Source organism: Xenopus tropicalis, chromosome 8 (assembly GCF_000004195.4).
Source record: "Xenopus tropicalis strain Nigerian chromosome 8, UCB_Xtro_10.0, whole genome shotgun sequence".
NCBI lineage: Eukaryota > Metazoa > Chordata > Amphibia > Anura > Pipidae > Xenopus > Xenopus tropicalis.
Window position 1 is genome coordinate 41,968,282 of NC_030684.2, and position 286,640 is coordinate 42,254,921.

At 40.2% G+C, this 286,640-nt stretch overlaps 2 protein-coding genes across 4 annotated transcripts; one reads left to right on the top strand and one right to left on the bottom strand.

The window, feature by feature from the left end:
* The first annotated feature begins 5,536 nt into the window (after positions 1-5,536).
* Positions 5,537-87,143, top strand: stard8 (StAR related lipid transfer domain containing 8). 3 transcript variants are annotated; one of them, XM_031892355.1, is made up of 15 exons: positions 5,537-5,638; positions 11,171-11,201; positions 71,108-71,179; positions 72,630-72,711; positions 75,652-75,712; positions 76,269-77,509; positions 79,338-79,511; positions 80,881-81,040; positions 81,362-81,560; positions 81,768-81,978; positions 82,112-82,226; positions 82,903-83,124; positions 83,214-83,431; positions 83,597-83,773; positions 84,521-87,143. In XM_031892355.1, the coding sequence occupies exons 1-15, from the start codon at positions 5,594-5,596 to the stop codon at positions 84,636-84,638; spliced, it is 3,126 nt and encodes a 1,041-aa protein (XP_031748215.1). In that variant the 5' UTR covers positions 5,537-5,593; the 3' UTR covers positions 84,639-87,143. The 3 variants fall into 3 exon arrangements, with proteins under 3 accessions (XP_031748215.1, XP_004916864.1, XP_002938963.2); XM_004916807.4 differs by lacking the exons at positions 5,537-5,638; positions 11,171-11,201 and adding an exon at positions 16,905-17,248; XM_002938917.5 differs by lacking the exons at positions 5,537-5,638; positions 11,171-11,201 and adding an exon at positions 59,207-59,391.
* Positions 87,144-88,960: 1,817 nt separating this feature from the next.
* On the bottom strand, positions 88,961-226,723 carry LOC100494508 (relaxin receptor 2). Its single transcript, XM_002938918.5, has 18 exons — positions 226,598-226,723; positions 161,043-161,189; positions 141,841-141,930; positions 140,372-140,477; positions 139,609-139,680; positions 137,701-137,772; positions 135,196-135,267; positions 134,253-134,324; positions 133,861-133,935; positions 130,542-130,607; positions 106,582-106,653; positions 105,289-105,360; positions 104,738-104,809; positions 102,668-102,739; positions 102,261-102,490; positions 94,950-95,360; positions 92,014-92,229; positions 88,961-90,779 (listed from the first exon to the last, which is right to left on the bottom strand). Exons 1-18 carry the CDS (start codon positions 226,641-226,643, stop codon positions 90,601-90,603), a joined length of 2,142 nt encoding a protein of 713 aa, XP_002938964.2. The 5' UTR covers positions 226,644-226,723; the 3' UTR covers positions 88,961-90,600.
* Between the last annotated feature and the right edge of the window lie 59,917 nt (positions 226,724-286,640).

Genomic DNA, 286,640 nt, shown 5'->3' on the forward strand with positions numbered 1-286,640 from the left:
GGCTTTTCCTGAGGGAAGCACCAATCCAAGATTCTACCTTTTTCAGCAGCATTCGGATCCGGCCAAATCCACGACAACAGACGCCTATCCCATCATCAAAGCTTGATATGATAGCTTTTTTAAAAGGTCACTGCAGCATAATCATCATCATTTATTTACAGTATATAGCGCCAGTAAGTTACGGAGTGCTTTACATTGATTTTTAAAAGACTCCAGTTGCCAGATTAAAGAGACACACAAAGGGCATTTATGTGAGCAAGGGGCTTCAGCCTGGCCAAAGTTCCAGAGAAGGGTGTGTATTTATGCAGCTAGTTTTCACTAGTAAAGCACCTCAGCAGGAAAGGGGGGATGTGTTTACATTTAAAGTATCAGTGCTCTTATTTTCCATTAATTCTTATAGACAGCTCTATATCCATGTCTACATTTCCCTCTGCCTCTCCTACACTGGGCTGTTTATGGCACAACCGTTGGCTCCTTCTACAAAACAAAGGATGGTTTTGTGACCCAAACACTTGTGGCTCTTTCACAACACGTGTTGGTCAGGGTGGGAGTGCTTGTGCTGCTGGCATGGAAGGAATGTTTGGCTTGTCTCCCACTGCATCCCAGCAGTAAGGGTTAATAAGTGCAAGCTGTCCACTGGCTAAGCATTTAACCTTGTTTTTTTTCAGCCCAGTAAACTGCTGATCAAATTATTGGGATTCGACTGCCTTGATCGATATGGTCTATTGATAAGGGTTCAGTAGAAAAAAAATGTGCCTGTCTGAAAAGGGTTAAATGTCAGACAGCAGCCTTGGGGTTAAAATGAGCCTTACACAGCTCTCCCTTATAAATGTGAACATTCATTTCTTCATGAGAAGGGTCCCTGTTCCCTCTGCAGATTTGTCATTTTTCTGTTGACCTTTTTGTAAATTTTTTACATAGCAGAGAGTGGAAAATCACTGTGTGTCCCACTCCATACTTAACCCTTTTTTGCCTGGCCGGACTTAAGGTGGCCATACACGGGCAGATTTAAGTTGCAGATTCGAGTCTATTAGACCAATTCGGCAGCTTATCTATATGTGTATGGGGCCTCCCTGGTAGATATCTGGGCAAAAATTGAGCAGGTGTCATTGTTCCTATGCCCGCCATTAGGGCCAAACAATCAAATTAACCTGATATCACTACCCTTTGGTGGGCATATTGGGAGAAGAGATTTTGCCAAATGAGCGGATCTTAACGTGTATGGACACCTTTAGATTGCTTGAGCATTTTAGCCATTGGTTTAATTTGTATCTTACCCTCTCACATTGAAAGTGCTGAATGGTCAGTGACCTTGGCAGCCACAAAGCAATTTTAATAGTGAACATGCTACAGAATCAAAAATATCTTGTAGAATTAACTCTAAAACAACTGGACTTTTCTGAATTTTTTTTTCATCCGAGTGGCTTCTTCAGTTCAGAAAAGTTTTTGAACTGAAGAAGCCACTTGGATGAGTGGTGAGCCAGACTTGTTCCAAGGCTAACATGCACTGTATTGTTTGTAAAAGATTAACTCGAGTCAGGCAGTGTCTCTCTGTTGTTGGCAGTTTACTTATAGGGGCATATTTATAAAACGAATGGGGCATATTTGGCTGCTCTGAACTGAACATTCAGTTAGTTGTGATTGGTCTTCATTTTGCAACTTTTGAGGTGGGGGTTTCAGGGCAATAAATGGATTCTGGCAAATTCCAGCCCAGGCCTGGGGGTTTGATTACACATTTTTGATTCTGTCTATGAAGATTCTCATTCATCCAGGTCATGATATACAGTATATAGTAGAATTAAGTCTAAAACAACTGGACTTTTTTTTTCTTGAAATGTTTCACCACTCATCTGAGTGGCTTCTTCAGTTCAAAAACTTTTTGCCAACAACAGAGAGACACTGCCTGACTCGAGTTAATCTTTTACAAACAATACAGTGCATGTTAGCCTTGGAACAAGTCTGGCTCATTTATATTCTCTGTCATATATACAAAAAATTATTACTTCAAATCATGTATAAGCTGCCCGCATTAGTTATATTGCCTCAGTAATGTGTAGCTTCTGTTTGTGCCATTCCTTCTGTACATAAGAAGGTTACACCAACATAAATACTAATTATACACTTAATTGTATCCTGGTTCCTTGTATTTTTTACCAGTAAGGGATAATATTGTTTCTGCACAGAATTTTCCTTCCTTTTCCTTCTTTGCCTATTTGTATTATTACCTGCCAGAATTCTTTAAACTGCCCCCATATGTAATAAAAGGCACTCAGTTTGCCCAGTAGCAGTAACCCATAGCAACTAATAAGATGTTTATGCAGTAAGGTGAATGTGGGTCATGAGTGGCCACATTGGCTACTTTTCTGTTGGTTTTATTTTTAATGTTTTATTATTTTTTGCCCTCCTTGGGGTGTATTTATTAACAATAGAGAGAAACATCACTGGTGATGTAATAAATTCACCCCTTAGTCACCCTGAATATCTAGTTGTTAGGGGTTGCTGACCCCAGCAACCAAAAGCTGATGCTCTATTTTGGCTGCATTTTTATTACCGTTACGTTTTGCTGCTTACCTTACTCTGTACATCTTCCATTATGACTTTCAAACTACCTTCCACCTGGTTGCTAGGGTAAAAGGTGTCCTAGCAACCAGAAATGCCAACCTAGAACAACAAGTGAAACTTTATAAACCACAAAAAATGAACAAATAATAAACTGTCTTAGAATTGTCTACACTTAATTAAAATGAAAATTGCTACCAAAGCTAAGGAAAAGAGCAACCAAACCACAGTAGTTTTAAAATGTACTTTTCTAAAAATAGGGGGTTTCAAATGTTGTCTATTAAGACTAAATATTAACCACTTAACCATCTTTTAATTTCCCCCTTGTGTTCAGTTTAAGAGAACTAACTGCATATGCAGAACTTCCATTCTGTGCTTATTTGCATGTGACCCCTGGTAGTCACTAGTATGGAGAAAATCTCAGCTATGGCAAGCAATATGTCACCTCCCTCTCATATGTAAAAATGCAAACATTTGTTTAAGGGAAAATAAATGGAGGACAAACCTACTTATAAATAGCATGCATTTTCCCTTTAAGAGGGGGTTTAGATGAGCAGTATGTTTGCTAAGGAGAGTGAGTTCAGCTGAAATGTTTTCTCCTCTGGTTTCCTGTATCTCCCCCATGGAAAGAATGCTATGATCTCCTGGCTGGGTTCCAGAATGGAGAGGACAGATGCAAGTTGGGGAGGGGCTTTCTTGTTCCCAGGCTGCACATCAGCTCCAAGCTCATTGAAATTAATAAACGCCCATTGGCCCAAATATCTATTTTCAAACTATTTTAGTTTCGGATCATACCATGATATTTTCGTACGGCCACGATGCGATACAAAATTTTCGGCTTTAAATATGATTTTTCCCCACTCGGCTTTTTAAAGTCCGAAATTCAGACTTCAATAAATCAGCCCCTTGGTGTTCACGTTTGTATTTATTTTAAAACTATTACGGAATTTTTTCGTCTCTCTTCTAAACTGTCTTTTTTTAAAAATCAAATTAATCTTAGATATATTTCATAGTCCTGCAGTGATGTAAATGATGAGTTTCACATAGGATCTCTAACTGCTGTGGTCTGGAAATTTCTTTTATGAAGATCTCAGCCACAAAGCATGGCGGAAATGTTGTTAAGCGAGGCAAATGAAGGATGACACTATGGGGTACATTTACTAACCCACGAACGGGCCGAATGCGTCCGATTGCGTTTTTTTCGTAATGATCGGTATTTTGCGATTTTTTCGGAAAATTGTCGCAACTTTTTCGTTACTAATATGATTTGTGCGATAAAACGCAAGTTTTTCGTAGCCATTCCGAAAGTTGCGCAAAATCTGGCGATTTTTCGTAGCGTTAAAACTTGCGCAAAAAGTTGCGCCTTTTTCGTAGCGTTGAAACTTAAAAGGTGCGACGTTTCGCGCAAGTTTTAACGCTACGAAAAAATCGCAACTTTTTGCGCAAGTTTTAACGCTACGAAAAATCGCCAGATTTTGCGCAACTTTCGGAATGGCTACGAAAAACTCGCGTTTTTTCACGCAAATCGTATTGGTAACAAAAAAGTCGCGACAATTTCCGAAAATTCGTAAAGACGCCGAAAAAATTGCAAAAAATACGAAAAAGTCGCAAAATGTTCGTTTTCAAATCGGAATTTTTCCAATTCGGTTCAGATTCGTGTCTTAGTAAATGTGCCCCTAGGTTGATTACATTTTGTGCACGCACAAAATCTACTAAAATTAACATATTCTTTACTTTACTAGACAGTGCTTCTTTAACACTTTGACTGCCAGTGGCCAGTTCTTTTGGTTGCTTAGCAAAGTGCTTTCTTTCCCTATTGATGTGAATGGAATGTTGGAATGTCAAGTCTATGTTGCTGTCACTCTGTAACTTTTTTTTTGCCAACAATGTATATAATGGTCTCAGTTTAGTAACAAAAGGGCGAAAACAGTAAAATCTGCATGTTTTTATGTCTTTAATGCAATTTATTCTCTCATTTGCTCTTTTACACCATAAATCTTTACACTGTGAATAGTGCACTCTATAAAGAATGGGAAGCCATGAAATATTTCTTACCTGCCTGTCATTTACAAGGTGCTTCTTTCATACATTCCGTGTGGTGGAATGTGTGGGAACACATGAATAAACACGTGTGTAATAACATGGCAGTATCTGTCATCTTAATGTTCATCTATAGCCCTGTATTTAGAGTAAAATGTTCATTTACAGCTAAAATTGTTGAAGATAAATTCACAAACTTGAATTTTTTCAAATTCCAAAATGTTTTTTTTTAATGTCTATATTAAGACAATTTCATCATTTTAACTTGAACTTTCTCAATTCACTGTTTTTAAGTAGGGATGCACCGAATCAGGGATTCGGTTCGGTATTAGGCCAGGATTCAGCCTTTTAAGGCAGGGTTTGGATTCAGCCGAATCCGCAGTCCTGGCTGAACGGAATCCAAATCCTAATTAGCATATGCTATGGAAGGGTTAATGTCGCTGCATAAACACGGAAGTGTAAAATTTTTTTTAACATTTAACCCTTCCAAATCCTAATTAGCATTCCGTTTTGTTTTCGGCCGAATCCCTTAACATGGATTCGGGGGTTCGGCCAAACCCAAAGAATTGGGTTTGGTGCATATAAAAGTGGCGCTGGCGTTCTGCATGCCCATAAGTGAGACAGAAACCAAGTGGCTGATATACTCAGCCAAGTGAATGGACCCGTTTTATCATTCACCCCCTTTACATTTCTGTTGGTGATTGAGGCTTTTCTATTGCCCATGCCGCTATAACGCAATGTGGTGAGCAAGCAACAAGGCATGGTCTGTGCCAGTTTGTCTCACGCAGAATGCTGTTCCAGCCAACTGGATAACGGTGCAGGATTTGAATTCCCCACTCCGCCTCTCTCTCTCCCTCCCTCCTTCCCTCACTGACAGCTCCTCTCACAGCTGTTCTGGCCTTGCTGTATCCCATGGAGCTGGCTGGGGGCTGCGGTGCGTCGCTGCTTTCTCTGCGCAGGAACCCCATCTGAGAGCCCCCCTCAGCCGTACACAATGCCACTGCTGGATATATTCAGGGCTTGTTTCAGGCGTGCAAAGGTAACGTGGGATGTGGAGAGGGTGACAGCTGCAAAGGGCAAGCCAGGGCTCCTCTGTCACTGCTAAATATAGTGCACCCATGTGAGAGAGGGATGGGGATGGCTACACACACACATATATTACATATATTAGGAACATATCACTGTGACTATCTGGGTAAACAAGTTATCTTTACATGTCACTAGTGACCTCTGCTAAATGACAATTGTCGGGACAAGAGCACAATGTGGATAGCTGTGCTAATGCCCCAATTGTGCCCTGCATTGTACATGTGCCTTTTATCAGCTTCCCGTGTGGTTTTCTCAGCTGTTTGCCAGTCACCGATTCCCATGTGGGAATGACATTATGTCCCAGATGATGCTGTAGCCTGAAAATCTGACGATTGATGAGCTGCACCGAATGTGTAAGAAGTACAGGTATGGGATCCCTTATTTGGAAACCCGTTATCCGGAAAGTTTCGAATTACAGAAACGTCATTTGCCATAGACTCCATTATAAGCGAATACTTCTCATTTTTAAGAATGATTCCCTTTTTCTCTGTAATTATAAAACAGTACCTTGTACTTGATCCCAACTAAGATATAGTTATTCCTTATAATAGGCAAAACAAGCCTGTTGGATTTACTCAATATTTATATGATTTTTAGCAGACTTAAGTTATGGAGATCCAAATTACAGAAAGATTCGAAAAACCCCAGGTCTGGATAACAGGTCCCATACCTGTATTAGGTCTGGCGTGGGTAAAGGCAAACGTTGGAACTGAATAAATATGTTTATCTGTCCAAAAATGTGAATAGGATGTGTGCACTCTCTTTATAGCTATGGCTCTGTATCCATTCTTTTACATGTTAATAGTATCGTACAAAGACATTGCTCATTATGTGCTCACTCACACATTCCATTGTTGCGTAATTGCATTTATGTCATCATAAAAAGCTGCAGAACGTGGTCTATTCAAAATCACTGGTTTGGGAGCGTCCTATGGAAACTTCCGCTGATTTGTATAATTGCAAATGAGCAGAAAACAAATGCTCTATAAAGGACAAAAGCTATTTCATCATACTTTGCTTTGCACTTTAACCCATATGTACCTGTTAAGGGAATGTTTTATGTGAAAATATGAAAGTGAATCAAAACACTGTACTTTTAGCAGTTTGGAGATAGTGGTATTGATCTTATTTGTTTCATTATTTTTTAAATATTATTATTATTGTGAACTATTTATTTGTTTGTTCTCCACTTTGGAATGTATAGCATCATATGGTTGCTAGGGTCCCATTTTCAATAGTAACCAAACATTGGTTTGAATTACAGACTGAAAGATGAACAGGAGACAGTATGAACATAAGAATAATGATAAAGTGACCAAAAATATGTAACCTTACGATGAATCTGGTTTCTAGCCTTAGAACACCAGATAGCATTTAAGTTGTCAGCGCAGAAAGGGTCCAAACAATTTAAACTGAAAAAGAATAAGGCCAACTGCAAAACTGTCTAGGAATAGAAACAAGTAGAATCTGGGTTTACAGGACACATGAGATACTTGACAGTGGCTAGGAGTTCTATTACTGGTATGGGATCCCTTATCCGGAAACCCCTTATCCAGAAAGTTCCGAATTAAGGAAAGGCCATCTCCCATAGACTCCATTATAAGCAAATAATTCTAATTTTTGAAAATGATTTCCTTTTTCTCTGTAATAATAAAACAGAACATTGTACTTGATCCAGCTAAGATATAATTAATCCTTATTGGGGGCAAAACAATCCTATTGGGTTTATTCAATATTTAAATGATTTTTAGCAGACAAGTTATGGAATTCCAAATTACAGAAAGATCCCTTATCCGGAAAACCCCAGGTCCCGAGCATTCTGGATAACAGGTCCCATACCTGTACTTCAACAACATTTGTAGAGCTAAAATAGGGGCAGGGTTATGAAAATGTTAGTTTACCACAGAATAACTCACCCACTTTGTTTTCATTTCTATGTTATTTTTAGAACTGTATTTATTAGTGGGTGAAAATTAGAGTTCACCATTTAATAAATATGCTTCTGAAAATCACATAGGAATGAAAAGATAGTGGGTGAGGTGAACTCTAATCTTACACTTTCAAAATCTGTCCCATAATGTAAAAAATATAATTCTCATTTCTCTTTATTATGCTCTGGAGAAACCTGTGCATGTTTTCCCTTTCTGTTACAGTCGTGGCCCTTTAAAGGAAAAAGAAAGGTAAAGTCACTTGGGGGTGCCAAAATGTTAGGCACCCCCAAGTGACTTTAACCGCCTACCTTTTACCCCGGGCTGGTGCCGCTGTCAGGAGAAAACAGCACCAGCCCGGGGTAGCTGCCGGCGCTTCCTCCTTCCGGCTTCGCTGCGCGCGCATGCGCAGTAGAGTGAAAAGCCGAACTTAAACATTTAAGTCGGCTTTTTCGCTCTACTGTGCATGCCCGGCCACCGGCAGTTTAGGAAGTGGAAGGCGGAAGGAGGAAGTGCTGCGCTCCAGGTACCCCGGGCTGGTGCTATTTTCTCCTAACAGGGGCACCAGCCCGGGGTACAAGGTAAGCGGTTAAAGTCACTTGGGGGTGCCTAACATTTTGGCACCCCCAAGTGACTTTGCCTTTCCTTCCCCTTTAAGAAGCATGCATTTTGGATACTCCCTTGTTACCTACTGTAAATCTAATCAGGAAACACATAGATGTCTCTCTCACTGGTAGCATTAATACTTCATTAAGTACGTGGTTACAACACCAACCTACAGGCACAGTGCTCAAAGGGAGCCTTTTGCTTCCCACCCGGTGAATGGCAGCAGGGGTGCCTTGTGCCTCAGTTACAGTAATTGAGCCAATGGGTGGGTTGATGCTCGCCACAAGGACACATCTGTGCAAGTACTTTACATTTAAGGAATTTAGGCTATGCGAATTTGCACACATTTTTTATGTTTTGTGCAGCTGCTGCTGAGCCCAGGTATACTTACTGAACAAAATATGGTCATATAAGTCAGTATATTTTCTATTGTATTTTAAAGATCTTCTTGATGGAGTTACAGACAGGTTAATTGGCTCCTAGTCTCTGTGTTCATGTGATACAATATCAAATTGTAAGGTCCACTGGGGCAGGCATTTGTGTAAATGATCTATATTCTCAGTAATGCCCTATGTCTGTATAAATAATGGATAATAAAAATAATAAGACTTTCTGTGTTGTGATGTTTTTAGCAGGTTGTAGGAAGGAAACACTTTTCCTCTTTAAATCTCACTTTCTTGCCAAAAGGCAGCTCCAAGCAGGAAGTGAGTGAGGCCTGAATAAAAAAATATTTAAAGGACTAGTAACGCTAATATGTGGATACATTTTATTTACATTTCAAGCTATATTTGTTTGTCCAGCAATATATATATATACAGGTATAGGACCCGTTATCCAGAATGCTCGGGACCAAGGGTATTCCGGATATGGGGTCTTTCCGTAATTTGGATCTCCATACCTTAAGCCTACTAAAAAATCAATAAAACATTAATTACGACTAACAGGATTGTTTTGCATCCAGTAAGGATTATTTATATCTTAGTTGGGATCAATTACAACATGCTGTTTTATTAATACAGAGAAAAAGGAAATCAGTTTTAAAATTCTGAATTATTTGATTAATATGGAGTCTATGGGAGAGGGGCTTTCCGTAATTCGGAGCTTTCTGGATAACGGGTTTCCGGATAAGGGATCCCATACCTGTATATATATATATATATAGATAGATATATATATATGATTTTACTGGTACCATACGTATATATTGAAATTTGGCTCTTTTAGTGCAGAGAGGGCAACTGCACTCTCTACATTAGCGGTGCCATCCCATAGAACCCATCTGGAACAGGAAAGGGGGGGGAGTTGTGGCATCACTGGACCCATTTCAGGGCGGCTCATATCATAGAATCCTCCCTGATCATAAGTCATGTGAGAGCGTGGATTTCTTATGCGTTTGTGGAATTTGTGGCAGAAGGAGACTCCCATTTAAAGAATGGAAAGAGGCATAAGAGGAAGGCAAATAATTCAGATATTATAAAAATGTAAATGAAGACCAACTGAAAATTGAATTATCTTGCATCGCTAAGTTGCAAGAAGTTTCCTTGTGAAGGAAACTTTGGGCAACTTAGTGAAGCATATGCCTTCCCACCAGGGAGTCACATTATTGCCAGTGGGAAGGCATTTTGGGAGATTAGTTGTCTGTGCAGAGATTTGGGAGATCATTGGGGGGATTTTGTTGGGCAGTGACTATTTCAGGCATTTTATTTGTTCTTCAGCTGTTGGATTATACTTCCAATGTGCATTAGCCCTATCAGTACATTATATTTAAAAACTAAATTAAACCCATTCATTTTTGGTGTTACTGTGGCTACTGAAAATAAAGAATAACTACAATATATTCTTGCTGCATGTATCTTTTATCTGGCGGTCAGAACCATTATACTACCTCAATAAACATCATAGCAAAAAATATAGATGTGTATTTTATGCCTAAATATTTCTCTGGGAGGTTCTATCTTTAGTCCTATCTTTAGTATCCCATAAATGCAAATATGTTGCTGCATGTTTTCTGTTCCCTATATGATAAATATGTAATTTTAAACTGTGTATTTCTCCACAAGGGAATTTATTCGTTGTCTCCAAGTAACCCTGCCGGATGTGACCTTTCTATATTTATCTAAGGTCTCTGGGGCCACATCTGGAGCAGATTTTGCCTGTGTGTGGTGGCATGTGAAAACACAGACCCTTAGGGTCTAAACAAGACTTGCGCAGGGCTTCATGGTGGTTCAGCCCCCACACACTGCCCACAGACCTAAAGCATTTCTATTCCATGGCATGGAGAGTCATGCTTTGAATTAAGATTGATTATTATTCATTTGTGGACTTATTTGTGTAATATAAATGCAGTCGGTTTTTGTTAGAAGCATATTACTACATTCAAGATTGCTGGTGCAGTAAAATCATTTTTAGGGCATTATAATACAAATAATAAAGGGGCAATAAACCTTCCTCTGACATATATGGACCACACCCCAAAATGAGGCATGCCTATAATGTCCCACTGATTGGAAATAAGATGAGAAGTCCAAGTGGATGTTCATCCGAACATTTTAGACCAACCAAAAGGACTTTGGTGGTTAAAAACGGCACCAAAGTATATGCTTAGGTGGGTATTAAAAGGAGGGAGGGTCAGACAGTGAACAATAAAAATACACTAAGTTTGCCCAGGTGCAGTGGCCCTTAGCAATCAATCATAGCCCTTAGCAACCAATAATCAACTGCATTTAATGGCCAAATAGCAAATATCTTATTCATTGACATAGGTTACTGCATATGGGGAAACTTGGTGCCCTATATTCATGGGGGCTCATATATTTACATAGGTGCTAAATTTCAGAAGTGCAGTTGTCAGTAGCAACCAGTCAGCAATCAACTTTGAACAAGTAGCAAGTTAATATAAATGGTTTCAGTGCATCTACTACATTTATTTTTTCTCTGTTCTCTTGTAGGGTGCTATTAAAGGGGACGTAAAAAATGCAGGTAAGAGATATTTAAATGCATTTATGGCACTTGCAAAAGAGCTGAAAAGCAAAGACTTAAGGTGGCAATACACGGGCCGATTCTAGCAGCAGCTAATCGGCCCATGTAGGGGCACCAACGACGGGCCTGCCCAACCCATATCTGGCCTGAAATCAGCCAGATATTGATCAGGCAGGTTAAAAAATTTAGTCGGATCAGACTGCATCGGTCCCTGCTCCGACTTCTCCTATACCCGTTGTTCTAATTCGGCCAAACAACCAAATTAACCTGGATTTGTCCGATATTGCCCACCCGTTGGTCTGAAGGTGTATGGCCACCTTAAGTAATATCATTGTGAAAAGCTGGTAAAATGTATGGAATAATTATGAGCATGTTGGCCTAAAGCCTGAAGGTTGGCAGGTTAAGGCAAAGCAATTGCCCCCTTTAGCAGATCAATGGGCTGGTGCCTAATACAACCAAATAGCTATAAAAAGGCTTCTAAAACTATTTCTAAAAATAAGGCCAGGAATTAGAGGATGCTGGTTATTTTACCATTCATATTAAGAGTTCTGTACTTGTGATAAGCCTTCCTGCACTGTGCCAACTCCACCACTGACGCAAAAACAGATTGGCTTTGTTATTTATATATACTGGCACCCCACTGGGCCTGGTTCGGGTCACAAGTACAGAACTCCTAATATGAACAGTAAAGTACCCAGCATCCTCCTAATTCCTGACTCCATTATTGGGAATAGTTTTATAACCCTTTTTACAGCTGTTTGGCCCCACTCCTAGAGGTGTGTTTTTGTCTAAGCATACAACTTTGAACACGGATTTGTGTATTTAATTATCCCTTTTTTAGAAAGTATTGCTCCCATATCCTTAGTCTGACTCTAGGGGGAGCATCTACTAATGGCTTTATTTAAAAAAAAATTCCAATTTTAGCGCTAAAAGTCACAGGAAAAAAAGTTGTGACTTTTTCGAGATTTACTATGCAACAAACTGGCTAAAACTCCGAATCCAACAATTCGCCAGCTAAAACTTGTCAAGATCATGTAGAAATTACTGGCACTTCCATGGAGGATTCTTCTTTGCTTCAAAAATTTTGGATTTTTGACACAGGTTTTATTGACAATTCAAAAAAGTAAAGGTTTTGGTGCAACAATTGAGAAAAGTTGCACTTTTTCCCACACGTACTTGTTTAGCTCAGACTTTTTAGCAAATGTAAGACATTTGTGGAAATGAGTTTATTCGGATTTTTAAAAAGAAAAAATGAGAAAAGATAGATTTTTAGTAAATCTGCCCCAGGATCTGCCCCAGGAGTCATTAACTTAATTTGTTTGTATCTAGATTTTTAATATTGCTGAGCCATTTCCTGTTAGGAAATGTATCCAGTTTTGCAAAGCTTTATTCACTTTATTTATTCCTGATAAGAGATCAAAATCCTTTGGTGTTATAAACAATCAGTAGATGAAATCTTGGACAAGGGTGGTCTGAATGTTTTTCTTATTAATGTAGCTAAAAGCTAAGATAAAAATCATGAGGGTTATGCAGCTTTGTAAGAAAAAAGAATATTCAACAAGTTAATAAATGTCCCTATGCCGGCATAAAATAGACGTTACCTATAAAATTAAGACCAGGCATGACCTGATGGTATGACTTCACACTTGGCTAGAAATGTGTTTCCAGAATTTGCTCTGTGACAAATAAGGCTTTACTTTTGATGCTTAATTGACTTGTAAAAACTTAGGTGCTGAGTGGTAGGGTGGGGAGATGCCATGGTAGTGGCAAGGTGATGACAGCGTGGGGTGGTTGATGGCAGGGGGTTTGCCTTGAATGCCTTATTGGCCTGGTACTAATTGTGCACAAACGTTAGGCTAATACACAATCTTTTTGATCACCGCTAACAGCAAAATGCCCCTGTCATTTGTGCAAAAACCTACATTTGCCGAAATATAATTATGTGAGCAGCTTGAAAAAGCAATATGTTAGGACTACTGAGCATCATCATTATTTTTATTATGAAGATACTCCATAGTGCTATAAAGGAAATGAGGGCATACTTTGAACATACAGATAACATATAAAAATACAACCAATGGATGCAAGATGAAAAGAGGGCCCTGCTCACTAAAGCTTTAGAAGGGTTATGGGGATGGACAAATTGGTTTAATTACAGTGTTGGATTGGCCAACAGGGATACCAGGAAAATTCCCGGTGGGACCAGGTGTCAGTGGGCCCTCTTGCTTCTAGCTGTTTGGCCCAATTCATTCAGTCATTACTTATTTTTCTATGGGAACAAAGCAACTAAATATATAGAAGAATAAATTATTATATGTAAATATAAAAAAACTAGGAAAATATAGAGACTGAGTAAGAAGTGGATGAAAAATAGTCTGGAGAGTGGGCCCATGGTCTAAGGCAGGGGTCTCAAACTCACGGCCCGCGGGCCATTTGCGGCCCTCGGTACAATATTTTGTGGCCCGCACCAACGCCGAATGAATGGATCGCGATTTTTATTGCGATTCAAGGAATAATGCTAGGCACGGCGGGCGGGAGCTGCTGATTGCGGAAATGACGTTATGCCATCATAACAGTTATTATGGGAAGACGTTCTGTGTGCACAATTAGCTCCTTACGTCTTCCCATAATAACTGTTATGATGGCATAACGTCATTTCCGCAATCAGCAGCTCCCGACTTTTTTTTGTGAAATCCCTTATACGGCCCAGCCTCATCCTGACTTTGCCTCCTGCGGCCCCCAGGTAAATTGAGTTTGAGCCCCCTGGTCTAAGGTTTTCTGGTGGGCCCCTGGCATCCCAGTCCGACACTGTTTAATTATTCAATGCAAATGGTGTTTTAAGCGCCGCTTGGTATGTTATAGCAAACATTTTAAAAAATTCTGTGCAGTTGGATTTTTTAAAATCGATCCACATTTACAGGGACGGACTATTAATAGAGGTGATTTGTAGGTTAAAAACAACTGGAGGGCTTCAGTCTGAAAACCCTTGAGTCATACAAACAAAGCTTCAACAAAGAGGAATACAGCTGGTTTATTGCTTTACAGCTGGTAATGGACAACAGAAGGGGTTGGATGGGGGTTCATGGGAATTGGGAAACTAGAACCCGAAGGAAGGGTGGTTGATTGAAATGACCTTTGTGATCTAGAGCAATAATGTGTCAGCACTTCAGCCTCAGGTCACCTCTCACTTCAACATTTCCTAGCCATGAGTCTGTCTGGACAGACCTTCTGACTCAGCAAACATAGGCTACTTTCACTATGATAGGGGCTACTTGATGCCTGTGTCCAGCAGGCTAAGATGAATGTGTCATTACTTATGCTACACTGTTTGTGGTTTGGCTAGATCAGAAATTACTATGGCCTTTTAATTTGCGTGGCTGTTGAAAACAATAGATTATCTGTTAAGAGCAAACATATGGTATTTGCCTCTGGTCAGCACTAATGCAATTCCAACTTCCTCGCTACTGTGCCCCCCCCCACGGTTTTATTTATTTGTTGTAAGAAGGGTGTACACAGTCCTTCTCAGTGCACTGACTGATAGCTTTCTGCTACCAGTCCCTACTTATATAGCCTTGTAAACCCTGTCTGCAAGCTATGCTTACCTTCATCCTCTCTCCCATGTCTTTGCCCTCCAGCCCTTACCCCTGTGCCTCTCTCCTTTGTGCATCCATTACTCACATACTCTGCTTCTCCATCCCTCACTTTGCCTTGCTTCTGTCTCATTCATTCATCTTTTCTTCTCTTCCTGGGTCTTACATCTTTTCTTATTCTCAACATCATTTATTTATATAGCACCATCCAGTTATGCAGGGTCTTACTATAGTTTAACAAACAAGGGTTACAGAATAAAAATGAGACCAGATTAGGTCATACACAGCAGGTGGCCATACAAAGGCAGATTTTAGCTGCCAATTTGGGTCTTTTATACCGATTGGCTGCGTATCTGCCCGTGTATTGGCACCCCCGACGGGTCTTCCCAACCGACATTTGGCCTAAAATTGGCCAGATCTCAATTGGGCAGGTTTGATCTTCCATCGGATCTAGGACTGCATCGGCTCATTGACGCGGTCTTGTGTCCAACGTCGCCTATACCTGACGTAATTCGTTCATTTGGCCATAGTGCAAACGGTCAAATTAGCCCGATTTTGGCCACCTTATGTGGGCATATCCAGAGAAGATTATTTGCTGACCTCGCCAAACTGCATATGGCCACCTTAAATCCATATACCAATATTTTATACAGTTCTGTTGATCACCACAGGTCAATCTGAATGACCCCTGGTGCCTCCCGTTTATGCCAGGGGAAGCAATTAACAGCAGGTTGGGGCTGTGCCATAATGTTTCATATCTGCTTCATTCATCTCTTCTGGCCATGCACATTATGGGACAGATTTATCAAAATGTGAGTTAAGAGCTTATACAGAAAAAATCACCAACTTTCTATTCATTCCTATGGGATTGTTAGAACCATATTTATTATGGGTGAAAGTAAAAAACTCATTTGATAAATACGCTCCTAAAAATCCCATAGGAATGAATAGAAAGTGGGTGAATTTTTATGTCAAGCTGTAAACTCACATTTTCATAAATCTGCCCCTAAGGTCCGCTTGTTTGGCACAGTGGACAGATCTCTACAGGATATGGCCACCTCAATATTGGATTGATCCGATAGTTCTGCCTCTGGGGCCAAACAATTAGATCAAATTTATATGATGCATGCCATTAGGTTGGGGACCTGCCCAGCTGACATCTAGCTAATCTGTCCATTGCCAGTATTGTTATTTGACCGAATTGCATACTCAGAATGGGGCTTGCTTCTATACACCAGAAATACTTGCTTCATGTGACCACAGAAATTTGTCTTTTCTAAGTAAAGGATGTGTGTGTGGTCGGGCAGCTCTTCTGTTTTTAAGGACATGCCCATGCACTACTTAATCTGTCTGCCCATCACTGTCACAGATTTGTCCTAACAGCTGTTGATTCTCCATGGAGACCCAAGTACTAAATATCATTCTTCCTAAGAGCTTTGTTGTGTAAAGTCTCCTCCCATGGCTTATTTTGGGCAATTTGTTAGCATGTGGCCAGGGTATGTGAGTAAGCAAGCTCTTTGGGGAGGGACAGTAATCAAATGCTAGGGAGAGAAGGTGACAGCTGTGACATACATTATGGAGGTACTTGTATGTGCTGGAACTGACTGTATGCTGGGGCACAGGAGATTTGCTAACTTTAAGGAGTAGTATGGACACCTATTAGTGGTAAAGTGGTGGTGAGGGTGGTGAGGTTGTTGGGTGGGTATAAGTCTGAAGTGCCAGTTACAAACAGAACAGACCAGATGAACTCACTAACTCAACCTTGGGTGTTGTTACTGTAGCTGCAACTTAACTGACCATGTAGAGGGGAGGGGGGATTTAGCTAGCAAGTAATACAGGGGTCCCAAAAATAACAGAAAGTATGAAATTAATTTGGTTAGATAGAATTAAACATGATAACATATCAGTGCAATGACACAAACAAGCAAAGTGGTTGAACAAATATAAAGCAGGCAAGTAGACACACACATATCCCTAATGGCAAATATAGAAACACAAAGAGACGCAGAGAGTCACATGTCATACAAGCACAGGCGAGATGCACACAGACACATGCTGCCCAGTAACAGAGTGAGCCCCAGAGCTGCTTGCGGAGCTACAGAATAGAGCAGTATAGATACAGGCACACACTCAGACACATCCAGCTGTCCCAGACACAGCCTGGGGGGGAGCTTGCTGTCACACTTTCCATGCTGCCTCCAGTCTCTGCGCTGCTACAGACAGCTCTTGCTAATGATTGTGCCTCCTCGCCTCTGCTTGTGCTGTGGGACTTCCCTGGATCTTGGGGAAATGCTGAGTGGATCTGAGCTGAGTGGATCTGAGAGGATACCAGAACAGCTCATATAATAAAGACGGGAATGCAGGAAGGAAGCAGGCTAAATCGTTCTTATTTTAAAGACAGGGCATCCAAAACCTGGCAACGTCTGAGGAGGAGATTGTCTGCTCCCCTGGAGCTGGGTGAGTTATGATTCTGCATTCTGCCCCTAACAGGGTCCAGTGCATGGGGGAAGCAGTATAATGTGATATTACCTATTCTATATGTTTTACATTCAGCCATTATATACAAAACCCCCTGTTATGTGCTATATTAAACATTCAGCTGTTATATTTATAGACACACCTATCATTCTTAGTTCTATGTCAAACATTCAGCTGTTATATACACAGGCAGTCTTATTTGGAGTGTCATTAGGTGCTGCATGAAAATTTCCTTTCCCCCCTCCTGACTAAAGCAGAACTAGAATTGTGGTCCTATTGGGTACTTGCACATAGACTGAACTTTGCTCTGTTCTGCTTTTTTTCACCTCAGAGTTACTGTTGCTATGGACTTTAGATAAGGTTCACATTTTCCTCACCACTAAAGGGTGAAACAGCAGGAAAATGAAGCCAAATCTTAGTCCTTGTGGCACCTCTGCATCTCACTGCTGTCGGTGTGCCATTGTATATAATTGTCTGGCATAAATATATCATCTTAAATGTATTCACTTTGGGAATGTAATAAATGGAAAGAAGCTCTTAATTTCATCTGTCTATCCACACTTGCAGATACTCGCATTTGTAATATGTACTTATAATAACTTTTCTAAATGAGGACACTGGTTGACAGATTCATTTGGTGCAAGTGGTAATGGCAGAATATGACAAATATTTGATGGACCGGGATGCACGGCATGATTCTAAAGTAAACAATGGCTCAATGCTTTACTATACTGGGGCTGATGGAAAGTACAGGTCCATCCAGCCATCTGCAGTTGCATTGTGGGACTTGCTGTGGTAATGCAATCTTCTCAGTAACTGCATTGATACCTATTTTAGAAAATGTCTGCCTTACCACTTGTCAGTTTACAAAAAAAATGTACATAAACATGTTACCTGTACTGGTTTTGTGAGAGTAATGTCTTACATGGACCTATGAGTTGCCTTCAAGTTCAAATGGACCAACTGCATTTAAATGAAACAATCAGGAATGCTTCTCAGGACTCATGCTCTTTTAGTACAAATGTAATAGTCGCATATGTTCTCAAATTACATATAATTCAGTTATCTGACCTGGTGGCAAAACATTCAGATGACCCAGTGGCCAGACTTTGTGGAGACAGCTTAAAGCGGAACTCTATCTAAACACAACTTAAGCTTTTTGAAAAGTAAACATGACTTCAAGCAACATTGCAATATACATCAAGTAAAAAATATGTAGCCTTTTCATGATTTTTAATACAATAGTATGGTTTGGAACAGTTACCTAAGCCTAGCCCTCTGTTCGGCTGGCTACTTTAAGATACTTTGCACACGTGATGACAGTAAGAAAAGGAACATTGCACTGCAATGCATTGTGGGTTTTGTGGTTTCTGCATGCTGTCTGTAATCTGTGGAAAAGTTGTTACAATTTTTAATGTCAGTGTTCTAGTCCCTCCTCCCCTACCAGTATTTCAAATAATGCAGAAGAACTGTTTTATCCATACTTTTTAAAGGAACAGAATACAGTTATAGGTATATTAGGGGTTTCTGTGTTCTGTGGGGCTCATTAACAAATTTTGGTTCAGAAGCTAGAGTTCCTCTTTAAGACTATTAATTGAAAAAAGCTGTTTAAGTGTGCTGGGCTGCCCAATAAAGAAGCCTTTCCTGTTACTCTTTTCTCCTTAAGAGCAGCAGCATCACTTCTTTACCCGTACCTGGAACCTAGAGCATGTGTTTCCTGTGTTTCTCTTTCTCTGCAATATGCTTTCTGTTTCTGTAGTTTTATCTTTTTATTTATATTTTGGCATGCCAGCTGAGCTTTTTGTTTCTAAAGACCTGGAACTATGTTCCTTTGAGTATTTTCCAATATGTTCATTATTACTAAGGAGCAAGGCTGGCTTTCCAGTAGTGTTAAGAGGTTATTTGTTGTGGGCCCTGGGATTGGAAGGGACAAAATAGGTTGTTGGGGGTTCTGGGAACTGTAGTTCGGCAACTGCTGAGGGCCCACAGGTTGGACACCCTGGGTTGTCGCAATCATTATAATACAGACAAGTTTTTAGAGAATCAAATCCCTGCTTTGCCACTTGCTCCAGAGCCATTCTGTTGTCCAGCTGAGCACATATGTACACTTTGAGATGTTAATGAACCTGGGAGAAGCTCATAACTTTATTCTGGCAGTGATGTGGTTAAGTGGGGCATGACACTACTTAACCCTTCCTTTGTTGGTGTAGAGGGCAGAGGAAGGGATATTCCAAGCTTGTCGTGGCAGTGTATAAATATTATGAGTGTGAGCTCATAGGCTGGGCTGGGTGCTTCTGACTCATTATTTCCCTCTGTTCCCCTGAGATGTGGGACTTGTGCAGGATGTGAGCAAATGGCTTCAGTCCCAGCCCGCTGCGTGTGATTAATATAGCACCACCAGAAGCATACACTAAAGGGAAGGGTGTCTGGGATTTGTAGTTCAGCTGAGTTGGGGCTGCAGTTTGAGAAGAGCGGGCAGAGCACAAAGTCTTTTGCACTCTATTGAGAAGACTCGACTCTGCTATCCCCAGCATCCCCAGTTATTCAATGAATGTTTGTAACAATTTTGTCACACTATAGTCTCACCCATGGCAAATTACCTACCCTAAACCCTGTGCAGGTCAGGTTGCATTGCTGAAGACTTTTTTTACCCTACACAGAACATTTATTTTCGTATACATAACATAGCATAAAGTTAGTCACCCTGTCAGCATTCACTTACTACCAGAGGATTCTGGAAGGTGCTGTTTGGCAGTTGTTTCCATGCTGCGGCTATTTCAGCTGAATCATTTGTGAGAAGTCAGCCAGTATATGGGCTCCGAGAGCTATTAATGCTACCTTCCCCTCCTCCTCATTACTTCCTCATTGTTAGGAAAGCAAAACTGTCTAGGATTGGTTGTGTCTGTGGGTTTAAATCTTGTGTATTATTATTAACATTTATTTATAAAGCACCAACATATTCCGCAGCGCTGTACAATAAGTGGGTTTCATACATTGGAAATACAGAGTAACATATAAAGCAATCAATAACCGATACAAGAGGTGAAGGGAACCCTGCCCAAAAGAGCTTACAATCTACTAAAGCTGGTCATACTCGTAACACATTTTCCTTTCCTAACAACCAATATCAGTGTAATCTGACAAAACCGTTAGTTTATTGTAAGGTTAGTAGGAACTGAACAATCATACATCAGCGATCTTTCATCCAGTATTGGTCAGAAAATCAGTCGGGCAGGTTTGAAACTTTTCATCCTTAGCAATGAAATTTGCCCATTGTCCAGTTGTTTGCAGGACTATGCAGGTAATTTTCCAACTTTTAACTAGACGATATTTCTTGTCATTTGGACAAATCGTACTTTTAAACAATTGTTTTAGGATAAACTTTTTCCTATAATACAGAAAAGATCTGTTAACAATGTGTATGATTAGCTTAAGATGCAGAGTTTTCACTTGCTGCTTTTTTGCTAGTTTAATAATTTTTTCCTTCAAAATGTATGCTGTTAGAAAAAGCAAACGTCGCCAAAGCAGATTTGTAAAAGTATGAACTGAGATCATATTCTAGCATTCCATGAAGATTCCAACAACGACATGCTCTAGCAGTTGTTTCCCCCATGTTGTTGCCCTTTAGTAAGCAGTTTGCTTTATACATGCTTTTCCTCAGATGGTCAGTCATTGGCTCAGTAGTTATACTGGCTGAGTAGATTGCTAATGCTTTAAATACCACTTAAGATGGTCTACATGATTTTTGGTATGTGAATGTTGGGTGGATGATTCTTTTTACTGTAGATATTGTTTGGTTTGAAAATTGAGCACATTTTAAAAATTTCATCTGCATCTGCAACATATTACTTCCTGCTGTTCTAATTGTTTCCTGCTGTTAGCCCAAAGGACCAGTAAAATACAAAGGTGGCCATACAGTATTTGGGCAGTGATACTGTATACTGAAAAGTATCATCCAGTGTATGCCACCCTTAGGGTAATGGCAGACTTTTGTCTCGCAACTTCAGGTACTGCACAATGTATATGTTTTACCACCGGCTATCTACATTTATCCCAATAGAGAGCTAACTTTGCACATTTTGCCATCCATGCTGGATGAGACTGGGGGCAACAAAAAGTCCTCTCTGCCATAGCCCTTAGGACTCTTTCACAGACAAAAGAAAAGAGCTATGGGGATTATAAACATTTGAATTCTATCAAGTTTATCTATACAACTTTTTTTTATGGTATTCCCCCATCTGTACCAATCTGAATTATGTATTTAACTAGGGATCAGTACCTTCTGGGTCCACCTGAGACCATTATGCCAACCAATTAATTGCTTGTCGGCACACTCTAGAGCTAGTTTATTAAATAATACCTTTGGCCCTTTAGCTAAATGTGACAGCTTTCTCCTATCAGCAGAGGCTAGGAGTTGCAAAATTATGACAATAAACATGAGAAGTTTCTCAGCTCCTTGTGACCCATCATGCACTAATGAGTAGGATGTTTCCAGGAACTTCACATTATATTTTCAGCTTTACTTTGCTTCCCTTTCAGTTTCTCATGTCTTGTTTGAGTGTTAAGATTAAAATACCCTTTGATAATCTCACCAGATCCCATGAGCCTTTTTCTGTTGTCAAATAATTTTTCTGTCATCAAGAACTGTCAAAGTTGTCTGTCAGGGTGTTATACAAAAGCAGCACGTACAGATCTGTGAAATGTATACATTCTTGCCTTAATTCTGAACTGGTCTGCAATATTTGGTGTGAGTTGCCATACACAAGTAGATGCAGATATATATGTTGAAAAGGCTTATCTGTGTCCAACCACAAACATCCCCACTGGACTTTCAGCTCCCTGCTTTGGTCTTTTAGGTATTGTGAAGCTTCTGAGGGGCCTGACAATACGTGATTGTAATATGAAGTAGAATAATGGACCAGTTCTGAAAAATGAACAAACTGGAGAGAAATTTTTTTTTGCCTTAGTATGTGAGAAGCTTAAGTCAGGATAAAAATAAATGTCATGTCTTCGTGACCCAAACTGACTTATGACTGTCCTAGAAAACTGGCATCTGTGTGGTTATTGGTATGAGTTGACTCTGTTATTAGATTTAGGAGGATACAGTGTGTGTTGGCAGTAAGAGGTGACCTTCATGGCTGTGTGTGTGGGCCCTAAGAAGATATTATCACAGACTCAGCGTGAGGGTACTTTCCTAACTTGGATCTGTTTCAGTAGTCGGCAGGATCTTTGAGGGTCACCAGCACAGGTCTGTGAATGGGCAGTACCTGACTGCTATCATGGGTAGATAATTGCTGTGGCAAGTTGTATAAAGATACCCTGACATTATCTGCAACATGTTCTCTGCTTTCTACTACACACCACAAAGTACAGGCAGGTTAATTGGCTTCTGATTACATTGATCCTAGTGTGTGAGACAGACCATAGACTGTTATCTCCACTCATGTAGGGAATGATGAGAATCATTCCGCTGTGTAAACATAAAAAATATAAACATGTATTAACGTTATTTAAACTGGAGGATTTCAGAGTTCTGCATTCAGGCCACCTCTATCCTTTCCCTATCTAAGGGTCCACTTCTCTCCACCTGCATTTTGTGTAAAAGACAGGCACAGAGTTGGCGTGAGTGCAGTTGCAGGGAGTGGAGTTCCACAATGACATTTCAGATGGGCTCATACCATTAGGGTTATGTGTTTGCCATTGTCTAGTCAGAGTCTTGGTTTGTTCATTCAGTCAATGTCTTATTCGACTATTACGTGTTTATAAAAAGCTGTTTGTCTGGCTTGCCCAACTTGAAGGATCATTTCATTATTATAGTTAAGTCGTGAGACATCTCCTTACTCGTCTGTAGCTGCCAGATACAAAGGCTTCAAGCCCATAAACCTTTCACTTAACAGCTGGAACCTCTGTACTTTGTATAGCAGAGAGGTTTGAGCATGACTGAGCATAGTAGCCAAGTTTAAGTAGTCACTGGATTATGCCTGTCATACTTTCATCACACAGCAGTCGCTGGCACATGCTCTTCCAAACAGTGATTCCATCACATGAACCTTGGCCTGTAATCCACCGATGTCTGTATTGTCAGTACTTAGCAAGATGTACTTTTGTGTATTTTGGCAAGGTTTGTAAACTTGGAAAAAACTGAGCACTCAACTGAGGACTCCACAAGGGCCACAAAATTAAAAGTAAAAAAATCTTTATTTATGGCTTCATAAAAATCATCAGCATCTCCATTTGCTTTATGTGTTTTGTGCCCTAGGGGCACTCACTCATAGGTCAATTTAATGTAATATTATTGTCTATGATTAAGTTCCCCTAGGACACCAAATGAATAGGGAAAATGGAGATGCTGATGATTTTAGTGTAGCCATAGATTTTAATTTTGTAGTTCTGTTGACAGATTACCACTCCCTGTGCTGAGGGACAGGGGCTGGTGCACCTGGAGCACCTTTTTTGATATGTGTTCCTACATTTGGTTTCCTAGCGACCCTTTTTCTTTAAATTGAGTGTTTTTGTACATATGGTTTTTTTTTTTTAATCTGTAGAATTCCATGTTTTCTACATGTTCTACAAGTTGCTATGGCTGCATAACTAGTGATCTATTAATAAACCTAAGAGTTTTTTATTGGTTCTTACTTGCTGCTTTGCAATAGCTGTCAATACAGGGTATTTCTGCTGCTTCCCAGTGCAGTAGTGAAGCTTGTGCACCACTTTACGAACCTGTCACATTCCTAGATCATTCCTGCACCTTTCCTGGTAATTTGTCAAGTGCAGAATTCTCCTGGAACAGCTAAGTGCTCATATGACAGTAACACTGATGTGTATCCCATGACACCTTCAGCCATCAACACTACACATTGCAGCACACATACCTCCTTGCAAATCTCTTGTCAGCATTCAGAGCACTGGCACATCCCTGAATTCATGCCAGATTCTCAAATATGTAGACAATTTTCTGCCCTTCCACACATACCATGCACAAACCAATATATACAGTGGAGGAAATAATTATTTGACCCCTCACTGATTTTGTAAGTTTGTCCAATGACAAAGAAATGAAAAGTCTCAGAACAGTATCATTTCAATGGTAGGTTTATTTTAACAGTGGCAGATAGCACATCAAAAGGAAAATCGAAAAAATAACTTTAAATAAAAGATAGCAACTGATTTGCATTTCATTGAGTGAAATAAGTTTTTGAACCCCTACCAACCATTAAGAGTTCTGGCTCCCACAGAGTGGTTAGACACTTCTACTCTATTAGTCAACCTCATTAAGGACACCTGTCTTAACTAGTCACCTGTATAAAAGACACCTGTCCACAGAATCAATCAATCAAGCAGACTCCAAACTCTCCAACATGGGAAAGACCAAAGAGCTGTCCAAGGATGTCAGAGACAAAATTATAGACCTGCACAAGGCTGGAATGGGCTACAAGAAGCTGGGAGAGAAGGTGACAACTGTTGGTGCGATTGTTCGAAAATGGAAGGAGCACAAAATGACCATCAATCGACCTCGCTCTGGGGCTCCACGCAAGATCTCACCTCGTGGGGTGTCAATGATTCTGAGAAAGGTGAAAAAGCATCCTAGAACTACACGGGAGGAGTTAGTTAATGACCTCAAATTAGCAGGGACCACAGTCACCAAGAAAACCATTGGAAACACATTACACTGCAATGGATTAAAATCCTGCAGCGCTCGCAAGGTCCCCCTGCTCAAGAAGGCACATGTGCAGGCCCGTCTGAAGTTTGCCAATGAACACCTGAATGATTCTGTGAGTGACTGGGAGAAGGTGCTGTGGTCTGATGAGACCAAAATAGAGCTCTTTGGCATTAACTCAACTCGCTGTGTTTGGAGGAAGAAAAATGCTGCCTATGACCCCCAAAACACCGTCCCCACCGTCAAGCATGGGGGTGGAAACATTTTGCTTTGGGGGTGTTTTTCTGCTAAGGGCACAGGACAACTTATTCGCATTAACGGGAAAATGGACAGAGCCATGTATCGTGAAATCCTGAACGACAACCTCCTTCCCTCTGCCAGGAAACTGAAAATGGGTCGTGGATGGGTGTTCCAGCACGACAATGACCCAAAACATACAGCAAAGGCAACAAAGGAGTGGCTCAAGAAGAAGCACATTAAGGTCATGGAGTGGCCTAGTCAGTCTCCGGACCTTAATCCAATAGAAAACCTATGGAGGGAGCTCAAGCTCAGAGTTGCACAGAGACAGCCTCGAAACCTTAGGGATTTAGAGATGATCTGCAAAGAGGAGTGGACCAACATTCCTCCTAAAATGTGCGCAAACTTGGTCATCAATTACAAGAAACGTTTGACCTCTGTGCTTGCAAACAAGGGTTTTTCCACTAAGTATTAAGTCTTTTTTTGTTAGAGGGTTCAAAAACTTATTTCACTCAATGAAATGCAAATCAGTTGCTATCTTTTATTTAAAGTTATTTTTTCGATTTTCCTTTTGATGTGCTATCTGCCACTGTTAAAATAAACCTACCATTGAAATGATACTGTTCTGAGACTTTTCATTTCTTTGTCATTGGACAAACTTACAAAATCATTGAGGGGTCAAATAATTATTTCATCCACTGTGTATATATATATATATATATATATATATATATATATATATATATAGTATTGTATCAGCTAGATACAATATACATTTCTTTACTATACAAAGAGGGAGTTACAAAGAGAGAGTTAAATGAATTAGTAATTTAAAGGGAATCTAATGGAAAAGTTCACTTTGGATGATCTCTGTCTTACCTGGATATTATGCTCTAGGTACATCTCTCAGCATCCTGGGCAAAAAGCGGAGAGAGTTGAAGTAACCCTGAAGCTAGTAATATTATTGGAGCTACTGGGCTACTAGTAAGGACTGTGCACACAGGGAGATTAATCTCCCCAAAATGCCATCCCACGGGCTAAAATGTAAATCGCCGATGGGATGGCATACACGGCGCGGCGATTTGCCAAAATCGGCGAAGTTGCCTTGAGAGGTGTATGCCATCCCACCGGCGATTTACATTTTAGCCGGTGGGATGGCATTTCGGGGAAATTAGTCGCCCCCAACAAGGGAGATTTGTGACTAATTTCCCCGTGTGCCACAGCCCTATGGGTTTGTTTTTCATTGTGAGGCATTAGTGTTCATCAAAATCTTTTTCCTGAATCTACATTTTAGCCATGTCACTGGCTACACATTAACTGGAACAATATATATATCAAAAGTAAGGGCCTATGTGTGTATATGCAATGTAAGATCAAATTGTCTGCACTCACCAAACTTTTGATCTTAAATGAATACTGTCACGGGAAGACATGTTTTTTTTTAACTGCATCAATGAGCTTCTCCAGCAGAATACTGCATTCAAATCTGTTTTTCAAAAACACAGATTTTTCAATATTTAATTTTGAAGTTTCACATGGGGCTAGCCATATTCATCATTTCCCAGAGTGCCACAGTCATGTGACCTGTGCTCTGATAAACTTCAGTCACACTTTACTGCTGAGCTGCAAGTTGGAGTGATATCTCCCCCCCCCTCCCAGCAGCCGATCAGCAGAACAATGGGAAGGGAGCAAGATAGCAGCTCCCAGTAGGTATCAGAATAGCACTCAATAGTAAGAAATCCAAGTCCAGCTTGGGACTCCTCCAGTTACATGGGAGTAGGAGAAACCATAGTTTACCTGAAAGCAGTTCTAATGTCTAGCACTGGCTCCTTCTGAAAGCTCAGACTCAGGCAAATACATTTGTTGGTTCAAGAATAACATTTATAAAAAGTAGAGTGAATTATTTGCTATGTTATTGGCTTTTTCAAATTACATATTTATTCTCATGCCCTGTCCACATATCTATACTCTTTTAAAATATTTTGCTGGTTTTACAGGCTTAAGATGGCCATACTGGGCAGTAATTCAGTTCCTCCAGTCTGCTTATCTGCCTATGTATGGGGCACTCTGATGGGCCTACCCGACTATTATCTGACTGAAAGTCGGCCAGATATCGATCGGACAGAATTAACCATCTCATCAGAATGATTACTGCATCGGCTTGTTAATGTGGTCCTCGTTTCCATGGCCTTTATTACTATCATCGGTTGGCCCTTGGGCCAAACTATCAGACCAGTCCAAGTCATTGACACTAAAGTTAAGAGCACAGGTGACACAACCAGTGATATAGGTAGTATATACAGCCACAGAGTCCGTTTTGCTGACGGAAGGGCTCGCTCTGTTCATCCATGTAGACATCAGAGCTCAGAGATCAGTGTGGTGCCTGAGGACAGATGTGGAGGCCACTGTTGTAGGAAGAGATGAAAAGGCCTTCTGGTCCAGCAGTTTAGTGGAATGTTATACATTCGTGCCATTATATACATTTTCTTTTAGTATACATTTTGAGTTAGTATAAGTTGTCTCTTGAGCTATTTAAGTGATATATTTTAGAAGCAGCCTTGTGTGCCAGGCTATTTTAGGTATTTTCTGACACGCCACATGGGTGACCTCTTTATACTATCACAAATGAATGTGCTTCTAATACCCATTCGAGATTGTCTCCTCCCACACAAGTCTATGGGGCTGATTTACTTACCCACGAACGGGTCGAATGGAGTCCGATTGCGTTTTTTTCGTAATGATCGGTACTTTGCGATTTTTTCGTATGTTTTGCGATTTTTTCGGATTCTTTACGAATTTTTCGTTACCAATACGATTTTTGCGTAAAAACGCGAGTTTTCCTATCCATTACGAAAGTTGCGTAAAAAGTTGCGCATTTTGCGTAGCGTTAAAACTTACGCGAAAAATGCGCAACTTTTCGCGTAAGTTTTAATGCTACGAAAAATGCGCAACTTTTTACGCAACTTTCGTAATGGATACGAAAAACTCGCGTTTTTACGCAAAAATCGTATTGGTAACGAAAAATTCGTACAGAATCCGAAAAAATTGCAAAACATACGAAAAAATCGCAAAGTAATCGCAAAATGTTCGTTTTCAAGTCGGAACTTTTCCAATTCGGGTCGGATTCGTGGGTTAGTAAATCAGCCCCTATGTGTTCATAAGTTCACTGATGTGTTGTATCTTGCAAACAATGTCACACATGCGGCCCTTGCACCCAAAACGGATCATTACGCCCACATTAAGAGGTGTGTCACCCTCTTGTCAAAATCAGGATCTGAGCCCCTCGCACACACAGATGCCCTTGTTATACATCTGGGAAGGGGTGTGCCTGACGACCCTTCAGAAATGTGTTTTGAACTATTTATAGCACTGTTTTTTGGCTGCCTCAATGCTTCCATTCACACAAACTGTATATAACGAATGCATTCAGGCTTGCAACACCCTCATTAACTTAGTGACAGATTCCGCAGAAAGTACTAAATGCGCCTATTGACAGATTTTGGAAATAACTTGGAAAAGATCTGCATCCAGTTTGACTTAAACCTATTCTATAATGGCTAAACATACACAGATATTCACATATATATAATGTATGTCCTTTGTAGACAAGGAATGAGTGGCTACTAAGAGCTGCAGGTTTGGATACAACGCTGCAAGTCTAATTCTACTTACAGTTCCTTTGTGCAGGCACTAGGAGGTGCTAGGAGCTCTGGGCAGCATTGAATTGGACGCATTTGTCATACGTGCCTCCCATTGCTTCAGAAATGTAGTAGAAATATTCCATCTCCCCACCCAGCTCTTCATATTTTGCCCATGAGAACATATCAGGGGAGCATTATGTGGGCACATAGTGCTGGCATCTGTTTGGATTTAGAGTTTGGGTGTGGGGCAGCTGGGCAAGGGGCACAGAACAGGTGTAAGTAATACAGGGTTTATTATTACAATAAGAGCAGTGTATTCATTTCTGTACTCATGAAAAGCTTAAGTATCTGACGCTGCTTACAAGGCTGTTATGCAGGAATGTTCAGCAGCTGCATTTCATCCCCTATAAAAAATATACTGTCCCTCCTTACAGATTGACTTTCTCAGTCAGAGGGTACACACACATTACAGTACTGTGTGCTATGGACATATGCTGTGGCTGGGCTGGCACAGAGGGTCAATTTAAGAAGGTGCAAATAGGGAACCTTTTATTGTCTTGCTAATTGTAGCCAGTATTAAATCAGATTGTTGAGCCAGATGTGAATAACTGGTAGAACTATTAAACAGCAAAACCAATGTTGGTTGGTGGATTATAATCGCACAGATAAAGACCTGCATATTGTTTGAGTTAGGAGCTGGCCATACATTGAGCGACCCTTTAAGGTATCTGACCAATCAGCTTAGGGGGCGGATGCATAGATATGGTACAACTGGCCATGTTATATTGTTCTGTTCTCTTTACAGAGAGTACAATCCAAGTTTATAATCTAAGATTTCTGTCACATTCATTATGGTTAGTTTTTATCAGAAGCCAATTGCCTTCATGTATGTTTTTGGCATTTGGCATGAAACCCAAGTATACATGAAGAGAGCATACACATTTCTTGCAGGTAGTGGGATCTCAGCACTGCAATTCAGGATTGTTACCTACTGAGCCATTGTGTTGCTTAAAGTTTACCTGCTCATTACTTTGCCTGTGTTTCATATTCTTTATAGGGTGTTAGGGTCTCTTCCCAGTCACCCAGTTGTTCGCTGACCCCCCTAAGCTCTGATCTGTACTTATATTAGTTTCTGTGCAGCTCTAGGGAATAATTTAATACTCATGCTTCATGTCAGTTTTTGTTGCTAGAGAAAGAGCTACTTTGTAGCTATACTGTGCTAAATATTCACAGTTTGCTTTTTCACGCATTGATAGGAATTAAGATATAGGGACCTACATAAGCTGTGTTTTAGCATGCCAGGCAAAGTTTTTTCTTTCCCTTTTACAATTGTCCTGCTTATTCCAGATGTATGATCTGGAATCAATTCCTCTCTTATAGTACTTAGTGGTCCCTGATGGGTTTTTCCTGGAGGAACCGCTATCACTAATATTACAGCATGGTCAGCACAGCACTTTTCCTTTAATGAGCAATAATGTACCTATATTTAATACAAAGTCATCAGTAGGGGTTATGTTTATTTTAGATCCTTAATAATTCCTTTGATCTATATATAAGCAACTCAAGCAGCACATTCAAACTCAAATGAATAGAGGGAATGCTTTTCCCAGGCTATAAGCATTCCAGCTCTCAAGGTGGTGGGCTAGGATAGGAGGTCCTGACACTTTGGTATCCTGCTAAGCAAAGCCATCTCCAGGCCAGCACAGATAAATAGGACTATGTTCACTTTCACAGATGTCCTATCCCCTGTAGCCATGCATCCCATCATCTCTGCAGGAGATTAGTTTATTTACTTAGTGGGAAAGGGATTGTGGGGGACGGATGGGCTACGTGTCCCACCCTGCAACCAGAGGGCAGGTGAGCTTATTCAGGGTCTGTTTCATATTTACTGGTTGTTATAATTGATCAGTCTTTAGAACAGCCTCCCCTTGGTTCTATGGGGTCTTGTGCAAGACATTTGTGGCCACCTATGGAATATTGGACAATAATAAATGTTAGTTTTCTGGGCCTTAAAAGTGATAGTGTTTCTCTGAAGCCCAGTGGGTACTGCTTTAAACACTTTCAAAATTCAGATTGGTAGCATCACTTTAATATGTACTAATTATGTTTATACAGTTTGGCTTAAGCATTTTTTAATTTGGCCAGAAGTATGGTCAGTATTGTTTCATTCAGACTGTATCTCAATGTTATTATTCTATATTATAAGCTTTTTTTTCCATATAATTTTGACATATGAGTTAGACGTAGGCTGATGCTACATGGGCTAATTCTCAGCCTGCGGCACTGCATCCGTAACCATTGCGTCAGCCTGGGTGCAGGCACATGTGGTGGATATTGGTGTTGAAACACGTATATGCATTTTGCTGAGGGCCGTGATAAACCTTGTGTGGCATCAGCCTAAAGGTCCCCATACACTATAAGATCCGCTCGTTTGGCGATGTTGCCAAGCGAGCGGATCTTTACCCGATATCCCCACCTACGGGTGGGCGATATCGGGTAGCAAGTTGCTTTAAAAAAAATAATCCGATCGTTTCGCCCTGGGGCTAAACGATCGGATTACATTTGCGGCCATGGGCAGTCGGTTCGGGGACCGCATCAACGAGCCGATGCGGTCCCTGATCCGACTGGATTTTCTAACCTGGCCGATCGATTTCAGGCCAGATATCGGTCGGCCAGGCCGCTCATTTCTGCCCATACACGGGCCGATTAGCTGCCAAATCGGTCCAAGGGATCAATATCGGCAGCTTCTATTGGCCCGTGTATGGGGGCCTTTACACAGTAATTCTCTGTTTATTCTGAGATGTATTTGGGCTGAGAGAGGAAACAGGAGTATCCAAAGATCCAGAGGAAACCTATACCACTAGGGGGAGAATATACAAGCTCCATGCAGATGTTGTATATAAACAATAATCATCTGAAAACCATAAGAAACTTTTGGTGGTTAAGAGGCAGAAAAAAAGAATAAACCCCAAAATGTTTAGCCAGTAAATCCTAAGTAGTGATTGTAATGATTGCAATTTTCCTGAACCGAACAATACAAATATTTTGTCCCTGAAGAAGAGTACAGTCAGTACTCGAAACGTTGGATTTTTTCAAATAAATTTTTTCACTAATTGCTAAGTCCTTGTGCGTGCGGCTCTCTGTCCTTATATTTCCTCATTTTGCCAGCACCCAAGGCATTTGAGCCTGTGTAGGGTGTGCTCCACTCTTCCTTGTATATATATATATATATCAGGACATGGGAATGTGTGTGTATATTTTTAACATTATATTTACCCATTTCTTCAGACCATTGTAAAATTATGCCAGAACCTTTCTTCATTACTATATTTATTTTTCACTATTTACTTTCTTTTTCCCACCCCACCCTAAATGTACTGGTCGCTCCAGTAGATTTATCTTATGTTAGGTGTCAGTGAAACTGCGCAAGTTTCATGGAATGACAACCTACAGTTACTATAGAAACCAAACATTCCCGATGGAATGTCGGAATTTTTCACATTATGGGTGTTTCCCAAACTTAGCTCAATAAAGTATACTGTTTAACTGTGGGTGGGTATTTACAAGAGCATAGTTCATTTACCCGGTAGATCCTGTATACATGCTTCATTCAAGGAGGACCTGCCTAGGTCAAATAATATGTTGCAACTAATAAAGATGTATTTGTTTAAACAGTTTGACAAGTAAATTGTACCTACCTACCTGTTGGAGGTCACTATACTTTACTTTTTTTTGAGTGTGCTTATTGAGTTTGTCATATTATAAAGATGTTATACAAAGAAGGCTATAAAGGCCTTGAATGGCCCTAATGAGGACAGTAGGTTTTCTGTTTTACATTCCTGGGCTAAAAGACTCCCCAGTATATTCCAAGCACAATTCTTTTATGCTTCTCTTTTTTGATTGGTTCAGGAAAATTGCAATCATTACAATAACTTATTGGGATTTTCTGGCTAAATATTTTGGGGTTTATTTATTTATTTTTTTGCCTCTTAACCACCAAAAACTCCTAACGGTTTTCAGATGATTATTGAATGTGTTTGTTTACATTACTGTCCCCTGAATGTTCCTTGTGGGTATAAAAGCTGACTGCTGTCTGTGAAAGATTGGAGAGTCCATATGGAATTACAGCTCCGCTGCTCCTTTTATGTGAAGGCATAATATTTGTGTAGTCTTTGTGGGCTGCTGAGCTCCCAGGCGGCATTGGATTAGAATTTCAACATTCTCATTTGTTTTGTTAGGATGCAGTCGAAAATGGTACTCCACATTATGGCTTTGGTGCCTTTGAGTGTAGCTGTGGTGAAATACTACAGTTCCCAGCATGCCATTCCAATAACCAGCTTCTTTGTAATTTGAGCATCATTTAAATAAAGAGAATACTTTGGTACTACAGCTCCCAACATCGTTTAGCACACAAGGTTACGTTTTACTTGAAAATAAATCATCGTCAACTACTTTTTATTGCCCACAATAAGATATAAAATTCAAAAATTAGTCCACAACCAAAATAGTCACTTTAGTACTCATTTGTAAGGCTAAATGTTGACAATTTGCTAAGCATGGCCTCAGTAGATTCAGTCAAAACGCAAAAGTGCCATATTTTTATCTTCAAATGTTATCTTCTTCAAATGTGAAAGTATATTTCCTTGCTTCCTGCCTTGTCGCTGAATCTGATTACAGCCCTGGAGTACAACCACTATGAATACCATTTAATAACAGGTGAACAGTTTGCTCTAGGTCTAGTGCACCATAGCAACCAAAAATCAGGTAGAGGTGTAGGTGTGCTGCTTAAAAGCATACATCTGATTGGTTGCTCAGAGTTAGAAGAACTGCAGCAAAGAGTAATTAAATGTCATCCTATAGAAGCTCTGATAAAGTTCAGGACTAAATATCATGGAGGCAAGGCAACTAATTAAACACATTTTAGCTGTCCAGATCAGTAACCCATAGCAAACAGTCAGAATTTTGTCTCACCCATCTGTGTGCAGTTCACCAGTCAGGGCTAACTGCTGATTGATGAGTTATGGCTCAGTAAGAAATAGTCAATGACAGACAGGGCACTTCGTCGCCAGCAGGGGATTTCCTGTGTGCAGCAAAGTACCCCATATGTTATTGCCCAAATACCAAATTGTCAACTAATTAGCAATTCATTTAGATACATCCTACATGGCTGCACATAAATCAGTTGAGTCTGCAGCATGCATCTACATTAATTGCTAATTAGCCATGCAGGATGTGGGTTCAATATGAGTCTGGTATTAAAGGGGTTAGGTGGCAACCCTACCTGTCTCACATGTTCTTCCTGTTTCACTAAAGCAGCACTGCCGCAGGTATTCCATGCTGTGGGGCAAGTATCTGCTATATCACATGATCAGGGCCCAGATTATTATAAAACAATAATGTCATACAAGCATGCTGGGGACCTTAATGATCTCCTAGAGGACCAAAGAGCAGATGTGGACATTCAGCAGCTCTCCACATGTTGTTGAACTACAACCTGCAAATGCCACCTGGCTGAAGGCTGTTAAGGATATAAATTGTAGTTCAACAACATCCAGAGGGCTGAAGGCTGTCCATTCCAGCCTGCCTGTGCCATAGCTATTACATTTCTGGCTTGCTCTTTGATCTATGCTGTGCTGAGCATTGTCTGACAACACGTGGCAAGGTCAGTGCCTTGCTAAGCACAAATGTAAAACTTAACTTAAAAGTCTACATTCAGTTTCAAAGGCAACTTGCAGTTGTTCATTTATTTTATTTCTTCATTTAAAGGCTGAAAACTAGCAAAATTAAAAAAAAAGGCTTTAAAGGTTAAGTTGCATTTAAATATTTTGGAAATATTTTGTGCCTCTCTGTAAAAATACTAAGAAAAAGATTTAGCAATAGGATTTAATGACCCTTTGTGTGGCATAGGAAGCTTATAAGGAGGGTATCTTTTGGGCTAATGTATATATATTGTGTTAATAAATCTATATATATATGCCTTTTATTGTTTGCTCATATAGTTCCCTTGAAGGCACGAGGGAGTTAATGATCCCTCACATGTGTGCTGTCACACACACACCAACTGCCTGCACTAAACTAACACCTTCCCTTTTTATAACCCAACCTGTCCTTGATTGGCTAGAGCTCTTAGAGAGGCGTGGCCTCAAATCCATCAAGGACTTTTCACTGATCACCTCCAGTTTGTGCCTTCAGTGACAACAGCTCAGCAGGGTCATCGGCTGAGCTGGCATAAGGCTGGCACTGCTGCACTCCTTGCCACGTGCCTCTTATCTGCCCAAGCCTTTACATACTATCAGCTTTGAGCCCCTGAAAAAACAAGCTGTTTATCCCTCACTCATCACCTGTATCGTTTTCAAACAAGGAGGGATAGATTGTCCTTGTCCAGCACTATAGAAAAAAAAAAGTGTGCAGCTCGGTGACAAAAGAAGAATAGACACAGCCTCAAGGTAAATGTCATTTTTAAATAGCCAGGATTAGCCAGTGTGCTTATTAAGGTGTTGTATGGCGTTACTGAGCTTTATTGCACCTATTCTGATCGCCTGCCAATGATGAGAGCATGTACTGAAGTAATGGGATTGTTTGTCTAGAGCAATGCTTTTCACTTTTTTATCAAATTGTTTATTCTAATTGGGTCCAGATGATCAAGGCTTCATGGCAAATCAAATGCATATGCACAAGAGTTTATCTCTACCTCTGTTAAAGGAATATATATATATAGAAAATATATAATGCATACGTTAAGGGCAAATGGCATTTTGCAGCTTTCTGTTTTGCTTAGCCCCCACCTTGTTTTATAACAATGAGCAGGGCCCTCTTTCCCTTGTGTGTCAGTCTATATTTTCTTGGAATCTGTATGTTTTAATGTATAACCCTTTCTCCTTTTGTATAGCATGAGGAATGTATATGATACCACTTTAATAATAATAGATTCCTTATGTGTAATAGATAAATCTCTTACATGCATTATACATGTACTGTAAAGAAGTAATGGTGCCTTGTAATGTCTTCACTAATGGTGACCCTGGGTGGAGTGCATTTTCTGTTCATATATACTTGAATAATATAAACTATCTGATGGTTAAGTATTCATTCTGGGGATATATTCTACTTTCTCAGTTACAGCTAGAGGAGACTTTATCAGCCTTTTCACCTAGAAATAATGTGTGGTATGTTACTGATGCAGTAGTAGAAATTGTGGAACTTTAAGATCATTAACTCACCATTCTGAAGTCCACTGGGATTTTCTATATTTTGATCAGAGGTCAAGGGAGATTTTCACCTTGCCACATATTTTTCATTGCAGATCAGATGCTAAAAGCTAGCTAATCATTACATTTCTATCCTCAAGGCACCCTTGGTCTGCAAAGCAGCTTCCAGTAGGAGAGACTCTGTTAAATCCTAAACTATGTTTTGTATGTGAACTTGGACATGAACACAACTCGCATACACAAATGCATTCAGACTACCCCTAAACACTCTTGGCAGTCGCATCAAATTCTAAGTAAGAGAATGTGATTGTTAAGTTGTGTCCATGTGTTCTTGCCAACAATCAAATCCAATTTTTGTATGTGAGCAGTTGTTTGACTGCAATTCTATACAAAATGAAGCTCTATAGGAGGCTTTAAAAACTGTTACCTGTGTGATGCAAGTCAGGATCCCAGAAAGCATTGTTTATACCATTTTATTACACTGTGAGGGCCATTTATCAAAGTACGATTGAGGCCAAATACAAAAAATTTGTATTTTTTCCAAGTTTTAGAACAGTGCATATTTTATTTTATTTTTGTTAATTTGCACAACTTTTTCATACTTTGCGACAATTTGTGCCACAAAAATGTATTTGTCTAAAGGAGTACGACAGTTTCGGATTCATTCAAGCTTCAGTATCATGATTTTCCTTGGGCCAGGTTGGAGCTGCAGGGTGACATTGAGTCCTATGGGAGACTTTCCTTGGGCCAGGTTGGAGCTGCAGAGTGCCATTGAGCCCTATGGGAGGCTTTCCTTGGGCCAGGTTGGAGCTGCAGAGTGCCATTGAGCCCTATGGGAGACTTTCCTTGGGCCAGGTTGGAGCTGCAGAGTGCCATTGAGCCCTATGGGAGGCTTTCCTTGGGCCAGGTTGGAGCTGCAGAGTGCCATTGAGCCCTATGGGAGACTTTCCTTGGGCCAGGTTGGAGCTGCAGAGTGCCATTGAGCCCTATGGGAGGCTTTCCTTGGGCCGGGTTGGAGCTGCAGAGTGCCATTGAGTCCTATGGGAGACTTTCCTTGGGCCAGGTTGGAGCTGCAGAGTGCCATTGAGTCCTATGGGAGACTTTCCTTGGGCCAGGTTGGAGCTGCAGAGTGCCATTGAGCCCTATGGGAGACTTTCCTTGGGCCAGGTTGGAGCTGCAGAGTGCCATTGAGTCCTATGGGAGACTTTCCTTGGGCCAGGTTGGAGCTGCAGAGTGCCATTGAGCCCTATGGGAGACTTTCCTTGGGCCGGGTTGGAGCTGTAGAGTGCCATTGAGTCCTATGGGAGACTTTCCTTGGGCCAGGTTGGAGCTGTAGAGTGCCATTGAGCCCTATGGGAGGCTTCCAAAATCATGCACTGAAGGTTCAAAGTCAGAAAGGTTTTCCCGCTGTTAACGATCGTTCAGATACGAAAATTTCAGAACTTTTGGATCATAAGTACGAAATTTTCATATTCACACAAACAGAATTTTCGTGACATTTGCGATCATCAGAAATGATTGGATTTTGTGATTCGGATTCGTACCTCGTGAATCTGGACCAATGTGTAGGCTGAACTGTGGGTTCAAGCCAAGTGGGAATGCAGAGCTAAAGCACAACTCTGCCCATATCCTGGATATAGCATCATATTTTAATGCTTTCTTGCAAAGGCATCGTTTTGTAATGAAATCATTTTAACATTCTAGTGCCCTTTGCAATGCTTATGGGAGGTCTGCTTCATTGATGAGGGCAACAAAAAAAGCTCATTGTTTAAGTTTGCCCATGTAATTGGGGCAATTTGGGCTAATTCAGTTGTAAGGGCCCCAGGCCAACATTCAGATCATGAAGCAAGTACTCAGTATAGGTCTGAAACATTGCCACTTTGGTGAACTAATAAAACACATCAGATGTGCCTACAGTACTTTTGGTTTTTGAATTATTGATTTTTGACAGTTTGGGGCCCCTATACTAGGAGACACCCGCCCGACCCTTACGGGTATTTTTATACTGGTGGAAGCACTCCATCTTATGTCTTATGAAGCAAGAACTCAATGGCTCAATAAGATCATCACAAATTTTTCATGTGTATATGTGTAAAAGAGCTCCTAGCAAATATTGTTAATAGGGTAGATCACCTTTAAGTTAACTTTTAGTATGTTATAAAATGGTAAGTTCTATACAAATTTTCATTATTTATTTTCTATAGTTTTATTTGCCGCCTTCTTCTGACTCTTTCCAGCTTTCAAATGGGGGTCACTGACCATCACAGCCAAAAAAATATTGCTTTACCAGGCTACAATTTCATTGTTATTGTTTACGTTAACTTCATTTTCTTTTCAGGTCCTCTCCTACTCATATACCAGTCTTTCATTCAAACCACTCCCTGGTTGCCAAGGTAATATGGTCCCTAGCAACCAGATAACTTCTGAAACTCCAAACTGGAGAGCTGCTGAACAAAAAGTGAAATAATTAGGAAAACCACAAATAAAAAAATGATGACCAATAGCAAATTCTCTACATCATACTAAAAGTTAAATGAAAGGTTCCCTTTCCCTTTTTTTCTTTCACCAATATTGATCTGCCTTATTACTGACAAAACCAAGCCCATTCTTAGAAAATTTTGAAGGGCCACATGTTGGGCAGTTCTTATAAGGGCTGTCCAATATCAGGTTTTTTTTAAACTACATAAAATTAATTGGATTGGCATGCTGGGAGTTCTAGCCCTTGCTATCCCTGTTTCATGCTTTTTGCACAGTCTTTTTTTTATTATTTTTATTATTATTATTATTGTATTATTAATTATAGTTTGGCATGAAGTTTTTGTTAAACATAAGAGTTTCCTGTTCTTTTTTGGAACTTGTGTGGTTGTTTGCCTGTGAGATAGAATAAAAGACACTTAAATAGACAAGCGACATTAGTAAGGCACACACACACACTAAGCATTGTCTCCAGTCATCTGACTCCTCTGCGAAAACAAGAAGCAGACGGTTTAACAAGTGAGAAAGTGGTAACCCTCATTGTATCAGTCTGTATCAGCAGACGTACATCAATAAGAGAGGTCAGTGTGTTAACAGGGTCACTAGGCCTTAGGACTGATCACAGGCCTTTACCCTCTTTCCCGCCCCTCCTTGCTTTTCCCAGAAGGAGCACAGATTTGGGAATGTCACTGACCCCTTCATACACTTGGTGACTTGTGCTGCAGGGTCAGGGGCGAGAGTCAAGTCCTGCTATTATGTAACCAAACAATCACTTTATGACACTTTTAGCTCTGTTGCTAGAAGCACTTCAGGCTGTTTTTTTTTTTTAAGTTATATATGTTATTTATTTAGGGAGATCATGTGTCCAAAGGGATGTAAATTCAGAGTTAAAACATTACTTACTCTAGATTTTTTTTTGGAACTATAAGTGTTATTCAAAGCAGTATTAGTGTCTGATTTTTGAAACAATGTATTGGCCAATGGCAGACTAGTCATATTTCTTACACCAGCAGAAAAACAGCCTGTTAGTGAATACATAGGGTGGAAATGTATACTGTAGTGCAGTGATCCCCAACGGTGGCTCATGAGCAACATGTTGCTCACCAACCCCTCTGACGTTGCTCCCAGTGGCCTCAAAGCAGGTTTTCATTTTTGAATTTGTGACTTCAAGACAAGGTTTGGAGGCATAAATTATGTGCACTGTCAAAGCAGAGCCTCCTGTATCTTGTCAGTCATCATTGGGCTATAAAATAACTAATCACAGCCCTTATTGGTCATCCCCTAGGAAATTTTTTCTTGCTTGTGTTGCTCCCCAAAATTTTTGTTACATTTAAATGTTGCTAATGGGTAAAAAAAAGGTTGGGGATCCCTGCTGTTGCATTTTCTTGCTGGTATGCACTTGTGTGTTCCCTAAAAGGCCAGACCCATACCTGTCTGTGAACACACACAGTACGTGTAGAAGGCAGAAGATTGACTTTTCTCCATGGGGAAATGTCAGGTTTGTCATTGATCAAGGGATATAAAATGCCCTTAACCAGGGTCGGACTGAGGAGTGCGGGGCCCACCGGGGCTCCCACCCCAGGGACCCTGCAGGGTCCCCAGTTTGAAGGCAAAACTGAGACATGCTCAGAGTCTTGAAGGAATGGACAACCCTTCTCATTGGCCTGTTTGCTTAAGGTGAATTAGTGACCTCTTTACTGAGCATTGTATTTCCAGTTTATCTCTAGAAACACCACGTCTAACTGATAGCGATTCGCTTCTAAAACACAATGAGGTAAATAGATCATGTGACTGTGTGCCTTGTGTGGCTGTATCTCAGAAGGCAGGTCAGAGTGGAGCTTATTTAAAACACAGGTTATCATCAACATCTCTGTAATGCCACTCAGTGCTTTTAACTGAGCAGGTTACATCTGTGAGCGCAGTGCCATGTATAACGTCTTAACTCGGAATGCGTTTGTTCAATAGGCTGTCCATGAGTACTCTCTGTTGCTATTGTAGGTAAGCAGCAAGTAGTCCTACTGAGTCAGCTTGGAAAGGAAATAGGCAAAGATTCTGCAAAGAAGCATCAGTATTCAAGGACTGCAATAAACCTGCCCGGGTGTTTAACACCCTGACTCAGAAATGTTTATTTGTGTTGGTGACCCTGTGAAATAGCAATGTTAAACCTAAGTGATTAGTAGAGAATGACTGAAGAGACGTATAGATTGAAGTCTGTGCATTTGTTATGAGGGCTACGGTATCTGGTAATAATCAGGAATCCTATAAAAGTCTTTGGAAGAATCCTATAAAGATACCTCTTCTGGGTTTGGCCTATTTTTCCCAGACTCCCTTTGGGAATCATCAAGTCTCGGGGAATTTGTGGTATGTGAAAGAAAAGATGTCTGGATTCAGCTGGCTCGGCAGACCTGGGGCCTTTGTTTTCTCTGCTGGCCCTGAGTTAACCTTTAAAGGAAGGTTAATTTTAACAGGGAAAATAAGACAGAGTGAGAGTTGAATAGGGAGTGAGAGATGGGGAGTGGGAGGCAGAGAAATAGATGAGGGACTTTCTTTCGAGATCAACCTAGATGAAATGGAAAATAGATAGAACATAGGAGATATTGAACTGAGGAAATGCAGATGAGAAACAGAGAAGTTGCTCTGAGTGGTTGCTGAGAATATGTAAGTGGGTTTGTGATGGTAGATACAGTGACACCATTCAAAAATGGGTAATTTGGGGTATTTTGTTTGAGTGATTAAAAAATGTAGTGGCCAATATGCCTAAAATCACGTTGTGTGCCCTATGGTAGTGGTTGCTGGACATTCTTTTATTGGTTGATCAAGCTCCTCCCTTGAGATGATATCCTTGGTCAAGGTCCTCCATTAGCTCATAACAAGGTTACAGATTTAGTAAAATGTAGGTATATCAACCATTTAGCCATAGTTCCAAGAACATCTATGCCAGCATAAAACTATCTACCCCAAATCTCACCCTAACTGACCTTCCAGCTTGGCCTTTTAGGTGTATCTTGAAGAGCATATAAGGATTCTTTTTAAATCTCCCCTAAACTAAATATCAGTCTTGACCCCCCCCCCCCCATAACTGCCTTGCACCATATCCCACTGCCCCACGGGGTAGTAAAAAATAGTCCAAGATTCTCACTAAGGAATTGTTACCCACAGTGACTAATAACTTGCTTTTTGCCTTCAGTTTCAGAGGCATAAAATAGTCTTAATGATAGGTTGGTTTAAAAGAATATTTCATGCCTGACTCTTTAATTATAAAACCCTGTCATAAGGACTCATTTACTAATACAAAGCAGGCTGGCAAATAGAAGTTGACTGTGATTAATAAAACAAACAAACATGTTTTTTACCTACAATGTGGTGTTCTTCCCAGAATAAATAAAACAGTACTTTGTATTGGGATAGCAACTAGTGATTATAATCACTAACCTCAGACCCTGGGTCAGTGCCCCTGCAATCCTTTCTGCTGCCCTGGGCTGCTTGCATGTGCAGTAGAGCAACAATTTACCTTTTCATATCTTATTTTACTTTATTGTGCATATGCACATCCTAGAGCAACTTCAAGGGATCCCTGGACCCCCAGACTGGCAAATGCCAGAGGGACTGCTGTAAAATGCCATAGGCAATCACTATTTATTGGGCTAGTGGGGGCTGTTTGGGCCTCTGAGTACTTCCAATGCCAGGGCCTATTATGAATCTCAGTCCAGACCTGGGGCCATTTTTTCAGCTCTGCATGGTACGTGGTATATAATTTGGTGCAGGAAAGTATAACTGGTTTGGAGGAAATGTTTGCAATCACAAGTGGTTAATGAGTAACACATTAATGGCAGTTATACATACCAGGATCTGCTGTTTAAAAAGAAATGACATAGATTTTCTTATCATACGTGATAGGTGTCTTCTGTTTTTTTGGGACTGTGTTTGCACTGCTGTGGGCTGTATAGATTGGAATATAATAGAATCCTAAGTCTGTATGTTTTATGGGCCCCTGGTTCATTTCCAGGAAGCACTTTGGATAACCAGTAATTTGTTAAATATTAACTCCTAAAATGCCAGAGGAATGTGTGTTCAATTGCTGACACGTTTACTGGAACTTACTGTATAAAGGCAGGTTTTACACTAGAAACTAGATTTAAAGTGTCACCAACACCTCTAAATAAATGTCCAGAGTGTTTCCAAAGAGTCAGGGGCAGAATTTTCCCTGTGGTCTTTGCTTAGTTCTGACAGATATAAAACATTAGCCGTTTCTCGTGCCTGTCATATCTAAATATAGCTGGCAGGTAGTTCACAAGTGGAAGTCCCGCTGTGTGTCACTCCGGAGAATACAAATGAATGGCTGCTGCCATGCAGAATTGTCAGATCTTAGGTGAACAAACGGTGACTGTAAAAATAAACGGTATAGAGTTTGTTTCTGTAAGTCTAGGATCAATCCAGTGAAAGCCTACTCACTTGCTGTTTTATTAGGCTTAAACCCAAAAAGAGAGGTTTTCACCTTCCACCTTAACAGCATGGTGGGGGGTCCTAGAAGGGCAACAACTAACCGCAAAGGGGAATCCTAAAGCCTCTTACATTATACATATCAAGAGTAACTTTGGCAAAAAAATATAGGCCAGCATTATACCTTTGAGCTTTTTAGCCATTGTGTGCAGTAGGAAAAGCTCTATGACATACAGAAACATATAGCGGCTGCCATATTTTTTTATGGCTGGTAAAGAACTTCCTGACCCCTACCCTGTATATTTTAGGTAGATTTTTGTTGACTGAACTTTAAGCTGAGAAACACAGGAACACAGATAAGGAAGGATATCGTATTGTGAAAGGGCCACTTCCACATAGAGGCTTTTTATTACTCCTGGAAAGGTAAGGACTCTAAAGGGCTTTTGCCCCTTACCAGTAAAGGGAGCTGACTCACGTCTGAGAGCTATCGGGCAACATCTTGTATCAGGTGAGTATAGGTTAGACACAAACACAGCGCTAGACAGAGAGTTCTAACAACTCGTCTGCATGCAGTTCTTGACATTTCTGATATGACTGATATTAGCCGCAAACAACTGTGTTTAATCGACATGGTACTTTGAATTGGGCTGGCCTGATGAGAGCTGTATGAGGCAAAAAAAGAGCAAGTTGCATGGTGGGTAAAATGAAGGCCCGGACTGGCAATCTGTGTATTCTGGCAAATGCTAGAGGGGCTGCTGTAAGATGCAATGGACAGTCGCTATATATTGAGTCAAAACTAGCAGTATAAAAAGGAATGAACAAAGACTGCTTTCAATTGTAATTGCATTTACAGATGACAATGCAAGTAATTCATACTGGAAATTCAAGTAGAATGACATTATCTTTAATTTAGACATTAGAGTATGATATGTAAAACTGGAAGCAACCCCACGATTATCAAATGTCCTACTTATAGGCTACTTCTGTTCTACCTGGAACTTGTCAAATCTTTGTATTGAGGATTTTGGTGTACGCTTTTATACATTTCATTGGCAGGAGATATAGATGCAAATAACATACAGTGGGTGACTGGCCAATTACAGCAATTGGACAGGTAAAAGGGGGTTTAAATCAGGACAACTTAAAATTGTGAGTGGGTTGACTGATAGGCACAATTCTGCATATATTTGTGCACCTAGTGCCCGTGCCTACTGATGATGAAAGTGATTTGAAATATCTGATTATATCTTTTGTCAATAAATTGTTGAAAGAAATAATGTGTCAGGCAAACCAGCTTACCTATGCTTGCTCACAAGCAAGTATCTAGACTTCTGCAATGTCAGGTCTGCATGGCTTTTTTTCAGTATACCTGGTTCTCATTTTCTTTTTTTCTGTTTTTCAAAAATTTTGTTTTTAAAGTTTTTTCCCCTCATTATATAACCTCTGTAAGCTTAATACTAAGCTGTTAGTATTAAATACATTAGTTGATACAGTAGCTGCTGATGCTAGTCAGATAATGTATCAGTTGTAACAGTTGTTTTTTTACAGACTTACCAACTTGTGTTTCAAATTGTAACCATTAACAAAGGCAACATTACGGTTTACTGATCATTGACTGGGAAATAATGGAAAAACCATTTTTAACAAAAAATAAATAAAAACAATATATGTTTTGTAAAATAAACAGTCTCATTAATGTTTTAAGAGGGACACAACTTGTGGCAGACATACTAGGGGTCATTTACTACATGTAGGGTGCAAGGTGCAAAAAAATGGACTCAGTCCACCATGTCTTTTGCCATGGGCGTCCGCAGAAAATTTTCCAAGGGGGGGCAAGTAAGCTAGCATCATCCTGCAACAGATAAATATATATATATATTTTTTTTTTTTGCAGGATGATACTAGGGGAGGCTAAATATGGCCCATACACAGACTGACCTACAGCTAATGTGACACTTAGTGGATTCACTGCTGACGTAAAAAGTTAACCTCCCAACTACCTCTTGCCGTTCCCACTGACTCCCAGGGATACTGTACAAAAGTGCGGGTGGGGGTGCTTTTTTTTTTTACCCTAAAATGTTTAGTATTAGTAGTAAAAGTATTCATACGCGCACTTCTGTTAGGGGATCTGCAAACATTTGTGTTTGGGATCAGTTAGCTTAAAGGGGTAGTTCGCATTCGAATTCACTTTTATTTTTAATGGTTTTTCAGTTATTTAGCTTTTTGTTCAGCAGCTCTCCATTTGGTATTTCAGCAGCTATCTGGTTGCTAGGGTCTTATTTACCCTAGCAACCAGGTAGTGATTTAAACAAGAGATGGGAATATGAATAGTTAAGGGGCCTACTTGGAAAAATAAGTAATACAAAATTATAATAATAATAAAATTGTAGCCTCGCAGAGCAATATTTTTTGGCCCCCATTTGAAATCTGTATAGAGGCAGAAGAGAAAGGCAAATTATTCAAAAAAATTAATTAGGAAGACCAATTGCAAAGTTGCTAGGAATAGGCCATTTTATAACATACTAAAGGAAGTGAACCACCCCTTTAGATGTGTTTATGTTAGTTTTATAGCAAGAAAGGCAGTGGGTACTGACTCCCCATTATATACAGTGAGATGCAGTCCGTATTTACAAACCCAGCACATTATATGCCATGAGAAGCAGTGGGTATTAATGGCAGATATTCAGGCCCTGGCACTATAACACTGGCACTGATACACAACATTGGCCCCACTGTAACTTACTATAAATGAACAAAACAATGACAAAAAAAAAAAAAAAAATAGTAAGTGCAAAAAACAACAACACATATATAAACTCACAATGAGCTTTTTCAGAGGGAAAGAGTTAACTTACCCTCCATCTGTTAGGGTAGGGGATAGATTATAAATTAAACAATTTAATGTCAGCTAGTGATTCTTTAGAACTGTATAGTACCTGTGGGATGAAAACTGCAGCAAAAGTTGAGAGTTGGTTCTCAGGTAAAGTTACAGCTGCAGATTCATCTTTTCAGTCTTTATTTCTGTTTCCAGTTTGCAAAATCTCCCGATCCCTGTGTGCATCTGTGCTCTGATTGGTCAATTTTACTGTCTGTCAAGGAAGCTGTGCTCTGATTGGTGAATCCACAAGAAGAAAGATCCAATCGGAGCACAGCAAAAACGGGCTTGAGGGGAAAGTGCAGAAACGGAGTAAGGTTTTTGTTTTTTTTGCTACTTTTCCAGGGGGGGGCAAGTGCCCCCTCTTGCCCCCTTCTGTGGACGCCCATGTCTTTTGCCCTTAGTTTCCTGCCCTGCTCAAAGAAAAAATTGCTGCAGGTCTCTGCTCTCTCACCTTTGTTCCCCCCATGAATACATTGGAGCCTGTGTTCAGCAGCAGTGTATTCATGAGGCTTAGGTAGGGCAAGGCACATAGGTGTCCCCTGCGACTGAGATCACCAGTGCTGCACTTTGTGCCAGTTTTTTTTTTATCTGGAATAAGGTACAGACAGTGACACCTCAGATAAGTGCATTTTAAATGAACACTTTTGCACCTCTTTGTCCAGGGTGTCTGTAAATGACCCACACTGTACAAAAGTAACATGTCGGTCGTTACTAAATCTTTGATGGCATGAAAGTGAGCCAGGAAGTTCTGAATAATGGATGTAGGGGCAGGATGCACAATTTAATTCTTTCACTGACAGAGAGTGGTTCCTACAAAAAGGGAGTGTATACTCCTGTTGCACGCAACTCTTTCATATCACCATGTGTTTTGTCTTACGTGGCAAAATAATTCTTCTTCATAGGTCGTATTTGCATCTCACGTGGCAGCCTATTCTAGGAAAATCGCTTCCATAAACCTTTCCCTCTCAGACTCCTATGGGGGTGAATAGTTTTTCCTTCACTGGTTAACAAAGGGTTTCAGGCTGCAGGAGCCTTTTCATTGCATTACATTTTGAGAGATGACTTTTGGATGTTTTTGAAGTTACTTGAACAGGCACTCACTCCGCCACCCCAAGGAATCTAGTTGACTGACTTTTATTGTTTAACTCCCCTCACTGTCTGTCATCTTTGTGCCATATTCTGCAGGAAGTCAAGGAACTGTGAGAGAATCTCAGACTGGGAAAAGGGCAATTTTTGTGAGGACTTGTATGAGGTCCTTTAACTGTTCCCAGACTGATTATTAACTTCTTAACAGAGGAATCTTCTTGTGTAGTGCACTTGCTCATTATTTAATAAACCTACCGCTGAGAAGGTGTAGGCATAAATTGTAATGAATTGGCATAACTTCTCATCCCAGTGCTAAAGAGTCCCAGACCTAGGCAAAATGTACTGTTTATATTATCTGATTCACTTCAAAATATTGTTCTCTGTTATCAGCCATGTGAGGTACAGAGAGGATCACTGGCCTTTGACCTGTGCATCATAGCAAGGTGTAACAGGAAATGTTGTGGACCTTCTCAATCTGTTCCAGTAGTCATCAATATCTGGGACAGCAAAAAGTGGGTGTTGGGGGTGCAATCCCTTGGGGCCCACCAGACCCGAAATAAGTCATACCACGGGCAGCAAGGCAGAAGGAGATTTTTTTGGCACAGCTGGTCAGATCGCTGGTAAGTGATTCTGTGGGGTTCAGGGGGCCGGGTGCACATTCTGGCCTGCTCCTGGCTAGTTACACCACTGCCAGCAAATATCATTATATCCCAAACATCCCCAAACTGACTATCAAGCCAGACTTCCATGTGAAAGCTAGGCTGACAGCAAGGGGGTTGTACCTGGAAGCATTGCATCTGCCCGGGTGCAGGCACATGCAGTCGATACCCTCCAACAAATGTGAGACTTGGCATTCGTTGACGGACATCGGCTGAGTGTACCTGCAACTGGGCGGATTCAATGCTTCTGGGTACAGCACAACCAGAAGATTTTTTAAGCGTAGGGGTGGATTGTCAGCCTGTGCTTATCCGCAGGATGACAATCTGTCTTTTGTGCCTTTTGCCTTTAACATGGAAAAAAAACTCCAGTTAGAACAGATATTTGAGCAGTACCCATATTTGCCTTTATCATCCTTTCTTTCTATATACTTATATTAACTGATGTCATTGAGCCCACAGCCTGGGCAGTGTGATGAAACTGCAGAGCTGATCTTTATTCTGAGTCCAGCTCCGGACACAGACAGGCCGGTGACCTTATTCTTGTTATGTTAAGCTTGTGGTCTGTGCAAAGGTTAGAAGTAGATACTGCAACACAGACAGACTTCTGGACTAGAGAGTGGGTTAGAGGTTGGACAAGGGGCATTTTGCAATCTGTTGGGTGGGGGTGGATTCTGGAGATATTTTTCATTTTGGATTAATGAGAAATATACTATTTAAGACTCATAAGATGATGAATCCAACCATCATGGGAAATCTATCTGTATTGGATTGTTGGTTGATTGTAAATAGCTAGGGGTAGATGAGAATCCTGTACAAAGGCCAAGTCATATGGCCTTTGTGATGCAAGTACTATATTGAATAAAGCAATAAACTCACCTAAAGCATTGGCTGACAGCTGTCATTGCTGTTTCCCAGTACTAGTTCAGGTCTAACGAGGGTGCTAACTGCAAGGTCATCCCGGCCCACCAGGGTACCAGGAGAAATCCCAGCCCCACTGCCCCAGGTTCATCAGTATGTTGTTTACAACTGGGATGGTGGGCCCTTGAGATTGGGTTCTCTGGCAGGCCCTAGTTATTCCAGGCCCCCATTAACTTTTTGCAAGGAGTTTGTATGTTCTTCCTATGCTTGTGTGGGTTTCCTTCCACACTTTATAACATTCAGGCTGGTTAACTGGCTCCTGAAAAAAGTGATCAACGTGTGTATGTGAGGATGTGATAGGGGCATTAGACTGTAAGCTCCACTGTGGCAGCAACCAATGTAAAGCACTGCAGAAATTGTCAGGGCTATATTAAGATTAGTAATAATAGTACTCTAGCTTGCTATGCTAGTTAGTAAGAGGGGCCTCATTTGTCTTTGGTGTATAATTGTATATACTGTAGAACTATTGAGCCTTACTGTAAATTACCAGAGCATTAGAACTCCCAGGAGTTCCCAGAACCTATACAGAGAGGTCACAGAATTCCACGATGACGTCTGAAATATCATTTATTTTGTAGGGGGAGCATATCAATTCTATCATGCTTCTCGGAATACATCACTCTTTCACTATATGGTCTAGTTGCGATTACATTAGCCCTTATAGGAAATGGCTAATATCACATCTGCAGCACAGAACTCCTAAAATGATCTCTCTTCAATGTCAGAGCCAGTTCTAACAATAACATTGTACAGTAGAACTAATGAGAATAATATGAATACACGCATTATAAATAGACATGTTGCCCTTTATCTGCCCATCGCAAATGTTCTACAGCTATCAAAATATTTTTTCTTCTTTTATTAAAAGATGAATTAGCGATTTGTGACGTGCGCCGGTGACAGAGTTTAGGAGAATACAGTTGCAGAGGCACAAGCTGAGGTCTTGCAACAGAGGAATTACCCGTAAGGCATATTCACAGGCTTCCCGTGAATTCAGCACAACTTGCTCAGAGGAAATGGTTGCTTGTTTTTGTATTGCAGCATCATTGTTCCATTTAATTGGAGATTATCTATCTAGCGATAGCAGGATATCTAAATTCATTAAAGCCAGCTTTCTTTAATATTTCGTGTATTACGAATCATGATTGAACTTTGTAATTAGAAGTTGTATTGATGTCCCCTTTTGGCCAGCTGCAGCTAACAATAGAATAGAATATAGAACTGACTCTGTAGAACCAGTCAATGACCGCTGAATCGACTTTTCCTAAATTTAAGTAAAACCGATAATTTGCCTTGCATTGAAGTCTGTCTGTGTTTGCAAATAGAGTTGGAGAGTAGACTGTGACAAGACTAATAAAAAAGGCACAAGAAATAGGGACCAGAATTGAATAGAGGGCAAGGAGATTATATGGATCTGATGAAGAGGAAGCAACACAAAGAATTGAGGTTCATATGAGTAGTAGGGGTATATATATTGTAAACTTGGTTGCTGAGTAAGGACAAATTATTTCTTTAAGCTCTGGATGCTCTTTATGGATCATGATAATGCTTACCACTGTGTGTAGCCATTAATACATTCTAACTCATTCAGTCACCCATACTCTCCCTAATAATGTTTGTGTTCACATCCATCCCAACAGGGCCAGTACCAACTGCAAACCTGCAATTCTCCATCTTTTCTTCCCACTGACCCCTGCTGTTGAAAGTAGTCTACTGCTAGTTATGCCTCTTATATCAATAACCTGCCTAACTGCTAGTTGATCCAGAGGAAGGCAAAAAAAAAACCTTCTGAACCCTCTCCAATTTGCCTTAGAGGGGTAAAAAATTAATTCCTAACTCTAAGATGGCAAGTGGACCAGTCCCTGGATCAACTTGTTTGATTCAGTGTTCAGTTAGGCACATTACTAATTTGAGCATGTCCATTAGCCGTCATTATTTAAATGCCTGACCCACCTATCTGTGATGTTACCAGAGGGGGGGCATGGCAGGCACGGGTATATAAATAAGCAGGTGACTGCTGAAGGAATTGGGGAGAGCTAACTTTCATCCCATGACCTGCTAAAAATGTGCTTTGCTGGCCCAATACTACAGATTTAGGGTTGACCTAAAGTGCAGAACCTATAGGTATCCTGTGCAGAACACATTTTTGAGACCTGACCCAGACCTGCAGCCCACAACCTGCGACCCGAAAACGAAACCCGCATTTTTACTGGTTTTGACGTGCTACCCAACCTGCAACTGCCTTATCCACAACCAAGCGGTAGAAAGAAACATTTAAAAAATATTTAAAGGCATAAAATATAGATAATATAGGTTATATAATACAAGATAAGAAACATGGATAAAACTGCCAACCCGAACCATAGACCCACAACCCACCTGCATCTATGCCTGTATCTGAAAATCCTACCCGCAACCTACTGGGGGCACTCACTTTTCTTGTGGGTAACCTGCGAGTACCAGACCCACTGCAGGGCTCTACCACACCTTACTATCTTGGTTCATTATTAGGTCAATAATTCAACAATATCTAGAATGCCACCAGTCAAATATTCCTGCATAGGAACTTAGCAACCAGTCTTTGGTTTGGCCACTTTAATGCAGTGGCCCATTTCTTGAGCAAAGATTATATATATTTATATGCAATATAAATATTACATTTGTTACTTCTCTCCCTTAACACATTAAAACCTCTCCATTCTTTTAGCCCTGGCTTCGGGCAGTTTGCTTTAGCCTCAGATAACGTCATGTAGAATAATATGTAATGCAGTTAGGCATTTTTTACAGTAATGAGCATTGCATAACCCCAAATAATAATGAGATTGCATATCCAGTCTAATGAGGATTATCAGGGATAAATTGCTTTTGAGTGTTACTATTAATTCTTCTTGATGTTTGTGTGGCAGCTCCTGGAAGCTTTGCCAGGCTTTCTGTGATATGTGCCACTAATCTGCAACTCTCCACCCCATACACACACTCTCGCCTCCGCTGATCTTACAGAAGCACAAGGTTGAACCTGTTAATTTCATTAAGTGCCAGGGAAAGCCACTGCGTGATGAAATAATCATTTAATTCATGCTTATTAGGTTTTGTTTCATCTGGGTGTGACTTTTCTTGTTGACAATGCTGTCTTTGTTATTATATAAATCCCTTTAGTAATTAAAATGACATAGCCCTGCTTAACAGCCTGAAGATATTTCTGGGTTAACATTTACTGTAACAGTTGTTTCAGAGAACCAAACAAAAGGTTTACAAAGAAAGCTATGGGCCCCCCCATTTTCCTTCCTGACCTGCATTGCTGTATCAGAATAACAAGTCTGCTAACTACCAAGCAATACCAGGCCTGCTGACCCTCATGTGGACTTACAGCCCCCTTCCCATGCAGCCTTCTCCTCACTGAACATATAGCCAATTGCACAGCCATGCAGAACTACAGCCTATGTCTTCACTGTTTTGCTGTACTCTTCATGCCCCAGTTTCTTTGCAGTTTACAGCCAGGATTATTCAATGACCAGCAGTATATTGTGCAAGGCAACGTTGGTCCTAGCCATACAGCACACTCAACTTTAGTATTCCTTTTTAGCCCCTTGTGTTAAGTTCCCCATACACGGGCCGATGATAGCTGCTGATATCGGTCCTTTGGACCGATTCGGCAGCTAACTGGCCTGTGTATGGGCACTTCCGACGGGCCTGCCCAACCGATATCTGGCCTGAAATTGGCCAGATCTCGATCGGGCAGGTTAGAAAATCTAGTCGGATCAACAAGCCGATGCGGTCCCCAGACCGACTTTACCTATGCCCAAACGATCAAATTACCCTGGATTCTCCCGATATCGCCCACCTGGCGACATCGCCAAATGAGCGGATCTTATGGTGTATGGTGTTATGGTGTATACCTTAATGCTGAACATCCTTGACTTTGCTCCCCTGCACAAATCAACCCTTATGTTTTATACTGCGCAGCCCCCAGTGCCAGTAGGGAACACTGTGTATTGCTCATGCTACTATCTTACAGTTCACTGTAAAATAAGAGACACAAAACACACGTATGTTACATTGCACAGCCCAACAAGTGCCCCTACAGTACATGGCACATCCCCCCGCCCAACTTGCCCTTGAGTCACATGTCCAAGTTTGCCAGTATTTATGCAGCATACTTATACTGCAATCTCTGTGGGACAGGGACATCCTCTCTCCTTTGACTCTTAATACGTGTCATATAGCCTTAAATACTGTCTGTTTATTTTTTATTTTATTGCTGTATTTGCACTATAACTATTCTGTGACAATGCAAAGAGTGGCTTATACAGTATTGCTGTGCAGGGCCGGATTTGTGGCGCGGCCACAAAAGCCTGGGCCTAGGGTGGCAGAAATTTAGGTGTGGCATGCCACCCAGCCGCCTCTGGAATTTTGCTCGCAGGCGACCTCGGGTGCCCTGTTCTGAAATCCGGCCCTGTTGTTGTGTGAATAAAGATATTCATACGTACAGCAAAGCCCTCCTATTTATTTAATGTGTCAGTGTGTAACTACCTGCCTGCATGGTCCTTTCTTCACTACATGCCAGTATGCACATTTAACATGCACAGGACAGGCCTTAATTGGCTTGCAGAGCAGGCTGTTTAATTTTAGAACCACAACACAGTTGTAGAGTTTGCTGTCAGATTAGAAAGTGATACTTACACCAACAAAAATACTTCAAAATATGAATGTACATGAAAAGTTCCCTATAGATCACATTGATTGTTTTTCACTTAAAGCCTGTTTTTGTAAGTAATTGTTGCTTGAAGTTCCTAAACCTGACAGTTTTGCCAACCTGACTGTCCCTTCTCAGCTATAGCTTCTTATGCCAACTGACTCCTGCTGCAGCCCCCTCATAGAGGAACATGGGGGATCAGATAGGAAATGTAAAGGCATCAAGCAAAACGTTTAAGGCACCTTTATAAAGTGCATGCAAAGACAATTTTACATTAGATTTAAGAAAAAGGTTCAATTTCTGTTACCTTTTACCAGGTATATTATGGGGTTTTGTGATATCATTCTAATATTTTTTATAAATGAGGTGATAGATCAGAAAATAAAAAGACTTAACTTTCCTCCTGACAATTAGGAAGGCAATAGGAACACATGGCTTTGTTTGTCCAATTGACATGTCAGCTGCTGTGTATCATAATGCGTTCCCCAGGGCTTGCGGGTAGTGTACTGTACCCCCCCGCCAGTATGCACAGCTCAATACTAAGTACCTTTCAACTTTAGTGGAACCTTTAGTGGAACATAGAATTGTGCCACTTGTTCACATACATATACAACATATATCCATTGGTGAGTAAGTACACTTAACATTTATTGCTGTTCTAAAAGAAGTATTAAAGGGATAATCTAAAGAAGTATTAAAGGGATAATGACACTATAAATCTTAAATAAATAAGGGACTTAATGACCCCAGAGCTAATAAACACATTAAAGATTAAACATAATAAAATAGCAATCTTTATTCGCCAATACAGCCAGCAAGTGTTAAAAAGCCCTAACCCATAAAACAATTAACAAACGCCATTCATGAAAGGGCCCCTCCCTCCCCCCTAAACACACCTATAAGCAGGATTGTTAGAAACACCAGTATATAGTAACACTGGATCAAAGATGCGATCCAACTCTAAAGGTCCCCATACACGGGCTGATTCTAGCTGCCGATATTGGTCCCTTAGACCGATTCGGCAGCTAATCGGCCTGTGTATGGGCACTACCAACGGGCCTGCCCGACCGATATCTGGTCTGAAATCGGGAAGATCTTGATCGGGCAGGTTAAAAAATCTAGTCTGATCGGGGACCGCATCGGGGACCGCATCAGCTTGTTGATGCGGTCCCCAAACCGACTTTTCCTATACCCATCATTATAATTCGATTGGATTAACCTGGATTATCGCCCACTCCTGATATTGTAGGTGGGGATATCGGAAGAAGTTCCCGGATCGGCCCGTGTATAGGGACCTTAACTCACAACCTTGGCCACAGATTGTATTAGAGTTATAAAGATATAAGGACACAGTATGCCGGGAATAGTATACTGGAGTACCAGATGTCAGGTCGCCGAATAGTATTCTACAAGGGAGCTTGAAAAGGGCGGACTTCCTAAAGTGCTCCTTGGTGTGTCAGGCTAGGAATAAGGGTTGTTGAAACCCTAAAAATAGAGCAAACTGAATCCCCAGGATATTATGTCTTTTACTTGATCTTGAGGGGATCAAAACGAAGATCAGATTTTATGGCTCAGGAATCCCTAAATTAATTTTTACATTGTAGAGGTTCATTTTCCCCTTTAAATTAATTTGTAGGAATGACTTCTAGAGAATTCTGCAAAGTTAAAGCAAACAATAATGGTAAAGAATAAAAAAAATCAAAAAGGGAGATAGAACTTCAGAGCCAAGAATTCCAGGAATGGAAAGGAAACATTACAAAACAGGATGTATAGTGGTGGCTTCCAGCTATATTGTCATTTTAAAATAATGAAATACTCAAGCAAAGGAAAAAAAAAACTTTCGAAATTGCCAAGGACGCTTAAACGATTAAGCCATTCTGATACACCATTGATGGTGTCCCATCTCACTGAAATAGTTGTTTTTTGGGGGGGTACAATTAACTTCATGTCACTGTAGTGATGATGATGTACCCCTGCCTTTTCATAAAAAGAGAAGATACTACGGACAGGGGTAGATTTATCAAAATGTGAGTTTAGAGCTAAATACATGAAAACTCGCCAACGTTCTATTTATTACTATGGGATTTTAATAAGAGTATTTATCAATGATGAACTCTTTCACCCATTGATAAATACACTTCTAAAAATCCCATAGGAATAAATAGAACATGAAAGAGTTTTTATGTATTAAGCTCTAAACTCATGTTTTGATAAATCTGCCCCTTTAGGGCCATGACAGACGGGAAGATTAGTTGCCCGCGACAAATCTCCCTTGTCACCGGCGCCTAATCTCCCCGAAATGCCATCCCACTGGCGAAAATGTAAATTGCCGGTGGGATGACATACGTTTCCTCTCAAGGCAACTTGCCCGAAATCACGGTTCTGCGTATGCCATCCCACCGGCATTTCGGGAGATTAGTCGCCCGCGACAAGGGAGATTTGTCGCGGGCGACTAATCTCCCTGTCTGCCACAGCCCTTAGGTGGTCATACACATTCAGATTTTAGTCTTCTTCCGACAGATGTTCAGATATCAGTCGTATATTTAAATGCAACAATCTAAAACTAACATTCAGACTGAAATTGTTGGCAGACACCAATCATACGAAAGTGACTTCCATTGTAGGTCCCCCAAGGATACCGTCTAATGCACAATACATGCACAGATTTTTTCGTTAACCTAACCTGGCTGATTGATTAAACAACCGATCACTAAGGTACGAAAATTAGGTTTATCAAGGATTATTAGTATGTGTATGGCCAGCCAGCTTTAGGGTCAGTGGCCCTGGCAACCAAAAATGAAGGTGGCCACATATTGACTGACTTGGAAGGTATCAGGATGAACTTAAAGATATTGGGGCCAAACAGAGTGAAAACAGAGCTTGCCCCAGTTAAGTGGTAAATTTAACACAGTAAATTAATATTTTAGCTCTCTATTATCTTGTATGGCATTTTTAAGGTGACATTTACGACAGGGTGAAAATATATATTGAACTCTGTTCTTTTAAAAAGCCTAGAAGAGAGCTGGAGCGTGCATTCTCTTTCTGATGAAGGTATTTATCTGGCTTACCTGTTAATCAAGAACACACCAGCAGCTGCTGAGTGCCTGAGGATTCTGGGATTTGTAGTTCACAACATGTAGAGGGCTTGGAGCTATTCATGCCTAACAGAATGTTGGAGTGGTTTGTGATTGGTTTCATGGTAAAAGCTTATAGCGCCTACAATTGATATTTTGTTTCCACCTTAAAGGGGAAGTTCACCATAAAATTACTTTTTGATACAATGTACACAGTAATATTGTGAGACAACTTCCAGCTGGTCTTAATTGTTTATTTTTGGTGGGTTTTGAAGAATGTATTTGTTTTTCAGCAGCTCTTTCAACTGAAAAGTTCCTAAGAATAGAATATTTTGAATACTTAATGCAGAACCATCTGTAAGCCATTTAGCAACTCTCATCATCTTTATGTATCTTGTCTTAATTTCTTAGCAGTTTATGGCTAAGCCTAGCACAAAGCCTGCCAAGTGCACCTATTGGCAGAACTTTAATTACATTTAGGAATGGCTGTGTTTTGGTATGCTACAGGTAAACCTGCTCCTCTATTAATATTCCTGCATTTTCTTGTGGGGAATGATCCCATTCAGTAATCAGTAAGAGGCAGTGGAAAGTAGCTTGTATGTAGTCGGACTTGTTGAAACTCATGGCTTTGTAAATGTAACTAAATATCCATGTGCAAGTAGTTACAGTTTTATGACAGTGCAAAACTCTTAATAAGTATGCTGTCCATAGACATTCCGCCTGCCAAGTCTAACCGTCCCCGGGGAGGACTTATAAAAAGATGATACCCTGCAGTATATGTTTTTTCCATAGGCGTCCTATATCAAAGGAGAGTGGTGGGCATCTCCTCATTCCTGTGTGACGTCCAGCTTTGCGCATAACAGAGATATTTGCCTTGAGAGGCCTCTGGAGCTAGAAAAATGACAGCTCTGTTGTACGTGGTCCCTCCATTACTGTCAGGCAGCTGTGGTGTCGCTCCTACTGGAGTTAACCTCTAGAAGTCATTATTGCCATAGCCCTGTGTATGTTGAAGAACTTTTGTTATTGATATTGTATTTTGCTTGCGCGTTTACTTTGTACTTGTGAATATGAAACAATACAAACTGCAGCTAAAACTGCCTGCAGCCACAGTCACCAATGCATGGCAAGGATAATATATCTTGAGGGCAGCACGGGTTACTATCATCTGGGGAATGCTGACCAATTTGTATATAGCAGTTAGCGGTTCCTATAAACAGCAGCAGTCCTAGCTCACTCTGTGCATATCATTTATCAGCCGGGCTGTTTATGCTACACGTATGTTTTTTTGGGGCCTTAAAACCTCAGTTTATCTGTTATTAAAATTAAAAAGTTCTTTGGGTTTATTGAATGAGGGATCTCTAATGTGAGCCTCCTGTGCTGTATCTACAGTAAAGCACTCTCATGTAACCTGTACAGTGATGAACCTCTCACTTCATTTTCATTTGACTTCTTAATGGGACAGTGACCAGTCGCAACCCTGTGTGTCTATGGCTAAAACTAGACAGTTGCTCTTCTGTTTATCCCTAAAATACACAATGACTTGCACAGTCTGTTTTGCTTTTGGATTTGTTTGATGGCTATGTTAGGCTGAAAAGTAGTTTGAGGCAAGTCTGAGCTGAAATCTAGTAGCCTAATAAAAAAAAAATGAGATTAAAATCTTTGAGTTGTCTCTCAGTTGCAGCAGCAACATACATAGGTTATGAGTAGTTACCCTATCCCGCCCTTAGGATACCAGCACCCAACCCACATTTCCTGTGATGCAGACTCACAGATGACATTAGAGAGGATAAACTGTTCCACCACTGTCATCACCAAGGGAAGAAGGATCCGCCACCTGCCCAAATCTACCTTTGGGGCAGGCTGTGTGTGTAGTCACTACTCATACATACAACAGTTTTATTGTTACCTATCAGGGCAATTTGCATTTTACATGTTATGTTTCTGTGTGGCTTGCATCATAGAAAAACAATAAAAACTGTTATCTAGTTATCCAATTAGCTCATGGCATAGCAAACATGTGAAGGTGGAGATATATTGGCAATAGCTGCTTAGACAGCTGTTTAAAAACAAGTCTATGAACACACATTTTTAACACAGTTGTTAACACCAATATAATTGCATCAATAAGTTGGTTGGACAGATTTGTCTGACAATTTATCACCAAAGCATACACATTTTCACTAAAGCTTTCGTGAATTTGACATCCATTTAGCAACATTTTTATGCCAAAAAATCTTTCTTACTCCAGTTTTTGTTCCCTGCCCTTCATATGTACCCTTTCCAATGAATTAGACTCATCTGACTAATTAAAATCTGGCTGTAAGAGAAAATAGTGACGTCTTTCATTGGAATGTATTGACCTATGGCAGAGAAAGGGTTACGGCTTCTAAATGTCAGTGACAAACTCCATACTGTCTACCTATGAAAGAGGGGGGAAAAAAAGCATAGCACTGATACACATTGAAATATTCCAGGAATTTCTTTACAAACGCACTTTGTGGCTGCCATATTTAACAAGCCCCCAGAAAATCGGCCTATACTTTCGCGGAATTGGAAACAGCTGCAGCAAAGGGTGGCTCGAGAGTGAAATTTGTGAGGTTAAAGTAAAAAAAAACAAAAAAAAGAAAAGGGGGGAAATAAAACCAGACAATTTTACTGAGTTCTTTGAACTTGGGGAGGGGGGTATGCGTTTGGATTTTTAATTTTTACAAATATATAACTGGTTTCCCAGACTACTTTTAATTAGTATGTGTTAAAGAGGGAGGCTGCGGGTAACAAGGCATTTTTCCTTTTTTCCCCACTTTCTACTCTCAGCTCTTTGGCTCTGACACAGCAAGACATATTCTAAGGCTCTTTGATGAGCTGCAGGCTGACTTGGCAGGCAGTGGGTTAAATGCAGCCTCCAGAAATACTCTCCCTTTTCCTCCCACCCCATGGGCTGTCCCACTCCTGCCAGGGTTGTGGATGGAACATTTAGTTAGTGAGGTCAGCAGGGCCAGATGCTGCTATTAGCAGAACCCTATGTGTAGGAGAATTGCCGCTGCCTTTCCCTGAATGTGCTGCCTCTGTCTAACCCAGGATACCACTGGCTTCCCGAACTGGGGACAAACCCATGCCCACCAATGAACAGGATCAGGACTAAGAGGATCAAGTATGGTAAGAACCCCCATTCGGGCAGAGGGGTGATGGATCTCTTACTGCAGAATGTTGCCTGTCAGGAGCAGATGTTCTACTTTCAAGCAAAGTTTATTCCTAGAGAGTACAAGGGAGTGTGCCTTGTCATGCAACATGGAAACTTTTAGCTCATTTACTAAAGTAAAGGCACATGATTGGACACATCCCAACCCACTATGCTACCGACTCCATATCTGAAATAGATATTAATTAAGATTTTAATATTTTATGCTGCTGAAAATTTTCATTTTGAACATCTAATAGTTTTTCTAGCAACTGCTTCATGTGCATGTGTTGGGCGAATTTTGGGTTTTGGGTTGGCAGTGTATATATGACTGTAAGCTCTTGGGGCAGTCCTTTCCTGAGTATGACTTATTACTGATGCTTGTCTTGTCTGGTCTTATTAACCTGATAGCATTTCAAGGAGGATCCTGGGATTTGTAGTTCTGTTGTAAAAAGGACACACTTGTACTTAAATTCCCTGTTACTTCTGCTTTAGTCTGTGTATGCTTTCATTATACCCCTATCTATCTATCTATCTATCTATCTATCTATCTATCTATCTATCTATCATCTATCTATCTATCTATATATCTATGTAGATATCTAGCTATATATATTTATATAATGTAAAATATACACACACCCATATGGTGATATGTTTGGTGATAAAACCGAGCTGCATTTTTGGACTTGAAAATTAGATAAAGTAAAATTTCTGCTGTCACATGAATGTTTTATGTAAAGTTACATGAGTTTTCCCACCCAGGTCAGTTTACTTTCCTTGTAGAAAGGAAACTGAATTGGTGGGGCTTTATGGTATTTCTTTTTTTCTAGTTAAATCCTGGTTCCTCCAGTTGTGCTCAGTTATTCTTTAGCTATTTTAGGAACACATCCTCCTTGAAATTTTGGAAATGGTGAGCATTGTGCGGAGCAGCCTCCCCTATGAAACGGACCGTAGAGCAGGAAGGCTTGGTACAAAGTCACATTGTAAAACTGTAACATTAAGAGCAAAAAGGGAGTTAAGATCCCGACTGAGCTTTAACCCCTTGCTGCATCAGAGGCTGTAGCAAGGGAGCTGACAAAGGGAGCCCTTTATAGACATTCGTGTAGATAGCTGTTAACCATGTGCTTAATGGGTTGGAATATTGGCAGCAGGGCATTTATTTTAGCAGCCAGCAGCTCTCATTGTTTCCAGAATAAGCCGGCATTCATAGAGTTATGCTATAGCAGGAAATACTTGTGTAGGAACGCCATGGCTGCCAGCATTTACCATTTTCCCTGTAGGGAGCTTCCCATCGCCCCCCTCTCTCTCCCTCTCACACTCCCAAACTGTAGGAGCGTGGGGAGCTCAGGAAGGTGATTTTACAGAACCATGGATAGAGTTAAGCAAGAGAATGGCAGGCTGATATAATCCTATATAATCACCTGGTAGGGCATAACTAGCCAAGATTGATAGTTACTATTTGCATGTTGGGGAGCATGCTAGCTTCTTAGCACAGTGTGTGGAATCCCACTTTTTATTTTCCCTCTGTGCTGTCACTGTCTGCCTGGTTTGTAATTGAGTGCAGGGGTCTGGAGATTGTCTGGCTGCTCCAGGGTCACTGGGGAAAGAATAGTGGGAGAAATGTGCAGGACAGGTTTGAGGCAGATGTGCTAGTGTGCTTGGTTTGGGGGGAGTAGCAGGATGTTGCTTGTGTCCAGGGGGGATTGCTATCATGTAGCCTCTCAGCTGTTACTAAACTGCAACCTCTACTCTTCTGGTTATTTAGGAAGAACAGAGGCCACTGTTAGGGCATGGACACTCAGGTTTCTGTTCCTACAGCCATGGTGTGGTATATGTTAGCTTGAGCTGAATACAAGGCAAGCTCAGAGATGATACTGCTGACTGCATATAGTGGCAGCATAGCCTCAGTGCCTGTGTCAGGGAGGAAAGAGCCCATGCTGAGTTGCTGGCTGCCTGCAGCAGGCTCAGACTACTGTGTTGAGACTACATGTCCTTATGTTACAGCCATAAAAAAAAGCATGCACCCTTATACTTAAAGCTGCTGACTTAGCCCTTTCAGGACTTCTGATGGCTTATCTGACTGATATATGGTTAGAAAATCCCGTTGTACATAGATTTTATCAAAACAGATCTTCATATGATCCAGCTGTTGGCCCAAGGGCCAAACCATTAGATCAGCCTGATAAGCCCCAGTGCGTGCACAGAACAGCTTTATACACCACAGCCACATAAACATAAGCCTGTATGTCCAAATCACATTTGTTTTTGCATATTTGAGGTTCCCCACTTTTGGATGCACTTTATATATTAAAGAGATACTGACACCAGAAATGAAACCTTTTTTTTTTATTTCTAACATAACATTGTCTTTGCATGTTATTTATAATTTTGCCTTAAAAGTATTTGCCCAATGCTTTTACATTACTTATGCAATCTCCAATGTTCCTCTATGAGGGGGCTGCCATATTTGTGCAGTAGGAGTCCATTAGCATTAGAAGCTATAACTGACAGACTGAGAAGAAACAGTCAGGTTGGCAAAACAGTCAGGTTTAGGAAATTCAAGTAACAATTAATTACAAAAACAGCCCTATCAGCGAAAACTGATCAATGTGACCTAAAGGGAACTGTTGATGTACATTCATATTTTGAATAGTAGTTTTTTAGTGTCAGTATCACTTTAAGCTTTCCTTGTTCCTTTGGGCACCCATTATCTTTTCAATATATTTTGAACTACTTGTAACATACCCAGCATCCATTGGAACCAAGAAAGCTTTCAAATGAGTTGCTCTGGATTGGGATAGGCTCCAAAATAGCATAGATGCAGTAACAACAGAAACCAGCAAGCACCTTTCATCTTTCTATTGTGCCAAGAATAATGAAATCAAAGGCCTGCTTGCTATAGGCTGCTGCACTGGGTCAGGATTGCACTTACCTTTCATACTTGGTGATTATGTCAGTGAAAAGTACACAGGCATGGAAGGGGTACAGGAGAATGGGGAAATGATAACCTCATAGATGTAGACTGTGGGACTGATTTAAATAAGCATAGCTTTGTTATGAAAGGTAGGTCAAAAAGCTCTGGAAGGGGGTAAGTGGGATTAAAAACACCCTGTTATACCAGAGACAAATTGTGTATGTATATGTATATATATATATATATGTATGTATATAATATTATGTAATTCTAGCAGAGAGCTGTAATTCTAAACTCTCAATGCTTAATTAAAACATTGTGCTGTTAAGCATTGCTAATTAGCCTGTGTGGGCCTGTCTCATGTAAAAGCTTTGGCATTTCCCTAACTACCCCATGCGGCATCCCATAATGCTTTAGGCCAACCCTGGATTGCAGCGTCTTACCAGGCTATGGAGGTGCCACATATCTTTCTATAATGCAGTCCCAGACACTAAGACCTCTGTTAGCTGCTTCTTTGCAGGGTAACCTATTTCAACATTCCTAAACTGAAAGATTTCTCTCAATATTTTCTCGGCACAGAGGGACATAAGTGGCCTCCGTGTCCCACCCAAATTCTCCCTCTCAGGAATGCCCCCAGTGACATACTCTGGAGCAGAGGCGGCAGTGTGTTTGGAAAGAGTAGAAAGGACCCTATATGTATTCAGTGTGTGGGATCATATCCCACCCAAGGCTGCGTCTGTGCCCCCTGGGAGGTGAACAGGGAGTGTCTGTGGCAGCCTGGGAATAAAGAGGTGATTGTCAGGCAATCACACCCCAACATCACTGGCTTATTCTGGGAATTAACTCCCACAATCCCGGAGGGCTTTGGAAACCTTCTGAAGCTTAAAGGGTAAACTATTTCTTACAGTAACTTCAGAATCTTGGTACAAGGTCTGTGTGCGAGTGCCTGGCTACTTTAATAAGGAGGAGTACAGGTGAGTTTAGTGATGGCTGAAAGTATTCTGACTTCGATATAGAGATGTTTTATCTGCAAAGTAGATTAGTATAGGTACAAAAAAAATCTGGTTATATTATTATATTATATATATTTTTTACACCCTACCCCATGCTTAGTGCTCATAGACATAGGTCCATAATAAACACTCAGGTGAATAGGCACTGTCATTGTTTGGGGTGTACTGGGATTGGTATTTGGGCATCCCCTTGGATGTACCCTAACTTGTTCAGTATTTAGGGGAGCACCAGTGGGTGCCCTGAATATACCACCTTCAGTTTTGTTCCCCTAGTGCTTTAGCAGCAGATTTTAAGGATGATCCCTGGTGGGTGCAAGAGTTGAGCAGAAGCCATTGAATTATGACGTCTGTAAGGTGAGATGAGGTTACAGTCTGGTGGCTGTCATGTCTGTACGACACCCTTTTTCATGTAACTTATTTAATCTATTGGTGAAGGTGCTAGAGAATCACAATGGCTTGTACAGAAGCAGTATGTTGCTATGTAAGAGGACAAATAGATCTATATTTCTTTATTGTTTGTGATAATATATGGCTCAGTATGTCTTGTACAGAAGCAGTAGGTTGCTATGAAAGAGGGCTAATGTGATCTTCTATTTTTCTTTATTGTTAGTGATAAATATGCTTATTTACAACACATGGGGCAAGGTGCAAAGTGCAAAAAATAGGCAAATCAATGTAACATTATTTACACATTGGTCTGTACTGCATGCACAATGGGCAGTGTGTGCTCTGGAATGTCCCTGGTGTACACGTCACACAGAACACGCAAGATTGGGTGCAGTATTGGATATGGAATGCCTGCTCATGGCATATGGTAGTTGTAGGGTTCCTTTGTACCTATGTGAGAGGCTCCTCTGTGCACCTTGGCAAAATCTAGCACAAGGTTTATAGCACAGACTTAAGCAGCCTCCTATTGCACCCCCCCAGGTGTTGATTCCTAACTGTTATCACATAAGAGAGGTGTCCTTCACAGGCCCCACAGCTGCTGCCTTCCCACGCTGCCTGCCTTGCTTTGCTGCTTTTGTCATTAGCTCATATCCTGCAAAATGTTGCTTCCTCCCTGGGCCGAACTTCTCAACGCCCCTACTAGAAACTGACACAAACCCACTTGCTTTATCCATCCAAACAAAAAAAGTGTGTAGAGTTCCCTATTTAACCCCTTTGCAGTCTGCATTATTGGCGTAACCTTACATTTTATGCAATTATTGCATTACATTGATATATTGATGTAAATCAGATAATAACAAACTGGAGATAAGAATATTAACTGCCCCACTTTTAAGATCCAGCTATATGAGCCTGTGTGCAGTGGTTATAATAAAGTTTCATTTCTACATTTTAGATTTTACTACCCACAACTCAGGTCTGGCTTTTTTCCTGCCAATGACATTCGTGCTACTCTGTTGGCAAACAAAGTGACAGCCTGCCAATGACATTGCACATAGGAATGTACTAAATCCACTATTTTGGAATTCTGACGAATCCTGAAAGATTTGGTTGAATTCTGAACGGAATCCTAATTTGCATATGCAAATCAAGCTACCGAAGGGTTAAAAAGAACCGCACGCTCAACGACAAATTTTCAACTTCCGTGTTTATGTGATGAAAAGTCACATGATTTTGAGGATTCTGATTCGGTTTGCCCAGGACCATGGAAACAAATCCTGGATTTGTTGCATGCCTAGTTGCACATATGTTTCCGTCTTCAAAGTTGCATGAACTTGCATGAAGTTGGCTGCAGGAGGAAACTTCATATAACTTCAGAAAAATTAAGCAAGCAAAGATTTATCACGAGCAACTGATCTTTCATTGGGGCATTAGCCTAATACATATATGTCAAACACAAGGCCCGGGGGCCAAATCCGGCCCACCTGGCTGTTTTATGTGGCCCTTGGTGAGTGTGACCATCCAGCCTGATCAGTTTCCATTTTCCTCACATAGTAACTAAGACTAAGGGGTATATTTATCATGCTGTGTAAAAAGTGGAGTGATGCATTACCAGTAATGTTGCCCAAGGCATCCAATCAGTAATCAGATTTCAACAGTAGCAAAGCATCTATTGGCTGCTATGAGCAACATCACCGGTAATGTCTTACTCCACTTTTTTACACATTGTGATAAAAATACCCCTTAGTATCTTACTAAGTATATTAATAAAAAAATTTGGCCCACAACTTAGCCTGTGTTTTAGATTTCGGCCCCCTCATGTGATTGAGTTTGACACCCCTGGCCTAATACATAAAACTCACCCATTTTCTGTTAATTCCTATGGGATTTTAAGAACAAATTTATGGAATGGTAACTTCTAACTTTCACCCATTGATAAATAAACTTCTAAACATTCCTTAGGAATGAGTTTTTTTGTATTAGGCTCTAAACAAAGGAACCCTCCAACTAACATTTTAATAAATCTGCCCCTAGGTGTTGTAGAGTAATACACTTTTGGCAAGCTTGCTTAACCCAGAATAATGCTGGCAGGTAAAGGACTAAATTGCAGAGCTGATACAGGTATGGGGTCTTTACCAAGAAAGACAGAATCCAGTCCAATGAAATCATTATTTTAAAAATTATTGTATTTTTGTCTGTAACGATAAAACAACATCTTGAACTTGATCCCAACTTAGATATGCGTTATCCTTATTGGAGGTAGAACAATCCTATTGGATTGGATGTTTGTGATTTTAATGAACTTATTATGTTATGACCATCCAAATTATGGAAAGACCACTTCCTTTTCTGGAAAGCCCAGGTCCCGAGTATTCTAGATAAAAGTTCCTTTACTAAATCAGGTGGTATTAACAGTGGAAATATGGGCCAAGCTGACCTATTTCTTAGTGAATTGTAAAATTCCGCCTTGAAACTTGAAAAATATTGAACCTGGCCCTAAAGATGAGTGGGCTATGTTAATAGGGTGGTGGCTGGTTACTGGACATGTTAGGGGAATGAGAGACAATCCTTTAGCGTTTGGTTACTGCAAGAAAGGTAATTAAAGTGAAAAGCGGTCAGCCAAGCCAACGATAGCTGCTTCTAGCCCTTCCCCTGTGAAAGCAGCCAGGTGCTGGCCGAACAAGATACACTTATCTCCAGACATTTATTCCAGGTATAAATCATTGCTGCAGGTTGAGCCTGAGCCTTTTCGGTAAGCCATCAGTGACTGCTTAAGGTTTTTAAAACATTCTGCCCCATCTGTCCCAAACAAATTCTCCTGCTTCTCAGTAGGACTAATTCACTAGGTTCTCATTGAATCGTTTTGCGGAAAAAGTGGGATTTTGATCTGTCAGTAACAGTTCACTGTTACCATCCCTTCCATCGCTGTTGGATCTAATGAAGAACATGATCCAACAAGGATGAAAGCTGAACTTCCAATGACATCTATGGCCATGCAAAATTAAGGGAGCCTGTTATGACTTGGCTAGCCTGCAAATGGTGTTTCCTAGGGAATGGTGTTTTGGCCTTATGGTAGTTGGATTGTAACCTGAAAGGATATTCATTGTGTACCCAAGAGAGTGCAGTCAGTGGTGATATTACTGTGTTAAGCACCATTGTGCAAAGCCTGGGAGACAGCAACACCAGGGTCTTAAAAGCCAAAACAAAAAGGTTATAGTTTGGAAGCCTAGGAAGTTATCCAGGAAGTAGGTGTGTATGGGTGGCAACATTTCATTTTAGGGCTATTGTTTCTTGATTAAGGAAATAGTTAAATGCAGGCATTTTATGAATAAAGCACTAACAGTTATAAGTTAGCCCCAGGATGGCAATATCATGCCCATTCAAAGGGAGACATAGGGCACAGTGTAATGCAACGGGAGACAGATGTACAGTATTTGGATGCTGTCATTACAGACAATCCCAGTTAATCCCATTCAGACCAGAGTGTATTAAACTTTCTTCTGCTTCTTGTCTTTGGCTTTTAAACTTTCTGCCAAAAAGTGAAGTTTCTGAAATCCCCTTAATGTTTCATCTCTCATGTAATTCTTTTTTTTTTTTTCCTGTTTCCATAACAGAGATATTACATAATCTGTTCTTCAGTCTTATTATGGCATGTCATTATTTTTTTCATTGTAAACTCCGGGGGAGTTTATGAGTCTGGATTTGCAGGTGTATTACACAGAGAAGCAAGGCAAATTAGGGTACTTTCAACATACTACATATCTAGCATAGTTTTCCCACAGCTTTGACCCAACCGGCTTAGAATCAGATTTCTTTGTAATGGAACAGGCAGTGTTTATAGTGAAAATAATTCCCACAGCGCGGAGTCTGACATCATATTACCCCCAGCTGCAAGTGGCTTCCCAGCTGGAACCTCCTTGTGTTGGAGAAAATACAAATACAATTCACACATTTGTCTTAGGAACCCATCAGTTACTGGCACGTCTAGCAATATATGTGTCTGATTGAGTCTAGACTGACTTCAAAGAGCAAAAAGGCAAGTTTTGTCATAGCTCCATAGCTCCGTGCTAGTCGTGTAGTGTGACTGATGGTCAGGTTTGCCCATTGGCCCATACATTATATTTTTTGGTTGACTGTGACTGCGGGTCATTAGCTGGAATACTCAGCCCTGTCAGATTTAAAGTGACTAATTATCAGGCTAAAAGTGGTTTAAGTGTTCTTTAGGTCAGAGACATGTATACCCCAGACTTTGTGCATGTGTTCTTCAGGTGTGCCGTGCAGAATAAAAGGCAACTTTATTTGGCTTTTATTTGCCATGTCTAGCCATTAATTACCATGTGTTATTAGCAGGGCTTGTAAAGGCTATTCATATAGAAATCTGGGGGAAACATAAAAAGTGCAAAATGTAAAGGAGAAACTAGATAAAGGGTTGCTGCCATGCTCTACAGTTTTTGTCAGTTTTGTCAATGTTTAAAGGATAACTTAAGCATAAGAAAAGAATATGGCTAGAAATGCAGTATGTATATACTGAACTTTAACAGCAGAGAGGTTCAGCAGCCCTATAATAATATATATATATATATATATATAATTTAAAATTGTTTTTAGCAGTTCCCAATCTTAGATCATGTGTCAATGACACTGCACATGCTCTGTATGCTCTGGGCTGTCGTTGAGAAGTTAAGCTTTGGAGATCATTTGAAATGTGAAAATGAGGTTTGTCAGTCTCAGGAGCTGATGCTAAAGGGCTAATTGAGTGCAGTGTGACTCAATTAATCTCTAAACAGGGGTGTTATTAGGTCCAATGCATTGTGAGCCAGTCCCTAACCTGGGTAACCAAAACAGCCCAGGCCATTTGCTGTGAATCATCAGAAAACATGATTGGGCACTACTGTGGGAGGGGGGGGAAGCAAAATATAATGTATAGCGTTTCCAGGATTGATTGTGGCTGATCCTTTGCATCATAGTTGTGAGTGGCTGCAATTAGTTCTGTGTAATTAGCTCAGTGCATGTATCATTAGCACTGAAGCCAGTGTTGTTACATTGTGCTGTTTTGCCCCCGGGGTATTGCAATGCTGAGTTTATGCAGGAGCAGCAGCACAATACAAGATATCAGAAAGCAGATCAGAGTGGCCAAGCAGAGGAAATGCTGTAAATGTCTCTAAGCAGCAGCTGGAAAATATTTAAGAGTGGAAACTATTTGACAATACACGGGGACGGACCAAAGGAGAAATGTGCAAGAGCAGAGTAAGCACAATGGGTGCTAGGATTAGAAACAAATCCAGACCGTGGAGTTGATCTGTCTGTAGCCCCACTTAACTATATCTACCTAAATGCTGTTTGGACATCACAAATGTTTTAATAATTTATATGGCCATCCCACGGTATACCATGTTTTTCCTCATAAGTCCAGTGTAATTGCAGTTGCCTTTGTTGAATCGTGCTTGGGCTTTGATGCAAATCTGGTGCAGCTTCAGAGTAGGGGTTGCTCCATTTGTAGAGGGTGCATTCAAAAACGGTGTTTGCATTGAAATCACTGCTCGCAAGTCTGGATCTCCTATTGACACAAACCTTTGTGGAAACACTGGTGCTACCTCCTGGTCCATAGGGGCTGGAAGCTTCAACAAAGAGGCAGTATGGACACACTGGTAACCGTGTGTAGGTACAGGAGCGCATTTGGACAGCAACCACTATTCCTTACCTTGATAAATTGTGTTAGTACAGGTATGACATCCCTTATCTAAAAACCAGAAAGCTCCCATAAAGTTGATTATAAGCAAATATATATACGTTTTTTTCTAATTACTCTGTGTAATAACAAAACAGTAGCTTGTACTTGATGGTAACTGAGCTCCATAAATCCATAATGGTGGCAAAGCAATGCTATTGCCTTTATTTAATGTTTTTTTAGTGGACTAAACATATGGTGATGCAAATTAGGAAAACCCCAGTTCCCAAGCATTCCGGATAAATGATCCTGTACTTCTGTTGTTGCTTTTCTTGCTGAATAAAATGTTGGTACCATTTTGTGCAAGATAATTGTGGTAACAAATGGAATAAAACCCTATGAATAGTGTTTATTTCCCTTTTTGTCTTGTCAATTATAACCAGGAGCTTTCTGTTTTTCTAAAGCCTTAATCTTAAATGACTCCAGAAGCAGTGCTGTTTCTACTTCCATCCACATACAAGTAGCATAAAAGAACATTTTTCAAGTTACGTTAAGCTTTAGCACTTTCAGGCGCTACTTGTATGTGGATGTGTGCCATTTAAGAATGCAGAGAATATGACAGTGCCAAGGTCCAAACTGGGACACAGTACTAATTTTATTCCTTGCAATTACAAGGAATTGCACACCACTCACACTCCTCACATGTCTGTCTGGGAATCCTTATGCATCATGGCCCTACTTTTTAAATGGTCATTGTAAGAGATGGATTGAATCTGTGATTTTTGGCTTTTGGAAGTATTTTTCCTTCAGTTGACTAAAAGAGGGGTCTGCCAATTCTGGTAATATGCTTTATTCAAATGTTATTTGATGTTTACAAGTCAATACTTTATCTGCTGCACAAACAAGGACAGTGGCACTGTTGTGTTGGGGTATATGGGGAAAAATGCCATTGGTACTGCAAGTGACAAGCTGCCAAAAGGACTTTTCATTTGTAATAAGCTGTTATAGGACCACCTTCTGGAAATGGCAGGCCCATTGGTTTGTATATCTGAAAGGGGTCTACACCATATAAGAAAGGTGGCCATACACGGGCAGATCTCGATTGGGCAGGTTTGATTTCTCATAGGAGCCGATGTGGTCCACAAACCAACAGGCGTGTATACCCGCCATTCTAATTTGATTGTTTGGCCCCAGGGACCGAATTAACCCCATATAGCCTACCCATAGGTGGGGATATCGGGAGAAGATCTGCTCGCTTGATAAACTCGACAAGCGAGCTGATCTTGCCGTGTATGGCCACCTTAACATCGTTTCCTATCCGAAACTCATCAGGATCATTTACCCAACCCGCTTAGGCTGGCAACTTCTCCGTTTCCTGTCCATGTTGAAGTAATGGGTTCTGGGAGCTGTGCTTTCCAGAGAATCTGTGTACACCCCACCATGGAAAATAGAGGGACTGCAGATCTAAGGTGGTGGCAGGAGAAATGGCCCATGCAAGATCCATGTAAAACTACATAAATATATACAAAATAATTAATTTTTGTATAAATCCAACTGAATAAGCTCATGCCAAAAAGTGGGGTATATTTTCTCTTTAACAGTATTTCTCGTGCTCCATTTTGCTAGTAATGGTTATGATAAAGTGCACACTGGCAATGCATTAGGCAAGGGAACAAGTAATGAATCATGTCCTTTTTATTTTATCACAGACCTCGAGGCTAAGAAAGCGTGTGATTGGCTGCGGGCCGCTGGGTTTCCTCAGTATGCCCAGCTTTATGAAGGTAAGCATGGTGTCTTTATATAAAATACATGTTTTTGTTTTAGATCTTTTGCCCTTGTTCTGAATAAGTGTTATCTTTAAGCTTAGGTGGCACTGAGTGTCAGACCCTGCACAGGGCAAGATGTCTGGAAGTCATTTCTGACTATTGCTTTGTGTTTGATGCTCTAGCCCTACCAAGAGGTGTTGATATGCACTTGGGTATTCCTCACTGATAGTCTTCTCATTCGGTGCCTCCCACAGGCAAAGAGTAATTGACATGCCCTTGTAAAGTTTTCAATAAAAAACATAAAAACCCTCCTTTAATGCAGTGCTGTTGTCCAGAGAATTAGCCTGATTTTTATCCATATTTTTCCATGGTCTAAAGGGCTGTATGTAGTTTTTCTGCAACTGGGACATAGGGAAGCAGGTACGCCCTGTGTACTTCAGTCTTTATATCCTTCAGCCTTTCGCCTCCAACTCCAGGAATTGAGTCTTCAACACTCACACGGGGCCGAGAGGATGAGACTGTGCTGCAGAACAATAGCTGGAAGCATGGCATAATAGGGAAGTGTCAAGCCAAGCTTTGTCTGGCCAAGTCATTTCCACATCTCCCCCTCCCAAAAAAAGAAAGCAAATAAACAAGAAGACGACAGTAACTGCTAACAGCCCCAGCTCATAGGTTTTGCCATTCAAAAAAGCTTTCCTCCTCACTAAAGTGGAGCTTACTTCTTGTCTTGACCAGTTAGATGTTCCTCTGATACCTTGTAATGTTAGGAGCCACAATGCAGTGTTTTTTCGGCCACAGTATCCTTGTGAACTACAACTCCCTCCATCCTCAGAATAATACCGAATTCATATACGACCGTAAGTGCCATGCACAAAGTGCAGTATTGGATTATTCACATAAAATGAAATAAGAGCTTATTGCTATTGCTCTATTAGTGTGTAGTTATTCTAGAATTCTGACTGCCACGAGAGTGGGTGTTGTGGTGCCTCTGGGCAAGCAGCCAATCACGAGGACTGGATGAACCACACCCCTGTATGTAACACAGAGCGTGCATCCAGCTTAATTTCCCTCTGCAGGATATCACTATAGTTATAGTAGTAGGGCTATTAGGCATTTTATTTAATGCAATCATAAGGATTTCTAAAGTGCCTATTGAAGAAAGAAGGCTGACAACATAGATGTCAGATGGGCTGAGAAATTCTACTTCCTCATTGAAGTATAAGGTACTAGAAGAACTTTCCGTAACCAGAAACAACTGCCCTCTCCTTCCATAGAAGGGGTTTATTCCTCCATTCCTCAAAAACAGGGAGGTCAGTATGGGCTCCAGGCCCCAAAATGTTTATGGCTTCCACTGAGAAGGAAACATATTCTTGTGAGGATGAATAATGGACAGAGCCTAGACACCAAGCCCCCATCTATAAAGTAGAGTGTTAGAGCCAGTTGTCAGTATTGCTTTTTCTTACAGATTCCCAGTTCCCAGTTGATATCTCCTGTGTGAAGAGAGACCACAGCTTCTTAGACGAGGATTCCCTCAAATCCCTGTGCAGGTAATACCTATAAAATCTCTTCTTTTTGCTAACGTACTGTACAGCTTCCATTAGCTGGAATGGGGCATTGCCACAACAGTAAAGTAACACACATACAGTACTTAATTTGGCATTTAGCTGCACATCTGTAGGTTTGATTTTATTTTTAAATGTATTTTATACCTAGACTTAGATTTATACCTAGACATTACAATATCTTTTTATTGCTAGGCTACCCACCCTAGCAACAAGAAACCCAACTGAACATGGAGCTGACATTTTGCTAGTATTACATTTTATATTCTATATACCCCTTTTCATTTTCCAGTCTTTAAGCCATTGCCTGGCTGATATGGGCTGATATAATTTGCAAAGAAGGTTAGCATTCCCCTGTTTAGGTCAGTACTGTTGATGTTTTTCTGTGTAGTATTTATATATGATACCATATGATTATAGAATGGATTATAATAAGGCAGTAATGTTGTTTGGAGATGTAAGTGTAGCCCATGAGTACGATGATGGTCATAAAAATCTGTTCTGGGGACCCATCTGACCCATGTGCGCCTCCTGCTGGACAGCCCTGCTCCTTATTGTGCAAAGAGTTTGATTTCCAAGTGAAAAGGGCAGTAACCATTTTTGTGCTCTATAGTCACTGCTTGGCTTCACTATAATCTATGCCATGCTGGGAGTTTACTAGCAAGAAACGATCAAACACATGCCAGTACTAAAAGGGTTAAAAATGGCACCACTCTGCTTACTGTTTTGGGGCAAACTGCTAGAATGGAAACCGTAAATAATGTAATCTAATGAGCGTTGTACAGCCCCCATTTGGGCCCCAGGCCTTAGAAAAGCCATATCTGTCAGCGCCATCCCTCTGTAAGAAGCCAGCTGGGCTGTCCTATCTGTAAAATCTCCACAATCCCTTTCTAATGAGAGGAAGGCTTATTTTCACAATATGTTCTGCAAAATCCTAAATGAATTTCAGTAAATAGAGGGCGTTGGGGGGGGGGGGGGCAAAGTTAAAATGTCGGCACAAGAGACAATACTGTAAGTGTAATAGAGTGCTTGAGCGCAGCTGGGGGCTATCTGAAGACAACACGGCCCCCACCAATAATTGCACATGGCTCCTTTTCTGAGCTGGGAAACTGTGGGAGGATTTCACAATGTATTATGTCACCAGTCGAAAGAAAGGGCACTTTGTGCAACAAATCCATTTTGGATAAAAATCGAATTGCTCCTTTAACCCTTCTGGTTTGTTGGTGGGCGTATTGCTCTGATTAATGGAGAGTGTATAAAGGCTGGCTTGTCATGGGGTTATTGGCTGCAGGGTATTAGTGGCCTCTGTGTGAGTTCAGCAGGAACAGCACGCTCTGTTCTGTGCAGGGAATGCACTCACCTGAGGTCACGTTGCCGCACCGCTTGCTAGGATTTGGGATTTTAAAAGCAAAATGATGCTCTTATTGGAAAGCACACACCTTAACTTCCCCAGTTCTGTACCCCACCCTCCTCTCCTGTCCGGTTCCTTCATGTGTACACAAATGCCTTTTATTCACTGAATGCTGCTCTGTTCAATATCTCATCTCCCCCACTTTATCTCTCTTTCCCTTCCTACTCACTTTCTATCTTCAGTCTCTGTTGGCGTTTCATGTTCCTGCCATTACTTCTGGCAACCAATAAAATACACATGCTCAGACTACACTGGCTTCCAAGCAGCCATGCCTCCAAACTGACGATGAAACAGCTGTGAAGTATTTGGATTCTATATATATTAAGGGGTTCTAGGAGGCCAACGTCTTTTTATCCAATTTTTTGCTGGCATACAAATGGTTTGTCCTGTAGCTTTGTTTCTTATCACCCACATCACTATTTGCTGTTATTGCTCTTCAGATTATTAATTGCTTGTATGTATAACCTGCTTCCTACTATGTAATTTCTATCAAGCATTCTCCCATTTCTTCCATCCCTCATATGTTTGACCTGTCCTAAGGGGCTTGGGCACATTGAGAGTTTTGCCTGCTTCTCTCAGCCTGCATACCAAACGCTCAGCGTGCCCATACTTTATTGAGACATGGCCTCACAGCATATTGGGCAATGTTGGCTGGTAGCTCCCGCGCAACAGGGATGTGTGATAATAGCCCTAGTTACATTACAAAGATTGAATGCTATATTCCCACTTATACGAGGATGAGCCAACTGTGGCCCCCCCAGATTCCATTGTGTGTGGGATTCTGGGATTTGAAGTTAAGCAACATCTGGAAGTCAGGGCATTAAAAAGCACTGGTTTTGAACTGCCCCATCCTCTTCTCCACTGCACGCTTGCGCCATAGAAAATAATGTCCACTTCCTTTTCTCCTACCTACAGCTGTCTCTCCTTTGCGCTGCTATGGCCGGGCTGGAACCACTCGATTGCTGATAAGCATTAAATAAGCAGAGCGTGACGTCCTGTGCAGCAGCGGGATATGTTGACATTTAATACAAATCCGCTTGGATCCTAGCATTAGGATTTCCTGTTGTCTGAGCCGAACATTCGTTTAACCTTTCCAGCAGTAAAAACGAAGTGCTACAATGGCTTCTATTTTTTTTGGGCTGCGCCGTGGTATTGCATGAGTTAACAGTTTTAATGATATTTATTAATCCGCAAGTCAGCTAAATGTCAGTACAGGTTGTCCTGCAGGAACTGGCCTATTCCTGCTCTGGAATACACAATTACTGGTTTGCCTCTGTCATATAGAAAGGCACAGTGTTGCTGGCCTCCGGCAGGAGAAGGGTGCAGGCAGTTCTAGGTTTGGCATGCACACTAGATTGGGCAGATATGGGGAGGCAATGAGCCAGAGCTATTCACATGCTTTGGAGCCAGGAAACTTTACAGCCTGACCTTCACTTCCCCTCATATGTAAGAAAACCCCCTTTTTCACCCCGAAAAAATGTTCACTCTTAACTGTTTGCTTTCCTTGTCCGCAGGCGGCTAATGACACTTAATTCATGTGCTCCTATGAAGCTGGAAGTTCATTATCGAAAGCAAGTGAGTCTGACCTAATAGATGGTCCTCTATTGTTATTCAAGGGTCAGAGTGGCAAGCACTGCGCCTGGGCAACCCCAATGGGTATTGCACACTTTATCAGAAGCTGCACCCTGCCCATAGGGACGAAGGGGGCAACACAGCTGCACGACAGGGAGGAAATTCCTGCATGTGGTTTTTAGCTTCTTTTGTATACACAGTTAGTATTCAGACAATGAAATACTCATTTATGTGTTTCTCTAAGCATGATTTACATCTGAGGATTAGCTAAAATAACACATGCTCCTGTAGGAAAATCATTTTATTATGTTTCCAGATTAGTGGCCATACATACTGGAACCTATTAAGAAAAAACAAGCACATTCCTTCTTACCTTTTCTTGTTCGTAGTTATTGCTCCATCCTCTATTACACACATTGCTAATCAATACCTGACACTGTTAATTTCCCATTATACATGATCAGACAGACACAGAAGGTTCTTAGCACACAGTTCTGCAATATTTCCACCATGTATGGAAGGTTTTTAATACTTTCTGTTGTCCCCCACTATAATTTAGAATGAAGACTCTGATGAGGATGACCAGTGTGCAATCAGTGACCGCTGGGCCTTCCAGAGGGACCAGGGACGCTGGTCTCGCCTGGACTCTGTTGAACTGCTGTCTCCGACATATGCTGGACCACCAACCATAAAGAGCACCTCTAGCCGTGACAGTATCCTGACAGACCTCAGCACAGAATTAGAGGCCACCTCATTGCAGAGTGCAGGAAGCAGTCGGGGTGGCTTGGACATTGTGGTAATTCCCCCACAGGGTATGTCATCTGTGTCCAGCTCTCCTGCACCTTCCAAACCATGTAGGAGCCTTAGTGATCAGTCTTTGGCTCCTCAGCGCCGAGGACTTAAGGAGAAAACCAAAAAGAGGAAGACCAGGGGGTTCCTGAAGCGCATGGAATCCCTGCGCAGAAGAGAAAAAGACAAAGGCAAAAAGGAGGTGCCGTCAGATAGTGCTCTTGATGACTCTGGAAGGGAAACCCTGAGCTATGCCAACCACTGTGCAGATGATGGAGATTTCCCAGTTTTTGAGAAGGACTTTCTCCATCCCGGTTATAGGACTAAATGTGCATCTAGTGGCAGCATTAGAAAGCCTCACCTGGATGGGCAGTGCAGGGGGGTTTACTTGGAAGACTTTGAGATGGTCAGAAAAGATGGCATACGGCAAAGAAACTCTCAAAAATCTGACCGTCTTGTGTGCATCCCTACAGACCATAAGCCTGGCACATTTCCTAGGGCTTTGTCCATTGAGAGCCTGTGTCCAGCCAGTCGAGTACCACTGGAGAGCTGGAAAATGGGCAGTAAATCATTGGGACAATCAGTTTGTAGCAGTATGGACTCCCATGGCCTAGAGGGAAGGCCAAGGAGGGGTTCCTACAGTTCCATAGGTAGTCGTTCAAGTATTTATGACAATGTTCCTTGCTCGCTTTCTGGTAGTGGGGATCACTTAGAATTGGGAGGAAGTAGTGATCTGTTTGGCCACTTGGATGATGTTCTTAATCATGTTCGGGGTCTCCAGCGGATGGTGGAGCTGTGGTCACGGACTGTATGTCCAGAGCTCGATGAGGGCACTGACTCTGGGGGTGAGCAGGCTGGGCATCTGGCCTATGAGGAGAGATCCATATCAGATGTGGGGACATCAGCCAGTGACTTTGACAGTACTGGAAACTCTCTTAACGAGACTGAGGAGAACGAGATGAGGGAGAGGAGAGACTCTGGAGTTGGAGCATCATTAACCAGGCCTTGCAGGTTGGTCCAGAAATCTCTGTAAGTTACCTTAGTGGATTTGGGTATTGCAATCATGATTCCTTGTGTCTGGGCAGATTCACTACAGCAGGACAGCAAACATTCTGCCTTCTTCAAACATTCTACAAACATACCTCCTTCAAACATTCTACAAACATGCCTTCTACAAACATTCTACCTTCTGCCTTCTGCCTTCTTCAAACATTCTACAAACATCTGCATCAGGCTGTGTTACATCTCGTAGATCAAGGCTGTCCCACCTAATTATCTTATGTACCTTATGTTCCCAGAATGCTACTGTTTAGAGGCAGATGTGCCCTGTGCTTAAATCCTCATTATCTTCTGTTATTTGATCATGTAGATCTACCCAGCACAGACACTGCATATTCCAACCCCGATCAAAAACTGCAGCCCTCCAACTATTGTTAAACTTGAAATCCCAGTTGTTGTAGTTTAACAGCATCTCAAAGGAAAGGGTGTAGGACACATAACTGATATTGATATCATACATGCGTATGCCTGGCATTTATTGTTATTGGTCAGTATTTCAGCCTGTTTTTGGAACCTTAATATAATTATTTTACTCTGATTCAGGGCCATTGACTAGGCTGGTTAATAGGTAACCTGTTGTGACCCTGCAGATGTTATAGAACTATGTCGAACACCTACAGCCTTTGTATACTGGTGGGAGGGTGTGATTCCAACAAAAAGTTTGGTCATTTTTTTATCATTTGGAATTATTTGTCTGTCATACTATTCATTTTCCATTCTGAATTCATAACTGCTGCCAGATTTCTGACTAATCCTAGCAACCAGACAGCAGTTAAATGCCAAGCCTGATGGCTTTAAAAGGAAAAAATGTAAATAATTAAAAATCCAAAAAATGGGCAGGCTTAAAAGTCCTCTTGGAAGAAGACCCCATCCTTACCTGCAGGGTCTCCCTATGCCAGTTGGGCCCTGTGTGTTCGTGGCCATATAAAGTATAGATAGCCTCACCAAACAAGGGGATCCTATAGTGCATGCTTAGCTTTATTTCTATTTTAAAGGGAAAGTAAAATTGAGAGATTACAGAATACAAGTTAGCTGAAGAGACTGCATGACTGCTGTATACATGGATGTCACAGATGCAGCCATCCAGCCCTTTTATTAACTATAACTCCTATGCAACTAGTAGCTGGATTATTAGGAACTGAAGTTATATGACAGCTGGAGGGCCTCAAGTTTGGATGTTCCTGATGTAGCACATAACCTTCCTAGCTGGAGTGGGAGCCAGCTGTGCTGCATTCCAGTTCTCCTCCTCCACCTGCTGTATAGCTAGTGCACAAATCTCTCTTTGGGAAAAGATATGGGATTTGGGATCTGGAATTTAGTTTTTTGGACTCAGCTGAACCCGGCACTTTTTTGCAAAATTCAGGCTTGGCAGAACCAAACCCAGACACAGCACTTAAATTGGCAGCCTGTCTGCTTTTGCGACCTTTAACTCCCATCATCCTCAGCAAGCTGATATAGATATTTACCTTTCTCTGTATGCTAAGACAAATATTACTAAAATTCTTGGTTTGTTTCTAAAACAAAATCAAAGATCTTGATCTTGGTTTAAGGAGCCAATGAGATTGAGCAGTTCTTATCTTTTACAACAGCCTAAGCCAATAGCGTGCCATTCAGTGACTACTCAATGAATCCTGGGATAGAACACACTCACTAGGCTCACTTACCCTAGCATTGTATTAAGAGTTTAGAGAGAGAGTTTAGCTCTGTGACCCACTAAGGATTAGTGTGGCATGTAGTGATTTAATCTTCAGGCCTGAGTGTGTGTGTCTCTCCTTGGCAGGAAACTACGCTGGCATAGCTTTCAGAACTCGCACCGGCCAAGCCTCAGCTCTGCATCGCTGGAGATTAACAGGCAGTCAGCTGCACAGCTCAACCTCCTGCAGAAGCTCTCTCTGCTCAGACTCACCGCCATCATGGAGAAGCATTCGGTGCCCAGCAAGCAGGGTTGGGCATGGTGAGTAGCACAGCAGCTTTCTTTATCTCCATCAGGCCTTAAAGGACAAATGTATATTGTATTCCACCTAATTTCCCTTAGTGCAGCACACCGACCTGCCTACTTTGCGCATTTATCTAATCTACAGAGACCTGCTGAATAGTGTCTCTAAAGCCTAGGCCAATGATCCCCAACCAGTGACTCAGGAGCAACATGTTGCTCACCAACCCCTTGGATGTTGCTCCCAGTGACCTCCAAAGTAGGTCCTCGTTTTTGAATTAATTCCCAGAATTCCTTTTGTTGGCTTGGAGGCAATTGTTGATTGTATGAAACCCAGTGTAAAGCCAAACAGAGCCTTCTATAGGCTGCCAGTCCACATAGGGGCTACCAAATAGGCAAATATAGATCTTGTTTGCACCCCCGGAACCTTTTTCATGCTTGTGTTGCTCCCCAACACTTTTTTTCCATTTGAATGTGGCTCAAGGTTATAAAAGGTTGGGGATCCCTGGCCTAGACGATACCACAGCTTCCTTTGCTGCATGCCTGCATCTTGATATATGATTGGGAGCTGGAATTTTGCTCCTACTGCTCCTGGCTCCATAGACTTAAATGGAATTATAATTAGATGAAGATCCCTGTATATCATTAAGAAACTTGGCAGCTCCGACTCATAAAGTAATAATATTTAGAGAAGGGATATTTTGTGTACATAATACGATATATACTGTATTGTCTGTTTAAATGGCATCTATATACTATTCTATAGAGCAAATAATGTAGAACAGGTAAAAAAGGAAGGTGCTCTTTTGGTAAAGGGGCCAGCAGCACTTCTGTGTACTGAGCAGAGTAGCAGCAAATAGTGAGTAGGAAATGCTGTGGTTTCATTTTAAAGCGAAACTAACACATATCTGTAACTGTAAGGATCATGTCAGTATTACTTGGCATGCAGGATCACATTGCCCCTAACTCACCCCCAGCACAGTGATACTTAATGCTACCCCACACTATATAATGAGGCTAAAATTGTCTGAATATAGAATATATAGCTTGGGGCAGCTTAATCATTCTGTAGGCTGCCTTTGAAAGCAATTTAGTGGGCTCATATCTATAGTGGCTTAATTTATATAGCTACTGTTAAGAAAATACTGCCCAGTTATTGATCATTGCATGTCCCTCATTTTTGAAGCACTCTAGCATTGAGATCTACAGATGGTAAAGCAACAACTTGTACTTGCTCGCCATCTACTGACCAAATTATGTAATTATTTCCTTTTATTGCTTACATGTGAGTAATCTGGAGTTAAAGAATGTGGCACATTTAATGCTTTGGTTGCTGGTTTCTGGTTGTGCCAACCATCTAGTAATTCTTGTTTATTCTCTCTTCCACCAGGACAGTGCCCAAATTCATGAAGAGAAGTAAAGTCCCTGACTACCGAGGTAGAGCTGTGTTTAGTGTCCCCCCAATAATCAATGTGCAGAGGACAGGCCAGCCACTACCACAGAGCATCCAGCAGGCAATGCGCTATATTCGCAGCCAGTGCCTGGACCAGGTAATTGCACTGAGCAGGGGTTTCCCCCTAGCATGTTTGAGGACCTATGTCCTTTATTTATGGTTCCCCAACTTTGATCTGGATGATGAATGTGAGTTCTGCCGTGCAATCCTGTGAATCAGACATCACAACAGGAGACAAACCCAAAGCACAAATGTGCAGGGGGCGTGGAGGCATTGCTTGTCCTTTATGTCAGAATAGAATCATGCAAAGAAGTGCCAACATAGTAGGGGTTAATAATCAGAGGGTGGCAAAGGGCCAAAAACAGTTGCAGAGAGTTGAAATTGTTGTACCCTGATAGATACATCCTTTCTCTACTAGGTGGGAATCTTCAGGAAATCCGGGGTGAAATCCCGCATCCAGGCCCTGCGACAAATGAATGAGTCTTCTCCAGACCATGTCAGTTATGTGGGCCAATCTGCCTATGACGTGGCTGACCTGCTGAAGCAGTACTTCCGAGATCTGCCCGAGCCCATCTTCACTAGCAAACTGACCGACACATTCCTGCAAATCTATCAGTGTGAGTGTTGGAGCCTTATTGATACCTGCAACCTTGTCCTGTCCTCTATTCCTATCTCTTACCTCCCCCCTGTTCATACCATTATCCCTGTGTCATTATTTCATTCCTCCACCATTTAAAACCTAACAAGGATTGGTTTGATCAACAGTTAAATATATGTGCCTTGAAAAGGATTTTTAATGGTTTCATTGCTTGTTCCTGCCTCAGATGTGCCCAAGGAACAGAGGCTGCGGGCAGTCCAGGCTGCTATCCTGCTCATGCCAGATGAAAACCGGGAAGTTCTGCAGACGTTACTGTATTTCCTGAGTGATATCTCCTCCGCTCAGATAAACCAAATGACACCTGGGAACCTGGCTGTTTGCTTGGCACCCTCTCTATTCCATCTCAATATCTCCAAGAAAGAGACCTCATCCCCCAGGTATTATTTTCTTCTTATACTAACAGCCTTTATGGAAGGCTCCATGCAATGCCTTGATAATGTTGTATATTGCTGCTGCACTTTTGTTCTTTTTCAGCCTGTCTTATACTTACTTATGCAATGTCTTTTGCAGGGTCATGCACAGAAGAGGAACATCTGGGAAGCCTGGGCATAAGGACCTTAGTGAGAACCTGGCAGCCACTCAAGGGTTGTTGCATATGATAACTGAATGCAAGAAACTTTTCCAGGTCAGTGATTCCCTGGGTTCCGCCCCACAACGACAGACCAATTGCCCGGCCCTATTAAAATGTTCATTGCAGCTGGAAGCACATGTATAAATGTTAAATGGATAAAAGTGCTGTTCGAAGCACCTTTGCTGTTTACATTCATTATTTTTTTTTTAAACATTTTAAGGGAAGTATGTACTATTAATATGAATGAATTGTGTTACAACATCGCCACCTGCTGGTCAGTTTCCAACTGTGATTGAGTCAAGAAAAGAAAGAAATAGGGCTGTTGTAATGTTTGCTTGTTTAGGAAAGATGCGAGAAGAGTTATCTGATGTTTTTCCTAAATAGAGCAACATCAGAACATGTCTTTGTTTCCTCTGATAATTTCCAACACTGGATCACTGTCTGAAACTGACCAGTAGATGGTGTTAGTGTAACAAAATTCATTCATATTAACAGTACAAATTTTCCTTAATATCTTGGAATCTTAAAAAAAAATAATGTAAATTGCTAAAGTGCTTAGAAAAGTAGTTTTATCCATTTAACATTCTCTTATTTTAATGTTTACTTATCCTTTAATGAGTTATAATTGTAGTTGCCCAATATGTGCATTTATACAGTATTAGGGTAGTGGTAGCAACATGCTCATTACTTTGGTACCTTCACTCACAATATGCCATGTACTGTTCCATAGATTCCTCATGACATGATGCTGCAGTCGCGCAATTCGTACGTAGCTGCGGATGCTCATCCTTTGTCCTTGGAAGAACTTGCTGGGGTCTCAGAGGGGGAACCCCAAGAGTTATCATCTGTCCTGGATAACAGTATTCAGAGTCTCCTTCAGGAGTCTGTAGAGCGCTTCAAAGGGTGGGTGACCATGTCCAGCCCAGAGAATACAGAATTGTCTTGTAAGAAGGTAAGATATAAAACTACTACTATCCCCAGTTTTTTATTTTTTGTAACTTGCATTTAATTTACTGAATGCCCTTGCCCTTTTATCGGTAGCTTGGGGACGGAAACCCTCTGCGTGTGTGGAAGGTGTCAACCGAAGTGGAAGCTCCTCCCAGTTCTCTGCTGCACCGCGTGCTACGAGAGAGACACCTTTGGGATGATGATCTCCTTCAGGGGAAGGTGTTGGAGACCCTGGGGCAAAACACTGAGATCTTTCATTACGTTACTGACACTATGGCCCCTCATCCACGGAGGCAGTTTCTCGTACTCAGGTATGGCTGAATTCACCAGACGCTGTAGTCACGTTATCCAATATAGGAGCAGGATGTCAGGCCTTTTTACTCTGGGTCATTTCTTAGGCTATAGGCTAATATGAAACAAAACTGATGCTGAATGCTCATGGCTTTATAACTAATAAAGTGTTGCTCATTCTACAGGAAGTGGCGGACTGACCTACCTAGAGGAGGCTGCCTGCTTGTGTCCACATCTATTGACCACAGCACCAGGCAGCTGGATGAAGGAGTACAAGCTGTCATATTGAGCTCCCAGTATCTTATGGAGCCATGTGGAATGGGGAGATCTAAGCTAACGTACATCTGCCGGACTGACCTACGGTAATAGCCTTTTACACTATTATAAAAGAGACAATATCAAGGGGCAGAGGATATATCAAGGGGCAGGAGCTATTGTAGATTAGTAGACCTTAAAAAAGAAAAATGGATGAAATTGTTCAGGGTGCTTTTGTAAGCACTTTTGCAATTTATACTGTTTATTTTTTTCCCGTTTCAAAGTTTTTATTAATTGCTAATATAATGAACGCCACCTGCTGGTCAGTACTGTACAGTCATAGGGATATACCGTCAGAAGGAAACCAGAGAAGTGTTCTGCTGTTCATCTGCTCAGAAAAGAAATCGGATGCCCTTTCCCGTTGCCTTCCTAAGCAGAGCAACATCAGAACATGTTTTCCTTCTGAAAGTGTTTCACTTAGACTAAAAGTTACGTGAACTCACCAATATAATCATTATATTGGCAGTTAATAAAAACTTAAATAGCTCTGAAACTGAAAAAAAATCTAATATAGATTGCCAAAGTGCAAGTTTTTTTTTAGGGTTTACTTATCTTTTAGACAGAAGGTGCCCAGCTCTAAGCCATTTAGCTGTACATTATCTTGCATTTGTCATACATAAATAAAGGGCACAACACTTTTCCCAGGTGCAGTAACCCATAACAGCCAATGAGATGTTTGTTTTAAAAAGGTACTGGTGTAGGCGACTATACCTGTAACTAACTTTGCACTTTATTTCACATTTTCTAGTACTGTATTTTACTGAAAAATGTAAAATTTCTCCTGTTTTGATTAGGGGCCGATCCCCCGATTGGTACAACAAAGTCTTTGGACACCTGTGTGCCATGGAAATTGCACGGATTCGGAACTCTTTCCCTCCACTTAATCCATGTGGGCCGGAGACACAACTGTGAAGAATGGGCAGGTGTTTCATCCAGTAAAAAGATGTTCAGCTGTGCCCAACATCAGTGCCTAACACTAGTAACCTTACCTGTGTATGTTACAAACAGAGCTAATTGAATCCCCGTGCCATGTCCAGAATGGAACCATTGCTCTTGGTGTGTCGTATCTAGAGTGGATGTAGTTCCAAATCAGTTGTACAGATCATTTTATGAGAACGTCTGCCTGAGGAGAACATGGTCAACATGGCAGTGATAGATTCCATGGAATGGGGAAGAATATGGTCTGCACAGGCCAGAGAAATAGAGGATAATGCATCTGTCTGAAGTGCTTGGTTGGCAGAGGCAGGGGAACAAGACAGCGTTGCATAAAGCATCCATCAGAGGAAACCTGGTCTGCTCAGATGTGAGGAATAGAAGACTCTACGGTGAACCCAACTGCCTGTCAGCCTGTTCACGAACAGGGCAGTAACATGTATGATGTATAAACACAAGGAGGAGGAGATGTTTCAAGCTGCCATGTCATTGGACTAAACCCTAATAATAATGGAATATACAGAGACAGAGAGAGTTTTTATCGGAAAGCGCTTGTGGACTTGTATCGTTCTGCTGGCGGCTTTTATCTATAATGACCGCAGTCGCACAAACCAAGAACACTTGCACTGCTTTTTCAGGAAGGCATTAACTAGGATCAGTATTATTTTGAAATAAGTGATTATATTTTTATCTGTGTCTTTATGTGTTTTAACTCAGCGATACCTGTAAGCAGGCTTTATATGTCTGTCCAGTCAGTGTTTGGCCTTTAGTCAGGGCACAATGTCATAGGTGGTGGTGGGGTGTCTGGGTGGGGGTGCAGTTGAATAGTAAGGCTTTGACCAGGTCAGATGCAGAGCATTGGTCTGTGTGTGTCTGTGCCTTATACATGTCTAAATATTTATGGTACCTGCTTAAGAGTAGAACAGAGTAGTTATAGCATGGATCATGGCTCAGCAGTTGCTGTTTAGGGAGTCGCACTATGGCATAGACTATGCCTTGGCTATACCTCTCCAGATAAATCTTTGCACACTGGGTTTGCTGGAGAGAAATCCATTTTAAATGAACGGGTTGCCACATTGGCACTACATAATAGGTGGAATTGCTAGTGAAATGACAAATAGAATTGTATAATGCCCAATGGGGAACTCTAGATTCCTTAAAGCTAAGTACAGGGATTGGGTAGATATTTGAAGGAACATGTTGACACATCTGCATCTAAATGGCACAACTGATGTTTAGTATAATAGATCCCTGTGCACCGGAGACACTGCCAGTACATTGCTACGCACAGTTTTATTACAGTGACCCTACATGGGCCATTAGAACAATTCATGACAGGGTGGTAATGCCACTGCAGATATTTCCATTGACAGCTGCCTCTTCCACAAAAGCCAGGGCAGAGCTTTAACAGGTCATTGACATTTCTGGGCAGGTGTCTCCTGCAGGGGAGCGGGCGAGGGTTAAGAGATTACCCTTACAAAAATGTTACTTTCCTTAGCACCGATTCTGTTGTGTTAGCAGTCAGGACTTTATAGCTATGCAATGGGCAAACTCTGCAAGTAGGATATTGCTTAGTATGTTTGTGTGAGGATATTGCATGTGTTAGATGCTTCGGTGGTGATGGGGACCATAATTCTCCAGTACTGTAAACTGCTTTTTTTAAAACCTGCTTTAAAGGGCCAGTAACACCAGTGTTAGTGCTCAGTGCTGCTGCTGAGCTGTTCTGAGCACTTGCACCTTATTAATCAGAATGATGTTCTATGGGAGAGTTTTGAAAAATAGGGGAAATCCTTCAGTAGATGGCACAGTATCTTTTTAAATGTCTTTATTTAGTAGGGCTTTCTGGCTCAAGTTGTCAATATGCATTATTTAAAGCTCCATTAAAAACAATAGGATTTGAGAGTAGATGGGTTGAAAGGGTGATTGGAAATACTGTGCAGTAAATGTGCTCCATGGGGTAACTATCGGGGAGCTGCCCTTGTGACTGAGGGGGGATCTGGTAGGGACTGGCAGAATGGTATTTTGCAGGTTGCGCTTGTAGAGAGAGTATTTGGTTTGGCAGCAAGGGGGCCTTGGGTTTGTGGGGGGCCCACGGCAATAAGTAAGGTTACACACCCCCACCCTGGGATGCAAATGGATACGTCCAACATATATGAATATTACTTTCTGCGCAGGTGTTACTGGCCCTCATTCAGTCTAGGAGCAATCATAGCAATAGTCGATGATCCACTCACTTTTGTGACCGAGTTGAGCCTCAGATTTGGGGATAAATTTGCCTTTCTCATAAGCCAAATGTCTAAAGGTGATTTTGTTCTATAAATAATGTACAGTTAAATGATAATATATTGTTTTTATACTGTTCTGCCACCAGATGACTGTGCCGGCTACAGCACAGTCTTAGCAATGTTTTTATTTAAGGGAAGTTTTGTAATATAATCTGCTTTTATTGACAGGAGATATAATATAATCCCCCAAAATATCGATCTTTCTGGTGTCCGTGTTTGTTTCGTGCCTGTGCTCCTGTAGTTCTATACTAGTCTCTGATTTATAGCTGCCAGAGTCTCTGGGGAAGCACCGGTCATTTGTACAGAATGGAATAAAAACGTGGGGCTTACTGAGGCTGAATGGCCTTATGTGTGTGATACATTACCAGCCCTGCCATGCCACCCCATAATAACATTGCATGCAAAATGTTACCCTCTGCCTCTCTGATAAAGAATTCTTCATTTATATGGCACAGTGTATGGCCTGGGATAAGTTTGGCCCCCATTAGTTAACCTTCTGCTGACTAGATTCTGTTCTCCTAATTCAGCCCCTTATGGCTCGACAACAGGACAGACATGGTTTGCTTGTTAGTATCCTGGGCTTGACAAGTAGTGCCCTGCAGGTATCATAGGTACGACTCTAAATTATTATTTTTTTTTTTTCGTTTGCACTTGTGCTCTCATGTAAGATATGATCTCATATAATTACTCTCGGCAGTTCCGGAAAGAGTACAGTTTCCAACATCCATGCATAAGTTAAGGCAGTGATCCCCAACCAGTGGCTCAGGAGCAACATGTCACTCACCAACCCCTTGGATGTTGCTCCCAGTGCCCCCAAACCAGGTAGTTATTTTTGAATTCCTGACTTGGAGGCAAGTTTTTGTTGCATAAAAACCAGGTGTACTGCCAAACAGAACCTCCTGTAGGCTACCAATCCACATAGGGGCTACCAAATAGCCAACCACAGCCCTTATTTGGCACCCAAGGAATTTATTTTATGCAATTTTTTTTACATTTGATAGTGGCTCAGGGGTAATAAAGGTTGGCGTTGGGGACTCCCAAGTAGCTGTTAAAGAACTAGTGCGAGTTCTTACTCACACAGTAAGGTTCCCACTATGGGCTTTATCAATAGACGCAGCAGACTTGCCACTGCCGGATTATGGGGCAAACTGCATTCAGAATTATCCTTTACACACTCTTCATAAATTACTTCTATACACTTGCAGTTTGTACTGTGGGCACCATCAAATAGGAAGGCTGATGAAAATCCACATGACCATCAAGGTTTTTCCTTTTGTGTATATTCCATTCATCTAGATCAGTGATCCCCAACCAGTGGCTCAACATGTTGCTGACCAACCCCTTGGATGTTGCTCCCAGTGGCCTCAAAGGAGGTGCTTATTTTTGAATTCCGGGCTTTGAGGCAAGTTTTTTTCTACAGAAAACTAATAGAGCCTCCTGTAGGCTGCCAGTCCACATAGGAGCTACCAAATAGCCAATCACAGCCCTTATTTGGCACCCTAATTACGCTTTTTCATGCTTGTTAAACAGCAGAAATGTTGCAATTTGAGCCATAAATTGCTGGTGTCTCAGCAGGACCAGCTTAGATTGAGACTTAGCAAATGGCACAATTTGATAACACTAATTGCTGGTGTCTCAAAGCTAATGCCCAGAAAAAACATCTGCTAAGTCATCAAACTGTAACATGCTACTTTGAATATAAGGGGGAGCGTGCTCAGTTGGTTTGTTCAGACTGAAAATGTCACCTTCTTAGCAGATTCATGGACAAAAGTGAGAGGAGCCGCAACCCACCTACACTCCCACAGCTATCATTGGGGGTGTGAGCCCAAACAAATGGTATTGGCCCATCCCCTTGTATAGCCTCATCACACAATGTCTGTCCGTATGCCATGCATGGTATTTAAACTTTTAGCCCCCCCACCACCAAGCAGGGGGAGGAGTTTCATTCATTCCAAGGTTATTGCAGTCGCATAGTGTATTGATAGCTTTGTCACTTGCAAAGACACAAAATATCACTTTTTCATCTGCTAAAAAAAACTACAATATATTTATTATACTGTAAATATACTACACTTACTGTATTAGGGGAAGCAAACCCCTCAGTCAATGTTGGGGAAGAGGGCCCGGTGATGTTCTAAAAAGTGCAAGTTTCTTTTCTCAAAGCTTGAACCAATAGGTTTCTAAGCATATGGGTGGAGGGCAGATATTATATTTTAAAGGGGGCCCTGGGGAATGCAGGTTACTCCCCTGATTTTTATTACCGCCACGGATTCTATAACAACTTTATCTGCAGTAAAATTCAGATGAGTTTGAAAGATCATAATCATCTTAATAAAATTAAATCAGTGCCGGCTACTGACTGGCCTCACAATTGGGAGAGTCTGATGATCTGCTTTGAAAAGAGAAGAATCATCTCAAGTGTCCTTGATCTTTTCTAAGCAGAGCAATATTAGAAGACTTTACTTTTCTTCTTCTGAAAGTTTCTCCCGACTGTCAGGTCTGTTGGCAGAACTGACCAGCAGGTGGTGCTGTTGTTTCACTGTCATTGCTTTACCCCTTTACAAACCGCTTATATCTTCAAAAGGAGAGAAAAAAAAATACAAAGGTAATTGCAAAAGTGGATCAGCTTCACATTCATTTGTTTTGAGGGTTTACATTTTAAGGCAGGACAGGAAGTGCATCTAAAAAGGGCTTTGCAATTAACAACAAAAAAAGTTACAGTTGTGGAAAGTACCAAAGAAATATATTATATAAACATCAGTAATGTCCATCCTGCTGCCCTTCCCTAAGTCCCCCCCCAGAACCCTATAACAGTCTTCCTGCACCAGTATTAACCAATCAGTATAGCTGAGAAGCTTTAAATGTCAATTGACTGACCAGAGCACAGATTGTGCTTACTGGGTTTTTGGCTTCTGCTGCATATCATTGCCATATTGTGCGTACTGTGTGTGTACTGTTAATGGTTACAGATACAGGTGCTTTTGTTTTCACAGCAGATTCTTGGCAGTTTCTTTTCCATGGCAGTGTATCCAGAGAGGCCATTTCCAACACCCTCGTGCTCCGAGCGGGCAGCACACTAAATGCCTTGTGAGAGGTATTGTCTAATTATTGCCTTATCACAAAGAATTTATAAATATATATACACAAACAGGTCCATCGTACAAATTGCTCCAATATTCTCCTGCCATGGTGTCCAGCAATGCTGTATATTCAGTACATTGGTCTGGGCTGCTTGGCAGTTCTTTAATTGTGCTGGTATGTAACACCACCCAGCTTCCTTCCCTTGTCGGACACCATATACACTGCAGACATTGCTGCCTGTTGCTTCCTGAGAGGACTGTCTCCTTGCTATCCCCGTGGAACACCTTGGTGGCCATTGTTTAAAATTACTTTTTCAAATGGGCCATTTACTGTCAGCACCTTGTGTTTCAGGGTTCACGTTAAGGTTTGTGTGTTAGAATTGTGGCACCCCACTATCAGCAGCATCCATGGTGGGGGTGGAACATTGCTTTTATGGTGCTGTCTCATCGTCCTGCAACTCCTGGTTGGATAACCACGCCTTTATGAAAAGCCCGGTCGCTGTGTGAGTGGAATGGTACCATTTCAGTACTCCTGCCAGAGGGTGTGCGAGTTCCTATGCGAGAACTTAGGGTGTGTCAGACTGTGTTCATTTGTATTGATACCAGTGTAAAGCTCTTGCTGGACTCTTGCCTTTTGCTCTGTAGACACTGTTTTAGCTTCTCCTGGAAAGAGGAGGTGGTGAGTGTGTACAATATGGGGTTCAGAGCACTGTTAATAGGCAGGATGAAGATCACAATCCATGAAGTGATGGTGCCTGCAGAGAAGAAATGAAGAAGAATATTATAATTGGGGTTACTGCTTCCACATTCCCAAGCAGAAGACTGTTGGCTGGTTATCCATGGTCCTAGTAGTTGCCTCCTTACTGGAAACCAGACTACTCTCAGCCACCAAGATATTGTTTATAATGTCACATGTTCCACTCTTATTCCCATGAGCCAAACCTTATGGCCACTAGAAATATTAGTAAATTGCTTCTTAGAGCAGGTGTTTTACTAGTCAGAAGGCATTCTCCTTTATAATAGCAACTCTTGGACATGGGCAGTGCTACTGCCTGGGTCGGTCTGGTCTGTTCCACAATATGGAATGAGACTGAGACGCATGAAAATGCATGAGCTCACTGATTTAATTCCATTCTGACTGGTTGCACCCAAGAGCTTTCATATCTGCATCAGATGTGTTTATTGAGTATTCAAAATACAATATAAAGTGGACCTGTCACCCAGGCATAAAGACCTTTATAATAAAAGTCATTTGCAAAATAAACATGAAATCCAATTTCTTATTTTATTAAAACCTTTTAAAAATGTATTTAAAAATCTAAACTGTCAATTATATATTGTCTGCCTCACCTTTATACCTCTGGCATTGGGGGGCAGTCAATTACTTTCACTTTCCATTCAGCACTTCCTAGAGGTCACTGCACTTCTCTCATTCCCCTCCTCAAAGTCTAAAACTGTGCATGGGCAATAGGTCCCCTATTCTGGCATGTACACAAGTTTTTGGGGTGCCTTAATAACAGTGTCCACAAAATGGCACCTGCCTGCTGGCTATTATTCTAAACAAGATTTTAATAATTTATAGTAATTTATTTTGCCCAACTAACATGATAGCAAAGATTTTGGAATTATTTTTTAGGGTGACAGGTCCCCTAATGGAGACATTGCCCATTGAACTGGTAACAAACACCACTGTGTAAGATCCCTAGTAGATGTATGAAAGTGGCAGAAATGAAGCTTGGCTGAAGCAGAGTAAATAAAACATCTATAAATCTTTACCTCTTATACATAAGATCCTAAACTGTGGAGCTAGACCCATATGGTGGGTCCAAAGCAGTTGATTGGGGGGCTCAGTCTGAAGGCAAGTTATTGTACGATGCCTTGGATTCTCTCGTAACTATAGCCGGATGACTGATCATTGCTTTCATTGCTCCAGTTAGGAGTTAATGTATATAATATTAGAAAGCCCATCCCCACACATCCCCCTTGTACCTGGAATCTCTGCTTCCGTGAGAGAAACTGCTTTTAGTAAGAAGATAGGGATCCAGCAGAGAGCATCGGTGAAAACTATGAAGAAGAACCTCTTGGCAATGGTGACCTCTCGTGACAGGACGCTGCGTTCTGCTGTTTTGGCTCCAGTCTTATGAATGGAGTAGAACATGCTGCTGTAGGAGAAGACGATGGTGACGAAAGCCAGTAAGTTCAGTCCTGGGTAAGAGAAAAGAGACATGTTATCTTGAGAGAATTCAGTGGCTTGCATCCATACATGTTCCTTCTAACCTTGCCAATGTGTCAACCTCAGTGTCCCACCAGGATACCAGGAAAACTCCCAGTGGGCCCAGGTGTCTGGGCGGTTCTGCTTACCCAACCATTTGCCTAGTATGCCTTTACCATGGTCATTCCTTAATTCTATATGAGAAGAAACAGAAGAAATGGAGGAAAGGATAGATAATAGTGTGTAAAATAAGTAATTAAGAGACAGGGAGAGTGGGCCCAAGGTCTAAGGTTCTCTGGTGGGCCATTGGCACCCCAGTCCAACACTAGTCAGCCTTGTCTCCTCTAATGAACTGGACACGAGGGAACCCTGGAATTACCTGTAGCCTGGACCTATTGATAAGTCCAGGGTTTCCTTACCAGGTTGTATCTATAGCCATGACTGACTTGGGACAAAAGTGCCAAATTTTAACAGGTGTCCTGATTGTAATGTACTGTCGTAAGCAATACAAAGCTTGACCCATTTATTGTTACTCTTAACAATCAGGAGAGTGCAACTAACTGGTGAGATGTTTGATAGCAAAAATCTTATTCGTTGCCTGGAGCAAAGCTTGTGCCTGTTATTATTTCTTCCCATACACTGAAAATGATAAAGGATATTAAATTTAGTTTTTTTAACCTGCAGAAATTAAATTGATTTGTATCAAATCAGTGGCTCTTACTATTTGTGTATTATTTAAAGTAGAGTGTAATTACTGTGCACCTACCTTGCTAATAGTATAACAAGGTTTGGTGGGACCCATCAGTGAATACCCCATAAATTCAGTATTCAGAGCTCACTTACATAAGGGGGCTTGTGTGATTATACATCTTGCCACCAGATGGCGCTCTCGTCAAGCAGTACGGTATTGGCTTATATTTGTTGGTGCTGATGTTCTCTAGATATCACTGTGCTCATGCAAATAGCCAAATAGGAACCGCTCATACAGCTTGCCATAGGAAAAGGTCTAACACACAATTTTTATTTGGCCACAGAGAGTGTAACTGAATGAAAGCGTTTCAGGCAGTCCAGCCACCCTTCATCAGAGACTCTCTGTGAACGATTGGGCACTGACACTCATTCTGACTGGGAGCCAATTAAATCATTTGTGTGTAGGACAATAAGGAAATAGCCACATTTCTCCTTTATTTTGAATTCCTTTATAACAGCTGAGCCAAGAAGCTTCGGCACCCAAGACAAGGCTCTGCCTTTCGGCACCCAGACCCCAGTGGTCCTACCACACAATTATTCCTGTCCAGAACAGTTATCAGCACACAGGGACAGGGAGAAAAGAGACGGGGGGCGAGGGCAGACAAGGAGCTGGTCTAATAAATAGCTGCTCTAAACATTTTCCCTCTTTTCCTTTTTCAAAACTTTTTGTGCCTTAGGCAGTTGTTTTGGTCCCTGTTCTGCTCTGACTATTACAATTTCTCTTATTGCCCTTGCTGTAGAACATTTTCATTTTTATCATGCCTTCCATTTTTATCCCCATTCTACCCCCTCTCTCTCTTGCTCTAGCTTTTGGCTGTTTTCTGTCCTGCCCTTAAATGTCTCTTTTGCTTTGTCTTCTGCTCCTTGGGGGAAGGAGAGTGTCCATGGCCCAAACCAGAGCAGCTCTAGCTTTGTCCTGTAGTACCCAGTCTGCCAGGGGAAGCTGGGAGTTCCACAGCATCTAAGGAACCACTGGGCGCCAACCCCTGCTCTGTTTCTAAGCTCATATGACTGGCAAGCAGCACAGTCTGAAGGCCTGAATGCATATAAATGGCAGCACTCATTTTTATTCCCATAGCATGTCAGGGGTGATATAGATATGTATTGATTGCAGATTATATTACTGATGCACTGGGATCCTGTCTTTATTGCCATTGTGCTTCATTTATTAATGGGCAAATATAGTATAGTATATAGTATAGTATAGTATATAGTATATAGTATATAGTATAGTATATAGTATAGTATAGTATAGCAAATATATTAAATAACCCGCTATTACTCTTCATTAGCCAAAGGCTCCGGCACAAGCGTGTGTAGTCATACTGTTTGTCTTAATTATCTTCATCCCTTATTGTTAACAGAACAACATTGCTATAATCAATTGCTAATTTCCATCCCCTTATTTGTAACATATTCTTAGCTCAAATCCTCCAAATGAGTATTTGCCAATCTGTAATTCTACTCTGCCCCAAATGGAGTCTTCTCTGCCAATTTCCTCTCCGACTGCACTGAGATGGCAGTTGCTAGTTGGTAGTGCCAGGGGTCAACAGACTTATTTATTTCAATAATAATCCACGGTGTTACTACTGTTCTAGCTGCCAAGTGGGTTGGATGTGTAAATATATATAAATATAACAAGAATGTTTGCAGCCACCTGGATAATGTCAGTAGTACTGTTCTGTTCTGTTGTGGGAGGCCCTGGGGGGAATGCTGCCCTGCTTTAAATAAATGTTAGTGCTTTTGTTAAAGTACAGACTTAGGGTTCATTTACTACTTGCATGGATTTGCAACCTTGCACAGACAGCACTGTAATACTAAACTGAGCTAGCTAAATCAGATGGGGCCATGATTGTCAGACCTTGTGTTTCCAACCAACACACAATCAAGCGTATGATCACCTATGTACACGTATTCTGTTTACCTTGAATATGAGTCAATAAATATAGTTTCTGCTTCTTACCAAGGAATATGCTCACGGAATATCCCCGGGCTCCGTATTTCTCGGTGCTGTCTGACTGCAGTGGAAAGCAAACCCCATTCCGGCCGTAGAAGTTTCCAAAGGTATCATAACTAAAAAAGGGGATGACCGTGATGAAGAAACCAAGCCCCCAAATGGCAGTCAAAGTGCATAAGGTCTGCCCACGTCCTGCCCGAAAGTGGCTGAATGGAAAGACGATGCATAGGTACTTTTCCAGAGTCATGTAAGTGAGCATCATGACTGATACCTCTGAGGATAGCATTGCCAAGGAGCCCACCAGCTTACACTCCCAGCTCTCCATCCAGGCCTGGGCATGTTTGTTATACTCTCCCTGGAACTTTATATCAAAGGCTCCCAGGCAGAAAAGGTAAAATCCCATAAGGCAGTCTGCACCTGCACAAAAAGAGAAACCATTACATATAAGCAAAAGCCACCAAAATGCTGATATTATGATAGTGTGTAAGCCAACATGACTGGTGATTTTGTCCATAGCAAACAATCAGCAATTAGATCTAAACAGCCACCTACAAGCTATAAACCAAAAGCAAAGATGTGATTGGTTGGTATGGGCAACATCACCGGTAATGTTTGCTTACATCAGTGATCCCCAACTAGTGACTCGGGGGCAACATGTCGCTCACCAACCCCCTTGGATGTTGCTCTCAGTGCCCCCAAACCAGGGAGTTATTTTTTAATTCCTGACTTGGTGGCAAGTTTTGGTTGAATAAAAACAAGATTTCCTACCAAATAAAGCCTCCTGTAAGCTGGTAGTGTGCATAGAGGCTGCCTAATATCCAATCTTAGCCATTATTTGGCTCCTCCATGAACTTTTATGGTGCTTGTGTTGCTCTCCAAGTCTTTTTACATTTGACTGTGTCTCAACGGTTAAGAAAGGTTGGGGACCCCTGACTTACATGCTATTATAAATATGCCCCTTAATGTACAAATCATAGGCTCCCAGAATGAACTGTTATGAGCTATGAATACTGCACTTTCTGTATTTATGAAGGGCAGGTAGTTGGCACATGGATGGACTCTTGCTCATCAAAAGTGCCCTATATTTACCACTAGGGTTGCCACCTTTTTTATACCCTTATACAGGCCTTTGGGTCAGTGGAACAGGAAGGGGCATAATGTGGGGAAACTGGTGAAGTGGTGGGGAAATGGGCAGAGTATAAAGGGGGGGGGGGGGGTCTGGCCTTATAAGGGGTAATCTGGGGAAGGAATGGATTTGTAGGGCATTACAAATTTACTGCCAATTACATTGCCAGTAAAGGGCAGTGAGGGCTCCAGCTCTTATGCCCATAGGTATTGAAAATAAAGCATGTTGGCTTTCAGGCATTCTTGCCGCAATGGGGTGAGCATAGAGGTGGGCAATCCCTGCCTGGCAGCAGCAACATCTTACTCAAAGTATCCCCTTACTCAGTTTCAGCTTATTTTCCCGCTGTTTTGGAACCCTAAGCTGCATGAAAACTCTAAGGTTGTACTGCACCAGCTGAGAGGCACAAACAGCCGATCAATTCATTACTACTCAGCAATGCAGAATGAGGCTTTAATAAGTGTCCAGAATTAATCATGTGGCAACTCTGTCCCTTTAAAATGGAACACCAATATAATCCAGGTGGTGCTGGGATAATGAGTTATTAATTCTGATATGCATTGCATGGCTGCATAGAAACCAGGGCAGTCAGCATAGCACAACAGGTATAAAGCATAGCATAATATAGATATTTTCCTTCAAACTGACTGATTGCAAAGAAAGCAATGGATCAGACTTTGACCCGATACCATGGGGTACCCTGGTACAGCCAGCCCATAAGGTACAGCTTTCCTAGTAGCTTTTATCTTTCTCTTTTATACCTTTGCTGATTTTATACCTGTTTGTTCCTTTTATTAATTACCGGCCTTTACCACATATTTGCTTTTATCTACATAGTAGAATTTATTATTCTAATAAAAACTAGGAAGATTCACATATCGCTTTATTACCCTCTTTTTACAATTGATTCCCTTTGGGTACATCTGGAAAAAGACAATTACTAACACAGTTGCATTAGGCTAAGTGCAGAGGCATTACAAAGTGTCTGTATGGCTTTTGGCTATTTTTGCCCGTCCTAAATCGTTCAAGAAGACAAGAGAAACATGTGGGTGTCCATGATTAAGCTGGAGGTGTGGGATACACATACAGAGCTTGTGCTAACAAAGAATTATCCTTAGGATGACATGTGGGTGCTGAGCACTGGGCACTAACCCAAAGCTTAAGGGCCAGATCACACTGGAATGTGGAACAGCGCAATGCAAAGTAATGGTTGGAATTAGCAGACTAACAATTTTGGATGATAGGAAAGACACCCACTGCCAGGTTTTAGAAACAATGTGCTTTTTAGGGGCATCAAGGAGGGACAAATCCTGCTCCCCAAGAGGCCTCAGTGGGGGATTTAGGGTAGAAGGCACAGGTGCTGGGAATTTATCCAAAGTCAAAACTAGTCCCCCAAGGGTTAAAAGTAGCATGCCTGCTGTTATACCATTACCAACCAGCAGATGGCCCTGTATACATTTACTGTTCTCAGGGTTTTACCAAAACAGGTGCTAAACAGTCACAGTGCAATTGCCTGTACCAACCAACCAAATCTTTGCTTTACTTATCTAACTCGTATTAGACTGATCATAACTAATCAGAAATTGTTGCTGCAGAGTTAAGTGTGTAGGGATCTGCTAAATTTTGTGTGTTATCTATTAACATTCTCATTGGTATATCTAGGAGTATAAGTGTTTGAATGCCTGCGCAGGCCCGGACTGGCAATCTGTGGATTCTGGCAAATGCCATAGTGCTGCTTTAAGATGCCATACAGTGTTGTGCCAACTTTGCCGTGTCCTTAGAAGGGTAGCCAACCTTAAAATTAACTTTTAGTGTGATGTGGACAGCAGCAATATTCCAAGAAAATGTCTATATTTTATTTGCAGTGGTTATGGAAATGGGCTGCAATGTGACAGAAAATAACAAGCAGCAGCAGTGAGATTTTGGCTAAGTACTTTACTAGGGAAGGGAGGCTTGACTTGTCCTTTATTCATATTCCTCTTTATTTTGCACAGATACCAATAACTCTCAGATTTAGAATCCACGTTGGTTCTGTCCCAGCCAGTGTAGCAATGTGTCTGTCTAGCAATGCACTGACATGCACTTGGCACATTCCCTATCTTGTGAATATAAAAGGCTGAACATGGCATGTGTGAGTGTGAATAGCTGGCAGGCAGTTTATAGAAACAAATGCCTCTCTTTAACCTCACTATGAATGGGCACAATGTGGGTTTTTGTATAGCACCTTTTGTAATGCACTTGTTCATCTTGCAAAAAGCCTAATTATAAATGTGTGGAGGTGTGAAAGCAACCGGGGCTCTTTATCCCAACTGGTCTCATTCAATGTTAATGGATTTTTAGACAAGAAAACAGAAGGGTGCGCTCCCATAGCATAAAATCAATGTAGAGTTGCACTTTGAAAGGTTGAAGCACAAGTCGCATATCAAGTATACAGCAGAGCCCAATGCCTTTTGTCAGTCTTCTGACTTCATCAGGGGAATAACAAGTGGTAGTAAGCAAGGGTTATTTAAACCCTATTCCCAAATGGTACCGAAAGCGATGCCAAACACCAAGAGTATTGAGTGCACATGTCAATGTTAATGGATTTTTAACCCCTTTCCTAGGTATTTCTATAATCTTTGTGTCACCAGCAACCATTCCGGAAGGGTTTGGACACTGTAGAACCTTGACTTAATTGACATATTATTAATATTACTTTACTCATGATGACACTTAAGAAAATATTTTTGGGGACTCTCTTTCCTAAATGCCTGAGGGTATAGCAGACCTAGTGCTTTCCGGGGGCTCAGGAATACTGTATAGAGAGTCTTGACTTATGGGCAACTTTAATATCTCTGAGAATTAGGTTTGGGGGCCAGTATGTGATATGAAAGGCTTCAAATCAATACAGTAACGGTCGGTGCTTTTATAACCTTTCATATATGACGTTTTCTATCAGAAGCACAATATTCAGTTATTTCCATATAAGGCAAATTATTGGAAAACTTTGTTTGTTACAAATTCACAGTCTCAAATCTTCCAGCTATGATCTTAAAACAAGTAAACCCATTACTGCCTTTACCATTCCTCTTATCCCACCCTGCCTTAGGCCTATCTATATTGGGGGCACAAATTGGGGCTATAGATCAAATGAAGAGAAGGGTCTTCTATAATAATCAACATTCCCCATCCACAACTCACATAATGAGTGAGGGAGCCCCTAGAGACATGAGGAAAGTGGGAAAGTTAATGCAGGCAGTTAGACACGAAGCAAATCGAACCGGTTACAGCAAAGGGAAGTGAGAGATGACAGTGAGGAAACAGCTGAGAGAGTGAAACCAAAACAGCTGTAACAAGGAAGGCAGCGATGAAATGGGGTTAAATCTCTGCGTACTGAAAGACAACACATATAGTCTCCGAGAATGACAGGAAACTGAAACAACTTAAAAATAGCATGTAAATGATATACGATGCCAGCAGAAAAATGTATGTAAAAAATTAGATTTGTAAATATTGCAAACATTTCGTAAGCAAAACTATGACAAATGAATAACTATGATCTAGAATATAAATGCAATGAATAAGTAAGTTGAGATAGATTTATACTTGTTAGGACAAACCTCCAGTAGAAAATTAAGGTATGAGATGAAATCATTGCAGAAGCATGGGAGGAGGTACAGCGACTTATGGCACAAAATAATATTCTAATCAAAAGGTATAAACCAAGAACAACTGCAATAACCACAAGGATAGGCTTAAGCAAATGCTCCAATAAACTTGCTCAACCAATTTCCAAATGCCACTCTTCCATCTGAAAGGGTTAAAGCCATTTTTATCTATATCTCTGTTTTGTTGTTGCAATTCTAAAACTTTAGCCACATGAGACTCAACCAAACTTTCTAAATCATCAATATAGGTGCAACACTCCTCTCCTACAAGGACGCACACACCTTGTTCAGCTAGGAGATAATCTAAAGCCATACGATTTTGAAGGGCTACTGTACACATTTGGGCAGCATTTGAGTTAAAGGCGATAATATCAACATCACTATTATTAATCAATAGTCCATTATAGTAGCATATATACTGAGCCACTTCATCATTACAAATCCCCACCCAGTCCATGTGGGGGACAAAGACCACACTCCATCACCAGTAGAGAATAATTGTCTCTTACTTATTTTAAGATTAAGAACAACGGAGGGAGGTGGGTGTATTTAAGTTGTATTCTGATTCTGACTGCAGGACTTTTCCTATTGCACACCTTTCTTCTGCTCCTATGGGTAGCCACGCATAAGCTCATTTACCACAGATAAAGTAAATACCCATAGGAAGGATCATTGGAAAATAAGTACCCTGCATCATAACCTAGTGAGCTAAGAATTTTATATTATAATAAACTGGCCCATCCATATAATCTAGATCCAATTCAATACTATCATTTGCCTGTGAATAGCATGGTTCTATTGTTAATGGGTTAGTTATTTTTAATGGGTAAAGTATTCATGTTTCTCCCACAGAGAGGTCTGCTAAAAGCCTTGCCTTGTGGTATCCTGCCATAGCCTAATACAGTTTTTAAGTATACAGATATGGAGAATGTGACGTTCACTGTTGGGTACATATATCAAGGGAGTGTAACCAACAGAATGTGTAAATACATCGCTCCATATTGTATATACTCCTAATCACTGGTTCAACTGACATTGTAAGTCTATACCCCATATTCTTCCCTTTGATCCAACAATATGTTTATATCGCCCCTCTGGGTCCCACAAGTATACTTCCTACTTCTTGAAGTTTTATATGATTCAAATTTCCTTGTTGTTCACACATAACATGTTTTTATTATAGCTGGATTTAATTTCATTTTCTTAATCTCATAATCAATTATATTGTGCTCTACAGGTATCAGATCTTCTCCTTCCCTTAGGGATCATTGTGTCCTTCCAACACATTGTTTATCACGTTTGCAGGTGGCAAGATACACGTACACACATAGTATTACAGTTAATGTAATTCCTGATGCTGTAAGGCTTACCTGTGCAGCGAGCAGAACTGTCAGATTTAACATTGGGAACTCTCTGATCTCAGTAGTTGCAATGAATAGAGGATATTATGGTTGAGAGATCAATGATCTCATTAACAGATATAATCAGTTAAGGGAGTAAAAGGCTTCTGAATTTCTGACTTAACCCCTAAACTTGAATATTGTTCCATTTTACAAATTTATTTCAGTTTGTGGTAAAGATATGATCCAAAGAATAATATTATGATCAGGAGATACAGATAAACAAATTGCTGGATGAAAGGGAAAAGTGTTTAATATAGACTTGGAGACAAGAATGCCAGTTGGCTTAGCCAGTTCCCTATATATATATGATTGTATTATAAGGGGACAGGTTATCACAAGTATCAGGCTTTCAGGAAACCATTATGGAAATTTCTGTAGAAGAAGAATGGATTCTTTAATGAAGATTCAGCCAGCAGTGAGATGCTGCAGGATAATAATATATTACAGTGCTTACTTATTTACCTGGGCTTCACACTGTCTTACTAAGAGGATATCCTAAACAGACAATGCTAGTGAGGCCACAGAGCTTTGAGAACTACTTCTTCTGTATGAGAACCTATATATCAACCTAAGCACACATGCAGTAGGCCCCCTCAACAGAATCTTTTTAAGGAACCCCAAACCATAAAGAACGTGAGCTAATTCTCAATGATACTCAAGTTGCCATCGGTCAGCACCCTCCGTATTCCTGAGCCGTGTTTTTATGCTAATAGATTAGTAGGCACATCAGCCACAAGCAAAATGTCTCTAGCCCACTCAGCAGAACAAGTCTCTTCTGGATGAAAAGAAATATCAGGCTAAATCTGTTGCCATTCACAGACAAGAAAACCAAAGCCCATCCCTCTCTTGAAGCATTGTGCTTGGATTTAAAGCTATGCGCTGATCCTCAATGAACATTTGCCTTCATGTCTTACTAAAGAAATACCAAGGGTGACACCATGTGAGTCCCCAGGAGATGATAACTCTACCAGCACAGTGATGCATCCATCAAGCATGTTCCTTTTTATATTATAAAGTGGGCTCTTATGTTTTATTATAGGAAATCAGGAAGAGCGAGTGTACTTAAAGACAAAATATCAGGCGTCAATGTGGGTGAATGTGACCATTCACCTCAGGGACTATTTGTACAGGTAAGGATACTTACAGCACAGGGACTTGATGGACATTGTATGCTGGCAGTTCTCTGTGACAATGAAAGACCGCATGCAAATGACAAAGAGGTTCCCAAAACAGGTGACACAGGCCATCACCCACACAAAGACACGGAGCAAGATGTTGGCCAGGAGGTTCTCAAAGGAAGAGATGCCGTCACTGTTGGGCTTACAGCTGCGCACATGAGGAGCATAACTGCAGTACTGGAACTTCTTAAAATAGCTTTGGGAAAGGAAAACACAATGGGAAAGTTTGTTAACAGAAAAAATCAGCCTTGGAAAAGCAGACGCTCTTGAACAACACAAATGGAAAAACACAGAAGCTGGGAAAGTACGTTGATGACTGAAAGGATTTGTGAGCAAGCCTTAAGCTCATCCTGGTGTCTCTCCTCATACTTACATGTGAGATAGATTGACAAGGCTGGAGAACATACGATTATGAATGTTGGGAATCTCTATATCCTCCATGTTTCTGTCGACAAAAACGAATAATGGAATGAATTCCACACAGAGTGTGTAATAGTGTTTCAAATCAAGCATTTATGCCTAACCAGCCTTGACCTGCATAGATTAAGGTCTCCGCTACACCAGAGTGACTCTCAAATACACTGGCTTCTGCTAAAATTGAAAGCTGTTAACAAAATATGCAATGTATCACAGGTCTCTGGTGACACAGAAGTTAACAACATCTGTACTGATCCATTAAATCAAAGTTTCAACTACAGACCAATCGACAGACGTCTTTAATGTAAATGAACCCTCTTTCTCTGCAAAGACTTGCACATACCACCATGACCATAGCGCTCATTCACCAGAGCGTTGTTACTTGCTATCATGCATATAATCAGTTTTAATCATTTGTCTTCTACTGTCAAGCTCATGGTATGCATTCCTAATCTTTGTAGGGGTCAGAGTCAAAGAAATTTGTGTTAATTAATTACACGTTAAATATATATAGCATTAAAGTGATACTGACACTTTTAATCGAATGGCTGCATTACATTTCCGAAATATCAATATGGTATCAATCTTTTCAAAAATGTTCACCACATATCTGACACAGAGCATGATTTCATATATGTAGAGTATGCGTGGGGGTGGACTGGTGAAAGGCTGTCAGATTAAAGGACAGGAGGATTTGTCTGCCAGTCAGAGCTGACACATGCAGTATGTGTTTACAGGAAGGTGTCACTTTAAATCTGTGGTACAGACATTTTGCTGACACACTACACAACAGAAAGCATATTCTGCAAGAAAAACTGCACTGCCGATGCATTAAAGGTCATTACAAAAAATGTAATCAGTGAATAGCCTCTTTAGGCTGTAGCATCCACTTAATCACTTAGTATTCCTCCCCCAACCTTAGAAACTGACATTGGCTCTTGGCTAAAAGAGCATGCTCAGTTCTTCTCAACTCAAGTTACCAAACATGCCCTCCAGTCTGGTAGCCAATTAAAAGATGGCACTATTGGTTTCCAAAGAAACTCTTCTCTACTCTGTACTCTGCTGGAGAAACATATATTTCTCCTAACCTCCTGTCCTGAGCTCAGCTTAACAGTGCTCAATACAAGCAATGCTTTTATCAAAGTAAGTTCTGCCTGTGTAAGCCTGCATTCTTCATTGCATCAACTTTACAGTGTATGTGCTGTTTGTAGATGTAAATGTCACTGATGCATGACAGGGGAAAAAGGCCACCAGGTGAAAGCTGATATTTGTTTTAGGAAAATATGATGCTGGTGGTAAGAGGGTATATATGCAAATACAAATAGTGTTGTTTGGGTGGGGGGTCCTATATACAAGGCAGGAAAATGTAGGATTTACAAAATAAGTAAAATTAGAGTTGGACATTTGCTCTTTACTGGAGGACTTGGGAAAGGTCAGTGGGAAAATAAGCTGTTACTTTAAGTATATAGTCGGCAGTGTTGGACTGTCCCTTCTAGCAACTACTTCTATTACAATTAGAAGAAGACAGGGCCAGATGTTACAGAGAATATATTTAGGCTTAAGGTGGATAAAAAGGACTGATGGGAATTGCCCCAGACCAGGGCCCTTTAGCCGATTCTCTGGTACAGTCAGACCCTGATCTGGGTACAAATTTACCTTTTCCGCATGATGGATTTGACAGAGTGGGACATTAGAATATGCACAATTATGAGCAGTAAAATCAGCTTGCATACAGCAGATTGTACCGCTTGTGGGATGAGGCAACTAGACCACAGCAATAAGCAAGTTGGCTACAGAATGAAAGAAACACATTTGATGCTTTGCATCCCTGCGTTCCTCTTTACCTTTCTAGACTGAAAGTTGTCTGGGACATGGTTCTATTGTATCTCAGTACTACACATACATATACATAATGGTATACAACGTTTAATTGTTAGAGAAGAAGCATATAATCAGTTACATTTCTTGTTTAGAGTCATCAAGGCAGTTAAGGGAAAGGGAGGTTCTAGTGAGAGAAGGTACTTACAAGGACTGTAGGTTAGAGAGTAGGTCAAACTGATTTGGCTGGATGTGTTGCAAAGGGTTAAAGGAGATGTTCCTAAAAAGTAAATAAAGACAATTAATTCTAGGCTTCTAACCCCAATCAGTTTATCTAAAAAATAATACATAAAATGGTCGCCAAACTGTAAGGGGCCCCGAAGAAGTGGTAGGTTGGGCCCAGGCTGAAAGCCATTTAAGGGTGAATGATTATTTATAGATATGGAGGGGTCTGTTATCAGATATTATTATTTTATTAACATTTATTTATAAAGTGCCAATATATTCCGCAGCGCAGATAAGTAGGGGTCACTACTTGCTCTGTGTCCACGTAAACATTTCAGACTCATTCCTGATTCATGAGCAGTGGAATCTAACACAGAACAAGTGGATTCCAAAAGTAACTTCCAAACACTGACTAATATCTATAGAAAGAGCTGAAAGGAGATGCCTCTGTGACGTTTATATGGTTTGTTGTACGGGAATAAGATTCTGTGCACTTTCTATCTACAAACATTCAGACAAACGTGTAACACTCACAATTGCTGGAGGTCCCGCAGGTTAGTGAACAAGGAGGGTGACAGCTCCACAATCTGGTTCATTGACAGGTCTCTGCTCGTAGAAGATGGAGACAGAATTAGCCTGTTTATAATTCCTATCTGTTTGTATGGAGTAATAACAGCCATGATGTGTGCAAAAACCTTTTAGTATAAAAACCACTTAGGTGCGTGGCCGAAGGCACAAGTTATCTATGGCAGTATCTCAGTGTATCTGTCTGTATGCTCTTCGGAAAGGAATTGCTAAGGTTGTTCCTTGTTTGGCTGTAGTGATGTAGCGAACATCGCCAAAAATGTTCGCGAACCCAAAACTCGCGAATATTCGCGAACTTTGCGAACCCCATAGACTTCAATGGGAAGGCGAACTTTAAAACCTAGAAAAGCCATTTCTGGCCAGAAAACTGATTTTAAAGTTGTTTAAAGGGTGCCACGACCTGGACAGTGGCATGCAGGAGGGGGATCAAGGGCAAAAACGTCTCTGAAAAATACTTGTAAAAAAAACGCCAAAAAAAAAACGCCAAAAAAAACCCGCCAAAAAATAACGCAAAAAAAAAAAAAACCGCAAGCTATTCCTATGTATATGCATAGGCGATAAAATGAAGCGAAAAAACGCAGCGGAAAAACCAAGGCGAAAAAACGCGGCGCCAAAAAAAAACGCGGCGAACCCAAAGTGGCGAACATCGGCAAAAGTCCGCGAATTTGCGCGAACGCGAACACCCGATGTTCGCGTGAATTAGTTTGCCGGCGAACAGTTCGCTACATCTCTATTTGGCTGTATATTACCTTTGCTTGTAGTTGTATTGTGTGAAGCCATGTATTTTTTTACAGATGCTGCGGAAAGAGCAAACTTTAGTTTTTATCCCAGTGTGCTCACCATGTCCCACTGTAATACTGAAGTCTTTTTTTCATAATAAATGGTGAGGCATGTTGTCAGTATAAAGTTTGCTCCATCTGTGCATACAATATTTCTGCTCTTAATAGGCCACAATGCTTGCATTTCTATTAAAAATAACCAGTTGTAATAGACCTGCCATGAGACTATTAGGGATAGACCTAAGGCTCATTGGCTAACTTGGCTTGTACTGGCCCAGGCTCCATGTATATGCTAAGAACATGCCATACATGCCATGATTAATTTTCCCTTTTTGGTGAAAAAGTTTTTCAAATTAAAGGACAGACAGAAATCATACTTTTTAGTTGGCACCTCCAAGCCATTCCTGGTCATCTGTTGTGGTGCTTTGTGGGATAGAAAGTTGAGAATAATAACAATACTCACAGGTCCACCAACTTGTTCATCTGGGATAGGGCGCCCTTTCTGATTTTCCGTATATTATTTCTGCGTAGACTCCTGTAAAAAAATAGAGATTTTTTATCATTTGCTTCCCACCCTGCCACAATAGAAGTAAATGGCCCTCTTACATTTTCTAAGTCCTGCTCCCCCATACATATCTGTTCTTGAATAACATGCTCCCTAAATCCTCCCTGCGTCCCACTCAATAACTGACACTTTTTTCCTTCAACACGTGCCTCCAAACCTCATTTTATCTCTGGAATGTTCTTATTTATAATTATCCTCTAGACAAATGACACCAACATATACTGCAGTGTTTTAAGATTATGCATCAATTACATCAGCCCCTGCCACAGTGAAGATTACTACTGGTACAAAATCTTTACCTCACTGCATAATTTATTCAGCAGATAAGTGCATAAGCTTTTGGATTTGTTCCCTTTCTCAGGTGCCAACAACAATATGGTCTGTGTGCCCTGTTGGTTATTGATGACTTTGGATAAAAAACACCAGGTGACACAGCAGCAGTCCCTAATCTAGAACAGAGATTCCCAGGATGTGTCTTGGTTTACCCTTCAAATATGTAAAATCTATGGTGCCAACATAAAAGTAACACTGGGCAAATGCCATAGATTGTTGTGAGTTTCTCAATTTATGCCCTTCACGTACTAGTACATGGCAGTATAAAAGAGAAGCCAGCCCAAAAACATTTCTCAGATTGCTTAGGAGGGAACCTTACTCTGCAGCTTTACTCAGTAAGTTGTGATGATTTAAGCTGGCCATACACATGGCGATCTAACGATGTTTCGTGTGACCATCGGTCGTCAGATCCGCCACACACAGTCAGGGCTGAAACAGCAGATAAGGAGGTAGAAACAATAGGATTTCTACCTCCTTCTGCCGATTCAGCCCTGACAGCAGATTATGGCGCCCGATCAAAATTTTCTAACCTGGCCGATCGGCGAGTCGTCCGATATCAGCAGCTTCCTGCTTGCCGACATGCCATACACGCACCGAATATCGTACGAAATGAGGTTTCGTACGATAGTATCGGTGTGTGTATGGCCAGCTTATTTACCCTAAACAGCCTGGTGACCCATTTTTGGTCACAATTGGTGCTCTTGATCTAGATCAAATAACCAAAACATAGAATGGGCCCTCGGCATGTTACGCTGTTAATAAAACTGCTGAACTGGGCCTACTTAATAGAGTAGAACCAGTCTAAAACTGAGCCTGCGTAATAGTAAAGAAGAACCATTTCAGAACCTAATGTGGCCATTGTTGATTTTCCTTATTCTTTATAATACACACACACACAGCCTGTAGAATTATCTCGCAGTGGCTACAGAGAGCAGATGTGTTATACAAGCCTTAATCATGTTCTTCTAATAATGACTAATAAATCATTATGTTGTCAGTACCAGATGCAACTCGATCTCTGAGCATACTATATGGGGCACTTTCAATTTGAAAAACAAAATCTCTCAAATCATACTTGTGTACAGAAATATAGTTAGGGGGCCATTTCTTTAAATTGGTCAAGACACTTTTCTAAAGCCTCTATTCAGGAGCATACTAATATGGGGAGCAGAACCTATAGAGGTTCTGAATGATTAGCAATTTTTGTGATATTTTTCATTTCAAGGCCCTGGTACACAGAATTAGCTATTTTGTAGGACACTATTTAGCTAAAAACTTTAAGGCAAGTATATACTAGCTTTGCATACTGTGTTTGACCCATTCTTCCAGGTTCTTTAGATTATTTTGGATGCTACTTGTGTTACAGATTCTCATTTTCGCTGAAATCCAGGACAATAGTTAGCCATTGTATAACATTCATCCGAGTGTCCTTGAGTCACTCAATTTTGAACTTGTTGGGATCATTGTCCAATGCTGAAAGATGAACTGTAGCCCAAGATTCAGTTTTTAGCACACAGTAGTTTTTCCCTGTATTTGACACTATCCATTTATTCTTCTTTGGCCCAGTTATGGCATTAACTATTATTCACGCAGCATCAGACACATGGTTACTTCCCATAGGTCTAGACCCTACTGTGGATCCATCATAAACCAGCTCCTTGACCAACTCTTTTCACATGATGAAGCCTCTGTTTGTGTCGTTCCATTGCAAAGGGATGCTCTTGTACTTGTGTCTGTCTATACATGGGGATCAGCTTCTCTCTAATTAGGATATGGCTTAAGCTTAGGCTACTGTATCATAATAATCTGGGACCCTTCTCAAATATCTAGCTAGTTGCTGATCACTCAAGATCGGATCAGCAACACAACATAGCATTCCTGATTCCTCACATGGCACAGTAACCTTAACTACTATGACTTCCAGATTTGCTGTAACAGGGTTTCTGGAAATGTAGTTCTATATCCTGTGTCAAATTAATTATACCTTCATATGGATACATTCTCCATTAGTGTTCCTTTGGGCTTATGAATCATTAGGAATGCATTTCAGCTTTCTTATGTTGATGTATATTTAATTGCAACCTATTTAGGGTATTTATCCTGCTGATTACAAATTGCCTATTTATTAGGCCCGGGAGCTATCCATGTCAGGGATTTGCTATGCAAGTTGAGAAAGTTCTATTGATATCTTTCTTTTATGTCCTTTTTTTAATTTGGGGCACCAAGTTTTGCTGCGGGGGAAGAGGTGACATTCTGATTCTTTGATTATTCTCTTTTGTTCATATTTTGCCCATGACACAGGGGTATTGTTAAAAAATGTACTTTTTATTTTTATATTATTTTATATTATTTCTATTATATATTATTTTATATTATTTTTATTTTTATTTTTCAAGCCCTTATGGGGTAGGGGTCCAATATCTGACTGAGTGCTAGAAGTTATAAATGATGTTTACAATACCATAGACTTTACACCACTTGTGCACCAAAATAAAAGCACTTCAAATACAGGTATGGGATCCCGTTATCCAGAAAGTTCTGAATTACGGAAAGGCAATCTCCCATAGCCTCCATTATAAGCAAATAATTCAAAATTTTAAAAGTGATTTCCTTTATCTCTGTAATTATAAAACAGTACCTTGTACTTCCCAACTAAGATATAATTAATCCTTATTGGAGCCAAAACAATATTATTGGTTTTATTCAATATTTGAATGATTATTAGCAGACTTAATTTCTGGAGATCCAAATTACAGAAAGATCTACAGAAACAGCCCTAGAAGTATATTAGTGCTTCCTGCCCCTTTAAGCTGACAAATTTTATAAATCCAATAAGTTTATCCCTAAGAAGCAGCCTGTTGTCCAGCGTGTATTGAAAACCAGGGGGGAGTGACCTTTGTGTGCATTGCTGATGCATTTTGTCACAATTGGCTTTTTCCGAGATTAACTAATTGTCACTAATTTTGGTCAATTTTAGAGGATACCTAAAAATATTTCTATTATTTGTATTGTGCACTAATGTCTGTCAGGTGATTACAGTCAAATCTATGTGAGGGTATATGGATGTGTGGGTAGTGATGCATGGGTTATAAAAAATAATGACCTGCTCCCAACCCCCCTAGGAAACAGATACCCACTGAGTCTGAGCCTTTGAAGTAAACCCATACATGTCTCCGATGTCACGAGTGTGACCTGTAACTGATATCACCTACAGAAAGGGCTCATCTGAATATAATAAGCAGTTCTAGCAAAACCAAAGCTGGATGGTCTCGTCCGAATATAATAAGCATGGGATCAATGTAACAGGCCTGGCAATACCAAAGCTGAACCAACCACTCACCCAAACCCACACCGACACCCCCTAATTAGTAGCCCAAATCTACACGGGTTCTGTGGGTACTGGATTGGAACCAGGTTTTCCATCTATTTAATATGTTTTGTGTTATGGTGCCCAAAGTGCCCTGTGTGCCAATACCCTCCGGCCATTTATAGCTTACTACTAGTGATGAGCCAATTTTTTCACCAGGCATGGATTTGCAGCGAATTTCTGCATTTCACCATTGGCAATCTGTTTCGTGAAACTTCTGTGAAATTTCACAGCGGAAAAATTCGTTGTGCAGAATTTTTTTTGTCGTGACCAAAGAAAACGGCGTGGTTGAGTCAAAAAAAGGCGGTCATGTAAAAAAAATGCACGCTCACGACAAAAAAATGCGGGTGACAAAAAAAATAGATGCGGGCAACAAAAAAAAATTTGCGTGGCAAATGCGTTTCGCTAATTTTTCGCCATTTCGCAAATTTTATGGTGAAGCGAAACGGGCAATTTTCATTCAAGCAGAGAAGCACCTGATTGTGTCATTCAACTTTTCATTTACTTCCGAGGAAATTATTTAACTAAAATAGAGCCTATGGCACAAGGTCTTCCTGTAATACAGAGCTTTCTACATAACCGGTTTCCAGATAATGGATCCCATTCCCATATCTGTAACTGACAGGCCACAATGACACTTCTCTGCTTTATCTGCCTTAGGCCTTTAGGCTAATGTCCCAGGGAGAGATTAGTCACTGCGATTTTTAAAAAGCGAGTTCCAGCAACAAGTCGTTTTGTCTCTACATAGAAAAGAATATAAATCCCCAGTACCCAAACCATTGTTACTACTTTAAATCGCTTATCGCTCCAAATCGCTATGAGACCCTTTTTCGAGCGATTTTACAAAGAAAGAATTGTCATTCAAAACTATTGGAATTGCTGAAAGTAAAACCTACTGAGCAGGAAGTCCCTGTGATTTCCCCATTGCACTGAATGTAATTTCTAATTGTGGGCGGGGAATATGACACCTGGATCTGTGGGAAATAGAATCGCTCCGTCGTTGAAATCTCTAGTAATCGCTTGTAAAGCTGGCCATACACATGGCAATCTGACGATGTTTCGTGCGACCATCGAAACAATAGGATTTCTACCTCCTTCTGCCGATTCAGCCCTGACGGCAGATTTTGGTCAGGCGCCTTCTATCAGGCGCCGATCAAAATTTTCTAACCTGGCCGATCGGCGAGTCGTCCGATATCAGCAGCTTCCTGCGATATCGGTCGACTCGCCGACATGCCATACACGCACCGAATATCGTACGAAACGAGGTTTCGTACGATAGTATCGGTGCGTGTATGGCCAGCTTTAGGAAAAGACAAACGACTTGTCGTTGGAACTCGCTTTTTAAAAATTGCAGCGACTAAATCTCCCTGTGGGCCATGAGCCTTACATTATAGTACATAGTTATCAGGGACAGTTAACAATGGAATAGTCCTCCCCAGTTTCTAGACGCTAAACAGATTTGTGTTTTATACAGCCATGATCTTCCAATCTTTATCTCCTTTTCTGAATGTACAGTATATCCTGTGATGGGGAAATGAAGCACATACTTCAGTCAGTAAATTCCATAATTTTACTGCACTTTTTACTGTTCTCATTCACAAAGAAAATGATCCTTTCATCATATCTTAAAGGGTTGACCTCTTGGCCATGTGTGAATGAAAATGTCCCAAAGGAAATCATTCTTTTGCCTTTGTATACATAACAAATGTTGTAGCTTTCACCCCTCCATAAGTGCTGGAAAGTAGCTTGTATCTCTCTCGTAACACCCTCGGGGTCGGACTGGGCCAGAAAAAAACTGTGGTGGGCCTGTCGGCCCTGACCTGATCCCGAGGGGCCCTCCCCTGAAGGGGGGGATGTGAAGGTCCTCGTGGGGGCTCCTTGGGGGTGCAGGAGCCCCTGAGGCAGCCCTGTACCCCCCAGTCTGAACTTGCCTTCTATACAGATACCACTAATATACTGTCCTCTCTGTCTGTCATTGTGTGACTTCCCTCATAGTGAAATAAACATCAAGGATCATGTTTAGCAGCCAGGTGGCATCCATGATTGTTTTGTCAATCAATAACTGAGCAGTATTAGTGGGATTTAAAGCATTAAGACCTGCACTGAGTTTTCTTTTCATGTATTTATATGGAATGCAGCTGCTGTGACTGGATATTATAATTGGTCAGGTTCCTTTCTTGGAAATGACATGAGCAGCACAAATTAATAACCTATAGCAGTACATCCTACCTTTAGATTGGTTGCTATGGGTTACTAGGACAAACACCAATTCAATCACAAGGTTCCAGCTTGATTGTGTGTATGTGTGTGTATATATATACTGTATATATATGTGTATGTATATATAATGTTTTGCTTATATTTGGGATGTTTTTCACATTAGCGGTACACAATGTGATATTCCAACCTTTGGACAAGAACCAGAACTTTAACAATGAAGATAACATTTTTGAGAGTCGCCCCCCCTACAAATGCATGACTGGTATCTGGTCAAGGATCGGCAATATCTATCTGGTAGGTTTAAAAATCCCCTCATGAGAAGACTTAATTGGCTGGTTGATAAGGTTCTCTCCCAACAGGTCTGCATTGGTCACTATAATGATCAGACAAACAATTGGATCAGCCTAGTTTGTTCAGCAAAGATCCCTTCCTTTTCATCCTCACTGTATAAATGGATCTTGAGTGTATGGCTAGTTTAAAGGAGAACTAAAGCCTAACTAAAGAATTAGGGTAGAAATGCTGTACTTGTACATATTCTGGGGTTCTGAACCAGCCCAATGCAACCACAGCCCTTTAGCAGGGAAGATCTGTGCCCCCAAAGATGCCCCAGTAGCTCCCCATCTTCTTTTCTGCTGATTCCCTGCACATTCTCTGTGCTGCTGTCACTTACTGAGCTTAGGGACCCGCTCACAATATACTGTATATACACAATATAAATGTCATGATATAAGGCTGATTAGTAATTTACTCAGATTCACATTACATGGCAGCTTTGAAACCAGTTATCTAAAGAGCCATGGTTGCTTTGGGCTGGTACAGAAGCCCCAAATCATAATATGCAGCATTTCTGGCCTACTATTTTTCTCAAGATGTGTTAACTTACAGAATTCTAACTCAGCTTCTGCTCTTAATTCTGTTCTAGTTTTAATCTGATTAAATGTAAGCCTCGTGGATCTCTGTCACACTTATTAGCATATCTGCCAATTTGTGGATTCCCAGAGTTGCCCTACTTAACTTTCATCATAAATACATAATCTTTCAGAATAATCCTGCCCAAAGCACAAGAGAACCTCCAGAGAAAAATCTAAAGTGTATTCAAGGGAAACTATGCACTGCGCTTATAGCTTATGTCCAATATAGCACACTGTTCCATTTACCAGCCTCGTAGTATGAGAAACCAACGGCCGATTCCCACATCTTCTAATGTAAACTGTAGCTACAGATTTATTTTATTTTGGTGAGCTGTTTGGCTCAATGGTGGTTGATTTACAGCAGAGATAAAGATCAGTGCAAGGGCTCTCCATGGGAAGTTAGAGGTCCGAACATATGGAGCGCACATTGTAAATAGTTTATTTACAAAATACAAATATTTTCCATTTTTGCCAACCATGCCTGATTTGCTGGGATTCTGTTTTCATTCTTATTTTCAAAATGTATGAACATAATGATCACTGCGAGCAACAACACTGTTAAACACTGTTTCATACAATCTACCTTAGCAACTTAGGGGCTTCTCACTACCTCTGTTGTCTGGGTATAGAGTTCTACCTTCCATTCAAGTACATCAGGAGTGTGTGTGGGGAGGGGGGTTGCACTACTGATCAGTGCACATAGTACAGTCTCCAGAGTGTTTTTGGTGGGTTTTTTTTGTTTCTTTTTTTTCACCTGACCTTTCCAGATACAGTACCTCTATCCCTAAGGAGTATGATACGACTAGATGAGGAAAAGGAAAGTGATGGAAGGCTGGAAGGGGTCTGGCAGAACAGTGCCCAAGATGTGATTAATAATATCCCAGCTTCAGACATATTAAGTCAGTATTATTATACTGAAGAGCAGTCAAACTGGGGGACAACTTTGTAAGGGCCTATAGCTTTCCCAATGCCTTATCTTCCCGTGTATTTGGCCTGTCCAACTGATATCGGTCTTGGTTTATCTTAGTTTAAAAATCCTGTTGGGATGAGAACCCAGCAGCTTATTGATGATGTCTTTACTCCAACAACCTGCATACCTCCTTTATGAGGGTCAAACGACTGGATCAGGCCAATATCGCCACCTCAGGATATCAGAGAAAGATCCGCTTGTTTGGTCATCTTGCCAAAGGAGCAGATCGTTACATGTATGACCAGCTTAACAGCACTTAGCTCTAAACAGGGCACACTCCACAACAGGCACTGACTCAGATAGCACTAAACATAAAAACATCTGCTTTAACATCAAAGGCAGGAAGCATCTTGGACAGGGGTCCCCAATTTTTTTTAGCCATGAACAACATTTAAATATAAAAAAAGTTGGGAAACAACACCAGCATGAAAAAGTCCTGGGATGTGCCAATTAAGGGCTGTGATTGGTTATTTGGTAACCCAATGTAGACTGGCAGACTACAGGAGGCTCTGTTTGGCAGTACTCATGGTCTTTATTCCCCCACAACTTGCCTCTGAGATTCCTATTTAAGCCTTCTAGCTATCGTAATCCCTAACTAACTAGTAGGGATGCACCAAATCAAGGAATCGGTTTGGGATTCGGACAAGATTCTGCCTTTTTCAACAGGATTCGGCACATGCGGTTCTCTTTTCTTATTCTAATTTGCATATGTCAATTAGTTTTCGATTTGGTATTCATCCGATTCTTTCACAAAGGATTTTGGGTTCGGCCGAATCCAAGAATAGTGGATTCGGTGCATCCCTACTAACTTCCAGTAGATAGATTGGATAAGATGATCAGGTCTATAAAGAGTTTCATTCATCCAAGTTATGATATATAGGATCTCACAGCAATAAATCTAAAGCAAACAGACTTCTTGAGTTTGGATGATCGTGTTGCCAGAGGTGCACAGTGTATCAGACCTTTCTCTGTATTCCCCAAGTATCCAAGAAAGACACAGAGGCATTACATCTCTACAGGGGAAACTTAATGGAGAACTAAAATATCCAAAAATGTGGATAGAAATGCTGTATTTCATTTACTGAACCAGCCCAGGGGTTTAGCAGCCCTATAACCATAATGATCCTGTCTTTCAAAGTTATTCACACACAAGCTCCACATTTTCTTATCTTGTTAGGCAGGGCTGCTGTTGAGAAGCTAAGCTTAGGGTTCATCAGAATCACCAACACATGAGCAGAAAGTGAGGTTACATCTGTTAATAAGATGGGGAGCTTCTGGGGGCATCTTTGGAGACAACAATATCTTGCCTGCTAAAGGGCTGTGGTTGCCTTGGGCTGCTGAATTTTAAAACAATGTATAACAGGTAGTGGGTAATTATATTAATTATGAGACATTTTCACAATAAAGAATCTGACTCATAGAGTTCTAAAAAATGGCATGCAATGTGCAAGGGGTCCATTGTATTAAGGTGGCCATACACGGGCCGATTGTAGCTGCCAATATTGGTCCCGATTTGGCAGCTTATCGGCCTGTGTAGGGGCAGCAACGACGGGCCTGCCTGACCAATATCTGGCTTGAAATCGGCCAGATATTGATCGGGCAGACTGCGCCCATTACTGTCATCATGTCCCCAGGGCCAAATGACTGAATTTGCCTAAATTCTCCCGATATTGCCCACCCATAGGTGAGGATATCGGGAGAAGATCCGCTCGCTTGGCGACCAGATCTTTACATGTATTCCCACCTTTAGTCTGTCCCCCCAAACAAATCTTTACACTGCAATCAAATCTGTAGGACTTTGCATACATAGGTTGGTATTTGCTTACATAGAGCTATGGCATATTCTTCCACAAACAATGGACTGGGCTTGTAAAATGTTTTTTTTTTTAGTAGAAACAATGGCCACTCTAATAATAGTCATTGTTCTTTATTTACTGGCCATAACAAGGCCACTAATTTTACACAATTCCATTCCACAGTTCCTTTCAACATTAATTTTACACAATGCCAACAATGGAGTAAGGAAGACCCATATCTACCAAGTCCCTATGCAGAGTTGCTAACCCCTATCCTAACCCCTATTCCTGGGTATCTCCTCTACTTATGTCACACCCCTAGCCCCACCCCCATTCACCCCTGATTTGTTTCAATTTATAACAGTAAACTTTAAAGGTAAAATACTGTAAGGCAGTCTGCATACTCTATTCTCACATAGTTTTTAGTAAGTGTATCCATCCGACCAGTGTTTGTGTGACAGCAGTAAGCTTTCTGCATTCATTAGAATGTACTTGTAAGCATGCCTCTGGATAGAGAATATATGTCTCTGTTGTTATACAGAGTTTAAAACTTAAATCAAAGTGTTAGAATGAATTGCTCCAGGGCAGCAGGGGCTCATGCATCTGGCTTTCTAACATACTGTATATTTACTGAGTGCTTTAAATACTCTAACTTCAAGGCAATGCATGTGTCAGACATAGTTTCTTTCTTCCTTCTCTATAGGCAAATTGTCTGGGCTGTGTCTTGCCCTTCCTATGCCCATACTCAGTAGGTGCTTGCTAGTTTTGCCCATACCCTACCGAGACAATTCCATGCCACATCACTCAATGGCATAAGAACAAGGATAATAGAACCAATGGCCGCTGGGCCCCCATTCACTAGATTCACTGCCTGACACCCAATGTTAGCTGCTGGTAGGCGCCAGTAATATTCTGTGCTGGAGGGATCAGGGATGCTAGGTTTCTCCACTGACTCCACTGCCAGCACAAGGTTACCAGATCACAAGGGAAACATGAAACTTTACATATAAACATTATCTTGTGTCATTATACTGGTTCCCCAATGCCATAAAGTAAACAAAACAACAGGGATTGTTTTGGGAACTTCAGTCGAGCTGACTTTAGCATCCAAACAAGTCCAAACAGAACATAAATGATTTTCTTTATAGAAAGGATGCAGAATATTCAACTTCACGGAAAATAATGGATTTTGATTTGTGAACTTTATAACTGCTTTGTCTTAGCCCTTTTCCATTACCAACATCCTTCCTAAAATCTTCTCTGTATACTCAAGGTTCTGTCTTACTTATATTATTGCCTCCTCTTTTCATTCTCAGGGTCCAGTTACCCTTTCTGGGCTTTCATGGCCATACATCTTTGGAACAAATCCATACTTCCCTTACCATACAGAATGGGATATGAACTTTTACTTTGTCTGCCCTTTAAAGGTAGGGTCCAGTGACTGTTGTTATTCCATTATATCCTCATCTTCTACCCATCTGCCTGCCACCGTGGGGCATTAGAACTGGGCCAGACCCTGTCTAATACTAGTATTCTTTTCCTTTATTTAATTTGTTTTGTATGTGCTTGGTATTTGGAAACTATGTATTAATGCTGGAAAGAGCCAGTAGAACTGGTGATGTACTGTACAGTTAGCATTAACACACTCCTTTTCAAGTGTGGAGGGCAATTGCCTTATTTTACATGACTGTATGCTACTGTTAAAAAAACAACTGTATATACAGTTTGTGCTCTTCTCTTTTCATAACTTAACTGTAAAAAAAGATTAAACAGCATATTTAATGACTATGATAACCCATTAGTAACCACCTTCTCTGAAACTGTACACAAGAGGATTGTAACTGCCAGGCAAAGATAAAGGATTTATCCTTTATCTAGTTAAAAAAAATGTCAGGGCAATAAGGCTAAATACAGGAAAGTTTGGTTAAAATTGAATCAGGGTATCTTTGTCAATTGTGTTTCCTATTAAAGTTCTTTAGAATTCTTTATGGATTATCTGGTAACCCCACCTCGTGGGGGCTGGTTGATCTGCTTCACAAAAGGAAAAACTTTCTCACTGACTCCTAAAAGGTGATCAGAACTCTCAGGTTATTGATATGCTCCGTGGAGCATTGCAAGCTCGGATTTGGGATGTTCAGCTTTAGCAAAGACAGTTCTCAGTATATTGTGCTTCTAGCAGACCTCCACTTAAAATCTAGTCCTAGCATTAATTTATTGCCCATAGGATTTTCTGACCTGAATAAAGTCCATTATTTCTCTTTATTGATAACAACAAATTGTGGAAAACACAGAAGGTTTTGTTTGCAGACACGTGCGTTGAGGTGGCCATACACAGGCAGATTTAAGCTGCCGATTTGAGTCCTTCTCCACTGTAAACTTTCCTTTTCTTTGCCATTTTACTAATTGGGAAAAGCTTAAAAGGTAACCCTGATATGCACTTAGCAACAGAGACGGTGGGAAATCTTTGAGTGACGTCAGCCATGGGATTTCAAGGAATAAGCCCCCCCCCCAAAAAATGAATATTAATGCTCTTCATTATAACGCAATTAAAGACTAAGAATTATTTCCACCCATATAGCTCATTTATCCTGTGTGTTTTAAATTAAAGCTTTGCTAATACTCCATGGCTGGCCTCCAGTATATCTTCTGCTGTGGTTACACTATTGTTGCCCTATTCGCATCCAAGGACGTTTGATGAATGATCACCCAGATCAAACTGGGGGGAACTTGCTTTCCATCAGGAATGTAATTTTTGAGACCTAATTATAACCCTGTCAGGGAATATTGTGCAGAAGAGCACAGAGGATAAACACTGCTCAGTGTTTAAATGCAGCCAATGGGGCACAGGGGCCCTGCTGACAGTTTTACGGGGATGGAAAGCAGTTGTGAGGGGATCATGCTCTGGCTGTGGGAATAGGGAGCTACTATATCTTTTTAAAGTTACTTTTTGTGTACTTGTAGTACTTGTGTAGATAAATCACATATTTGAGGGCAAAATAAATCTCTGCTTCTGTCAAATACATTTAATAGCAATCACACTGAATGAAATAGTATACAGGTATATCTATCTATATAGTTATATATATATATTAACATTTTTACTATGAACAGCATGTTATTTGTAATATTTATAATAACAGAGTGTAATTCTAAGCAACTTTCCAACGGTATATTAAATTATCCCTGCACTGTTGGTTCTGATTCTTGAAACAGAAGCCACAGATGATTAACACGCAAGGCTTAATAGGAGTTTTGATTGGAGGGTTGGCTTCTACTAAACTGTCAACATTTATGATAAATTGACCAACAGTTTCAGGTGGCCCACCAGAGCACAGGACCACTCTCCAAACTATTTTTTCTTCTCTCTTCATTCAGTTTCTTTATTCTTTAAATCAATTCTCCTTTCTTATTATCATCTATCCTTCCATGGCCAAGGTATAGGCAAACAGGGCAAATGGGCACACCAGAGGTTTCCCTGGTATCTTGCTGGGCCAGTCTGACACTGATTGAATATACTGTGTACCTAATGTCATAGGGACCCTAGATTGGAAGCTCTGCTAGGGAAACAATGATGCAACTAATGTAGATATATCCGTGCTACATAAATAAAAGGTAATAGAATTCAGAATGCAGAAAGCAATGCCGGGCCAAACTTTTCCTCTAATGGCGCTGTGATATTCAGCACTGGCCCAAACAGTACCCAGATCACCACACCACTCATCCCTACCAGAGCTACTTAATAAGCAGGGATTCGGGCCAGGGGAGAAGTTACAGACAGGACAGAAGAGCTGGGGCTCAGGTTGGGGCAGAAAAAGTACGTGCCTGGCCCCCACCCACTCAGCTTTTGTGCCCTAGGCACGTGCCTCTTCTGCCTACACTTAGTTCGGGCCCTGGCAAAAAGGAATAAACAAACACTGACTTCAGTTGCAACTGCATGAACAAATAACATTGATTAACTTCTGAACAACCTAATTTTATACAAAATGTGTTAATTTCAGAAAAAGCTCTTACATCTAAAGTTATTATTTGCTATTATAAGGTCATTATGTACATTATTTAGGGGGTAGATTTATTTAAGTGTGAAATTAGAGCTCACTACAGGAAATCTCACTCACTTTCTATTTATTCTAAAAGTCGTGCATTTTTCGTAGCCATTACGATGCGCTCGTATCTTGTTGCGACTTTTTCGTATTGAACGCTCGTAAGCGGCGGGCGAAACTTTCAGACTTAGCATGATTTTGTAAGCCTCCCATAGGACTCAATGGCACCCTGCAGCTCCAACCCGGCCCAAGGAAAGTCTCCCATAGGACTCAATGGCACCCTGCAGCTCCAACCTGGCCCAAGAAAAGTCTCCCATAGGGCTCAATGGCACTCTGCAGCTCCAACCTGGCCCAAGGAAAGTCTCTCATAGGGCTCAATGGCACTCTGCAGCTCCAACCTGGCCCAAGGAAAGTCTCCCATAGGGCTCAATGGCACTCTGCAGCTCCAACCCGGCCCAAGGAAAGTCTCCCATAGGGCTCAATGGCACTCTGCAGCTCCAACCCGGCCCAAGGAAAGTCTCCCATAGGGCTCAATGGCACTCTGCAGCTCCAACCCGGCCCAAGGAAAGTCTCCCATAGGACTCAATGGCACTCTGCAGCTCCAACCCGGCCCCTAAGGGGCCCATTTACTAACCCACGAATCCGAATCCGAATTGGAAAAATTCCGATTGGAAAACGAACATTTTGCGAGTTTTTCGTATTTTTTGCGATTTTTCCGGCGCCTTTGCGACTTTGCGGAAATTGTCGCGACTTTTTCGTTACCAATACGGTTTGCACGAAAAAACGCGAGTTTTTCGTAGCCATTACGATGCGCTCGTATCTTGTTGCGACTTTTTCGTATTGAACGCTCGTAAGCGGCGGGCGAAACTTTCATGCATGATTTTGTAAGCCTCCCATAGGACTCAATGGCACCCTGCAGCTCCAACCCGGCCCAAGGAAAGTCTCCCATAGGACTCAATGGCACCCTGCAGCTCCAACCTGGCCCAAGAAAAGTCTCCCATAGGACTCAATGGCACTCTGCAGCTCCAACCCGGCCCAAGAAAAGTCTCCCATAGGGCTCAATGGCACTCTGCAGCTCCAACCTGGCCCAAGAAAAGTCTCCCATAGGGCTCAATGGCACTCTGCAGCTCCAACCTGGCCCAAGGAAAGTCTCCCATAGGGCTCAATGGCACTCTGCAGCTCCAACCTGGCCCAAGGAAAGTCTCCCATAGGGCTCAATGGCACTCTGCAGCTCCAACCCGGCCCAAGGAAAGTCTCCCATAGGGCTCAATGGCACTCTGCAGCTCCAACCCGGCCCAAGGAAAGTCTCCCATAGGGCTCAATGGCACTCTGCAGCTCCAACCCAGCCCAAGGAAAGTCTCCCATAGGACTCAATGGCACTCTGCAGCTCCAACCCGGCCCAAGGAAAGTCTCCCATAGGGCTCAATGGCACTCTGCAGCTCCAACCTGGCCCAAGGAAAATCTCCCATAGGACTCAATGGCACTCTGCAGCTCCAACCTGGCCCAAGGAAAGTCTCCCATAGGACTCAATGGCACTCTGCAGCTCCAACCTGGCCCAAGAAAAGTCACCATACTGAAGCTTGAATGAATCCGAATCTTTCGTACTCGGCGACTTTTTGTGCAAGTAGTAATGCTACGAAAAAATCGCCAAATTTTGTGCAACATTCGGAATGGCAACGAAAAAATTGCGACAATTTTCCGAAAAATTGCCAAATACCGATCATTACGAAAAAAACGCAATCGGACGCATTCGGCCCGTTCGTGGGTAAGTAAATGTGCCCCTTAGTGTGTCAATTGGGCCTATTTACTAAACAATTTTGAGATAATTTCATATTTTTCCTAACTTATAGAACATTTCGGAATGTATGCAAAAAGTTTGTTAAAATTCCACGACTTTTTTGTGGTTTTCGTTAAATTTCCACGAAAAAGACTACCAACATTTTGGAATTCTTTAATGCTTTGGTAACACTTTCCTCTTTTCACCAGATTTGATCTGTCGCGTTCCATTGAGTCCTATGGAAGGCTTCCAAAGCCAGACACGGAAAGCTTCAAAGCAAGAAAGGTTTTTGTGGTGTTTAAGAACTTTACGGCACAAAAATTTTGTGACTTTCGGAATGCAATTGCGATATTTTCTTACGAGCGATAAAAACATTTTCATGACATTTTAGAACATCAGAAATTATTATGGTTACTCCGAATTTATACCATATCGTTTTTTAAGCCCCCAAAATTTTAGTAAATGTGCCCCAATGTGTCAGTGGAAGATAAAAATTCTGATGGATTTGGCAAATATATGCTACAGGCTGACTGCAATGCTTGGCAGTGCAGGTACCTAAACGATTAATAAATAAAATATAAAGACCTTGGGATTTGTCCCAAACCTACTATCTCAGTAAGAAATGTATTGGGTGTGCATCACAAAGGGGATATTTCCGGTTACATGAGCCCCAGGTATTCGAGCAGTGTCAAGCTGAAAAATGCTCTTAGGAAAAGTCTTTTTTTGCAGTTATGTGGAGAATAATAAAGGTTTCCCAAAAAGAGACCAACTGCCATATATAGTATACAGGTATAAGCTCACCCATGGGAAACCATCTATTGGTAGCCTCCCTAAACCTACAGATTGCCAAAGATCTGGGTGGGACTATATTTAGAGGAAGTCGTTTATTATTATTGTTCAAAAAAATGTTGAACCCGAGGGATGCATGTCTTTTTGTCCTATTTTACATATGTAACAGTGTATTTATTCATCATTCACATCATTCCCTGCCCCACTAAGGAATTCAGTAGAGCTCCTCAAATATATTCATACACAGCCCACACAGTAGGGCCATCAGGTGCCAGTTAATGGAGAGACATGGGGAGAATATACAACTTCCTTGTCAATAGTGACCTGCTTAAAACTGAGCCCAAAAGAACCTTTTTATCTATCTTTTAGCTTGTAACCTTTATTAAACTATTAAACAGTGCCCATTACCTCTTGTACTGGTTATTAGTTGCATTCCTGTATGTAATATGTATACATGCATCTATTTTACAGCGCTACAAAATATCTTGGTGCTTTCTAATTACTACTACTACTATTTCTGTTAAAACTGGTGATGGATCTGTAAAAATATGTGCCACCATTTTATGGATTGGGATGAATTATGGTTCTACATGGCGGAATTACAGCCATAGAATGAGAAACCAAAGTGACCAGATGATTTATTGTCCAAGACCATAGTATTCCTGGAACTTGTGCTACTAAATGGATGAGAACGGTTGCATAAAGTCACATAAGCAGCTCTCAGCATGACTGGACCTTTGTCATGGGAAGTATCTGGAAAGTGAAATGTAGAGTGCTCCCTTTACTTATCTGCCAAAAGACTTGAGAATTTCCAGCTCCGAACTAATAAAACAGTGTTTGGTGATGATTTCCGTTTTACTAAAGCGGAAATATCTATAAATGTTTATTGTCTTAAAAGGGGTTATAACCCTTAAAATAAAATTGCTAATAATGAAAAAAAATCTAATTCTAAGCAACTTTAAAGAATTCTGGTAGGAGACCTATAATCAAGAATGGTAGGGACCTGGGGTTTTCCAGATAAGGGGTTTATGAAGACTTTCATTCATCCAGGTCATGGTATATCTAGTATAAATAAATCTAAAGCAACTGAACTTGTTCAGTAATCATTAAAGACAATTCACAACTCATCTGAGCATCTTGTTTAGTTCAACTGGCTGGTATGGGACGTCCTTGGCATTTAAACACTCCCAAAAATCCAATCACATGGTGCATTGTAGCTATTCAGAGAGGGGACTGACATTGCACCATGTGATTGGATTATTGGAAGAGTTTATATAACGAGGACTTCCCGCACTTTCTTTTAAAAGTAAAGAATTTATTTTTGGTTTCACCTTTCCATTGCCAGCAATTAATAGGAGTTTTTGTACAGGTTTCAGATACGCATACTAATGCATTATATGTTCATATTGGCATGTGTATTTCGGCCTGTGAGACATTAATGCATTTTGCATCTCCTTTGCTAATCTATATGTATAGTACTCTCAAAGTCTGGTGAATTTTGTAAGATTTTGATCAGGTTTGGTTTGACCCAAGGTGGCACACATGTGGCAGGGACATAGCTAGAAACCTATAGGCTCTGATTAAAGGTCCCCCTCCTTACTGCATTCAAAAACTAATGTCCCCAATATCCCCCAGATTTTTTTATTCCATTTCCTCTGCCCACCCATAGAATATACCTGCCTACTGAATATTGAATTAGCTACTGTAACCTCCTTCTTGCTCTGTGGTGAAAGATCTAATACTCTGAGGCCATGGAGCCCCCCAAAACCCTGGCCCTGGGTGCAATCACAACCAGTATAGTTGGAACTAAAGGGAACTATAAAAAAAATGAAAATTTAGCATGAGCTTTAGCAAATCTGTACCATTACTGAAATAAGTAAGTTACTATTATTCTAACAAATTAACTCTGGCACCCATCTTGCATGTAGAGAGACAGGATTTCTGTGAGAGTTGGTTAATATGAAAAAGCAAGCTCTAATATATCTTCTAGGGAAAGGAAGCTATCAGAGAAGCTCCATAAATTAAGCTTTGTTGTTAAATCCAGCCCCCACCCAGACAGATATCGATCGGCCAGGTTAAAAGATTCAGTCGGATCGGGGGCCACATCGGCTCATTGATGTGGTCCCCGAACCGACTGCCCCATTGCCGCCTACATAATCCAGTCGTTTGGCCCCAGGGCCAAACGATTGGATTTTTTTTTTTTTAACTTCAAGCTCCCCGATATCGCCCACCCGTAGGTGGGGATATTGGGGGAAGATCCACTCGCTTGGCGATCTCGCCAAGTGAGCGGATCTTACCGTGTATGGGGACCTTTAGTAAGTGGTACTCCAGGTAAACAGCCATTATTTTATATTTATGAAAATGGCTAATATCATGAAAACTACAAAAAAAGAATGAAAAAGGTGTTCAGGAGCGCACTGTGAACACTAAATAATGAGTGGCACATTAATATCCACTTATAATGTATAAAGGTGGCATCGGTGCTCAACACTGTTATATAGGTGGTTTTATGTCCCCTTTGATAATTTTTTTAACCTGATATAAGAATGGCCACAATCATATTCCATATTGATAGGTTTTTCCAACAGCAGACTATCTGAGCTTGCTGGATATCCATATAAAAAATGATATTGAGCCCTGGTTCCATGTATCATGTGACTAATATATCAATGGTGTCCTTTTGCAGTCTATTTGTGGAACCAGTATAACGATGTTTACATGTTTCCTATACATGGTTTCCTGTTTCCTACAGACAGTTTAGTGTTGGCATAGGTTATGGAAGGAAAATATGTGCAAACTAGCAAACAGTTTGTGGTAAATTTATAGGTTCACCAATACTTGTGTACAGTGCCAGTCAAGGCACATTAAACCACTCATTATTCATGTATAAATGTGCACGAATGCGTTCATTAATGAGATCAGTGGTATGCCAGGCTTTCCTGTTTATTAAAGGAACAGTAACACCAAAAAATGAAAGAGCTTTAAAGTAATAAAAATATAATGCACTGTTGCCCTGCACTGGTAAAACTGGGGTGTTTGCTACAGTAACACTACTATAATTTCTATAATGAGCTGCTGTGTAGCCACGGGGGCAGCCATTCAAGCTGGAAAAAAGGAGAAAAGGCACAGGTTACATAGCAGATAACAGATAAGCTCTGTAGAATACAATAGTGTTTTATCTGTTATCTGCTATGTGCCTGTGCCTTTTCTCCTTTGAATGGCTGCCTCCATGGCTATATAGCAGCTTATTTATATAAATTATAGTAGCCTTCCTGAAGTAAACACACAACTTTTACCAGTGCAGGGCAGCAGCACATTGTATTTTAGTTACTTTTATACACTTTCATTTTTTGGTGTTACTGTTCCTTTAATATGTTTACATATATTTTGTAATTGAGTTGTAAATATTGCAAAGGAATCTTTTCTGTTATAGCCAAGTACATTAAAGCCATTTTGCCAAACTCTGGTCTCAGATGAGAGTAGCAAATGTACATATTAGGTTATATATCTGTGGGTTAATAGGCTCGGGCAGGAATGACGCCTTTGTTATGGCTTTTACAAAACACTAGAAAACCAAAAAAGGTTTAGCAGGGAACTCTATAGCTATGTTTCACCTTCAGATACAGTGTCAGCTCTGACTCTCATTTACTTCGTAAAACCATTGTGTTGCTTGGCAAATGCTGAAATGTCTTTTTGCAATCAGTGGTGGTAGATTAGCCGCACTTTTAAATGTGTGGCAGTCGCAGTCCCTCCAATGCGTGTTATTATATGGGAATTCTAGGGCAATTGACATCCAGAATCTTAACCTGATCACTTTCAAACAGCCTCCCAAACAATATTATAATATAGGCCATTAGCAAGAAACATCAGGTAACAATAAATCTCAGTGACTTCCTCACCATATGTATTTGTAATTAGAGATTAGAAAATGGTCTAAAAAGGCTTTAGCAGTGTAATTTTCTTTGCAGTTTTATTAAACATACATCTGGGGGTGGCGGGCTGAGAGGATGCATTGACAAAGAGCTCCTGGCCCAACTGTAACTACATGAGCATTAAATTAAGTTTTTACTAGAAAATGGGCAAGCTTCCTAAGACTAAATGTGCCCATACACACACTGATATTGTTACACAAATCAAAACTGTGTTTTCTACAATAATCAGCGTGTATATGGTGGGAGACGAGGTGACTAATATTGGTTAAATCCTTGGATATTGGTCACCTCATCATTTGGGCAGGACTCTGGACTGATACAGCACTATTTCACGCTATTTGATTCACACTGAAGACATCAAGAAAAATGCAGTACCAAGTTGCAAAAAAGCAAGTTAGTAAGAGAATTAGTAGAGAGAAAGGATAAAAGAGTGCTCTTATGATCTTCCTACTAATTCTATCACTGATTTGCTTTATTTTCTACTCAACCCCCCTTTTCCCTTCCACCATCTACCATTTTACTTTTCTTGTTCTTACTTTTTCCACTGCTGTCTATTCAATCTCTATACCTTTTTTGGGATAGAAAGCATATTTATAAGATATAACTTTGCTGTAATTGGCACTGATTATCAATTGCCAACCCAATAAGTGAGGTGTAACACTAAAACGTGTTGAAACACAAGGAGGGATACTGGGCAAAATTCTTGGCCATAAAATTGAGTGTAATTTATTAAGAGCAATCCTATTCACCTTAATACTCTATTTATTTATGCACAATCCCAATAACTTAGGTGTAGATCTATATGCATATAAACTACAAAATTGGCTTTAGGGGTGTCCCCCTCTTATTAAAAACAATGAATAGCTGGCATTACTAAATTAGCATATCAAAAACAATGTGGTCATAATCATTTCAAGCCTTAATATGCTGCTTAATGCTTATTAGCTTATATGAGTCATTGAAACCACCACATATGACTCCCAACATTGGTTTTCAGCATGATACTAGAGCTAGGTCTATGGCTACTACTGCTTACTAACTCAAAAACCCTTCCCCCTGAATTGACCTGGATGTACAGCATAGTTGCCCCCTCAACACTTGAAACAGAATGATCGTCAAAATTTAGACTGTAAAAGACCCACAATTATGGGCATGAAGATGGCAAATTACAAGGCGATGTTAAATAGTTTTGAAGCTAGTCCCAAGAGAGAGAATGAGAGGCATGTGGGTTCAAATGCAACCTTTTTAAAGCAGGCATTTTACATCAAGGAGTGAATGCTTCAGAAGCAATGGAATACCTGAATATGTAAGACTTGCGATAAAGCCAGCAGCAATGGTAGTAAGGCATTAGGTTAAGGAATAATGTACTCGGATTATGGTGGATAAGAAACTGTGTCACTGGAACAAAAGCATCAAATAAATTGTTCATTAATATAAAAGTCAGGGAGACTGGGAAACAGTTGGGTGGAACGTCAAGAGGGAATTTCAGATAGAGGCTGTAGCCCAAGCAATGGCTTGGATGAGGAGTAGACCACTAGAAGAGTGCAGTAAGCATACTGAGATTAGAGATGTCGGGGTCATTAGTTTGAAGCTTATCCTAAAAGAGAGTGAGAAAGTGGCAGAGTGGCAGAGGGGCATGGCAGAGTGGCATGGCAGAGTGGCAGAGGGGCATGGCAGAGGAGCAGAGTGGCATGGCAGAGGGGCATGGTAGAGTGGCAGAGGGGCATGGCAGAGTGGCAGAGGGGCATGGCAGAGGAGCAGAGGGGCGTGGCAGAGTGGCAGAGGGGCATGGCAGAGGGGCAGAGTAGCAGAGGGGCATGGCAGAGTAGCAGAGTGGCATGGCAGAGTGGCAGAGGGGCATGGCAGAGTGGCAGAGTGGCATGGCAGAGTGGCAGAGGGGCATGGCAGAGTAGCAGAGGGGCATGGCAGAGTAGCAGAGTGGCATGGCAGAGTGGCAGAGGGGCATGGCAGAGGGGCAGAGGGGCATGGCAGAGGAGCAGAGTGGCATGGCAGAATGGCAGAGGGGCATGGCAGAGTGGCATGGCAGAGTGGCAGAGGAGCAGAGGGGCATGGCAGAGGAGCAGAGGGGCATGGCAGAGTGGCAGAGGGGCATGGCAGAGGAGCAGAGGGGCATGGCAGAGTGGCAGAGGGGCATGGCATAGTAGCAGAGGGGCATGGCAGAGGAGCAGAGTGGCATGGCAGAATGGCAGAGGGGCATGGCAGAGGGGCATGGCAAAGTGGCAGAGGGGCATGGCAGAGTGGCATGGCAGAGGAGTAGAGTGGCATGGCAGAGGAGCAGAGTGGCATGGCAGAGTGGCAGAGGGGCATGGCAGAGTGGCAGAGGGACATGGCAGAGTGGCAGAGGGGCGTGGCAGAGTGGCATGACAGAGGAGCAGAGTGGCATGACAGAGGAGCAGAGTGGCATGACAGAGGGGCAGAGTGACAGAGGAGCAGAGTGGCAGAGGAGCAGCAGTTGCTCTGCTGGTTTCATCCGTGCCAGCTGCTCTAGTGTATTAGTATTTATCACTGACAGTCTAAGTACAGTAGCCTCCTTCCTTTCTGCTGCCTTGCTAGATTTATAGACATTAAACATAGAAACAAAGGGCATGTTTCAATACACTATTAACCTGTCATCAGTTATAAAGGACTGCGTGGGTGGCTTTTCAGTAGCACTGGGGATAAAGAGAAGGAAAACCTTTCTTCCTTGCCTGGGTTTGTAGGGGTTGTTAACTTTAACCTTTAATATGTTATAGAATGTTCTGTTCCTTGCAACTTTGCGATTTGTCTTTTATTGTTTACTCTTTATAGTTTTCAAATTATTTGGCTTCCACTTCTACATCTTTCTAGCTTTCAAAATGGGGCCACTAACCTGGACGGCCAAAAAAATATTGCTGTGTAAGCTTCCAGTTTTATTATTGTTACTTTTTATTCTTTATCTTTCTATTCGGCCTCTCTCCTATTCAAATTCCAGTCTCTCACTTTCACATTTTGCATTTCTGCTCTTTTAAGATGCCAGAATGTAGTGGGAGGGTAGGACAAATGCCTGTCACCCTGAATGCTCTCCAAGAGAGGACCATAGGGACTAAAACTGTCAGGACAGTGCACACTAGAAGCCCGATCAAAGGCACTGAAGCTTAAGAAATTGATAAACGCCCATTAATTATGCATCTAAATAGACAAGCAACACCTAATGTGTTTCAAGTGATGAAGGTACATGCTTAGAGGTTATAAGAAGCAAATATGTTTGTTTTATTTTCCCTTTAAATTGATATTGTCACAGAGATTCAAATAAAAATGTAAGTTTATGTAAGTTTAGAGAGAAATACCAGTATATAAAAACTAACCCAGGTCCTATTGATCCCTGTGGGATTTTTGGAAGCGTATTTATCAAATGGTGAACTCTAACTTTCACCCATTGATAAATATGCTTGTAAACCCATAGGGATGAATAGAACGTGGCTGAGTTTATAAATCTGCCCCTAAGTGTCAGTGACAAGCTGCATCAAGGAATGGCCAGCCCTATATTCCATCTGTAACATTTTGGCTTTTTGTCCGCTTCCCTTCAAATAAGAAACTAATTTCAACATAATTGTTCCTTTTTGATGCGTGCTTCATAAGGATATCCATCATTATACAAGTTATACAATGAGTGAACCCAGATGATGATGATAGGAGGGAGGCTTATATTATATTGTCCCATCCCCAGGAGGCTGCCATACTCACAGCACCGTGATGCATTCCTGAAACACCGAGCTGTGGATTGTCTGCATCTGATTTCCCTCCAGATCCCTAAAGAAAAAGACATCCTTGTAAGATTTTCAGATAGCAGAAAGAGGTTTTCCTGGAAGGCTAACATGGTTATAGCACATCAGCATAACATCGGTTTCCTTTCTGGCTCCAGCCTCAGCATATTTATGGCACAAACCCTCTACGGAAACAGCTACATTTACAGCCAAAATAACTGACCTGTGAACATGCTGGTAATGATGATGATGGCACATAGAGAGGTTTTTGGGTTTTGCCTCTTCATTTTTTTAAACTGACCCAAACATTGATGCAACACACACAATCACCCTCCGCTGAGTCCAATGGGAAGCCCTTTACAGCACATTTCATGTTTGAAAACACTCTGTCATGTTTTTACCTTACTGAATCAATTTGCAGTTCTAGCTTTGCAATTGGTCCATGCTTGCTTATCCCAGTGTGGGGCAGTTAATAAAAATACAGAAGCAAAGTAGTCTATAGTGTTAAAGGTTATAAACTATTTAGTGTTACACATAACTGAAAGTCATAAATGAAAGTCTCTATAGCACAGAGAGTTCCCTAGAAGATATAAAGATATAACAGGTCCAGACCTATCAACCCCACAAAGTTAAAACAAGGGACATGATTGATTGACCACAGTTGGGTGTAGTCAGGGCAGGATTACATTGCCATGGGTGTGGCTACAATTCACTTGGATTCAGTGCCCAGGAAGTTGGTGTCCCTGTAGATCTAAAGGGGTCCACACATTATAAGATTTGCTTGTTTGGCGAGATTGCCAAATGAGTAGTTCTTTCCCAAATATGCCCACCTAAGGTGGGCGATATTGGGCTAATTCAATCGTTTGCCATAGCACCAACTATTGAATCAAAACAGAGATAGGAGCAGTCGGAGTGAGGACCACATCAAAGAGCCAATGCCGTCCCTGATCCGAATAAATAAATCAACGCCTGCCCAATTGACGCCTGGCTGATTTTCACCAGATATCTGTTGGGTAGTGCCATCAGGGGTCCACATACAGGGGCAGATAAGCTGCTAAATTGGCCTAAAGGACTTGAATCGGCAGGTTAAATTTGCCTGTGTATGGCCACCTTAAGTCAGAATATCTATTCATATCATATATCTATTTCTCTGTAGAGGTATGGAATCCATTATCTGGAAACCCATTATCTAGAAAGCTCCAAATTACATACAGTACAGTACTTAATCCCAGCTACGATACAAAACAATCCTATTGGGCTGTTGACAGAAAAAGGACAAAATTGACAGTATTTTTTACTTTTTTAACTTCTATTACACTATTACTGCTCTTGGCTTCCTAATGTAATGCTACCATAAACCAGGACATTATTTTTTTCAGAAAATAATCATAGCTAAGGGAAACTTTTTTCTCTTTCTCCCAGGTTAAAGACCACAGGGCTCATGTATGTGCACTTGTGCAGTTGTGGTTCCCAAGATTTCCACACTATCGAATGCGCATAAAAACTGCTTTTATTAAGGTACTTGCACTTTCGTATAGTTGTACTGGGCACCGCTCAGTCCTACCTGCTACTTAAACAGCTCTAGATCTAATTGCTTTTGTAATTAAGTCCCTACCATAAAAAACTAGGGTTTTTATGAAGAGCTAAGAGAGTCCCTTGTCCCCTTTAATAGACATTACAAAGTTCAAAGGGGGCAGCCAGTTTAAAAGTGGGCACAGTAGAATGTACCTGAACAAAGACTACATTCTGCCTCTTATTCTACTCTACCTTACCTACTCTATTATGATGGCAAATGTGCAATAATGAGGTTATTATAGGAAAGTAAGGCCCGGAGACGGGCGCAGCGTAGGGGGAGGGCCTGCATGACAGGGCAGGCTGCGCAAGCGGGGATTGGCAGAGCAAGGCAAGGGTCAGAGGGGGGTACAAAAGGAGGGGGCAAGGGGAGGGAAGGCCATTCAGCGCGGGAAGCGGGCGCAAGACGGTCAGGCGGCACCCACAAGAGGCCCACCCACCCTCCCTATATATAAAAAATAAGGAGTAGCAAGGATATAGCGTAGGACTGAGAAAGTAGGGGCATCTTAAGGTAAGCACTAAGCAAGCATCAATTAGCAGTCACAGCGTTGGCGGGTCCTTTGCCAGTCTGCCGGGCATGGTGTTGGACAATACTGGACCGTTGGGGGCAACCCCTAAGGTGGGTACCCACGGCGAGGTTGGATATGGTCAGTTAATTACCCAGGGGCGTGGTCCCTTGTGGATGGTTGGTGTGGATATTAACGCTATGCGTACCCACTGAGCTAGGTAAAAGCGGCTAGTGGGTATTGCTGGCATCTGGAAGGGCAGACTGGCAGAGGGCCTTATAAAAGTTATAAAATGTTATAATGTTACTATACTAATAACGGTACTAACATACAAGGTATGATGTTAAAATGTTTACTCATGGCTGTTTTTTGTTAAGTAATAAAGCTGTGGCCATATCATCCAATCAAGGTGTTGTCACGCGTTTTATTTATTTAAGTAAAGGGGTGGTTGAGAGGGAGCGAGAGATAGGCCATGCACCTGGTCAAGCATTACTAAGTCCCTGTATCCTGCCCATGATAATACCATAGTGAGCTGATGAATCAATGCAGCACATTAGGACTCTCACTGAATCTCTATGGTGATGCTTCTGCTCAGTGTAGCTATGAAGCCTCCGTCTTATCTCTAAAAATTAAGCAAATAGACTGGAGTATTTCTTTAGCACGGAATAAGGGATATGAATAGCGTGTTCAGACATTCCAAGCAGGAATCCAGAATTAAACAGTTTTTTTTTAAAGTGATACTGGCATCTGAATAAAATGTATACAACGCATAAAATTGTGTAGTTTAGGGCAGTTTTCAAAAAAATTAAATGGTGCCTAGAGGAATTCACCGGAGCCATGTGACTGTTTATTTCTATGTCCTCTCTGACAAACAGCATGACAGGGTTAACACTAGATATGGCCTTGGAATCCAGAGCCTATGTCCCACAGGGTAAAGCAGGATCAAATACACTTCATCGGAATGGGTCATTCACTTTGGCTACAGTGCTGCTTGGAATGATTGTGACTGGTCTAACAAAGAGTAAAGAGATAAGGAGGCTTGGCTGAAGCAAACCAGTCACACTGAACTTGTAAACCAGATGTGATTTAAGCCTCTTTTGCTACAGAAAATAACAGAATACTATAAAGGGTGATGGCCCACAGGGACTACGGCTTCCGCAAGAGGAAACTTTATGTGACTTTGGAAATAAAGCAATGTGTATGTGCCACTAAGATACTCACAGCCAGTTGAGATGGGGCATTTCCTCACAAATGGAATTCCTTGGGATTTCTCTGATGGAATTGTTTAGCATGTCCCTGGCAGAAAAAGAGCACATTTAGATCAAATGATATATAGACATTTGCTAGACCAATGCACAAGTAAAAATAAAAAAAAGATTTTTATTGGAATTTCTAAAAATAAAATGCTGCACTAGAATTGTTTGGGTTGAAGAGTAAACTTACATCTTGGTTACTGAGAAGCATTCATGGAGGAAATTATTTTATCAGATCCCCCTATTCAATTTAATGAACTCCTCCTTAGCTGAAAGCTTGAGACACGAGTGGCAACAAAGCTCATTATCACTCAACAGGCAAACATTAACCATTCCATTTATAGTCACCAAAACACTTACAGGAAGTACAGGGATTCCAGGCCAGAGAAGGTCCCAGGAACAATCTTGGACACTTGGTTATTATCTAAAATACTGAAGAATACAAAATTTATTGTGAGGGGATGTGCTCTACATTGCATTGTATAAAGGGGAGATCCAAGGGTGGTTATATGCTAGGGCAGAGTAAACATTTGCCTTGTGCCCCATCATCACAAGGCCCTTTTGGGTAAGAAGAACATAAAAGTACAAAAGGACACATTAAATGTAACGACTGCTAGATATCTTCAGCATATATATATAACCTACTAACATGGACAGTGGATTGTGCTAGTAGACAAGGGCCAGAAGACATAGATAATGATAAATGTAGCAGTGCCAAAGAGAGCAACATCAGGAAGAAGAAATATGAGAAGCTGGAGAAGTACCAAGGCCTGAAAGATGAACTAGAAAGAACGTGGAAAGTGAAGCCAAAGTGGTCCTGGTGGTGGTAAGAGCACATGGAGCTGTGATAATGGCTCCAACAGATCTCAGAGCAACATCACAGAATTCTGTTGAGAGGAGTGCAGTGCTAGGAACAGCCAAGAACTGTGCAGAACCCTCAAACTCCAAGGCCTTTGGTAGAAAACCTGAGGTTGAGGAAGACACATGCCAACTATGGGGGGTAAGAGGTCCTCTTTTTATATAAATAGCCACCTGTGGGTCACCCCTTATTTACAGGTGCTCAGATGCCTATATAGAAAATATTACCATGTCCAAGTATTTTTTACATTGTATTATTATCTTCCATATTCAGCAGTGAAGTGCAGCACCTAGGCATCTGGAGGTCGATGAGAGTTGCAGTATAACAAATGCTGACATTATACAGCTTGATGATTCCTGCTTTCTATATTTCACCCAGCCATTTTAGCCTTACTTCATTATTCAGACCCTTGTTTTCTGTTGCTCTGACCCTGGAGTTACTTACAGCCATTCCAGGGATCTAAGGTCCTTGAATACTCCAGCCTTCAGGGACCTAATCCGATTCTGACTGAGGAACCTGAAATGAGAGGCACGGCAAGTGGTGCACACATCAGTCTCTCTGGGGGTAAATGAGCAAGGTAATAAAACACTGTGACATTTCTTAAATGTTTCTGTCAATCTGTTGCTGCCATGTTATCCAGAATGCTAGGGACATGGAGTTTTCTGGTTAATGGGGCTTCCCATAAAATGGAGCACAATAAACATTTAAACATAACAAAAAAGGATTGTTTTGCCTCCAATATGAATTTATTCAGATAAGTTGCCATCAAGTACAAGGTACTGTTTTAATCAGGGTAAAAGGAAACATTATTTAAACAGGAAACTATGGGAAATGGCATTACCATATTTCAGACCTGTTGGATAACAGATTTCTAGATATTAGATCCTATACATCAACAAATAAATAAAGGTGATCAGACCCACAGGGGGTGCAAACCCTTATCAGGGGAGAGGTGCAGTAGCGCTCAAACCATAAACAAGGGTATAATTATACCTCCTTAAAGATGGCTTCTGCACCTCAATGAATTAATAGGATGAACACAATACTGTATTGTTAGTTCATAAAAAATAAAGGGAATTATGAAGCCCCCTAAAATCTGCCTAACGTGTTATCCATGTCATAGGCATGAAATCAACATACAACTAAGTTAGAGGCTGAGATTAGTTAGACACCTTCTAAACCCTGCTATCTGGCTATTTTATGCACTATATTACTATATATACTCAATGTTTATTGTCAAACACAGCATTTTTTTTACAAGCAGGTGTCATTTAATGGTGGTGGGGTAGGATGCAGAGTGCTAAAATAGGTGCAAGCATTTGTGTTTTGCCATCAGCACCATTTGTAGCACACAAAGACCTATGTTCCCCCTAATGAATACAACACTGCCCACATTCATCATGGCTGTATACATAAGAGAAGGGCAGAGGAAGCCACCAGGCATAATTGTCTCCATTGCCTCCTATCCATTCCCCTAACTTGCACGTCATATAGATGCACAGTAAGGATTGGGCTGCCTTGCGTCTGCCAACCATTATGGTCTGAGCCTCGTGTCTCATTATAATCTGGTTCGAAGTGCAGACAAAAGCACATGCTTATTAAATAAGGTGCAAAATTGTGGCCCATAGTGCTTTAGCACTTGCATCCAGGGTCATGGTAACTGACCCCTAAAGTACAGGTATGGGATCTGTTATAATTAAAATTTATTTCCTTTTTCTCTGTAATAATAAAACAGTACCTTGTTCTTTTTCCCAACTAAGATATAATTAATTCCTATTGAAGGCAAAACAATTATATTGGGTTTGTTTATTTAATGATAAAAATATTTTTTATCAGAGTTATAGTATAGAGATATTAATTACGGGAAGATCCCTTAACCAGAAAAAAAACCCCAGGTCCTAAGCATTCTGGATCCAAGTCATTATGACTTGCCATTAAACATAGAAATAAAACTTTAGGTAAAATGAATTATATGTAAAAATCTCAGAACATTACCACCCCTATAATCCATCCTTACTCATTTATTAGTGAAATAGCTAATATTGCTCTTGTTACAGTAAGGCAGAATGACTAGTTACATTCATTTTAACCAAATATGTTACACTACTGATTCAAGTGTTTTCTGATACATTCGTTTGGATCTTGCAGTACATCCAACACATAATAAAGTGGCATATTAATGTACAGGTATGTGATCCATTATTCAAAAAGCTCCAAATTTCAGAGCTACTTAGTATCTGAAGATAGGAAGTCTTTAAAAATGTCTGAGTAGCCTAGAAAATAACCCTAAGGGCTAAGCAATCATTCAATGTAGTAACATAGATTAGTCAGACTTTGTATTGTGTATAACTTGTGCTCTTTGATGCTCTCCTTTCCAACGCTCCCTACTAGATATCCTTCCGTTTAGAACCCCCCCTTTTTCTCTTCCCACCACCCCCTGACAAAATAACCCAATCCAACAACCATCAGCCACCCCGACAACGGACAGCTTTATAATATTTGCTCTTTTGATTTTCTTACCTTTTGTCTATGCATATTTATACAAAAGGCGGTAGGAGTTACAAAATCTTTCAAATCTATCTCAATATACCTACTATGCCTGTTATTCTTTAAAGAAATTCATTTACTGTCTTATTCAATGTAATGTTGGACTGTTTATAAAACCTAATAAAAATTTAAAAATTAAAAAAAAAAAAATGTCTGAGTAATTAAACATTGTGCCACCCTTATAACAGACACTAAGACATACAGACTCGTTTCCCTTCTTTCCCACATAAACAATATGTAATTACTGGAGTGTAATTGCTCTTATTAGTACATGGCTAACACCATATCTGAAGTGCACACTGGCACCTATCAGCCCATCACTGCCAGATTGTGGCTTTCCCATTGTGCTTTGTGCTTACTAATGAAAAAGGGATTTTTTGGGGGGGATTTCCCTTTACTCACAGCATCTTGAGCTTGAAAAGCCCTGAGAAAGCCAGGCGAGAGATGTCATGGAGTTCGTTGTTCTGAAGAAGCCTGCAAGGCAAATGGGAAGAGATGAAAGTGACGCTGAGGAAACCCAAACCTTGGAAACAAAATTATTTTCCCACTGATGACTAGTTTTAAAACTATTTTAAATGGATTCTGTAGTCAGAATGATGTGGGGACCATATACTTTTCAGCTATAATCTATAATGCTTTTTGGCAGTAGGAGCACAGTTCTGTAGAAGAGCCTGGGACTGCTATAAGAAATGAATATAGGGGATGTTCAAGCTTATTAAGGGGTTAACAAATGGGACCCTGAAATCATACTTGCTGTTGAGCTGTCGTCTGTCTGTAACTTTCAGCCTAACCCTGCATTTTATGTATGTCAGCAACTCTGTATTAGTCAAGGGGTAAATCTGTACCATGCAAGCCTTGGGCTCATACAGCATCCATCAACCAGTGCTTGGTGGCCAAACCAACCCAACCAAAAACAAACCATCTCACAACCCAAATCACCAATTTGAGGGTTTCTCAAGGTCTCTCAGCTGAATGAATGAATGAATAATTCAAATTCAAGGTATAAGAAATCTTGCATTGGATAGATGCCACTCTTATCCCTCCCTGTTCAGAAGAATAGGAAGTGACACCTGACCTTAGGGTTGCCACCTCAGCCCTGGTGAAGACACATGGAGCTACTAGTAGCAGCTATTTGTTGTGGCTACTAAAATAGACAATGCTGATCATTTACTGATAACTGTTTCTACATGTGTTTTAGAAGAGGCAATTCTCAGTATTGTCTATGGCAGGGTATTTTCTATCATTTAGTAATGCTGGTCACATATTGAATCTACATCCTGCATGGCTAGTAAGCAATTCATTCTGATGCATGGCTGCACAAAAATCAGCTTAGTCTGCTTCCTAATTAATTTCTAATTAGCCACACAGAATGTGAATACAATATGTGGCCAGTATTGAAGGGGTGAGGTGGCAACCCTACTTGGCCTGTGATTTGAAGTGCACTATAAAACAAAACTAAACTCCTCCAACTTATACGACAAATGGACTGAAAATAGGAATTTCATATGTTTGGGATTTGACAGAAGAAAATATTCACATTGTATCTACATATTTACAGCGACATTAAATGCGGGACCAAAATCATCATTAAACAGCCAGTGCCACTATGATCCTATAATTAGCTCTAACTATCTGTTCAATATAACAAATAACCTATAAACATCACTATGTTATCTCCAGTAGTCTTTGTTCTGCTTATAAACACAGATCACAAGCAGCTGTCATTACGCATCAGATCCTATGCCCAATCAGTAAACTTTGGGTACTATGACCTGTTGCTAAATGCTATGTCCCTATGCTGCTATCATAAAAGCAAGACACTATATCCAATTATAAAATGCCAGATCCCATGGCGCCTATCACACAGAGCCAACTGCCTATATCCAATTATAAAATGCCGGGTCCCTGTGTGCTATCATTAGCTACCAGATCCTATGTAATGCAGTCAGCTGCCACTCTTATTTTATTTTTTTATTAAACTTCAGGTCGAATGTCCTTATCATTGAATGTCAGAAACTATTCCCTGCCTGCCTTTACACAGGCCATATCACTAAATACACTTGCTTATTTAAACCATCATTAACCATCTGTTCATATAGTGTTTACCACCCATAAAGTGGCATTAGAATGTATATTACAGCTGTGTATTTTGGCATCAGTTTAATTGGGATACACACAGTTATTACAGATGGCTTTCTTACACTACAATGTATAAAGACAAACACTGCTGATTCCAGCGCTTCCCTATAGGCTTTCAGTCTGTAGCAAATGAATATTTACACACACGCGTTCCCCCCACCCCTCACTCACAGCTTTTCCAGGTCCTGGTAACGGCTGAAGATACCATCATGCAGGGTTTTGATTTTGTTGTCCTTTAGATTCCTAAACAGAAAGAAGAACATATAAACTCTCTTTGTGTTAACAGTGACATGACTTAAAGTTACTTGTCCCCACTAGCCATTTTATCTAGGGAAAGTCAGGCTCATCACTACTGTGGCTTTGCATCTATAGTTGCCCCTCTGGCATGTATCTCTTAAGGCAAAATCCTTTACAGACAACAGTATAGCATTTGTTTAACAGTAACCGTATATACAAATAGCCAAATATACCAATGCCAATATGTTTTCAAATCCTTTAGCCCAAGACACTCTTTGCTATTGAAAATGTTATCCATAATTGGCAGATAGGGCTACCATCTGGCTGGTATTTCAGTGGCCAGGGGCAGTAATACAAATGCATTTGCTGGTAAATTTGTAATCCTTAGTTGTAGTGCCTCTGATCTGCCCCAACCATGCCACACTACTCCCCCTCCATCCCACCCATTGCCACTTTAAACTTTTTCTTTACCGTATGATCATCATTTTATCTGGCCCTTGCACATACTGTACCGGCCCACTACATGTAATATGTTGGACTGCACTGATCTAGAAGATCAAATGACCATTCTTCACATTTCTTACCATAAATGGCCATTACAGACATTAGTTTTGGTAGCCACTTTTTCAGTCTCTAATCTAAGCAAATTGTGATTAAACCTATATCTGGTACAGTGTGTATAAAGCTGGATACTTACAGAGCTGTCACATTGGAAGACACAGGAGGGACAGAATGCAAGCCCTGGCTAGAGCAATTCACCATGCGCCTCCAGCACTCACATGGCTCGGGATATATATCCAGCACTGAAAGAGTGTGAGGGGGGAATATGTAAGGGAGAGATATTCTATTAAAGCTTGTTGGGAAGCAGATATAGATCATGACATTAGCCTGAAATAAAGGTCAGGTCACTACCACAAGACACTAACCCAGCTGGCACCAGTGGCAATAATACCTACAGAATATTAGTGACCCTGGTGCATTCTTACTGGGGTGCTATATTTGTAACTGTTGTGCTTATATAATGGGGCACACAGGTGTAGGATCTGATATCCAGAATGCTTGGGACCTGGGAAGGTCTTTGCATAATTTGGATCTCCATACCTTAAGTCTGCTAAAAGTCATTTAAACATGAAATAAACCCAATAGGATTGTTGCCACCAATATGGATTCAGGCATTTTAGTTAAGGTCAAGTACAAGGTACTGTTTTATTATTACAGAGAAAAAGGAAATCATTTTTAAAATGAGAATTATTTGCTTAAAATGGACTCTGCGGGAGATGGCCTTCCTGAGCTTTTTGGATAACTGGTTCCCAGATAAGGAATCCCATACCTGTACTATGAAAATTACTGATATATCGATATTTCCCCACTGATTAACAATATAACATAATAATTAAGCTATGATTTCAAATAGGAGGTAATATTTCATCTCTCAGTTCATCAATGCAGTGCCACCTTCTCCGAGGCAATTATTACCAGGTAGACGTGAATATGTGAGATATTTTCGCCTAAATGTTACTGACGGATTTATCAAGCTAGCTACTAGCTAATGCACATTTTTGTCACCTATTTTAAATGTCAGGATAAACTTATTCCTAATGCCAGGCCAAGGAGAATTGAAACGTGTTGATGTGGGGGATTCTGTGAATTCAATAAAACGCTTTAGTTTTGTGTACTGTGAGTGCTTCCGCATTGCATAGTTATCTGACTTATTATTGGAGAAGCACCCGGGAGCTGATCCGAGTGAGTGAGTGCCGGCTTCCATTGCTGTTAGTATAAAATACACGTCTTTGTTATAAAATTGATCAGTTTTTAGTTTTAGTGTCTTACTTGCTTACAAAATACTAATAAGACTTTTTCAGCTATGAGGAGAGCATAAAAAGCATGCATATAGAATTATTTTTCAGGCATACGGAATTATTTAACTATTGCCCAACTGGCACAATCACTTTTTTTGGTGATTTCAATACAAGTCTATAGGAAACTTCGGGAGAATGTCTCTGAACTACCCAAAAATGAAGCACAACACTTCTCTGTGTGCTGTTACCCTTAGATGAAAGTATGACACAAGCAAACCTATACAATACCGTGAGTACATAGATGAGCATTATCTAGTGTTAGTATGAGACAGAAGTATCCCAATAATGCCACGCACTTCTGACTTACTACATTCATGTGTCTCTTCATCCTGCATTTTTCTGTTGCCTCTGGCACTCTGTATTGTGTCAAACAGCTTGGGCCATCCACTGTTATCCACTGCAAGAGAATACATTTATTAGCACAGTTAGACTGGTCCAAATTTTACCAGCTACAGCCATGGCAGGGGCTACCTATAGGGCAGCTTGGGTAGTCCATGTTTTTAGGGAACTGGTAGTCTGACAGGTATAAATCATGCACTACCTTAAAGGGACATGCCACTTTCCAAAGCAAGACTTGTTAAAGAGCCCCACACAACACAGAGCCCTCTAATATACCTATCATTGTAATCTGTTCCTTCAAACAATATGAATAATTACCATTTTTATGAATCCAGCTACAAGATAGTTCTTTTCTTTGTGCATCATTTGAAATCCCGGTAGGGGAGGAGGGACTAAAACACTGATAATAAAACTTCTCCACAGCTTACAGACAGCATGTAGGAGCTACATAACCCACAATGCATTGCACTGTGATGTTCCTTTCTTTATTGCAGTGGGTTGTGGGATTTGGACGATGCATGCCAAAGGCTCAAACATTTTGTTTGAGTTTCAAAGTAGTCAGCCAGATCAGCAGGAAAAAAAGGGGCCAGGCTTAGGTAACTGTTCCAAACCATATTATTGATGTATACTGCAAAGTTGCTTGAAATGATGCCTACTTTAACTTGAAGTTGTGTTTGGGTGGAGTTCCCCTGTAAATATGAAAATGTGTTTATTTAAAAAAAAAACAAAAAAAACCATGGTACCACAGCCATGACATACACAGGCACTGTGAAGACAAGTTGAGGTGCTACATATTCTTACAGAAAGACATACAATTCCCCATAAATAAGAAGCTGTGTGTGTGTGGGGGGGGGGGGGGGGGGGCATTAGTCTAAACAAATAAAGATAATGAATGGAAGTTTATGCCACTTATTACTACCACCAACTCTAGTCCCCATTTTCTGGAACTAATCGTTTTGTTAATTGTAACCAAAAACAGCGAATCAGGAGTTATCGTTTCATGATATGATGCAGTTAGAATTGTGAAAGCCAAAGACGGGCTACTTTGGCTTTCTCTACCAAAGCAGAATTTGATTTGGCTAATGGCACATGTGCGGAGAAACAACTGTCACCTCCTTTGCTGCCTGTCATTAGCACTCATGTTTTTAGAATGAAATTGACCTGTTGGTGACAGGCAGTTGCCATTATTGTCAATGGCAGTCAGCAAAGGCAATTTCAGGTGCTTTTTGCTGATGACGCAAATGCTATGTGTGCCATTAGCCTTAGCAATAAAATTACATACAGCCCTAGACTTATCCCCATTAAAACAGTAACAAAACCTGATACTTATCATTTCATCTGTTTTCAGTATAGTAAAATAATAACCTTTACATGTACATAAGTCAGTTATCCTCTTTCAAAGCCCCGGTGCCAGGGAATATATCTATTATCCCCTCTGGGACTGGCAATTAATGCAAAATCCATAAAGGAATGTGAATAATATTGCTATGGAGTTTTTTTTAAACAAGTTTTATATTCTTTCAGTTTGTTGGGTATTATTGCATTTTTATTATTATCTTTATTATATCCTTATTTTTTATATGGGATGAACATATTGAGGATCTGTACAGAGATTATACATCATTCACTTCAGTCCCTTTTACAACTGGAAGATGTTTCTCTGTTTCAGGGTTCTAGAGGTTTTTGTGGTTTTTTGATGCTGCGAAAAGTCACGTTGTTTCTGCGTCTTTTTCCGGTCAACCTTTTGATAAATGTCTGACATTTGTGGAAATTAGTTTAATTGTGGTTTTGAAAATCTCTAAACTCCAATGTTGATAAGTGGGCTTCCCCATATAATAAAGACTTAATAATAATTTGCAATTAGTTTTCATTTTGGAATAATGGCCAATGAATAGAACCTGAATACAAATATAAGAAACAAAAATAAGAATAATATTAAGACTGAAGCCTCACTGTCAATCTGAGTATTTATTTTTTGTGGGATCGGTGACCCTGACAACCAAATAGAATTTTCATGGCAAAATTGATAAAAAGGATAATAATAGAAATAATAGGAGAAGAAGGCAAACTGAAACCTGCTTTAGAATCTGTCCCTCTATAATATTTAAATGTCATATTAAGCCTTTCATCAGTTGTACTTTTCTACAGAAATGAAAGCACTTATAGATTTTATCTGCAAACTGTAGGCAGATGGTGGTATCATGTTTTATCAGGTTGGTTAAAATATTCCCATCTACATGTGCAGACAAATACTAGAGAGACTGGTATTCAGCTGGGAGCTTTTTACATACACAGAGATCCTTCCATACACTTGCCCAGCTTACAAGTCAAGTACATTCACTGTTGCTCACTAGAGAAGAACCTCTACCTTCAGCAACAAAAGATTGGTAGGGATGAGCGAAGTTTTTTGCCAGGAATGGATTTGCAGCGAATTTCTGCATTTCACCATAGGCGAGTTGTTTTGCGTAACTTTTGCGAAAATTCGCAGTGGAAAATTCCATTGCACGTAAAGAAAAAGTTGCGGCCGTGTCAAAATGGGCGTGGGCACAGCAGAAAACGCGCGTGACAAAAAAAGATGAGGGCGACAAAAAAGTTGTGCGACAAATGCGTTTTGCACAGCTTCACTCATCATTAAAGTTTGGATTTAGCAACACCTGACAAAGCTTCCAGGCTACTTATTATTCAGATAGTCACAGCTGCCAGTTTAGCTTGCTACTGGAAAAAGCCCCCCCCCCCACAATAAAGGTGCCAAGTAAGCTTCAAGTTACTTCTTATTGCACCCACCAAAGCCACTTGCTTGTAATTGGCCTTGTATGCAACTCATGTTTTAGGCAATTATTGTTCAAATTAATAGCAACTTTGAGAATTCTATCCCCTGCCCAAAGTACTATTAATCACCTAGGCCAGTTCTGCCCAACTATATGTAGTGGTCTGATTATTTCTCATACAGCATATTGGAGGGTCAGTTTAAATATAAATGATGATGTTATATAAGGAAGTCTGTGAAGCTGATTGGGGCCTTTTTTCACTTTGCACACTGCATGGGGCATTGTGAATATGACTATAATCCGGGAGTTTATTCCATTTCTACTTCAGGAGTTGCCATAAAAATCAAAGCTTTTTATCTTTACAGTGGATTGCTCTGAGGGTGGTTTGGCACAATTAGATTTTTCTGTGTCTCCTACTCGGATACACCTTTAAGAAGCTCTAATGATCAAAGACCCTATGCTCTCATTAGATCTTTAATGTTGCACTACTCTATAAGGAAACAGAGCTGGCACAGTTCAATCCTATTTCAGTCCTCTGTAGTTTATTCGCTCATCCAAACTACAACTTGTATGCATGAATACCGAAGAAACAGATGTACCTGCAGAGATCTGAGTACTTAAGTCCAATGGTACAGAATTACAATTTATTTGCAACTCCCTCCAGATATTTTAAGTATTTGTTCTCCACCAGTAGGATCTGTCTATGATAGAACTTTGAAGCAAAGCCCCAACAGATACAGAAAGGTTATTGGGTTTCCTAAGGGAATGTGCAGTTAAGGGAATTCAGCCCATTTGTCAGGAGTGAAGTTTTAGCTCTCACTAAATAATCAAATGATTTAGACAGTGCTAAGTTACCCAGAAAAGTTAACAAGAGTATTAAAATGTTGCCAAACTAAAGTTGACCAAATTGTTTTCATTAATTCTTGTAGGATATTCAAAATAATCATAATAAGGGCATGTGGATACTCTTAGGACAAAGACCACAACAACATGCAAAAGCAGTCATCGCCTGCCAATAGATATCTGGTTGATATTTGGCTATATATCGATCCAGGGGGCCATACTGTATATATGGGACAATATGGAGCTGAATCAGTCTGGAGGGGCCCTTAAAACCATTGAATGGGGGTGATGCTTTAATCACTGTTAGGACATGAGGTGTTCTGCCTGATGTTGTGTAGCATATGGGGTTTTCTATAATCCATTTTACAATGTTTTACAATATATAAATCTGCTTTAATATAAGAATCAAAGCTTCGGATTCTGGGGCAGCTATTGTCCAATGTTCAATGGTTGATGTCTTTGTTCTACGTATATTGATGGGTATACAGCAAACACAGGTATTGTTACCCCAGCAAATATCTATGCAATAAACAGACACAAAATAGACAATAAACTTGTAAAATGTACAACTTATTTGAATAACAATTACGGCATAATACAAAGTTGATTCATTGTCCTGCTAGAGGAATTTTGTTCATGACAAAAGTTTACATTTTATTGCACAAGTCAGAACTTGGTGTTGAGGGTTTACTAAGAAAGGGAGCCTCCGACTTGTGTCAGAAGCTCATCGGCAGACTCATGAACGAATGCCAGGAATTTGGATCATTGCTTGGTTATTGGGAACCTGAAGGTCATGCACCAAAGTTTGTGGGGCTCCCCGATTTGTGCTGAATTAATTTTGACCTGTCTATACTTGTAACTACAAAGATAAACCTATTTTATTATTGTTACTTGTGTGTGCAAGTTACACACAGTACATCAGAAGGTTTTATCATTGGTCCTGCATATTTGTATTTATATATGTTATTAATGTTAATACAAATGATTAATATTGGTTAGGTTTGACTCCCTTTATTATATGTTGGAAGCATCCCATGTATCATTACTGCAATCAAAATGCCTATACCCACAGTTCAAAAATTGCTTCCCATCAACTAGAAGGGGCAGCTTTTCCAGGTAAAGAATAGAAAGAGAATGTAACTAGTGATGAGCGAATCTGTTCCGTTTCGCTTCGCCAAAAAATTTGCAAATCTTTCAAAAGATCGGCAAAATGGCGGAAAATTTTCGAAACGGCAAAAATGTCGTGCGACAAAAAAAATTGTCGCCCGCGACTATTCTTTTGCCGCCCGCGGCTATTATTTTGTTGCGCGGTTATTGTTTCATCACCCACAGCTATTATTTTGTCGCACGGCTCTTGTTTCGTCACCTGTGGCTATTATTTTGTCGTACGGCTATTGTTTCGTCACCCGCTGCTATTATTTTGTTGCGCGGCTATTGTTTCGTCGCCAGCAGCTATTATTTTGTCGCACGGCTATTATTTAGTTGCACGGCTATTCTTTTGTCGCCCGCGGCTATTATTTATTCGCGCGGCTATTCTTTTGACGCCCGCGACTATTCTATTTTGACGCCCGCGACAAATTTTGGACGTGCGGCTAATTTTTGCGCGGCAAATTTTTTCATTCGTTACGCGAAACAATCCGCCAATGGCAAAACGCAGAAATGCGCCGCGAATCCATGCCTGGCGAAACATTTCGCCCATCACTAAATGTCACTAGTAATAGACATTGATTTCGATAGTCCTTAAGAGAAACCACCAGTTTGTTAACATTAAAATATCATGATTGCCAAAAACAATGCGTTTGAAAGTGAAATGAAGCAAACACTGCATTTAGGGCATTTTTATCTTCTGGAGGCACAGACCAACTGTGATGCCAAGCTGGCCAGCATCTCTATCAGAACAAAACAACAAAACATCTCTTGGATCAATGCCTCCCAAAGATCAAAATAAAGCAAATCTAAATGCAAGAAAGACAAAATGGGAGAAAAACAAAAGCAAAATCCCTGGCAAATATAAGCGCTTTCATCTTACACCGATCCCTGAGAATATTGTTCAGCAGAAGGTGGTATTGAAAACTTCATTGTGTGCTATTATGTATGTAAATTAATATCATTATCATCTACTTTGTATGTTGTTTACAATAGAAGAAATGTGTCAGTCATCCCCTTGGGCAAAAGAGATGCCATCAGCAAATTGCATGCCAAACAATTAAGTGCAATATGGTATAATTAATGATACACGTTTGGCAATCACACAGTGAGTACAGTGACAGGCAGTGATTAGTTGAAACGTTATCGGAATGCTTGTTAAGAGAAGATTGTCCGTATATATAAATTCAATGCATATTAGTATCAGTCATGAATGCAATAGAGATGAATGCAATAGAGACTAATTTGGCTAGACAGCAGCTAGTAGTGATACTGGCATTTGGTATAAAGCACATTAACAAATAGAGAAGCAAGCCAGTATGTCCACAGTGCTGACGGGGCCATGCCTAAAATACTCTGTGATGTGGCCTATAATCTAGACCAGTGGTTCTCAACCTTCCTAATGCCGTGACCCTTTAATACAGTCCCTCATGTTGTGGTGACCCCCAACCATAAAATTATTCCTAAGACCATCGGAAATATGTGTTTTCCGATGGTCTTAGGCGACCCCTGTGAAAGGGTCGTTCGACCCCCAAAGGGGTCCCGACCCACAGGTTGAGAACCACTGATCTAGACTTAAACTCTTGAAGCACAACTCCCAGCATATCCTGACAAATGAAGGAGTTTTGGGTCTAGAAAAGCTGGAAACTGCAGGCTAAATGTGCTTGCTCAAGCTGCAAGGGGCAATCACTGGGTGCAAAATAATGCGATCTTGGCAATGATGTGACGGGCGCAACTAAGGTTTTTTTTTACCCTCAGCATGTATCTGTTGCCCTGTGGGGTGCTAAAAAGTTGGAGGCCCAGGGTTGCCATTCCCCTTGCCGTACCCTGCAGACCCCTATCCTATAGTAGATTATTGTATAGAAGGGTATTGTAAACAGAACCAATAGGGTGATTTTGGGATGCAAACTGCAAGCTGCAAAAACACAGGCAAACCATTATTATTTTCCACAATGCAGCACTTTCCCCTAGAATTCCAGCGGGCACCCTCAAAATAGTATGAGCTGTGACTTGTGCATGATTTACCAAAATCAAAGCTAATTGGCATTACTGGCATTACTGGCATTGTGTTTCTTGGCTACATGTTTGTTACAACTTCCAGTGCACCAATGTATGTGGCTCCAGAAATTGCATTTATATGAGCCTCGTTAGGTGCAAGTCAGTTGCATGTGTAGGTGCAATAGGGTATAATTAATGTTACCCATATGTCCCTGGAAGTAAGCCTTTGGACTGTACTTTGTACCATGCTCACAACTCATGAAAGCAGGCTCAACTGTAAGACTGGCAATAGGTAAAATTTGCACAGTATGTATATAAGCAAGTTCCTTCAGGAATAGTGCAATTTACTCAAGTCAGTCCAAACAAGCCATGTATTGCCCTTCGTATGGTAATCATACGTATGGATATGTTCATTTGGCCCATGGCCCAATTGGTTGGATTCCTGTACCTAACCTAACTGTGCTCTCCCAGAAGTCCTGTCACCTTCAGATAGAAACATTGTCTGTATTCCACCCTTCCTCAAACGCAAGACAATAAATCAGCTCCCAAATTATTCTACTAAGTTGCAAAGTACCTCCATAAGTTTCCTCTTCCTTTTCTCGCATGACTACTTCCCATTCCTGTCTCTAAGATCTTTTTGTATTCTGCACACAACCTGACCTAAGGAATTTTGGTCACTAAATCACCAGACATTTCCATCAGGACTACAAAAACTCACTTCTTGATCCAAGCAAATTGACCATGTTTAGTAACTTGTTCAGCACCCTCCAATTAGTATACACCTACTGTTAGTATTAAGATATACAGTAGATGACCTCTCCATCTTGTATGTAGCCCCTGCTTTATGTTTCACTCCCTTTCCTTTTAGGTTGTAAGCTCTTGTGAGCACGGCCCTCCCCAAGACTTGTCTCTCATCCCTCTGCAGTTTGAATACGGTTTATGAGATGCTACCACAAGGGAATATATTATTTTCATGTGTTTGTTACACTTCCTTAGTAAAGTGCTGTAGGAGAGGACATTGCTATATAAATAGTAATAATAAGGACACTTAGGTTCTTTATTCCCCCCATGGTACTTGTGAAAGAAGCAAGACAACAAGAAATGCCTTGTGGCAGTTAATTTAAGAGAGAATATTTATATTAAAATCCATTTCAATGCATACACACAAATAGGTCTATTAGGAATAACAAGTAATATTAATTGGGGCAAGGTTTGAAAGCATCTCTCTGATCTCTCAGGTGTGCTACAAGCAGAGAATATCTTTATTTAAGAGGGCCCCTTTATTAATTTCTTCCACTTATTCTTATTCTTGTATGTAGAGACAGAAGTTAACATTGAACTGGGGGCATCTGTGGAATAAAAAAGCAACGTTGGGACAGACTTCCAGTTTCTTGAGAAAGAAGATTTTATTCACTTATTAAACCTTTGAGTATTGCTTGATATTGTTCAAGAAGGTTGGAAATGTAGAAACCATGCTGCTGGTGCTTTCACAGTACAGGTTAATATGACTGATTACTTTCCTGCCTTATTAATGTCTTTATTATAAATCAAGGATTTTTCCCTTTTTTGTACATAATATTCATTAATTTCAAATATGATTTAGAGCAGTACTTGCCAAGTTTCCATGCCGTTGGGCAAGTATTCACTTCTTTACGTATTTGGGGGTCAGATGTAATAAAACAATGATGTAAAACAAAGAGGTTATTCTCGGGGCTCCCTCCAGCCCATGGGCCTTCAGCTGGATATCCCTGAGTTAGAGCGTTGCTCAGATCTGTTATTCTATTATTTCAGTCTTCTTCAGTAAAGACATTGAGGGTTTTATCCTTCTGATACAAAGGATGAATCCCTACGTGTCAGATGGATGAAACCCAAGTTGCCACAAAGTTTGAAGGAACAGAGAATTAAAAAACAATAGAACAATTGTAGGGTACATGAACCCAATGAAGCCATCAATCAGTACTGGAATTCCATGGGGGATCACTACTCTAGCTTAGATTTTGATAGATTAATAGCTTTGGGAAACAAATTACATTTACGTTGTATCAACAATGGAGGAATTTGCACCTGGGCAGTAACCCATAGTAACCAATCAGTGATTATTAGAGACATGCCCTATATCGCTCCCATCAAATGCTGGAATTTTGATGCCTAAGCAATTTCTAATTCAGTAGGTGGTTGACAAAACATATCGACATGTCCTTTGTTTAATCCATTGTCAACAGCTAGACCCAACTAGCCCACGTGCAGGCCAGGTTTTTGTCTCCAGGAGCAATTGCAGACCCCTTCACCCTGACGCTTAATGCGTTTTGTACTTTTACAGTGGCGGGGGGGGGGGGGGGGGGCTGCATCACTAGAGCAGAGGGACTGAAATTTGGGCTCTTAAAGCTACCAGAAGTGGCTTCTGCCCTGGTAAAGTCTGGGGACCTTCTGCCTGAAACAAGTTTCCCAACTTGCCTGATGGCAGGAGAACCCCTGATGGCATCAAAAATGCAACATGCTGCCCTACTGGGGCTTGAGTAGCCACCCTGGTGTTTAGCATGCATGTAAATGTTCTAACAGAGATTACAACATAAATTACATTTTTTTTAAAGATTTGTTGCTTTTGTGTAGCCTACATTAAGCACTGGCAGATATGGGTAAGTTATGTAGTAACAAGATATCTTTTGGTCCAGTAACTTATAGCAACCAGTTAGTAGTTTTACTGATCCTCGTCAGATTAGTCTTTATGCCCCCAATCAAACCGGACAGGAAAAGACCTGTTTAGCAGGATTGAGTCCTTTTTTTTAACAGTCCATTTGGTACTTTTTGCTGGTGACTTTAAAACTGTATTTAGGCCCATGGACAGGGGAGCTGCCTCAGGTCAACTTGGCTCTGATACTGCCTTCCTCAGTAGCATAGTTAGAGAGGCTGGCCCTGGGGATGTGCACATTCACCACTACCCAGAATGCACAGGGTTCACCTTATATGGTTTATGAAGAGGTAGGATATACATGTATTTTGTTAAATAAGACTCTACATCATTGCATCCCAAGGTGATAGCTGTGGATTTCTTGCTGTATGTTGTTGGCTTCTTTGAATGACTCCCCTCCCCTGAGACACCTCAGAGGGGTAAGGGCTTAGCTAGTTCTGTTGCCTGCTTATAAAGTTGGAATGCAGGTTCCTACTAGGCTTAACTTTCACCACTGTTAAAGGAGAATGCAAGTCAAAATTTAAAAAGCATACTGCCCAATAGTCCTCCTATTGTTTAGTAAAAACTCCACACTTTTGGCTCACCTAATCAAATATTTACTCAGTCACACTTACTTCACATTTTCTAGAACAGGCAGCCATCTCTAAAAAGGTATTCTCCCTTCCTTTCCCTCCTTGCTTCATACTGCACATGTGTTTCATTCCCTCCCCCCCTCCCCTCTGCCAGATCCGCTTCTGATTGGCTGGTGGGCATGTGTAGCTCAGAACAGGAGACAGGATCAAGTTACACACATGCTCAGAGAATAGGAAGGCTGCCGCTGGCACCTACAGGAAGGGGAGAGAGATTTCAGTGATGTCACTGTAGTCTTCACACTGCTGTAGGCTGCCAGCACCATATCTCAGAGAAGCAAGCAGGGATCTGGGAATTTAGATATGCAGTAAGTACTTAAAAAGAATGCCTTTAGACTTACTTTTAATTTATATTAACCTTTCATTGTCCTTTAAGAACTGGCAGGTACCATACTGGGTGAGTTTTGGATGATTTACTCTTTTGAAAAGCAGAGGATGGATGCAACAAGATGGATGTATTTATGGCACAGGTTTTGTTTTGAGCCTCCTCAAAACCCTTCACTTACCTAGCCATTTCTGATTGGCCTGTCTGGTATGGGGGTTGATGTCTTTCACTCCAGCCCATCTCCAGCAGATTTTTATGATTATTTTCATGCTGTTTTAGGTGAGTAACCCTGAATCCCTGTCTTTTTGTCCTTAGGGTTAGGGTGGGTTATTTTATTATGTGGTTAGTGTGGAGTTCTGAATATGTATGTAGAAGTATGTATATGTATACGGAGTAATCCTGCCATTACATTTATCTTTATGAGCGATGAACTTTGGACAATAATCATTTTATTTATAATAGAAAGTTTAGGTTTTTATTGTATTACATCTTTGTTTCTTTAGTAACATGTTTTTCAGTAGAAATCTTCGCCGAAAAATTCACAAAATGCGGCTACAGAACAACTTTTTTTTCCACAATTTTTCTGACATGCACAACTCTTTTTCTCACTCACACCTTGCCTTGCGAATGTGCACATCACTATTAACTGATCTAATGTGAGCTCATTTTGGAAAGCTGGCCACAAATTAAACTTTTCCTTGAATCCCTACACACATTTTGTGTAATTCCTTATACTGTTACACCCTTTAATTCAAGTTACAAAATACTGATTAATGTTCTGCTTCCCATGGGATTGCAGCTTCATGCAGCAGAATAGTGACTGGCAGTTCTGCTTCCCAAGAGCTTCTATAACAGCTGTTTGTTTCCCTGCCTGTGCTTCTGTGACTGATATGTGATTTCCCAAGGCGAAAACATCAATAATATTCATACTGTTCCGCTCACCTTATTCAGCCTCTTCCCAAAATCACAGCAGTTTTCCCTAAATTAAACTTCTGTTTCTAATTTATCCCAGTTAATAAAGTCTATGGATTCCCAAGGGCCATTTAATTGGTCTTTTTAGTATTGATTGTATCACTATGTGTCACTATACAGTAAATTCTTTTCATGCTCATAAGGCTAACACACAAACTTTCCCAGTATCCACCTGACACTGTAAGGGTTTCACTTGTGTCCCGGGGCAACCCGCGCCAGGTCATCCCACATACACAGGCTCTTTCACCAATGAAGGGCAAATTTGCCCCTTGGCAGTAACTAATGGCAACTGGTCACTTTTATTGTTCTACCAGAACAAGCAAGTGTTTAGTTCCAAAAAGATTCTTTGGTTTAAAGAGTAAAAACAAGTGGATGTAAAAGGGACACTGAAGCTGTGCTTAATGGTAAAAGCCTTGGATATCTGTTATCTCACCGATAAAATTTTGATTCGATGCCTTTAAACGTTAATGCTGAATCATCAGATGGGGAAAAGAATTGCTATGTTTTTACCTGCATGTCATGGGAAAGATTGAAAAAGTAGCGTGTATGGCCATCTTTATTCTAAAAGTCAACCATTGTACATAGCTGTTCTCCGTTACTACATATTTATAGTTTTCATAAAATGATATACCTATTTGGAATCTGGCACAATTATATTTCCTCTGCCTTAATAATGTTTCTTATCACAGTGCCTCTGCTAATTAATCCTGTTAAGGATTAAAAAAACCTACAGTGCTGTAAACAATGGATTTCAGATCCGATCCATAACAACCATGACAGAATGATCTCTCCTGTCCCAAAAACATATCAGAACTGTAACTTTATGTGCATAAAAGGATACAAATCACCTCAAACGTCCCCTTTTAAATATAGCTGTATTTCATTTTCCATTCTCTTCTAATAAATATGGGGTAGTCTGCTGTTGCTACTTATGTTCTGTTTAATAACATTATACTTGAAAAGTGTGCTGGAGTTGTTTGCATGGTTAGCATTCTCAATTAAAGATGGCTATACTCTACCATATCCACTCCCTCAGCTAGGTCAACCATCACGGGTGGCCAAATGATGCTTATCCAACCATTTGCCATGGGGCCAACAACTGAATCAAATTGGCCAAGATCTGACCCATTTGTAGAAGATACCAATATTTGTTTGCGTTGCCATTGGCTGCAGTAAGTGCTTAAATTAAATTGTATGCAGTTATCTTTACCCTCTGTTCTATTTTCTGTTTTTTTTCTTTTAATAATTGAACTTGGTTACTCTTGGATCTCTACAATCCTGACCACAAATCCGGGCCTGATAGTAGGCATGGATTTGTTACCGAGTGACTAATAAGTCCCAAGTCCACTTATGGATTATGTAGCTTATGTAGGTGCTACTGGTATATGTAGTGTTTGTTATTGGTTCAGCTCTGCTGCTAATGAGGATAATGGAGGCGACTGGCAGAACCAGATCTCATGCAACTTTACAATCGCTGCAGGCCTTACTAAAAGAGAATTTTACATTGAATTCTATCAAGCTTTAATTGGGTATGAATAAGAGCACATCGGGCTAAAAGATCTTTATTATTGCTATCAGCCTTTGTAAGTGAGGCTTTAACATAATGGTTCAAGCAATTACAGATAAATCTGTCCTCGCGGCAAGGATTTACATGTTAATCGTTTATTTCATAGTCTTTAAATAAAGGTTATATTTTATGTATATCCCCATGGGAAAAAATGTGTTCAAGGCAATGGGGAACTGTATGAAATTGTTTTTTGTTTTTTCATTAGGTTTTTAAGGCTTTTTAAGGTTAATATTGTATTCTGCAAAATAGTCTCAGGTGCTGCTCTCAGCATAGAGTTAATTGGTATGTTTAGTACTGATGGGCTCAACAGGTTCAGGAATTTTAATTGAAAACAGGCATTTCAATACACATCAATATTTGTGAACTTTAGTTTAAGGGGGCACTCCACCCAAACACAACTTTTTGAAAAGAAAACATAATTCCTGGCCCCCTGTTCTCCTGCTGATCTGGCTGACTATTTTGAGACTCAAAAAAACATCCTGCTTCCTTCCAATCCCACAATTCCCTGTACACTTCCTGTTAATAAGGAAAGAAACATCACAGAGCAATGCATTTTGGGTTATGTAGTTCCCGTGTGCTGTCTGTAAGCTGTGCAGCTGTGTTACAATTTGTAACATCAGTGTTTTAGTCCCTCCTCCCCTGCCAGCATTTCAAATGATGCAAAGAACTGTTTTTCAGGTGGTTTTCAGCATATAAAAATGGTATCTATTAATACTTTTTGAAGAAACAGATTACAGTGATAGGTATATTAGAGGTTGTGTGGGGCTCTTTTAGTATATATATATATATATTATAAAACTAACCCCATATGAACATGCAGCTACATAAAGATTAGACATTACCCAGGCAAATCTAACATGAACACAGCAGCCTTCATCGAGAGGTATATTCTGATGGATGATAATGTAAACCCACAGCTGGCCTTGATATAATGAATGTAGAGCCCCATACAGACCATTAGGAAAGCCACTGAGCCATGTAGCTCAGTAATCCATGAACACCAGAAATGTTGCACTATAGTGAAAGGTCACTAACCTATGAATAGCAGTCAATGTTAAATATGATGAAAAATATTGATAACATGGTTGATCAATAAGGAATAAACTGAGAGATGAAAATGGAGCATGTCAGTACTTAAACAATTTTACATTCATATTAATGCAACATATGACTATCCCGAAAGAAATAACATTTAATAACTGGCACAGAGATAGGTCCTCATTGTGTATGGAACTAATAAATAGACCCCAAAGAGTAGCAGACCCTATGCAGTCAATGTCTATGAATTGTTGCACATCTCTCCAGAAATTTCCTTGAATGACATTCCTTGTTTTGCACTATAAGCCATGAAAAAGCTTTGATGGAGGTGCTGGTAGGAATGCCAGTGGGTATGGGGCCAGGTATAATGCTGCCTCCTATGTTGAATCCTAATTATTTATGGGAATTGTTTGATAGTTTCCTTCATCTGTCTATTCTTCATGCTCACAATGTGCACTAATATTACTATCATTACCTACTGCCCACAATTCAGTTGCTGTTACTGTTCCCTCTAGATCTGAATATGGCAATCAAATACACAAGGCTACGTAGTAGGATTAGTACTCTGAATCAGTTCCAGGTAACCAGAACCAGTAAATGACACCACCTTTATCAATGAACACTGTGGACTTTAAAGTTGGCACAATAAAGAATAAATAGGCAGAAAATTGAATGAAATGCTGTTGCACTACAAATGTTGCACTGCAAGGCCTGTAAATCTACACCATGTGCATAAAAGTGGAGTTTAGCTTTTATACAAACCTTTATCAATATTTGGTAATTGTTAAATGTAAGAAAATTCCATTAAATACAAGTGTGGGCACTGTTTTCTGGAAACCCATTATTCAGAAAGCTCCGAATTACAGGAAGACCTTCTCCCATCAGTGCCTTGTACTTGATCCCAACTAAGATATAACCATATTCCAGGTACATACCTTCAATGACTCCTGAACCTTAGTCATCTCTCCATTCTGTACCCACTAAGCTTCCCAAAGAGCTCTCCACCACCCACCTATACAGTCTCTCTACACACTAACTCTACAACCCTTCCAGACAAGACCACTTTTACCCCCACCCCTGTACTCCATTCACCCCCCCTCCCAGTTTTGAATACCCCACCCATTTTTATCCCTACCCCCTCCCCCCCATCAGGCTTCTCTCTTTCTTACTTGCTTTTTTACTATAATGGTTTATCTAATTTGGTTGGAGGTCCACTGCCATATGGCAACTGTTTCGCTCTAGGCTCCGCAATATAACAGTCGTATATAACACACTGCTATAGACTACGTTAAATGAAACATATCCTAGAGCCTCAACATATCTATCTGACCTACTTCTGCATGCCGTAAATGTTATCTGATATGATTTGCTCTTGATATAACATGTTTCTATTTACGCCATATACCCAGATTATCTTTTTGTAACTGCATAAAAACTCATTAAAAAGATAACTAAAAAAAAATATAACCATATTGTTGGGGTTGTTTAATGCTTAAATGATTAAACCAAATTATGAAAGATCCCTTATCCAGAATACCTCAGGTCCCGAGCATTTTGCATAAAGGGTTCCTGACCTGTAACATAAAACAGTATTTTCTGCCTATCCTATAATAGATTTTTATGCACTTGTTATTACAGAATGTATGGCCTATAAATACTATTGTAGGTATTGGATCCTGTTTTTGGGATCAAGATATCTGGGGCTCTGGGAAGTCTACAACCAGCTCCTAAATCCACAAAACACCTATTACAATGTTGATTCTGACAAATTTGGATTCCAGCTTCTCTCCCCACTTACTTCCTTTCCTCCTACAAACTGAAGGTTAAGATGAAGCAGAGAAGGTAGGAGATTTATCTCATTACCTCCTGTTAAATCTGTATTAACGTAGTGTAATAAATTCCAGTAAAACCCCTTATTCAGAAAGCCTTGGGTGCTTGGCCATGTTATTTTCCCCATAATGCGGTGTTTGTACAAGGGGGAGTTGTGGCCAACAAAATTGTGGTGATGTGTCAAAGTTAGCACAATAGCAAATAGGACGCAGTTGACCCAAATATATCGTCTGATTGGTGTAATTTCTAGTATTTGCCCAGTGAGTGTTAAAACCTGAGGATGCATCAGTCTGGAACACATTACACCCTGTCACTAGTTAAAGTGTTAAAGAACCCTTTTTTTGTTCATGAAATAATAACTGGAGTTATTTAGATTTTTCAGTGTAACACAATGCCTGCCCTAAATACATACATTTATTTTGCAGTAGAATAATTTGCCTGGCCCTAAGTCTAGTTTTAAGTCTTAAAATTACTTGCAGCAGTAATAATATTTCTGTAATGATGATAAGCTGCACCTGGTCCAATAATGTTACTAAATGTTTTATGAATTTATGAATCTGAAGGGTTCCCTGAAGGGTGATTTATTATATATATATCTAACAGATTTGCCTAGGGGAAAATATTGGGGGGTGACAGCATCACTGGGGAAGCCGCCTGGGAATTATTTAGTTTGTCCAGATGTTCAGCGGTGATGTTAAGCAGTGGCTCATTTATTTGAAGGGTAGAAATGGTAATAAAGTTCAGGTGCCTAACTAACGTGGGAGCAGAGTTATAACCGTACCGTGGCCCCGGGACATGAGTGGGACTCTGGGGCTTAGACAAATGAATATTTGAGTACAGAAGACATGCAAGGGGCACTAATGCACAATCCCACGTGCAAAGGTTGAATTAAGAGGTTTTAAATATTATAACAGTATTGAGAAATTATTGGCTATGTTTTACCAGATGTGTTAGTCTGGGTATAAGTTGGTATTGGAGTCAATAACTTAAGGTTAAGATTGAGGTCTACCTAGATTAGTATCAGGAATCGAGGTGGTAAGTTTTGGTAATTAATGTAATGAGTTTAAGTCCAAAAAAATCTTCAGATATTTTAAAAAAATACTGACAATGACAAGCTGCACATGGATCACAGTTGGTGGAATATCAAGTCAAAAGGTCTTACAAAATAGGGGCTGGCTAATGTAATAAAAAGTGCAGGGTTTGCCTTTAGGTCTAATAACCCACTCAACCAGAGAGGGGAGCTGGATGGATCAGTCAGTAGTTTGGCCATACACAGGCACATTTAGACCAATTTGACAGCTTCTCTGCCCATGTATGGGACCTCTGCTGGGCCTACCTGACTAATATCTGGCCAAAAATCAGCCAAAAGTCAATTGGGCAGGTTTGATTTTCCCATTAGATCGAGCAATAAAGAATATTTTTTATTACTGAGGCAGCTTGAATGTAAATAGAATAGTACAATGGAACTGATGGTGCAATTTATGTTTACATATATTAGACTATGCTTATAATGGTTCTGTAACATTCTGCACAGTTGGAGTTATATGAGAAGGGAGACATTTTGGTTTGCAAAGGCCACCAATACAGAACTTCTAATTAAATTTGAATAGAGAAGGCAAGGCTTAGCCTCACTAACTCTTGATTATAGACTGCTAAGGTTCTGTCTGCTATACAGTGCCCAAATGGACAGGGCAAATATTAAAGGAAGAAATCTTTTGAGGAATAGTAACCATAGTATCTCTGAGACTATCTTTCAACCATACAATGACACAAATAATATAAAAACACAATGCCACCAGAGCAAAAATGGATCCTATGGCTGCACAGCATGACATTTTTTAGACGAAACTACAGATAAGATATGGCCAAATAGTAAATAAATACATATACCTAGATCAATATACACTTTGGGGCATAAATATTAAAGAAGAAAGCAAAGGCAATACAGTAAAATCAACAATAAATAGGCAATAGAAAGAAGAGGTCAATTCATTTAAATCTGGTAAAAAAAAAACCAAAAAAGGTGCCTAAAGGTGCCTAAAGATCTGCCTTTTCCCTGGAACACAGGTTTGATAAATAATATACATTTTTTTAGTTAAACTAAAAAGAGCCTTAGTATCCAAAACCTCTCACCCATTCCATGCTTAGGCCATACCATTCCATTATATACTAGGTACATTATTGGCACTGGCCATTATTGAACTGCCCAGATCCTTAAGGTGGCCACACACGTGGCGATTTGCGATCTTTTGTGCGACCATCGGTCACACGTAAGATTGGTAAAACTGCCACTATCCTTCAGGGCTGAAACGGCAGATGAGGTAGAAACAATAGGATTTCTACCTCCTTCTGCCGATTCAGCCCTGACTGCAGATTTTGCTCAGGCGCCTTCTATGGCGCCCAATCAAAATCTTTTAACCTGGCCGATTGGCGAGTCGACCGATATCAGCAGCCAAGTGCGATATCGGTTGACTCGCCGACTTGCCATACACGCACCGGATATCGTACGAATCGAGGTTTCTTACGATATTATCGGTGCGTGTATGGCCAGCTTTAGAAGTGAGGTTCTCACTATCATTGCTATAGGGATGGGAAAAGGTTCATCAAAGTTTCACCTTTATTTAGGACAGATATGAAATCATAGTCTGAATATTACAGACCCATGGGTTTAAATGCAAATAATGGGAAATACTACTTTTTCAAAACATTAATACCAAATTGTACAAAGAAAAAATGTTAAGATACTTGCAGGCTAAAGTCTTATGACAACTAAGTATTTCCATGGCTATCTATACGATTATAAATTGAATAAAGATGAAGATAATGTGGATTTAGTTTCACTAAGGCTTTTTGTATGAAAAAGGCAGGTCTGTAAAATAATAGCAGATTATATAAGTAGAAAGAATAGAGTAGAAAGAATAGTTCTAGGACACATTTCAGTAAGCTATCCATAATAAAGGCTATAGAATGTACACGAAGATCAATATTTCAGGGTTTCATTTTGGAGCCAATTGCATTTAATTTATCTATCAATAGCGCTGAGGAAGGTCCTTAAAGCAACATCTCTTAATGTGCTAATACTAAAATATGCAGTGAAATAAAATTCAATAAGGATTCTCATAGTCTTTAATTAGATCTGTAAATGATGGGATCCTGGGCAAATACATGGCAGATGAGATTGAACCTACAGCAGTACAAGCATATAAAGTGATGTAATTTAGATATAAAAAGTAAATATTTTATTTCAGTGTGTGATAGGGAATAATTAGGCAGATATGTGCTTCATATAATACATTATTAAGTGTTATCTTGGGGTTCCATTTAGGGCAGGGTTTGTGGCAATATAAATATGTTACTTAACTTACCACAGTTTTCTTCATCAGCACCATTGGCACAGTCCTTATGCCCATTACAGTGGAGAAGCTGAGGCAAACAGACAGACAGATTGCCGCAGGGGAATTGCCCCAGGGGACATATACCGCTGTCCAGATTAGAAGGGATCATCAAGGATTCTGCAAAATATAGATAAAAAGCAAGTGTGATTGGAGATCTTAAGATAATGTCACAGAATAAAAAAAGAGAAATATATATATCATTTTTAAAATTGTATTTTATTTTTGTAGAAAAGCAAAGTACATTTGAAAATGATGGGAGCACTTTGCCTCACTGCCTGGCTTCCAGTATATTTTAATCAGCATTGGTCCCTTTAAGCATCAATGTATTCTACATCCATGACAGCAATCAATCAGACCAGGCTAAATACAGTTGTTAAAATGACTTGGGCTGGATTAAATAAGGGGTAAAGTGCAGCACTCTTAAATCACCTTAATTTCACATCTTGGCTAATACCATAGGGGTCATTCTTAATCCCATGGGGGTGCCCAAGTTCACAATCACTAATGATCATTCTGCTCACTTCGATCTACCCTGCGGCCAGATGAAAAATCCACTGTGGGAGGGATGGCCTCTCCCCAGCCTTCACTAATACAATGCTAACTAACACAGTCAATGCTGTAGTAGTGAAATAAGCCACAGAGGCTATTTGTTCACACCCAAGTGTAGTGTGCAAAAAAAAAAAAGCCAGACTGCAGACTTTTTGTTGACTTTGCATGCTGTGCTTGGTTTGCAAATGAGCCCCATGTCCATTAACTCTGATGGATTGACCTTGGCATTGTAGGTGCTGACTACTGTCTTCTTCTAAATGGGCTTGATACAACATAAGGCAACAATGAATGTCTGAAAGCAGGCTGATTTAGTGTCATAGTAAATATTAAGGCTATATTTTATCAACTGACAGCAGGTCTGGGCTGGAATTTAAAATAGGCCCTGGAATTTCAAGTACACAGAGGCCCAAACAGCCCCCACCAGCCCAATAAATAGTGACTGTCTGTGGCATCTTAAAGCAGCCCCTCTGGCATTTTCCAGAATCCACAGGTTGCCAGTCCAGGCCTGGATGTTGGTAAATGGTTGGTACATTCATTTCCTATACACAAGCAATAAAAAGTTATTATTCTTTATTTACATAGCACCAACATATTCCATTGTCCTTTACAAAGGCCCCTATCAAACAATAGGGTCAATTTTATCAGGAGCCAGTGAGCCTGCCTGTATATAGAAGGAGTGTGGGAGGAAACCCGAGTACCTGCAATATAGAAATATATCTGAACTGAAGCTAAACAAGCAAAACAACGTTATGGACATTCCTTCTTCCTAAAGTGATACTCTTGCCCTTTAATAAAATGTTTATATGTTTTTTTATATGCACAATATAATGTTCAAAGGCTAGAATTTCAGTCCTACTACAAGACAGTACACAGCTGCATGAGTAGCAAAAAGTGTACATCCCCACCTATAAACATTTGCAGTTACCAAAAAGCTTTAAAGCTGTCAACAGTAACCCATTTAATAGCTCTGTTAAGGTTTCTAATAAACGCCAGCACTCTCTTGTATACTGTCTGTCTCTATTGACGTATCTCCTTTCAATTTCAAGAGACAAGCTAAGACTTACTGCACTTTAAATACATCTCTATCCATCCTCCCTAAAGACAATGATTTATCTGCTCCCTCCGCTATAAAACCCAACTACAAATTCCAAGAGAGTTGCTCTGTAACATTCTTATCAACGTCACCATGCCTGGCATCTCCTTATCAGCAATGGAGCCTGATTGAAAATCTGCTTTGAAGACTTGTTTCAAGCTGCATTGAAGTCATCATTTTCATCAGTCGGATTCAAGTAAACTGTGTCAAACTGATGTGCCTATGGTTTCTGGAAACGTATTCAGAAAGTCATATGGAATTTTAGCATATAAAATCCTAATAATACGCATAAAAATCGCCTGCTTAACAAATGCCTCCATCTTGATACTCAATGCTCAGAATTGCATGCTGGTGAAACAAAGGAAATAGAAGGTTGATAAAGTCATTGCCCTGTACAGCCAAGTCATTTACCATATTTAAAGTCTGACCACAGGTGGCAGTTTCCTTACAGTACAGAAAATAGTTTTATACTGGGGAGTCATTGGGGTTTAAAGACAAGAATTATAGCAATTTACAGTAGCTTTTGGTTTTACTGATATTTAACTGAGAATTAATTTATTAATCCCTACGAAATGCAGGTAACCACTGCTTATATTAGTTCTCTGCTCTGAAGAAGGATTTATAGAATAAGGGGTGTATTTATTAACATTGGAGTACAATGTTCACCCACAAACATCACCAATGGTGTTGCCCATAGCAACCAATCAGCAATTAGATTTGCTCAGTCACCTACAAGTTACAAAACAAAAGCAAAGACCTGATTGGCTGCTCTAGGCAACATCACTGATGATTTTTGTCTCCAATGTTAATAAATACACCCCTTATTGTATTTATTGTATTTCATGTTAGAATCATATTTGATTAGGCGGATATTTCTATATATCGGTCAGGTTGATACTAGTGTCAAATTGGCACACATCATATTGATAACAGCTTTTGGCTTATAGCATTTAGGTTAAATATCGATGGCTTCATTTCTCACTATGCACATGTGTGGGTGGTGGCGCTGTGTCTCGATTGGATGGAAGTAGCTGTGACTGGTGACAATGTGTTCTCACGCGTGGTGGATAGCGCTGCATGTATGCTAGGGCTCCCTTGGATCTGGTTATGGCAGAAGTAGTTGCAAATCATTTCGGTGCCACTATATTGGGGGATATTTCATGTCTCTTCATGTGTATGGTTATTACTGCTCCTGAAGAAGTGAGTAGGTATATCAATGCAATACTAAAATGCAATTAAATAAACAAACACAGTTACATTCAAGAGTATGAAACAAGAGGAAAGGGTCCCTAGCACATATAGCATAAAATCTAATAGGAAAAGTAACTTACAGATACAAATAGTAGGATAATAGGTGCTGCAAAACATGGGGAACATTACAATTGTCTTCATGGCTACCATCTCCATGGCAACTATCTCAGTTGTCTCCACTAGGGAATCAGAAGAATGTATAATTTCTTTCCTACATAAACAATGGAGTAATCACCGTATTGATATGAAGAAAAAAGTACTCTCCATATAATTCTTGTGGGGGAAAATGATCTTTAAAGAAATGGTTTTAATTACTTAATTCCATCCATTCTGTCGCTGTTCATGAAATGGTGAAATTTCAATGAAACTTCACCGACTGCATTAAAGTCAATGGGTGTTTTTTTGTGTGTGTGTTTTTTTTATCATGCCAAATGCAATTATAATCAATTGGTGGAACAAAAGGCATGGCCAGATACTAGTACAGATTCATGAACATTTTTGCCGCTCACTAAATTTCATACCAAGCAATACAATTCCCTTATCCCTATCCAGGAACTCCGTATTTCTGCCCTTGCTAAAAAGCAATCCAACCCCTTCTTGGAGCTGTCTAATGGATCTGCCAGTGTGAGGGCTCTTTTCTTCTGGTCTCAAAGGATGGGCTGATTTCCATTTGAAAACATCTACTGGTGAATAAGGAATCACTGCATTTATTTCATGATTCCCATCTGTGTTTATACAAAGTTATTTTCTTTGCCTCTTTTCGGGTGTAAAAAATACCAGCTTGGCCAAACTTTCCTCATATTCCAGCTTAGTCACTCTTCTTCAGGCTTTCTCTGTTTCAATAAAGTCAATTTTGAGTACTGATTACTACATATGCAAGATGGGGACTAACCAGTGCTTTGAAAAGGGGAAAAACTACCCTCCCCGTGCACTTACACCCCTTTTAATACAGCGCAGGCTAGTTGTGCTTCCTGATGCTGACCTTGCTTGCTACAGCTATGCTTATTATTCAGATATACCCCTAGGTCCTTCCCCATCAAGGATTTGTCTTCAGTATATAAGTAAATGGCTGACTCCCACTGGGCCCTGCAGCACTGCTCTTCTCTTTCCCACGTGGCCTTCTAAGCAGAAAGCATTACATCCTTTTACCTTTATGGCCAAAACTTTCTGTTTATTTCTTAGTGCTGAGCTGAAGTTGAGTTTAGCCACAAGGTCAGGCTAATTTTGACGAACTGTAGAAATGCAGAAGAACTAATAATGTTGTTACTTTTGTGGTTTCCTAGACATCAGAACCTCAATAAATACTTCTGTGTTATCCAGAGTATCTTTTCACAGGATACATACACACAAATACAGGTATGGCATCTATTATGCAGAAACCCGTTATCCAGAAAACTCCAATATACAGGAAGGCCATCTCCCTTAGAGTTTATTTTTTTAATAATTACTTGATAATAACCAAGCTTCATAAATCCATGTTGATGGTAAAAAAAATCCTACTTTTTTTTGTTTGTGTTTTGTGGTGATGCAAACAATAGGAAAAAACCCTTATCCTGTAAGCTCTTGGTCAGCAGTCCCCAAACTTTTTTTTGCTCGTGAGCCACAGTCAAATGTAAAAAGACTTGGAGAGCAACACAAACATCATAAAAGTTCATGGAGGAGCCAAATAAGGGCTAAGATTGGCTATTAGGAGCCTCTATGCACACTATCAGCTTACAGGGGGCTTTATTTGGGAGTAAATCTGAGCCACTGGTTGGGGATCACTGCTCTTGGTCCAAGGCATTCCAAACAGTAAATCTCATACTTAGGGGCTGATTTACTAAGACACGATTTCGAATCCGAATTGGAAAAATTCCGATTGGAAACGAACATTTTGCGACTTTTTCGTATTTTTTGCGATTTTTTCGGCTTTTTACGATTTTTGCGTAAAAACGCGAGTTTTTCGGCGTCTTTACGATTTTTGCGTAAAAACGCAAGTTTTTCGTAGCCATTACGAAAGTTGCGCAAACTCGCGTTTTTTTCGTAGCGTTAACACTTGCGCGCAAAGTCGCGCCTTTTTCGTAGCGTTAAAACTTAAAAGGTGCGACGTTTCGCGCAAGTTTTAACGCTACGAAAAAATCGCGACTTTGCGCAACTTTCGTAATGGCTCCGAAAAACTCGCGTTTTTACGCAAAAATCGTAAAGACCCCGAAAAACTTGCGTTTTTACGCAAAAATCGTAAAGACGCCGAAAAACTCGCGTTTTTACGCAAAAATCGTAAAGACGCCGAAAAAATCGCAAAATTACCAATCATTACGAAAAAAACGCAATCGGACGCATTCGGCCCGTTCGTGGGTTAGTAAATGTGCCCCTTAGATTAGATTTCAAGCTGTTCACAGAATGCAGCACTTACTCACAATAGTGTGAATTAAAAAAAAATAAAAAAGGGCGCACAAAAGACTTATGTGCATAGGCTACAGGAGATTACATAGAACATTATTTAGAACTAACTCCACCCCGTAATCCCTGGTGGCAATCTTCTGTTATACAGGCACGTATTTAATTATTAACTGAGCGGGATCAGCACCCGACTAGGCTGCCTCTACCAATGGGTTTGCTTTCTATCTTGTTACTCCTGCAAAATATGCTTGTGTGTGTATGTGGGGGAGTTAATTCATGTGTCAGTTCAACTGTGTAATTATTACATCTTTCCTGTTCAAGAACAATGTTAATATTTAACGTTTCAGCACATTTGTTCTGTGATGAAAGAGATGAATCCCCATGGAAAAATGTGAGTGACAGAGAATGATATTGTTTGTAGCACTACATCAGTTGCCTCCTGATACTGAAGGGAAATCCGCTGTCTGCATTTTCTTTCTGATAACAGCACTAATTTACTATGAAAGGGTGCAGCAATCAGACACAAAAATCAGCTTAAATACTATATCCAAGGCCTAGTGACTGCCTGTATTTTTGATGTGTGACATAATTGCCAGCAGCATCTGCTTAAAGGAGAAGGAAAGTTTAAATCACTGGGGGGGGGGGGGGGTGCCAAATGTTAGGGACCCCCAGTTATAGTAATAGCTTGCCCTGGGCCGGTGAAAATGCACTGAACTGGGTATTTCTGCAGAAGTTCTTTGGCACAATCTTTCCTCCTCTTTTCTATTCTTTTCTCTGGGGCGCAGGCGTGCGCATACGCACTAGAGTAAAATAGCCAGCTTTTCATTTTTAAGTTTACATTTTGGCACCCCCCAGTGATTTAAACTTTCCTTCCCCTTTAAAGTGATACTGACATTAAAATTACTCCTCAAAATATGAATGTACATTAAACGTTACCTATAGGTCATGTTGATAGTTTTTCATTGGTAGACCTGCTTTTGTAGGTAATTGTTACTTGAAGTTCCTAAACCTGACTGTCCCTTCTCAGCCTGTCAGTTATAGTTTCTAATGCTAGCGGACTCCTGCTGCACCAGTATGGCAGCTCCCTTATGGGGGAACTTGGAAGATCCAATAGGCAATGTAAAAGCACCAGGCACCTACTTATATGACAAAATTATAAATTGCATGCAAAGACAATGTTAAGATAGATGAAAAAAAGGGTTTTATTTCTAGTGTTAGTATCTCTTTAAGACAGTAGCCTGCAAGGAGTATAAGACTGTTGCAAGGGGTACTATACACTGGTGCAGGCAGTAAGTCCAAGTTTCTCTTTGGGTATTGTGGCAATAGGCTTAACTACTTGTTCCACACAAGTCATTATTGATTGTGCCTGCCCACACCAATGACACAAACATGGATGCCTGTTCACAAACCACAGCAAGTTGCTCAGTTTTTTGCATGCCAACAACTACTCTGGAGTGCTGGGTCAAATGTTTCATTGTGAGTAAATAAGTTAGGGATTTGTGCTAATGAACCCTAATATTTGTTGCTGCTCTCTTTAAATCCATCTTTTCTCTGTGACAAATGTACTTTTGCACTAAGTGGCTTGGCCAGGGCTGTCCAACTGGAGGCCCTTGCGCTAGATGTGGCCCTCCAGAGGGATTTTATGGCTCCAGTGTGCTCAAAGGCATCATAGATGGTTTATGACATCATAATTTTAATTGAATGCAGCCCTTGACCATACTTTATCAAAAATAATTGGTCCACTACATGCAATAATTTGGACAGCACTGAAATTGACTCCAGTGGTATTGATTTGCAGGTCAGAAAAAAAACACTACTGGCACAGAACCATAACTTGCAAAACCTTAACCCGCACTCAACCCTGATCCACAAAACCTTAACCCACACTCAACCCTAACCCACGAAATGTCGCAATTCTAAGACCCCAACCCATACCCACATCTTCCTTTTCTGTATTCTCCTTCCCCAGTCTCATCTGCACCCAACCCAAACCTGCACATTACTATTAAGTGGCATTATAGAATTTTCAGATAGCATATTATTAAAAATATTTATGATATTTATAATATGATCCCTAGAAAGAAGGGGAGGAGCAGTTCTATCTGAAGGGAATATGGAGAGTTGAAAACCTTTATGGTATCACCACTGAAGAAGTATTGCTTTATGGGTGTGCTTTACATAAAACCCATAATAATAGGTAGAATTGGGTGAATTCCTGAAAAAAGTTAATTTGAAACTCTTGTATATTCCTTAGAGCAGAAAGAATGCAGGTCCAGAGCCTGCAGCTGGAGGCATCAGAGTAGAATGTGACTTATTTATTGGTTTATTCTGTGTATAGGTGCAGTAGCGAGCAGCTAAGTGTCTAATGAGGAGTGGTAATACCTACATGGAACTACAGAGATACGTCACTTTCTGTATTGTCTTGTTAAAGCAGAATTTATGCAAAGAATCTATAAACTGGTAATATATTGACTATGAATCAAATTGCCCAAACATTCAAATATAGCTGCAAAATGTTTAGATTCTGCTACATGCTGTAAAGAGAGGCAGCTTTTGCTAAACTTCAAAGTAAAAAAATTGAAAGGCAGATATAAATAAGACAATAGTCCCACAATAGCCTATTCAAGATGTATAATGCAGTAGGCCAAGCTGCAAGGAAGCAATCCTGTTTAAATTGAAATGAAAGGCAAGAGGTGGCATGGCCACTGTGCTTATTTCCATTCAATTACCTGGAGCCTTCTTGCAAAATGACTTGTAACACTAGAATCACCCAAGAGGGATTTGGATTCAGACTATAAATCTATAAATGTTCTTGTATGGCTCTTCTTGTAGACATCTAACACTGTATCACTGGTTAGGGATTTGGCTCATCTAATAAGGGGTAAGTGCAAATGGAGCACAAAAACAAGGGCCATAACATTAAGGCTGGTAAATGATGTGCAGAGGGCATGCAGGGCGACAGTAATGATGTCCTTACCATGATGCCCCTGCCAGTATGGAGTGGAACAAGTTGGCATAATGATTGCACTTTGCACCATGCCTTTCTTTGTAAATGAGCCCTTTTATTTATAACCTATTTGTTTTATCAGGGTTTTTTAACCTCTTTTCATCAAGGGCCGACATGCATGTCACATGTAAAACCCAGACTTACCCTGACCACGAATGTCTAGTCATTTATTACAAGATCCGATTTGAAAAGCAGGAACAAATTAAATTGCAGAAGGAAAACAAAAATAATACGAAAACCACTTTTTTTGTCGTTTTTACTTGTTTCCACAAATCTTCATAGGTTTTCAAATGAAAAAAAAAAAGACTACGAAGCAAAGAAAGATGAGCCAATTGAAAAAGGACAGCTGCCATTGACTTTTACATGACCTCAACAGCTTTTAGATGGCATGTTTTTACTTTCGGATTTGTCGCAGTTTTGGCACATGATAAATGGTGAAAAAATAGAAATCGTGGGAAAAAAATCCACGGCCCTTTGTAAATGGGCCCCTTAGGGTGACCCTCATGCCTTCACTGAACATGTCATAAGAGCTAACGGCGCCATATTGTTTTGACAAGTAAAAGAATTTAGTAAATAATGAAATATAAATATTATTATAGTTGATGTTTATATATTATACTGGAGGGATAACACAAACGGTACAACAAACATAAAAAAACTAATTGTAGACAATGGGACATGTTTAAACAAGCCACAAGGTTAGCAACTGGCAGTTAGAGCTTACAATCTATTAATATTTCCATTCTTCTGGAAAGAGGGTGGGTGATAGATTCTATAGGGCTGATTCACTAAGGTGTATTAAAACAAGCGCTATTTATAGCATGTGTTAAAAAATTTTATCGCGTCTAATTTTTCGTTTTACGTACGCTACTTATCGCGCACGCCATATTAGCCATAGACACCATTACGTTCATAAAACTACTTTTTTTTCAAATGACCATTTCCCTGCAAACTGGCGGCTACATCACTCTAGGGCCAACACAGACTTAAATCCCACTGCAAAGTCCATATTGTGTTGCCAAAAGCTCATGAACTGTACTTTTCTATAATTACCGCCTGCCCCAAGTAGGTGTTAATTTTCGCAGACTAATGCGATATTTAGTGCGTCTAAGTGTTTGTGAATCATGCGTTACTATTATTTCTGCGCGAGAATTAATGCAATGTGGTAATGCGCTATTTAACGCATGCAATATGCAACTTAACACATGCGACAACACTTTAGCGAATCACGCGTTTTTTTCCGCGCCAATTTCAATGCAAAAAAGCATGCAAAAACGCTTATTGACCTTTAGTGAATCAACCCTTATGTATCTAGACCTTTCTCACATTCCCCCAAGCTTTCGTTCAGTCAGATTCATAGCACGAGCATCTATTATCTTGTTTCCTATTCTTTATGTGAGTTGTGTTTCCTGTAGGACATTGTTAAGCCCATAATGAGTTTGACATGTTAAAGGACAGTGCGTGAATGAGCACGAAGCGCATGATTTGAATAAGCGATATTGATTTGTAACTTTTCTTCCCATTTGAGCATTCAATGCAAACACTGTAGGGCTACAGCATCAGTATGCATTATATACAGGCGTATGTAGAACATGAGTTTGGAAAAGGATGCTCTGAGATGAATGAATCCCCAATGATACAGGCGCCTGTATATCTTAAGTGTTTACATAAATAAACAGTTTAGTAATCTAAATGTTCTCCCTTATTTTGTTCTTCCAAGCTGCAGGGTATCAAAGTGGTTTTTTTTCTTCCTTTTCTTCTCTGTAACTGTGTAAATCAGAATGCAATTGCTGTGTCTATGTTAAGAACCCCAAAGTAATTGAGGCTGAAAGAAACAAGATTGGCTCAGTGTGAAAATCCCCACTTACATTATAAACAACTGATTTCAATAATTCAAAAGAAAAAAAAAAGACACTCTCAGGAAAAGCATCTAGCACCTCGACGAGGCAGCCCCCTCTCAGAAGGAATAGTTACATGACGTAAAATAAAACCCTTCTAAATCACTAAGCAATACCAGGGACTTGACTGATTTGAAAGCCTTTTGCCCATATCAAAGCAATCACCTTCCTGATCAGTTACTGATGGGGCATGTACAGAAAATGGATCAAGAGAAATCAGGGCAAGTACAGATGATGGATCAGGGGAAATGGGGCATGTACAGATGATGGATCAGGAGAAATGGGAAAAGTACAGATAACGGATCAGGAGAAATCAGGGCATGTACAGATGATGGATCAGGAGAAATGGGGCAAGTACAGATAAAGGATCAGGAGAAATGGGAAAAGTACAGATAAAGGATCAGGAGAAATGGGAAAAGTACAGATAAAGGATCAGGAGAAATGGGAAAAGTACAGATAAAGGATCAGGAGAAATGGGAAAAGTACAGATAAAGGATCAGGAGAAATGGGAAAAGTACAGATAAAGGATCACGAGAAATGGGGCAAGTACAGATGATGGATCAGGAGAAATGGGGCAAGTACAGATAAAGGATCAGGAGAAATGGGAAAAGTACAGATAAAGGATCAGGAGAAATGGGAAAAGTACAGATAACGGATCAGGAGAAATCAGGGCATGTACAGATGATGGATCAGGAGAAATGGGGCAAGTACAGATAAAGGATCAGGAGAAATGGGAAAAGTACAGATAAAGGATCAGGAGAAATGGGAAAAGTACAGATAAAGGATCAGGAGAAATGGGAAAAGTACAGATAAAGGATCAGGAGAAATGGGAAAAGTACAGATAAAGGATCAGGAGAAATGGGAAAAGTACAGATAAAGGATCAGGAGAAATGGGGCAAGTACAGATGATGAATCAGGAGTAATAGGGCAAGTACAGATGATGGATATGGGGAAATGGGGCAAGTACAGATGATGAATCAGGAGTAATAGGGCAAGTACAGATGATGGATATGGGGAAATGGGGCAAGTACAGATGATGGATATGGGGAAATGGGGCAAGTACAGATGATGGATATGGGGAAATGGGGCAAGTACAGATGATGGATATGGGGAAATGGGGCAAGTACAGATGATGGATCAGGGGAAATGGGTCATGTACAGATGACAGATCAGGAGAAATGTGGCAAGTGCAGTTGATGGATTAGGAGAAATGGGGCATGTACAGTTGATGGATATGGGGAAATGGGGCATGTACATATGATGGATCAGGAGAAACGGGGAAAGTACAGATAACAGATCAGGAGAAAAATCATGACGGCTTTGGGACTGTATCAAACTATGATGATGGTCTCTGCAATTATAACTGTTTACTGGCGTCCCATGTGATGCAATGAATGACTTGATGTTTGGATCAACTCAGTTAGGCCCACCGCATGGGTTGCTTATTTAATTATTATGACTACACCTCAGGGTAAATATAACTGCTCCAATATGTTCCAAGCCCAGCAATCTGTCAGTGAAGCAAGTATCTAAAGATTTTTTGTTATCGCAAAGCCTGCAGAAACACATTTATTTATGTATGAATAGAAACAGTCACCTTCACCTTTCATGGACATTAATAAAGCAATGTTTAAAGTGCAAAATATGGCTACAAACTGTCATGTGTTTGGCACAATGTGGCAGCCCTGTGCTTAGCACCCATAGGTGCAGGTTTTCGGGGTCCAGTTTGGAGACCTGCACTTCTCCCACAATTACAGGGCAGCCTGCCTTCTGTATCACTGTATTCATGAGGCAATGGGCTTGGTGTGGCACGAAGGTGTCCCTGACACAAATGTCTTGACTGATTTGACAGCCCTTTTGACCATGTATGTAACCAAAACAATCAAGTACAAGTATAAATAACAGACCAGGAGAAAATTCCTATTGGCTTAGGGACTTTACTTAACCATGATAATACTTTTCGGATTATGTGCCTCTCCTCTGACTTAGACCGATGGCCCACGGGGAGATTAGTTGCCTGCAGTTAAATCTCACTTATCGTGGGCGACTAATCTCCCAGAAATGCCTTTCCACCTGCAATAAGGTGAAACACCGGTGGAACGGCATACGCATCACTTAGTTTTCCAAGTTATCTCCTGCAGAAACCTTGGTTCCTTGGTTATTCACTTTAATGCAGGTAGAAAGGCATTTTGGAGAGAATAGTTGCTCTGAGGCCAATAGTGATGAGTGAATCTATCCTGTTTTGCTTTGCCAAAAAATTAATGAAACTGCTAAAAATGCGTTGAAATCCACGGGCAACAATTTTTTCTTATGTGCAACAATGAGCATTTTTTCTCACTCCTATAGCACGACTTCAACAATTTTTTTTACTCGTGACACATTTTTTCTCACTCCAAATACATTAAAGTCAATGCCCATTTTTTCTGTCATTTTTTTGCTGCGGCGAATTTTTGATGCACTTTCGGGTGCAGAAGCCACTGCCCAGGAACAATAGATCCTAAGTGCTCTTATACTTGTGCCTGGGCCAATGGTAAATAAGGCCTGTGGTATTTTATTTCTTTCTAGGGCAAAGACTATTTATGGCAAGCACTGTGACAGCTCCATCATGATACATTTAAAGGACCAGCTACAACCAACAAGGAAATTATGAACATATATGTACTGTTCATTTATTCTGGCCTATTATAACATATTGTCAAATCTTTACATTTATTATGAACAGCTTACAGGTATTATCTAAACACAATAGACATCAAGTTTGTTCAGGCAATAGGTGAATGTCAACGAATTCTTAGTGTTATTGATCTATAGAGGATATGTCCTGTCCCTCTTACTTACAAAGGGGTTTTGTTCTTCAGGATTTTTTTTACTAAACATAAATTCACATTCACTTGCCTACATCTGTGATTAATGATTGTGTTATTACCCTTTTCAGGGTCACCGTCAAAGGACATGATTGCTATTGCTTTGCATTCTTAACAGAATCCATGGTGCACTTATGCTGAATCAATAGATTCAATACATCAATCCTCAAAAATTGGAGCCACTCACCTTGAACCACATGAAACTCTAAACAAGGCTAGAAATGCTTACTGCACCAGCCTACAGGTTCATCATTATTATCATCTATAACAGTAATGATCCAGGCCTTCAAATTTGTTACAGGAGCTCCCTATCTTGGATTTTGTTAGGAGTGTCAGTGACACGCACATGCTCAGTGTGCTCTGCATGGCTGTTGAGAAGCTAAGCTTAGGGGTTGGCACAAATCATCAAGCAAAAAATGTGGTTGGTTTGTCCTATAAGCTGTCACTACAGGGCTAATTATTAAATTCTAATGCTAATTGCAGTGGTTTCCAGAACTGCCATTTAAAGTAAATCTGAATTCATTACTAATTTCACACCTAATAGAAATGTATGTGCAGTTGCTTGTATGGAGAAGTGTAGAAGTCTGGAGAACAGAGTTGCTACCATCTTCCAGGCCTGGGCCACCCGACAGGACCACCAGGTGTGCATGAAAGACCCCCTCACCCTCTCAAGCAATCTGATAGGTCTAGATTGCTGCTCATAACATTGATATTCCGGTCTGGCAGAAAAGCACAACCTTTTATAAAGAAGGGGTTGTGCCAGATCAGAATATCAGTCAGACACTATTGCACACTATCAAGTTCAAAACAGTATTTGCGTGATGCTGCTGCTCCTATGAGGTTAGACATTTCATTTCCATACATATACAGTGGCTTGCAAAAGTATTCGGCCCCCTTGAACTTTTCCACATTTTGTCACATTACAGCCACAAACATGAATCAATTTTATTGGAATTATACGTGAAAGACCAATACAAAGTGGTGTACATGTGAGAAGTGGAACGAAAATCATACATGATTCCAAACATTTTTTACAAATAAATAACTGCAAAGTGGGGTGTGCGTAATTATTCAGCCCCCTGAGTCAATACTTTGTAGAACCACCTTTTGCTGCCAGGCTTTTAGGGTATGTCTCTACCAGCTTTGCACATCTACAGACTGAAATCCTTGCCCATTCTTCTTTGCAAAACAGCTCCAGCTCAGTCAGATTAGATGGACAGCGTTTGTGAACAGCAGTTTTCAGATCTTGCCACAGATTCTCTATTGGATTTAGATCTGGACTGTGACTGGGCCATTCAACACATGGATATGTTTTGTTTTAAACCATTCCATTGTTGCCCTGGCTTTATGTTTAGGGTCGTTGTCCTGGTGGAAGGTGAACCTCCGCCCCAGTCTCAAGTCTTTTGCAGACTCCAAGAGGTTTTCTTCCAAGATTGCCCTGTATTTGGCTCCATCCATCTTCCCATCAACTCTGACCAGCTTCCCTGTCCCTGCTGAAGAGAAGCACCCCCAGAGCATGATGCTGCCACCACCATATCTGACAGTGGGGATGGTGTGTTCAGAGTGATGTGCAGTGTTAGTTTTCCGCCATTTTGGCCAAAAAGTTCAATTTTGGTCTCATCTGACCAGAGCACCTTCTTCCACATGTTTGCTGTGTCCCCCACATGGCTTGTGGCAAACTGCAAATGGGACTTCTTATGGTTTTCTGTTAACAATGGCTTTCTTCTTGCCACTCTTCCATAAAGGCCAACTTTGTGCAGTGCACGACTAATAGTTGTCCCACCTGAGCTGTAGATCTCTGCAGCTCGTCCAGAGCCACCATGGGCCTCTTGGCTGCATTTCTGATCAGCGCTCTCCTTGTTCGGCCTGTGAGTTGAGGTGGACGGCCTTGTCTTGGTAGGGTTACAGTTGTGCAACACTCCTTCCATTTCTGAATGATCGCTTGAACAGTGCTCCGTGGGATGTTCAAGGCTTTGGAAATCTTTTTGTAGCCTAAGCCTGCTTTAAATTTCTCAATAACTTTATCCCTGACCTGTCTGGTGTGTTCTTTGGACTTTAAGGTGTTGTTGCTCCCAATATTCTCTTAGACAACCTCTGAGGCCGTCACAGAGCAGCTGTATTTGTACTGACATTAGATTACACACAGGTGCACTCTATTTAGTCATTAGCACTCATCAGGCAATGTCTATGGGCAACTGACTGCACTCAGACCAAAGGGGGCTGAATAATTACGCACACCCCACTTTGCAGTTATTTATTTGTAAAAAATGTTTGGAATCATGTATGATTTTCCTTCCACTTCTCACGTGTACACCACTTTGTATTGGTATTTCACGTGGAATTCCAATAAAATTGATTCATGTTTGTGGCTGTAATGTGACAAAATGTGGAAAAGTTCAAGGGGGCCGAATACTTTTGCAAGCCACTGTATCTAAAAGCATTTCTTCCAGATGCATAAAACAAGTCATTTATTGTATCACTAAAATGCCAAACATTATGTCACTTAAGTCATAGGCGGCAGTGGTGTAACTACTCTTCACCAAGTCCCCATGCAAAAAAATTTAGCAAACCCACCTCCCATCCCTCTCCCGATCGCATATAAATCCTCTCTAGTACCTAAGAGCCAGTAGGGAGCAAGGATTTATTTGCAACAATGGAAGTATCAGACTCCCCCCTGTGACCACAGGGTCTGCTTCCTCTATTGTTACACCACTAATAGGAGGGAATAACACTACAGCATCAGTATCCCAGCACCCTTTTTCAAGTTGTTAACCCATTCCATTACATATAGAAAAAGTTACATGTAGCTTTCCTTATGGCCAAGGATGTGGCGTGCATTCTTCTGTGAGAACATCGACAACATGTCTTGTGAGTACAATGGGTCTGTCCATATTTACTCACAAATAACAATAACTGGACAACATCCAAGAGAAGAAGTGGCAACCCTAGGTGCAAGCTTTACCATATACTTGTTATTAACGATATAGAATTACAATGCTTCAAGATCAAAATCCAAAAGAACCTCTGCATTTGTTTGTTTCACATTTGGGAGTAGGCTCATGTTGGCACAAACTTACAATTAAACAAAACAGAAAAAAAGAATATCCAATACTAAAATGTCATAGGAACAGATAGATATCAACATCCCTGTTGTACCCATTGAAACCAACTAATGGATACATTGTACTTCACATATCTTTAATGTAAGGTCCCTTTTACCTTCACAACTTGGCACATGAATTTGTTGTGTTATGTGAAATTGGAGGTTCTCTGCTGAATTTCCCATCTCTGAGCAATGTTTAGATACTGTAGGTAGAAATTTGGCAAAAATATCCGGAACTTTCTGGGTGGTTATCCCAAGAAAGGCCATGTTACGTGGTCATATCACTATGGGGCTGATTTACTAATCCACAAATCTGAATCCGAATGAGAAAAATTCGGATTGGAAAACGAACATTTTGCGACTTTTTCGTATTTTTTGCGATTTTTTCGTCGCCGTTACGACTTTTCCGTAAATTGTCGCAACTTTTTCGTAACCGTTACAACTTGCACGAATTGTCGCGACTTTTTCATAGCCATTACAAATTTCGTGAATTGTCGCGACTTTTTCATTGCCATTATGACTTTCGTGAATTGTCGCGACTTTTTCATTGCCATTACGACTTTCGCGAATTGTCACAACTTTCGTATTGAGAGCTCGAAAAAGTCGCGACAATTCGCGAAAAGTCGCAAAGTACCGATCATTACGAAAAAAACGCATTCGGACGCTTTTCGGACGTTCGTGGATTAGTAAATGTGCCCCTATATATACCCCAAATATATCCCAAGTGTTATGTACTGTTATATTAAAAACACATCTGCGCTATATATATATATACTGTATATATATGTAAAAAATGCTGATGCACACCAGGAAAATTTAATTAAAAAAAGATACTTATTTTATTTAGATCGACGTTTCAGTCCTCACCCGGGACCTTTATCAAGATACTATATAAATATAGTACACAGGGAGGAGCACACCCTATACAAGTCCAACTGCTCTTGGTGCAGGTCAAAAACAAAAATATAATAGAAAGAGTGCGGCACTCACAGGGACTTGATACAAAAGAAAAAGTGTTTTTATTGAAAAAAATAAAACAATAAAAATACTTTTTCTTTTGTATCAAGTCCCTGTGTGTGTGGCACTCTTTCTATTATATATACTGTATATATATATATTTATTTATATGTATCAGCCCATAATAAAAGGCCTATAATATTCAATACTTGTCTTACCCTTTTATGTGCTGGTGATTACAGATAAAACGCTCAGTTCCTGCCTTCCTCTACTATGTGCTAAGAATCTACACAAACAAACCTTTAATGCTTTAGAGATATCATTTCATAGTAAGTCAGTTAAAAATAGAGATAATTCTCCACCAATCAATTGACCTGGATCACCTTTCAATACAGAAAGAGCTTCATCTCTTTCAAATCCCTTTCCATAATGATTCTATCAAAGGCAAACAAAAAAACACCCCAGCAGGCTTGCTATCAATTCACCCTCATGACAAACACAAGGCAAACGCGGATACGTCAACTGATCCATTTCCTTCTTGACTGGATTTACTGATTTACTATTTATTTACTGCCGTGCTGAGAACCTCAATGGGCAGTAAGTGTCCTAGTTATCCCTGTGAGCAGATTTCATAAGCATAGAAAAATATATTTAGCACTTTTGTGTCTCATGTTTCACCCATGTTTCCATGGACATAGCCTAACTAAATGAGAAAAAATAAAGGATATTAAAAGAGTTTTCTGCCTGACTCGTAGGCAGCTTCTGGAACTCTTTGTTGACTTCAAATAGCCTTTTACTTTTGAGTCGGGGGAGCATTATTCTTTTTAATATGCACATTTGAATGTGTCATGTGACATAAGTGACAACTCCCATTGACATTTATATGACCTGACATGTTTTTGTGGTTTTGACGGATAATAAATGGATAAAAAAATTGTGGGTTTTTTTTCCACAAATGGAGTTCTAGCAGGAAAAGAAAATGAATCATGAAAAAAATAAAATACGAAAGTTAGGAAATGCCCCAGCCAAGTCATACTAACATTTAGGGGCATATTTATCAAAATGTGAGTTTAATACATAAAATCTTACCCACATTCTATTCATTCATTGGGGATTTTTAGAAGTGTATTTATCAAATGGTGAGTTCTAACTTTCACCCATTGATGAATAAACTTCTAAAAATCCCCAATGAATGAATAGAACGTGGGTAAGTTTTTATGTATTAAGCTCTAAACTCACATTTTGATAAATCTGCCCCTTAATGTAAAGGTGAACAATCCCTTTTTAAGTGATAAAGTAAAAGATATAATTTGCTGTATATTCACAAGGTTCATGTATTAAAACTTGAATTAAAGAGAAAGTAACTGTTATGGACTGTAATATGGAGAAGCCCATAGACTGCCAGAATTTAACATTATAGATGTAGCAGGAGAACCCCCACCAGGATACCAGGAAAACTCCCGGTGGGCCCAGGTGTCAGTGGGCCCTCCTGCTCCTGACCATTAGGCCTGCTTCATGCTCATTCCCTATTTCTGAATGGGAACAAAGAGGAGAAATTGATGGAAGAATAGATGCTAGCATGTAAATAAAAGGGACTAGGAGAATAAAGAGGTTGGGTGAGGAAAGGAGGAAAAATCGTTTGGAGAGTGGGCCTAGGGTCTAAGGTTTTCTGGTGGGCCCCTGGGGTCCCAGTCCAACACTGAACCCTGGTCTTCATGGAAGCCCTTTTGGGACCCAGAACTTTCTGCTGCGGAGTTTACAAAGATCCTACACTCGGCCAATGTTAAACCAAATACCAGACTGTGCCTGCACAGAAGAGATCGGAGACCGGTGCACTTGGAGGTAGAAGCACACACTGCTCTCCTGCTGCACCTTATGGTAACCTTTCCCTTGGAAGAGAAAGAACTAGTATATAAATCCCCCTTATATAACAAGTATATTTCCTTGATGTGTATGGCATGTCAAAACTTCACACTGACTCTGTTACACTTTTCTGTTGCAAATCCCCTCTAATTCTCTTCGAAAAAATAAAATCCAAAAGTTATATTTTAAATCTAAAGCTTTAAAACAGTGCGGTTACTGGTATTATTTAATTCTCGTAGGCATTTACTTTATGTAGAACATGATAAGGAACATATCATTTATGAAAACCCTTTCATCTTTATGGCTAGTAACACTGCCAGAACGTGCCGCAGTCAAGTGGCTACATTTTGCAGGGGGAAAATAGCTTCCTTACTTATTACTAACCAGGCCGAACCAATTACATGAAGATCAAGGCATGAAATTACTGGCATTAACCTGCTCTGTGGCTTTTACAATCAAGTCTCATTACTTGGGAGCAGAAACACATTAACTGATTTTTTTTTTTTTAAAGTTATAGTTTATAGCAGTAGAGTGAATTGATGGGACAAGCTGAAAAAGTGATCAAATTCACAGAAACACCTTAAAACAACCCCCTACCCAGAAAATATATATTGCTGTTATTCTTTTTGCAGTACAGATTTGAAGTATACATATCCCTAATCATTATAGTACACTAAGTAGAAATCAGATAAAGCATGATTTCATTGGTCTGTCTATGACCAGCCTAAATATGACTTTCACAAAACAAAGAAAAATCACCAGCAAAAAACATGCAAGCTCACGTGTCACATATTTTGGCCAAAGTGTGGTACTAACACCTCATTTGTTCTAAATATTATTTCTAAAGGCAAACTGTGCGCTGCCAATTTTTCTGTTTGTGTCTAAATTAGGGATGCACCAAATCCAGGATTCGGTTCGGTATTCTGCCTTTTTTGTATGGGTTCGGATTCGGCCGAACACACGGTCCTGGCCGTACCGAATCCGTATCATAATTAACATATGTTAAGGGGTTAAATTTCCACATGAATACAGAAGTTAAACTTTTTTTACCCGTTCCGGATCCTATTTAGCTGATTAGGATTCGGCTCGGTATTCAGCCGAATCCTTGGGATGGATTTGGGGGTTCGACTGAACCCGAAAAACTGGGTTCCGTGCATCCCTAGTCAGTAGATCTCTTCCATGCAGTCTAAATGAATCTGGGTGTTTAATTAACATCATGGATTAGGTGTATCTATATTATACTACTACTATTATATATACAGTTATTTATGATGTAATTATTTATGTCTTTCATTTTGAATAACAGAAGACTGTGTATAATAGTCATTTACTAATATAATAGCAATAAAGTCTAGTCATAGTATAGTATGCGTTGTCCATATTTATTTTACATAATATAACTTTTTCTATGTGTCTGTATCAATATTATTATTAACATGTATTTATAAATTGCCAACATATTTGCCCGCGCTGTAATAGTTACACATTAATTATACTGGAGAAGAAAAGTTCCCCCCATCTCACCATGAACACACACAGTCCAAGGGGAGATTCAGTTCCCCAGATTCCATTTCTATTCCCCCTGTACAGCAATATCCTGTGCTTGGCCTGTGTGTTGGTAGCTTAACTGTCACATTCAGAATGGATAAACAGATGGACAGATCTAGATAGGGATACAAACAGATGTTCCAGGTCAACAATAGCTTAAATTGTTAGTAGAGGTATGGAACCTATACAGGTGTGGGACCCGTTATGCAGAATGCTCAGGATCTGGAGTTTTCCGTATAAGGGTTTTTTTCCGTAATTCAGATCTGCTACCTTAAGTCTGCTAATAAAATTATTTAAACAGTAATTAAACCCAATAGGATTGTTTTGGCTCCAATAAGGATTAATTATATCTTAGTTGGGATCAAGTAAAATGTACTGTTTAATTATTACAGAGAAAAAGGAAACCATTTTTAAAAATGTGAATAATTTGATTAAAATGGAGTCTATGGGAGATGGCCTTTCCGTAATTCGGAACTTTCTGGATAATGGGTTTCTGGATAAGGGGCCCTATACCTGTATATCCAGAAAGCTTTTGACCGGAAAAGGAATCTTTCTGTAATTCTGATCACTATTTACACATGAAATAAACCCAATAGAATTATTTTGCCTCCAATAAGGATTAATTATATCTTAGTTGGGATCAAGTACAGGTACTGTTTTATTAATACTGAGAAAAAGGAAATCACTTTTAAAATGTTGAATTATTTGATTAAAATGGAGTCTATGGGAGATGGCCGCCCTGTACTTTGAATCTTTCTGGACAACAGGTTTTTTGCATAACAGATTTTTTTTTTTTTTGCTTTAGTGCAAAATAAATAAATAAATACATCTAACATCCCTAAAGCAAAATAAACCATGGCTTATAGCTTGAAGGGCTACTGCGCACTCTCAGGGAGACCCTGTTATTTCCTCCCATACTGTTATGGCGAGTGTCTGCTCATGGCACAAGTGAACTATGAAATGCAACATCCGCTAAACGCCAGTGCCTGCCACACCTTCCCTTAATGGAACACCCATCTCTATGGATAGCATTCTTCCAACCTCTAGTCATGTAAACTTTCCCTTTTCTCCATTCCACTCTCCCCTTTACGTACTTCCTTCCTTATTCCCATTGTTTAATCAGCTCTCCAAAGTGGACAACTTCAGTCTGCACTTCTTGATGCCTTCCTTCCCTGAGTGTAATAAATCCACATTTCCATCACCACTATAGATATAAGAATATGATTCTCTCACCCAAGTTTTCTTATGTAAAGCTCATTTATTGTTTTACACACCACCTCTGCTTTTTTCTTTATAAAAGAGTTAAAGGGGAACTCAACCTAAACACAACTTATTCATAGTTTTAAATGTTAAAATATGTTTTGGAACAGTTCCCTAAGCCTGGCCCCCTGTTCTCCTGCTGATCTGGCTGGCTACTTTGGGACTCAAATAAAATGTAACGGTAGTTGACTGTCCTCAGCCTGCATTCAACCTGCATTCTCAAAATCCCACAATCCTCTTCACGCATTATGTCAATAAGGAAAGGAACATCACAGTACAATGCATTGTGGTTTATGTAGTTCCTGCATGCTGCCTGTAAGCTGTGTAAGTTGTAAGTTGTTACAATTTGTAACATCAGTGTTTTAGTCCCTCCTCCCCTACCAGGATTTTTAAATGATGCAGAAAGAGAAGAACTGTTTTGTAGCTGGATTACAGCATATAAAAATTGTATCTACAGTATTCATACTGTTTGAAGGAACAGATTACAGTGATAGGTATATTAGGGGTTTTTGTGTTGTGCAGGGCGCTTTAACAAATTTTGGTTTTGAAGCCGGAGTTCCCCTTTTATAAGGATTTGCTTTATTTCATATTGTTATAGTAGCATTACATTGTTATTTGCAGCTTGAGAGATGTTTTCCTTAAGGTATTAAAAAGACCATTATTAAAATGATATGCTATAACTGCAATGAACATGATTAATTTGCACTGCATTGCTAATTATATATTGTCCCAGAGGAGGGTGGCTTGGTTACTGCTCTGCCATTCTCTCTTAATACTCATAATGAAAAAACCTGATGCAACAGAGATGAAGAGTTGTACTGTCAATGATGATTGCAAAACTGTAACATGTTCTGCTTCTAGATTGTCCATTAAACCATTGTGTCCTCCTCATATATATTCATACTGTAAATGCTTTGATGAAAAAAAAAAGTAGAATGAGAATTAGAAAAAGTAGAATTAGTCCTTACCTACAGGATCTAACAGACCTATAGAATGCTATAATTTTTGCTGATTGTATGCTATAAGATCAACTCCTTCAGTTTGATCAGAAAACTGTATTTCTGGCCAATTTATGTACAGTAGTGATGAGCGAATTTTTTCGCCAGGCATGGATTCGCAGCGAATTTCCACATTTCACCATTGGCAAATGTACATGAAAATTGGCAGCTGAAAAATTTGTTGCGTGTCAAAAAAAATCACGGTCACGTCAAATTGGCCATGGTCCCGTCAAAAATGGGCATGGTCACGTAAAAAAAAGACGCTGGTGACAAAAAAGACGAGGACGACAAAAAAAATCACAAATTTTAATGAAAAAAGAGACCCTACGGAGCCCATTACTATAGAGTCTGTAAGGTTTATAAGACAGGGAAATTGACTACGTAGTCATAAGGTGGCCACACGTAGCAATAATGTAGCAATCGCTCCCACCCTCCATTGATGTTCAGGGCTGAATTGGCAGATATGGAGGTAGAAACAATAGAATTTATACCTCCACCTGCCGATTCAACCCTAAACATAGATTTTGCTCGGGCGTCAAAATCGTTTAACCTACCCAATCAGCGAGACGACCAATATCTGCACCCTTTGCAATATCGGTCGTCTCATCGAGCCGCCATACACGCACTGAATATCGTACTAAACAAGGTTTCATATGATAATATCGGTGCGTGTATGGGCAGCTATTACTATTGAGTCTTTATAGAAACATGCTATACCTGAAGGTGACTGAAGAACGAGAGTGGATGGGATCGTTAGTTACAAGGAAGATTTGCAGAGATGCCAATAGATTTTTCATAAGACATAAATGACAAGAAAAAGTGAATCTAATGACCTCCAAAGATCATTGTCATCCATCCTATATATTTATGTGTATATTTTAAATCTTCCAGTACACAGAAATGTAATCTCTTCAGACAAGGGCATTTTTTTCCTTTTGGTCCCAGCCAATACATATTACTCCCCCATTTATCAATCTTCTGGGTACATGGCCACTGACATTAGCCCTCTACTTGACAAGAAAATGAACTGTCTCCTCTCTTGCCTCATATCTTTTATTTAGAATTCACTACTTAACCTTCTTTAGGGCTTAGGGCTGCAGATCAGCCAAACCATTTCCCTCACTTACTGTCTGCAGAACACTTCAGAAAAAAGCAGGGAAAAAAATTACATGAGAGGTTTGTCAATGTTTTCTTAATACCGGGATGTGGAAATTCATTACATGATCTTGGGTTTAAATAAATGCTCCTCTATTTCTGTACAATTTGCTATAATAAGTGAGACAAGTGCAACATATAATGGAATAAGTCATCAGAGATTTACAGGGAAAAAGAAACACATAAAATGTATTAAAGTAAATGCCCTTTATATATATACAGGTATGGGATCTGTTATCCAGAAACCTGTTATTACAGAAAGGCCATCTCCCATAAACTCAATTTTAATCAAATAATTCCAATTTTTTTAATTGGTTCCTTTTTCTCTGTTATAATAAAACAGTACCTGTACTTGATCCCAACTAAGATATAATTACCCCTTATTGGGGGCAGAACAGCCCTATTGGGTTTATTTAATGGTTAAATGATTCCCTTTTCTCTGTAATAATAAAACAGTACCTGTACTTGATCCCAACTAAGATATAATTACCCCTTATTGGGGGCAGAACAGCCCTATTGGGTTTATTTAATGGTTAAATGATTCCCTTTTCTCTGTAATAATAAAACAGTAGCCTGTACTTGATCCCAACTAAGATCCAAATAATTTATATTGGAGGCAAAACAGTCCTTTTGGGTTTCATTTATGTTTAAATCATTTTTTAGTAATAAGACCCCTTATCCGGAAAGGACATCTAAAAATTGAAAAATGGCAGTCACTCCAGGACTTGAAGAAACAGTATCAGTATCAAGTTTATTACATTAACACTACATGCTACATGGCCTTATGCGTTTCGTACCGTTTGGTACTTAATCATAGGCTGAATGCAAAGACATAGACAACAAGTATTTAAAGACAAATTAGCCAATAGCTGTACAAGGATAATTAAACAAACATGATATGAAAGCCCCAGGCCCCAAGCATATATATATATATTAATAATGGGTGAGTGCAGAGGACCATATGTATATATATAATACTACAAAATAAAAAATACAAGTAGTTTCTAGAAGTTTTCTATTTTACTGTACGTTTAATATACAGTATGTGATATAGGAGATGGTCTCATTTTGCCTAAAATCCCCAATTTTTTTAGGGAGTCTAGACAGAATTATAAAGTCTACTCAAATCCAACATATAAACAGGTTTTCTCTCAAGTGAGAGCTTGATATTTTATCAGCATAATTAAAGAAATATTCAAAAACACAATGTAAATTATGTATATATATATATATTAGGACAATTAAATCTCTTATGCAGTATTTCTGAATTTTATTCCCAGTAATTAGTGGCTTTAAGTTGAGAATTAGTTTAGAAAATGCTATGTTAAAGGGCTGGGAATGTCCTTGATAACCTAGTTCCACTATAACCCCTTATGAAGACTTACTATAGGGTGAGGATTTCTTATTGTTCCTGTCTGCATTTTCTGTAATGTTCCACACCGACACCAAGTGCCTCATTGTGAGAACTTAAGAGACCCGGTTGCAAGACGTAGTTGTTGTTATTGTGTTCGGTAGTTGTCATTCAAAGCCCCGGGGTGTATTGTCAGTGGTGCTCTTGATCCAGCATATTGAGAAGAAATACAAAGGCCACAATGATACCGCCACTCGTCTAATAAGGGCCATGTGCCTTTTTTTATAGGTGAAATGCTGATTTATATATGTTTTAAATGTAATGTCCGCAGTACACTTATCCACAGGAAAGTTGCATGCCTTTGTTCCGCATTACCTTAAGAATCTGGGTGATATAGAAAATGTGCTTTGCCTGCCTTAATGGAAATAAAATGTGTGTGTGGAGTCTTTTCACATTCTAACAAAGTTCTTATTCATTTTTATAAACTAGCTGATGCTCACTGTCAGTGAGACTGTTTACATAGCTAATAATTTACTCTACCATTTAAAATTGTATTCTTGAACCAACAGATGTATTTTTTTAGCTGTAATATTGGTGTGTAGGCGCCATCTCAGTGCATTGTGCCTGAGTCTGAGCTTTCAGAAGGAGCCAGCGCTACACATTAGAACTGCTTTCAGGTAACCTATTGCTTCTCCTATTCCCATATAACTGGAGGAGTCCCAAGCCAGACTTGGATTTCTTACTATTGAGTGCTACTCTGATATCTACTGGGAGCTGCTATCTTGTTCCCTTCCCATTGTTGATCGGCTGCTGGGATGGGGGGTGATATCACTGCAATTTGCTCATCAGTGTGACTGAAGTTTATCAGAGCACATGGCTGTGGTCACATGGCTGTGGCACCCTGGGAAATTAAGAATATGGATTCTGCAGGAGAAGCTCTATTAACTGATGCGTTTGGAAAAAAAACATGTTTTCCTATGACTGTATTCATTTAATGCACTCATAGGTAAAATCGAGTATAATGAAGTAGTTTATTAGGTAACCGCCATATATTTGCTTAATCAGTATAGATTTATATCAGAAAATAAAAATTATATAGCTGAGGAACACGTTTATTGACCCTGTGGATATGGAAATCTAGTACTTAGGGAGTCATGTAATACAAGGTGCTGAGTTTGGTATTAGTAGTAACTATGGACTAGTAAACTCTTTTGGCCAGTACATTTTTGCAATGAAATTCATGGCTTCACCAGCGGCAATTTTTTTGCTTATTTGAATTTTTTTTGCTTACTGCAGTTTGTCCATGCAGATTGTTTTGCTGAAAAAACCACTGTTCTCAAAGTCCTGCCTGCTGCTTATTTGTACTCTGGAGAGGCAGCTGCATTCACTACAGTGCATGATTGATGGAAAATATGATGGGGGGGGGGTGGGTTTGTCAACCTGCTTTGGAGAAGTGAGATGTACGATATACTGTATATGCTATTCCAGAGCTAATGATGCCTTTACCATAATGTAACTTCACCTACCCATTGACTCCTATGCATTTCAGCAAAATGTTGCAGTTATAAAATAGAACTTTACAAATATACATTCATTGCAAATTTTCAATGGTTTTTCAAAACTATAACTGCTTTTAAAAGCACAATCTGTTGGTTTCTTTTTATTCTAAACCCTGTTGGTTTTGACTTTTGAAAAAACTAGGACTAGGGATGCCCCAGGGGCCCTCGCCCCGCCGCGTCCCCCACACCCCTTAACCCCCCGCAGGTGCCCCCGTTGAGCCTCCTTTACCCCCCACTGAGCCTCCCTAAATCCCCGCAGGGTCCCCCACCCAACGTCCTTCCCTGAGCGCATGTAATTTTAACGCGTCGGGGGGAACGATTGGCCGGGGGAGCGCCGGCAACGGTCAGGTCTGGGCCAGGCCCCACTGGGTTTTTTCCTAGTGTCCTGGTGGCCCAGTCCGACCCTGAGGCTGGCTTCTAAAATGTTTCATGAGACAGAACCAACAGCACAAAAAAGAACAGGAAATATATTATAGGTATGGGATCCTTTTCCAGAAACCCATTATTAAGAAGGTTCCGACCGAAGGGAAGGCCATCTCTCATAGACTCCATTTTAATCAAATAATTCATATTCATAAAAATGATTTCCTTTTTCTCTGTAATAATAAAACAGTACCTTGTACTTGATCCCAGCAAATATATAATTAAACATTATTGGAGGCAAAACAATCCAGTTGAGTTTTTTTAATGTTTAAATTATTGTTAAGTAAACTTATGGTACATAAATCCAAATTATCTGAAAACCCCCAGGGCTTTACATTGAGAAATTGCTTTAAAACCACTGAACTTTTTTAATGAATTTATATTGAGTTGGTTTGAATGACATTTTCTTTCATTAGATAAAATTTAATTGATTGATTTACTGTACATCCCCTTAATTTGTTGCAAGTCTTTGGTCAGGGGGTTATCAAGGCCATTCTGTCCTGAAAACATTTCTTGCAGCCCGCAGTTTGCTTCCCTACCCCCCATGACTACATGGTGAATGCTATACACTATCAGCAGGATTTCTCCTATTTACCTGTGTGCCTTGCTTCACTAAACAATTTCATAAAAGCCAGAAACATGGGACATGTGGTGAATGAGACGGCAGGATATCAAACCCTTGCAGCACATTTTGTCCTTTTAATATAGACCAATCTTATCTGTTGCTTTGGTTCATTGCTAATGTGTGTGTGTTTTGTGTACCTCCAAAAAAAAGAGCTTTTATTCCAGTGGGATGGTTGTGTGCTGTAGACAGAGAGGTCTGACAAATGTGTATGCTCCGTGTCTGTGTTGTGATGGGAATGCTGAAAGTTTCTGTCTGCTGTAAGCTATATCAATGTATTGTGCATACTCTATAAATTAATGGCATGACGTTATGGAAGCTACGCTCCAGGTGCTGTACATATATAGAGCTCTGCCACCTGAATGTTGGACACACACACACCAATACCATAAGAATAGTATAAAAGCTGTCTATGCTTTCCCAACCCTTTTACTTTTTCTTACTTTCTGGGTATAAAGTTACTTATTCTCTGTCCGATATGCCAGACTACAGGGTCCCCAAGTGAAGAAGTACAAGGTTTGAAATGAAAATTAGTTTATGATAATAAATTCCAAAAGGCACCCTGTGTTGCAGGCTCAGCGAGAGGTCAGGACAAATCAGAAAATAATATATATATATACTGCAGGCGGCTCTGTCCGTAGGCACAGACAGCAGGGAAATTTACAGGTATCATTAGATGGTTATAAATCTGCTACAGACACAAAGGTGGGCAAAACAATGCAGCGTATGGCAATGACACATACAGGAGGGAACACTGTGATTTTTTTAACCATTGTTAAGAATAACAGTTTATTTTATGATAATGAGTTTGCAATAATGAAGGAATGCAATTATTAACTGTTGAAGTAGCAATCATTGCTACTTTACTCCACTGTTGGAATTGCCTATGAATAAAGTCATAGTAACTTAGCAACATAGTAAGTTAGGTTGAAAAAAGATACATGTCCATCAAGTTCAACCTTACTGCTTATATATAACCTGCCTAACTGCTAGTTGATCCAGAGGAAGACAAAAAACCCCATCTGAAGACTCTCTAATTTGCCGCAGAGGGGAAAAAATTCCTTCCTGACTCCAAGATGGCAATCGGACTGATTCAGGGAAGGAATTCCACAACCTCACAGCTCCCACAGTAAAAAATCATTTGGCAAAGAAATAGTTGATGTAGAAATGTAGAAATGGTATAGCAGTTTCCTAAAATTTTGTTTTTTTCAAGTGGATGTGGTGGTTAAATATTCAGGGGCTTTTAGCAGCTCAAAGGCAATATGCGCGTCCCAAGGCGTTTTGGGATACTTTGACTTTATGGGGGCCCAGGAGCCTAGGCAGTCCCATCATTATCATAAGCCTATAATGCTATTGCAGCGCCGGGGTCCTAGGTCAGTATGGTGTTTGTATGTTCTCTCTGTGCGTGTGGGTTTCCAGCAGGTACTCTAGTTTTCTCCCACACTCCAAAAAAAAGCAGGTAATTAAAACTGACCATAATGTGTGTGAATGTAATATGGATCTTAGACTGTAAGCTTCACTGGGGCAATAGGGGGGATACAGTTCACAGTTTGGGAAGATAAATGTATAACTGGTGGCTTTGGATACTGGTTTCTGTCAGCAGAATTGAGGTTTATTCACATAGAGACGGAACAACATTCCGATTATGGTTACTCATTCTAAATGGGAGCACTAGTGCCAGACAGAAGTAATTGTACTGTTATGGTGCACATTTTACATGTCATTGCCAATCCAAACTCCCATCTGTAGCAGTGTAAACAGAACTGTGTTAGAGAAATCATCATAGAGCAGAATAAGAATTGTGGTGTTAATGTAAAGCTGTGCAATTTTACGGTATATGTAAAATATTTTTGCACACATAAAGGATAAATAAACCTTTAAAATAAGTGAATGTAAAATTGGTGAGAGTGATATTCTATTATGATATCATATAATGATATCATTATCATTTTATTATTCATTATTTTTTCTAGATTCCAAGATAGTAAGCAAAATATGTACTGTTAATGAATGAGTTGTGTTACAACTGAGCTGCCTGCTGGTCAGTTTCCAACCGTAAATGAATTTAAGTAAGAAAGTAAGAATGAAGTAAGAAATGGAGCTCATGTGGTGATTCTCTGTTTAGGAAAGATGTGAGAGAGGTTATCTGAGATTTCTGAAGCTTTTACTGACCAGAAGAACAGAGCAGGACTCCTTTTAATTTCTCTCACAAGTTCCTCGACTGGATCACGGTTGGGAACTGAACAGTAGGTGGCGATGTTTTAACAAAATGAATTCCAATTAATAGTGCATATTTCCCTAATATTTGTACTTGTACATTTATTTTCAAGGTTTACTTGGTTTACTTTATCCTTTAAACAAGATAACCTCAAAAAGAAAATACTGTCTCTGTATAAATCTTTGATAAGCCCTCACCTTTATAGGCAGTGGAGATTTACGTAAGTATTCATGGCAAAAAGATGAAAAAGATGCTGACCTGGCATGCCATTTATTGTCAGGGACTTGGATTCTAGATATGAAGAAAGGCTGTCAACTGGATTTGTACATTCGCTAAATGAGAAGTTTACAAGAAAATCCGATAACCATTACACTCAATAGCTATCAATCAACTCATTCATCAGAAGGGAGAATCCTAGTTATGAAGAAAGGCTGTCAGACCAGGCTTGTAATCGCTAGAGAAGAGAAGCTTACGAGGGAATATGGAAACTACTACATAATACACACACACTCAAGGTCAATACATGAAACTCACCAGGGACCTTTTCACTCACACTAAAATACAAAGATACAAAAACCCATAGGTCATCCCTGTTATACACAAGCTGCATGTTGATCCAGGGCTAATTATGATGCCAATAAGAGCATAGGGTGAAATAGGTGAAATGGGTATGTGCTACAATGGATTTCTTCTTCCTTTGATCCGCAGCAAGACAAATATTATATTGATGTTTTCTTTTCCATTATAATTATGTAAATGGAAGAGTTGACAGTTTACTGCCCTCAGGCATATATACTGTATGGATATATACAGAGAGGTAGTAGCCAATTGGGTTTTCAGTTCAGGACAATCACCTCTTATGCTATCCAACCAGAGTGTTATCAACCACAATTGTCAGTGAAGGACCTCACAGTGGCAAAGACTTACTCAGTGACTGTGGGGATTTCTGGGGGGGGGGGAAGGGGGATTAGTATGGGCCTACTATGCCTTTTGTTGCAGATGTATAGGCATAGGGGGAACACAGGTCCCATGTGTTGTAGAGAGGGAACCACGAATAATTTCCACTGAGGGTCCAGGGCTGACACAGTACATACATGGCACAATTGTCTGAAAGTGCTGCTCTGAGACCAGCTTTAGGGACATGACTGAATAAACAGGACTCTTGGCATCTTTAAAGGTTCCACCAATGACTGGAACTTCTTTCATTCTGCCTACATGTCTCCTTTATTAGTAAGAATGCATGCCTTTCTGGCCTTAAAGGAATACTGTCATGGGAAAACATGTTTTTTTTTTCCAAACCCATCAGTTAATAGATCTTCCCCAGCAGAATCCTGCATTGTAAAACTTAAACAGATTTTTTTTAAAATTTAATTTAGAAATTTCACATGGGGCTAGCCATATTCTTCACTTCACAGGGTGCCAGAGCCATGTGACCTGTGCTCTGAGAAACTTCAGTCACACTTTACTGATATCCCCCCCCCCTCCCAGCAGCCAATCAGCAGAACAATAGGAAGGCAGCAAGATAGCAGCTCCCAGTAGGTATCAGAATAGCACTCAATAGTAAGAAATCCAAGTCCAGCTTGGGACTCCTCCAGTTACATGGGAGTAGGAGAAACAATAGGTTACCTGAAAGCAGTTCTAATGTGTAGCGCTGGCTCCTTCTGAAAGCTCAGACTCAGGCACAATGCACTTTTTAATTTAGAAATAAAAAGTACACCATAGAAATCAGGACAGTATCCCTTTAAGCACTGAAACTCTGTAAGCACATTTATAAACACCTTCCTTCTCTGCTGACCTTCAATTCTTTTCATTTATGTGATGTCTCTGTGGAATATTTCGACACTTTTTGAGTGAGTTCTACTAATAATGTTTTTTCTTGAACTGAGTCGATATGCCTGATGATTCCACAGAGAGAAATGTAACCTTTTATTACTTAGCACAACATCAATAGCTGACTCAGAAATGTTTCTAATTTGTTATATTGACTATGGGCTTTTCACATCCCCTAAATTAAGTTATTATAATATTTAGACCAGGAAAGATCTCTGACTGAAAGTGGATTGTTTAGCCTTGCAAATACAGGTATAGGACCCATTATACAGAATGCTCAGGACCAAGGGCATTCCGGATACAAGGCCTTTCCGTAATTTGGCACTCCATACCTTAAGTCTACTAAAAAAAATCAATAAAACATTAATTAAACCCAGTAGGATTGTTTTTCATCCAATAAGGATTATTTATATCTTAGTTGGGATCAATTACAAGGTACTGTTTTATTACTACAGAGAAAAAGGAAATCAGTTTTAAAATTCCAAATTATTTGATTAAAATGGAGTCTATGGGAGACAGGCTTCCCGTAATTCGGAGTTTTCTGGATAACGGGTTTCCAGTTAAGGGATCCCATACCTGTACAAGTTGCAGTGAGCTTGGATAGAGGATTTTGGAACAAATGGAACAACACTACATGCTTCATGTGCTCCCAGGTGACTCCAGGCAGAACTTTCAGAGTTTATGGATCAGTGTTGCAATTGATTTTAATACTTATCTTTTAGCTTTGCACCACTTTGGTCTCATTTGGATGACCAGTTCTAAAATGAACTGACAATAAAACACACTGTGTGGGTCATATCTGTACATGTAGGGGCTGATTTACTAAGACACGAATTCCGACCGAATTGGAAAAATTCCGATTGGAAAACGAACATTTTGCGACTTTTTCGTATTTTTTGCGATTTTTTCGGCGCCTTTACGACTTTTCTGAAATTATCGCGACTTTTTCGTTACCAATACGATTTGCGCGAAAAAACGCGAGTTTTTCGTAGCCATTCCGAAAGTTGCGATTTTTTCGTAGCGTTAAAACTTGCGCGAAAAGTTGCGCTTTTTTCGTAGCGTTAAAACTTAAAAGGCGCAACATTTTGCGCAAGTTTTAACACTATGAAAAAATCGCAACTTTTTGCGCAAGTTTTAACGCTACGAAAAAATCGCAACTTTCGGAATGGCTACGAAAAACTCGCATTTTCCGCAAAAATCGTATTGGTAACGAAAAAGTCGCGATAATTTTCCGAAAAAATCGCAAAATACCGATCATTACGAAAAAAACGCAATCGGACGCATTCGGCCCGTTCGTGAGTAAGTAAATGGGCCCCGTAGAGTTGGCCTTAGGGTTCAGGTGATGCAATGTCGAACACTGTTGTATAATATTATTAAGAATATCGGCCAATTTTATTATTAGGTTACTGGGGCAACATGCACACTGAATGGAAAATCACACCCTTTGCAACTCCTCATAGTTGTAGCTTTAATGCTGCATCAGAGGCACCGAGCAGAGAACTCTGCTCTCAAGAGAGCCTTGCACTTCAAAAATGTACGTTATTGAATATGTCACATACAGCAGGTGTTTTAGTGTAATTACAAATGCACTTTCTTTACATGCTATATATCTCCCACAAAAATAAAATATTAAAAACAAAGTAGTTGCTCGCAAAGAGCAGGGTTATGGGAATACAGGGTTATGGGAATACAGGGTTATGGGAGATAGCTCTTAGTACAAGTGAGGGAATACAGGGGTAGGGGAGATAGCTCTCAGTACAAGTGAGGGAATACAGGGGTATGGGAGATAGCTCTCAGTACAAGTGAGGGAATACAGGGTTATGGGAGATAGCTCTCAGTACAAGTGAGGGAATACAGGGGTAGGGGAGATAGCTCTCAGTACAAGTGAGGGAATACAGGGGTATGGGAGATAGCTCTCAGTACAAGTGAGGGAATACAGGGGTAGGGGAGATAGCTCTCAGTACAAGTGAGGGAATACAGGGTTATGGGAGATAGCTCTCAGTACAAGTGAGGGAATACAGGGGTATGGGAGATAGCTCTCAGTACAAGTGAGGGAATACAGGGTTATGGGAGATAGCTCTCAGTACAAGTGAGGGAATACAGGGGTATGGGAGATAGCTCTCAGTACAAGTGAGGGAATACAGGGGTATGGGAGATAGCTCTCAGTACAAGTGAGGGAATACAGGGGTAGGGGAGATAGCTCTCAGTACAAGTGAGGGAATACAGGGGTATGGGAGATAGCTCTCAGTACAAGTGAGGGAATACAGGGTATGGGAGATAGCTCTCAGTACAAGTGAGGGAATACAGGGTTATGGGAGATAGCTCTCAGTACAAGTGAGGGAATACAGGGGTATGGGAGTTAGCTCTCAGTACAAGTGAGGGAATACAGGGGTAGGGGAGATAGCTCTCAGTACAAGTGAGGGAATACAGGGGTAGGGGAGATAGCTCTCAGTACAAGTGAGGGAATACAGGGGTAGGGGAGATAGCTCTCAGTACAAGTGAGGGAATACAGGGGTATGGGAGATAGCTCTCAGTACAAGTGAGGGAATACAGGGGTAGGGGAGATAGCTCTCAGTACAAGTGAGGGAATACAGGGTTATGGGAGATAGCTCTCAGTACAAGTGAGGGAATACAGGGGTATGGGAGATAGCTCTCAGTACAAGTGAGGGAATACAGGGTTATGGGAGATAGCTCTCAGTACAAGTGAGGGAATACAGGGGTATGGGAGATAGCTCTCAGTACAAGTGAGGGAATACAGGGGTATGGGAGATAGCTCTCAGTACAAGTGAGGGAATACAGGGGTAGGGGAGATAGCTCTCAGTACAAGTGAGGGAATACAGGGGTATGGGAGATAGCTCTCAGTACAAGTGAGGGAATACAGGGTATGGGAGATAGCTCTCAGTACAAGTGAGGGAATACAGGGTTATGGGAGATAGCTCTCAGTACAAGTGAGGGAATACAGGGGTATGGGAGTTAGCTCTCAGTACAAGTGAGGGAATACAGGGGTAGGGGAGATAGCTCTCAGTACAAGTGAGGGAATACAGGGTTATGGGAGTTAGCTCTCAGTACAAGTGAGGGAATACAGGGGTATGGGAGATAGCTCTCAGTACAAGTGAGGGAATACAGGGTTATGGGAGATAGCTCTCAGTACAAGTGAGGGAATACAGGGGTATGGGAGATAGCTCTCAGTACAAGTGAGGGAATACAGGGTTATGGGAGATAGCTCTCAGTACAAGTGAGGGAATACAGGGGTAGGGGAGCTAGCTCTCAGTACAAGTGAGGGAATACAGGGTTATGGGGGATAGCTCTCAGTACAAGTGAGGGAATACAGGGGTAGGGGAGATAGCTCTCAGTACAAGTGAGGGAATACAGGGGTAGGGGAGATAGCTCTCAGTACAAGTGAGGGAATACAGGGGTATGGGAGATAGCTCTCAGTACAAGTGAGGGAATACAGGGGTATGGGAGATAGCTCTTAGTACAAGTGAGGGAATACAGGGGTAGGGGAGATAGCTCTCAGTACAAGTGAGGGAATACAGGGTTATGGGGGATAGCTCTCAGTACAAGTGAGGGAATACAGGGGTAGGGGAGATAGCTCTCAGTACAAGTGAGGGAATACAGGGGTAGGGGAGATAGCTCTTAGTACAAGTGAGGGAATACAGGGGTAGGGGAGATAGCTCTCAGTACAAGTGAGGGAATACAGGGTTATGGGGGATAGCTCTCAGTACAAGTGAGGGAATACAGGGTTATGGGAGATAGCTCTCAGTACAAGTGAGGGAATACAGGGGTATGGGAGATAGCTCTCAGTACAAGTGAGGGAATACAGGGGTAGGGGAGATAGCTCTCAGTACAAGTGAGGGAATACAGGGGTATGGGAGATAGCTCTCAGTACAAGTGAGGGAATACAGGGTTATGGGGGATAGCTCTCAGTACAAGTGAGGGAATACAGGGTTATGGGAGATAGCTCTCAGTACAAGTGAGGGAATACAGGGGTATGGGAGATAGCTCTCAGTACAAGTGAGGGAATACAGGGGTAGGGGAGATAGCTCTCAGTACAAGTGAGGGAATACAGGGTTATGGGAGATAGCTCTCAGTACAAGTGAGGGAATACAGGGGTAGGGGAGATAGCTCTCAGTACAAGTGAGGGAATACAGGGGTATGGGAGATAGCTCTCAGTACAAGTGAGGGAATACAGGGGTAGGGGAGATAGCTCTCAGTACAAGTGAGGGAATACAGGGGTATGGGAGATAGCTCTCAGTACAAGTGAGGGAATACAGGGGTATGGGAGATAGCTCTCAGTACAAGTGAGGGAATACAGGGTTATGGGAGATAGCTCTCAGTACAAGTGAGGGAATACAGGGGTAGGGGAGATAGCTCTCAGTACAAGTTCATCCAGGGACTGGTCAGATTGGCATCTTGGAGTCAGGAAGGAATTTTTTATGGTTGAACGTGATGGGCATGTGTCTTTTTTCAACCTAATTTACTATGTTACTATGTAACAAAGGGTCAGTATGTGGACAGTCATGGGTTGAATTTGACCAGGCCCTTCATAAACAAACATATATGTGTGACAAAGCAAGTACAACACATGTTTTTTTTTAACCTACTGTATGTAGACACATCAATACTTGATCTTTATTAAAACAGCATATTGACTTTGTAATTGTATATTTGACAAATTAACAGTTGTGCCAATTCCTTCTGTGGAAAACGTAAGTACATCCTTAGCTGATAACCTGATATTGACCCTTTTGGCAACACAACCTCAAATAGGTTTTTCTTATCTTAACAGTCCGTATGACATTGACTGGAATTTTTTTCCCACGCTTCCATGCAGAATTTTTTCAGCTGTGAGGGTTTACTGCATGTTTCAAATAGCTACACAGCAATTTGATGTGTTTTAGATCCAGGCTTTGACTTTGACCCTTTGCCATCCTAGAGCCCTCCTTTTCCTTTTTTCAACCATTTCTTGGTGGTTTTTCTAATTGGCTACGGTCATTCTCATTGTATAAGGTCCACTTTTGAGTTGGGCTTCAGTCTTACAAATGGTCTCACATTATCCTCAAGCACCCTGTGGTACAATGAAGAATTCATAGTTAATTCTATGTTGGTGAGCTGCCCAGACCCTGATGCAGAAAAGTAACACCAAACCATAACATTTCCTCCACCATGCTTTGCAGTTGCTAACAAGTTTTGTCTTTGCCTTGTTTGGCCAAAGCAACAGTTACAGAAGCACCGGTTTCTGCCTTGGTGTTCATGGGCACACTTTAGTTTTGCCATGATTTTTTTTGATAGTGAAGGTCTTCTCTTGGCACACCTCCTGAAGAACTTATTTGTGTACCTCTGTCTCTTCCAGTAGACATACACACTTTGACATCAGCAGTGGTAAGAACAACCTTTAGATACCATAATGAGTTGGAGACTCCTTTCAGTATCTTGCTTTCTGCATTTGGGCTAAACTTTTTGGGAGAGCTTGGTATGGGCCAGTTGGCAATTGTTTAAAATATTTCTAGATGATGTTCTAGACAGTGGAATGGTTTATGACCAGTTATTTGGCAATCTTTATAAATCCCTTGTCAGATTTACAAGTATAAATGACTTTCTTTCTAAGGGTTATACCATACACTTCAAGAGCAAACCAAACTCTTACCGATGGGCGTTTTTTCATGTGCTTTCCTGCAGAGGTGTTCTGCACTCTATTGCAGGAATAATTGCATCTCATTCTTCCTTATCGAGCTGTACTAGAACAGGTGCATGTTAGTGCACTTAAATGTGCCTGTGTTAGTACAGCCCCATAAGAAAATCAGTGGAACACAGCACAATGCACAGGAAAAAAGGCTCGTCAATACAAGATCTAATTGTCTGAAGTTTAAATAGAACAGGTTCCTTTATGATGTTTATACATGTGAAACCTGCATTTATTTTTACTTAAGTTACACAATGGACTACAAAATGTAAATGTTGCATAACTGTGTTGCGTGTATATTATATCAGCTTTACCTATCAGTATTGTTTAAATGAAGATCACATATTTATATGAGTAAAGTTAAAAATTGACTTGGGGTTTACTCACTTTTTCACATGACTGTGTGTATATATAATATATCGTTAAATATGTAATAAAATGTAATAATGGCAAGTTCACAGGTATAAATTAAAGTAATTGGTCATGGACGTAAAATAAAATTCAGTCATTGATACTATCTGATAACTGTAATTTTGGAATGGCAATATCAGGGGAGTAGGCATTGAAACAACAGGGAGGAGCAAAATTCACAGCTGTATAGCTGTATAATGGGACATGTAAATATCGGTTTTCCTAGCAAAGCTAATCATGCAGATCAGTAAACATATGAGGCTTTTGGGCAGGTCAAGGGAATGATGATAATATACCTGAATGGCATAGAGAGTAGCTAGAGAAAAAGGACACAGTATTATCTGACAGTTCAGTAGAGCATCTAGTAAGGTACTCCAACAGTGGCAGTAATAACTTACTGATAACCTATAACTTTCTGATTTATATGTAGTGTTTTTTCCAAACACATCAGTTAATAGAGCTTCTCCAGCAGAGTCCTGCGTTGAAATCTGTTTTTCAAAAATGCAAACAGATTTTTTTATATTTAATTTTGAAGTTTCATATGCTAGCCATATTCTTCATTTTCCAGGGTGCCACAACCATGTGACCCGTGCTCTGATAAACTTCAGTCAAACTTTACTGCTGAGCTGCAAGTTGGAGTGATATCACTCCCCTCCCGGGAGCCAATCAGCAGAACAATGGGAACGGAGCAAGATAGCAGTAGATATCAGAATAGCACTCAATAGTAAGAAATCCAAGTCCGGCTTGGGACTCCTCCAGTTACATGGGAGTAGGAGAAACATTAGGTTACCTGAAAGCAGTTCTAATGTGTAGCGCTGGCTCCTTCTGAAAGCTCAGACTCAGGCACAATGCACTGAGATGACACCTACACACCAATATTACAGCTAAAAAAATACATTTGTTGGTTCAAGAATAACATTTTAAATGGTAGAGTGAATTATTTGCTATGTAAACAGTGTAATTTAGAAATAAAATGTATATCATAAAAATCATGACATTATCCCTTTAACTCTTGGCCTGAATTAAGTATATATGACTGCCAAAGTCCAAGATTATTTATGACTTTTCTGCTTATTATGCTAATGGTCTTTAACTTTGTTATAAGTACTGATAACACCACAATTTGTTCTAACTCTGTTAGACGAAACATAGCATAGTCACACATGATCCCTTCTTCCTGCAGTCCAAAGGTGGCCTCATCCATAGATCACGAAAAACACATCCACACAGACCAAAGTTCAACCAACAAAAACATAATTGCATTTGGTCAGTAGATCACTGTATAAGTGGCCAAATTACTCTTCATCTTACCCACTATGATCACTACATTTCCACATTATGCTTTTGACGCTAGTCATCCCCTGTTTGCAGATATAGAGGACTCTCCTTTGACACACACTTCACCTGGAATAAATGTTTAAGAAAAGGTTTAAATAATGACTCATTCGGTGGTGTCCACTGGGTCTTAAAAATATCCCTCCCCCAGCAGTTAAAGGACTAAAAGAGTGCTTGATAAATCCAGCTGAAAGCACATTTTCTTCAGTTTCTTGTAAATAATCCCCTATTGAAGGTGATCACTGTTTGAACTTCCCACAGATAAATCTGACACTTTTTCCGATTGGTTTAATCAGTTCCTCCTGGGTTTATAAAGCAAATCCTCCTAGTCCATTAGCCCTATAGACACAGCACGAAGCCAGCGGAGATTTATGCTTCTCTGAACAAACATTATTAGGAACCACCATACATCATCTGCATTGCCTTTAACCTCTGTGAGAGTGCTAGAATTCTCTTCTCTCTGTAATAAACTATAGTATCCAGCAGTGAAGAGGTTTCAGTTTGTAGAAAGAAATTGCTAAAAGATCCAACCATGGTAAGATCATAGCTGCCAAGGTCTCAAAATTTTAACATAGGAGAAATATATTCAATTGCCATTATTATTGTCCTAAGGCAATTACACTACAGCAGTGTTTTTCAACCTTTTTTGGGCAAAGGCACACTTGTTTCATGAAAAAAATCACGAGGCACACCACCATTAGAAAATGTTAAAAAATTTAACTCTGTGCCTATATTGACTATATATAAAGTAATTCTCTTGAATAGGAATCAAATAAACATACAGAAATTACTTTATTATGAAATATTAAGTAAACAAAATAGTGAAAAATTTTCTCCACAAACCTGCCCCCCCACTGATTTTTTTTTTTTTTATACACACAAAAATTTTATATTGTATATATATTATTATTAATTGTTTTCTTACATGTCAGGCTGTCTTGGGGTGCGGCATCCAGGGGTGTCCCGGGATTGTCCTCCGGTGGGGAGTAGGGCGGCTGTGCATGGGCCTGGCCCCTGGTGGATCTGGTCTGTCGGGGCAGGGCCTGGGCAGTTGCTCCCCCCGGTCGGGTTGTGCCAGGGCAGGATAGTGCTGCCTCTCTTCTCTGGTTGCTCCGCCCTCCTGGATCCGATGCCGGATGACGTCACAGGCAGTAACGATTTCCGGGCATCAGGGAGCCAGGAAGTGGAAGGTGTCCCAGAGGGGACCGCACCTACGGCACACCAGGCAACATCTCGCGGCACACTAGTGTGCCGCGGAACAGCGGTTGAAAAACGCTGCACTACAGAACACATTGGCACTGGGAAATAAACTGTGTATTGGGGACCATGTCTGTAAAAATAATATAATTACTTTATATTCTACTCAACAGGACCTTGCTAACAAAAAATGTGGTGTATGATTGGATACCACCCAAATCAGCTTATATAACTTTTTTAATTAGGACAACAAAACTTGACATGCTAATAGACGTATTCCTCTAATGGAGAATAATGGCGATCACAATGCCTTAGCTGAAAGAGATGCAGCCACTTATCAAAATGAATTAACTTGTAAACTGTTTTATGTTATTTTTTTTTAAACAATAATAACATTTTGTTGAAGCCTTTCTACCCAAGATTGTGTATTTGACTGTTAAATAATTGTAGGTGAGCGAGAATGGCGTGAAAATGGAATGAACCAGAATGTGAAACTACTGTTGTCATCTGTCATACAGTAGGTAAATTAAGAATGCGGGGTGATGAGTTTAAAATCACCATCGTTTATGGGCACCCCCAACGGGCCTCCCTGACCGGCATCCCCCTAGGGTCAAACAATCGAATTAGCCTGATATTGCCCACCCTTAGGATCTGCTTGCTTGGTAACCTCGCCAAATGAGCGGATCTTACAGTGTATGGCTACCTTTAGGGCAGTGACACACAGGGAGATTAGTCGCCGCACACCAAATCGTCATTATCGTGGGCGACTAAACTCCCCACAATGCCATCCCACCGGCTAGAATGTAAGTTGTACTTGTCAAGGCTACTAAACACCAGAAAATTACTTGCCATAGACAATACTTAGAATTACTTCTGCTAAAACACATGTAGAGACAATTATCAGTTAAATGATCAGCATTGTCTATTTTACTAGCCACAACAAGTAGCTGGTACTAGTAGCTCTGTGTGTCTTCACCCTTACTTGGACCTATTTACCAACTATGGGCAAATTTGCACCTGACAGTAACCCATAGCAACTTATCAGTGATTAGCTTTGTTTAGCCAGCTGCAAGTAGAGCAATACAACGGTGCTTGAGAGTTAAGCTTAAAATGTCTTCATGGGTGCTGAAGACTGCTGTATTGTAAACAAAGCATCTGCTAGGATCTGTCATTTTAATGATAGACTGTATAACTTCATGAGAGAGACTCACACTGGTCTAACACATCTGGTAACACATCCTTTTCTGAGAAATGGTGTATAAAGGCTTTATGTCCTCCTCTAATGATATCCTTGTTATATAGTTCTCTTATATAGTACTCTGGACCATCGCTATATAATAGCCTGGGGAAAAAACCTTAATCGATCCATTGAATCTGAGGACTGGTCAGCCATTTTGGCAATAACTAAACTAAGCTCTATTAACAAAGTCCTACTGGAGGCTTCATACAAGGTTCTGCTAAGATGGTATCCAACACCAGAATGAATAGCAAGATATGTATAAATGCTAAACCCAGCTGTTTTAGAGAATGTTCACAAACAGACTCTATGTACCATATATTGTGGACATTTGGCCTATTGTTAACAGATTTTGGATCCGGATGTACAATGTTATTTTTTCTTTATTCCAGCTTAATATTTAATAAGATCCTCTGCATACTCTCTTATAAATGTGCACAATTTACAAAACATCAGCATAAGCTTCTCACAAATATTTTCCTTGCTGCACAGCAAACCATTGATACAACAAGAAAATCCAAAACCCTACTCTTTCAGTCATTTAAACAGAAAGTTGTGAATGGAAAGCTAATACAATAGATTCTTGAGTCACTTCAGTTGCAATACAGACATCCTGATCCCGGCTCCGTCCGCCTCTGAACCCAGGTAATTGATGAAGGAATGCAGTAAAACAGTATATTATGGAGAATTTTCTAAATGTTTTTCTAAACCACATTCCAAGTATCTCATTGCACACTATGGCAATCACGGGGTTCCAACAGCAGGCGCAGTCTGTGACCTAGCGCCTAGAAAAATTGTGTTTATGTCGGTAGTGTCAGTGTTTGGTTCTGGTGAAGGGTTGTTGATTTTAAGTTATATATAAATGAATTGCACACTCCAAAAACATATGTTGTAAATAAATAACTGTTGGGCATATGCCAAGCTGTATATACATAGGAGGAAATTACTTCAACTGAATATCTTCTAAATTTCATCACCACCAGACATGATATTCCCACTACTATATAAGATAAGGGATGTTCACCAGAAATATGAACTTGAAATATAATGCACACAATGATATTCTAGTTGGCCTTTATGGTTTATTTTGTGTGGGTTTATAAGTAACTTTTTGCCTGCAGTTCAGAATAGGTGTCTGGTTGATTGGTTCCCTTTACCCCAGGGATCCCCAACCTTTCTTACTTGTGAGCCACAGCCAATTATAAAAAGACTTGGAGAGGAACACAAGCATCATAAAAGTGCATGGAGGAGTCCAATAAGGGCTGTTATTGGCTATTTGGTAACCTGTATGCAGACTAAGCTTACAGGAGATCTTGTTTGGTAGTACATCTTCTTTCTATACAACTAAAATTTGCCCCCAAGCAAGGAATTTAAAAATAAGCACCTGCTTTGTGGACACTGGGAGCAACATCCAAGGGGTTGGTGAGCAACATGTTATTAATAGTGATGAGCGAATCTGTCCTGTTTCGCTTCGTCGAAAAATTCTCAAATCTTTCAAAAGATTCGCGAAATTGCAAAAATGTCGCACATCAAAAAAAATTCTCGCCCGCAACTATTTTTTTGTCGCCCACGGCTATTCTTTTGTTGCACGGCTATTCATTTGTCGCCCGCGGCTATTCATTTGTCGCCCGCGGCTATTCTTTTGTCGTGCTGCTATTCTTTTGTGGCCTGCTGCTATTCTTTTGGACGCACGGCGAATTTTTCTGCGGCAAATTTTTTCATCCATTTCGCAAAACAATCCACCAATGGTGAAACGCGGAAATTTTCCGTGAATCCGTGCCTGGCGAAACATTTCTACCATCACTAGTTATTAATATTATCTAATTGGTATTACTGGCAAATGGGCTCATTTACCACTGCTACAGGTACGAGTACAAAGGGACATAAAAGTGCACCTCTTAGGGCCAATACACAGATCACATGAGCCTGTTCCAATAGAAGGTACAAGGAAGGAATTCTAGGGAATGTCCGTGTCTCACTCCATATTGTTTGCAATGCCTGGAGGCTCAGTCAGCGCTGTATATATAAACAGACTCTATTTTTTGTAATGCAAGAAGTTGTGCCTATAAACAGCATTTGTGTAGCCCAGGGGGTAAATGTGCATAAAACATAGCATCGTTGTGCCAAATTGCCCTTTGACATGACCAGTTAGGGTATAATTGCTATAATAACATATCGCCCAAATACACAGTGCGGAGTATGGCTGAATTTGGCTACTACACACTCCCTCTCCCATTCTCCCTCTCTCTCTCTATATATATATATATATACTAACAAGTTGCTGGAAAGCTGCACACCATAAAATACAGATGATACCTGGGTGCCCGTGCAGATAAACGTGGATACACAAGGTTAGAATGACAGCACTCGCAGGCAGTTTTTCATAAAGAATCACAAAAGGTTGTGATTCTTCATGAAAAACTGCCTGCAAGTGCTGTCCTTCTAACCTTATATATATATATATATACCCACATGAAAAATGGACCACTCATGGGACAAATTTTCTGTGTGCTCAACAATGTGCTGTGTGGGCTGGTGAGGGAGATTGCTTGCGTGCATAGCTTAGGGTGGTACCTCGGGACCCATCTCCTTCAATTATTTCTCCTAACCCTAATCATTACAAAGTAAAGTGCCACTTGGTAAATTACTGATTACAGTTGGGGTTTCCAGCAGCAGCAATTTGTGTGAGAACTTGAATATATTCCCATAAGCAGGCCAATGTACCTTGTAGAGTTGATACAAACTTCTGCACAGCAAGACACAAAGTAGAAATAAAATGTTAAATTGAGCAACAACTTAGGGCTCAATAGAACTGTTATTTTCATGTAGGAACCATTCAGGCAGTAAAGAAATGTCCCCATAAGCTCCTTCCAATTAAAGGAACAATCCCCTGGGATATAATGGGACTGGACAGAGAGGTTAACCTATGCGCTGCCTTGGCGTGAACAGTTCATTGTGTCTGTACTGGAGTAGAGGATTTTGCCAGCCACCTATCCTGGATTCAAGTTGCAATATTCACTCAGACAGTTATGTGGATTTTCAAATTCCATGATAATGAATTGTGGATATGTATATATCGCAAGGAAATATTGCCTTACTTTCCAACATACAAGTATTTTATCATTACATTTCTACAGACATAAAACCAGGAAGCCTAGAGGCTGGCACAAACCAACACCAGTCATGATTTAAATGCACAGAAGAAACACAAAGATTAATATTATAAGATTTGCCCCAAGCCCCATAAAATACAGAAACCAATTAGATCTATCAAACACGTGACCTATAAATGCTTTCTGCTGTTTGCTGTTTTAAATCTTTTCTGTGCCTTTAGATCTTGGCGCAGTCAAAATACTCTCTTTCTGTACCAGCCTGCATTATGGACATGGAACATGCATGGTGTAACACACTGCAGGATTGTGCATGCTCATTGAAGCAGACCCCACAGTCCTGGGCATCCCTCTTCCCCAGACCCCCAGGGAACTGCAGGGTCTGCTTCCTCTATAGCGGTGGAAAACTTTCTCCTTCCCATACGCTCTTCTAATTGCAAGTGGGGAGGGAAGTGGGAAGCAGGGTAGGGATCTCTTTGCACCAGGCTCTCCGGTGCACTCCACTGGTAATAAAGCACGCTTTGAAAAAAAATAGTGCTTTTATATTGTTTGCCCCTATCTCCTGAACTGGATTGGTTTCTTTGTAAAGAGTGACAGATTCCACTAGAACATGCAATTATGGAGTGAATAATTATTCTGCCGACACTATTATTTGTAACTTACAGGGGTTCATCAAACTTACCATTGTGGTAATCGCTGAAGGTAAAACGTATGAAACTCCTAATTGTGCAGATTGCATTGCCCTAAGAGATATTGCACAACCTCCCTTTAATAAAGATAAGACATAAGGATTTTATTCAATAGCTAAGCTTATTGATCCTGATACTATAAATGATACCAGCAGTAACAAAGTCCAACAAGACATAATATGTAGTGATGGGCGATAAGTTTCGCCAGGCATGGATTCGCGGCGAATTTCCGCGTTTCGCCATTGGCGGATTGTTTCGCGAAATGGAGTAAAAATTTTGCCGCGGAAAAATTCGCCGCACGTCCAAAAATTGTCGCCGGCGTCAAAAAAGAATAGTCGCGGGCGACAAAATAATAGCCGCGCGACAAAATAATAGCCGCGTGCGACGAAACAATAGCCGTGCAACAAAACAATAGCCGCGGGCGACGAAACAATAGCCGCGCGACAAAATAATAGCCGCGTGCGACGAAACAATAGGCGTGCGACAAAACAATAGTCGCGGGCGACGAAACAATAGCCATGCGACAAAACAATAGTCGCGGGCGACGAAACAATAGCCATGCGACGAAACAATAGCCGCGTGCGACGAAACAATAGCCGCGCGACGAAACAATAGCCGCGTGCGATGAAACAATAGCCGTGCGACAAAACAATAGCCGCGGGCGACGAAACAATAGCCGCGCGACATAATAATAGCCGCGTGCGACGAAACAATAGCCGCGCGCGACAATTTTTTTGTCGCACGACATTTTCGCCGCTTCGCGAATTTTTCGCCGTTTCGCGGATCTTTTGAAAGATTCGCGGATCTTTTGAAAGATTCGCGAATTTTTCGGCGAAGCGAAACGGAACAGATTCGCTCATCACTAATAATATGCAGAATAGGGACGAACCTATTTGCCATGTAAGGGGGGCAACGTAATCAGTGGAGTTTTAAGCTCATATAAAACAAATTGAATGCTTTATTGATTGGACAAAACTGTGGATATAAGAAGAAAAAAGGGGCAGCTAAAGACTGAGAATGCTGGACAGGATTGATGTATCTTATACAATATGGTGTAAAATGTGTGCAGTACTGATGAAGACAAAAGAAGCAAGATGCTGTGAGATAGGATACACGAGCAAAGGCTTATACAAACCCAAAATGGTCAGGAATGATCCATTCGAAGATATGCCTTCCCCAGAGATCTATTTGTAACAATTTACAGTTCTGCTTTCTCTATAAGCAACAAACGCGTCTTCTGCAAGGAGTGGGGGCAGTGTGTGGTCATTACTGTGCAATTAGTTTCTAGCATGGGACACACGTGCACCAATGCAGTGACCCATAGTGACCAATCAGCACTCAATTTAGTTTATTTGTGCAGAGTTCCTTCACTATTTCTCAGATAGGGGATATTAATCTGCCCAATCAAAGCTTTTTTTCTTAATAAGATGTTTCTTTTATGCATTTTCGCTTAAGTAGACCTGTTAAATATGAGGATACTAATTACTGGGTGGACACAACATTCCATCTTTGTATTTTCACCCCTAAAAAGCATGAATTACCTGTCTGCACTAAACATACTCTTTACAGAGTGCATTGCAAGCTATTACTGACTATTAGAAAACTATTCCAAGACAAACAGTATGGCAGATTCCATTAGTGAATGCAATATGGAGTGAAGAATTATTCTGCTGATTTATTTTTAACTTATAGGTGGTCACTTATCTTGCCATTGGGAACATGTTCCCATTGGGAATCACAGAGGGAAATCATATGTGTGTGCTTAGTGCATTACAGGGTGCAAAAAACAACAGCAATTCACCATGTTTTCTGTACTTTCGGTTCTGTCCCATTTCGATAAAAATTTGAAAAAATAAGGCGAAAATGTTGCGCAGCCAAGAACAAATTGTTGCATGTAATTTTTTAGATGTGGGCAACAATTTTGGGATGTGCCTGACAATTTTTTGACATGTGGCAAATTTTTCAGCTGTGGATTTTGTCACCCATTTCTTGAAATAATTTGCCAATGCCAAAACACGGAAATTCGCCATGAATCCATGCCTGCCGAATTATTTTGCCCATCACTAGCTGCAGGTCTAAACGTTCCATTTTGGAGGAATCCACAAAGCAGAAATAGTGTTTCCGAGCAGTAGCCCTGTAGTAGACAATTAAGATTCTAGCAATACTGCTGCCCAGTCAAAAGGAATTACTGAGTGGGGGTAAAGTTGTAAAGTTATACAAATCTGTACATCTGTGACTGTCAGCTTTCTGGTGTGAGTTGTAGTTCAACACAGGTGTGGCCTGGAAATCACTGATGCAGAGCAGTCAAAGCCAAGAGCCAAGTACAAAAGGGCATTTGACTCTGCAAAACCACAAAATGCGCAGTGCTGATTCATAGTCCATCTCATTACTATTTTAATTGTAATTACAGGCTCCAAGTTTAAAATGAAATGAAATGCAAATTCACAACTGCAGTGGCCTCTGACAGATTAGCTCATTAGAAATTATTTTCATTTTATTTACCATTAAACACTTCCTTAAGTAGCGGGCTCTTCTGATTCCTGTGGGTCACAGAGACAAGGAAGGCACAATAACATCATTATGGCTATTTCTTAATGCTGTTATGCTATTTGCTTTGCCACCATTCTGAGAACAAGCCATTGAAGTTTAACACATAACCTTTCAATAAATCAGGATTGTAGAATTCATTTGAAACAGGGTTGATTAACATTCAGCAGGGCAAAATCTCATGTACCAGTAACCCAAGAGTCACCCTACAGTCAGCTATAGGCAGAAACATGAACTCATTATAAGGGACCCTAAGAAATTATTCCAAATCCTTTCCTATCATTTTAGTTGAGCAACATAAACTTTACTTACACTATATAAATTATTTAATTTTTCCCTTCAGTCTTCAAATTTACACTCACAGTATGCAGACAGTCACCATTTGTGTACATTGTTATTAAAGCAAGCTTTGTATCACCCCAAAATCTTACGCATTTGCCATCTAGGTGATATCTAGGAAGTGCTGAATGGAAAATTAAACTGATTGTAATTAAATATCTAAGCTGTCAATCATATCTTGCCTGCCCCACCTCTATGCCTCAGGTATGTAGTGATGAGCAAATCTGTCCCGTTTCTCCAAAAAATTTGCAAAACTACAGGAAAATTCGCAAAATGGGCAAAAATCTGCAAATGCTGCAAGCATCTTTTTGTGTTGCATGCATTTTTTTGTCGCGCACGTCTTTTTTGTCACATGCAGCTTTTTTTTTCGGCGACTATTTTTATGTGACCACACCTATTTTGACGGGACTGCAAATTTTTTGGACGTGCAACAAATTTTTTTTAGTTTTGCAAAATGCGGAAATTTGCTGCGAGTACATGACTGCTGAAAAAATGAGCTCATCACTAGTGTAAGGTAATGTTGGGTGCAGATGAATGTACTGGAAAGATCTACAGATAAAGATCATACATTAAGCCTCAGGTCACTTGGCCATTATTGTATATCTGCATAATAGAATATAAAAAAAGTGGTGGTACAGATCATGCGTTATTTACCTCGCACTGCGTTAATTCTCGCATAAATATAATACGCATGATTCACGAAAATTAACACCTACTTGGGGCAGGCGGTACATAAAGAAAATTGTGGTTCGTGAGCTTTTGGCAACACAACATGGACTTTGCAGTGGGATTTTTTCAAGTATGTTTGGCCCTAGAGTGATGTAGCTTCCAGTTTTCAGGGAAATTGTCATCTTTTTAAGAACAGTAGTTTTCTGAAAGTAATGGTTATGTGCGTAAAATCATGCGCTAATATAGCAGGCGGTGAAATATATCGCGCGCAGCAGGAAATAACACATGCCGCGGGAATTAACGCAAAAAAAACACTCATCGCGAGTTAACGCAAAGAACATCACGTCTTAATTATGACACCTGTCCTTTTAGAGAATCGTGCGTTAAGTCGCAAAAAAGAAGAAATTTTTTTTAACGCATACTATAAATAGCGCTTGTTTTATCAACCTTTAGTGAATCGGCCCCTATAGGTCTTTATCTTATTTATCATGGTGACAGCAGGCTTATTGATGGAATATTGTCACACAGCCATTGCAAACACTGCTCAATTTAACATCAATATTCTATGCTCTACTACAAATCATCATTCATAAATCATCATCAAGCCAAAGTAGTAGTGAGTGAAGGCTAATCAGTGCTGGAAAGGGGCTAGTAGTGATTTAAAAAAAAAAGTAGACCCTAAATTCAACCCTAATCAGTCTGACCCACAATATGTCATCAAAATTGATTCATGGTCAGTCTGCAATAGTGATGAAAAACTCAACCCACAACTGACCCTAACCCGCAAAACCGTAACGTGCACTGGCCCTAACCCGCAAAATGTTGCCATTGTAGGATCCAACCTGTATCCAGGTCTTTCTGCCCTGTACGTTTCTTCTTTGTGCATCTTAGGTCCCGAGACAGGGGAGAATTTAGGAGCAGAGGAAGAGTGTACTTGCCCATTCTGACCTGCACCCAACTCGAACCCGCAATGGTCACCCATATTTCAACCCTAACCCACCTGACCTAAAAGTAAACCAGTGGGTCCTGGGTCAACCCGCACATCACTAGTCTGAATCCCTCATTACCTGTGGGTTTAACAGTGGTTTAGAGTTGTGGGTCCCTACACCGGAAAATTACTGTGGTTTTTAACTCCCTCTTCAGTGATACCCCTGTCTAATTTTTAGCCAGAAATACCGCCAGCAATTGTGGACCCTTCAGTAGTGAGCCAGTTAATGCACAGCAGGTTTGTTCATTGACATCCAGCACAAACAGTAAGATTTATATTGCAGCTTCCCTTCCTGAGTTAGAAGGAGGAAATGCCACACTATGCAATCAGAGTTGTACACAAGAATAAACCTGAAGGAACTAAGTATTGAGAGAGAGAGAGTAGAACCAGTTGTGCCCCGAGTGTGACCTCCAAAGTGTACTGTACAAGGCTGCACGCCCCGCTGGCGTAGAACAAAAGCACTTCTCTTCTTTGGGCCCTCGTAGTAAACACCTCATTTTTATCAACAGGGAGGTAGTTTATTCATATTCCTAAGTAATCTTTTGGGAATTCTCATGTTTAGAATTGTAAGATTTGCATGATGATAGATGAAAACATACAAATAGATTTAATTTCAGCAAGTTTGCCTTCCATCACCTTTGCCCAGCACTATTTGTAACACCATTTTTAGAATATTTCTAAAAATTGTAAGGCCACTGAAACAAAGATCTTTTGGGTCCAAGACTAGAGTCTTATGTGAGATTCCTGAAGTTCCATTTGGTCACTCTCATTCTCAAACAGTAAAATGCTGATAAGTATATTTAGCATAGGCCATATTCAAGACTTTATACAGGTATAGGAGTCATTATCCAGAATGCTCGGGACCAAGGGTATTCTGGATAAGGGGTCTTCCCATAATTTGGATCTCCGTACCTTAAGTCTACTAAAAAATCAATAAAACGTTAATTAAACCCAACAGGATTGTTTTGCATCCAATAAGGATTATTTATATTTTAGTTCGGCTCAATTACAAGGTACTGTTTTATTACTACAGGAAAAAAGGAAATCAGTTTTAAATTTCTGAATTATTTGATTAAAATGGAGTCTCTGGGAGACGGGATTTCTGTAATTTGGAGCTTTCTGGATAATGGGTTTCCAAATAAGGGATGCCATACCTGTACTACTGTATGTTACATAGTGATATGGTGAAGTAGTGAATGTTTTTTGTTATGAAGCAGGCAGGGTTATTGTCCCCTGTCCCCCCAACAAATGACATTGAATAAATGCCCCTCTTGCTCTTGTATTAATATGAGTTTTTGGATGGCACATGCAACTCCAGCACTCTAAAGTTCTTTTAGGGCATGCACAGTCTTATTCAGACTTCATATAATTAGATTAACACCGTTTTAAATCAACCTCATCTCTATAACCTAGCCAGCAAGCTACAGTATGTACCCGAAGGGCATGAAATGCATTCCACCCATACTTGAGCAGTGTTTGATTGTTTGTGTAGGAATACAAATACACATGCTTTTATGTAGGACTAGTTGTTTTAAGGAAAGGTGGTGAGAATAGAGGTTTGTCATGTTTTTCCATTCATCGCTATTACCAGAAAAGGCCCCATGTGCATAAACAATTAAATGGGGGAGGGGAGTCCATTTCTACCTTTATTCTGAGGATTGCTCCCCTGCCTTATCCTATGCTACTTTTGCACTGGGCACCCTCCAGCAATTGCAAATCACAGGGCTCAGACCTGGGGAAAACATTGATTTTCATACTTTCTGGGATTTCATGAAGACCCTCTCATATGTAGTTCAAGACAAAGGGGCACATTTACTAATCCACAAATCCGAAAAATCGTATTGGAAACGAAAATTTCGGAAGATCGCAAATATCACGAAAATGCTTATAAAAAAATCGTATTAGGCACGATAATATCGTATTGGCGATTCAAAAGTCACAAAATTTTCGTACCGAACAATTGTAAACAGCGGTAAAACCTTTCCGATTTTTTCGTGCAAACGTCCGAAAAAGTCGTTCGTTCGCCGTACGAAAAAGTCATGAGCTGTGCGAAAAAGTTGTGCGGACGCTCGGAGCGTTCGCATGAACACTCGAGTGTTCGTGCTTTTGTAAATGTGCCCCAAAGTGTTGTGTTTTTGCTTCCCTTAATGCACCTTGTCAACCCCACACCTTGTGCTGAATGTTGCATTGAAGGTACAATTAACTTTAATGACACAATTATTCACTCATTAGCCTCATAACTTACCGGCCATTTGTAAATTGATGTGATGGTTGGAGTTTTCCAAGAAATGCCCTACCCTTTAAGCAAAACAACCTTGAAAAGTAAGTTGCAGGTAAAACTCAGTCCCTTCGTTAAAGGAACAGTAACACTAAAAAATGAAAGAGCTTTAAAGTAATAAAAATATAATGCACTGTTGCCCTGCACTGGTAAAACTGGTGTGTTTGTTACAGTAACACTACTATAATTTATATAATAAGCTGCTGTGTAGCCACGGGGGCAGCCATTCAAGCTGGAAAAAAGGAGAAAAGGCACAGGTTACATAGCAGATAACAGATAAGCTCTGTAGAATACAATAGTGTTTTATCTGTTATCTGCTATGTGCCTGTGCCTTTTCTCCTTTGAATGGCTGCCTCCATGGCTACATAGCAGCTTATTTATATAAATTATAGTAGACTTTCTGAAGTAAACACACAACTTTTACCAGTGCAGGGCAGCAGCACATTATATTTTAGTTACTTTTATACACTTTCATTTTTTGGTGTTACTGTTCCTTTAAACGTATATTGAAGCAGTAGAATTGTTAATGAATCTGATAAAGTGAGTGTAGGACTGGCCAGACTGGGCATGACATTGACATAGTTGGCCAGCTTAAAAGTAAATTTCAATGCATGGACAAACAATCTCTGTTTTGTTTCAAGGGGAGGACATTGCTTGGTAGCTCAATGCACAGAATGTCTTAATGTCCTATATATATTGTTAATGGGTGAGTGCAGAGGATCTCTTGTTGTTGTCACTGAGGGACCAGGCCTGGTTTGCAGTTCCAGTTCCAGTTTATCCCACACGTATTCAGTTGGGTTGAGGGCAGGTCTCTTTGCAGGCCAGTCAAATTCAGCACACCTATTCTGTATGGACCTGGCTTCCTGCACTGGGGCATTATTGTTCTAAAACAAGAAAGAGCCTTCCCAAAACTGTTGCCACAAAGTAGGAAGCACAGAATTATCGAGAATATAATATATATAATTTTACACTATTGTCTTGAGGTTTGCGTTAACTGGAACCTGGATCCCCAACCCAAACATTACTGTTGGTATTATACATTCAGGCAGGTAGTATTCTTCTAGCATGCCAAATGGTGAAATGCCATTTCTCACTCCTGGGGATGTGTTTCCACGGTTCCAGAGACCAATGCAGCCAAACAGCCAAAACTGTGCAGGTTTGTTTGTCACGGATCACCCATAATCCCACACTACCTTTCCATAGTTTTTGTGCTGAAATTGCTTCAGGAGAGAGTCTGGACATCAGCTGTGAGTGTTCCAACTGGGGACACATTATAGATGGAATGTCTAGATAGTTTCTGCCATATAGTGTATATTCAATTTGGGGTTTTTAATAATTTTCCCTCTTTCCCAATCTGGCATTTTAGTCGCTGTGTGTAGTAAGTTGAATTGTGTGTGTGATGTGATTTAATTTTGTTTTCTTCCCTTTATTCTGGTATGCAACTGTTTGCCCAACAGTCAAATAACTGAATTGTGATTTCCCGATGTAAGTTAAAAATGAATAACAAGTGATTACTTTTTAAAACATTAAAACTGGATGTTTATGTAAACTTCCCTCTAATATTTAGTTATACACATTTCAGCGCTAGATACTAAATCTTATTGGTATCTGCTTTTAATTACCATATAATATAAAGTGTACTCGCTAACTTCTGATTCTTATTTATTAGTTTTTGTCTAAATATTTAGTCTCAGGGCATTTGGTAGAATTTGGAAAGCTAATAAATCTGCCTGCTACATTTCCACTGAGTTTTTATTTGACATCATTTTGCTGTAGAGAAGTATTGGAAGCTATTGTTATTGAAGGATCAAACTTTGTATTTTCCTAGTGCCCAACACCTCCTGAGATTAGATCCGTCTTGCACCTTATTATGTGTGTGTTTGAAGTGTGAAAGGAAAGAGGACACATATAGAGCAAAGTTACAACTGCAAGTGTACAACTCAATTGCCTGGGGATGAGATGGCATACACAAAGCACAGGGTTCACACAGAATCAATAAAAAAAGAACATAATCCAGAGAGAGTGGGCTTTCACCCATGTGGCATCTTCTGTGGAAAGGTTTGATGTGTCAGCTGAGTCACAAAAGGGCAGGATTTGGAAGAAGTCTTTTACAGAGATAGGAAATGTACAAAGGTAGTAATGTGCACAAACTATGTGAAAAAGGGGTTTATGTTCAGAGAACCGAGAAATCGGGAAATAAGAGACCACAGGTGGTGTTAAGGACAAATAACAGAAATGAAGATGGCACAGCAGGTACGAGACTATGAGCATCACGAAGAAAAAAGTAGAAGGAAGCACAGTGCCATGTAAACCAAAATCAGCACCCACAGAAAATAGGAAAATACCACAATAGAGAAAACGAGAAACAACCTCAGAAGAAAGAAGGGAAAGAGCTGTAGAAAGCTGAATACACTATGCATAATATAGGGCAAATGCTAGAGAGAAAAGCTCAGTGCTGGGGAACAATGAAATGAGAGAGAGTTACATAGATATTTAAGGGGAGCATCTTGTAGGAAGTATCATGAGATGAGATAGACTGAGAAACATATGGCATAACATAATAACAAGTAATAGGGGAGAAAGAAGCCACACAAGGAAAACAAAGTCCTGGGACATACAGAGTGGTGCTAAAAAAAGAACAGAGACTAAAGAGAGTATTAAACATTTAACAAAATTGAAGAGGAGAAATGCTAACAAAAATAATAAATACAGAAAAATAAGTATGAACAAACTAATTCAAATAGTAAACACCTAAATCATCAACCTTTTCACTACATTAGTTCAGGTGTGCAAAACAACCATGACATTTATTACAGTTAATAGAATGGCCTGTGGCTGTGTGCAGTCATGGTGCTTCCCATAATATTAGAATAAATACACCTGTCTCTATAAGGTCATTCCATCTGGCAGTGCATTTCCAGCAAGGATTCAAGCGTGAATACCAGAGAGCTTTCAAAAAAACTCAAGGATGGAGGATCAGAAAGGTATCCGTTCAAGGGACACATTATAACGTTTCAGAAAGCATCATCTGAAAGCACTAGTGCACAGCCATAATCTCCAATATCAACATCCGTTATATAGTGCAGGTTTCCTGCATTTTATACAAATATTGGAGTTTTAGATCCACAACAGGATGACAGAAAAATTCATTGGGTGATACCAGACTGGCCACGTCCATTCTCTATCCATTTTTCTGTCTCTAAAAATCTCTAGCCATTTTTCTGTCTCTTTCATTCAGCAGTATTGGGTTATTCTCAATAACTGTTCTATTACCTAACATAATGGGCAGCAACATTGAGGGGTATGTCTGCCTTAATGCGCTACATGGCAGAAGCATCCCTAACAACAAGCTTGAAGCTGTCTATCATTTTTTAATTACATTCATTCACTTATATTATCAATAAAAGTTTAATTCAATTCATTCACTTGAAGAAGAATGAGGGAGTTATTTGCCATTTTGTATGGTATTGTAATTTAAATCAAATTCATTTCAACAGACAAAATAGAAAAAGGAAAACTATACAAATTAGTATTGTTAACATCAGCTGTATGGCTCTTGGTTATATGCTACTGATCTATTTGACACCAAAGCCTCATCCAACAATGGCTTTTCATATCCACATTAAATTCAATTAACTAGTAAATCCCAACTCATGAAACATCACTGACATTTCCCACAATAAAAGTTAGCTCTCAGACATACATTGGGTTTCTTTTTCTCTACTAGCAAATAGAAATCATGTGAACATCAGTCTTCCCACCTGCCTTAACCTCATCCCGCTTAATTATTATTCTTTATTTACATACCATTGACATATTCCACAGCGCTTTACAGAGATTATTCATCATTCACTCAATAATCAGTTTCTGCCCCAGTGAAGCTCACAGTCTAAGGTCAGGAGTATGTTTTTGGAGTGTGGGTGGAAACAATATTACCCAGAGGAAACCCTCTTAAGCATTTGAATCCAGCCAGATAGTGACCTGGCTGGAATCGAACCCAGGACCCCAGCGCAGCCAGACAGCATTTCTAACAGTATTTCTAACCACTGAATCATTTCTTGACATGCTTCTCACCAACTCACCAGGGGTACATCTTCTCCTCACATCTTCTTAACACACAGTGACCAGGGTCACAACCATGCCACATACTACACCACTGAGAAATGCTGAGCATCTTGCCATCATAGCCAGATTTGCGTTCTTCTCACATTACACCTGGGGTAAATAATTTATTTTACATACTCATGTAAAAGGGGCAACTAGAGTGTTATGCTTTATTTTTCATAGTTGTAAATCACATTCTTGTACCTTCCATAGCTAAAGGGTGAAGCTTAATCCTCTTCTCTTTAGACACAAGTGCAGTAGCCAAATCACAGCCCTTATATGCCCATGTATGAAGCACTTGCACCTAGCCCTTCCAGTGCTGCTATCTGCAGTAAGTACAGGGTTTCCTGGTGCATTACCTCCCCTGGATCTCCGGGAACCTAATGACCCGAGTAAACGAAAGGGAAGAAGGGCATGACTGAGCTAGGAGGACAACCCCTTCCCCCCCCCCAACTGGATATCTTGTTACAGGTTGAGGGCAAGAAAAGTAGAACCTTACCGGATGTGAGCTCACCAGTCTTTTCAGCGGGCAGGAGGAGCAGGAGCCATCAGCATCCCTCCCTCCCTAATAGGTGGGAATCAATAGTCGCAGTGCGGGGGGTGGGGTCGACTTTGAGCCCCAGAGGAAATTAAAAAGGTGCAGTTGGAAAAGTGAGTGGGTAACTGGGTAGGCCTGGGGTCCCCAGGGAGATGGATAATCCAGAATGGGACTTGGATAGCAGACAGGACACAGGCTCTGGGCCTGGGCTCAGGGTCAGACCTCTCTGGAGGATATAAGTTATTTGACTGTTGTTTAATGTTTGGATTTACAAACAGTTTAATAAAAGTTATGGTTGTTTATATCTCTATATAATTGCTGATTTATTTAAATAATTCACAATAAACAACTGCGGCCTTCTTTCCCCAACTAAGTTGTCCTTTGCTTTATTGTGGGCACAGGGGGAGGGTAAAGGGGCACAACAGGCTCGACGCTGCATTAGTCATGGCTTGTACATTCAGAATAATGTGTAGCTATTGGCTTTTTGTGGCTTCATATGTGCTGTCTACCTCTCACCCTTCCTATTGCAGCTCTTTCAACACAGGTAGCACTGCATACTGAAAGAGAAGCAACTTTTTCAACTCCATTGTGAATGTGCAAAACGTTCCTCTACTTGGCGGCCAGACATACACACCATTGAGGTAAGGTGCAAAGTGCAAAATGGAGCAGTTTTTTAATATTTTCTTCTGAAGCCTCTTCTGCCTAGTGGCTTTTTTATACTAAGTGGGGCTCAACTTCTGACATGGCTTGCTCAAAGTTCTGCATTGATTTCCAGTAGGTACAATTATTATGGAATCAATGTGAATAAATGCTGGATTTTGGACATTGCTTTGATATTTTGTACTTAGCACTTCGCCCCTGCCAATAAAAGGAAGCCTAATACCTTTTCAGGTATTAGCATATAAAGAGAGACCACAACAACTCCATAGGCACTTTGCTTGATTCTCTCTCTACCCAGCTTATGAAGTTAGCATCACAGGGGAGCCTTCTCAAGAATTGAATTATGGGAGATAGCCTTAGCCTGCCCATGAGGTTGAGTGTTACTTATTTAGCATAAAGAAAAAGTGCAAATATATGTTTGTTGGTACCATGTTATTGTAGTAAGTAGTCAAGATGCTATGGAAATATTATAAATCCCTAGTGTTTATATAAGATAACTGCACTTTAATAAGCGTATTTTGCTACTTTCCAATTGTTCTGTTGATTGGCTGCTTGTGATATCTCTCCTACTTGCAACGCAGCAGTAAAGAGTTACTGAAGTTTATCCAAGCACAAGTCACATGGCTAAGCGCACCTGGGGAACTAAGAATATGTCTATCCCCACGTCACATTTCAAAATTAAATATAAAATCATCTGTTTGCTGAAATGGATGTCAATGCAGGATTCTACTGGAGGAGTGTTATTAACTGTGACTAAATCCATTTTATTGATGTTTAAACAGTAAATTAGTATGCATACAAAAGCTTTGGATTACTACTGTTTGCTTTATTAGTTTGATTATCTGAGATTACTTGAGCATTTCATAGTAATTTACTCCTTACAAAAGCAAGGGATGAAAGGGGAAATAAAACATAGCAACCAATCAGCAATTAGCTTGTATTGGTTTACCATATTCAGATTAATGAAAGCAAACATCTGAGTGGCTCTTGCTTGCTGAGTGGTCTATGCTTGCCCACTTGTTCTCCCTGCATAAAACAGAAACTACATATAATCTCTTATAACCAAAATGCATATACTATTCTCTGAAAAAATGAAGAAGATGGAGCTGTCAGTTGTGGTAAATCCCGCATTATTTATTTCTGAGAAATGAGTATTAAACTCTATTCCTGCTACTAGTGCATCAGCAATACATCCTGGGTGATGAGCTTTAGACCCCCCCTAGCAGGCAAGAGGTTAATGTAGCTAGATTAAATCACAGCTCACTTTGAAAGGGAAACAGACATATTTATTCCGTCACAGCACAAAAGGAAGAGGCACACTCTATATATGTCTTCCAATAAATGAGAAAACTGCTCCTTGGTTTGAATTAACATCAGAGCTGCCACAGATAATGAAATAGCCATGGAACAGAACAGCGGGTAATGGTAAACGTGCTGAAAATGATAGCATTCTTTAAAAATGCCATATAGATGATAAGCAGTTTCATAGACTGTACACAGGAGCTACCAGGTAATGCTCAGTGCATAATAATGCCATGCCCAGTATGTAAACATGGCTTTTGCAGTATGGGGATTTAGGGGGAATAATTCCTCTGTTTATCATTAGTATATCCAGCGATGTGTATTAGTTCTGTAAAGGAACCAGGATTTCCAGTGACCATTCTTTTTTCCCTATTGCGTGATCGCCATTAAGGAGATACTATCACTTTGTTATTTCCTTGGATTTTACTTTACTTTATCCATTTACATACATAAACCAAAAGTCTAACTTCCAAACATTAATATTTACTATATTTAGAACTCTGAAACTAGGAACATGAAGCACAAACCTAACTAAGAAAACTAAAATTCCTGGAAAATGGCACCAGTGTCAAGGCTCCAGACATTACAGAAACCAGTTCTCTCAGTATTGTATAAATTCACTCTAAATGAATTACATTACCTTGTATCTTGAATAATTGCTCCTATACACCAGTGATAACCAGACTTTTTCCAATGAAAGTTCCCTTACAGCCCAGCGGCTGGTCAGAGGCCACACAGGTCATAGCCATGTTATAAACATAAGAAAACATTGCTTAAATAATCATTTAACCATAGTTCAAATGCATCTAGGCTAGCCAAAAAGCATGGAACTATTTCACCAATACTGACGGACCTCTAGGGGAATCTAGGAAATCTAGCATTCTTCTGTAATTTCAGCTTTAATTGACCTTTAGGCTGGGAGGGATAGCATCACAGTTTTGGACCCACTGCCATATACTGTAGTTAAGGCATGCATAGAAATTGCCCATTCTGTACTGTCAACCTTTCACTGTCTTGGAACCTTTTACCTAGCCAGTCATCATTTGTCAACAGAACACTGGGAATCCCTGAGCTACCTCAATTTTATAATGCTGCACTTCACCAGGGAAAGAATAAGAGAAGCCTTATGACGTCTGATGGCTAGTTGCTTGGCTGCCGCTTCTACTGAGCTATTGTTAAGAAGTCACTAGGTTTTTGCTCTGAGTGACAGCATTCTGCAGAGCGCTGCGTGACACGCTAATCAGATATAAGTGGAATTACTTGAATAGCTAATAACTAATGAAATAGCATGGGGAGTCCTGCATTTTCTTTCTATGATTTTCTTTCCATGATTGTCATCTTTCTAGTTTTAATACTATTGCAAGTACTTCCGGTAAATAATACCCAAGATTTTCTGAAAATGGTCTAAGTGGTGTGTGCATATATTTAGTAACTATATATGTTTGTGGTGTGAAAGTCCTATGTATGTGTTTATGGTGTGTTTAATATGTTAGTGGTGTTTGAATGGAGTGTGTACATGTAACTATTGTGTACATACTGTATGTGCTGTGTAAGTGTTTGTGGATATGGGGATGTTTTGTGTGTTAATTTTGCTAAAGGGTCAGGTTTAAAGTTTAAGAGGAGTTTCTATAGCATGGATTGTGCTCTAGGTGGGGCTATTTTTGATAGCCAAACATGCTCAGTGGGAATGGCTTCTGGTCCAGGAGCGTTGGGTGGGAAGTCGGTGTGGATCGATAGCTAATTTGTCTTTATCTAGATCTGTGACCGGTCAATTTGGTATTAATTCTTCAAGTGGTTTGATAGTGTGTCCCTTGTAGAAAGTGTTGGCTCTTTGGTGGTGGTCTAGGTTCCAGCTCTTTATAGATGTAAAGGTATAGTCCCAGGCTAAAGCTTGGGTTGCCTAAAACTGGCATGTGAAGCGTGGGTTAGTTAATCCATCGGCCATCAGTATGTCTATAGAAATAATTCCAAATTCTTTTCTATTGTGTTTGTCAAGCAAAGTGAACTTCACTCACTCTACAGTCTTGGAATTACATAATCACAGCAAGCAGGCAGGCGTCGTTTTGTTGGCACTGTTATTAAGGAAAGTTTGTAGCACCCCAAAATCTTTTTTATGTGCCAGAATGGGGGACCTGATGCCCATGCCCATGCACTGGTTACACAATTAGATGGTGAGGAGGGTGGGGGAAAGTGAGTGCTAAATGGAAATTAAAAGTAATTGCCTGCCCTGCCTCTATGCCTATTTCATAGAGGCGGGGCAGGCAATACAAGATTAACAGGAGGGATTTTTAAATGCATTCATAATGCATATGGATGTGGTAATAAAAAAATGAATATGGATTTAATGTTTAATTTGAAAGGGACTTAGGGCCTACATAGTTACATAGGGTTGAAAAAAAACCATCAAGCCCATCAAGTTGAACCCTTTCAAGTAAACCCAGCACCCACAAACCTATATTGACAAGTATTGAACAGTAGATATTAATATCACAATAACCTTGGATACTGTGCTTGTTCAAGAACTCATCCAAGCCCCTCTTATAGGCATTAACAGAATCTTCCATCACAAGCACTGAAATACCTTAAATTAATCCAAGAAGCAGCAGGGAAAGGAAAGACAATGATTAAAGAGAGGCTGGTAAATAAGAAACCAACATAACAGGTATTTGCCATTGCAGTAAACACTGCCCAGGACATGGCTGCATTGATGAAAAGCACAACAGTGCTGGACTATCCCCCCAGGGCATTCCATGAAAGGGCCATATCATTAATCATTATTATGCCAGATGTCTGCGCACCTCCAATGTCCATCTCCAGTTCCAATGTTCACTTATAGATCCAATAAAGTCAACTGCACAACAATAACACATTAAAAAAAGGAATGCATGTGTTTCCCCTATGTGCGTACAGACATTTACACTCACATACTGTATACATACACAGGAAGCCATCAATATGAGCATACATACTTGCCTTTCATCTGCACAGCTTTCTCTGTTGGAAGAGGGACCCCAAATGTTATACTCCGTGTGAGACCCAATGATTTATAACCTAGCATTCAGCTTACCATCTGTTATTGTACTGCTACCTGTGGTTTAATAGCAACTGGAGGCTGCATGTTGGATGTCCCTGATTCTTTGGGTTAATTTATAAAAGAATAGAAACCAGCTAACTTTTTCCCTTTCATTAGTCTTCAGTCAATCGATCAGAGTTAACTGCTGACTGGTAGCTATGGATTACCACTCCAGTGTCTTGAATTAGCCCCACATCACCTTATTAGCCTTATTAGCCATTGCCCTATTAGGTACACCATTCCATAGCGTGTACAGTGTGTGTTAGTGGATTGTTTCCCCCATTCATACAGCCATTAGGGTGTAGGCTGGTGTATGGGAACACCCGTAAAAAAACAATCTTGCTCCATTTTTCACAATAAGGAAATAATTGTATCCTTCTGAATAAAGTGACTAACTGCCATCTATACACTGCTGCCTGGCATTTGTCTACTGAATGGGCATCATAAATCATGTGCTCTAGATCTGTTCCCTTGTGTAGGGAGAGCAGTGACACGGGATTATAAAGCAGCCACAATAGATGTAACATGAACACTTCACAACTCTGTTATCTTTTCGCTCACTTCATACCGTTATTATCAGGGCAGATAAAGTAATTAAAAAAAAAAAAAAAAGGTCAATTAGATTTGCAACTTGCGGCGCTGTAACCACGTCAGGTTTCCTGTTAATTTCATTCAAGGATTTATAGAGATGAACTGCTCGTCCTGATAATTGTTTAACATCAATGCATACATGTTTATGTTGAACAGGACCCGGCTGCTGATTCCCATGGGCATAAATATTTATCAGGCATGCTATAAATGGAAAGCATGCATGCAGTGATATGTCATCCCATGTACACACAGATTAAGGATGTCATTATAGCACTGAACCGCTAATTAGCCGCAGCCCGTCAGAATATGTCAGTAGGAGATAATCTAATGGTGAACTCTGCTTATTGGGGGCATTAGAGACAAGTACCATTGATACCTTGCACCAGTACTATCTACAGGTGTATGTATATTTCTTTCCCATTTGTGCAGAATGTTTCATATTCATACATTAGACCCTCTGGGCAGGTCGCTGTGAAACATGAAGGAGTGTCAATACTTTTCTCGACTTCCAAACAAAAAGTCAATCAAGGAAACAGTAAGGGTGAAGACACACGGAGCTACTAGTAGCAGCTACTTTTTCATGGCTACTAAACGCATATACTCTGCCATAGACAATACTGAGAATTGCCTCTGCTAAAACACACGTAGAGAGAATTATCAGTAAATGATCATCATTGTGTATTTTAGTAGCTGCTTATAAGGTTAATTGCTTCTGTGGGTACCTGGATATTTATCCAATGGGGGAGGCTTGTGTATATATGATTATTGGTACAAATATTGGATCTATTATCCAGAATGGTCAGGACCTGGGGCTTTCTGGATTAGAGATCATTCTGTAATTTGGATCTCCATACTATAAGTCCACAAAAAATAATTTAAACATTAAATCCAATAGGACTGTTTAAGGATTAATTGTATCTTAGTTGGGATCAAGTACAAGTTACTGTCTTAGTACAAAGGAAAAGGAAGTCATTTTTAAAAATGAGAATTATTTAATTTAAATGAAGTCTATGGGAGATGGCCTTTCTGTAATTCTGAGCTTTCTGGATAACGGGTTTTTGGATAATAGATTCCATACCTGTACTCCAATCATTAACCATTGGATTTCTGCAGTTAAACCCATTATGTGTTTATGTGGGGGGGGGGGGCAAGCTGCAATATAATTTATACATTTTTCATGTTAACTCAGATTAAAATGTTTAAAGAAACCTTAGTTAATGGACCAGTTGCATATTCACGGAATATTTAAAGAGAGTAATACAGGGGGAGTGTAGATAAGGAATTCCCATCCCATGGGAAAAATCTACTATGTAAGAACTGGCCATTAACCCCAGGGACAGGAGTAAACAAGTTGGGGCCCCCGGCAACTGCAGGATGAGGCAAGGATTAGCAACCTGATTAAAAAAATACCCTTATTTAAGAATTACAGTTGAACAATTACTAAACAAAGCGCAAGGGGCTTATTTACTAAGATGCTGTAATATTAGAGTGCATAAACCCACTCTCATCCCTCCAGATATAAATCCAGATATAAATCATTGTGGGTGAATTTGCAAACACCAGTCTAGCAATAAGGTATGTGTGGCAGAAGTTAAGCAGGTAAATCCTGAACCTAACCCATGTAGTGACCTGCCAAATCCTTAAGGAATTTAAATCAGATTTATATTGAGAAAAACTTCAGATCTGCAGATATTTTCATTTTTTCTAAATGCCAGTCTTCTTTTGATAAGGGAAGAATCACTAGTGGATATGTCCACATAAAGTGATGGTGTCAGCGAAAAAGTAAACCTTGTACAGGAGAAGTAAAAAGTGTGATAAAGTATCAAAGGACTGCCCTAATTGCCCTTAGTTTATATAATACCAAAAAGTTTATACAGCATTGTCCCTGCCCCAGTTGAGCTTACAATCTAAGGTGCTTATCACATTCACCCAACACATTATAACAGGAATCTTATTCAGGACCCCAGGCAGAAGTGCAAACCACTGAGCCACTGAGCTGCCCACCAGTAGTAACTAGTTGCCCATAGTCTATGGTGCCAAATTTGTGTCTGGGCCCCCTTATCTCCCACCACCTATAGTACCACCAGATTGTTAATCTCAGCATTCTCTTGTTGTGATTGTAACTTCTGCACCCGTACTGGTGAGGGGACCCAAGACAAAATACCCCGTGAAGGGCCCTATTGTTTAAAATCTAACCTAGAGCTGTCCAGCTGTTGCTGAAGTACAACTCCCAGCCTTTATCTGCCCAAGGGTGCCAAAAGTTTCTGTTTAAAATCAGCTGAAAATAGTGGGGACTAAAAACCACTCTTCAGATCCCCAATAAAATCTCTAAGGTCTTTAATACACAATGTGATATGAAAGCCAGAAATTCAAGTGGCTTCACAGAGCGATAAGGTAGGAACTACCACATTCAAATAAACTCTCTCAGTTCAGCCAAACATATATTATAACACAGGGCAAACAGAAGAGATTTACAATGTAATGGACACGGTACAGGTATGGCCACTGAAGACATGCTAAATTAGATTCAAAGTTTAATGACATCTTTTTACATCATGGTGTATGATACATAAATACTGTATGACATTGTCAGCCGTCCCATAAACCATATTCCTACAATGGTAATTTCCCTCTAGAGCTTGCAGTTTTAATAAATCATAGCATCCCCTATCCTTATTTTATGACCATTAAGCTACGAGAGAGAAGTCACTGCATATATAAGTGCATAGAGATGAGTGTTTGGCTATAATGTACAGCTGCCACTGACACACTTTCATTCATAATCTACTCTCCTTGTGAAAAATGATCATTCCCTTTGTATAGAGAGCAAAGCAAATGGGACTTACCTGTAGCTGACAGGAGAAGGGGAGCAAGAGAGAGCAGGAGAAGCATCCTCGTGTCCGTATGTGAGCTGCCAAACTGCACTCTAGGACTGCAGGGAGTAGGAGAAAGGAAGGAGGAGGGGGAGTGAGGAACTAAACAAGCCCCTTCCCTACTAACAAGCAGCTCACCCACCACATAGGGATAGCAAATGCTTCTATATTCTACACAGCCCCTGGAAGGCAGCAGGTAGGGAAGCCCCACTAGTCTCCTCTGGCAGAATATCCCCTCTCGGGAATCAGATGTAGGAGTATAACAGCATCAGAAATTAGATACTACAGTATATGTATTATTCAAAGATTGGGAGCAGTCCCTAAGTACAGTTTGATAACTGTGTCACATCTTTGTGAGTGTGAGCTCTGTGGGAGAAGGACTAGAACTGCGCTAAACACACACTTTGTAATCCCTTGAACTCCACGGAGGTCTCTAACACCCTGTAAGGAATATAATAGAGACACAGTGAAAAGACATTCTCAGCATACAGCGAGCTGGTCAGTAAGTGCAGCTATAGATTTGGCTAGTCAAAATATACTCCAAAATGTTACAAAAATGAACAGAAATGACATCTGCACATGATTCATCAGGCACAAGGGGCCTGTGTCTCGTGATGAGCAAATCTGCAGAAAAATTCTGCAAATTCAGCAACAATTTTTTCTTACATGCATAACTTTTTTTTCCTCACTCCCAATGCTTTAAATTCAATGGGTGTTTTCTCTCATTCCTACAGGGTGACTTTTTAGGTGGCAAATTGTTTACAAACAACAAATGTTTATTTGTTTTATGTGTATGCACATTTTTGTCACGGCAAATAATCACCAATGGTGAAATACGCAATTTTGCCACAAATCCATGCCTGGGGAAAAAGATTTGCTCATCACTACCTGTGTCTATTGATGCAGGCTGCTGCGGGAAACCTGGAACTACCATCTTCGAGGTGCTTTAGGGTTCTCCTGTGTCAACAGGGCAACTGTGCACAATTCACCCAGATTGGTGGGGTACAATGGCACTTAGTGGCAAGTCCAGCAAGCGCAACTTAGACAAATGCTGATTCCTGCAATGACTGCAGCAAAAGTTGCGCTAACTAAATGAAGACAGCATCAGTCTTTCTTGCCACCTGAAATAGGAGGAAAGAGTAACATGTTTTTTTCCCAAAAGGTGTCTAGAAAGGCTGACCCACAAGTTTTAACCGGGGTGGTGGAGCCCTATTTCCCACATGATTGTAAGCTTCATCCATTATTCATTTCATTAATTAAAAACATGATCATGATTTTAAAAAATAATTTTTTGCTTCGTAAAAGAAAACATAATTCTAAGTCAAACTCCAGAAATAAAGAAGCCCAGCCACTGGCTCCATTATTTTCTGACTGGGAGAACAGAAAGAAATAAGCAAACACCATTTTTACCTGCAAATTCACTTGTATATAACTTTAATACCAGATTTGTAATTAATGAATATTGGAAAGTTATAGAATTACATTTTCTTTCATTATGCATTATTGGAAAAAGCAAAACAAGAATCCTGTTTCAGTGAGCAGAAGGAAAGGAATATCCGTGGCGCTGAAATCCTGCTCTTAGAAAGCCTGTCCCAGTAAAAAATGACATAAGCCATAACCATACTTCACAGAAAGACTTAACCTGTAATTCGTGAGTGCATGAGTGTAAAATATTCATGATAAATTGGCCCTTGAAGCTTATTCTGTATGATCTTACTGCAGCTTATATAAACAGCCTTGAGAAATACCTTGCATACAAGGGGACAAATATATGTACCGTAGCTCTGTGTTTCATTCTTTCGTTCATTTCTCTTTATTTTGTATTAGTCTCTGGATTTCTTATTAAAGCTGAAGATAACAGCACCAAAGGACCACAAGCCTGGAACAGACCCTCACTATTTGTACACAGGAGCCTATGGGGAATCTACAGACATCCCTAAAGCCCCCAGCTTCATCGTCATTTATTTATACGGTGCAAGCAAGTTATGTTGCACTTTACATTCATTTATAAGGTCTTACAATAAGTTAACAAGCAAGGGTTGCAGCATAAAAATAGTATGAGAGGGCCCTGCTCATACGAGCTTACGACTGAAAGAATCACAGTTCTCAGTCCCATCTCAGCCAACCATTAGTGGGGTACCCTTGGCTTATTCTCATTTCACTTCCTTAGGATGGTGCTATGGTTCCATTTATTTCTTTGATTGACATTATTTTATTTCTCAACATTCAGTACTGGATATTTAGCAGGACCCCAAAAATGTGCACCCCAAGAAATGTCCTCCTATTTACCACCCAGCTTTTGGGATTCAGAGATCCCTAGGTAAACAACAGTTGCACCCTTAACTCTAGAACAGTCTCCTTGGCTAGAAATAAAAAAGCAGCTCCAGATGTTATTTAAAGAGAAATATTGATGATTATCTCAGCTCAGTGTATCAGGCCTGTCACATTCTATTGCAGTCGTTGTTTATACACCTGAATTCTCTATTTTTTTCTTTTTTGGCTTTGCATGATCTCTCCACATAAGCTATGAGATGGATTACAGAAATATGAAGATGTCTTTTAGACAATCTGTGTAGTCTCAAAATAAATCCAGCAGTATGGCAGATGGCCAAGTTTTTTTTTTTTTCATTTCTCTGCATTGAATAATGATTTTTGCTCATTATTTGGGAATCCCAAGCCAAATGCAAGGGATTCTCTATGCATAATAATTAAAGCCCACCCTCTAAAATATGGGCTCCTGGTGCTCTGCCCTAGTCACACAGATTGAATGAACTGTGCCAAAATCAGAAGGGATATTTTCCTATCAAAGTTGAATGCACAAAACAATTCATTAACATTGGACATATGCCAATTTTACAATAGATTTAGACAGGCACTCAAACTAGATCCCGCAGAGCAGTGGTCTAAAGGTGGCCACACACGTGGCGATTTTAGATCTTTCGTGCGACCATCGGTTGCACGAAAGATCATACAATCTGCCACTAACCGTTCAGGACTGAAACGGCAGATAAGGAGGTAGAAACAATAGGATTTCTACCTCCTTCTGCCGATCTATGGCGCCTAATCAAAATCTTCTAACCTGGCAGCATCCTGCGGTATCGGTCGACTCACCGACTTGCCATACACGCACCGAATATCGTATGAAACGATTATCGGTGCGTGTATGGCCAGCTTAAATCTATTGTGGTATTGTTTGCCTCCCTAAGCTGCAGGTTTGGAGCAGAGCTCTTTTCAGCACTTTTTTCTTTCAAAATATAACTAAAGGATATGTAAACCGTTAAAAAAATAAATGTAAAATTGCTCAGGGTACTTTTTTTTCCATTTATTATTTTTTTTCCATTAAAATGCTATTAAGCTGTTTATAAAGTTCTAATATAATATATTTTGTAGCAACAGCGCCACCTGCTGGTCAGTGCCTTTGACTGTACAGCCAGAGAGAAAGATCAGACACCTCAGATGGCCTTTCCCATCTCATTCCTGAAAATAGCAACATCAGAATAGTTCTAAACTCTCTCTCTCTGGCCTTACAGTCATAGAAGCTGACCAGCAGGTAGTGCTCTTATAAAATTCATTATATTAGCAGTTAATAAACATCTTAATAGCTTTAAAAATGAAGAAATGTATTCATGTAAATTGCAAAAGTGCTTAGAAAATCTACATATCTTTTCATTGCTAAGAGTTCACTTCTGCAATTTACATTCATTGAATTTTAAAAAGATTTTATAATAGCTATACTGCTAATTTAATGAAGGCGTAACTGGAGTGGCTACTGCTGTTCAGCCCAGTGAAGGCCGGGGAGAACGGTAAAAGCTTATTTTATTGGTAATGGAAGCCGAGCAGCAGAGGGTACTCATGTCGCATCTCCATGATATTAACATATAAAAACTGCTGTCTGGATTAAATCTATATAAAAGAAAAATAACATAAATTGCTTACTCTTACCTCATCTTTCTATATACAAACAATAACAAACCTAACTTATTGACAGTTAAATAAGTCACTTACAAAGGAATAAAAAGTAACAAATAAAATGAATTAAAAAAACTCGTAACTAAGGAATGAACTAAATAGTGATTATTTATTTGAAAAGCATAATCTGTTGGTGGCTAAAGCACTAGAAAAATGTGAATATTTTATATTGCAAATGCTCCACACACAGATATAGGCCCAAACACCTGCATTTTCATTGCCTTCTGTGCTGGTTCATAAAGATTCTTGGAGAGAAAGATATATACCTTGTATGATTCTTCCAGTATCTATAGCACTCTGTATATGTATATGTATATGTATATAACATATAATAATGCACCTCCTATTGTAAAATCTAAGGACATTTTATAAGTCGACGAGAAGTTCCATGACCATTCAGCCTTGTGTTTAAACAGGTCATGGAACTGCAAGGTGACTTACTAATAATATCCTCATATTTTACAACCGAAAGTACATTATTTATTATAATACATAAGTTTCAGTGAGTCGTGTGACAGAAATTACATCATTAAGCACCGATTATAACTGATGACATCACTAAGCACTTAGCATATACGGAATAAAGTACCTTACATTGTAAAATATAAGGATATTATAAGTGCTTTTATACAGGTCATGGAACTCTGTAGGTGACTTCAAATATCCTCATATTTTTCAACAGTGGGTACTTTATTTATTATAATACACAAGTTTCAGTGGATCGTGTGACAGAAATGACATCACTAAGCACCGATTATAACTGATGACATTATTAAGCACTGTTTATAAGGATATAATTTACAGGATATTCACAATATATATTTTACATATTTGGAATCTAAAATTTTCCAATAATGGGTCTGAGCATATTAATATAAATAAATATAGTAGAATATATTTATACTTTATGAATTATGAATAAATATATATATATATATATAAGGATACTAAAATCACTGAGGATATATAATGTCATGGAACACCTGTGTGACTTCTAATATTCTCATATGTTACAACAGGGGGTTCAGTATTAATTATAATACAGTAGGACAGTGATCCCCCTGGCTCAGGAGCAACATGTTGCTCCCCAGCCCCTTGGATGTTGTTCTCAGTGGCCCCAAACCTGGTAGTTATTTTTGAATTCCTGACTTGGGGGCAAGTTTTGGTTGAATAAAAACAAGATTTTCTACCAAATGAAGCCCCCTGTAAGCTGATAGTGTGCATAGAAGCTGCCTAATAGCCAATCTTAGCCCTTATTTGACATCTCCATGAACTTTTATGATGCATGTGTTGCTCTCCAAGTCTTTTTACATTTGACTGTGGCTCACGAGTAAGAAAGGTTGGGGACCCCTGCAGTAGATCATGTGACAAATGACATCACTAAGCACTGATTATCACTGATGACATCACTAAGCACCATTTATAAGAATATCATTTATAAGATATACACAATATATTCTACATATTTGGAACCTGAAATTTTCCAAATAATGGGTCTGAGCACATTGCCTTACGGCTACTAAAAACACATAAAATCCTAATGAAAATAAACTAAAAGGATTGTTTTGTCTTTAAAATGGATTAATGCAGCTTAGTAAGCAAGTACAAGGTTCTTATTATTACAAAGTTTTCTTATTACAGAGAAAAAGAAAATCAGTCATAAATAAAGAACTGGTTGTTTTACTAGGGCTCTATAAGAAATGGAATGTCTATAATTTAGGGCTGAGTGAGAGCTGAGTGTGCCTGAGTGCGTATATATGTATGAGCTTGGGATATTCAAGCAATAGCATGAGTGATACTGAGGCACAGAAGACAAGCACACAAACCAAATATTAACCTATAAGTAGTATAGGACATGAACCCAAAGCTTTCATTTACACATACACAGATCACAAATTGTTTCTGAGGTGTTGGTGTCAGACTTGGATATGGAGGTTAGTCTGGGAACACTTCCCAGAAATATACATTGGGCAGCCCTCCAGCTCCTCAAATATCCAGCTCCTCCAGGCTCTTCATGTAACTGCCCGTTCTACAAACACACACTAGGAAATCTTTTCTATTCTAAGGGCTGTCAAATATAAGAATATCTGAAGTCACCTGACATTTCTGACATAGCTTCTGGTGACCAACATAAATGCACCTGTCTTGTGGCTTTTTATGGCTATGGACAGGCCAAATTAACAATTTTACATTATTATTATTATTATCATTAACATTTATTTATAAAGCACCAACATATTCCGCAGCGCTGTACAATAAGTGGGTTTCAAACATTGGACATACAGGGTACCATATAAAGCAATCAATAACCGATAGAGAGCCCTGACCAAAAGAGCTTACAATCTACAAGTTAAAGCGTAAAACACGTAAACCCTACTTTTTCCTACCATGTGTATAAGTTGGACACATCCGCCCCCCCCCCCCCCCAAACCATACCATTTGTATTGTATATATCCTCTCTGTTTGACAGCACCATCACATTTTCCTAAAACAAATAGCAGCTTTTACCCGGCGACCATTTTCACTCTGACATCATCAGTGACATTTACATCTGCAAGTAATGAGGAATGCAGGCTTACACAGGCAGAACTTACTTTAATAAAAAAAAGTCCTGCTTGGATTGTGCCCTGTTACATTTAAACTGAGCTCAGAACTGGTGGTTAGGGGAAAACATATGTTTCTCCAGCAGTGTGCACAGCTAGAGCAGAGTTTCTAGATGGCAGCGCCATCTCTTCATTGGCTGCTAGACTGGAGGGTGTGTTTGGTAATCTGAGTTGAAAAAAACTGAGTATGCTAAGTTAGCAAAGAGCCACAGTTAATTACTAAGGGAGGGGGCTGAGTGGAGTACAGGAGGAGAAGGAAATTGATTAAGGGGATGCTACAGCCTTACTATTAACCCCTGAACAACAGTAGTGACAAGTATTTAAAGACTTCAAAGAGGCTGTTAACAGATTCTTTTTTTTGTGGATGGTTTACATGTTCTTTAATTTGTTTTGAAGTTTTAGATCCCCCACTTGTTATTTGGGTATAGGCAGACCTTTGCCACAATAATCCCTTTCTTCTACAGGTACGGGATCCATTATCTGGAAACCCCTTATCCAGAAACGGGAAGGCCACCTCCCATAGACTCCATTTTAATTAAATAATTTAATTAATTTCTTTGTAATAATAAAACAGTACATTGTAATTGATCCGAGCTAAAATTTAATTAATCCTTGTTGAAGGCAAAACACTCTTATTGGATTTAAAGGTGTGGGAACATAGACAGAAGTCCCAAGGGCTGCCACCTTGAATGGCCCAGATCCCAACATCTGACTTGAATCAGGGAGCCACATTATACCTGCATTCCCTGTCATTATTGTACTCCCTTCACTAAGGCAGCAGGGCCTTGGGAGTACTAATCCCACTAATTTCTCCTGGTTGGAGCACACAACTGTTTTTTCTAAATAATCCTGAACTAACTCACATTCCTAGAAAGTGCTCTTACAAATGTATAACCTGCACACTTACTTACCATCATTCACTGGGTCCCTGCTCCCCAACTTTTATCCCTAGAGCTTTGGCTTTCCTCTAGGGCTCAGTGCTTCTGGGCCTAGTTGGCCCAGGCTCCCTGGAATACAACCTTCTGATGGAAAGGGGAAGGCCAAATGGAAAGTGCCCACTTCCTGTCTGACTCTATATTACAGTGTGCAGGAAGTGGTCATCCTATCTAAGGGCTAAAAAATGCACATATGTAAATAGGAGAATTAGTAACGTACGTCTGCATTGTAACAGCCAACTAGGAAGTGGGAAAAGGCCGTAGGGATTGCTAACCCTATGAGTCCCTACACTTAAAAACCCAGGTCCCATGCATTCTGAATAACAGATCCCATACCGGTATCTCTTTTAAAGCTGCCCTTGGCTCTTTGGTGATCCTTTCTAATCAATCACCTTGCCTAGACATCCCGGGCAGTTTGCCTAATCTAGCCAGGGGTTTAGCAGTGAAATAAAACCCACATTTCATAATCAAATAAAATAAAATATTCAAGGCTTCTGAATGTAAAATATATATAATATAGATTTTCAGCGTGTTTTGTTTGAATTCACATGTGTGTAGAAAGTGTGTAGGAAGTGGTTTGTCATGGGAATGTCAGCATCTCTGCCACTTATTAGTTAGTTTGACTAACCTATTTTAGTTTTCGATGACAACCAGTGTTCTGTACTTGTTTAACATCATTTGTAGGGACGGTTGTTGTGATGCTTGAGTAGGAGCCGATGATTGCTGTGAGTTATTTACTGTACATAGGTACTTACCTCCCAAGATGTTTGTTTGCAAATACATTCATAACAGTGGGATTTAGTTATTAGAAATAAATAAATACCGTACAGAACCAAGGCCAGGGGCAAGATAAAACCTCAAAACAAGTGCAAGTGACAGCAGTTCAAGACAGAACAAGATCAAAGCTATAAACGCAGCGGCACAACCTTTCTCTGATCCGGTAAGCACAATGCTTTGGGCCATATGCAAATACATCCAGATAGCTCCTTGTTAAATTGTCAACATATCATGCATGACAAAACATGGTTCATTTAGAATAGGCAAATATAAGACCACAGGGCCTCAGAACGATCTAATTGGCTAAAGGATGGCCATACACATTGTAACCTGCTTGTTTGGCGAGGTCACCAAACAGGCGGATCTGGCCCCCATATGATATCAGGCTAGTTGAATGAATTACAAAGGTGCATAGGTGCTGTTGGGCCAAGGACCACATCAGTGAGCCAACGTGGTGCCCAATCTGACAGGAAAAGCAAACCTTCCTGATTTTTGGCCAGGTATCAGTAAGGTCCGTCAGAGGTGCCCATACTTGGGCAGATAAGCTGCTGAATCGGTCTAAAGGACTCAAATCAGCATCTTAAATCTGTCCCTGTATGGCCACCTTTAGGAAAATAAGGGGCCAATTTAAAAAAAAACTGAGGAAGGAGTTTGTGTATATTAATGTTAACTTAATGTTAAGTGTTCTTTAGCCTTCTTCCCCCCCATCCCCTTTCTAGGTGGCAAGCAATTTACTTCAAATAATTAGTGTGGATAAAAGAAGAAATTGATGCCAAAATTGTCCTGATAAAGAACCCCGCCATGTTTTTAACATCAATATAACCGATCACCTTCTTCAGTTACGGATAAATAAGCCTGCGTGTGGAAGCCCAATAGCCCAATAATAGGATGAGAAACAGTAGGGCTCATTTATAAACACTGGGCAACTTTGCACCTGGGAAGTAACCCCATGGCAGCCATCATGTATTTAAAAAGCGCCAACATATTCCACAGCGCTGTAAATTAAATGGGATTAACCCTTGTCTTTATCCTAAAAGCCAGTAGAAATCAATACAAAACAAAACTAGGTTAATTTACTTATGCAAGTGCACTGTAGTGATGGACATTTTGGATGAAATTTTCCATACAATGTTTCTTCCCATTATTAAATATTCATATTTGCGCAGAGGACTTGTGTCTGACAAAATGTATGCAGTTGCATATGCGTGTGTCTTTTTATTTCCAATTACAAGAAGTGAACGATTTACCTTTGTGTAAACAGTTGTAACAAAATAATATATGGGTGATTTTACCTGCTATTTGGGTACATTAGGACTGCATGTAGTGATTCTCTGAGTTATCATGAGTCATATTACATTTATCACAAATAAGATACCTGGTATCTTAACTTCAAGGTAAATCAGCTTGGACCGAGTGCAAAAGTTGATTTATTTGGGGACTCCTGGGGGTTGAGTTCTGCATTCTTTCATGCACATGTGTGATTTGACAAATTAGGTTTCTGGTGCTCTGTTGGTATGAAGCTATCCGCTGTGGGAAAGCTGGTGCTATTTCAGCTCCAGGGTTCTACACTTGTAGCATGTGATTCAAAATACAAAGAGGGACGCACTGGTGCTGAGTGTATCTATACAAAAGTGCAAGGAACTTCTTTGGCTGTAAGTACCTTGGCAAAGGCAGGGCCACATACCTGCCCTTCTCCCCAAACTACCGGCCTAGAAACAATTACCACTTACAACGTGTCCTTCATGAATATTACAGTATATTGGCTGCAGCTATATTATATTAGATAAACAATAATACATAACCATAAATAACAGGTATATTATGACACTGTTAACTCTACAGTCCCAGGCAACTCCCTGACAATGGACCAAACTAGGTGCATGACAACTGTACCGGCCACCAGCTGCTTGTGCTCTTCAGAATGGTGGGTACACAGGATTGCATGCTTTGACAAAGGTATCAATATGTAAAGTAACACCTCCCAGTGACCTATCGTTCCATTGCCAGGAACCCCCTGCCCAGCTGTGACAATGGGCTATATTCCTTAAGCCCTTACCTAACCATGGTCCCAGAATACTCACCCTCCTGGGTCAACTTAAGGTGGCCACACACTGTAAGATCGACTCGCTTGTCAAAGTCGCCAAGCGAGTGGATCTTCTTCTGATATGCCCACCTACAGGTGGGCGATATCAGGCTAATTCAATCATTTGGTCCTAGGGCCAAATGATCGAATTAAAACGGTGAGCATAGGTGCCGTCGGTCCGAAAAGAGGACCACATCAACTAGCTGATGTGGTCGCCGATCCGTCGGAAAAATCAAACCTGCCGATTGATATCTGCCTGATTTCAGGACAGATGTTGGTTGAGAAGGCCTGACGTTGGTGTCCATACACAGGCAGATAAGCTGCAGAATCTGTCTAAAGGACCGATATCGCCAGCTGAAATGGCCCCGAGTATGGCCAACTTTAGCTTGTATTCCAGTAACCCCAGCCACAATTGTGACAACTTACACAAAAGGTAGCAAAGGGTAGGGTGGGACTTCTCTGCCCAAAATGGATGGCCCCCCCTAGTATTATACAACAAGTGCAGCTATTAACCCCGGCCTGGCAGTTGTGTCCCTCCCAGTCAAAAGCTCTCCATCAGCAATTGCTGTACCGGGCTTCTCTTACCGAGAAATGACTGAATTCATTCTTGCTCAGCTGCAACTTTGGTAATAAAATGAACCCTTGTAACTTTGTTTCAAATTATGTAACCTAACTCTTTAATTTCAATATGAATTCATGCTGTTTCAATTCAATGCTATATTTTCACTCATGGAAAGCTTATTTTAATGGAAGAATATGTACATGTATTACTTCAAGCTACATTAACTGTACTAAGCCAGGCAACTCTACCTAACCATAGCATAGTTAATCCATATTTATGGTAGTTCACATGTTGATAACAGCGACACCTTATGGAAGAACATATTAACAGCACTGATTTGAAAAATGTATATGATTTATTAATGAGATGCAAACTGTGTTAATGTTTTAGGATATATAAAAAAGCAATAAGAATAAACTGAAAATATTATTTCGTAACAGGGAAGCATGTCACCTTAAATTAAAATAAAAGTCAGGCTTACTATATTAATCCGTGACATCAGTAAAGAGTTTTAACACAGACGTGAAAGCTCTGCAGGGTGAGAGCTGATCATCAGCAGAACTATGGGGGATTCATGGGATTAACTGTGTGTACAGGAAACAATTCAGTTACCATGGGTTTAGAGGGGATGCATCACAAAAATATAACGGGATTAATTTATATGAAAATGCACAGCTTTTTACTTGGTCATAATTTATTTTTATTTCTGCAGAACAACATAAGGGAAAGCTAATTAAAGACGCCTAAACATGGTGTCATATTTACAACATACCTGCTGCCGGCACCATCCTGAGTTATTAAATGGCAGCCCCTAAGCAAAAGAGAAGACTGGTATGAAACAGACAATGCAAAGACCTCTGGGCTGATTTTATTAATTGATGTATTAATGATATTAATATGTAACACAGGGTGCCATTAAGCCCAAAGATAGCAGATGCTCTCTTCTCATAAAGCCCAGGGCATAACAAATTGTCTTATTCCCAATGTTTAGTTGTTCAGTTTTCATAAACATATACACAGAAACCCCTTTACAGTCAGTGCCAGCCACTGGATTCACTATACTTCCTGGGCCCTCCAGCAGTTGCAATGTCTGATTCCTTTAAATGTATGCCCCTGGGCATGGCCTCCATGTAGGATTAAGCATTACAAATGGGAGCAGTTTGTATACCATGAATGGGGGAATTATAATAACAATTGTAAAGAGAATAAAAATTCTCAAAAATAGTAATATAAAAACTTGCATCTGACAATTCAGTATGCTTTATTAGACATTACAGGTTGCTCAATTCACCCAGCATATTTTTTAAGACCTTTCTATAGGACATGGGAACCCTCTATCTTGTTTGATAAAATGAAAAACATAAAAATATCTGGTATGCTTTATTTGTGTCTTAGTGAAGTGTGCAAGGGTGCCAACATAGGTATGCTATGGGTGAGTGGGCTTTCCAAGGTCAGTAATAATGTGCAGGCCTCCTATGTGACTTTCACATAATCAGAAAAAAACAGCAGTGTTGGCTGGGCCTGCTCAAAGACTGGGGAAAATCCTGGTGTTCCCGGCATGAAGCTGTTTGTTTCTACTGCATCCCCAAATCTGTGACTTTCATTAACTAGGTATAAATCCATTGTCCCAGCTGTCAGTAAATGCCCAACACTTAGGGGCACATTTACTAAGACACGAATCCGAACCGAATTGGAAAAATTCCGATTTGAAAACGAACATTTTGCGACTTTTTAGTATTTTTTGCGATTTTTTCGGCGTCTTTACGACTTTTCGGAAATTGTCGCGACTTTTTCGTTACCAATACGATTTGCATGAAAAAACGCGAGTTTTTCGTAGCCATTCCGAAAGTTGCGCAAAATCTAGCGATTTTTTCGTAGCGTTAAAACTTGCGCGAAAAGTTGCGCCTTTTTCATAGCGTTAAAACTTAAAAGGCGCGATGTTTCGCGCAAGTTTTAACGCTACAAAAAATCGCAACTTTTTGTGCAAGTTTTAACGCTACGAAAAATCGCCAGATTTTGTGCAACTTTCGGAATGGCTACGAAAAACTCGCGTTTTTTCGTGCAAATCGTATTGGTAAAGAAAAAGTCGCGACAATTTTCCGAAAAAAACGCAAAATACCGATCCTTACGAAAAAAACGCAATCGGACGCATTCGGCCCGTTCGTGGGTAAGTAAATGTGCCCCTTAGTGAAACACAGAACATAAATCTAATGTTTTAGATGAGCCATAGATTAAAGGGGGTATGTAAAGGAACCATCTGCAAGGAGACTGTGCAACCAGATTGTGTTTTGCACTTTGCATGCAGCATTTCAATGTGTCATGGGAGGGTCAAGAAGGCAGCTACAGAGTGACAGGAGACATAGCCTGTATCGGTGCCCTGTCCTTACTGCCTCCTAATTAGTGCTCTTGCGCCCCCCTGGGTTAAGTAAGCAAGGGAAAGCTAATGACGTGGAATAATGAACATACTTCATTCCTACGGAACATGAGGTGGACTCATAAATTAACATTTTTAGACAACATGTCCACTAAGGGCAAGTCCAAAGTAAACTTTCCATCCAGTGCTTTTTTGGACCATTTAATGTTTACTATGGCTAGTAAGTTTATAAGGGGTTTCCCAGAGGTTTTATTAGATACTGTACAAGTGCACTAATTCAAAATTTAGATGGTAGATAAGATGCTACTGGGTTGCAAATCTTGTATTTAATACCCACAAGGGAAACACAAGGGAAAGTAGCTAAGCAGAATTGCTACATGTTGCACACTGGCCGTAATCTCAGGGAACATGCCACCAGCCTCTAGAGTAGGGTCAAGGGACTAATGAGACCTGGGGCACTGAGCAAATGACTTTGGGAACAGGTTACCAGCAGCTCTCTTTCATAAATACAATTGATGTTACGAAGAAAATTGAAAGCTCTGGCACACATCAAGGTCTGTCCTCATATTGTACAGTCTGCTTCAGAATTACCAGTGGAGAAAATGTACTTTATTATAAGGTTTTTTCCCTTTGTAAATGCACCTTTTGTACATGCCTTGTATAGTATTGTATGCTTTGACTTCATCCTGTAATACTGGGGAGACAACAGCAAGGCAAGAACATACAGTAAAGGACAGTACGAGAGTGCAGCAGAGGACGTATGGACCCCTAAAACATGTTTCTTCCTAGAGCCCCATGAGGTTTTAAAAATTACTGCTGAGGTTTAAAATGGTGAATATATAGAATCATTTGGAATAGTGAATCTGCTCTGGTACCATTTGGCAATGAAGGCATTGCAGGACCCAGTGTAACTTACATAGCAAAATCCAACCTGTATTGGATTAATCATAGCGCTAAGCACTCTAGTCCAACTTGTAATGGGCCACATTACCCAATGCAGCAACGCCCAACCTATATTGGCTCTTATAACCCACAGCAGCAGTGTTCAACCTGTAATTGGCACTTAAATTGCAGTGTCACCCACTGTAATCTGTAGCACTTAATACCTTTTTATCTGTGTCTGTAAGTTACCCTCTTATTTAGACTGTAAGCTCTACGGAGCATGGACCTCCATCCACTTGTCTTTTTGTCACTTGGCTCTGTGGCATCGTTAATGCAACTAATCTTTATTTATTTGTATTCATTTTTGTACTTTGTATTTATTTATCTATTATTGTAATGACCCTGTTTGTTGCATTAATTTATTGTTGTAAAGCACTGCATACATAAATAGCGCTATATAAATAAAAATATACATACCTGCATAATTGCTCTTATAAACCAAAGTAGCAGTGTTCAACTTGTAATGGCTATTATAACCCAAAGATGCAATGTTCAGTGTACAATCCTAATTTACAACTTGCCCAGATCTCTGTGCCCACAGATTTATTAAAATAAAAAAAGCCTAATGCTTCTGTATGTAAGAACCTTAGTGAGCTCTAGTGATGCATCTCTATTAGCAGGAAAACCTGTGACTGATCCCATAAAAGGAACTAAAGGCAAAAGCTTAGAAACCTTAGAAGATTGATTTCATATTTTATGTTGCTATATGTGGAGGGTATTAGCATTTAATTATTATGCTGGATTAAGTAGTGCATGAGAAAGGAGAATCCCTATAAAGCAATGAAGTCACCACTAGACTATTATGCTGCAAAAGCCCGCTTAATTAGGATTAAAAAAAATCTCCTTAATGAACATTATAGAGACTGAAATAAGCAGTGTTGTATAACATTGTAAAAGTAAGGGATATGTGTACACTGTAATGGGGCATTGAGAAAGTTAAACATTTAATCCCATAATTGAAATTAATGTCTATGAATCTATTCTTTATATACTTTAGCAACCTGGAGATCAAAATGGATATGCACGGGGTCAAATAGCATCATTATCTCTTCCCAGAAGTGTCATCCCACCCATTCCCCCCAGTTACTAGTCTCCAACAAAAAATGGAGAGGGAAGAGGAACTGAGCACAGCCCAATGCTCAAAGCTAGATGGCAATATGAGCATATTAGCTAAACATTCACACGCTGTAAGCTAGTGGTTACCAAACTGAGGGGTTGGTCTGGAGCAATGGCAGAGGGTGGACTTACTCTTGGAAGATTACCATGGAGCTCAAATGGAGTTGGATTTGAAGAGGGCATTTAGTTGCTGTTCAATATAATATTTTAGAACTGTTGTTGAATGGCTGATAAGTAATGGTTTCAGATATGTGCACCCTTGTTTTGAGCTATGGGGATCCCTGGTCAAATGTTGGACCTTCAAGGGGGGTAGGATTGAAAAAGACCAAACACCCATTGCTGTAAAATATAAGTGATAAAAGATAGCTCTGTTGTCGTTTTCTAACAATTATATGTTGTACAGTTATGTGCAGCTTTATGATCCTGTCAAACAAAATCTGCTATATAAAATAGCAAACCCTCATTTGAGCCAGCTGAAAAAGCTCTACTTTTAATAAAAAAAAAAAATTATAATTGTATTATTACTGTTATGGAAGTGCTGCAACAAACACAACGGAGCTGATTCACAAAATGCATAGTTTTATGCATTAAAAAGTGATCTTTAATTAAGTAACAAGTCATTTTGCATGTGTTACTATTCATATTGCATGGCCAAAAATCTCAAATATCGCAAAGCGCTAAGCATAAAATGTGGCGATAATTACTGTGAAACTCCTAGGAGTTGGCGTTACTAAACAACATTGCGGTTTGTGCGTTTGTGAAGACAAGATGGAGTTTGCAGTCTGAAAAAGAGGTCATTTTCAGAATGATAGTTTTCAGAAAGTAACAGTTACCTGGGTAACAGCTCGTGATAATATCGCGTGCTACGAATTAACGCATAAATATATTGCATGCTTTAAAATATGTCATTGCAAGATAAATAACGACAATAACATCGCTTCTTACTTCAGACATGAGTCCTTTTTGTGAATCGATCGTTAAATCTCAAAATATAAGAAGTGATAATATTTTTAACGCATGCTAAAAATAACACTCGTTTTTTTGCCTTTTGTGAATCGGCCCCATAGACTGTGAGGCAGATTTTCTAAATATCAGACTGAGGAATCCAAAGGGGTTTAAATGTCTGATTCGACATCTTTCCCTAGTTATTAACACATTTGGGAAATGTAAAGGCTATCCTGTTATATGGGGTGTTAGAGCTCCTACAACACAAAAATTGAGGTCCCTGGAAATATAATTGTTAGAGGTATAAAGTGTACTTATTTCTTAAATAATAACTTAAGAAGCAGGCTTCAAGGCTGTCGTACATGTCCAGTATAAGAGCCAGATAATGTCTGTGTGACCACGAAGCAAGGGATAACATTCTTATAGATCCATTCTGTCCAACATAATCCATCCACACCAACTGTACTGGGACCAGAATATAATAAAACAATGATACCTTCTCCTCTATGGAAAGCCATGTTACCAACACATCACAAGTCCTCAAAGTTCAAAACAGAAGAGATCATTTGAAGGTAATAAAGCACCACAAGCAGATGGTATGCATCCCCTAGCACTCTGAGCCGTCTGGTTGCAGAGCAGTCTTCTTAACCTACAGGCGTGAAATACGGCCCAGATACTGACTTATTATATGTTTAGCCACTATCCAAACGTTAAACTCTTACTCAGCTAGGGAGCTAATGGCCTCTATGATTGACAGTCCCAGTGACAGAAATATATAGTAATCCAGTGTGAATTCAAGTGCAAAAATTTGCATTTAAAGAAGTTAGTTTAAATTCAATGGACTTGAATGTTTCATTGGATGTGCTTTTATATGCTAATAAAGCATAAAGACGATAAATACTGTCCAAAATAGAATTTGTTCACATTGAATATGAAATGCTTCAATTTTTAGGTGCCACTAATCATAGAATCTACAATCTAGGCACAGAGGTGTCCCGCAGATCCCATGATGAACACTTCATGAACAACTCCATGTCAAATGGCAGTTTTAATGCCTGTTCTCTACTCCTCTGTATTACCCAATTCACACAGATGTTAATAGTCTTATGATCTTAACCTCTATTAACAAACCTTCCCTTTATAAACAAATCCCTGAATGAGGTAATTCAGAAGAGTAGGGAACTGTTATCTTACAAAGCAAAGAATGAAAATCAACAACCTCCCTTCCTATCCACAATCAGCACCCATAGGGGCCCATTTATCAAAGTACAATCGCTTCCGAATACAAAAAAATCTTATTTTTTCCAAGTTTTCGTACTGTGCATATTTTTTTGCTACTTTTTCGTTAATTTGCAATCATCAGAAATGATTGTATCTAATCTGAATTTTACCCATTTTGGGATTCAAACTCGTACTTTGATGAATCAGCCCCCTTGTAAAACCATTGATTAGATCTTTAGCTCTTTATGGCAGGATCTCCTCTACCTCTTGTATAGGTGTTTGGTTGTTTTTTTATTACATCAATGTATAAACCCATTTATTGTGCATCGCTACAATATATGCTGCTGCTTTAGAAATATGGTATAATAATAATTATTATGTAGGTAATTGCAAGGTACTGGCCAGCTTTATAACTGGATACAACCCTTTATACACTATTCACAAACTCTACAGTATTTAGTTACAAGAAAGGCAGCAGTTTAAGGGGTATATTGTGCCTGTCTGAGAGTGAGCCCCCCATGAAAGAGATACAAGGGGGTCTACGGTGTGTATGATGTACAGCTATTATCAAGGGTAATACACCCTGCTTTACAGAGCATTCCAATACAACCAAGAGGTTATGCCACCTGTAATTTGTTGTTGAAATGCCCATCTAGCATGGCTATATTGATCAGACCTCCAATCAAGTTAAAGTAAGAAAAAAAGAACTGTGGAAATATTCAGATTTTTTTAAAGATACCCATATGAATACTTAGGTATCAAGACATGTGCATGAAATAAATAATAATCTAATCCATTTAGATTTGAGGTAGTACAGGTTACAATTTGCAAAAAAAAGAGAAATGCCATAATAACAATTGGATTATGAAATATCATATATATATTTTGTGTGAGCCTTAAAGGGGCGGCATGTTGTCTGATGTACAAACCTTCCAATTAAAGCAAAGTTGAACATTTTGCTGCAAGCCCTGCTGTCTGCTTTCTTCACTGACAATCAGCCACAATATATACATGAAACATGCCATGCAAATACAATTTGAACAACTGGACCTGCACTATAGCCTTTGTTTTACTTTTTTCTATATTTTGCTACATGGGGCTTGCTTCTCTTGCGGAGGTATGTACAAGAGATTGCCTTGCATTTTTACTTTTTTTGAGTTCTGAGTGTATCTGCCACCTTAGTACAGGTATAGTATTGGTACATGACGGACTGGTGTGATGGCTGTTATGCTATGAGAAGCGATTTTGCACCTTCTTAGGCTAGAAGGAAATGGAGTTTAAACAAAAACTTTTGATAGGGTAACACATATGATTATATACAAGGTTCCTACTTTCTATAGGGCTCATTTACATCCGCAGAAGCAGTGGGCAGCTTGCACTTTCCCAGCTATGAGATGCACCTAAAACCACTTGTATTAAAAAACTAGTGTCAAAATAAGCTCTTTGCATTTCCATATAGTTGTGCTGGATGGTGCTCAGGCCTTCCAGCCTTTCATTCCGAATCAGCTGCTGCTGTGCCAATTGACACATTGGGAACCCTGGCACTACCATAACCTACTAACCAGGAGCTAGCTCCATGCTTATCTCTGTATCTTGCATCAGTAGAATCAGGCGCAGGCATCACTTGCAGGCAAATACCAGAAATTACATTAGAGAGGCTTCTAATTGTATGTAATTGTATCTGATTTCCTACAAAATGTGCAAGCAATGTCTGCTTAGGAAAAAAAGTGCAGATTGCACTCAAAATTGCACTTTGCCTGTGGGCTTAAATGAGCCCATATACTGTATGTCTACACATTTTCTGGAAAACATTGGCTAAGATTTCTATGCACAAAACTTTTTACTGCATGATTGTTTATGTGTTGTGTATAATATACAATCTTAACCACAGACTCTATAAAAACGCTAGAAGCCAAATAATGGCAATAAAATAATGGAATTACAGCTTAGATTTACTGATTTATTGGGCTCTAGTATCTTTTCATTGTTTTGCATGAAAATGTTAAAAGAGATGGAATTATTATTGTATTTCAAAAGCCATACTGAATATTTATTATTCTAAAGCCGTAGCTGGAAAGAAAAAGGCCTCTTTAAGAGATACAGACTTAAGGTCAACAGTTTGTCCTTGGACACAAAACCAGCTGAAGGATAGTGTATAGAGGGTTGTGATTAATGGCACTGTTGCTCTTAGTGGAATGTTTTGTGGTACTGTCCTTGGGCTATTTCTCTTTATTCATTTATGACCGTGGAGATGGCTTTGAAAGAATCGCCTCTGTTTGCTGTTGACACAATTATGCAAAAAAGATCCATAGAGGGAGATTTAGATAAATTGCAGTGCTGGGAATCCAGAAGGCTTAATAGACGTTAATATAAAGTTATGAATTTGGGTAACAAACCATGCCTACAATAGACATATACATGCTGTGGGGTCATTGAAAATATGACTAACACCAGCAGGGCCAGTCTGTGTCTACAAAGCCAAGCATGATATTAATGTATTAATAAGGTACAGCCTTAAGGTACAAAAGCAATCTTTTTCTTTTAACACTTATCATTAAGGACACAGCAATCTGTCCACCAGAAAGATCTAATGTGACTGGCAAAATACGATCTAAGGAACACAATAACAGATGCAAGTGCAAGGGAATATGACAGCTCTTTCCAAATACATCCAAGATCAAAAGATAATTCATATCGGGGGCCCTTTATTGTAGTATGGTAAAAAGAATTAGAGGACATCCATTTTAAAATAAAAGAAAGATATGCAATTATGCAGTTCCCTCCAAAGGATGTCAGGTTGCCTTATCTTGATAGCAAGTTGAGGAATTGCCTTGAACAACAAAGAACTGAATTAAAAAAACAATATATTATACACATTGGTTTGATATGATTTATTATCAAAGTTCAGGTTTTTCAAAAAACATTACATATTTTATAAGCCCCAATATCAGGTATATGTTTTATATTATCTGGGTGTGTAGGGGAAAGATATGCCTTTGCATGTTTTTGAAATCAGGTTCATAATTACAAAACTGACTCTCTGTCAGTGTCGGACTGGCCCAGCAGGATACCAGGAAAACTCCCGGTGGGCCCAGGTGTAAGTGGGCCCTCCTGCTCCTGACCATTTGACCTGTTTCATGGCCATTCCCTATTTCTGAATGGGAACAAAGAGGAGAAATAGATGGAAGAATAGATGCAAGCATGTACATAAAAGAGACTAGGAGAATAAAAAGGTTGAGTAAGGAAAGGAGGAAAACTAGTTTGGAGAGTGGGCCTAGGGTCTAAGGTTTTCTGGTGGGCCCCTGGGGTCCCAGTCCAACACTGCTCTCTGTACCAAAGTATTAAAGAGTGGGTTCCCCCATTCACATATCTCCTAGCACTATGGCATATGTGGAGCTTAGAGCACAACTAACAGCAGCTTGCATTCTGAACCAACTCAAAAGCACAAATGTCTTGGTGAGATCAACTGTTGGGTTTCAACAAAATAAGTGGATCAGTCCACAGAATTCCCAAGCCACTTTCTCATCCACATGTCGCAAAGTGTGGGTATTTATAAAATGCGAGCCCTGGTAGATTTGGGAATCACTAACCTATTTAAAAAAATGTAAGCTTTCCCAGAACTTATTCCCTTCCAAATAAATGACTAGAACAGATTTTGAAATGAGGATAGTTCAGTAATTATATCTTGCCTTCTTAACTGTCTTCAGACTATTCACAGCCATTCCCACTGTCCTAAATTACAAAACAATTGGCTGATTGATCCATGAAAACAACAACTGTATTAATTAACTATATTTATGTTAAGAAGTAGAGAGAATGTTTACCTGACTATCACAGTCTGATTTATTTCTCTGTCTTCCCATATGGAAAGATTAATAATACTGAAATCTGAAAAGAATGGACTCTAAACTGATTAAGTGAATGTTCCACCTGTCCAGTCTGGAGGTGAGACTAGCCGTTCCGTCCATTCTGTACCCAACAACAGAATACTTTCCACTGAACAGAACGACCTAGATGGTTTGGGTCAGGGGTCCCCAACCTTTTATACTGTATGTGTGAGCCACATTCAAATGGAAAAGTGTTCAGGAGCAACACAACCATGAAAGAAGTTCTGAGGGTGCCAAATTAAGGCTGTGATTGGCTATTTGGCAGCCCATATGTGGACTGGCAGCCTATAGAAGGCTCTGTTTGGCTTTACACTGCATTTTTATACAACCAAAACTTTACTCCAAGCCAGGAATTCAAAAATAAACACCTGCTATTGGCCACTGGGAGCAACATCCAAGGGGTTGGGGAGCAACATGTTACTCACTAGCAAATGGTTGGGGATCACTGGTTTGGATAGTTCTACTCTCAATAATGTCATCATAATGAGGAATAGTATATAACAGGTGTATGGGCTGCAACTACACAAGGGCCACATGGGGCCCATGAAAATGAGAATTAGAAGAATAAAACTGCAATACAAAGGAAATATACCGTAGCACAATATTGCATGTGGGGAGCAGATTTAAGGGAATAATGGGTTTAAAAATAAGGTTACCTGGTGTGTAGGCATTAATAATTTTTACATCACAGCCATTGGACTCCTGTCAGGATAGTGTCAATGAATGCAGCTAAATCTGAACACACAAGATAAAAACATGTCTACAATTCTTATTAAATGAAAAGAGAAAAGCAAACAGCAACATACACCGAGCAAACAGCAACATAAATCTAGTAAATGGAGAAAGGAAAGGGAAAAGGCATATACTAAGATGCTGCCTGTCACTGAGACAGATATTAAGTCATTTTTCATTTGGAGCAGGTTACTTGCCTCAGCACCAATGCAGATTATGCTGGAATTAATGCTGAGGCATTTAACAGCAAGTGCCTGAAGGAAAGGAATTACAGGATAAAAGCCTTGGGTGGTGCTGACTAACTGCTCTTTCCTCAACTGGAAATCAACATGTATATTTTCATACATATTACTTTTTCATATTACATTTAAAAAGAAAAGTAGTGCATTAAAAAAAGTAGTAGAATACTCTTTGGAAGTCTAAAAGCCTTTCTGGACTGGGGATGTAGTGTGTGGGGGGGGGGGGGTCAGTGGCGGACATCGGAGGGGATGGCCCTGGAAGTCACAGCTCAGGCAGGGGAGTAAGCTCAGGGGACAGAGGGCAGGCCGGGCAGGGGAGCAACCTTGCATAAGATTTTTAGACAAGTAACCCTTTCATACAGTGGATTAAATCAATAACCAAAGTGACATTCAGTATAATCAGTACATTCAGTTGACACCACAGCAGCACAGAACAGAATAAGTAGATTGGTGTATTGCAACTGTCACTTTAGTAGGAGTGTCTATCTGGCTATTCAGTGGCTACTTCATTCCAGGGTATGAAAAAATTGTCAACATATATGGAACTCTATAGTTGACACCTGTTTGCCTAGCTTAGGTCTTGCTTAGAGCAACTCTACATATACAAACGTCCCTCCACTCCCTCAAATACCAAGGTGGAGAGCAAATTCACTACCCACCTTGCCTATCCCTATAAAGTGAGAACTGCTGGGTGGAACCTTGGGTTCCACTATTATAATAGTCCAATAGTGTTATAATGGACAATAGTATCATTGTCCAATATAAGGCAGTTGAACTTCCCAGCATATTGGACAGGTTACAATTTTTTGATGAGAAGTCCAGTTCCAGTCTGATTAAGTAGCGAACATAAGAAAAAATATGGTCAAAATATGTTTTATCTAATTTAAGGGCAACACCTATAGTAAAGTTAGCATTAAAGCACTGGAATGTACCAGCAACCACATACAGTTGTCACATGCAACATAAGTTGTTATATGTTCTTCAGTTGACATTGTGGGTGTTGTTGGACTGCCTAGTTGGCTGCACGTTGATTTTATCCTTTTTGGCAGAATACTGTAATAATAGTAGTATAATATATATATAGTAATATATAGCAGCAGGTCAATCATATCCATAAAGAGTTGCATTGTATACATCTTACAGATATAGCATAGTTTGCAGAGTTGGCAGAGAAGAAATTAGGAGGAAGAAGGTGGGTAAAGGGCAGCAGAATGAGAATGAAGATCTGAGTGGGAATGCATCTCCTTTCTGTATTCCGTTTTGAAACTTCCATGCCTTATTTGACTTTGTGTGTCTACCCTGGGATACCATTGTAGGGACCCATAGGGTTAAATGGTCCCTATGGCTTTAAATCCCTACAGGTTCAGTTCACTTAGTTGCTGGGCAGAAGGGAATGTATCTAAGTGAGTTCATTAACATATGTGTGCTATTGGTTAGAAGGTATGGTGACCACTTCCTGCCTGACTTTGGTATAGTGTTGGGAAAGGAATGGCACCTTCCTGTTTGTTTGCTTCCACCTTAGGGACAAGGTGGATGTGTGCTGAGAGCCCAGCGCATGGGCCCAGGCCCAGTGAAGTCGGGGAACAGGGCCCCGTGAATGAGGCATTAGATAGTGGCAGGTGTAGCTCCCTTTATAGTACACTCTAGGAGTGTAAGGCAGTTAGGGTTGAGATGAATGAGCAGCATGAGCTCCTGCATAGGATTTGCAGTTTTTCTGGAAATATCTCTCCCAGGCCATATTGCCTGTAGTGTAGGGATCCAAGTGAATAGGGAATCAGGATAGAGAATTCCCCGAGGGATCCACTACAGGGTGTGTCGCAGAGGTGAAGGGAGATTCCTGCCAGTCTGCCCGCAGGAGAGTGTTAGTCTGAATATACACTCGGTATGTGTTGCATGTACCACTGGCCTCTGAAGCTGTATTGTGAGTAACCCTGTGGATGTTCAATAAACACTTATTACTTTGTTATTTGCAAGAACCTCTGGTGCCCTCTGTTTTCATTTTTCTGCATAGCAGCAAGAGAGGTGTAGTTGCACAACACCCTCACCTTCCTCTTCCACTTAGCGAAGGCCCATTCTGGGTAAGAGAGTACAGTGTAACCCATGTTCTACTGGTACTAGTCTGGGAAGGCAGCTATTGAGCTGAAATAGAGGTTACACCATATATATATTTTAGATTCACAAATGTAAACTCTCACTGGCAAGAAATCCAAAGCCATATGTGTGCAATACCCTCTATGGCACAAGGCATAGGAAAGGTGGCAGAGGGTAACTATCCCCTGCACTTTGCTGCCAGGAACCCTACCTGCATACAAGCAGCCTCTCCTAATGCTAGCCATAACAGCTGCCATAAAGTGGGTTGTAGCACAAGACAGATTAGAGCCTCTTCTAAAAACAAAGCCCTAACATATAAGTACGGAGTTTATTGATCTATATGTTTAAAGCAAATCTTTAGCTCCAACATTTTGGCACTTATAATCCAGCGCCCACTGTCTGACTCAGTATAACCCAATGCAAATGCAAACCTCATACAGAGATGCCAATAGGAGACAGGCCTTCCAAATGGCTTCTTTTAAAATTGCTCCTATCCATATACTATTGATGTTATTTGGCTGGTACAAGCATTTACCAAGTTTTATAATTTATTTTAGGCAAAAAAGTTATTTGTCTAAACTTTTTTGGCGCAAATAGAGTCTTGTGATTTCTGCCACAGCTGTACATAATAAAGAGTATTTAGCATGCACAAGCTAAACTACAGCTAAAAATGACATTTTATAGTGTTCAGAAATTTTTACATGCTCATTACTTTAAAGAAATTATAGGAAAAATTATTTCCTGTTTATTTTCCCTTAAACAGATAATGATCAGGGTCATGTGTTATTGTGCGCAGTGAACATTCCTTGCTTGCATTTATAAACATTATAATTAGGGTGTCCTTTCCCATTGACATATTACATTTATGTGCTGTTTTTAACCATAAGAGTGGAAACAGTTGTCCTTAAATGGGATACTAGCAATTAATGCCTATTGGTTGTAAGGATATAATTGATTAGGGAAGGGGGCTGAGAGGACAAGGAGACTGGGCTAAAAGTAGGTTGGAAGAGGGCAAAGAGATTAGGGAAAGAGCTGGGAGGAGGTGGAAACTCAGGAAGAGAGGACAAGCAAAGGTTGGGAAGGATTTCTGAGTAGGTGGAGGGGGCACAGAGGTGAGCCAAGGCGACTGAAAGAATACAAATATAGAGAAATTATCTTTTTGTTTATTTCATTACCTTAAGGATGTTGAGTAAGGCAGAATTTAGACTGTAAGCTTTACAGGAAAGGGACTTCCTGGCTCGTCTCTTTATCACTTAGCACTTACGATTGAATGTAACTGTATTTTGTTTTTGTTATTCTATTGACCCCCATCTGTTGTATTAATGTATGGTTCTACTGTACACTGAGAGAGGTTTATGGTGTTAAGTCCTGTTGACAGTCAGCGTGTCGGAGCAAGACAGCATCGGCTGATAAATGTCCTCCTACAAATATTGAATAAAGTTCCATACTTGCATTTACCTGCAATGCACAGAATGGAGGAAGTTACAAGTAATTTGCAATAATTCAAAATATTTCATATCAATGGAGCCAAGTGCCGTGTGTGACATTACCTTGAAAAGTTTGAAATAACGACAGGACTTGGCCCTACACTGTTCCCTTAATTGTGAAGAATATGTTATCCACTGAGATGATCAAATACTAATGTTTTCAATACAGAAGGATCAGTCAGCACAGGCACACAAAGGGTGCCCTGTAGTTACTGCCTGGTTAAAGCAGTTTGTTATAGGTTGGCCAATTCTTAGCAACTTTTTAGTTGGTCTTCATTTTTTATAGTTTTGAATTTTTTGCCCTCTTCTTCTGACTCTTTCCAGCTTTGAAATGGGGGTCATTGATAGAGATGTAGCGAACTGTTCGCCGGAGAACTAATTTGCACGAAAATCGGGTGTTCGCAAGTTCGCGAACTTTTAGCGATGTTCGCAATTTTGGGTTCGCCTTAGCTGGAGCCAAATTTTGACCTCTCACCCCAGAGCCAGCAGATACATGGCAGCCAATCAGGCAGCTCTCCCTCCTGGACCACCCCTGGACCACTCCCTTCCATATATAAACCTAAGCCCAGCAGCCATTTTACATTCTGCCTGTGTGTGCTTGATGAGTTAGCATAGGGAGAGAGCTAACTCTCTCTCTATGCTAGTAATAGCAATCTAGTAATCTACTTTCTACTGCTCTGTATGTAACTGCTGTGGGCAGCTGTCCTGCTGATCTCATCTGCTGTAACCCAATAGTCCTTGTAAGGACTGCTTTTATTTTCTGATTTTAAAGCAGTTTATTACACAGGTTTAGAAATGTAGTGTGATTTCTGCCCTTCACAGCACAAAACGCAACGCTGTGTCAACAACGTATTTTTCAGAGAAATTTTTGCCCTTGATCCCCCTCCTGCATGCCACTGTCCAGGTCGTGGCACCCTTTAAACAACTTTAAAATCAGTTTTCTGGCCAGAAATGGCTTTTCTAGGTTTTAAAGTTCGCCTTCCCATTGAAGTCTATGGGGTTCGCAAAGTTCGCAAAAGTTCGCACTTTTTGGCGGAAGTTCGCGAACGGGTTCGCGAACTTTTTTTGTGAGGTTCGCTACATCTCTAGTCATTGATCCCAGCAGCTAAAAAAACATTGTTACTTTTTATTGCCTACCTTTCTATTCAGGCCCTCTCCTATTCAAATTACTGTATCTTATTTAAACCACTGCTTTGGTTGCTTTAGACCCTAGCAACCAAATAGGTGTTAACATTCCAAACTGGAGAGTTGAACAAGAAGCTAAATAATTCAAAAACCACAAATGATAAAAAATGAAGACCAACTGCAAATTGTTTCAGAGTAGCACTCTCTACATCATACTAACAGTTAATTTTCAGGTAAACATAAAAGAACATATGTCTGAATAAACGTGATGGGTATTGGGTACAGTTATAGAAAACTTGTTCTTATGATACTTCCTACCCATTACAGTCACTCTCATAAGATCAGCAGCTGTATTTTAATGACAAGAAGAAATCTGTATAGTCGCTAGTATATTTAGTGCAAATCCATTCTCAGGCTGTAAATATACATATTGTTCATGTCTACTTAGATCTGATTTAAAGGGGGCATGCTATTGAAGCTATTTTCTCCCTGCAGTAGCTCCCGCTGTAATTGTAATTGCAGAATTTGTAATAGCTTACATTTATAGGAATGAATTACACATCATAGTTCAAATATCAGACTAAGGGTCAGATTTATCAAAGTGTGAAATTAGAGCTCTCTACAGAAAAACTCCCCCACGTTCTATTCATTCCTGTGGGAAGACGCATATTTAGGGAATGGTGAACTCAAACTTTCACCAATGGATAAATATGCTTCTAAAAATAACGTAGGAAAAAATAGAAAGCGAGTGAATTTCTCTATGTTGAGCTCTAATTTCACATTTTGTTAAATTTGTCCCTAAAAAGGGATTCTGTCATGATTTTTATGCTGTACTTTTTATTTCTAAATGACACTGTTTACATAGCAAATAATTCACTCTACCATTTAAAATCTTATTATTGAACCAACAAATGTGGGGTAAAAGCAGTGGGGTTATATCACTCCAACTTGCAGCACAGCCGTAAAGTGTGACAGAAGTTTATCACATGACTGTAGCACCCTGGGAAATGAAGAATATGGCTAGCCCCATGTGAAATTTCAAAATTAAGCAGGATTCTGCTGGAGAAGCTCTATTAACTGATGTGTTTTGAAAATACATGACAATATTCTTTTAAGGTGGCCATAAATGGGCAATTTTAAGCTGCCGATTCAAGTTCTCTGGGCGATCATTTGGCCCTATATCGCCCACCTTAGGTTTGGCGTATTGGGAGAAGATCCGCTCGTTCGGCCACCTTTAGTTTCTCTTTATATCAGCTGTAGATGCTGTTTCCACTACTCATTAGCTTTCATTGTACAATCTATTACCAATTTAAGCTTCGAGTGGGTCTCAGGTCAGCAACGCTGCGAAGTAGCACAATCGATTCCAAGCAGTGTGCAATTTACAAGGTCTGTCTATGTTATCCAGTGTCCATAAGGATTTTGTTTATGTATTCTGGTTTCCTCACACACCCCAAAAACATACTAATAGGATAATTGGTTTCTTACAGAATTGACCCTAGTATGTATATTGTGTGAATAAGACAGCAAAATTCTTCTACAAACAGTTAATTTCTAAGTCGCTGGAGCTATATAAATAAATGATGATTAGCAGTAAGCTCCAATTGCTGCTACCAGTTTCAGTTTGCACTAGCTCTCATCACAGCTACTATATGGTTATATTTTATTCTCCCGGGGGGGCAGGTGCTACAAATATACATGTGAATACTGTATGTAAGTCTACACTCAACCTGAGCAAAACTGCAGTGCAAATGTGGGGAAAACAAGAAATTCTAGCTCTTCCTCCTCTGTGTATTTCTGCAATAGTCCCATTTAGTGTCATGGTTACAAGATTTTTCTCATTATTTTATCATAGCTTTGTATATCTCTCATTATTTCTATTATTTGTACGTCACTGGGTGCTTTGAGATAAAACTGGGTTAAATTGGAGAGACTTTCTCACTGGAGACTGGTTGTTCTGTTTATTCCTTGCTATGTAAAGAAAAACACGCACACACACACACACAGGAAAACATAAACTGTTTTTATGCAAATTCCCTCCGGCACACAATTTCCCCATGTGTACGTGTGAGCCTTAACACATTTGTCATTTATCATTCTTTTATTTATATAGAGCTGACATATTACAAATATCAGTTCCTGCTCAGTGAAGCTTACAATCTAATGTTACAGCAGAAGCTGTATATATGTACAAGGAGATTAATATACACCATTCTGTTTTACACTTGAGCTGCCTTAGATAAAGCTAGACAGTAGGCCTGGCTGGTAGGTTGAAGCTAACTACCTTCTGCCATTTTGTCCATTCATGTACTGTGCCAAATTTGGGCTATGATTGGATCATACAGACCTATGGAAACCTCTCAGATGAGACGCACCAATGCGGTCCTCACCAGCTGAGATTTTAACACGTACCCGATATATCTGGACTATTTTTGGACACTAGCTTAATAAAATAATTAATTAGCACAAACTTTAGTAAAGCACTGTTTTAACCAGGTACAGGTATGGGACCTGTTATCCAAAATGCTTGGGATCTGGGGTCTTTCTTTAATTTGAATTTGCACTAAAAATTTATTTTAAGATTGATTAAACCCAAAAGAATAGTTTTTCCTCCAATAAGGATTAGATGGGATCAAGTACAAGCTATGGTTGCTTTAAAAAGCTTTGAGTTCGATTAAATATCGAACCCCAATAAATGTGGTTGTAATTCTCTGATCACTTTTTGCCCAAAACAGGACAGACTTACTCACAAAGGCTCTTACAATAATGGAATTGTGCGGTGTCAGATTAGCCCTCAAGAATATAGAATAAATGTTGTCATTCCTCTCTCGTCTATTAAATGGTTATTGTTATAAAATCCTTTATATACTTTTGAACATGATAAGGCAGGGGTTGGGGTTTGCCTTGTGGGGTGTAGGGATGTAGCGAACCTAAAAAAAAAAGTTTGCGAACATGTTCGCGAACATACGCCAAAACCCGCGAATATTCACGAACTTTGCGAACCCCATAGACTTCAATGGGAAGGCGAACATTAAAAACTAGAAAAGCCATTTCTGGCCAGAAAACTGATTTTAAAGTTGTTTAAAGGGTGCCACGACCTGGACAGGGGCATGCAGGAGGGGGATCAAGGGCAAAAACTTCTCTGAAAAATACTTTGTTGGCACAGAGTTGCGCAAAAAACGCAAGCTATTCTAGTGAAAATAAGCGGCTTTTTTGCTAAGTCGCGCTTAAACTTGTGCGGCATATTGTACAATACTTTTGCAATGATAAAAAACGCGGCGGAAAACGCGGCGCCAACCCAAACTGCAAACATACGCTGAAAGTTCGCAAACATACGCGTTCGCGAACACCCGATGTTCGCACGAATTTGTTCCCCGGCGAACAGTTCGCTACATCTCTAGTGGGGGGGGGCAGCATATTAGAATAGGAATGGTTTAATAAAAGTATCAAAGGATAGCGGTTTCCTTAACAAATAAATGATGCACAGAAATCTGTCAGCAGCGGACATCCCTGACATCTGCCCTAAATACAATTACCCACCTGCAAACTATATACACCTAGGGGCAGATTTACTTTTTCAGTTCTAAAGTCTGAACTGAAAAAGTCAGTGCGGAAAAAGTCGCATGAAAACTGCAACTTTTTCAAACTGAAAAACAGCATCAAAAATCCAAAATCTCTAAAATTTCAAAACAAAAGAAGGTTCCTCCAGGGAAGGGACATCTGCCAATGACTTGGCAAGTTTTAGCTGGCGGATTGCTGCCTAATGTCGACTGTTGTTTGTTGATATGACCAAACATTTTTAACACTTGGGAGAAAATGTTAAACTTAATAAATAAAACTTTGAAAAAATGTATGCCATTGCCCTGAGTGACATGGAACTAATTTGCTAGATGTGTTAGAGAGCCAGCTCTGCTCTTCAGGCTTATCTTGTACAGAAAGGTTTATGCAAGGAATTCCCACTTTCTCAAGTACTTAGCAGCAGGAAAGATGCTTGGCTTCTCTGGGAGGATCGTGAGTCTATATTACACCCAGCAGGATGCCCTATAGTAATTAATATCAAGGCTGGCATGCCCGTAGCGATTGCTATAATAAGATCCTAGTATTAAAAGGACCTGTTTACAGTACCTTATTGCTTTCATGTTTCAGGCTCAGTAATTGAATATGCCCAGCACACATTATATTTTCAATATAGTGGCAAACGTTTACCTATAGCACTCCTAGGGTCTTAGGTTATAAGCCCTGAGGGAAATCAACTAGAAACAAAGACCTCCTTCCAAGTGACCCATTTCTTCATATCTGACAGTGAGTGACACTGAACCGACTGTGACCTTTCAACAAAGACATGCTTCCCATCCCACCAGCAACCTGTGAATCGCTTGTCACACTGAGCACATTTCCTACAAGTGACAATAGATTGGGGACATACACCTGCTGCATTCTCTGGTTCAGAGGTGATCGCACTTCTGTTAATCCCATGGAAATATGTGTTTGAGCTTGAAGGCTTCACTAGGAAATTGAGGAATATTGGCCTAGAACATAATATCTGTAATTGGATAGAGAACTGGCTGAAGGATAGAGTACAAAGAGTGGGGGTAAATGGAACATTTTCTAATTGGGCCAGTGTGGTTAGTGGAGTACCGCAGGGGTCAGTCTTTGGTCCTTTGCTTTTTAACTTGTTTATTAATGACCTGGAGGTGGGTATAGACAGTACTGTTTCTATTTTTGCTGACAACACTAAATTGTGCAAAACTATAAGTTCCATGCAGGATGCTGCCACTTTGCAAGGCAATTTGACAAAAATGGAAAACTGGGCAGCAAACTGGAAAATGAGGTTTAGTGGGGACAAGTGCAAAGTTATGCACTTTGGTAGGAATAATATAAATGCAAGCTACCTACTAAATGGTAGTTTTCAGATTCTGTTAATGCCTATAAGAGGGGCCTGGATGAGTTCTTGAACAAGCATAATATCCAAGGCTATTGTGATACTAATATCTACAGTCAAGATTAATGTTGTATGTATAGTTTATGTATGTAAGTGTATAGATAGGTCAGTATTGGTTGGGTTTATTTGGAAGGGTTGGACTTGAAGGACTCTGGTCTTTTTTCAACCCTATGTAACTATGTAACTATGTAAATGTCCCAACCCTGCTCTCTCCTCCACAGATGCAGAGGCTGCTTCCAATAAGGATTTCTTGCAAAGCAACCATACTTGCAGCCTTACTGCCCATTGTTTTTCAGGCATGAAAGATACATATTTTTCACGCCTCAAAGGAAATGCATGAATCTAAAGCACAAAAAGAAACACAATGGAAACAATGCACTTTTTTTATAACAGAATTCAATGATGTTTTATTTAATCTCATGACTGCTCAAACAATCGCAATTTATCACATTTGTCTTTGCTTTATAGTCAGCACTTGGTAGAGTACAATCCTGCCGTTTCTGTTGGCTGGCAGCATGCAAGATGTACGTCTGTAAAGATATGAATGTTTTGCCTGACAATAAACAACTGGATTTTTAAACTTGATACAGTCCATGACACAATGATAATATATTTGATTGCGTAATTAATGTGCGCAAGCAAGTTGTGGTTTGCTTACATATTCAGTAGTAAAATGATAATGACTTTTTGTGCTACATTTTCCATTTGCTTTCTACTCTATGGGGCTGATTTACTTACCCACGAATGGGTCGAATGGAGTCCGATTGCGTTTTTTTCGTAATGATCGGTACTTTGCGATTTTTTCGGATTCTTTACGAATTTTTCGGATCCAATACGATTTTTGCGTAAAAACGCGAGTTTTCCTATCCATTACGAAAGTTGCGTAAAAAGTTGCGCATTTTGCGTAGCGTTAAAACTTACGCGAAAAGTTGCGCATTTTTCGCGTAAGTTTTAACGCTACGCAAAATGCGCAACTTTTTACGCAACTTTCGTAATGGATACGAAAAACTCGCGTTTTTACGCAAAAATCGTATTGGATCCGAAAAATTCGTACAGAATCCGAAAAAATCGCAAAACATACGAAAAAGTCGCAAAATATTTGTTTTCAAGTCGGAACTTTTCCAATTCGGGTCGGATTCGTGGGTTAGTAAATCAGCCCCTTTGTGTGTGGAAAATATATGTCCCCTGACTATTACAGTAGCATATTTTTTACACCCAGATGTTCCTCTATGCATTCTTTATCTATATATACAAGGTTCACTCCTGCCTGTTATCTCCGCACAACGTCCTACTGTTATGGATCTCCCACAAACTCAAGCTACAGATCCCACACCCTCTCAAATAGTTCCCTTTATTTATAAGACTCATTGTTTATGACACATGCTATTTTTTCCTTGACTGCATGTACCAAAAGTGTCCATTTTTTTCTCTTACTGGGTTGAAAATACCCATAGCAAAACTAATACATCATAAATTTCTTTTAAAGGTAACATTTCATTTAAATTGAGCTGCTTGGATTTCAACCGTTTACATTACATTATGGTAATTAGATAAATATGAGAAATATCACATATATAAAACAGTCTTTCACCACGGGTGCTGACATGAGATATAGGTTACTTGTATATAAACATGTTAAGCCATTACAGATATTGTCATATATCATCATTAATTCATGACACTATGGCCTGTAACATTTTTGATGATAGCCTTAAGCCAAGGTAGGTCAATCTGTAAATGGGAAGAACGTCATTAATAACCTTCTTCCATACTGTTCGGGGCCGATATATTAAATATCGAGGATCGGGAAAAAATTTCCAAGCATTTAAATCTAGCCAGAGTAATATTATAATATCATAAAATAGTTGAAATGGGCAGAAATATTTCAATATAAAGTCACAGTTAACCACTTTGGTTTAGCTACATGTTGCTTGCACTGATGCAATAATACTAAGGGGCACATTTACTAATCCATGAATCCGAATCCCGAATGGGAAAAAATCGGATTGGAAATGAAAATTTTGCGATTTTTCGCCGCCGTCGCGTTTTTTTCGTATTTTGCTAAATTTTTTCGTCGCCGTCACGACTTTATCGTATTTTGCACGACTTTATCGTATTTTGCACGACTTTTTCGTCACCGTCGCGATTTTTTCGTATTGAGCAATTGAAAATGGTGGAAAAACCACGACGGCGGCGACGAAAAAGTCATGGAAAATATACAATAAAGTCGTAACGGCGACGAAAAAAACTCGGGACATACGAAAAAGCCACGACGGCGACTAAAAAGTCGCAAAAATACAGATCATTTCGAAAAAAAACACGTTCGGACGCTTTCGGTCCGTTCGTGCATTAGTAAATCTGCCCCTAAGTATTTTAATGTAAAAGACAGGCTTCTGTGTTTCCTTGTTTTATACACAAAATAATTATTCTCCAAGCAAACCCATCAATCTCCCATAAACAAACATCTTATGCTAATTCTTGGATCTTGGTTCTTGATATATTTAACATTGTGCCTTCCTCAAGGGAGAGGCAACAAATGATACCAGACATTAAATCCCAATGAGAATAAAGTAGTGGTTTCTAAACTGTGCGGCAGGTGACAAATGGGGTCCCAGACCAGTGGCTAGAAGGGGCAGAGCCTGGTTAGTTTAGGGTGATGAAATGTTAAAAATGACTATTTGCGGCCTAAACTGGAAGCCTAGCCAGAGGGTCAGTTAAAGCATATTTGCTGTTAAAGACTTGTGTAACTATGCTTGTGTCAAAAGTCACAATATATCTGGAAAAGGGGTTATTCCACTAGTTTAGGCCCATGTCATGTGGGGAGCTTTGCCAAGTATTTCCCTCTGACAAAACTTGACAACCTGTCAAATTCATACTTGTTATTGACTACTGAGTTCCCTCAGTGATGCACATCTGAGTTATCAGGTATCTGCATAGGGACATTCTATGGTGCTAATTTTGCTTTGTGTACAAGTTTCATTAGACTACGCAATCCATAATAGTTTAGGTACTTTTCCCACCTCAACTTCCTATAAAAATGACAAGAAAAAGTCTCTCTGATTGTCCCTCATGCAGATGCCCTGCTCTAAGCCTTCCTGCAGGTTTAGTTTAGATACTTTTGCATAACACATCTTGCAATAAGTGCATTAGCTGAAGCAGAAAAGGTGTAATAAACCACCATTAACCCCCATATTGACACTAAAAAACTACTCTTCAAAATATTAATATATGTAAAAAGTTCCCTATAGGTCATGTTGATCATTTTCCACTGACAGGGCTGCTTTTGTAAGTAATTGTTACTTGAAGCTCCTAAACCTGACTTTTGCCAACCTGACTGTCCCTTCCCAACCTGTCAGTTATAGCTTCTAACAGACTACTGCTACACAAATATGGCAGCCCCCTCAGAGTAACTTGAGGGATTATATAGGCAATATTAAAGCATTTGACAAATACTATTATGGAAAAATTATAAAAAGCATGCAAAGACAATGTTATGACTCCTGTAAAAAGGGTTTCAAGTTATGGTATCAGAATTTCTTTAAGATAAACCCTCCACATCTTCTGAATAACTTTAGAGTACAAAGGTTTATTAGACATAAGACAGAATGATCAATCTAACACTAATATAATGCCAAGATATGTATTTTATAATAAAGCATACTTGGACTATCTCGACAAATTCCTGTAGTGGAAAATATCCAGAACTTTAAAACAAGCATCCTTCTAAACCATCACAAACCTTCAAGAAAAAAGGGTTGAGGGGAACTCTAACTGCATTTCACCAAATAGTCAGTGCTTGGATTACAGTATCAGTATATATGATGTCAATGTATACAAGTTTCTTGCACATAATGCTGTTTGCAAACTATAAACATTCTAGGAAAATATTTTTTTGCAAATTACAGTGGTTCATTCAATAAAAGCTACACAGGTTAAGAGAAAGAAAACTCCTCACAGACTGGCTCCAGACTGGCTATTTGAGAGCATCATTATAGCTCTTGAGTTGAGCAGTGGCCAGGATTTGAAATTTCTTTCATTTTCTGCCTCATTGTTTCTTAGAAAATTATTATAGTAGCAGCTGCTTTACTCAAGGAACTCCCTTAGCATAAAGTTTGGCTCAATTGTTGCAACCATCATTCTGTCTGATACTAAGTGATCTGTATGCCTTTATACTGCCTCATTTAAAGCTTTTAAAGTTTTAAAAAGACATAGAGATCACTAAAACTTAGGACATAATGTCAAGAACCACTTCACACACTTTCCCATAGAAACAGCCTATGCAACTAGACTTTAGCAGAAGTCTCATAAGAGCAGAAGCTCCACAGAAAAACCAAATGCGTCCTTCTTTATTTTGGTTAGATGAGATCATATATTGATCATATACTGATATTACTTGGCTTTTATAAAACAACTGCCCTGGGACCGATCTCTTGCTTGTTACTAGCCCTTGCCCATGTTGTAGTTATAAGAGTTGAGTTGTATGTCACCAAAAGGCTGTTTGATGAATACATAGTCCAGAGCAGTGATCCCCAATCAGTGGCTCATCAACCCCTGGGAATTTGCTCCCAGTAACCATCGAGGAGGTGTATATTTTTGAATTCCTGGTTTGGGAGGCAAGTTTTGGTTGCCAAACAGAGCCTTCTGTAGGCTGACAGTCAACATAGGGGCTACAAAATAGCCAATCACAGCCCTTATTTGGCACCAAATGAACTTTTCATGCTTGTGTTGCTCCCCAGCTCTTTTTACATTTGAATGTGATTCACAAATAAAAAAGGTTGGGAATACTCTTGTAGGTGCTCCTGGAGTTGCCCTGAAGCTCCATCAGTACTAGCAGAAGTCACAGTGCACATCTTTAATAGAAGTGCTACATAACAATCATAGCTCCTGTTTTCTAAATTGCATTACTGATCTGACAGACTTATCTCTCCAAATAATTTCTCTCTTTTATGCAACTGTCCTAAACTCACAAATACTTTCATTAAAATCCTGACATTTCAGTATCTGCTTTTGGTTTTGCAATTCATAACCACACTGCCAGCATATAACTGAATACAGGACTCCCTCCCACGTATCTTTGAGTCGACATGCCTGCATTAAAGAACTGTAAGTGGTTTTCTAGCAGTAATATTGAGCACCTGCAGCCCATGAATAGGGAACAAGGATAGAAATGAACAAATATGAGATGAATCCTTCCTTCATCATTATATCAGTTTGTTTTCTTTGACTGATAACTCCCATAAGTGATATATCTGCATGCAACCCTCTGTCAGTGTTGTTTACCTTCCAGTGTATAACTGCATATATCATCTTATAAAACATATTTTTCAATCTAAAAATTGCTGTTATCATTTTTTAAATAATTTAACATGGGTTTAATAATTAGGGCTTAAGATGAACATACTTTTTGCCTGTTGTTTTAATCACTAAAAATCTATAGTTTTTGATATTTCTTGAACTTAATAGAGAAACTGAAGCTACTTCATCTTTGGTCCTTGCTAGGTAGATAATTAATCCCCCTGTATAGGGGACCTCTGTTAATGAGAAATATAATGTAGGTGATAACTTTTACTGCTTAATTTAGTAGATAATAAAACACTTGCCCATTGTTCTAGTTTAGCAGGCCAATACATAACTTGATTTGGTCAGGCAGTTTGGCTAATTTTGATCATACTGCCCAGCCATGTATGGAGCCAAATTTCCGCTTCACTTCCCACAGTGCTTTGGCCTTTTGACCCAAATGAATGAAACAATGAAATGGGCCATTCACATGTAGGGCACTCATATGGTATCCAACCAGTGACTGGTGGGATAGCACAGAAAATAGGCCAGTATATGGCCATCTTACTGGAAGGTGCAGCTTTGGGTGATCATTATTAGATATATCTGGGAAGGCTCCATTTAGTTTGTGAAAAAAGCGAATGGCAACAGAGCTATGAACTAGGGAACAAGCCCTTCAAAGTTTTATCGCGGAGCTGCAATGTTTCGGGGCAGAATAACCCCTTTATCAAGCATAAAACACAGTGAAAGCACACAAGAATTTATACACAATTCATTAACCACATCCCCAAAGTTAATTGGTAAATTGGATAAATACTTTCAAACACCATTGTGTTAAATTGGAACAACCAAACGGATTCCAATACAATACATAAAATAAAGTGCATAGTATATCAGTTAACATCTCAAATAAAGTGCATTGAATAGATAATAACAGCCAAAAATACATTAAAACTTCATTGTGCAAAAGTGAACCATTCTACTCTCTGTTCCAAACCCAATCTCCTGACAGAGTGGAAACAATGTATCCAAACATAGTCTCATAGCAGAGTGAAAACAATGTATCATAGGAGAAAGTCCACTGGATACTAGAACATAAAAAATAAGTGATAAATGTGAAGTTAAAATGTTGCAAACTGAACCCTAGTTAAAAACGATCCTTACAAGAATCACAATCCAAGATAATAAGATATCTTACCCTAACCTGAAGGGAAAAGGTATCTATCCCTGCTGCATATTCAGAAAGTTACTTATCTGTAATAAAAATATAAATACAAACATATATTAACAAGATTATGTCCACAAACTACTACACCTATAAAAAGCATGACATGTTAAATTCATCGTTTAACCCTTTTGGATGGCGGGATTGTAAAAGCCAAATCCAATAACACTCTCTTTGGGATAATACCTTCCTCTTTTCCTGACCTTGTTTAATATGGATTTTTTCCAAAATCTGCCATCTGACTTGCGCCACCTGGTGCCCATGTGTAAAAAAATGTTTGGCAAGTAAAGTCTCCCTTTTCTTTTCAATCTCCTTATTTTTAACATTTTTCATAATTCTCGGGGGGGATTGAGATTGGGGTTGGTAATTCCGTATAGTAGATAAGGCTCAATGAGCATAAATTTGCTTTTTTCCCAAGCTGGTTTTGGGAGGGTGCCGATCCCTCCAGCAGTGTGCACCGGGTGTTTATTACTTTGGAGAGCCAGGGTGTGCGAAAAGGGTCTCTGTTGTCCATTTAGTTTGTGCCTCATATATTAACTAATCCCATTGTATATTAAGGTTAATTGGGAGGAATGCTTGCAGATGGGTCATTATGATCAGAAAACACTATTTCCTGTCCCCGCTGCACGTATTCATGACTTTGACCAGTTCTCTTGAGTTTTTTAATGGGACATTATTTTAAATGAGGTTTGGAAAAGTAAAAGTTCAAAAATAAAAGCTACTTTTTTGACCTGAGATGCTATTAATTTCTATCCTTTATATGTAATATTTTTTTGAAGCAGTCAAAAGTTGTGCTTTGTTAAGACATCTATAGTGATGAGTGAAACGACAGGTGAAAAATCTGGATAACGGATCCCATACCTGTACAGACAAAGTAAACCTTATGTGTAAATGCTATTGGGCACTGTACATATTTAGCTCCTATATATCCTTATAAATAAGAAGTATAAGAATATAAGCAGTCAGGTTGGACTTCGATGACCTACAAAAAAATGAAAATAGAGCATTTTTGCTGTTGATATCTGTTTGCTTAAATTTATTCCACATATTGATTTACATCTGCCTGATCTTATTTACCGATACCACTATGGAACTGCTGCTGGTTAACAGGTTGCCAACAAGCAAGTAAATTTCTTATTTCTGTATGCTTTTTTTTTAATATTTAATAGTATATTTCAATACAATCTAAATCTAACCCTGTATGAAAATATCCCCAGAAATGCAGTAAACTGAAATGTATATAGTAAAAAATGATATGCCTGCTGCACGGGGAATGCACTGCGGAGTCCAACAAGGTAAATAGATAATAAGACAGGAACTGATGGATATACAGGTTCTAAATTTAACCAGATGCAAACAATTTAAGACAGAGAAGATAATCCTAAACTCCCTCGCTAGATACATTTAGGGCTACTGCGGTGTGTGTGGTCCTGAGCAGCTACAACTATATCACTGAGATATGTTCTGCGAGCTTCAACTGCCAGTATGGGCATAATCAAAGAATAACACATTAGCGGAATATTTGACAGTTTGTTGAAAATACTAAACTTTTTTCAACAAATGTAACAGTTGCATTGTGATTCTGTGGTTCATGGCACAATAAGCGGCCTATTTATAAAGTGGTGGAATAGTAATGGCTATTACGAGGCACTTCGCTGGTTTTCATCCATTCTATTGAAGTTTGAAGGTTGTTGTAGCTGTCAGTGTAGTAATGGACATAGATGGTCTTTACAGGGATAGATATTATCAAAATGTATTAATGAAGATCAAACTGTAGCAAAATGTTTTACATGTAGTGAACAGAAAGCACAGGTCTGGGATTTGTTATCCGGAAAACCATTATCCAGAGTAGCGAATTACGGGAAGGCCATCTCCCATAGAATTTAAAGGGGAAGGAAAGGCTTGGGGGTGCTAAAATGTTAAACACCCCCAAGTGACTTGAATCGCTTACCTTGTACCCCGGGCTGGTTCCCCTATTAGGAAAAAACCGCACCAGCCCCGGGCACCTGGGGTGATGCGCTTCCTCCTTCCGCCTTCCTTTCCCCTAGACTCCGAGTCCGGCGCATGCGCAGTAGAGTGAAAACGCCGAGTTCTCTGTTAAAGTTCGGCTTTTCACTCTACTGCGCATGCGCGCGCAGCGAGAGAGGAAGGAGGAAGCGATCGCTGCCCGTTCCACCAGATCAGTATTCAGGAGGGGAGCAGGAGGTGTGTTCGAAGGAGAGCAGGAAGCATGTTCAGAAGGGGAGCAGGAGGCATGTTCAGAAGGGGAGCAGGGGGTGTGTTTGAAGGGGAGCAGGAGGCCTGTTCAGAAGGGGAGCAGGAAGCGTGTTCAGAAGGGGAGCAGGAAGCATGTTCAGAAGGGGAGCAGGGGGTGTGTTTGAAGGGGAGCAGGAAGCGTGTTCAGAAGGGGAGCAGGAAGCATGTTCAGAAGGGGAGCAGGAAGCATGTTCAGAAGGGGAGCAGGAAGCATGTTCAGAAGGGGAGCAGGAAGCATGTTCAGAAGGGGAGCAGGAAGCATGTTCAGAAGGGGAGCAGGAAGCGTGTTCAGAAGGGGAGCAGGAAGCATGTTCAGAAGTGGAGCAGGAAGCATGTTCAGAAGTGGAGCAGGAAGCATGTTCAGAAGGGGAGCAGGAAGCATGTTCAGAAGGGGAGCAGGGGGTGTGTTTGAAGGGGAGCAGGAAGCGTGTTCAGAAGGGGAGCAGGAAGCATGTTCAGAAGGGGAACAGGAAGCATGTTCAGAAGGGGAGCAGGAAGCATGTTCAGAAGGGGAGCAGGAAGCATGTTCAGAAGGGGAGCAGGAAACATGTTCAGAAGTGGAGCAGGAAGCATGTTCAGAAGGGGAGCAGGAAGCATGTTCAGAAGGGGAGCAGGAAGCATGTTCAGAAGTGGAGCAGGAAGCGTGTTCAGAAGGGGAGCAGGAAGCATGTTCAGAAGTGGAGCAGGAAGCATGTTCAGAAGGGGAGCAGGAAGCATGTTCAGAAGGGGAGCAGGAAGCATGTTCAGAAGTGGAGCAGGAAGCGTGTTCAGAAGGGGAGCAGGAAGCGTGTTCAGAAGGGGAGCAGGAAGCATGTTCAGAAGGGGAGCAGGAAGCATGTTCAGAAGGGGAGCAGGAAGCATGTTCAGAAGGGGAGCAGGAAGCATGTTCAGAAGGGGAGCAGGAAGCATGTTCAGAAGGGGAGCAGGGGGTGTGTTTGAAGCGGAGCAGGAGGCATGTACAGAAGGGGAGCAGGTGGTGTGTTCGAAGAGGGGTGTCCAGAAGGGGAGTACCTGCGAACTGCAGGTACGCGCTGGGGTCCAGACAGGTGGTGGGGGCCCATGTGGGGGGAGAAGGGGTGTGTGAAGGTGGAGGGAGCCCCAGTCCAACCCTGTTTACATGTCCTTTAAGTTGTAGAATGAATTATTTGTAAAACATGCAGTGTAATTTAGAAATAAAAACTACACCATAAAAGTTATGAGAGAATCTCTTTAGGGAGTAAGTAACCCTGCCCCAAACATCTACTGTTTGTATTCATGCAACGTTGTGCCTCTGAGTTCTGCACATTCCCCCTGAGATGGGCCACATTTACCCACATTATTCATGGCGCTGTGTATCAGAAAGTAACAGGGGACTTTGAAACTTGTGACTGATATTATTATCATATTGTGATTTTATCTGTAAATGTGATTCCTTATCATGTATTTCATTCATATAGGCTGATAAACTAGTACACACTAGATACACATTGACAAGCACATTTTGAAGGATTTACTGTGATCTATAAACTACACAGATGCCAAACTCCAGAGAGTAAAGATTAGTTCATCAACAATTTAGTGACTAATGGGCTTATTTATCAATTTTCAAGTTTGTGAATTTGAGATTATTTTTCTAATTCAAATATACTTGCATTTCAAAAGCTTGCTTGTTTATTAAGGAATAAAAAAACTCAAATATTCATTTATTTAGATATAGCAAAGGGTTACATATGAGCTGTTTTAAACAACATATTTTTATGGAGACCTACATTATAAGAAAATATGGATTTTTTTCTATAATAAAAACAAATGCAGAATGTAATTTTAATACATCTATTTAATCTGCAAATTTTTAGCAAAGGTGATTCTAGGGGGCACATTTACTAATCCACGAATCCGAATCCCGAATGGGAAAAAATTGAATTGGAAACTAAAATTTTGTGACTTTTTCATCGGCGTCTCGTTTTTTTCGTATTTTGCGTGATTTTTTCGTCGACATCATGACTTTATCGTATTTTGCACAACTTTTTTGTCGCCGTCGCGATTTTTTCGTATTGAGCTATTGTAAACGACGGAAAAACCAATCCGGATTTTTCGCGACAGCGGCAAAAAAGTCACGGAAAATATATGATAAAGTCGTAACGGCGGCGAAAAAGTCGCAAAAATACCGGTCATTACGAAAAACCGCTTTCGGTCCGTTCGTGGATTAGTAAATCTGCCCCTAGGTATATACTGCCCCTTTAAGCTGCTTGCTTTGTCTCTAACCACAAAGACTAAGCACAAATGGATCTCTCTGGGAAAACCAGCAGTTATATATGTACTTGCTATATACGTTTCTTGCTCCATGACTGTCTCAATGTGCTCCTTCATACAGCTAATATAGTCTTTTCTTTCTGCATGTGTTGTATATGCCTCACTCTTATTGCACAGCATAATGTGCTGTAGTACAACCCTCTTTTTTTTAAAAGTCAAATTGTTTTCTGTAAATACCTAAGGCTGGCACTATGGCTTTTAAATCGATTGCTTTTTATCTTTAGTTTTTAAAAAAAAATGGTTAAATGGTTAATGGTTAAGTTTAAACTGCGTAGTTTGCAAATGGCTTTGAATGTTCTGACGTGTAATGTTTTGGGGAATGACATAAAGTCAATGAGAGGGCGGCCTGCTGTAGGAGGTAACTGTGTCCCTATAGGCCTCTAGTTGTGAAGACAGAGTTTAGAGATAGAAGGGAAGAGCAACCCTTGAGATCTGTGCCAAAATGAGCATCTAAAGAATTTCAGAACATAAGCAGAGGCGCTTGTTTGCAATCCATCCTTCTCTCCGCAGGTAGCTGGAGCATATAAATTTTAGGGGCCCTTTCAAACAGAATGCCAGGGCTGGAAGGAATGGGAAGCAGAGATGGTTACAGTAGTGTTTCCAGGTGCTTTCCAATTAACAAGATGCATGCCTCTCATACCCAATGGGGACCACTTAGGAACTCATTAACTTACATGATAATGCTCCAAGAGTTGCATGAAGGATAATGCAGAAATACAGAATCTGTTACAGGAGAAGTCAACTAAGTCTACATCCTGCAGTTTGCTGGTCCCAAAACAAAAAATGCAATGCTCTAAAGCAGGGATCCCCAACCTTTCTTACTTGTGAGCCACAGTCAAATGTAAAAAGTGCTTTTGACTCATTCCTATTACTTGATGATTTATGCCTCCCTGTTTGCCTTTCCTGTACAAATGATCTACTCCAGCACTGTGGGCTGAAAGGTTAATCTTGCAAGCAGTCCTAGCACAGATCATTACTTTGGTATAGGCAAGCAGGCAGGCATGCAAGGGCCACGCATAAATACTCAAATAAGGTGTAATGAGTTAAAAGAAGCATTAAAAATTAAAGAGCAGCACAGAGCAATGAAGGAAAGGAGTTTTGGGGTACGGTGAAGATCGCTATTGTATAGTCACATACCTGAACTTAAAAGGAAATGCCAGTACTGTGATAAGCAAATGGAGAAATCTGACCCTGCATGGTCACGTAGCATACCCCCCAACTGTCCCGCTTTTTGCGGGACAGTCCTGGTTTTTATAGCGCATCCCGGTGTCCCGGATAGTTCAATGAATGTCCCGCATTTCCGTAATAGATTACTGAAAAGCAGGACATTCTTTGAACTATCAAGCACAGCGGGATGCACTGGCTGTAGTCAGGTGCTCCAACTTCTTCTGCACCTCTGCTTCTTGCGCGGCGGCGACAGGCCCTTTTATAGGGTTGCGCCCCGTGCGTACGCGTGATGTCAATATGCATGGGGCACAACCTTATAAAAGGGCTTGTCATCGCCGCAGAAGGAGCGTCTATGGGGGCTGCTGTGTAAGGGGGCTAATGTGTATGGGGGCACTTACTATGGAGGCATTGTGTATGGGGGTACTGTCTATGGGGGCTATTGGGGGCACTTTCTATGGGGGCATTGTGTATGGGGGTACTTTCTATGGGGGCACTGTGTATGGGGGCTACTGTCTATGGGGTCAATTGGGGGCACTGTCTATGAGGTCAATTGGGGGTGCTTTCTATGGGGGTTACTGTCTATGGGGGTTATTGTCTAAGGGGCGGTACTGTCTTTGGGGGCACTGTGTATGAAAAAAATGGGGTGTGGTCATTGGGGCATGGCCACAAAAGTGGGTGTGGTCAAAAATTTGCCGCGCTGCGTGCACCAAATCTTTTTGTCCCTCTTTTCATTTTTCAAATGTTGGGAGGTATGACGTAGTATAAGACAACAACACCATTTAACTGCCCTGTCAGTTTCTTCCTGTCAGTCAAGCATTTAAGTTCCATATTATAAGCCCTGATTGACAAGCACCAAGGGACCAAAAGAGCACGTCAAAGTCTTTAAGTGACAAGCAGTGACAAAAAAGCAGGCACACTGATTGCATTCAGGCAATTAATTTAGGCCAGAACCAGCCCCTACATACTTACATTAAGATATTAAGGTCACTGGCTCTTAACAAGCGCTTGCAGACTTGGTGCCACTTTGGCACCAAATGTGGCAGCTGAAACACAGAGTAATGAAAGTTTCCCATAAGAATGGCCACATGTAGATGCAGGGCAGTACAAAAACCTGAACATGCATCAACCATATATTCAATGTACATCGAGGCACACGTGAGAAAAATGACATCTATATCAAGCACAAGATTTAAAAACCAATGTCAGTAAATCCCATCCCCGAAGCTTCCACAGTGCTAATTCAATGCTATCCAATGCTTACTAAGCCTCATAATGTTGCCGATTCCTTTGTGACCCAATCAGTTCCTTGATTTTTCCCAAATAATCATTACTGCATAAAGTATGCTCTTTTTTGCCATTTTCCAGTTCTTCTGTGTCTTTAATATAAAAGTGGGCCAAACCAGTAACCTATATTCAAGGGTATATTTTTTTTGTATAAGCAATGAATTATACATTTGTGGCCTTTGAGTATTTTCCTCATCCCTATGCTAATGTATTTACTTTTGTACCATCTGTCTGACACCTTACTACCACGCAGTGTCAAATGTGCATTTTTAAATCATAAAATAATGAATCTGGTCCTAACAAAGGGATGAGGGAAATGGATTCAAGCCTTGTATGATTAGCATTGAAGCTACTCCATGCTTGGCCCTTGCGAGGTAGATAATTAGATTTCAAGTTTTCAGATATTCTACCTACATAATGAACTCCTGCTTATTTGTAAGTCAAAAGTCACAACCATGGGTGAAGGCAGGGGGGTCTTCATTCCAAGCTCAGTATCTCTTGTTAAACTAATTCAGCTAATTAATGGTAAGACGTGAAAGAAAATACATGTCTGTTACTGAATTATAGAAATAACTAGAAATAGGTATTTTTTTTTTAAATTCAAAGATTAGGCAAATTGTATTTTCTAGTTCTATTCAAGTTATTTTGCTAATGCTGAAAAAGGTGTATATAGGTGTATACTGAACCTTTAATGGAAAAGTAAACCTTTTAAATAAGTGAATTTAGAAATGATCCAGGTTTACTTATCCTTTAAAATACAGCCCGTAGTCATGCAGGGCCTTGGCTGACCCAACACAGGCAGATTTCTATAGTACGATTTAGGCACTTTACAAACTCATATTTCTCAATTATTATTCCACTTCTCTCTTGTGACTCAGTGTTCCCTTGTTTTTAAGTACAATCTGGCCATTAATATGTTCCCCGCATTCTCTAAGTACCATAAAAGAAGAGTGCTTTAATTAAGTTTATTATGGTAAAAACAGGGAAAGAAAGCTATTAAAATGTACGAGATGGAAACCATTAGAAATAAAAATACAGTTATATAACTAAATGTTGCACGTTATCACTTGCATTTAAGATGAGTTGGAGAAAAACAAAAAAGAAATTTGTGTCGGAATGACTGCAATTCTCCTGCATTTATTATATTTTTATTTGTTATTTATATAGCACAGACATATTTACCCTATAGGGGGAATATTTATCATTGACATCAGTCCCTGCCCCAGTAGAGCTTACAATCTAAGGTCCCGTCACAGTTACACAAACATTAGGGTCAGTTATATCAGGCACTGGTTAACTTGCCTGTATGTTTTTGGAGAGTAGGAGTAACCAGTAGAAACCCACACACACACATATATCCTTTATTATCTTACTAGCCATGTCTGTACATTGTTATGCTGGGTGCCATGTTGTTTCAAAGTATTAATAGTTCGTTAGCAATGTTGGATTCTACTGTTCTCTTTGTTATGCTGATTATGATGTTCTACTAAAATGTTATTTTGGTTTGCCTTTTTTATTGGGTTGCTCTCTATCGTTGAAGCTTTCTTTTCTCTTTATTAAAGACACCTCCATTTTCTTCCTTCCCATGTTCTCACCCTCACAGTGAGGGCAGTGAGGTTGGGGAATGCCCTTCCTAGTGATGTTGTGATTGCAGAACCCCCTACTCTGATTCAAATGAAAGTTCCACTCCTCTCATCTAAAGGGGGGGGGGGCTCTGGTGCGCTGATCATTTTTATGGGAAAAAAGAACATCCCCCATCTGCCTATAATCCCTTCTAATGTACTTGTACATTAGACACTTGTACATGAGTAATCATCAAAAATAATTACTGGGGGAAAAATTATATTCAACAACCAGTGCTTTGGGGTTTCCTTGTCCTTTAAAATGTAGGGCTTATCTCAGGAACTGTAAAAGATTAACAGTCTTAAGATAATTTATTTAACTATAGAAAAGCAAAGCAGCAAATAAGAATCCCCAGCACCTCATAAAACTAAAAGTTATTGCTGACATAGTGAGCATGTAATATGGAGTGTCTCTAGATTTATAACAATACATTAGCTGCCTACCGAGGACAGCAACACACAAATCAAATGGATCAGGTAAATAGAATCCTAGCAGTTCTAAAATGAAGTGGCTTCAAGAGTTTACATAGTGGGGCTGATTTACTAAACTCGGTCACCCTATTGCATTGCCAGTTTTTAGTGTTTAACAGCCAGCCATTGAAGGACCAGTTAGCAGCATCCATTATAAGCATTAAATATTTTCATCAATACAACAGGACAAACAATGTTATAATTTTATATATACTTATGTGGATATGTTCAGCTTATCCTGAATGGTAAAATCTGTCAAATCTGTACCTGTACCTGTGCTGCATGGGGACGCACTGAATACACTCAGGTGCAGACACACAAAGCCGATATCCACCGAAAAATGTGACATTTTTGGCAGATATCAGCTACCTGTGCCTGTACCCGGACCAGATCAGTGGGGTGAGTGTCCATGAAAAACTGTGATTTACGTGATAATTTAATGAAGAAATAGTCGTGAAAATAATTTTCCCTGGGTGACGGGTCCGGGGCAAGGAACCCAGACCAACTTTGTGAAGGGGTGACGCTAATTGAGACTGGCTGTTGGTATTGTTGTATTTACCTGTGCCTGTACCCAAGTGTATTCAATGCTTCTCTTTCCAGATTTCAAATGGGGGTCACTGACCCCAGCAGCCAGGGTCGGACTGGGCCGCCAGGACACCTGGAAAAAACACGGTGGGCCCTGGGGTCCCAGGCCCAACCCTTGCCGTGTAAAATTTACATTTGCTCAGGGGAGGACGTCGGATGGGGGGTTAGGGAGGCTCAGCGGGGCCCCCTGTGGGGGGGTTAGGGGGTGCAGCGGGGGCCCCTAGGGGGTGCAGGGGACATGGCCGGCGGGGATACCTGCAAGGCCCCTGGCTGCCAGCAGGGCCCTGCACCACCCAGTCTGACCCTACTGGCAGCCAAAAAAACTGTTGCTCTGTGAGGCTACAATTATATTGTTATTGTTACTTTTTATTACTTATCTTTTTTTTTCAGACCCTCTCCTATTCATATTCCAGTCTGTCATTCAAACAACTCCCTGGTTCATTTGGACCAGATATCTGATTATATTCCAAACTGGAGAGTTGCTGAACAAAAAGTGAAATAAAAAAAACATCAATCAAAAATAAAGAATTATTACATATATAATATATTACACTAACAGGTAAATAAAACTTTAGCAACCCCTATAACACCTACTTTAAGCAGGTAGTCATTAAGAGTAGTGTCTATCCAAGTTAGGGTCACCAAATCACTGGAAAATGTAGGGACATGCCTAGAAAATTCAGCTAGAAGAGCTGCCTTGATTGCAATTTAACTTAAAAGTGCAGCCCTGTAACATGCTTTTATGAATCAAGTGACCTGGTAACACATAGTGCTGTTGTATGTAGTGCTGGTAGGTGCTGCCATTACTTTTTAATGTCCATATAGGGAGAAATAAGACTTGCACCTGAGTCACAGGGACAATTGAGGGTCAAGGTGCGCCTTGGGTTTTGCCTATGTACCTTATCCCTTTAATACAGCACTACTGAATTCACATCCAGCATGGCTAGTTAGCAATTATTTCCGATGCATGCTGCATGGTTGCACATCAGTTTAGTCTGCAGCATGCATCTAAATTAATTGCTAATTAGCCATGCATGATATGAATTCAATATGTGGCTGTATTAAAGAGGTGAGGTGGCAACCCTAATTATTTAGAAGCTAATTACGTTCAGCAGACAAATAAATGCTACCTAGATGGTCGCTATGGGTTTCTTGACCAGGAGCAAACTACAGTGCCATATAGTTGCTAGGCCTTAAGAGGAATACTTATAGGCGCAATGTTTGCTCCAGGTGCTGTAACCCATAGAAATGTATCCAGACAGCGCAAACCTTGACAGCGGATGTTTCATGTTGTTTTGTTAATAAATTGCCTCGGATAAACCCCATCTAATCCCATTGCCTGTGCACAGCTTGATCGGTTAAACGGCCTCTATAAATTCTCTTCTGGAGTTTTTATTGTTCTCCTTTGTCTTCATTATGCTGCGCAGCCTAGAAGTAAACACGCCGCCATAGGAATGAAAACTAAAGCAGCATTCACAGAAAGGGGGAACGGGGCTTGTAGTATTTATTTATAAATGAACTGCTTCGAGCCGTTTCATGCTGCTGCTCGATGACAGACTGCAGACTCCGGCTTTTCATCTATAAACAAGAATTTGCTTTCCCCTCTGAGAGGGTGCATGTTTGCACTGTAATAACAAACCGTCTGTCTAGGGAGGCCATGCTCCATCTAATGATATACAGGAAAATGTTACAAAAGGTGCAATAAGCCCTTCTTAGATATAGTTATGTTTAGGGAAGCAGAACATCTAACCCTATTGTATAGCTGGCGCATGGTTGGTGATAGGGATAAATATGACAACTGGATTTAGCTGGCATAGTTACATAGACTCTCTCTGTGTATAGGCTATGAAAAAGCCTGAGCATTTGTTGCTTCAGCAATGCCAATATAAGGTTTATGCTACACATGGCAGATTCTCTGCCTGCGAATACATGCAAACTCAGAACCCACCCCTACTATTGAATAAGCAGTCTCCTGTGTCTGCACTCGGGGCACTGTGTTGGCACAAAAGAGCAATAATTCAAGCTTAGGATCTGATTCTCAGTCTGCTTTTATCCACAGCCCAATAACCCACCACATGTGACATAAGCCTTTGGCTAGCCACATCCCATGATGACGGGGACCCCATACTTCCTTATGGCTTTTTGTAAGGGCAGAGCTGTCCAAATCACTCTGGCTTGCATCTATGGCTGCAAAATAACATTGTGGCCAAAGCATCCATAATCACCCTGTTTGGCTACTTTTTTTGAAGTCAGGAATAGAAATACACAAGTAAAGTCATATACAGTGGAGGAAATAATTATTTGACCCCTCACTGATTTTGTAAGTTTGTCCAATGACAAAGAAATGAAAAGTCTCAGAACAGTATCATTTCAATGGTAGGTTTATTTTAACAGTGGCAGATAGCACATCAAAAGGAAAATCGAAAAAATAACTTTAAATAAAAGATAGCAACTGATTTGCATTTCATTGAGTGAAATAAGTTTTTGAACCCTCTAACAAAAAAAGACTTAATACTTAGTGGAAAAACCCTTGTTTGCAAGCACAGAGGTCAAACGTTTCTTGTAATTGATGACCAAGTTTGCGCACATTTTAGGAGGAATGTTGGTCCCACTCCTCTTTGCAGATCATCTCTAAATCCCTAAGGTTTCGAGGCTGTCTCTGTGCAACTCTGAGCTTGAGCTCCCTCCATAGGTTTTCTATTGGATTAAGGTCCGGAGACTGACTAGGCCACTCCATGACCTTAATGTGCTTCTTCTTGAGCCACTCCTTTGTTGCCTTTGCTGTATGTTTTGGGTCATTGTCGTGCTGGAACACCCATCCACGACCCATTTTCAGTTTCCTGGCAGAGGGAAGGAGGTTGTCGTTCAGGATTTCTCGATACATGGCTCCGTCCATTTTCCCATTAATGCGAATAAGTTGTCCTGTGCCCTTAGCAGAAAAACACCCCCAAAGCAAAATGTTTCCACCCCCATGCTTGACGGTGGGGACGGTGTTTTGGGGGTCATAGGCAGCATTTTTCTTCCTCCAAACACAGCGAGTTGAGTTAATGCCAAAGAGCTCTATTTTGGTCTCATCAGACCACAGCACCTTCTCCCAGTCACTCACAGAATCATTCAGGTGTTCATTGGCAAACTTCAGACGGGCCTGCACATGTGCCTTCTTGAGCAGGGGGACCTTGCGAGCCCTGCAGGATTTTAATCCATTGCGGTGTAATGTGTTTCCAATGGTTTTCTTGGTGACTGTGGTCCCTGCTAATTTGAGGTCATTAACTAACTCCTCCCGTGTAGTTCTAGGATGCTTTTTCACCTTTCTCAGAATCATTGACACCCCACGAGGTGAGATCTTGCGTGGAGCCCCAGAGCGAGGTCGATTGATGGTCATTTTGTGCTCCTTCCATTTTCGAACAATCGCACCAACAGTTGTCACCTTCTCTCCCAGCTTCTTGCTAATGGTTTTGTAGCCCATTCCAGCCTTGTGCAGGTCTACAATTTTGTCTCTGACATCCTTGGACAGCTCTTTGGTCTTTCCCATGTTGGAGAGTTTGGAGTCTGCTTGATTGATTGATTCTGTGGACAGGTGTCTTTTATACAGGTGACTAGTTAAGACAGGTGTCCTTAATGAGGTTGACTAATTGAGTAGAAGTGTCTAACCACTCTGTGGGAGCCAGAACTCTTAATGGTTGGTAGGGGTTCAAAAACTTATTTCACTCAATGAAATGCAAATCAGTTGCTATCTTTTATTTAAAGTTATTTTTTCGATTTTCCTTTTGATGTGCTATCTGCCACTGTTAAAATAAACCTACCATTGAAATGATACTGTTCTGAGACTTTTCATTTCTTTGTCATTGGACAAACTTACAAAATCAGTGAGGGGTCAAATAATTATTTCCTCCACTGTATAAACCTCTCAGATCAGGTCAGATGGCTAGTCCTGTCTAAGGTTGCCCCCTGGACCTAGGGTTGGCACCTCACTCTTTGGCCAATGCCACACGCAGCAAAGTAAAAAAACGATTGCCGAGAATATGCTATGCCCCTGATAGCTTTTGAGGCAAAGAGACCTGGGTCAGATTGTAGGGCTTAGAGGGCATTTGTTCTGAGCCTCAATATATGAAAGCATATATTGAGTATCAGTCATCTAGTAGAAAGGAAAAATAAAACATTGCTTTGAATGATAGATCGTGTGCTTTATATCTTCTTTTAATCAAAATCTTATCAATCCTAATGTGGAGAGGAAAGTGATCATGAGAATCAAATCATAGAAGGCAATAGTAGTATAACCTTGAAGGATAAAGAAACTATAATAGTAACTAACAAATTAGTTTAAATTGGAATTTAAACATACATGTGAGTGGTGGATGCTAAATCGTAAGACAGTCCACAGTTTTATACTACTGACAGGAAGGACTCTGCACAAGACATGGTATTAACCGTGGCACTATTAAAAGCTCTAGCACACACAATTATGAAGGCACTGGCAGAAGGATGAGAATAAAAGAAATATGTGTGCGACTGGGCTGTGAATTTAAATGGCTACACCTTTTTAGGAGGGAACGAAGTATTAAAAAGTGTGGAGGGGTTTGTCTTTATGTAAAGCCGTGTTTAAAGCCATGTGCTAAAGAAATGACCAGGGACAGTATAGAATACCTTTGGGTAGAGATTTCAGCAGGGCTAAAGCTTACAAAGAAAATTATCATTGCCATATGCTATTATCCACCCCGTATAAGTGAGGAGGATGAGGCCCAGCTACTATTGCAAATGATGGAGGCCTCACAACTAGGACAAGTTGTTATTATGGGGGACATTGACTAAAGTAATGCGGTGGCTAAGTCAGAAAAAGCTAGTAGGATTGAAAATATGCTAAATAACTTTTTATTTCAGGCGGTTCAAGAACCTACTAGGAATGATTCCCTTTTGGACCTGATAATATCTAATAATACTGAACTCATCTCTAACATTTGTGTGGGTGAGCATTTGGGAAACAATGATCATAATCATGAGATAATGCTGACTTTGCCATTATAAGGGCATCTCTGCAATGTATCAACTGGGTAAAACCTTTATGGCTGAATAAAAGTGTTAGTGTTGAGGTTGGAAAGATAAAAAAGTGCTTTTAAAGCATTCAAATTAGCTGGGACAGCAGAAACTTTCATCAATTACAAGGAAGCAAATAAAGCCGCAAAAAAGCTATCAAGCAAGCTAAAATAGAGATGGAAAGGGGTATTGCTGCTAGGAGTAAAAGGAATCCAACATTATTTTTTAAATATGTAAATAATAAAAGAATGACACAAGAATTGGTGGTACCCTTATTATCACAGGGGGGGGGGGGGGGGGTCAGACATTTTTCATTGGTCTACATAGCTGAGGAGCCAGCTAATGAAGGCTTCCCTTTTTTATAGGCCAAATTCTAGTAATATAACTAGGAAATTCAAAATAGACTTGAACATGTAAAGGTAAACAAAGGTCCAGGACCAGATGGGATTCATCCCAGGGTATTAAACGAGCTTAGCGCTGTGATTACCAAACCTCTTCACTTAATTTTTAGGATTCATTGAGGTCTGGCATGGTGCCGAGAGACTGGCGAATTGCTAATGTGGTTCTCATCTTGAAAACTATAGGCCTGTTAGTCTGATATCAGTAGTGGAAAAGCTTTTGGAAGGGGTAATAAGGGGTAGGACACTTGAATACATTACAAATCACAATACTGTAAGTCTGTGCCAGCATGGTTTTATGCTTAAAAGATCTTGCCAGACTAATTTAATTGCTTTTTATTAGGAGGTGAGCAGAAACCTCGACCCTGGAATGGCTGTGGATGTCATCTAATTGGACTTTGATACAGTACCTCAAAGAAAGTTAATTATAAAATTGAAAAAATATTGGCCTAGAACATAATATTTGTAATTGGATAGAGAACTGGCTGAAGGATAGAGTACAAAGAGTGGTGGTAAATGGAACATTTTCTAATTGGACCAGTGTGGTTAGGGGAGTACCACAGGGGTCAGTCCTTGGTCCTTTGCTTTTTAACTTGTTTATTAATGACCTGGAGGTGTGCAAACAAAGAACTGTTTCTATTTTTGTTGATGAAACTAAAATGTGCAAAGCTATAAGTTCCATGCAGGATGCTGCCACTTTGGAGAGAGATTTGACTAAATTGGAAAACTGGGCAGCAAAATGGAAAATGAGGTTCAATGGTGAAAAGTGCACTTATGCACTTTGGTAGGAATAATATAAAAATGCAAGTTATACACTAAATGGTAGTGTTTTGGGGGATGCTTGAGAAGGATCTGGTTTTTTTTGTAGATAACAAGTTGTCTAATTCTAGGCAGTGTCATTTAGTGGCTACTAATGCAAATAAAGTGCTGTCTTGTATAAAGGGCATTGACTCAAGGGATGAAAACATAATTTTGCCTCTTTATAGGTCCCTGGTAAGGCCTCACCGTGAGTATGCAGTGCAGTTTTGGGCTCCAGTCCTTAAGGGCTCTGGCACACGGGGAGATTAGTCGCCCGCGACAAAACTCCCTGTTCGCGGGCGACTAATCTCCCCGAGTGTATAGATAGGTCAGTATGGGTCTGTATGCGAGTGTATAGATAGGTCAGTATGGGTCTGTATGTGAGTGTATAGATAGGTCAGTGTGGGTCTGTATGTGAGTGGATAGATAGGTCAGTGTGGGTCTGTATGTGAGTGGATAGATAGGTCAGTGTGGGTCTGTATGTGAGTGGATAGATAGGTCAGTGTGGGTCTGTATGTGAGTGTATAGATAGGTCAGTATGGGTCTGTATGTGAGTGTAGAGATAGGTCAGTATGGGTCTGTATATGAGTGTATAGATAGGTCAGTGTGGGTCTGTATGTGAGTGGATAGATAGGTCAGTGTGGGTCTGTATGTGAGTGGATAGATAGGTCAGTATGGGTCTGTATGTGATTGGATAGATAGGTCAGTATGGGTCTGTATGTGAGTGTATAGATAGGTCAGTGTGGGTCTGTATGTGAGTGTATAGATAGGTCAGTATGGGTCTGTATTAGAGATGTAGCGAACTGTTCGCCGGCGAACTAATTCGCGCGAACATCGGGTGTTCGCAAGTCCGCAAATTCGCGAACTTTTGGCGATGTTCGCCATTTTGGGTTCGCCACGTTTTTTTTTGGCGTTATTTTTTGGCGTTTTTTTGGCCTTTTTTTTGGGCGTTTTTTTTACAAAGTACTTTTCAGAGAAATTTTTGCTTGATCCCCCTCCTGCATGCCACTGTCCAGGTCGTGGCACCCTTTAAACAACTTTAAAATCAGTTTTCTGGCCAGAAATGGCTTTTCTAGGTTTTAAAGTTCGCCTTCCCATTGAAGTCTATGGGGTTCGCAAAGTTCGCGAATATTCGCGAGTTTTGCCGAAAGTCCGCGAACATTTTTGGCGATGTTCGCTACATCCCTAGTCTGTATGTGAGTGGATAGATAGGTCAGTATGGGTCTGTATGTGAGTATATAGATAGGTCAGTATGGGTCTGTATGTGAGTGGATAGATAGGTCAGTATGGGTCTGTATGTGAGTGGATAGATAGGTCAGTATGGGTCTGTATGTGAGTGGATAGATAGGTCAGTGTGGGTCTGTATGTGAGTGTATAGATAGGTCAGTATGGGTCTGTATGTGAGTGGATAGATAGGTCAGTATGGGTCTGTATGTGAGTGGATAGATAGGTCAGTATGGGTCTGTATGTGAGTGGATAGGTCAGTATGGGTCTGTATGCGAGTGTATAGATAGGTCAGTATGAGTCTGTATGTGAGTGTATAGATAGGTCAGTATGGGTCTGTATGTGAGTGGATAGATAGGTCAGTGTGGGTCTGTATGTGAGTGTATAGATAGGTCAGTGTGGGTCTGTATGTGAGTGGATAGATAGGTCAGTGTGGGTCTGTATGTGAGTGGATAGATAGGTCAGTGTGGGTCTGTATGTGAGTGGATAGATAGGTCAGTGTGGGTCTGTATGTGAGTGTATAGATAGGTCAGTATGGGTCTGTATGTGAGTGTAGAGATAGGTCAGTATGGGTCTGTATATGAGTGTATAGATAGGTCAGTGTGGGTCTGTATGTGAGTGGATAGATAGGTCAGTATGGGTCTGTATGTGATTGGATAGATAGGTCAGTATGGGTCTGTATGTGAGTGTATAGATAGGTCAGTGTGGGTCTGTATGTGAGTGTATAGATAGGTCAGTATGGGTCTGTATTAGAGATGTAGCGAACTGTTCGCCGGCGAACTAATTCGCGCGAACATCGGGTGTTCGCAAGTCCGCAAATTCGCGAACTTTTGGCGATGTTCGCCATTTTGGGTTCGCCACGTTTTTTTTTGGCGTTATTTTTTGGCGTTTTTTTGGCCTTTTTTTTGGGCGTTTTTTTTACAAAGTACTTTTCAGAGAAATTTTTGCTTGATCCCCCTCCTGCATGCCACTGTCCAGGTCGTGGCACCCTTTAAACAACTTTAAAATCAGTTTTCTGGCCAGAAATGGCTTTTCTAGGTTTTAAAGTTCGCCTTCCCATTGAAGTCTATGGGGTTCGCAAAGTTCGCGAATATTCGCGAGTTTTGCCGAAAGTCCGCGAACATTTTTGGCGATGTTCGCTACATCCCTAGTCTGTATGTGAGTGGATAGATAGGTCAGTATGGGTCTGTATGTGAGTATATAGATAGGTCAGTATGGGTCTGTATGTGAGTGGATAGATAGGTCAGTATGGGTCTGTATGTGAGTGGATAGATAGGTCAGTATGGGTCTGTATGTGAGTGGATAGATAGGTCAGTGTGGGTCTGTATGTGAGTGTATAGATAGGTCAGTATGGGTCTGTATGTGAGTGGATAGATAGGTCAGTATGGGTCTGTATGTGAGTGGATAGATAGGTCAGTATGGGTCTGTATGTGAGTGTATAGATAGGTCAGTATGGGTCTGTATGTGAGTGTATGGATAGGTCAGTATGGGTCTGTATGTGAGTGGATAGATAGGTCAGTGTGGGTCTGTATGTGAGTGGATAGATAGGTCAGTGTGGGTCTGTATGTGAGTGGATAGATAGGTCAGTGTGGGTCTGTATGTGAGTATATAGATAGGTCAGTGTGGGTCTGTATGTGAGTGGATAGATAGGTCAGTGTGGGTCTGTATGTGAGTGGATAGATAGGTCAGTGTGGGTCTGTATGTGAGTGGATAGATAGGTCAGTATGGGTCTGTATGTGAGTGTATAGATAGGTCAGTATGGGTCTGTATGTGAGTGTATTGATAGGTCAGTATGGGTCTGTGTGTGAGTGTATAGATAGGTCAGTATGGGTCTGTATGTGAGTGTATAGATGGGTCAGTATGGGTCTGTATGTGAGTGTATAGATAGGTCAGTATGGGTTTATGTATGTGAGTGGATAGATAGGTCAGTATGGGTCTGTATGTGAGTGTATAGATAGGTCAGTATGGGTCTGTATGTGAGTGTATAGATAGGTCAGTATGGGTCTGTATGTGAGTGTATAGATAGGTCAGTATGGGTCTGTATGTGAGTGTATTGATAGGTCAGTATGGGTCTGTGTGTGAGTGTATAGATAGGTCAGTATGGGTCTGTATGTGAGTGTATAGATGGGTCAGTATGGGTCTGTGTGTGGGTGTATAGGTAGGTCAGTATGGGTCTGTATGTGAGTGTATAGATAGGTCAGTATGGGTCTGTATGTGAGTGTATAGATAGGTCAGTATGGGTCTGTATGTGAGTGTATAGATAGGTCAGTATGGGTCTGTGTGTGAGTGTATAGATAGGTCAGTATGGGTTTATGTATGTGAGTGTATAGATAGGTCAGTATGGGTCTGTATGTGAGTATATAGATAGGTCAGTATGGGTCTGTATGTGAGTGTATAGATAGGTCAGTATGGGTCTGTGTGTGGGTGTATAGATAGGTCAGTATGGGTCTGTATGTGAGTGTATAGATAGGTCAGTATGGGTCTGTATGTGAGTGTATAGATAGGTCAGTATGGGTCTGTATGTGAGTGTATAGATAGGTCAGTATGGGTCTGTATGTGAGTGTATAGATAGGTCAGTATGGGTCTGTATGTGAGTGTATAGATAGGTCAGTATGGGTCTGTATGTGAGTGTATAGATAGGTCAGTGTGGGTCTGTATGTGAGTGTATAGATAGGTCAGTATGGGTCTGTATGTGAGTGTATAGATAGGTCAGTATGGGTCTGTATGTGAGTGTATAGATAGGTCAGTATGGGTCTGTATGTGAGTGTATAGATAGGTCAGTGTGGGTCTGTATGTGAGTGTATAGATAGGTCAGTATGGGTCTGTATGTGAGTGTATAGATAGGTCAGTATGGGTCTGTATGTGAGTGTATAGATAGGTCAGTATGGGTCTGTGAGTGTATAGATAGGTCAGTATGGGTCTGTACTGTATGTGAGTGTATAGATAGGTCAGTGTGGGTCTGTGAGTGTATAGATAGGCCAGTATGGGTCTATGTGTGTGCATTGGGGTTTATTTGGACGTGTTGAACTTGATGGACTCTGGTCTTTTCTCAACCCTATATAAATATGTAAAAGCTCTAGCATGCAAGATTAGGATGAGATTAAAAGAAATGTGTTCTGTATTCACTGCCCGAAGCAGAAAGGAACTTGATAATTGTTGCTCTATTTTGGGACTTGGATAACATCTCCTTTCTGACAGTGCTGATAGCCAAACAGGCATGTGCAGACCACCCAGTATCCTGGGTTCTTGTTAATGGGCAGTATTATGGACCTCCGCTATACACAATGTAAATACAGGAGGATACTGAAACTACTTTCACTTTCCAACTTTCTGAATCTTTAGAGCAATAGTAGGCAAAAGAGAAAGCTGAAAATACCCCTCCCAGTTAAACTTGTATAATGAACTGCTCTATAATTTCCTCATACACATTCTGCATGAGGTAATAGAGGGCTTATTTATACAGCTCATCCTACTATAAACAAACTCTCTTGTCAGCAGGGCCAACACGGACATATCTGTTTTATATAAAGGTAAATCCAGAAAGCTGGGAATTATAGGAAGGCCATCTCCCACAGTGATTTCCTTTTTCTCTGTAATAATAAAACAGTGCCTAACACTTAATCCCAACTAAGATACTGTATAATGAATCCTTATTGTAGGCAAAACAATCCTATTGGGTTTAATCAATGTTTAAATTATTTTTAGCAGACTTAAGGTATGGATAACTAAATTATGAAAAGACCCTTTTCCAGAATCCAGAAAAATCCAGGTCCCGAACCTTCTTGGTAACAGGTCCCATACCTTTATCCCTACTATGAATGGCTGCATGAAAGCACCACATAGGCCTAATTATACTTAGGATAAGGATTTGGTGCCAAACTTTCACTGTTCTCTTTGCCAGACTATTGTACTTCCACAAACAATTACATAATCAAACTAAATACCAGAGAAAAGCATGTTACAAGTTGATCCTTGGTATAAAAGAAAATACTTATGCTATTGCCCCTCTAAGTTCAGCAGATTTCTCTGCATCGTTGCCCCATGTATACACAGCACCGTGTCCTTATCTTCCCTGGGGGTGCCGTCACAGATATGGCGCAGATGCCACCGTGCCTCCCAAGAACAGATGCTGCCTGGTTCTGCGACTTGGAGCTGTCAAAGCTTATTAAGACGCTGAATGACGGGGGCAAGAATTTGAAGCATCTTATGGCAGAGTGACAACTTACTGATTCCTACAGAGAGGTAAACAAAGCAGCAAAGGGGATGGAAAGAATATGGAGCATCTGAAGCAGAAAAACATAACACTGCTTGACCCATTTGTTCCACCGCAAAACACCTGCCAGCAAGCACTATGCTCTT

Excerpts from the sequence above, each read along its gene's own strand:
- stard8 (XM_004916807.4), top strand. The coding sequence starts at position 17,149 with ATGCAGGAAGGAAGCAGGCTAAATCGTTCTTATTTTAAAGACAGGGCA. Across the intron at positions 71,180-72,629 it reads GTATGCCCAGCTTTATGAAG|ATTCCCAGTTCCCAGTTGAT; the intron begins GTAAGCATGGTG and ends TTTTTCTTACAG. Across the intron at positions 79,512-80,880 it reads AGCAAGCAGGGTTGGGCATG|GACAGTGCCCAAATTCATGA; the intron begins GTGAGTAGCACA and ends CTCTTCCACCAG.
- LOC100494508 (XM_002938918.5), bottom strand. The coding sequence starts at position 226,643 with ATGCTTCTCCTGCTCTCTCTTGCTCCCCTTCTCCTGTCAGCTACAG. Across the intron at positions 141,931-161,042 it reads TGCTGATGAAGAAAACTGTG|TGGATAACAGTGGATGGCCC; the intron begins GTAAGTTAAGTA and ends ATTCTCTTGCAG. Across the intron at positions 102,491-102,667 it reads CTTGTCAATCTATCTCACAT|CTATTTTAAGAAGTTCCAGT; the intron begins GTAAGTATGAGG and ends CCTTTCCCAAAG.